Here is a 288,358-nt window from a genome sequence, read left to right as displayed (position 1 = left end):
AGAATACTCACTGCTCTGTTTCTGAATGCCCTTGTTATAATTCTTATAATGCATTTGTGATCATGCATTTACTGTCAGAGATTTGCAGGAGAGCTGGTTGGGGCTTATCGTTCAGTGAGTCACTGTAAAACAGTTCTGCCACCATTCCCGTCCCCCTAAGTAGGGCTACATGTTCTGGATCAAGTGTAAGAGAAAGGCTGTGATGGCTCTGAAAAGAAGGAAGGAAAAGATGGTAGTGAGGACTTTTTCTGTATTCACTAAGTCTGAGGATTATTTTGGTGTCAGCTTACACCCCATAGACCTTCACATTCTTGGAATGCTTGCCCTCACCTTTCCCAACTTTGCCTAATTCATATTTCAAGTCTCAACCATTCCTTTCCCTAGAGAAGGCTTCCATGATCAATATCCCTGAGAAAAGACCATAGACTCATGTTGTGAAATATGGATTTTGTTGCTTACTGAGAATCTTTATGCAGGAAAAGGAATTGGCCACCAGCTGGAAACTGGAGGCTGTCACTTCAGTCTTAATTCTTGGATTAACCCAAGGTTACCCTTCAACCCCAGCTCTTCCCAGAATCATTCTGGTTTCCACAGGGAGGGTAGGGCTTGTGCTCAGCAGCAAACAAGCTTCAATAGGCTATTATATTTTGGAAAAGAGAATGGACAGTTTGAAAACAAGGAGAGTCACAATGTTCCTTTGGAAAACCAAGGACATTCTTAATATCTGCCCGTATATTTTGTTTATGGCATTACCACAATTATAATGAAATAATAACATTTGTATACTTTTATGTTTAATGGCCTTTTGTTTGCTTTTGCCCATAAGCTCTGCAAAGGAAAATCTGTCTGTCTTGCTCATTGCTTAGCAAGGCCATGCACATGGTAGATACCGAAAAATACTTAATACATGAATGGAATGATTAGTTAGTTCATTAGTTAATATAGAATTGTGATTTTGTCTCTTTTCCAATGAGAACCAACCTTTGACCACACCAGTTAATTGTCATACAGAATATGGTTCTCAAAATAGGTTCTCTCAACCTCAGCAAAATCGACCTTTTGGGCAGGATAACTCCTTGGTGTTGGGGGCTGTCCTGTGCACCGTAGGATGTTTAGTGGCATCCCTAGCCTCTACCTACCAGCTGCCAAAGGCATCACTCTCCCTAAACTGTGATGACTAACAAAGTGTTTCCAGATCTTACCAAAAGTCCCTGAGGGCCTAAAATCGCCCCCCACCCCCTCCCTGGGTGAAAACCCGCTTAAAGCAAGAAGAAAATCACAAGTGGTATTTCTGACTCTGGGATAGGATGACACCATCCCTGAATGGAAGCCATCACTGAATGCCCTAAAAGCTGTGCCCCTGAGGTGATATCTACCTGGGCACTGCCCTCCCCTGCACCACTGTTTGCTGCAATAAATCTGTAATCCAAAAAAATCCTTGGTTTTTATACGTTAGTGGTTTTTTTTTTAATTATCTTAGTTTCTTACTGAAAATACCTTTTGAAAAATTCCAACTTTATCTCAAACTAAGAGGAACTTTATTTTTATTTTATTGCAATTCAGCAGGACAGTTACCTGAGGCTGAGGCAGATGGGACCCTAGAAAAGACCACAGAATTGGGTCCACTGAGATGTGGATCCCAATACTCCTGGGCCACGCCACACACAGCGCTTCTGGCAGCTCCCCCCAGACAAGCAGCAGACCACAAGCAAAGGTAGCTGAGTTCCTGGGAGTCAAGAGCGGAGGAGCCAGAAACTTCTGTGTGACCTGAGGTTCGTGTTTTCAGTTTCGGATCTTTCTAAATAAAACATGAACAATGAGGAGTTTAAAAGGAATAATGGTTTCTGATGATGTGGGAAGAAATGTTTTTGCTTTAAAAATTAATTACAGCTACGTCTGCATCCTGGGGGAGCTGAAGAATTCATTTCTGTAGGAAACCTAGTCATTTATTGAAGTACACACGAAGAATGAAGGTGCAAACTGAACAAAAAGCAAAACTGAAATGTACGAGACGATGTAATTTTAAAGTTTTCGGTCACAGACCTAAAGTTGACAGCTCCCATCCTATTGGGTAGCAGCCAATTTTGGGGGTGGAGAGAGCACATCGACTTTTCTAGTTAATGGTACACACGACAGGAGTGTTCTGTGAGGACAAAACATTCCATCAGTTGAAGTGTAACTCGCTATCAGAGCTGGCTTGCTCCTTTCTCTTTCCCCGATATGGCTCTAGGAGCGGATAAGGCACACATCCCCTTGGCACCGGGGAGACGGGGTTGGGATTGGCATGTGCTTGTCTTCCTGCTGTCTCCCTTGCAGGCCAGTCAGCGCTGTCCTTGGGTGTGGGCTGGTTGGCACCCACTAAGCTGAGGGTGAGTCTGGGTCCTTCTGAGCATCCCGCTAACATCTGCGGCTGGGGAGCTCACCCGCCTTCTCTCTCAGCTTGGTTAAGGTCGTCAGCACTTGGCCACCTCACTCCTCGGCTGGTGGCTAAAGAGCCAGTGTAGGTCTGGCCACTAATCTCAGCTGCCCCCCGGCCCACCATGAGTTCCCAACCACGGGCGTTCTTTGCCTCAGCCTCACACAGTGACATCTTGTGTGGCAAGTCCCCCAGCTTGAATCTCACCTACTTTCAAGCAGCTGTTCCTGAGAAGGACAAACCCCCTTTGCTATCTGCTCTGACTGACTTGAAGACCTCCCTGTTCTAGGACTTGAGCGTGGAGAGTAATACAGCATCTCAAAACGTCCTTTCGCCACCTGCTCCACAAACTTGAGCTCCTTCTTCTTCCCATATCCCCTCTGGGTCAGGCGGTGGGCTTCTGGCGCCATCACCTCCCAGCCGCCTACCCCTTTGCAGCAGGTACTTTTCTTCCCCTCAGTTCTCTCCCGCTAGAATAATACTTTGCTTTTAGCCCACTGGATCCTGCTCTTGATATGTTAATGATGGCTTATGGAGTAGAGAAATTTCCTCTCTTGACAAAGACTGGCTTTTAAGACTGTTGTTTCATTTCTGACAGCTCTGGAAGTCAGAAGCTGAATCCTGCCTTCCCCTTCCTCTTTGCCTTCCTACTGCTACGACCTTCATCCTCCCCAAGGCAGACAGCTCTGGCAGAGCAGAGGAGAGGCCACGGATAAAAACCAGGAGAGAGAAAGGTGAAATTTATTATAGTCATAAAAAAACATAAAGTCTATTCTTGTCATTTCCACATCCCTTGTTAGTGGGACAGTAGGTGTGAAAGGTGTGAAAGGTAAGATCCACTGCGGTGTGGGGAGGACAAGGGCATGACAAGGTCAATACGCTTGTCTCTGGGGTAAGGAGATTTTTCTCATGGAAAATGACTTCTGGCCTCATCTGGAGACTTATCAGAAAGTAAACCATGTGTGAGAGAGGAAAGGAAACTGGGGCTGGGACGATGGGTCTTCAGTGAGCTGGCAGGAGACAGGACCTCGGGAAGAGGGGCGGCCGCCGTGGGCGCTCCCGGTGGGAGTGGAGGCTGAAGACAGGAGGAGGAGGGGCGTGGACATCTGGCTTCCCCTCCTTTGCTGCTCACTGTCGCCTCTGTGGCAGCACAGCCTCAGAGAAGGAAGCTCCAGCTGTGGGCCTGTTTGAGGAAGAGGTGGTCCTGAAAAGAATGGAGGTTTAGTGATAAAGTGACCAGAAGCAACTGAGAAGAGGCAGGGAGTGTGGAGCTGAGCGCTGACAAGCTACGACTACGACAGGCCTCTTTCTGCTACCGACCCTCACCTGGGTACTTCCGGGTCTATACAAAGGTCTTGAGTTTTTTAAAAATATTAAACGGGAATGCGGTAGATTTTAAATGGCCGCTCACTCTTGGTCCACCCTGCCTCCATTGAGGGGTGGTGTTTATTTTCCACAATCTCAAGTCTGGTCTGGCCCTGTGACTGCTTCAATCAAGAGAATGCGGTGGAAGTGATGCTCTGCCCATCCCAGACCTAAGTCTTTGACAAGCCCAGCAGCTTAGCTTTTCAGACGCTGCGTCATCATGTAGCTATCGTAGGGGAGGAGAAAAAGCTTTCCTTCTATCCTCCTACGTTCTCTTTACCTTAGCAGGACGCACCATGTCTGACCAAGCATAGATTAACAGGACAAAAACAAACAGAAATTTATTGACATGTACACCATGCATGAGCTTCCCTTGTGGCTCAGACGGTAAAGAATCTGCCTGGAATGCAAGGGACCCAGGTTTGATCCCTGGGTTGGGAAGATGCCCTGGTGAAGGAAATGGCAACCCACTCCAGTATTCTTGCCTGGAGAAGCCCAAGGACAGAGGAGGCTGGCAGGTTACAGTCCATGAAGTCATAAAGAGTCGGACACAACTAAGCGACTGACACTTTCACACCTGAGCGCACTCAGAGGTGGGTAAATCAAAGGAGTGGTTAAAACTTGGGCTCGGATGGCATCTTAGTAAAGGAATGATAAATTTTGTAGAGAAGTGGCAGGACAAAGGAAATGAAAAAGAACTGAAGTGCTCCCGACTCTGACTTAGGCACTTTCAGAACCACTTAGGCAGAAAAATAAATGTTTGCACAAAAATGTCACAGAAAGACAAAGGAAAAGGAACATTTCAAAAAGGCAGCAAATGTGTGGCCATCTGGGTAGTCCTGCTGGGGTCCAGCCCCGGTGGATCCAGGGAATTCGAAGCGGGGACGGCGTCGGCGGGGATCAGGAAACAACTGCTTAATTAAACGTTAATTAAGGATATAAAGAGTAATAGAATAAGGATAGCTCAGTGAGGAAATTCAGTGGAGAAAAGAGGCTGAATAATTCAGCCAGAAGGTAAGAGAAAGAACGACATGGTGAGACCAAGTTTCGGTGAACAAGGCCCGCACTTTATTTTCCAAAGTAGTTTTTATACCTTAAGTAATGCATAAAGGATAATGGGGGAAGGGGTAGAGTCATGCAGTAAGCCAGGCTTTCTTCCTGCAAACTTATCATATGCAAAAGTTTAGGTGATTTGCATCATCTTCTGGCCCGGAGGCCTTTTTCTCTAAAGGTGATTACTCTAAAGTCAGGCGCCAGCCTCCAAAAAGCATTAGATAAAGTTGCATTCCTACAGAGCAAAGGTGTGGTGGGCTATAACAAGAAAAAGAATTAACTCAAGTGTCCCAGGTTACAAACATTAAAGCTACTACTTACACCAATTATATTAATCAATACACTGCCAGGGACACAGCAGATAAGGGATATGGAGACTTAGCAGCAAACATTGGCCCAACAAGTGAAAATCCCTTCACCAATACAATTTCTAATCAATCTTTTAACTACTCAAAAGAATCTGTGTTTAGACAGTTTAGAACATCTCCTGCCTCTCACAGTTGGGAGGCTCTGAACAATCACATGTGGCCAGAAAAACCTATTCAGGCAGGCTAGAGGATTTCCAAAGGAGTTTGTAGGTTGAAACACTGTCACACCCAGGAATTATTAACTGGAGCTGTAAGCTAACTCTTTTTTCAGAGAGGTAGTGGGGGACAGCCCCCCGTAAAGTCAGAGGTGTAGGTGAAAGCACAAAGCAGAAAGTAGGCAGACTCTGGTTTTGGGTGTAGATTGCTCGAGAATTTCCAGGGAGACTCCTGAGGCTTGATCCCGCCTTTGCGTATGCCAAGCCTCCTTCTTCATGACCTTTGCCAGGGGCGGAGCTCGCTCCCGCATGGTCCCAAAGTTCTTGCCAAGTTGTGCTTTGGGAACCTCTTGGAGGAATGGAAAGAAACGATCTGATCCCAGGTTCATGCTTTGAGTTCCCTTCTTTCTACCCAGGGTGTAGTGTAGGTAATTACCTTGTATTTTCTCTTTCTTCTGAAGTTCCCAATTCAGCTCAGAGCTTCTTCATTGTTGTTAAAATTAAATCCAAAATAGCAACTCTTTTTTGTCATTTCTATATTAACGGGAAGGTGAAATTCTAGGAAAATGCTTAACCGTTTTCAAAAGACTTCTCCTATATTGCCCTCAGAAGAATTTTATCATTTTTATTTGACTTGCTAGAAAACCAAGGTTAATAGAGGTTAATTTATCAAATGTCACACAATACATCTGAAATTAAATCTGTCCACCTTTATGGCCCATTAAATTAAACTACCATGATATTCTGACTTTCAAGGATTTGATGCATTGTTCTTAACAGAACCTGGATCCAGCAATTTTCTGGAGAGCCTGGCCAGCATGTGCTGTCTGATTCCAGAATACAATTTCTATTTCCCACTCTGTATGGAAATGTCTTTAGTATCCTCCCACAACTACGTCACTTTGGCTTTCTCTCTACTTTTATCCTTATCCAAATGTTCTCCACTATACTCCCACGTAACGGTTATGGGCTTCCACATATGTGGATATCATCTTGGCATACTGCATTAATCTCTTTCCCCTCCACCCTAGCCATTTCCTTTGACAAGGTACAGCCATTTATGGCCAAGCCTGCTTCTACTTGCTCCACTATATGATATCTGTATTTCCTTTCTTATATTGAAACCTCAGATTCACCTAGTTTTTGCCTCTGCTCTGCTGTCTCTCCCACTCCAGCCCCTTCAAATAAATCAGATTACCCACCAAGCCTGCCCTGGCTTTGAGTAAAACCTTGATGGAATTCATCCTCACTTTGCTCTGCCAGCCAGATCCATTGCTCTTATATTTCTTACTTCTTTTGGGCCTTGGACCTCGTTCCTATTTTCCTCCTAGCCCTGTTGACCCATGGCTTGCTGTTGCTCTCCCAGCTTTATCTATGTCCATACTAGTGAACGCTTTATTGAAACATCTGATAATGATAACTTACATGTCTACTATGTGTCAGTCTGTGGGCTAAGTATTTTACCCGGATTATTGCATTTATTCCTATAGAGGAGGAAAAATAATTTTCTCTCTGCTCTTCTAAGATTTCTCCTTGGAACCCTGTAACAAGAGACAGAGTAACAAGAAAGAAGTAAACAGAAGTTTACTAATATGTATACTTCATGTATTTTGGGGAGATAGGCAGGAAAAATTGAATGACACTCAGGGGTAGTTGAGAATTAAGGCTTAAATACCATCTTCAGCTAAAGACAAAAGAGAAGGGTGTGCAAGAATCCAATTATGGGGACGTGACCAGGAGAAGTATCATAAACAAAAGGAAGTTTTGCTATACGGATTTAAATTGGCGCCTTCTCCACTGATGGATTTCTTGTGATTTAGTCATCTTTCTCTTCTGATACAGAGAGGAAGATAACCTTACAAAGGGGGATTTCCTTATAAATGTAAATTTCCCTTAAAAATGGTAACTTCTGTGTCTTCAGAGCTTCTCTTATGTCTACTATTTCTCAAAATAATCCTGTGCCAAAGAGGCCTATTTTGGGGCAGCATATTTCGCTAACCTTTACTCCTCAGGAGAAACCTACAGTGTATTTTTCTTTCCTTCATTTTCCAGGAAGAAGAAACAGAAGCGGTAATCAGTGCTATGAAACATCTTTTATATTGTAATTAAAGCTCCTACCTGGATGCCTGGCATTACGCTGGTTCTTTACCTTTACTATTTCAGCTCCATGTACATCAGTGAGATTAGAACATTACTACACACCATATACAAAAATAAACTCAAATGGATCGAAGACCTGAATATAAGACCTGAAACCAGGTCTAGGAAAGAACACAAGCAGAACGCTCTTTGACATAAACCACAGCAATATTTTCTGGATCTGTCTCCTAAGGCAAAAGAAATAAATATTTAAAAAATTAACAAGTGGGATCTAATTAAACTTAAGACCTTTTCACAGCAAAGGAAACCATCAACAAAAAAGACTACCTACAGAAGGGGAGAACATATTTGCAAATGATATAACTGAGAAGGGGTTAATAGTCAACAATACAAACAGCTCTTAAAACTCAATATGAAAATAAAAAAAAAAGCACAAACAACCCAATCAAAAAACGGGCAGAAGATTTGATAAGACATTTTTCCAAAGAAGACATATAGATGGCTAACAGACATTTGAAAAGATGTTCAATATCAGTAATTATTGGGAATGGCTACCCACTGCAGTATTCTTGCCTGAAGAATTCCAAGGACAGAGGGGCCTGTAAGGCTCACAAAGAGTCGGACACAACCGACTGACTAACACTAATAATTAGAGAACTGCAAATCTAAACGATAGCGCAATATCCCTTCATACCTGTCAGAATGGTTAATCATCAAAAACGTCTGCAAATAACAAATACTGTTGAGGATGTGGAGAGAAGGGAGTCCTCATACACTGTTGGCGGAATTGTAAATTGGTGTAGCCACTATGGAAAACAGTCTGGAGATTCCTCAAAAAACTAAAAATAGAACTATTATATAGTCTAACAATTCCACTCTTAAGTATATATCAGGGGAAAAAAATGAAAACACTAATTTGAAAAGATACATGTACCCCAGTGTTCAAAGCAGTACTATTTACAGTAGCTAAGCTATGGAAACAACCCAAATACCCACCAACAGATAAATGGATGAAGATGTGGTGTGTATATATATATATATATGCGCCATGGAATATTGCTCAGCCATAAAAAAGAACAAAATTCTGCAATTTGCAGCAACATAGATGGAAGACCTAGAGAATATTATGCTTAGTGAAGTAAGTCAGAGAGATAAAGGTAAATACTGTATAAAGTCACTTATATGTGGAATCTTAAAAAAATGCTACAAATGAGTATATATGCAAAATAAAAACAGGTTCACAGACACAGAAAACAAACTGCTGCTGCTGCTGCTAAGTCACTTCAGTCGTGTCCGACTCTGTGTGACCCCATAGACGGCAGCCCACCAGGCTCCCCCGTCCCTGGGATTCTCCAGGCAAGAACACTGGAGTGGGTTGCCATTTCCTTCTCCAATGCAGGAAAGTGAAGTCGCTCAGTCGTGTCCGACTCCGTGCGACCCCATGGACTGCAGCCCACCAGGCTCCTCTGTCCATGGGATTTGCCAGGCAAGAGTACTGGAGTGCGGTGCCACTGCCTTCTCCGAAACATACTGCATCACTATGCTATTCACCAGAAACTGAGACAGGCTGGGACCTGGGACCCTTTGCTACAATGTTTGCCCCTGGACAAGTGTCTTCTCCAGCAACAAAATTCAAAGAAACCATAAGGGACTAAAAGTAACTATGAGCATGTGCAATTGGAGCACATTATGAACAAGATACCTAAAGACCAAAACCCAGTAATAGCAGAGAGCTGCCCTGGCACCCTCACACCACACAGTGAAGGCAGGAGACAGACCGCCAGAGCCACCCCTTCCGACCCAACCCCAGGACCCACTCCTACACTCACCCCTTACCCCCACCCCTGCCCCAGGATGCAAACAAGGCAAAGTGTTACGTGATTTCTTTCTCTCCTGCTGTAGCACCAGTCCCAATAAAGTCTTGCTTGAATTTCTAGTCTGGCCTTTGATCAATTTCCATTGTTTAAGGAGGCCAAGAACCCTGTTCCCTAACAAAACTCCTATAATGTTGTAAATAATTGTACTTCAATAAACAAATGTAAACACATTAAAGCAACATCAGTTCAGTTCAGTCACTCAGTCGTGTCCAACTCTTTGCGACCCCATGAATCGCAGCACGCCAGGCCTCCCTGTCCATCACCAACTCCTGGAGTTCACTCAAACTCATGTCTATCAAGTCAGTGATGCCATCCAGCCATCTCATCCTCTGTCGTCACCTTCTCCTCCTGCCCCCAATCCCTCCCAGCATCAGAGTCTTTTCCAATGAGTCAACTCTTCACATGAGGTGGCCAAAGCACTGGAGTTTCAGCTTTAGCATCATTCCTTCCAAAGAACACCCAGGGTTGATCTCCTTTAGAATGGATTGGTTGGATCTCCTTGCATGGACCCAGCTTAACCGCCAGTAGCAAATCCAGCTACCAACAAGGGAGCTACAAAGCCCTTTAGCTTAACACTGGTGCCATGAGATCAGTCATGAAATGTTAAATCATGCCAATTAGCATCTTACATACAGAATTCTAATATTAATATTAATTGTAATTGATTGTAATAGATTTTAAGCCTCTTTAGAGTAAGAATAATATTTTTTTCATTTTTGAATTTTGAATTTGGCACAAAATAATATTCATGAAATATTCAATACATTTTTTCATAAATTTAAAAAAGATTTGACTTGACTGAATCTAGACTCATGAAAAATTAAACATTTGGGTTCTTGTGATGAATCAGTAAAATAAACCATAAACAAAATATTGTTCAAATATTTTATAAAAAGATACTGACAGATCTTAAGATAAAATTTTGAATCAGCTCTTGGAGGGGACATGGCTTAAAGCAATTCATTTGTGTATTCTGGGCTTTATTTTCCTCAAAAAGACCAAAATCTCTGGATCAGAAGATCATCTCTACAGTCTCTTCCAGCTCCAAATTCCTATGTATAATCCAAAAGGAAGTAGGTGTATAAGCAGATGCTGGTTCATTAACTGAAGGCCAAATGATTTTTGTAAAAGAATAAACCATAAACAAAGCCGAAAATCCCATCTCCTGATAGTCAAACCCTGCATAGTTACCAATCTCGTCTTAATACGGTTGGTCAGTTTGACCATTCACATACAGCAGAAGTAATTGTCATTTTCTAGGTCAGGTTATAAAAATAAAATGTGAAGAATTGAAGCCTTGTGACCACATCTCAGTGCATCTGAAAGTAGATTCTCCTCAAAGCCTTAGTCAAGCTTTTAGAAGATGGCCAGCTTGACTGCAACTTCAAGAGCCAGAACCATGTGACTAAGCTGTTCCTGGGTTCCAGATCTTTAGAAACTATATGAGATAATGTATTTTTTGTTGTCTTAAATGGCTAAATTTGGGGGAAATTTGTTACACTTTTTCATCCCAAATTTCTCTCCCCACTCCCATCTTAGGGCACATGACCATGTTAATTTCACCATTTCTGAAAACTATGCAATTGTTTGGCATCATAAGCTTCATAAGAAAAGATACAGGTTAATACCAGCATTTCCTTAGCCACTTCCTTTTAAAACTCAGCTACACTCAAGACACAACTTAAAAAGAAAAAAAAAAAAGCTACATTATTGCATGTAGCTGTGGTCTCATTATGTTTTCCATCTCTCCTGTTTCATGATTACACCTTGCCTTTGCCAAAAATTCCCTTCTTTCATGGCTGTCCAATTGCTGTATTAATCCCTGTCATGTTTCTTTGTTTGGTCTTTCCATGGATCAACTGATTGCTTTAACAGAAACATATTCAGAAATAAACATATTTCTCTTTCAGTACTTCTCCAAGTCATATAATTGCTTTTTATTTCACGACAAAATGACCTTTAAGAACTTTGAAGACTGTTATTAGGTCTAAGAAATTTTACAAATCAAAATGTATGAAATTCAACTGCTTTATGCATTCAAACTCCCACCTTAGAAAGGTCTTAGAACAGCTCCTGGCATACGTGTTCAATAAAACTAACATTTATATGGAAGTTCTGGTTGACACCCTATTATACAGACAAGGAAATGATTAATGTAAGAAAGTGCTTAATACCTGAGACCAAACATGAAAGACAAATCCACTTAGGCTCTTCGGTGGATGTCAAGTTCAGAATAGCTCCCTTAGTTCCAATCAAAACCCCTCCACAACAGTGATTTCTTCACCGTCTGCTGTAAAGAGTCATGAATAAAGTTGCTCTCTCTTAAATGCACCCTGATATGCCAGAGGAAAGTCAGCGTACAACGACAGAGCGCAAAGTGACTCAAAAACTTCTGTGGACAGGAATGGTTACTGACACATCACTAGGCCTTTGGGCAAACACATTTCTTAGATTTTAGACTTGCAAATTTCTGTCCCATGTCTGTAGGAAACCGGATATGCATCGAACCCAGTCTGTAAAGCTACGGGCTTCAAATAGGACCTTACATTGGTGTACACATAGACTACTAGTGGTGCAGTCTGGTGTGGAATACATTCTGGTGGAACTGGAAATTGCTAAACTTACACAAAGAAAGCACCAGTAAGGGCATAGTGCATCTCCTCTGAAATGGAACTGTGAGGGCAATCAGGGAGGAGAGAGAAGGAAAGTCCTAGGGATCCTGACCCTAAGGAGAATCACAATAGCCTAACCTTCAGAAAAGAGAGAAGAGGAATGAATACAAAGCCAGATGTTCTGCGCTTAGAGACTCACTAAGGCATTGCTGCGGAGAAGGCAATGGCACCCCACTCCAGTACTCTTGCCTGGAAATTCCCATGGACAGAGGAGCCTGGTAGGCTGCACTCCATGGGGTCCCTAGGAGTCTGACACGACTGAGCGACTTCACTTTCACTTTTCACTTTCATGCATTGGAGAAGGAAATGGCAACCCACTCCAGTGTTCTTGCCAGGAGAATCCCAGGGACGGGGAAGCCTGGTGGGCTGCCATCTATGGGGTCGCACAGAGTCGGACACGACTGAAGCGACTTAGCAGCAGTAGCAGCAGCAAGGCATTGCTGATGTTTAGTCGCTAAGTCATAACCAACTTTTTGTAACCCCATAGACTGTCACTCACCAGGTTCCTCTGTCCATGGGATTTCCTGGGAGATAATACTGAGTGGGTTGCCATTTCCTTCTCCAGGGGAACTTCCCAACCCAGGGATCAAACCCTCATCTCACCACTGAGCCACGGGGAAAGTGAAGTAGCTCAGTCGTGTCCGACTCTTTGCAACCCCATGGTCTATAGCCTATCAGGCTCCTCCATCCATGGGATTTTCCAGGCAAGAGTGCTGAAGTGGATTGCCATTTCCTTCTCCAGGGGATCTTCCCCACCCGGGAATCAAACCTGGGTCTCCCGCATTGCAGGCGAACGCTTTACTGTCTGAGCCACCACCAGGGAAGCCCTCATTAAAGCATAAAATGCTGCAAAATAAGGTCTTACTCCAAATTCACTTACACTTCTGGCCTCCTTATCCTAGACTTTTTGAGAAAAGGAATGGATTAATCAAGAAATGTATTCCAAGCTTCTATTTCTAGATTTTAACAGTTACAGCTAAAAGATGAGTTTATAGCCATCATAATTTTTCTTGCACCAAAGTCATACCCTGAAAGTAATTTTGCAGACAATTACTTATGGGTCAGAACTAAAGCCAATTAAGGTTTTGGAAAATGATATTTCCTTTCTCTTTCTTCCTTTTTTCACCTGATGAATTCATTTTGAGGAACCAAATTTTGTTTTGCTTTTTTTTTTTTCTTGTCTTTATGAGGAATAACTGACAAAATTTGTATATACTTAAGACATACAATCTGATGTTTCAGCATACATATATATTGTAAAATAATCATCACAATCAAGCTAACATAGGAAAAGTATTTTTTCAAATATATTCGAGATACAAACTTCCCTCATGATTTTTCAAAAGAAATGAAAGCAAAGTGTAAAAAATTTAAATTATGGCATTATTACAACATGCAAAAGCATTTACTTGGTGTTGTCTAGACAAGTATTTAGAGAACAGTAATAGTGTTATTTATTCTTATTTTGCCACCTATTCAGAGAAATATGTATCAATTTTCATGTTGTAAATAAGTTGCTGAAGGTGACTACATTCCTATTTTTTTTTTCCAGTGAAAAAGGAAATTAGAAATTTAGCATAAAGTATACATTTTCATACCTAGGCAGACCTTGGAGAGCAAAAGGCCTCTTACAGTCTCATTCTAATGAAACTAATAATGTCCTCTGCATGTATCAGTCAGCTGTGGTCATGAACTTAGGTGGTCATGTGCACCCCAAACACATGTGTCTAATTTGACCCAATACCAGTTTTGTTTTGCTTTTCTTTCTTTTTTTTTTTTTTTTTTTTTTACACAAAAGTCACCCATAAAGTTAATAGATTAAAACAGTAAACATTACTAAGCTGGTCTTGGTTGGGTTCACTCATGAGTGTCTGGTCAGCTGCTGAGTTAGCTAAGTGGCTCTGCTTCTGGGGGTGGGTTTGTCCTTCAGCTGGGACAATTCAACCCTGTTCTACATGTCATGTGACCTGAGCAAGCAACCGGACCTCTCTGATCCTCTCTGCTGGTCATTCTCATTAACACAAGATGCGTTGTTATTTCTCTTGATCACACTCAAACAGGCTACTTTCCTCTCCAGCTATCCTGCTCTCTGCTCATTTTTATGATGAAATTCTTTCAGAAAAGAGTCTATACTCGTCTTCAGTTCCATTCTTACTGTTCCTGCTAAGATCTACAAAAGGTTTTGGCCCTCACCACTCCACTCAAATGGCTCTTGTCAAGATCACCGATAGCCTTTACCATGTTCAATCCCACGATCCATCCCCATCCTCCTCTCACCTGACCCATCGCAGTGCATGATGTATATCATCACCCCTTCTTGGGACACTTCCCTCGCCGCACCCCCTGGTTGTGCTGCCTCACTAGCTTCTCCCTCCAGGCTTCTTGGACTGGCAGAGTTTCTCCAAGCTCAGGCCTTGCCTTCCCCCCTCCCCTTCCCTCCCTCCCCTCTTTTCTCCTCTGTACTGATTTCCTTGATCTCATCAGTTCTCCTAGTTTTTTGTTCATTTGCTTGTTTGTTGGCCATGTCCTGCGACACGCAGGATCTTAGTCCCTCGACCAGGGATTGAACCCATGCCCCTTGCATCAAGAGTGCAGAGTCCTAACCACTGGACTGTCAGGAAATTCCCCAGGTCTCCTGGTTTTAAGTATCATCAGTAACTCTACATTTATACCTGCATCCTGAACCTCTACCCCAAATCCAGACATTTATATCCACCTACCTACCAGATAGCTCCACTTGGATGCTCTACTTCCTATTTGCTTTTGCAACAAATGATCGCAAACCTAGTGACTTTAAAACAACACCAAAGACTTCCCTGGTGGTCCAATGGCTACGAATCCACCTGCCAATGCAGGGGACACAGGTTCTACCCCTGCTCCAGGAAGATTCCACACACTGAGGGACAACCGAGTCCTAGTATCACAACTGCTGACGCCTGCCTGCTCTAGAGCCTGTGCTGTGCAACAAGCGAGGCCATTGCAAGGAGGAGCACTGCAAGGAGGAGGAGCATTGCGAGGAGGAGGAGCTCCGGCTTGCGGCAGTTAGAGCAGGACCGTGCACGGTGACGAAGGCCCAGCGCAGCCAATGCTGAATAAAGAAAACATTAAAAAACCCACCAATGTGTTACCTTACGCTGCTGAAGGTCAGAAGTCCAAAATGGGTCTCATTGGTCTAAAGTCAAGCTGCCAGCAGGGTGGCATTTCTTTCTAGAGGCTCCAGGGCAGAACCAATTAGCTTGTCTTTTCCAGCTTCTAGAGACTGCTTGCACTCCCTTTCTGTTGGCCATTTCTATCTCCAAAGCCAGTACTATCCAGTCAAATCATTCTCACACTGCATCACTCTGACACTGCCTCCTCCGTGGCCCTCTTCCACATTTAAACTTGTGATTACATTGCATCCACCTGGATAACGCTATCCCAAGGTCAGCTAATTAGCAGCCTTCATTACCTCTGCCCCCTTCATTCCCCTTTGCCATGTGGCCACACGTATTCACAGGTCCCAGGGAGTAGGATCCAGACGGCCCCTTTGGGAAAGCCATCGTCCCGCCTCCCACAGATGTTTTGTCATCATGTCAGACCTAACAGATCAAAACTGAACTCCTGATCTTAGCAACCCTGATCCTCTCCAAGTTTTCCCCAACTTCAGTCAATGCCAACCTCACCCTTCCAGTAAGTCAGGACAAAAAGTTCAGAGTTATTCTTACTCTTCTCCATCTCATATCCAAGTGAAGTGAAAGTTGCTCAGTCGTGTCCAGCTGTTTGCGACCCCATGGACTATAGTCCATGGAATTCTCCAGGCCAGAATACTGGTGTGGGTAGCCTTTTCCTTCTCCAGGGGATCTTCCCAACCCAGGGATCGAACCCAGGGATCGAACCCAGGTCTCCTGCATTGTGGGCAGATTCTTTACCAGCTGAGCCACAAGGGAATCTGCTAGCAAATCCTAGGGATTCCACCTTCAAAATAGTCTCAGAATCTGATGATTCTCACCACCTCCATACAACTATACTGGTACAACCCCGTCTCATTACTGTCTGCGTTATTGTTAATAGTCTCCAAAACCCCCAGATTATTATAATAGCCTCCTAACTCATCTCTCTGGTTCCTGCCCTAGCCTACCAGCACCCCATCTACTGCCCGTCCACACACAGTCTATTCTTAATATAACATCCAGATGATAACTTTACAACACAAGTCACATCATTTAGTTTCTCTGTTCAAAACCTTTTCAGCTCCAAAAAGGTAATGTCTGCAAAGCCCAGGGAATCCAGCTATTTTTCTGACCTTTTCTATTTCTTGCTTCACTCCACCCATGAAGGCCTTCCTGCTTTGTCTGCGACACTCTAGGTAACTCCTTGGGGCGTTTGCACTCGACAGTTTTCTCTTTGTGGCATGATCTCCTCCCAGGACTTTCCCTGGGTCTTTCTTCATCTGCCTCAATCTTTTGCTCAAAAGTCACCTTCTCAGTGACGCTCTCACTGCCCATAATCCTTTACTTTGAATTGCACGTGCATACATGCACACTAACATACGCAGAGCCCTTTCTTAATGCTTTACTGTTTTCGATGTCACCACTTTCTAACTTACCATATAACTCACATATTTGTAGTTTTTTTTTTTCTCTTACCACTAGATGGTAAATTCCACGAAGGCAGGAATGATTGATGTATTCCTAATTCTTAAGCCAATTATCAGGTTTAGTAGAGACTCAATAAATAATAGTTGAATAAATGACTCTGCCTCGGTTTCTTTAGGGGCTTCCCTGATGGCTCAGTGGTAAAGAATCTGCCTGCAATGCAAGAGATGTGGGTTCAATCTATGGGTCGGGAAGATCCCCTGGAGAAGGAAATGGCTACCTACTCCAGTATTCTTGCCCGGGAAATCCCACAGATAGAGGAGCCTGGCAGGCTACAGTCCGTTGGGTCACAAAAGATTAAACCACCACTTTAACCAACTTTTTTATCACTAAAATGGGAATGACTGGACTAGTAACTACATCACTGGGTCACTGGAAGAATTAAATAAGTTAATCTATGAAAAGTGCTTATCCCAAGCATCTCTATCCCACTGGCATAGAGAAAGCATGTTTGCTCTTATAACCTCTCTACTGTTTATACTGATTCTTCTCTTATTACTCAATAAGCAACCAAATAGTACCACTCAAGAGGCAACAAACAGTATTACATTGAGACTAGAGCTGTCCTAGCAACGAAGATATGTGTAAATACTTGGTTCGTTAATATTTTTCTTTTGGATGTATCATGGTAACAGGGACAAAGGAATTAAACTTTAGGCTCTCACCTGTTCAGAACTAACCATGAAGGACTAAACTACAAACAGCTGACACAGATTAACTAAATCCTCATGACTGCCATGGCTCCATATTCTTTGGTCATTTGTTGAATTTAGGTGATAACTTTCAAGCCTAGAACAGGCACCATATTTTCCCAGTTTGGATACTGGCACAATCTGAAGACCATATTAATCTTATTTCAAAATGTCAAAATTCCAGTATTCAGAGCATTTGAAGCTGTGCAAATATTCTTTGATAATACTTAAAAAAATAAAATTATCATTGGTTTTATTCCTTTAACCTCTTGTGGAATCTTACCAAATTAAACCCCAGAGTTTCAAGCAGAAAACTTATTACATTTTCACATCAGTGAGGCTAAAAAAAAAAAGTTATTATCTAGAAGCAGAAACTCAATGAAGAGTCAAATCTTAAACTTACACACTCATGAAAATGAAAGTTTCTCCTGACAAGGCAGGCTGAACATTGCTGATATGTGGCTATTGGGTGGTCAGTCTTATTCATTCCCTAACAAATATAAAGCACTTAAAAATCAGTTTTATAATAGATAGGATCCTGTTGTCTGTATGTCCTTCTTGAATATTGTCTCTGATATTTAATTCCGTTACTTCAGACAGATCTCTATGGCATTTGACTCTTATAACACACTCTAACCCCGGGTTGTCAATACTGCTCTGTGTGACTGATCAGATAATTCACTGCACGTGGCTGTCTAGCTAAGGGGGCAAGTGAGGCTGAAAGATACTTGGTTTTGTTTATTTTTAATTCTAAAGCTTGATTGTTAGTACAGGCATATCTCATTTTTTTGCACTTTGCAGATACTGTGATTTTTACAAGTTGAAGGTTTGTGGCAACCTGCAACAAACAAGTTTCTTGGTGCCATTTTTCCAACAGCATTGCCTCACTTCCTGTCTCTGTGTCACATTTTTATAATTCTCACATTATTTCAAAATTTTTCTTTATTGTTATATTTATTATGGTGCTCTGCAATCAGTGACCTTTGGTGTTACTATTGCAAAAAAGATCACAACTCTCTGAAGGCTCATATGGTGATTAGCTTTTTTTTAGCAATAAATTATTTGAAAATTAAGGTATGCACAATGTTTAGACGTGATGCTATTGCACATTTAAGAGGCTACAGTACAGTGTAAACATAATTTTTAAACTTTTTTTTTGGCCACACCTCATGGCATATGGGATCTTAATTCCCTGACCAAGGACTGAACCCACGTCCCCTGTGTTGGAATCATTAAGTCTTATTAAACTGCCAGGGAAGTCCCTAAACATAACTTTTATATGCAGTGGGAAACCAAAAAATTCATGTGACTCACTTTACTGCAATATTATCTTTATTGCAGTGGTCTGGACCCAAACCTGAAATATCTTTGAGGTATGCCTGACTATGCCAAAGCCTTTGACTGTGTGGATCACAGTAAACTGTGGAAACTTCTGAAAGAGACAGGAATACCAGACCACCTGATCTGCCTCTTGAGAAATTTGTATGCAGGTCAGGAAGCAACAGTTAGAACTGGACATGGAACAACAGACTGGTTCCAAATAGGAAAAGGAGTACCTTAAGGCTGTATATTGTCACCCTGTTTATTTAACTTATATGCAGAGTACATCATGATAAACGCTGGAATGGAAGAAACACAAGCTGGAATCAAGATTGCCAGGAGAAATATCAATCACCTCAGATATGCAGATGACACCACCCTTATGGCAGAAAGTGAAGAGGAACTCAAAAGCCTCTTGATGAAAGTGAAAGTGGAGAGTGAAAAAGTTGGCTTAAAGCTCAGCATTCAGAAAATGAAGATCATGGCATCTGGTCCCATCACTTCATGGGAAATAGATGGGGAAACAGTGGAAACAGTGTCAGACTTTATTTTTCTGGGCTCCAAAATCACTGCAGATGGTGACTGCAGCCATGAAATTAAAAGACGCTTACTCCTTGGAAGAAAAGTTATGACCAACCTAGATAGCGTATTCAAAAGCAGAGATATTACTTTGCCAACAAAGGTCCGTCTAGTCAAGGCTATGGTTTTTTCTGTGGTCATGTATGGCTGTGAGAGTTGGACTGTGAAGAAGGCTGAGCACCAAAGAATTGAAGCTTTTGAACTGTAGTGTTGGAGAAGACTCTTGAGAGTCCTTTGGACTGCAAGGAGATCCAACCAGTCCATTGTGAAGGAGATCAGCCCTGGGATTTCTTTGGAAGGAATGATGCTAAAGCTGAAACTCTAGTTCTTTGGCGAAGTACCTCATGCGAAGAGTTGACTCATTGGAAAAGACTCTGATGCTGGGAGGGATTGGGGGCAGGAGGAGAAGGGGACGACAGAGAGTCAGATGGCTGGATGGCATCACTGACTCGATGGACGTGAGTCTGAGTGAACTCCGGGAGTTGGTGATGGACAGGGAGGCCTGGCGTGCTGCGATTCATGGGGTCACAAAGAGTCGGACACGACTGAGCGACTGATCTGATCTGATCTGATCTGTACTAAAGATAAATCCTGGAAGACTCAGAGCATAAGCGCTTGGCAGAAATGACAGAACTGGGAAGAACAGGTGATAATATCACAGAGAACATAGGATGACAGTGAGCCATACACTACCAATACCTATGTCATTCATGAGACCCTTCCAGAAACTTAGATCAGGCCTGAGAAGGGGAGAAAATGGAGAAGAAGGTGGAAAGGAAAACCCTGAATGTGGCAATTTACCTAAAAAAATGAATTTTTAAAAAAATGACTGAACTATACTGATTTAGTAAGACTGCTTTTGCAATCTGCCAAACAGAAATTGGGGACTTTTGATCCAAACTGTTTTTAAGCATATTTTTAAAAAACTGAATATATACGTGCCTGAGTAATAAGTCTGGGACTGTCAAATTTACATCCAGCACATTAGCATTTATTAAATATCTAAGGCAATGGCACCCCACTCCAGTACTTTTGCCTGGAAAACCCCATGGACGGAGGAGTCTGGTAGGCTGCAGTCCATGGGGTCGCTGAGGGTCGGACAAAACTGAGCGACTTCACTTTCACTTTTCACTTTCATGCGTTGGAGAAGGAAATGGCAACCCACTCCAGTGTTCTTGCCTGAAGAATCCCAGGGACAGGGGAGCCTGATGGGCTGCCGTCTATGGGGTCACACAGAGCCGGACACGACCGAAGTGACTTAGCAGTAGCTGTAGCATAGCATTGCAGCCACTACACAAAGAGCCTTATATACATTATTACACTTAGTCATTCCAGGAAAATATTAATAAGTAGTCTGAGAAGCTGGCTGTGTTTTCTATTTGCCTCTCCAGATCTTTACCTTCCTCCATGGTAAGAAAGGCTGACTGATAAGAACCAGATCAACGAGCCACCTTACCCTCGTGCTTCTTGGTGGGTCTGGCCAATAAGAGAGCTGTGGAAAGGGAGCTCAGGGTTCTTATTCCACTGGGCGCCTTTTGTCACATTGCCATGGGTTGTCTTCATCCCTCTATTGAAGGTGATAGGCTCCCATCAGGCAGCGCTCCCTATTGGTGCTGTTTTGGAGTAAGTATCTGTGTTCCCCAAAGTTCATACGTTAAAGTCCTAACCTCCAGAGAGATGGTATTTGGAAGCGGGGCCCTTGCAGAGTAATTATGCTTAGATGAGGTCATGACAGTGGAGCGCACATGAGGGGATCGGCTTCCTCGGAAGAAAAGGAAGAGAGAGCAGAGCTTGCTTTCTCTGTCACGTGAGGACATAGTGAGAAAGCCGCCGTCTGCAAGCCAGGAAGCGGGCCCTCACCAGGAACCCAATCTGCCAGCACCTTGATCTCGGACTGCCCAGCCTCCAGAAGAGGAGGGAAAAATGTCTGTTGTTTAAGCCACCTCGTCTGCGGTATTATGTCAGAGCAGCCCCAGCAGACTGACAGCTACTGCCTCAGAGTTCCAAGAACCATGGCCTCTGCTGACCTCTCAGGCACAGGGCAGGCAAGGGCCTCCTGATACTGCTGGTCTGGAAGTGTTGCGCTATTCCCTGTGGCTTCCATGAAGCCTGCCCACAATTTTGTAAATTACTATTTTCCAGTGACCCAGTTGGAGTGTGCCTTCCCTTTCCTGCTGGGACACTCACTGACGGGTGTGTATTTCCTAAGCAGAGACTAGGGAATACTTCTCAGCAGGGATTTCCTTAATCTTTGGGTTAAGTGATTTTTAATGTTCTTTCAACTCTGAGAATCTGTCTATGCTGCTTACAGCTATACTAAAAAAAAAAAACACTCATGTTTTTACCCACTTACGCATGGAACAACAACATTTTCCTGTAAATACTCTTTACATTCTATTGAACAGAGCTACTTTGTCTGTCCTCCAAAAGCTGCTATTCTGTGATCCCTGCATTCAGTTTAAAGAAAATAGAATAAAGAGCGACTAACAGAGGACTTCCCTGGCAGTCCAGTGATTAAGACTCCGTGTTTCCAGTGCGGAGGGTGTGAGTTCCGTCCCTGATTGGAACTAGGATCCCACAGACTCTGCAGTGCAGCCAAAAAAAAGGAGAGAGAGAGAGAAAGTAAAAAAGAACGAATTGACAGTCCGGTGTTAGAGCTGGAGGGCAGCCATCAATCCAGAGTTCCCAAGGATGGAGGCCCTGGAGAGTCTGAGCCCTCTCTGCCTGGGATGGCTAGTTTCCTAACTAAAGATGGGACTCAGAACCCAAGTTCTCACCAGACGAGGAAGGGTCTTGTCCACAAGCTCAGCCAGGCGCAGGGCTCACGCCTCTCGTTTGCAGGTACAGGTGACACTCCTGAGAGCATTCATTGTGTGTTCAGCTGCTCCATCAAGACAGAGTCTGCAAACTTTATGATAAAACACAGTGAGGAAAAGTGAACACCAGTCCCTTCACAAACGACATGTCATTTGATCTAAGGACTTTCTGCTTCAGCTCTCCCTTTAATTGTACACGCACACACACACATACGCCACACTCCTGCCAAACACCATTTTCAGGACAGTGCTTCTCAAACCATCTGAAGGAAGAACCAGGTTTTCTTTTCCCAACCCAAAATGAACTCACGTTTTAATAAACCACAACAAAAAAGAAGAGCAAAATGGAATGAAAAGACACACAAAATATAAGCCAAGTTTTCTGTTTCTAGATTCAACATATATAAATTACTGACATGTTGCTTTTAAAGTTTCTAAGTGCTCACTTTCAACACAAAACTTATTTCCTTATGGACTGGGCTTTAAAACGTTTAAAGAAGACTCATTTCACATGCCAGCAAGATTATGCTCAAAATCCTTCAACATAGGCTTCAGCAGTATGTGAACTGAGAACTTCCAGATGTACAAGCTGGATTTAGAAGAGGCAGAGGAACCAGAGATCAAATTACCAACATAATGCTGGATCATAGAGAAAGCAAGGGAATTCCAAAAAAAATCTACTTCTGCTTCATTGACTATGCTAAAGCCTTTAACTGTGGATCACAGTGAACTGTGGAATACTTTTAATGAGATGGGGAAATCAGACCACATGCCTGTCTCCTGAGAAACCTGTATGCAGGACAGGAAGCAACAGTTAGAGCTGGACATGGACCAACAAACAGGTTCAAAATTGGGAAAGGAGTACGTCAAGGCTGTATATTGTCACCCTGCTTCTTTAACTTATATGCAGGGTATATCATGCAAAACACTGGGCTGGATGAAGCATAAGCTGGAATCAAGATTGCCGGGAGAAATATCAACAACCTTAGATATGCAGATGATAGATACCACCTTAATGGCAGAAAGTGAAGAGGAACTACAGAGCCTCTTGATGAAGGTGTAAGAGGAGAGTGAAAAAGCTGGCTTAAAACTCAACGTTCACAAAACTAAGATCATGGCATCCGGTCCCATCACTTCATGGCAGATAGATGGGGAAAATGTGAAAACAGTGTCAGATTTCATTTTCTTGGGCTCCAAAATCAACGCGGACAGTGACTGCAGCCACAAAATTAAAGATGCCTGCACCTTGGAAGAATAGCTATGACAAACCTAGACAGGCCTAAAAAGCAGAGACATCACTTTGCTGACAAAGGTCCATATCGTCAAAGCTATGGTTTTTCCAATAATCATGTATGGATGTGAGAACTGAACCATAAAGAAGGCTAAGTGCCAAATAATTGCCACTTTCAAACTGTGGTGCTGGAGAAGACTCTTGAGAGTCCCTTGGACTGCAAGGAGATAAAGCCAGTCAATCCTAAAGGAAATCAATCCTGAATGTTCATTGGAAGGACTGATGCTGAAACTGGAACTCCAATACTTTGGCCACCTGATGCGAAGAGCTGACTGATTGGAAAAGACCCTGATGCTGGAAAATACTGAAGGTAAGAGGAGAAGGGGGTGACAGAGGATGAGATGGTTGGATGGCATCACTAACTCAATGGACATGAGTTTGAATAAACTCAGGGAGATAGTAAAGGTCAGAGAAGCCTGATGCACTGCAGTTCATGGGGTTGCCAAGAGCTGGACCCGACTTAGCAACTGAAAAACAACAACAAAGAGGAAGACGATTTAGGTGATACAAACAGCCTTTATTTAACACTTCATGAAGCAGATACTCTCCACTCGGAGAACTACAAAATAGGGCAGAAGGCAGGATGATTTTATAAGATAGCAAATAAAGAACAAGAAATAGAAAAACAGAAATATCTGTTTGGCTGAAGCCACACAGTCAACCTCATCTGGAGGAAGAAGGAACAAGGAAGTAAGTGTGAGACCGAGTTGGCTTGGCGTTTGGGGTTGGCTGACTGAATAGCCTGCATTTCTGGTCAAGCAGGGCATTTACAGGGACATGAAAGTTATGGCAACCCACTCCAGTATTCTTGCCTGGAGAATCCCATGGACAGAGGAGCCTGGGAGGCTAGAGTCCACAGGGTCACAAAGAATTGGACATGACTGAGCAACTGAGCAATAGTTATGAAAGGTATCTAAGTTTTGGTTTGCTGACATGGCACCCAGGGCAGAAGTGGGACCATCTTGGGCCTAGAAATTTGTTCAACAATTGATAACAAATACTTGCAGTTGCTGCTAAGTCGCTTCAGTCGTGTCTGACTCTGTGCGACCCCATAGACGGCAGCCCACCAGGCTCCCCCGTCCCTGGGATTCTCCAGGCAAGAACACTGGAGTGGGTTGCCATTTCCTTCTCCAATGCATGAAAGTGAAAAGTGAAAGTGAAGTTGCTCAGTCGTGTCCAACTCTTAGTGACCCCATGGACTGCAGCCCACCAGGCTCCTCCATCCATGGGATTTTCCAGGCAAGAGTACTGGAATGGGGTGCCATTGCCTTCTCCGCTTTGACATAAATCACAGATAGAAATAATACATGTCTGTATATATACAACCCACTGCGGAGATGAATCTTCATTCGTCTAAGTCAATGCTGTTCAAACATGGCCAATTAGCACATAACTAAGTATTTGTTCAGAGAAGGCAATGGCAACCCACTCCAGTACTCTTGCCTGGAAAGTCCCATGGATGGAGGAGCCTGGTAGGCTACAGTCCATGGGGTCTCGAAGAGTGGGACATGACTGAATGACTTCACTTTCACTCTTCACTTTCATTCACTGGAGAGGGAAATGGCAACCCACTCCAGTGTTCTTGCCTGGAGAATCCCAGGGACGGGCGAGCCTGGTGGGCTGCCGTCTATGAGGTCGCACAGAGTCGGACACGACTGAAGTGACTTAGCAGTAGCAGCAAACATACATATCATACTACATAGACATTATCTTTCTGATCTTCAATTACTTATACCTTTAAAGTAAAGCAAATCATTTTCAATATCTTTAAGGAGTCAGGAGTTTGTTTGAAAAGAACTTTCTGCTTCTTATTTGCTTCCACTGATAAATATTTTAAAAAATGCCAGTCTTCCAATGGACTCTTGGGTTCAAACAAAAACATAATGGAAACCTCAAATAAACATTTAGGAGTAAAGATCTCTCATACCCAGTGTTTGTCTAATGTGTTGCTGTTACCTGAATACTGGGTTCACTTCTTGATACATGTTGAGCCAAAAGACACAACCAAGCCAAAGAGCAGGAAAAGGAAGGACTTATTACTTGCAGCAGGTAAGGAGAACCTTGGGGATCTTTCCCAAAACAGTCTTCACTACTGTGATATTGGGGAAGTTTTAAGCTAAAGGTACGTGCATATCTGTGAAGAGGGTTGGGTGGTGTAAGCATAGTCACGGAGAAGCTTGAGCAGAAGAGAATTCAGCACAGAATTGGGGTAAAGGTTGCCAGAGTCCAAGCTTTAGTTGCTTGAATTCAGAAGGCTCAGAAAAGGTCAATATCATCATTCCTTAGGTTCTGATCAGTCTGGGGTCTTAGTATGTAGTTCAGCTCAGTTCAGTTCAGTCGCTCAGTCGTGTCTGACTCTTTGCAACCCATGAACTGCAGCACGCCAGGCCTCCCTGTCCATCACCAACTCCGGGAGTTCACTCAGACTCATGTCGATCGAGTCAGTGATGCCATTCAATCATCTCATCCTCTGTTGTCCCCTTCTCCTCCTGACCTCAATCTTTCCCAGCATTAGGGTCCCTTCCGATGAATCAGCTCTTTGCATCAGGTGGCCAAAGTATTGGAGTTTCAGCTTCAACATCAGTTCTTTCAATGAACACCCAGAACTGATCTCCTTCAGAATGGACTGGTTGGATCTCCTTGTAGTCCAAGGGACTCTCAAGAGTCTTCTCCAACACCACAGTTCAAAAGCATCAATTCTTCGGCGCTCAGCTTTCTTTATAGTCCAACTCTCACATCCATACATGACTACTGGAAAACCGTAGCTTTGACTAGATGAACCTTTGTTGGCAAAGTAATGTCTCTGATTTTTAATATGCTGCCTGGGTTGGTCATAACTTTCTTTCCAAGGAGTAAGTGTCTTTTAATTTCATGGCTGCAGTCACCATCTGCAGTGATTTTGGAGCCCCCAAAAATAAAGTCTGCCACGGTTTCCACTGTTTCCCCATCTATTTGCCATGAACTGATGGGACCAGATGCCATGATCTTCATTTTCTGAATGTTGAGCTTTAAGCCAACTTTTTCACTCTCCTCTTTCACTTTCATCAAAAAGGCTCTTTAGTTCTTCTTTACTTTCTGCCATAAGGGTGGTGTCATCTACCATCTTCCAACTTCTCTGTTACATCCTACCACCCTCTGCAGGGTAGGGGACTTTATTTCCTGCAGAATTTAAACCACTGTCTCAGATTATTCTGCATATCCCTAGGAGGAACTAGAAATGTGCTTTAAAGCCAACAGTTTGTTAACTGACTGCTTTTCCTTTGTGTCTGCATTTCTGTACTTCCCTTAAGATTACTAATAACTGAGGCCTGGCAAGCATCGTGGCCAGGCTGAGGTCACAAAACGGCTTGGGTAAAATGGCTTCTCTTCTGTCAAGAAAGCAATGGCTGCTTTTCTTTCTCCAGGTGAAACTGAGCGGGACTCTGTGGGGCCCTTCTGTGTACAAATCCTTTCTGTGTCTCCCATTTCTTGTTTGTAGGAAAGAGACTTCAGCCTCACAGACCTTCCCTGAGTACCAAAGAACAGATCCAAATAGTTGCTATCAGGGAAGTGAAGGAATGCAGAAACAAAGGAGGAGCAATCAAAAGACAATACTGCAACGATAAGGCAGTTCTTCCTAAGTGGTACACATACAGTGTCTTTGGGTTCTTCCTCAGGAACTAAGGTTTTGGCAGGAACTAAGGTTTTGGCAGGAACTAAGGCAGGAACCCAGGTGTAGGATGGTAACTTTGGACTGAGCACAGGAGTCCTGGAGCGCCACCCTGTCACTTCATCACCAACCAATCAGAAGTGAAAATGTCAGCCACTCAGTCGTGTCCGACTCTTTTGTGACCCCATGGACTTTAGTCCACCAGGTCCCCCTGTTCATGGAATTTTCCAGGCAAGATTACTGGAGTGGGTTGCCATTTCCTTCACCAGGGGATCATCCTGACCCAGGGATCGAACCCAGGTCTCCTGCATTGCAGGTGGATTCTTTACCGTCTGAGCCCAATCAGAAGAAAGTCTGCACAAAGTAGAAGAAAACAAAGACTCTGAACCCTCTCCAAATGATTAACTGTGACTGACTTCCCCTTTCTTCCTTTATAAACTCTCATGATAGAGTAGAATCTTCAGATTGGAGTCCACTTTCTCCCCAGGTTACTGGCCTCCAATCTTTCTTTTCCAACCAACCCGTGTCTCTTAAATATTGGCTTTTGCGAACCTGAGTTTGCTAACATGGGGACCCCCGACCCTATCTGGTTACATTTCTTGTTAAGAACATTTTTATTCTTAAATGAAATCTTGTTAAGACAGGTGATGTTATAACATCACTTTCTCGCCACGAAAAATGAGTTATTAGGAAACAACAGTATTTCACAAACATCCGTGTTTTACTGCTCCCTGTGAGGCCATGGAAAAAGCAGTAAGCCTGAGAGAAAGGTGAGGAAACCCGTGTCGTTTAACAGTGCAAGGATTTGCAAATATTCAAAGTGCAATTCATTTGTTGAAAACGTGACCACAACTGGCTTAAAGTTTTATTTGTTTTAAAAATTCCCTCATCTGACATTGTTTTTATTCCACCTAAATTTCAGGACAAATATAAAATCAGGGCAGAAGCCAAAGGAAAGGCAGGTGCATATCATTAAGGAATAACAGTCCTGGAAAAAACTCTGAAATTAAAGCTCAGAGGCTGTTGGCATTTACTGTTGGCTGCTCCCCTTAATCCCTTAAAATTCTGAAGACCTATGCATTCTGTTTCCATAAAATGTGCTTAGTGTTTTAACATTCCCAACAATTATACCAAGCAATCTAATTTGACCTCTATTTAACAGAAGCTTTTCTTGGTTTTTCATAAGCTTTTTACTATACAGCATGAAAAACAAATGTTACTTTGTGGGATGTCACCTGCCATATCAGTAAACAAAGGAGGGTGTGGCCATCAAGCCATCAGCCACTGCAGCCACCCCAGCTGTGTGCCCTGAGGGGATCCAGAATGGGAAACCAGAATACCAGTTCCAGATAGCTAAGGTAAGGCATATTGAATGGATGGTTTAAGTGAGCCCAGATTCTTACATCTTCCCAAACATAGAAAGCACTCAGTTCATTAGCTTGAGACGTCTGGTTTTCTTTAATTAACAGTAATCTTTTGATGTTCTGACTATCTGGTTTCTGTTGCAAAAACTTCTATAAATCCCGGCTCCTGCCTTACCTCTTCAGAGCAGTTCCTCAGCTATCTGACAGGCTGCCTGCCAGGCTTGAGTTCTCAGAAATTTTGCTGAACAAAACATAATTCTCAACATTTAGGCTGTACATTTGTCTTCAGTTGACAGGGTGATTCTTGATTGACTCCTACACTGGAAAAAAGCCTGAAACCAAGAAACTAATGACTTTATCCTTCCTTTTGTAGGAGAGCAGAATTTGCCACCCTAAATATATCTCTTTGGTGTATTAATTGTTTTAAAGTGGTTATTTTCTGAGAAATAGGAGACAAGGAAAGAGTTCTGAAAACCAAGTAGACGAGTTGCCCTTTTGTAAGACATATTTACATTTGTAACAGAAATCTCTATTTGTGTCTTCCTCTTTGTACCTGGAAGAGGAAAGCTCTAGAAACTCTTATCAATAGAAAAGGCAAGGACTTAAATCTACACCCTAATCGTTCTTGCTCACTTTGCTTTTCCTGCTAATTTCCAGTTAACTGACTCTCCCCGCACTCAACAACTTTTGTCTTTAGCTAAGGATGGTATTCAAGGTGACAGCTTCAGCCATTTGAGGGAGTTACTCAGTTTTCCTGTTAATCTGTCTCAGGTCAGTTTAATTCTTAGACCAGCCAGAAGAACCTAGAAGAGAAGAGGAGTGTCTTCCTCCCCAGCACCTTCACCCTACAAATAAATACACGCATACTTACACTCCTGACAGACACTGTTTTTAGCTGTTAGGGGAAACACACCGGCTACAACTGCCCACCCTAACCAGGCACCCCAGTAACCATTTGCATGAGTTGTTTTACGACAGGAAGTCTTGGTAAAGAATATAGAACCAACAAGCCACCACCATCTGGAAGAATCTGGGAAAAGCCAAAAGGAGTCTCCAAGTGCCCACCCACCTCCCAGAATCCTCCTCTCTGGCTTCCGTCTTGGCTGAGCAGTGTGTGCACCTCCAGGAAAGACCCTGAGTCAGAACGATGGCCAGAGACAACCCGGAACCATCCATCACCATAAACCCGAGACTGGAGCCACCGGCAGAGCAGTCCTCTGGGTCCCTTACCCCGCTGCTCTCTGCCCAGGCGCCCCTCCAAATAAAGCCTCTTGCTTTGTCAGCACGTGTGTCTCTGTGGACAATTCATTTCCAAGGTTAGACAAGAGCCCCCTTTCAGGCCCTGGAAGGGGTCCCTCTTCCCATAACAGTGCTTTTCAAACTATCCGAGGTGAATAACCAGTTTTTCTTTTCCCAATCCATCATGAACTTACATTTTTATAAACTACAACCAAAAAGGATAACTAGACAAACAGAATAAAGACATGCACAATGCCCCCACAGGGCCTTTTTAAGACAGTGGAAAAAACTCTGAATATAGGTTATATATTAGATAATTTTATTACATCAACATTAAACTTTGGTGTGCTGTAATATTGTGGTTAAGTAGGAGAATGTCCTTTTTCTGAGAAAACACATGAAGTGTTAAGAGATGAAGTATCACGATGTTTGCAACCTACTTTCAAATGTGTTACCCGACCAGGTCCCTTTGCTTGACCTGACGCAAGCCAAATGCTGAGATGCGGAGGTTTGTGGCAGACAAAGAGTTTATTCCCAAGGCAGCCAGGAGAGGAGATGCGAGAACAAGTGTCAGATTTGCCTCCCTGAAGGTGAGGGGGTAGGGAGATTTATGTGATAAGCAGGGCAGTCCTAGGCACGGAGGTGATTAGACGTGATAGGGATAGAATAGGATAGTTATACGGGTAGTTGTCGAAGTCCCAGTAGGGAATTTTAGACAGAAAGGGAAACCTCTAGAACTCTGGAAGACAAGTGTAAGTTAATGATCACTCAAAAAAGCTATGGGAATGTTTGGAATGAAGCAGTCTTGCTTAACTATAAAGTCATGCATCAAAATACAAGATATACCGCAGGTCACTAAGTGAAAGAGAACAATGTCACCACCCTTTTGCTGGTTTAAATAAGCACTGTGACAGTCCCAGTTGACCTCATGGGGTCAGATATTCTCCTGCCTGATATGAAAGAGAAGCTAGTGGTGTCTACTCAAAGAATGAGGAAGAAGGCAGTCTTTTATCGCTCGGCCACTTTCCTTCTATCATAAAAATGTAGCCCACTTTATTTTCTTGGGCTCCAAAATCACTCCAAATGGTGACTGCAGCCATGAAATTAAAAGATGCTTGCTCCTTGGAAGAAAAGCTATGACCGACCTAGATAGCATATTCAAAAGCAGAGACGTTACTTTGCCAACAAAGTCCATCTAGTCAAGGCTATGGTTTTTCCAGTGGTCATGTATGGATATGAGAGTTGGACTGTGAAGAAAGCTGAGCGCCGAAGAATTGATGCTTTTGAACTGTGGTGTTGGAGAAGACTCTTGAGAGTCCCTTGGACTGCAAGGAGATCCAACCAGTCAATCCTAAGGAGATCAGTCCTGAATAATTCCTTGGAAGGACTGAAAAACAGATGACAGACAGATACATGATAAAAAGAAAAGAAGGAAGAAATGGAGGGACAGTAGGAGGAATGAAGGATAAAGGAGAGAAGAAAGGAAGGAGGGAAGGAAGTGTGGGTGGTCACATCAATAAGGCAAATATTTAAGCAGGCCTATTCCTCTTCCTGCAAGGCCTGGGTGCAGATGGAGACTCCTATACCATGTACTGGAGAAGGCAATGGCATCCCACTCCATTGTTCATGCCTGGAGAATCCTGTGGACAGAGGAGCCTGGTGGGCTGCCGTCTCTGGGGTCGCACAGTCAGACATGACTGAAGCAATTTAGCACGCACGCATGCATTGGAGAAGGAAATGGCAACCCACTCCAGTATTTTGCCTGGAGAATCCCAGGGACGGGGGAGCCTGGTGGGCTGCCATCTATGGGGTTGCACAGAGTTGGACACGACTGAAGTGACTTAGCAGCAGCAGCAGCAGCAGCAGCATACCATGTTCCCAAATATTTAAAGTTATAAGGAAAACTGACAAAGTAATACAATATGATTCATCTTTTACTTTATCAATATGTCTTCATAATGAGCTAGAAGCGAAGTTCAGATTTAGAATTCACAAACTCCTGCAAGTGTTGTGCTAGAACATGGCAGTGCAAGGGGAGCCAGCCTCTAGTTTCCTGGCCTGTAGCCAGTTGCCTTCCTCTCCCTCCCACCCCCCAGGTCCACCCTGGACCATAAGGGACTTTATGCATATGCATGTGTGACACCTCAGTTCATGCATTCACGCATTATCTGCTAGGTGACAGAATATACCACCCTCAGAATACGCCATGTCGGCATAAGGATTATTTTGAGCTGAAGGCAGTTGAGAAGAAGCAGATAGAAGGAAAGCTCCCTGGCCTTCCTCTATTTGCCTAAAAGCAAAACATAAATTTTCAAAGGAATCCCTCCTCTTCTCTCGACCAGGAAGAACAGAAGTTAATCACCAGAGATAACTTTAGATCCTGCATACCTGGTTGTTGTCGTTGTTAGTCACACAGTCGTGTCCGACTCTTTGCGACCCCATGGACTGCAGCCCACCAGGCTCCTCTGTCCGTGGGGTTCCCCAGGCAAGAGTACTGGGGATGGTACCAAAAGATGCTACATAGCAAACTTTACCGATTAGCTTCTGTTAGCTTCCTAGACATTTGCCTTACCAGTATTTGCTGTCCCTAGAAACTCAAGGTCCTTTTTCTTTGTGTCATCACTTCTATAGAAAATTATCATTGCTTTGCTAAGGTACTTCATACACTTAAGTTCTAAGGCACCTTGGAGGGTTACTCATGTTCTCCTGGGTATTTCCCATGTATGCATGAGGTATACGTGTTAATAAACTTCTTTGGTTTTTTCTTGTTAATCTTTTTTTATTCCAGGGATCTCAGCTAAAAATTTCTCCCCTAATTTTTAGAAAGATACATGAAAAGAATGGGATAAAAAATTGTTCTTCCTAAATTATCTGAAATGTGGTTTACCGACTGGGCTATGAGGGAAGCCCCACCTGTGTGGTAGCCTGGTCCGATGTTCTAGTTTTCTATTTTAGGACACACATTTCCTATAGCTGGGCTTCCCCAATGGCTCAGAAGGTAAATGCATCTGCCTGCAATGCAGGAGACCCAGGTTCGATTCCTGGGTCAGGAAGATCTCCTGGAGAAGGCAATGGCACCCCACTCCAGTACCCTTACCTGGAAAATCCCATGGACAGAGAAGCCTGGTGGGCTACAGTCCATGGGGTCGCAAAGAGTCAGACATGACTGAGCAACTTCACTTCACTTCATCATTTTAATTGGGAAAGGGGAAGAGGAATGTATGTATCTTAGAGGAATGTATGTCTCTTAGAATATGTATGATTTTTAGGAAAGATAAATAGGTCCTTAGAAGAACCGATGGGAGGTATGACGGTGATAGAGTTTGGATGTGGTGTCAACTTACAGTCTTTTCAGTGATAACAGTCAATCTTCCCGGGTTGATGAAACTCTGGGGCGGGAATCGATGAAAGTTGAGTTACCTTTAGAAGTTCTGTCTTTAGGCAGGTAAGTGGAGTTCATAGAAAACCTCTCTTTATGCTTACTGTTTTTCAAATGCCTACAGCTCAATATGATCAATATACTAAAGGATCATATTTTGAGGTGGCATGTCCTGAAGTCAGTGTTCGTGTCTACTTGGAATTTCCAATCGACAAAACTCAGGCACGCAGCTACATCTGACTTCTAAGAAAGCTCAGAAATGCTGTCTGACAGTTTACCCAGGAAAAGAGGGAAATAATCCAACCTATCCAACCTCCTGCATATACCAGCAGAGTAGAGATTTGGAAGCTGTACAAGTAATTTATGGTTTCAGCCAGACTTCATGGAAGCATAAGGCCTCTAGGGGTCTCTGTTTCCTGGAGGACTCCACGAACCTTCACTTGACCCAGCGTGGCCATGGAGCTCTTAGGAGTCTCCTTCAGTCTCCAACCTCGTACATTCCCAGGAGATTTTCTCCTGGGGAAATCTGTATTGCTACCCATCCCTTTCAAATGAACTTCATGACATCAGCGCTTTAGCCAGTTCGGTAGTACTCACCGTGTATGTCTCCAGGACTGTCACACACTCACTCAGTAATTCATGAATTAGAAGACACAAATGGAGGGGTCCATCGTTGTCTTCCCAAGTAAAGCCTTAGTAAATTAGGTGGATTTCAGAGCGCTCTCTCCGGCTAGGAAGGCCCGTAGGTAAGGCGCCAGACCTTTGCATTCCCTCATCACCGATCTTAACACCCATCACTTAACACTCATCTAATACGTGTATGTTAGATCAAATTGCTTTCAAGTTTGACAAGTCATTTTATCATGTGACTCTAAGTTTTTAATTGAAATTTTTATTGCCGTACTTGTAAATTCACATACAGGTGTAAGAAATACTACAGAGGGCCTCCTGTGCACGCCTCCTGGTTTTCCCTAGTGGCACCATCCTGCAAAACTACAGTGTCAGTCACAGCCAGGACACGGACTTGCATGCAGTCCACCAGTCTTATTCTCCTCACCCTGATTCCTCAACCCTGAGCAGCCACCAATCTGTCCCCCATTTATGATATTTTACTTTTCAATCATGCAGTGTGTAACCTTTTGGGGTCTTAACCTTTCCCACTCAGAGTACTTCCCTGTCACTTCATTCCAGTGGTTGAGTGCATTAATAATTTGTTCCCTTTTTTATTTCTGAGTAGTCCAGTTTAACTACTCTCCTTGAAGGACATCTGGGCCAATTAAAGTTTTTAGCAATTATAAATAAAGCTGCTATGAACCTCCATGTACACGTTTCTTCCAATTTTTATAGTTCCACTTTTTAGGGAAATATTGCGACTGAACCGATCTATTTACTCTTGTATTCTGAAGTCCTGGTACCCTTTACAGCTTTCATCCCCACTTTTTTCCAGCAACCTCGCTCACCCCAGCATCCAGCTTCACCTCCGAACATTGCTGACTTTGCCTTCTTCATGTGTCTTCTGTTGCCAGAAATGTACTCAAACATCCAGTCTTACTCTGTGCCTCATATTCCTGGACATGCATCTTGGATCTACTTTCTCTTTCTCATCACCTTTTTCTAGATCTTGAAAATTTTTTGTTTTACTCCAACATTCAGTTCCTTGTAGACCCCCAAGGTCCTCACCCTGGGCTAGTTCTCCCCAGGGAAGAATCTCTACCTTGCATTCACTAAGCAGAAATTTCCACTCTAGCTTGTTCATGGACATTCGGGAGACACCACTTTGCAACCGGAAGCAACCTTGTCCCTTCCATGTGAGGTTACCACGTGATCTCAGCAGACCCTGAATCTGCCAGTGCCTTGATCTTAAGACTTCACCGCCTTTCGGGACTTGCCTGGTGGTCCAGTGGCTAAGACTCCACACTTCCAGCGCAGGGGGTAACTCCTGGTCAGGGAACTAGATCCCACATACATGCCACGGGTAAAGACGCTGCATGCCACAGTGAAGACTGAAGACCCCACGTGCTGCAACTAAGATCTGGCACAGTCAAATAGAAGGAACGAGCAGTTGTGCTAGAAAAAAACAAAAAACAAACCAAAACACTAGACTTTCAGGGAAAAAAAAATTTCACCACCTCCAGAACTGTGAGAAATAAATGTTTGTTGTTTATAAGCCACCTGATTTATGGTGTTGTCTTATAGCTGCCTCAGTGGACTAAGATATCAAGAAAGAAAAGAAAGGAAAGGAATGGACTTGGACTTTTTTCCTACAGCCCAGAGCAGGGCTGATTCTGGGTCATTCCCTAAAAAAATCAACTATTAAAATCTTCCAGGACATAGCCATCAGTAACCTATCACTCCAAAAGAAGACATTTGTGGTTTCTGCACTACTTTCCCTGAATTCCAAATGAGAACTACCATCAGACTAAATCAAGAAGGGAAGAAATTCACTTTGTAGAAGGGTAAAGGTTTCTATTCTAAGTCATTTTTCACTTTACGGTCAAAGGACTTTCACTGGAAATGGGGTTTCTCTAATTTTGCTGGGAGGACATCTGGAAAGATAATTCACAGCTGAGACTGTCAAAATATCACCACCACAGTGTGCATCGTTTTGGACAAGGTTTTAACTCACTGCCACTGACCCGTGCCCCCTGGGAGCAGAGCTTTGTGCTCGAAGTCATAGTAAGATTACCTGCCTTCCTCAGGCCCTGTGTTATCAGCCAACATTGTGGTTTACGAAGTTACATGAAATAATCATATTTCAGCCTCTGATGCAATGATGGTGATGATGACAAAACGGCAGTGAAATAAAACAGGGCCAGCACAAATAAATGCGTCTGTGTAAAAGTTAAAGCCAGAGAAGTGGTGAACTTAGGACACTGGCATTAAATAGCAGGACTTGTTATTTACAACCAAACACTGAATTCTATAAGGCAAACATTTCAAGACTCTCAGTTTTAAAGTTATCTGAGCTGACCATGGGCCAAATGTGCAGACATGTTCAGATCTTAAAAAAAATCTTGAGTAGAAAAAAAAATATGCAGAATAAAATTACCTATTACATAAAAGGCTAAGCATATACAATAAAAGCATGTACCTATTGCCTTACCCCTTCATGGATCACAGCCTTGTCGCGGTGCTGTGAAGGTGCTTGCGTAACTCAGTGAAGTTATGAGCCATGCCATGCAGGACTACTGAAGATGGACAGGTCATAGGGAAGAATTCTGACAAAATGCGGTCCACTGGCGGAGGAAATAGCAACTCAGTCCAGTATTCTTGCCTTGAGAACCCCATGAACAATACGAAAAGGCAAAAAGACGTGACGCTGGAAGATGAGCCCCCAGGTCAGAAGGTGTCCCATATGCTGCTGCATATTTTTTCCATTCAAGATTGTTTTTATGATCTAAACATGTTGCTACATATGCATCAAGTCCATTGAACTATGATGTTCTATAACTACATCACAGTTTCTCAATTCCCATATTATTTCCCTTATTTTCTTGGGCTCCAAAATCACTGCAGATGGTGACTGCAGCCAAGAAATTAAAAGACACTTGCTCCTTGAAAGAAAGGCTATGACAAACCTAGACAGCATATTAAAAAGCAAAGACGTTACTTTGCCGACAAAGTTCCATCTAGCCAAAGCTACGGTTTTTCCACTAGTCATGTACGGATGTGAGCGTCGGCCCATAAAGAAAGCTGAGCACCAAAAATGATGCTTTTGAACTGTGGTGTTGCAAAGGGCTCTTGAGAGTCCCTTGGACTGCAAGGAGATCCAGCCAGTCCAGCCTAAAGGAGATCAGTCCTGGGTGTTCATTGGAAGGATTGATGTTGAAGCTGAAACTCCAACACTTTGGCCACCTGATGCGAAGAACTGACTTATTGGAAAAGACCCTGATGCTGGGAAAGATTGAAGGCAGGAGGAGAAGGGGATGACAGAGGATGAGATGGTTGGATGGCATCACCGACTTGATGGACATGAGTTTGGGTGGACTCTGGGAGTTGGTGATGGACAGGGAGGCCTGGCATGCTGCGGTTCATGGGGTCACAAAGAGTTGGACACGACTGAGCGACTGAACTGATATTAGGAAGCATCATCTTTAATTAAAAAGTAGAAATAAAAGGTATATCTGCAAATAGAAAAACTGTTGAATAACTAATGATATATCTATATCATAGAATATATGTGCTATTATAAAGAATGAGAGAAAGGCATTAATTTGGAAAGATGTCCATGATAAATTAGAATAAAGAATAATCTTGTGTTAAAATAAACTTAAAAAAACCCTCTATGTATACTATACATGTATATGTGAGTTTATAAATATAGAAAAACATACCCTATAAACCCAATGAAAAGACACTCAATAAGCAAAGTGTTCCCGTGGCTGATTCATGTCAAGGTGCGGCGGAAACCACCACGATGTTGTAAAGTAATTAGCCTCCAATTAAAATAGATTAATTAATTAAAAAATAAGCAAAATGTTAACACTGATTTACATGATAGTGGAACCAGATGGGTGGGGGAGGAACAGACTATGCATTTTTATTTTATATGGCTCTGTATTATTTGATTTAGCATGTGTTACTTTTAGAGTTTAAAACAGCAACAATAATAAGGCACTAAAGAAAAAAGGTCTGTCTAGTCAAGGCTATGGTTTTTCCTGTGGTCATGGATGAATGTGAGAGTTGGACTGTGAAGAAGGCTGAGCGCTGAAGAATTGATGCTTTTGCACTGTGGTGTTGGAGAAGACTCTTAAGAGTCCCTTGGACTGCAAGGAGATCCAACCAGTCCATTCTGAAGGAGATCAGCCCTGGGATTTCTTTGGAAGGAATGATGCTGAAGCTGAAACTCCAGTACTTTGGTCACCTCATACGAAGAGTTGACTCATTGGAAAAGACTCTGATGCTGGGAGGGATTGGGGGCAGGAGGAGAAGGGGACGACAGAGGATGAGATGGCTGGATGGCATCACTGACTCGATGGACGTGAGTCTGAGTGAACTCCGGGAGTTGGTGATGGACAGGGAGGCCTGGCGTGCTGCGATTCATGGGGTCGCAAAGAGTCGGAAACGACTGAGCGACTGATCCGATCTGAAAGAAAAAAGAAATTGTTAGCGCTTGATTTTTGCTTTAGACTCTTTTTTTCTAGATGATGTTCTATCTCCCAAACAACCCTTCCTTTCCCATCTCCCTCAGATGCGTCCTTCAAAGTCTACGCTGGTTCTTCATTTTTGCATCAGATAATAACCCAATTCACACTAAAGTGTGAATGACTGATGTTATCTTAACGGTTACTTTTCCCAGGGATGTTTGAATTTTTCAAAGGGCTGTGGAAAGGCTGTAAGCTGTAACTTCATTCCTCTCAATGTTTTTATAGTTTCAGACAAGAGTGGGATGACTGGAGGCTCTTGGCCAAGAAATCTTTCTGATATCCCTCACTTTTGGACCCATCACAGATCCCTTACTCCAAATATATGTTCCCATGCTCATTTAGGGGAGAGCATCCCTATAGAGTTCCTTAAGATTACAATTTCAGGAAGGCCCTTTTCATTTTATGTTGGAAAACTGAAAAAAAGTTTTCACAGTTAAACCATCCTGTGGAAACTGAATCATCCAAACACATTCTAAGAAAACATATTTCATTTTCTGCACAGCAGAGGTGAGGAGATGATTTGTCTTCTTCCTTTTTGCTACACATAAAGTCCCTTGCATCTAGAGAGAAATCGATGATCGGTTATTTATTTTTCTCTGAGTGGCCACCGGGCTTTATCCTGCAAGGACGGACTTGCTTGGACCAACCTCAACAAGCTGAGGCAAAGCGTTAACAACACTGGCAATATCTGCTCTCACTGTGGAGGCCCCCGAGGTCCCTGTCCTGCTGCTGACCGCGACAGCAGCTCCAGGCGTGTGCAGAAGCGCATGCGCATTCACACCTAAGAACTCCCCCTGGAAATGTTCCCGATGACAAGATGATGCTTTTAATGGTCCAATTTGGGGAATTCTAGTTGTGGTCAAAGCAGATGAGAATGAGTCAGTCTACATTTCATGGCCTCTTTAAATGCAGGGAGAAAAGTAAAGCCAGCAAAGATCTCTCGCCCCACCCATTCCCCTGGGACTCTTGCTTGAGGCCCAAAAGGAATGTGGTGGGCCAGAGGGATGTCCAGCGTTTGTTCCCATTTACCCGGAGCTCAAAGTTGCCTGTAACTAGCTCTGTGCACATCTCCCCACAACATAGAGCCATTTAATTAAAGGGAGAAGAACAAAGAGAAAGGCTACCTCAGGACACTTCACTGATTTCCTCTAGAGAGGTCATTCTCAACTGGAGTGGATTTTGACCCCCAGAGAATACCTGACAATGTCTGGAGACATTTTTGGTTGTCACAGCTGGAGGCGGGGAAGGGGTGAACACTACTGGCATCTAGCGAGTAGAGGCCAGAGACGCTGCCAAACATCCTACAGTGCAGAGATAGCTCCCTACGAAGAATTCTCTGACCCCAAATGTCAGAAACTCTGGGTTCAGCACTTGATCTACTGCTAGTGAGCATCTCTTGATGTCCTTCTCCCCTACAAGGCACTAGAGATTTTCAAGTACTTCTTTGCTTTCCATTTCAGAAACCAAATTGGGCTGTTTAAGAGTCATCTTCACCTTAATGGAAACCATCAAAGTAATTTCTCCTCTTTTCCACCTTTAATAGGAATAACAAAAGCAGTGGGAGCAATAGCTAGACGGCCATTGAGACTGCTCTCGACAGCAGGCGCTAAGCTAAGCGCTTTCTGAGAATCATCGCATCAAATCTTCACCACGGCCTCTGAGGTAAGCACTGCTGTCACTGTCATCTTGGAGACAGGTTCACCCAAGGACACCGCCGGGAAGAGGCAGAGCTAAAGATTAGTGCTGCGCCCAGAGGAGCCTGTGCCTGCGACAGACTCCCGAGCCCAGCGTGTTCCTGACAGCAAGCGGAGATGCTGAAGATTTCCAAGCCTTTACAGGGAAGTCAGGGCAGGCTGAGACTGAAAGGCAAGCACAGCTGGGATTTCTAGACCCCACTCATAGCAACCCTGACCCTTTTCAGAAAGAAGGCAGCTCAGCGAGAGAAACAAACCCCGAAATATCCTTTTACTTTTGTGAAATGTTATTATTTTCTGGGTTAATAGTTCTATAATCCCATCTCTTGCAATGAGAGAAGTTATAGGATACTTTTGTATAGGTTAGCAATCTCTTGTCAGAACCCTATGTGGCTGGGTATTTCATAATTTAGAATTTTAAATTTTTTCAGAAAGGTTTTGCATTCATATACTGCACTTCACATAATATTTCAGAGGAGTCTGCAATAGAATGGGGCTGAGTGTGTCCTCCTAAAATTCATATATTGAAAGACCAGGGAACTGTAAGCTAAATAATTCCCAAAGTGCACACAGAGCTGAGAAGCTTTCAAGTTCTGATCATTCTGAGTGAAGAGTCCTTACTGAACATCCAGGGAATTGGGCAGATACCCCAAAAGGACCACTCATTTGCAGGAAGATTAAACTAGCCCTGAAGTAAAGGTGACTCTTAAACCCACCTTAACAAGGCTTAAAAAACAAGCCCTGAAATATTCAAGCTGTTGAGGGAGTGTGTGATTTTCTTGGTTCTGTCTTGTTGCAGCAAAAATTTGAAACGACAGACAGACCAGTGTTTATAGCTCAGTTTTATTGGCAAGCAAAGGGAAATACATCCTCGAGGCGTGAGGGCACACTGACCCAAAAGACACGAAGAGAAGAGAAGCCCCCGGCTCAGTTTTGGCTCCTCTTCTTGTTTTCTCCCCCCTCTGAGCCTTCCCTGTGTGAACGGGGCTGGCCAGGAGGGCTGAGTGTTCTTCCTCCCTGAGGTCCTCACACCGGACCTTCCTTTGTTCCGTTTTCCCTTCTTTGTCTTTTAGTCACCACCACTTTAGACTCTTTCCTATTCTAATTACCTAACAAAGCCTTGAAAGGACCAAGCCAACAGCAACAAAATCCAACACTCTTCTGAGAGTTAAGGTCAACAAGGGACATGCGGTTTTGAAGGTGTGCGCCTGCTGTGGCCCCCTTTGCCTAGCAAAGCGATTCTTTTCTACTTTACCCCCTTCCCCCGAAACAGAATAAATCCGACAAAATCAAGTATACAGTTTTATATTCCAAGAGTCACTAAAAGTTACTAGACATTTGAAGAAACAAGGAAACGTGATTCACAGCTAAGAAAAAGTTAATCGATAGAAACAGATCTAGAAATGATAGAGATGAGGGCAGTGGCATATGGCACTTTAAAGAACTTGCGAGAACAGTCCACCTGCGTTTAGTGTTGTCAAAATCTGTGGGTGTTCTCTTCAGCCACTGTTAGTTTCTTTCATAGCTTTATAAACATAAAGGTTTAAAAAATAAACGCGAAGCTTTATCATCCAAATTATAAATATGTTCAAGGTTAAGGTATATACCAGACATTATTTTAACAAGTTTATCAAGATTTTAGTTTCTTCAACATTAGTAGGAGAGCTGTCATTACAAATTCCTTATGTATTTTACATTATGATGTTCTTAAATTCTGTAGGCAGCTATGGTAGTTGAATTTTATGTGTCAACTTGGCTTAACTCTGGTGACTAGTTATTTGGTCAAATGCCCATCTAGATGTTGTTGTATTATGTGACATGTGGTTAACACCCACAACTAGTTGACGTTAAGTACAGATCACCCTCGATAATGTCAGTGGGTCTTACCCGTGCAGCTGAAGGTCTCAGTGCAAAATCTGAGATTTTGGGATTGCCAGCCCCCCTGATCATGTGAGCCAAGTCCTCAAAACAGATCTCTTTTACATATATTTTAAAACACACAAAATACTACTTTATTGTTTGTGTTTCTTTGGGGAACCTTGACTGATACTACAGCCTTCTGAATAGTCACGCTGATTTCAGTGCTCAGTTTTGTAGCATATGTTAGCAGCTTGCTTCATGACCAGCAAACTAGAAGCGTATGCTCGCTTCCGCACTGTCAGATTCATCCAATAAACCTACGGTCGTGGTCTACATTAGTCCTTGCAATTAGTTCTTGATCATCACTGCACAGAAAATCTTCCACAGCTTGCCGTTCAGTTTTCAGTCATACATTGTTTTGACTCTGATATTCTATTTTTCATTAAGACAGACACCCCTTTCTGTTTTCTGTAATAATTTTTCCTACTACATTATTGATTACAACAGGCAGTTCTTTTTCTTCTCTTCTCTGTTGCCTACAGGGACAGCTTCTACTCTTTTCGAAGAGTGAAATTAAACCCAAATTTCAAAAGAACAAAAATGCACACGGCAGATACGATAGTGAATGAATGGGAGCTCTGAGACACAGTTAATGATCAGAACTGTCTTTTCCACCAAATGAGTTTTTTGTCCCTGCACTTACCAAAAAGGGTTGAGCTTTCAGAGCTTTTAGGATATTGTGATTGCAGAGGAAGGGCTGTGGAGCTGTACCTGCCTCCTGCCGAAATGCCACATGTTTTGAAACATACTGGTCCTTATTTGACTAAGCAACAAGACAGAATGTTCTCTGGAAAGAGAACTCCCCCTGCCACCCACTTTTGTTACATATGGGATGCTGAGGAGACGGTGAGCTCACCATCCTGGCTGGGGTCCCTGGGTCGAGCTTCCAGAGCAGTGGAAGGCAGAGCCTCCAGACCCAGCAGGCAGCGCTGACTGCCGAGCTGACCGCGGCTCTCGCAGCTCTTTGCTGGTCCAGCGTTTTAAGTCCTGGCCAAGTTGGCACCCCAAAGGCACCCCTTTTTCTTCTAATATCAAGTCCTACTAAACTTCTGTTGCTCTGTGGGCTTCTACTCTGCGACTGGTGGTCCCAAGGGCATATGCTTCTTTGATTCATCGAATCTATACCACCTGTTGGGAGTACAGGAAGATGGAGGGGTTGATGGCCAAGCAACTCTGCAACCCGGATTCTGCTCTAGAGGGAAATACATGCACAGAAAATGACACTGGCCAATGAACATGTGATATTTAGTTGGGCTGTAGCCCAAGTCAAGTGCACAGTGCTTTGTGACCTGGAGCAGGCCCCAAACAACTCGGTTAAATGTACATTGAACCATTCTGAAGGCTGTCTTTTCACCTTGCTAATAGTTTCCTTTGATGTGCAGAAGCTTTTAAGGTTAATTAGGTCCCATTTGTTTATTTTTGCTTTTATTTCCAATATTCTGGGAGGTGGGTCATAGAGGATCCTGCTGTGATGTATGTCAGAGAGTGTTTTGCCTATGTTCTCCTCTAGGAGTTTTATAGTTTCTGGTCTTACGTTGAGATCTTTAATCCATTTTGAGTTTATTTTTGTGTATGGTGTTAGAAAGTGGTCCAGTTTCATTCTTTTACAAGTGGTTGACCAGATTTCCCAGCACCACTTGTTAAAGAGATTGTCTTTAATCCATTGTATATTCTTGCCTCCTTTGTCAAAGATAAGGTGTCCATATGTGTGTGGATTTATCTCTGGGCTTTCTATTTTATTCCACTGATCAATATTTCTGTCTTTGTGCCAGTACCATACTGTCTTGATAACTGTGGCTTTGTAGTAGAGCCTGAAGTCAGGTAGGTTGATTCCTCCAGTTCCATTCTTCTTTCTCAAGATCGCTTTGGCTATTTGAGGTTTTTTGTATTTCCATAATAGCAAATGAAGCAACCGACAAACAACTAATCTCAAAAATATACAAGCAACTCCTACAGCTCAACTCCAGAAAAATAAACGACCCAATCAAAAAATGGGCCAAAGAACTAAATAGACATTTCTCCAAAGAAGACATACAGATGGCTAATAAACACATGAAAAGATGCTCAACATCACTCATTATCAGAGAAATGCAAATCAAAACCACTATGAGGTACCATTTCACACCAGTCAGAATGGCTGCGATCCAAAAGTCTACAAATAATAAATGCTGGAGAGGGTGTGGAGAAAAGGGAACCCTCTTACACTGTTGGTGGGAATGCAAACTAGTACAGCCACTATGGAGAACAGTGTGGAGATTCCTTAAAAAACTGGAAATAGAACTGCCTTATGACCCAGCAATCCCACTGCTGGGCATACACACTGAGGAAACCAGAAGGGAAAGAGACACGTGTACCCCAATGTTCATCGCAGCACTGTTTATAATAGCCAAGACATGGAAGCAACCTAGATGTCCATCAGCAGATGAATGGATAAGAAAGCTGTGTTACATATACACAATGGAGTATTACTCAGCCATTAAAAAGAATACATTTGAACCAGTTCTAATCAGGTGGATGAAATTGGAGCCTATTATACAGAGTGAAGTAAGCCAGAAGGAAAAACATAAATACAGTATACTAACGCATATATATGGAATTTAGAAAGATGGTAACAATAACCCGGTGTACGAGACAGCAAAAGAGACACCGATGTATCGAACAGTCTTATGGACTCTGTGGGAGAGGGAGAGGGTGGGTAGATTTGGGAGAATGGCAATGAAACATGTAAAATATCATGTAGGAAACGAGTTGCCAGTCCAGGTTCGATGCACGATGCTGGATGCTTGGGGCTGGTGCACTGGGACGGCCCAGAGGGATGGTATGGGGAGGGAGGAGGGAGGAGGGTTCGGGATGGGGAACACATGTATACCTGTATGGATTCATTTTGATATTTGGCAAAACTAATACAATTATGTAAAGTTTAAAAATAAAATAAAATTAGAAAAAAAAAAAAACAACTCTGAAATTAAAAAAAAAAAAAAAATGTACATTGAACCAGAACAGTCTGAGCTCTTAGGCCTTTTGTCTTAGGCTCTGGCCCTATCAAGGGAAAGTCATCCAGAGCCCATGGCACAGACTCCTTCTTGGGGGTGAAATGAGGAAATGTGAGGGAGTGAGAGGAGCTGTGAATATATATCTCCTGGTCAACAACATCCCTGATCTCTAGTCTTTGACCCATTATCCCATACACTTAATGTCTAGATCCATCTTACCTGGACTTATGGGATGAAAAATACCCAAAGAATCAGTGTCAACAGAACATTTTTCCCCAAACAGGCTACTTTAAACACTTTCAACAAGACTACGTTTTTCAGAAACATGTCTCAGTGATTCTTCTTACCCTTGATCCTGTTCTTGAGGGAAGAACAGAGGTAGCAGTGAGTTGGAACTCTGAGACTCTCACGGTCAGCACAGTGGATTTTACCATTACAGCAGGGTGGGTCACTGTTTTACAAAGTGACGGCTGAATGAATGAAAACGGAACAAGACTTCTTACAATCACAGTCAGCCACTACTGCAGAATTAGCATAGAGGTTGCTGCTCAAGCCGTTTGCTTATGCACCACCCTGGAGGGAAAAAAAATAACCTTGGGCTAATGGTTAATTGAGGCAGTAAGAGGTGTAATTGGAGGGGGTGCTGCATTTGGAAGCAAAGAATCCAAATAAATCCCAGCTTCCTCTCCACCTATGTTTCTCTCTTCTCTTTGGGAAATGAATCAAAGACATTAACGACATCAGCACTGCCAAATATACATCCGATCTCAACACATACGTTGTAATAGAGGTCACCCTTTAGTAAGGAAGAACAACCCTACAAAATATGTATGCTCATCCCACTTGCTAAATTAAAATCTTGACAATGTACTTGGCTGCTTTTGTTGTTTTCACAAGAGTCTAGACTGGAAATCTAATTATACTACATTTTAGAACACTGACAAAAGGCTATCTTTTATAGGTTATAGCCTTATGGCCTAGATTCATCTTCGTATACATTACTTGAGTAAAGTATATATTACTTCATATACATTACCTCATGTTAATAGTCTGAAACACCACCCTTTATACAGTTAATACAAAATTTATTTTTGGTATTTACGAAAGTGAAGGCTTAATACCATCCACAAATTACAAGTTCAAAAAAGAAATGCTTTAATTTCAGCTCTCTACCTAAATGCCAAGCTTGCCAGAATTTTCTCAAGCTTAATTCTATATTACTAAACGCATTTTGGGCTTTTCCCTCATAGCTCAGTCAGTGAAGGATCTGCCTGCAATGCAGGGGACACAGGTTCAATCCCTGGGTTGGGAAGATCCCCTGAAGAAGGAAATGGCAACCCACTCCAGTATTCTTGCCTGGGAAATCCCGTGGACGGAGGAGCCTGGGGGGCTACAGTCCACGGGGTCACAAGGGTTGGACACGACTGAGCAACTAAAGCACCACCAAGACCCATTTTACAGATAAGGAAACTGTGCAGATGAAACATAAAGAGATATGCTTAAGGTCACATAAACAGCCAGCATTTGGACTTGGAGAGTTTGCTGACAGAAACTCCCTTCTTAACTATTTCACTACCTCTCACTAATACTCTACTTTACCAAGGTCCTAAGGCCTGCCATGATTTGCCCCACATTTCTCTGGTCTCATCTACTCCATGCTCGCTCTGCTCCCGTCACACTGGTCTCGTTGCTGTTCCTTGAATGTTTCTAATACACTCCACCTCAGGGCTTCTGAAACTACTGTTTTCCTCCACTTGCAGCTTTGTATCCCCAAGCAGCTTAATGGCTCTCCTCACTTTTTTGGTGTCTATTCAAATGTTACTTCAACAAAGCAGCCTTCCCTGGACTCCCTCTTCATAAATCCCGTTGCCTCTAGCCTCTTCACTATTATTTTAACATGCAGTACGTACCTTCAGAATACTTCTTGAATGTTACAGGTGTGCATGCCTGCTAAGTTGCTTCAGTCATGTCTGACCCTATGAGAGACCCTTAGGGACTGTAGCCCGCCAGGCTTCTCTGTCCCAGGCAAGAATACTGGAGCGGGTTGCCATTTCCTCCTCAAGGGGATCTTCCTGACCAGAGATTGACCCCGCATCTTTTATGTCTCCTGCATTGCAGGCGGGTTCTTTACCAGTAGTGCCATCCACAGTTCCCTATTTATCGTCTATCTCTCCCAATCAGAATGCAAGCTCACGGGGCAGAGAACTTACTGTTGGGCTCACTGCTGTGTTTCTGGCTCTTAAAACGGGCCTGTAACACGAAACACTCAACAGATATTTGCCGAGTGGAAGATTTAAGGAAGGAAGGACAGACTGTAGGGAAACGAAGCAATTCATTAAGATTATGATGCTGGTTGTGCAATCGGCACTTCCAATGCCAATCATACCAACACATGATGTTCATTATTTTTTCACTTGTAACTCCAAAGATTTCTTCATGTCATTTCCTGAAGCAGATGAGGATTCTAGCTCTAACTTTCAAAGTGCCTGGGAATGAGGATAATGCAAATTAGTTCTTCGATTATCATTGTGTTCACAAACTCCAATATTTACTATGTACTTAACAGGGTCTAGACACTGAGCTAAGCACTTTACATGGTTTATTTCATTTTACTGCTGCAACTGGGCTTTTTATCATTAGTACTGAAGTGTGCACAGTATTTTGTATCTGTGACCACTGGGGTCAGTCTGCCCAGATTTAAATCCTGGATCCACCACTGACTTGCTGTGTGGCTCTTTTTACCATCTGTAAAGAGGACATATATGACATTAATTGTACAAAACCAGTAGAGTTGTTTTGAGGCTCACATGAGATCATGCAGTTGAAGCACCTGGCATAGTCTGGCACATAGCAAACATTCCAACATCTACACTATGCTTATCCCCACCTTCCAGATCAGGAAACCAAGCCTAAAAGCATTTAGGTAACTTGCCCAACAGTATGAACAACTAAGAAGTTGTGCTGGGATTTAAATCTGACACTGTTTGACATTGAAGTTTTGTGTTTTTTTTGACATACCATCTTTTCTGCCTCTCTTAGTCTGGCTGTGTGTTTAAAGGGCTCTAGTGAAGTAAGTCAAATGTAGGAAATTCTATCAACTCAGCTAGCATTCTCTTTAAAAGGCCCTCTTTGAGTGCTTGCAAAGTGAGCCTTGATGCATTTGCAAGAAGAATTAGGCTGTGATGGTGACCTTGAGAGTTGTGGATATTTATACACCTCTCTAGAAAAATTTGATCCATGATTATCTAAACATGAAAAGGAAAATGGTGCTTCTAGAAGGAAATTTAGGAGACTACCCTCACGATTTGGGACTAGGCAAAGATTTCCTAAGATATACTAGCTGTATGATGACATGGACTATATGAAATTAGGAATTTCTTTTCACCAAAAGACACTACTGAGAGAAGGAGAAGGGGAGCCACAAAGAGAAAGAAGTTATCTGCAATATTCAACAACTGACAAAGGATTCTTATTCGGAATGCATAACCTTACAAATAAACACGAAAAAGCTAGGGAACTCAGTAGAGAAGTGAGGAAAAGACATAGGCAGGGACTTCACAAAAGGTCTCATCACAATGGCCAATAAACAGATGCTTATTTGTTTTTAAATCTACCTAGCATGGGCTTCCCAGGTGGTACTAGTGGCAAAGAACCTGCCCACCAGCACAGGATGGGTAAGAGACTCAGTTTGATCCCTGTGTCAGGAAGATCCCTTGGAGGAGGGCAGAGCAACCCACTCCAGTACTCTTGCCTGGAGAACAGCATCGACAGAGGAGCCTGGCAGGCCATGGTCCACAGGGTCACAAAGAGTCAGACACGATTGAAGTGACTTAGTGCAGCACAGCACAGCAGCATGTGAAATTCTCAGTTAACATCCAAGAATATGAAAAATCCAGGAAAGTCAAATGTGGTGTGGATGTTGTCTAAGAATTGAGTGTAAATAAGACAGGATTCATGTCTCCAGGGAATTTCCTCATTAAAACACACAATGCGGTGCAGTGCAAGGCATGACGTGTAAAGCAAAGGTTTAAAGCTCGTGGTGACAGCAGAGGTTAATTCCAAATGAAAGGAGCGAGGAGGCTTCCGAGGACGTGGGGCCGAACTGTGCCCTGGTGGATGATCAAGTGCATGGGTTGATAATGTGCGTCTCCCCACTTGGAGGCACCTTGAAGGCGGCGCTATTGACGCTGAGGGACAAGGGGGACAGTGGAGCATGTCTGAGCAATCTTCCAGGCTGTGTGCTTAGTCGCTCCTCCTAGAGTGGCGCCTTTTTAAGGATCATTAAGACATGGGGCTTAAACTTCAGGGTTCACTTTGAGAAGAGAAAAACGATCAAACGCAGTCCCTCTGTCATTAACTTATTCCTTCCACCAGTGGGAGAGACCGCCCCTGTTCTGGCTCCTCCTCTCTGCAAACTGCAGCCCAATTTCTATCCAGGTTTCCACTGGCAGGCCACTGAAATGGAGATTGTTTTGGGTCGTACCACATTTTCTTCAGGGGTCAAGTTTGATGGGATATTCCTTATGACCTGTCTGAGTTTCGTTTCTACATCTTTGGTGAAGTCACTTTGTAGGTTACCGGCCTTTAGCCTCTGGAAGCTTCGGGACAGGCAGAATGTGTGCCATTTCAGCTAACTTACACTGGCTGCCCAGAGTAAGGGGACGCCACGTCCTGCTCGTTTCAAAGGTTTCCAGGGTTAGCCTTCCAGAAATAATGAAAATACTGTCAGCCACTCGGCAAGAATCTCAAAGCAGCCCTTTAATCTGTGGCAGGAGGGTGCTGAGGTTGGCCTCCTTTGCTGGCTGTCATTCCAGTTTAAAGCACAATAGCTTTATTGTTCTTCTCCAGAAAACAGCGAAGCCCTCCTAGAGCCATTTGGTAAAGGGATTTTGGAGGAAAAAAAAATTGCCTGGCTTTCCAGCAAAAATAAATAATTTCCAAGTGAGTCTTAAATGAAATTGCAGGGACCCTGCCCTTAATGCAGAACCAAGCACAGGGGGAGATACTCCCTGACATGTTTCACTACAATTCGTTTGCTTGTAAGGATTTGTTTATTATTTGTTTATTTTACTCTTTTGATATCTCCTTTTGGGGGGAATTATTATAAACTGTTTATAAATAACACTAACTCGCTTACCTAAAAGTTTCTTATAGTCTTATGTAGGGCAGTGGGAAGCAGGGGAGAATGATAAGACTGAATAAAGCTTAGAATTGGATTCCTAAGGAAAAAAAGAAACATAAAGAAAGTGGCTGAAGCTCGACAAACTTCCAAAGCTGATTAGAAACCACCACGTGGGAAATATTAGTGGATGGCTGCAATCCTGACACCTGCGTGAGCAGCGCTCAGACTCAGTGTCCGCCACTAGCCTGCGTGCACAGTTTCTGTGTGTGGCTTTCAAACTGTGCTCCGTGGGGCCTTCTGGTTTTCCTGGGGCTCCACAGACACAGAGGGGTCTCAGAGGGAGGGGTACCAAGCTCAGCCATCAGTCCCGAGTTCAGTACCCCTGATCCTGAGCCCCCTTGACTCACTTTAATCACCATGATTGGGGCTTGTACCTGTTTACATGCTGTTAAGTATGTAAGAGTGTTTGAAAACACACACACACACACACACACACATACACACACACATACACACACACACACATATGTTCAAGAGAAGTGGAGGGGGAAGAAGAGCTCAGAAATCATTATTATGGGTCATTTCCCTTAGCATCTTTCAAAAGTCTCTCAAAAGAACCCCCAGCAATTCAATCCAGTGCCCCTTAAACTGTGAGGACCACTCTCAGACAGGGCAAGCAGGGCATCTTGCTACAAAGAGGGCCTCATGTTTAGAGGGCCGTCCTTAAACATTCCTCAGTCCCCTCCAGTGCCTGGGACTGGCTGAGGCCAGCAGTGGCATCCAGGCAAGGCACTCCCGAGCCTGCATGGTTCCTGGGCCCTGTCTCTCCTCCGCACGGTGCGCTCTGAAATCCTGGTAACAGTGGTTGGCCACTTACCCTCAGGGAGCTCTGGCACTCTGCCCTCTGGGGTTTTTCTGCCATCCCATGGCCAAGCCCCAGAGCCCGGAGAGCAGGCTGACAACCAGACGGTCCCTGCTGGCCACTGTACGGGTAGTTTTTCTTTCACAAGAGAGCTTCAGACGGGGTTGCTAGAGTAGTGCTGACATTCTGACTGGGGTTACTAATACTTACACTCACAGGAAACATAAGAAGAATCAGGGCTTTGGACGACTGACAGGCCACTGCCCGTCTCTGGATCTGAGCCGCATCTCTGGGCCTGAGCCGCATCTCTGGGCCTGTCCGGAGGCACTTGAGTGTCTGTGCTCCAACTGCGGAGCCATCTCTGCTCTTGAGTACCCAAGGGCATTGACAGTGGCTGCAGGAATCCTTTACCTCTAACTCTCGCTGCTGGCACCAAGGGCAGTTGCCGACTCCTTTTGTGGGAGAGTACAGCATAACTGGGAGCCCTCAGGAGTGACCAGGCCTGTCACCTCCAAGAGCCTTTGCGATCACCGCTGTGCAATGTAACAGGTCTTCTGATCAGTGTCCTTTCTTTCTTGATTGATACGATGACATTATGCTCTCCCAGGTAGATCTTACAGCCTGCCCGAAGATGGATGGCCACTCCTTGAGTAAACGGACCTGTGCTCTTCCCATGAGCCCCACAGGCTCCTCTTCCATCCTCGTTGCAAGTGGTGGTATGGAAGGTCAGAGTCTGTTCAGTGTTAAAAAAGATGACATTCTAGGAATGCAGTGATTGTGGCCTAAAGAGTTCAAAAGAAGTCATGGTTGGAATATGAGCTATTTTACATTTAAGGCATAAAATTCTGAACAATAAATCTAACATGAGTGGAGAATGAATTATTATTCACATTTTCCTGCATCCCCTGGACAAGACTTGCATTTGTGGCCTTCATCAATGATAACGATCTCTGAGAGAGTAACAACATCGGTGAGGACCCCTGGAAGTCAGGATGACAGGCGGCATGATGGATAAAGCCCCGTTAGGAGTAACGACACACCCAGCACGAAAGAACTGATTTTAGGGAAATCAGGAACAAACAAACCTATCTTCTTTTTATACAAATAGCTTGAGAAAACTATGACATTTGAGTAATAACTGCATCGCTACCTTTTGCTTGCATGGGAGACAGAAATTAGCCAGGAACAGCGTATGTAACAAGGAACATGAAGAGATAGTTCCTTGATCCAAATAGGAACAGATGGGCCCTGGATCCTATGGAGAATCTTTCGTTCACTGAGTGGATAGAAAACAATTACGAATATCTCAACTTCACCTGTTTTCTAAACCATCAGTCAATCATCTTTCATGGGCAGTGAACTTTGTAATACATTTTTAATCAAAATTTTTACATACAGGACCCCTCCAAATATTCTGCCTACAGACTTACATATTCTAGGGGAAGCCCTCCCACCCCTGTCTTGCCTGATAATAACTTCCTAATTGAGCCCTCTATTTTTTAAAAATCTCTACCCTTTCTAGTGCATCTTCTAAACTGCCAGAGAGTGCTCTTTCTAAAATGCAAAGCCAGTCAACTTTATCCTGCTTACAGTTCTTTGGTATCCAGGAAACCAAACTGAATTTTTTTGTCTTGGCACATAGTTCCCGTCACAATCCAGCCCCTCCTTATCTCTCTTAGCCCCATCTCCTTGTAATATCCCAATAGCTCCTGGATGTTCTAGCCACCCAACTGTCAACTTTCAAGATCCTCGGTGCTCTTAAATGCTCTACCCTTTCTTGGGATTTCTTCACCATGAATCGTCTTTCTAAATGGTTCCTACATGTCTGGCAAGACTCACTCAGGGTCTCACCCCAACCACCTCCCTGAATGTCTCCTTCCTCCTCCACCTCTCCCAGGCTGAACGCATGCATGGGAGCCAGTGCAGCTAGAGAGTAGTGGTGGGGCTGGGGGGATGAGAGGAAGAGCTGAGGTCAGAGGGTGTGCAGCACAGTTCACAGAAGTCCTCGGAGGATTTTATTCTGAGAGACATGTGAAGCCATCAGTTGCCCACCCCTCCACCAGCGAACTGCACCCCCCAACGGTCACATCCTTAAGAAGTCTCTTCCCACTCTAAATGTAGGCTAGCTGTATAACTCAGTTTAACCCAACACAACAAAACAGAAGTGACACTGTGCTAGTTCTGAGCTTAAGTCATCAATGAGAAGACATGGGAACTTCTGCTTTTGTGCTCTGCAAATCCCTGGGCCCCATGTAAGATGTTCAGCTACCTGCTGGAGAGACCGTGTGCAAAGGCCATATGAAAAATGGAGAGGCCTCAGACTATATGGTGAGAGGAAGAGACCCATCAGTAGCCCATCTGAGCCCAGCTTCCAGCTGTCCCTGCTAAGGGACCAGACATGTGAATGAAGTATCTTGGATATTCTGGCTCTACCCACATGTAAAGGTCCTGTGAGACAGTCACTCGAGCCCCAGTCAATCTACACAATCATGCAAAAACAATAAAAAGGTTATGGTTATACCGAGCCACCAAGTTAACTGATATCTGGACTGGGACACAGGTGAGAATGTGTCTTCGCATCAAGAAAGGTAACAAGGTGTTGGGTAGGGGATGGGCAGTAAGTACCATTAGCAAACCCCACACCTGGCATCACAAAGCAGGGCTCAGAGACCCAGTGGGTAGCTAGAGTGCATACTCGGCGTCGGACAAGCCTGGACTCACGCCCACTGCTGACCTAAGCCCACCTTCCCACTCCCTGTCACGCTCACTCTATCAATCTCACACCTGACCGAGAGAGATGAGGCATCAAACAAGCTCAGTGTGACCTCTACCCACAGCTGTGCCAGGCAGGAAGGCAAAGTGACCAGCCAGCTGGCAAGGAGAGGACAGGAAGTTGAAGCCTGATGAGATGTTGTAACAGGAAAGGCAGGAGCTGATTATCAGTGAGTCCTTTGCTCTTCTGGTCAAGGGCACAGATTCCAGCTCAGCTAATCTGGCTGTATTCCATAGCCACCAACAAAACCTCTAATCCCAGCCAGCTGTCCAAACTGGTCTCCCTCCATTAGTCTCAGGAAAGAAGGACAAGATACCATATCTAACTCACAGGATTTCTCAGGAAAATGCTGTGTTGTGAGTGAGTCCATGAAATAGTGGCATTATTGAAAAAATAACTGGGTTCTGCCCTTCATCTGCTCATCTCCTTCCTTCCCACATCCCAGACTAAAGCTGTTCCTCTAGTTGAATTCCTTATCTTTATTGACAGGATCACCAGTCTCCACCCAGGCCCTCAGCTTTAAACTTTGACATTATTTTGAAGTCTCTCTTCTTTCCACCTCCCTCACTCAATCTACACCCTGATATCACTTCTGCCCATGTCTTAGATCACTCTTTTTATTCCTGTAGTTCTAGGTTAGGTCTTGTAACTTATGTGAAGGGTTCCAGGAACTTCCTAGTTGGCATTGCAGCTTCTACTTTTTTCTTCCCTCCGTCTTTTATATCTTTGCAAGAATCATCTTTCTAAAATATGTTCTCAGCATGTCATTTTTCAGCTCACAATCCATCAATGGAGACAGGTCCTGATCCTGGCAATGTGCTCCAGAGAGAGGCTTAGATGAGGGTCCCGTCTCCGCAAAAGCAGACATCTCAGAACCTCTCCCATCGCCATGCTCTACTTCTAGGCTTGCAGTGGCAACTGACCTCAGACAGAACCAACCCTGTTGATATGGCTGTTTTAAATAGACTTACTCATAGCAACTGAAGAAGGCAATGGCAACCCACTCCAGTGTTCTTGCCTGGAGAATCCCAGGGACTGGGGAGCCTGGTGTGCTGCCGTCTATGGGGTCGCACAGAGCCGGACACGACTGCAGCGACTTAGCAGCAGCAGCAGCAGTCATAGCAATGCTGGTCTGCAGGACCAGTGTCCATTGGTCATACTCTGTTCATTGGTCATTTGTTAATGATGTGTACACAGATTCACTCTCCCTAGAAGCATCATAATCTAGGTCACTTGTTGGATTTAGCTCAGTGGTACGTGTGGCTTATCGGAGGTGTTTATGGGATAGCATCCATACAGAGTCCAAGATTTCCCCACTGAAGAGTTTATTCTTTCTACTCTGTAACACTTGCTTCTAGGACTTGGGGTCTGCTTCCCCTTTTCCTATTTAATTGGGGTCTGCACATTTCAAAGAGCACAATTTTCCTCTTTGTTTGGCAAGATGTTTATACTTTCTTCTAAAGCAACTGACTTTACTCTCTGTTCTATAGGAGAAAGTAAGACAGATGTTAGTAACATCACACAGATGAACTAAAAAAGCCCAAGGGAGGGGAAGTAGGAGAAGAACAGTTTATTTTACAACATACTTAATGGAGCTAGTTTGTCTTCATTTATGACTCTCTTGAGAGGCCTCCAGCCTGGTGCCTGCTGTGCCGGACGTCACACTTGCTCCACATGGACACTGTGCCCTAACAACAGGCTTGCCAACAGCAGCTGGAGTCCTGGCTCCCACGGCACCCTAATGCTACTCTGGTTGCCCACATGGACAAATTTGACTCCTACAAAGCCTCAAAATTATCAGGTCCCTGGGAGAACCACAGCTAGCAACACAGCAGATCTGAGAGTGAGTGTGCAGGGTGTAGTGTGTAGGTCCAGCTGAAGCTGGGAGCCAGGACCTCCGTTCTCCCCATGGAGACAAAAGTGTCTTTTGTCTCCTCAAAGTTCCTGTTTTTTACTTTTCATATGTTTTTTTTTTTTTATTAAGGAATAAGTCTGATACGGATTTAATGTTTGCATCCCCCCTCCCACCTCTCTTTATATGTTGAGGCCATAATCTTTAATGTGGTAGTAACTGGAGGTGGGACCTTTGGGAGATACTAGGTCATGTGGGTGGAGCCCTCATGAATGGAGTTAGTGCCTTTACAAGAAGAGCCATGAGAAAGATGATCTCTCTTTTTCCCATGTGAGGACACAGCAGAAGATGACCATCTGTAAGGCAGGAGGTCCCTGCCTTACGAGAGGTTACGAGACGCTGAACCTTTCTCTTGGACTTCCCTGTCTCCAGAACTGTGAGAAATATATGTCTGTAGTCTATAAGCCACGCAGTCTATTGTAGTTTTTATAGAAGCTGCAGCTAAGACAAACTCCTGTAAGAATTAGGTAAATTTGAAGAGACGGAAAAGAGGTAAACTCCATGCTAAGGATCACTTGCCAAAGCACGTCTCCCTGGGAGTGATTACTTCCATCTTTTCCATCTATACAAAAGGTGGGAGGCAGCATCATATGGTGAGAATTCCTCCCCCTACAAAGCCCCATGGAATAGCAAATTGTTAAAGTTGGGGTTTTATTGTTAATAAAGACACTATAACAGGGTGGGGGGATTCCTAGAGAATGCAGAACTTTATGACCGCTGGAGAAATGAACCTTCAAAACCACTTAAGTTTCAAAAGCTTGTTCATCACTGAAAATTCACTTCAAATGTGATGACAGGGTTCACGCAGGCCTGGGTAGGTAGGCCTCCCATCTGATTCCTGCCCCAGTTCAGGGAACACACACTGTCCCCTGGGCCTGGGGTCAGGTAGAGAGTATCCTTTAGCCTTGAGATGTCCACTGCACATGGAGTTGCATTTTATGAAAACTCATGAAGAGTTTTAAAATAATTTTTATTAACCATTTTCCCAATTTAATTGATATAATCACTTTTTTGTAGAGAGGAAAATGTAACTTTACCGAAAGGAGACACTGTGTCATCCTTATTCCCACCTACCAACCCTCACCATTCTTTGTTTGATCACCAATAGGGTGACTCTGGGCTTCCCTCATGGCTCAGTTGGTAAAGAATCTGCCTGCAGTGCAGGAGACCCAGGTTTGATCCCTGGGTTGGGAAGATCCCCTGGAGAAGGAAATGGCAACCCACTCAATACTCTTGCCTGGAGAATCAGATGGACTGAGGAGCCTGGAAAGTACAGTCCATGGGGTCACAAGAGTTGGACACAACTTAGCAACTAAAGAGAGAGAGAGGGTGACTCCAGATTAATATGACATTCCGCCCTGTAAGAAGTTATGCCTGAAACAGCCTCCCAGCTGAGAATCTGTAGATGAAGGTTGATGAAGATGATGGTAAAGGGAGACAGGGACCTGCGATACTTAACAAAATGTCTGCAAAATAACACACTAGTGATTATACTCTCTGGCAGAATTATGTCCCTTTATTAACCATCGTAGAGATTGTAGGCTTTTTCCATAGTTAAAATTTTATTAGGAAATAGGAATACTCAGATTGAAAAAAAAAATCACAAGATATGATGAAAATTTAATTAGGAGAAAGCCTAGAGAGAAGACCATGACAAACAATAGCATACAAAATTTCTCTCACAGAATCAGTAGTCGATCATGAGACTTCTAGTGTTCTCAAAGCCGTGTTTTACTTTCCTCATTGCTCAATTTATTTCTCAGCAAATATTTAAGTTTCCTTAATTCATTACCTTATATAAGTTAACATCTTCTGTGCTTTGTCTTTTTTCCCCCTCTAAAGATGCTGCTTTAAATGGCAGGCCAGGGTGTAGGGTGTTTGATGTTCTCTGAGTTACCACGAGTTCTGGGCTGTAAATAAATCATGAATGTACCGCATCAATCATGAATTATTCATTTTTGCTTGTACTTTCTATAGAACACTATGCATCAGAATTGAATCCAAAGTACTGAAATTTTAGGTGGTTAAGATCATTAAAATAGCTGGTTATTCAGCCTTGCAAAAAGATTTTTTAAAAAAAATCTATGTCTATGTAAAAATTCTTACCAGCTGGAAAAAGTACAGCCCTCTCTGCACTCACCAACAGCACAGCGATGCATTAGGCCGCAAAGGACACACGGGGCTTAAAAACAGAGTGTCAGTGTCATGAGGTATATATTGCAATTTTCTAAATTAGAAATAGTATTTTCCCATTATGTGCATCCTTTTAAGTCTTTGGGCTTGCAGCCCAACTACATGGCTGTCTAATAGGACATTTTCTCCTCTTTCACAAATGGAACACAGTCTGTCCCCAACTTACTAAGTACTCAACTTAGAAGTTTCCAAGCTTCATTCAGAAGTTGTTTGCTTGAAACAGATCGAACACATTTCTCAGAGAAACAAGATGAGTGGTTCTGTCCCCATGCAATTTCATAACTTGCTAACTCACAGGATACTAGAAATATGGACCTAATTAATGGTAATCTAGAATGTGATCAACAGATAGAAACATATTTCTATGGAAAACTGTTCATAATTAAACTTGGGATGGGAAGAACAGAGTTCCTGTCATTTCTCCTTTGCTCTTGCCTTCCTCAGCTGGTATGCCACATAGGCCCGAGGCTGCTCTAGCCAGGCAAGGGTTGGGAAAAAGGCAAAATGGCAAAAAGAGGGTTACTATGTTTGGAGGATAGACTGTTAATTCTAGAATAATTAAATTAAATTCTTTGAATTAAAATTTAAGGTTCATATGTGTTCCATGCATATGTGTACATACCAATGTGTATTTTCCAGCAAGATAGTCTTAACCTTTTGTTAGATTCTTAGGATTCCAGACCTCAGACTTAAAAAAAAAAAAAATTGTGAATCACTGCTCTGGAAGATATAAACAAAAAATGGAATAAAGTTCTCACCAGCATAGCCCCCCAGCACTGTCCTTCCATCCTGGGTGATCACCCAGTGAAAGGCTGACAAATAACTCCTTCCCTGAGTGCCCACGTGTGCTCCATCCCCACTCCCAACAAACCTGGGTGTCCCAGACCTGTCCCACAATGCATCTTGCAGCCCTACTCCCCCAGGTCCAGTTACTAAAGAGTTAATGCCTGGCCCAGCAGGGGACTCCAGGGACCAAGGCCTGTTCTCACTAGCTCATGCCTTGGCCTTGCTAAGTCACTTCAGTCATGTCAGACTCTGCGACCCTCTGGACTGTAGCCGACCAGGTTCCTATGTCCATGGAATTCTCCAGGCAAGAATACTGGAGTGGGTAGCCGTTTGCTTCTCCAGGAGATCTTCCCAACCCAAGGATCGAACCTGCAACTCTTATGTCTCCTGCACGGGCAGGCAGGTTCTTGACCATTAGTGCCACCTGGGAAGCCCTGGTTATATATTTTAATGTCAACCCTGGCTCTTCCACCGTATTCCACTGTATTGACTTGGAATAAACTACTTTACTTACCAGCTTCAGTTTCCTTCTTGGTGAAATGAGGGATGAAAATAATACCTAGCTTGCTGATACTATAACGTGAGAATTCAGAGTGTAAATTAAGTGCCTGGCATAGAGAAGGTGCTCAAGAAATGGTAGCACTTAATGAGATAATCCTTGCAAGAAACTTGTGTGCTTAGTCACTTATTCATGTCCTACTCTTTGCGACCCCATGGACTATAGCCTGCCAGGCTCCTTTGTCCATGGAATTCTCTAGGCAAGAATACTGGAGTAGGTTGCCATGCCCTCTTCTAGGGGATTTTCTCAACCCAGGGATTGAACACAGGTCTCCCTCATTGCAGGCGGATTCTTTACTGCCTGAACCACCAGGGAAGCTCTGGGCAAACTGTAAGTGTTCCATCAAGATGAAGTACCATCACCCCCTTACTGTTCAGTGGCTATTATTATTATTGACATCCTCTAGAAAACCCTTCACTAACTGAGAGATGAAAATTAATGACCTTGATCTACTAACTCAAAAATTCTGCGACTCTATTGCAGACATGTTTCCATGCCTCTGGTATCAGAAATTGATGTTCCATCAGCGGTGCCCTTCAGAAGGAAATATTCTCTGAAGATTGTGACCTATGCTTTTGCATTGTTAATAATTTCATATACATTTGCACCTTAGGCAGGGTCGGCCAATTAGAAGGCTTATGAATATTGTCCATGCTCCAAGAGTGCAGGTTTGGGAATACCCTGATTGTGTCCAGATGGTTTTGGCTATTATACAGAATGATTTAGCTGATGAACTATGTCATCAATATTGAATCAGGAAATTTTCAGCCAGGAAAAAGAGGATTCAAATCCTTCTTTGCATAGCTTTGTAATTTGCATACCCCAATCTGGGCCCTTCTTTAGAAACTGGAATAAGCTTGTCCTCTAACCCAATCCATATGCTTGGCGATACTCCCACTGCTGTGATCCCATACACTGTGGCCAGCAGTGTTCCTGCGTCAGCATCTATGCTTCCTGATGGAACAACTGCCTCCAGTTAGGTGCCCTGTTCTTTATATCTGCCCCCAAATAAATTCTACACAATTTCATATCAAGAAAGCCCTAATAACCTTTCACAGCCTAAGTAATAACCCTAAACAAACTCTTTTCTCCTTTGTGATAGGGTTCAAGACACACAACCCCAATATATAGCACCTGGACATAGCATATAGTTTTAAGCTAAAGGAATTTGAGATGTGGCATGTGCAAGAAAGACTTTCTGACCTTCCTCTGAAGCAGGACGTACAACTCAATATGAGAGATGCCCTCTCCAAACTCAGAGGAAAGGAACACCCTCATCTCTAAGACACTAAGCAGAATCTGAATGAAGAGGTCATGCTGTTTCCCCAAGTTTACTACACTTATTAGCTCATACTTTTTTTGATTGTCACATTTTCCCCACCACTCTACTCTCTTCATGAAACCTAGCATAAAAGCAAGTGTGAGGGTGTGTGTGCGAGAGGAGTGAGTGAGCTTGCAACTGTGAGAGACAGCTTGCATGAAAACAACAGAAACTGAGTCTGTGTGAGAGATGAAGACAGAAACAGAGAGACAGGAAAGAAGGAAGGAGAAGGGAAGGGAAGAGACATGATTCCTATAGTATCTAGTATTAGAACAGAAGCAGCAGGCCATAACGCTAGAGTCACGACTGTGCCCAGGCTGGGACTCTGGATTCCTCTGCCCTGCAGGGTCCCTGCTGACGAACGCTGAAGCGCAATGCCATCTGGGCAGCAAGCCTGGACTCAGGCCTAGGGGACATCCGGAATGCTCTCACCAGGCTTCAGCGCAGGAGGGGCAGCTTGGTGAGCAAACGCTTCTTTCATGGGATCACCATCAGAGTGATGCTGACAAGCTGATTTGGGAAGGTACCAATTTTTTATATGGACAAGAGTTTCCCTGGTGGTTCGGACAGTAAATAATCTGCCTGCAATGCTGGAGACCTGGGTTCAGTCTCTGGACTGGAAAGATTCCCTGGAGGAGGGCATGGCAACCCACTGAGCGACTAAGCACAGCACACAGCACAGGGCTCCCCCACACTCTTGAAGTGGATTACCCACTAGTTCTGCTCTTTCAGGATCACCTTATTCCCAAGAAAGAAGGCAGGCAGAGCAAAGTCTACCTTACTAGGTAGGGGAAGGAGTCATTGAAATAAAGGAACCATATTTCCCAGAGGATACTGTCAGACTTGGAAACTGTATCTCAAGTTTGGGGCCAAAAGTATTCTTAAATTTTGCAGAAAAAAATATCTGAGTTGTGTAGTAAATCTTAGATCAACGTTGGTTAGAGTGTAACTCATTTAGAGAGACATGTGAGACAAATTGCAAAATTTCCCAAAAATGGAAACTTTATTAAAGACTCTGATTAACTGAATAAAACTATGATCTCAACGAGTCAGAAGTGGGAAAGTAGAAAACAAAAGAAAATGAATAAAAAGAAAGCGAATCAGGAGCTAGTAGAGGGACAAAGCACACCTGTATTTTGGGAAGACAGGCTGTCGGGAAGAACCGGAAGTTAAAACTGGGGGCTCTGGGGGCTCTGTTTCAAGAACAGCCCTGAGCCTTAGGCCTCTTCAGAATGCCTGTGCCAACCAGGACAGCGTGGCCGATGGGGCGTCTCAGACTTGAGAGGCGGGGGGCTCATTGGGAATGCAAACTCCAGGGTCCCAAGGCTGTGGCCTGATCCGTAGTCTCCTGTGGGACCCAGGCGTGTACATGCTCTCCAGCTGATTCTGGTACACATGGGCCATGGGCCATACTCCAGGAAACAGATACAGTCAATTTTTTAACAATTAAAAGAAAAACATGTTACAAATGCAAACAAAAGCACTTCCTCTGGGTCACAGGTGAATTTCCAGGCCCCTTCAGGGCCTGCATCCAGGTCCCACCCCAACAGGAGCCCACCCGTCCCTGTGACCACTCCTGTTGTGGGCTCCCCAAGCCCACAAGCCACTGGGATGGTAAGGAAAGCTCTGACTGAAGACTTTCTCTCATGCCAGCAGTTTTTCTAGAACACTGTGTAACCATTTTTTAAATTTCTTTCTTTTTTTTTTTTAAATTTATTTCTTTTTAATTGAAGGATAATTGCTTCGTGTAACTATTTTTTCCCATGGAGGGTAGGAAATCACTAATGTGATAGTCATGTTTCTAGGTTCAGAAAGGCAAAAACCTTTCAGTGGACCAGGACTTGAATATAAAAGCAGCTTAATTTTTGTGCAAGCACAGCAACTTTAAAAAAAAGCAACAATGAACTTTTCCCCAAGCGGTTGAAAGGTAATTGCCGACACCAACATTTTCCATGTAGTAAATTAAAATGATCAAGTAAAGCTTTACCATAATTGATAAAGAAAGGCTATTGACGAGGCTGCAGGACACTCCAATGGCCCCTTTCCAGTCCCAAGGAAACGGGAGACAGCCTGCCTAAACCGACTGGTGCTCAGAATACGTTTATGAGGAGGAAGTCCGCTTCCCTTTCGTGTCAAGTCATTTGCTTTACTTCCTATTTCACACTGATGTGCCTAAGGAAATGAATGAGTCTGCAGGTATTCAACAAGTACTTCTTCTGCCTAGAATTGCAGCTGAAATCCAAAGCTGAGACTGATACCTAAGGAGGACCGTAAGTTCTAAGGATGAGTGACGTTGGACACAGCCATTCAGGATTTGTTAAGGTGACCAAATGTGATCTTGTGGCCCTTAGCTGACACATTCCTCCAGCCTGTCAAAGGGAAGGCTAGGGATTTGGTGGAGGAGAAAGGCTTTCTTTGAAAAGAGCTGTCAGTTAGGAGAGTGAGTTCTGGAACATTCCTCTACCTCTAGTGAGGTAAAGGAAGCAGCCAGAGGACCTCTCAGAGCCAAGGCTGTGCTGTCTGCCGCAAAGGGAAAGGGACGGTCACCCAGCGAGATGCTCACCGAGGAGGGAGTCTGCACGCGGCCACAGGAGTTTGGGCGTGTGCCTTAGGAAGACAGAGGTGGCCCCGATAGGCACTGACGGCAGGGCAAGGAGAACCTGACCTTCTAGGCTTAGAGTGGGAGAAAGCGGGCAGGGCTAGAGAGGCAAGACTACACGATGTTTTCCAGAGGGCCCAGTGAACGCTAGGAGAAGCAGCTCAGCAGGACTGGGTGGGAAGTAGCCTAAGAGCGCATTACACGCAGCAGAGACTAGAGCAGAGCGCAACTATGGAAGTGGACATGGAGGTATCCTTCAAAGAACCCACAAACATTCTTCACAGGAAAACTTAGGTGGCATTTGGGCTTTTTTCCATGAGCGAGAAGGCACTTAGCAGCCAAGAGAGGCACTTGAAGAGCACCGATGAAGTATTATTTTTTTCCCTTTTCCTATCATCCTTCTTTCCCTCCACCCTTTGCTCCAAATGTGGATGAGTCAAGAGCATTCTGGGGGGACAGGGAGTAAGCACAGTCTACATCCCCTTCCTGAATCCAGCGTTCTGATGTTAGGGTGGGCATGAGCAGCTTTGAACTAGAGAAGAGAGCAGAAGTTGGATATTCGATTTGTCTGGATTTCCTGATTGCTGAAAATAAGAGCATTCTAATACTTGACAGTGACAGGTAAGGCTGAGGTATCTCTCTGAGATACTGTCCAAAGACAGAAAAATAGAGAACCAATGGGATGTTTGATAGTAGTAAGGAAAAACAAGACAAAACTGAGCATCTCCTGATTGAATTCCCTTGAGTCCTGCCTGTTTATTGAACCAGGTATCACTGCAACATGCGCAAGTTACAGAAGGGCAGAAATGAGAGTAAGACCACTGCTGTCGCCAGGAAACCGGGCAAGTGAGGCTGGATTCCTGACTGAGATAAGAGCTTGTGTGTATTCTCCGAGACTCTGCAGCCTACCCCAGGCTAAGAAGAGTGCTCCTTTGCCTCAGGGAGGTTTGTTTTTCAGGGCAGAAAGCAGAAATTCAGGAAGGCAATCTCTCCTTCTACTTTTTGTAAAAGATTGTATGACTTATGAAGATATTAGCAGATGCAGAACAAAAGAATATCTCTCTGAGGGTCAAGAGAGGGGAGAAATTTCCCTCAAATGAAAAGAAAATAGAATTCAACTAGATTCACAGGTAGCCCGCCCCTCCTTCCAAGAGCACCACAAACAAGAGGGCAGAGCTTGGAGGATAACAGCAGACCATGGAGAGGGTATGTCCCAACCAGCGGGCTCCATTCAAGGTACAGTGAAGACCTGGGTAACAAGACCGAATGATGAGCGGAGTAGGACACCATACAACCTTCCTACATTCTCATCATCCCTGGGGAAGATGAAACTCTCCACGAGTTATTAGGAGCTGTTAGGACTTGGGGTCAGATATAATATGATCGTTTAAAAACTTTATAATGTATTTGACTCTGCTAGGTCCTGGTTGTGGTGCTCAGGACCTGTAGTTGCAGCATGCGAGCTCTTAGTTGCAGGACGTGGAATCGTTTCCTGACCAGGGTTTGAACCCAAACACCCTGAATTGGGAGCACAGAGTTTTAGCCACTGGACCACGGGGGCTAAGAATTGACATTTACTGACCATAAGTATTTGGAGTTGTAAATTCATATCCACTACATGACAAGAATAAAATAAACCTAACTGGGACTTCCCAGGTGGCTTAGTAGTAAAGAATTCACCTGCCAATGCAGGAGATGCAAGTGTGATCCCTGGGTCAGAAAGAGCCCCTGGAGCAGGAAATGGCACCTCACTCCACTATTCTTGCCTGCATAATCCCATAGACAGAGGAGCCTGGTGGGCTAGAGTCCACGCGGTCACAAAGAGTAGAACACGACTTAAGTGACTAAGCAGCAGCAGCAGCAGGTATCTAGATAAATGCCACAGGGGAGATATACGATAAGAGGCTGAGAAGACAGCCCTCAGGAAAGGGTGACCAGCAAATCACTCTACGGAGGAGACAGCATCTGAGCTAAGCTTCGGATGTTACGTAGGATTCAAATGGCAGCAGGGGTGGAGGGACGAAGGCATCCTGGTATTGGGAAATACATGGAGAAGGGAAAGTCAGAGGGAAATAGCGTATAAAAGCGATTTACTGCAGTTACCCTTAGAAGATGCTACATAGGGAGATCAGGGATGAGAAACGGAATTGGGTGGGGCTTGAATGGGAATCTTGGCGAAGGCAATGGCAACCCACTCCAGTACTCTTGCCTGGAAAATCCCATGGATGGAGGAGCCTGGTAGGCCACAGTCCATGTGGTCGAAAAGAGTCAGACACGACTGAGCAACTTCACTTTCACTTGAATGGGAATCTGAGGATTTGCATTTATTTTGGCAGCAATAGGGAAACACTGATAGTTTTTAAGGGGTAATGTGACATGATCAGAGATAAGCAACAGAAAATATCAATCTGGGAGAGAGAGATGGGATGAATAGAAGAAGAAAGTGATCAAGATGCGATGGGAAATAGGTTCCTGCTGAAATCCAAACAGGAGGTCACGGAAGGGCAGAGCAGATGGTCGTAACCTCCAGTTATAGAAAGGCTGTGAAAGACGTGGACGAGGTCTATCCAGACCTGCATGGATGTGAGACCAAAGATTGCTAAGCGTCAAGCGCAGCTGATGTGAGACTCACAGTGCTGTGGAGGAACTGGTCAACAGTCGGGGAGGAGCTTGTTTATAACCGACGTGGTCTGCACGTGACACTTACCCTGATGCCTGAACTTACAGTTGGGTAGAGATGTCAGGAGTGCGGGAAGAGTTCAGAGATGAAGACTCCGTGGTGCCTTCGTAGCGAAGCTGCCTGTCTCCCCAGCTGGGACTGTCCCTTTGTCTCTGAATGACCTGGAGCGGAGGAGGGGGAGGGCTGGGCCGTGGCAACCCAGGCCCAGAGAACCGAAGGGCAGAGTTGGGCCAGGAACGTGGCTCAGTCCACGTACTAAACCTGAAAAGAACGGATTTTAAAGACTTTTTTGGTTTACTTGAGACCTTCTCCCATTTTCCCCAGTGATCTCTTTAACTCTGGGCCCCTCTGTCTTCCCCAGCACTTCTCAAGCTTTCTGTCCCATGAACTTTTCTCAAAAACAGAATGAATATATGCCTGAGAGCCCAGTAGACGTCCTGAGTTTGGAGAGGTCCTGCCACCTTTAACTGGGAGCACCTGGGGAGCATTTCTTAATCCCTCTTGGTCTCAGTTTCATTATCTCCCAGCCTCCAATTTTTTTAGTGGAAAAAAAAAACTGGTAGGTTTTTTGTGGAGAAGAAATGAGGTAATGTGTAATAAATCACTAGGCAGAAGGACAGGTGAATGTTAGCCTCTCAACAAACGTGAGTTCCCTTCTCTTCTGCCCCGCCCTTGGCACTAGCAACCCCTGGCAGAGAAGACCCCTGGTGGAGAGCAGCGCTGCCTGCCACACAGAACACGCAGAGACCCACAGCCCTCGTCAGCTCCATAAATGGCGACTCCACCCTTCTGCTGCTTAGGCCATGTCTTAAAATCATCGTGAATCCCTCTACATCCTGCATGCATACCTCCGACAAGTCCTTTTGGCTTTACCAACAAAATATGTCTGGAATCTGATAGCTTTTTATCATCTCCACATAGCCACACATCCATCCACTAGTATCTCTGCCCTTATTATTGTTCAGTCGCATCCGACTCTTTGCAAGCCCTTGGGCGGCAGCATGTCAGGCTTCCCTGTCCTTCACCATCTCCTGGAGCTTGCTTAAACTCATGTCATTGAGTCGGGGATGCCATCCAACCATCTCGTCCTCTGTCACCCCCTTCTCCTCCTGCCCTCGATCTTTCTCTGCCCTGGGTTACTGCACTGGCCTCCTAATTGCTCTTCCAACTTCCTCTCTTGCTCCTCACAGACTATTTTTCACACAGCAGCTAGGATGAACCTGTAAAATCACATTCTCTTACGCCCCAAACCTTCCAGTGTAATGTTATCTCACTGGTCAAATCCAGACTCTCAACCTTGGTTGAAATGGGTGCAAATAAACTCATTTCTGGCTCCTCTCTGGTGTCATTTCCTACCACTCTCCACCCCTGACTTCCTTACAATGTGCAGGCAAGCTTGGCACTTACTGTTCCCTGCCCTTTGAATGTTCTTCCTCACATACTCTCTTCAAGTCTCTCTGAATTAACATGTCTCCCAATTTCTTTTAAAAGAAAGAAAACACATCTTCAAATCTTTTTCATTAGAAAAAGCTTTCTCTCTCCTCGTTAGACAAAAGAGCAAACTCTCTTTACTCTTTTTCTTTTCCCTATTATCCTGCTTTATTTTTCCCTTCATAGCATTTACCATTACCTGTCACATTATACATTTACTTATTTGTTTTTTTAATCTCTGTCCAGCAGATCCATAAACTCTATGAGAAGAGTTTCATTTTTTCTCTCCACTGCTATATTCCCAGTGCCTAGATGGACTGGGAATGGTGCCTACATGGCACCTCATTTTTAAAAAATTGCAGTCTGTTGATTTACAGTATCTTGCTGGTTTCTGGTGTACAGAAGTGGTATTTTTTCATACTCTTCTCCATCAGGGTTTGTTATAGGACACAGAACAGAGTTCCCTGTGCCATGCAGTGCCATCCTTGTTTATCTATTTTATTTGCAGTAGTGAGTATCTGCTATTCCCAAACTCCTCATTTATCCCCTCCCGCCCCCTTCGCTTTGGTAACCATGAGTTTGTTTTCCACGTCTGTATTTCTGTTTCATAAATAAGTTCATCTGTGTCATATTTCAGACTCCACATCCGAGTGTCATCACATGGTATTTGTCCTCTCTGACTTACTTCACTAAGGATAATAGTCTCTAGGCCCACCCATGTTGTTGCAAATACAATCCTTCCATTCTTTCTTATGACTAATAGTCTGTTGTCTACATACACCACACCTTTATCCACTCATCTGTCGACAGACATTTAGGTTGTGCTCATGTCTCAGGGACTGTAAACAGTGCTTCCAGGAACACTGAGGTGTTCCATGTATCTTTTTGAACGAGAGTTCCTTCCAGATATATGCCTAGGGATGGGATTGCTGGATCACATGGTAGCTCTATTTTTAGTTTTTTAAGGAACCTCCATACTGTTTTCCACAGAGGCTGCACCAATTTATATTCCCACCAACAGTGTAAGAGGGTTCTCTTTCTCCACACCCTCTCCTGCATTTGTTCATTGTGGAATTTTTAATGATGGCCATTCTGACTCATGTCAAATGGCACTTCATTGAGGTTCTTTTAAAAAATTTTTTAAGGATGATTGCTTTACAGAATTTTCTTGTTTTCTGTCAAACCTCAACATGAATCAGCCGTAGGTATACATATATCCCCTCCCTTTTGAACCTCCCTCTCACGTCCCTCCCCACCCCACCCCTCTAGGTTGATACAGAGCCCCTGTTTGAATTTCCTGAGCCATATAGCAAATTCCCGTTGGCTATCTATTTTACATATGGTAATGTAAGTTTCCATGTTACTCTCTCCATACATCTCACCCTCTCCTCCCCTCTCCCCATGTCCATAAGTCTGTCCTCTGTGTCTGTTTCTCCATTGCTGCCATGTAAATAAATTCTTCAGTACCATTTTTCTAGATTCCATATATGTTCGTTAGAATACGATATTTCTCTTTCTCTCTCTGACTTACTTCATTCTGCATAATAGGTTCTAGGTTCATTCACCTTATTAGAACTGACTCAAAGGCATTCCTTTTTATGACTGAGTAATATTCCATTGTGTGTATGTACCACAACTTCTTTATCCATTCATCTGTCGGTAGACATCTAGGTTGCTTCCATGTTCTAGCTATCGTAAATAGTGCTGCAATGAAGATGTGTCTTTTTCAATTTTCGTTTCCTCAGGGTATATGCCTAGAGTGGGATTGCTGGGTCATATGGTGGTTTTGTTCCTAGTTTTTTAAGGAATCTCCATGCTATCTTCCACAGTGGCTGTATCAATTTATATTCCCACCAACAGTGCAGGAGCATTCCCTTTTCTCCACACCCTCTCCAGCATTTATTGTTTGTAGACTTTTTGATGAGGGCCATTCTGCCCAGTGTGAGGCGATATCTCATTGTGGTTTTGATTTGCATTTTTCTAATAATGAGTGATGTTGAGCATCTCTTCATGTGTTTGTTAGCCATCTGTATGTCTTTGGAGAAATATCTGTCTAGGTGTTTCTCCCACTTTTTGATTGTGTTGTTGGTTTTTCTGGTATTGACTTATATGAGCTGCTTGTATATTTTGGAAATTAATCCTTTGTCAGTTGTTTCATTTGCTATTATTTTCTCCCCTTCCGAGGGTTGTCTTTTCACTTTGCTTATAGTTTCCTTTGCTGTGCAAAAGCTTTTAAGTTTAATCAGGTCCCACTTGTTTATTTTTATTTCCATTACTCTAGGAGGCGAGTAATAGAGGATCTTGCTCTGATTTATGTCATCGAATGTTCTGCCTGTTTTCCTCTAAGAGTTTTATGTTTCTGGTCTTACATTTAGGTCTTTAATCCATTTTGAGTTTATCTTTGTGTATGGTGTTAGGAAGTGTTCCAATTTCATTCTCTTACATGTAGCTGTCCAGTTTTCCCAGCATCATTTATTGAAGAGGCTGTCTTTGCCCCATTGTATACTCTTGCCTCCTCAGTCAAAAACAAGGTACCCATCGGTGCATGGGTTTATCTCTGGGCTTTCTGTCTTGTTCCAGTGGTCTATATTTCTGTTTTTGTGCCAGTGCCATACTGTCTTGATGACTGTAGCTTTGCAGTATAATCTGAAGTCAGGAAGATTGATTCCTCCAGCTCCATTCTTCTTTCTCAAGACTGCTTTGGCTATTCAGGGTCTTTTGAGTTTCCATATGAATTGTGAAATTTTTTGTTAGTTCTGTGAAAATGCCATTGGTAATTTGATAGGGATCTCATTGAATCTGTAGATTATGTTTGGTAGTACAATCATTCTCACAATATTGATTCTTCCTACCCAGGAACACGGAATATCTCTCCATCTGTTTGTTCTCTTTGATTTCTTTCATTAGTGTCTTACAATTTTCTGTGTACAGTTCTTTTGTCTCCTTAGGTAAATTTATTCCTAGATATTTAGTTCTTTTTGTTGCAATGGTGAATGGGATTGATTCCTTAATTTCTCTTTCTGGTTTTTCATTGTTAGTATGTAGAAATGCAAGTGATTTCTGTGTATTGATTTTGTATCCTGCAACTTTGCTACATTCACTCATTAGCTCTAGTAATTTTCTGATACTATCTTTAGGGTTTTCTATGTATAATATCATGTCATCTGCAAACAGTGAGAGGTTTACTTCTTCTTTTCCAATTTGGATTCATTTCTTCTTCTTCTGATTGCTGTAGCTAGGACTTTCAGAACTATGTTGAATAATAGTGGTGAAAGTGGACACCCTTGTCTTGTTCCTGATCTTAGGGGGAATTCTTTCCGTTTTTCACCATTGAGAATAATGTTTGCTGTAGACTTATCATATATGGCCTTTACTATGCTGAGGTAGGTTTCTTCTATGCCCATTTTTTGAAGAGTTTTAATCATAAATGGATACTAAAATTTGTCAAAGGCTTTTTCTGCCTCTATTGAGATTATCATATGGTTTTTATCTTTCAATTTGTTAATATGGTATATCACATTGATTGATTTGCATATATTGAAGAATCCTTGCATCCCTGGAATAAACCCAACTTGATCATGGTATATGAGCTTTCTGATGTGTTTCTGAATTCTGTTTGCTAAAATTTTGTTAAGAATTTTTGCATCTATGTTCATCAGTGATATTGGCCTGTAGTTTTCTTTTTTTGTGTTGTCTTTGTCTGGTTTTGGTATCAGGGTAATGGTGGCCTTGTAGAATAAGTTTGGAAGTACTTCTTCCTCTGAAATTTTTTGAAAGAGTTTGAGAAGGTTAGACATTAGCTCTTCTCTAGATGTTTGATAGAATTCTCCTGTGAAGCCATCTGGTCCTGGGCTTTTGGTTTTGGGCAGACTTTTGATCACAGCTTCAATTTCAGTGCTTGTAATTGGGTTGTTCATAATTTCTATTTCTTCCTGGTTCAGTCTTGGAAGATGGAACTTTTCTAAGAATCTGTCCATTTCTTCCAGGTTATCCATTTTGTTGCCATGTACTTGTTCATCATAGTGTCTTATAATCCTTTGTATTTCTTCATTGTCTGTTGTAACCTCTTTTTAATTTCTAATTTTGTTGATTTGATTCTTCTTCTTTTTTTTTTTTTTTTAATTTTTTTTCTTCTTCTTTTTTCTTGATGAGTCTGGCTAAAGGTTTGTCAATTTTGTTTATCTTCTGAAAGAACTACCTTTTAGTTTTATTAATCTTTACTACTGTTTCTTTCATTTCTTTTTCATTTATTTCTGCTCAGATCTTTATGATTTCTTTCCTTCTAATAATTTGGGGTTTTTCTGTTCATCTTTTTCCAGTTGTTTTAGGTGTAAAGTTAAGGAAAGTGAAGTCGCTCAGTCGTACCCCACTCTTTGCGACCCCATGGACTGTAGCCTATCAGGCTCCTCCATCCATTGGATTTTCCAGGCAAGAGTGCTGGAGTGGATTGCCATTTCCTTCTCCAGGGGATCTTCCCGAGCCAGGAATCGAACCCGGGTCTCCTGCATTGCAGGCAGATGCTTTACCATCTGAGCCACCAGGGAAGCCCCTGGTGGTGTAAAGTTAGGTTGTCTATTTGATGTTTTTGTTTCTTGAGGTAGGATTGTGTTGCTATAAACTTCCCTCTTAGAACTGCTTTTGCTGCATCCCATAGGTTTTGAGTTGTGTTTTCATTGTCATTTGCTTCTGGAAATTTTTTGATTTCCCTTTTGATTTCTTCAGTAACCTGTTGGTTATTTAGAAATGTGTTGTTTAATCTCCATGTGTTTGTGTTTCTTACAGTTTTTTTCTTGTATTTGATATCTAGTCTCATAGCATTGTGGTTGAAGAAGATGCTTAAAACGACTTCAATTTTCTTAAATTTACTGAGGTTTGGTTTGTGACCCAAGATGTGGACTATCCTGGAGAATGTTCCATGTGCACTTGAGAAGATGGTGTATTCTTCTGCATTTGGATGGAATGTCCTAAAGATGTCAATGAGATCCATCTCCTCTAACATATCATATAAGACTTGTGTTTCCTTATTTTCTGTTTTAATGATCTGTCCATGGGTGTGAGTGGGGTGTTAAGTCTCTTACTATTATTGTGCTACTGTCAATTTCTCCTTTTATCTCTGTTAGTGTTTGTCTTATGCCTTGAGGTGCTCCTATGTTGAGTGCATATATATTTACAATTGTTATGTCTTCCTTTTGGATTGATCCCTTCATCATTATATAGTGTCCTTCCTTATCGCTTGTAATGTTTAAGGCCTATTTTGTCTGATATGATGATTGCTACTCCAGCTTTCTTTCACTTCCCATATGCATGGAATATATTTTTCCATCCTCTCACTTGAGAGTCTGAAGTGGGTTTCTTATAGACAGCATATATATGGGTCTTGTTTTTGTATGCATTCAGCCATCTGTGTCTTTTGATTGGAGCATTTAATCCATTTACATTTAAAGTAATTATTGATATATATGTTCCTATTGCCATTTTCTTAATTGTTTGGGGTTAATTTTGTAGATCTTTTCCTTCCCTTGTATTTCTTGACTATATAAGTCCCTTTAACATTTGTTGTAAAGCTGGTTTGGTGGTACTGAATTCTTTTAACTTTTGCTTGTCTGAAAAGCTTTTTATTTCTCTACCAAAGGAACCAAGGAAACCAAAAATTATATCTACCAGTTAAGAACAAAACTAACCAAAGCACAAACTGGAAAACAAAACTAAAGCAAGGTGCCAAGTGGGGAATAAAGCAATGAAAATAAAACTAACAAATATGTTGATAGGAAAGGAAAAAAAGAATAGATATGTGAAGTTAAATAGAGGTAGATAAAGAAGATTTATATACATTAAAGATTAAGTGCAAGGAGAAAACAACAGTAGGAAAAGCAAACGAAGGAATAAATGTAGAAAAAATAATAGGTTTAAAAAATTAAAAATAAAAAAAAGAGAAAAGGAAAAAAAAAGAACTCCATAGAATTGCAAAAGCCCAACATAGAGGCAGAGGTTTATAACAACATAAAAAAATGTGACTGAGAGAAAAAAAAAAATGCTCAAAAGCTTAATTAGATTTCATGGTGCCAATAAAATCAACTACTAAACAGAGGGGGAGGAAAAAAAGAAAAAAATCCAAAAGAATCTACAGAACAAGTTAAAACATAAGAATAATAAACATTTTTCTTGAGTCACTGCTGTCAGTTCTTTCCCTCGCTGGGAGTCACAGTCCACCTCGCCTCCCTAGGATGCCCTCCAACCTGTGCTGGTCTCTGGACCTGCTGTGGGGGCAGCTCAGATTCAAATCTGGTCCTATCCAGTGTGTTCTTGCCTCCAATGTCCACAGCTATCAGAACTAGTGCATTTTCTTTTGTGGGAGCTCTCAATGTCCTTTTATGTATTCCATACACACAGAGTCTGCCTAGTTGACCGTGTGGATTTAATCTGCAGCTTGTACAGCTGGTGGGAAGGTTTTGGGTCTTCTTCCTTAGCCACACTGCCCCTGGGTTTCAATTGTGGTCTTTTTTCCACCTCTGCATATGGGTCGTCCACTGGGCTTTGCTCCTGAGGCTGCCCTGGAGAACTTGGGTTTGCCCCTGTGAGGGCCAGGCGTGGAGGTGGTCCACCTGCTTGGCTCACAGGGGTTCTGGCAGCACCAGGTACTCAGGGGAGTTGGCGGCTAGGGCAGCAGGAAATACAGTGTTCCAGAAGGGTATGGCAACCAGTGTTGGCCAATACGCTCCAGTATTCTTGCCTGGAGAACGCCTCTCCCTGACAGAGAAGACTGGCAGGCCACAGTCCACAGGGTCACAAAGTGTTGGACATGACTAGAGAGACCCTGAACGCACAGATGCAAGATGTTTTTTGCCTGTGGCAGCTCTGTCCCAGTGAGGATTGGGCGTGAAGGTGGTGCAGCTGTGTGGCTTGCGGGGACCCTGGTGGTGCCAAGTGTGCAGGGACACAGACAGCCTCTGCCGCAGGAGTTATGGCCCTATCAGAGTCTTTTTTCAAGAGGCTATGGTGATGGCTCCACCCTCTATGTGTGACTCAGCAGTATCGCCTTGCTTCCATGGCTGCCTGGCCTTCCTCCACAGGCATTTCCCACCACAATCTCCTCCTTCACATCCCCTCAATCTGTCTCTCCACAGTCAAACAGCAGCCCTTGCCCTGGGATTGCTCCACACTCCCTAAACTCCAGCTCCCAGCTGCTGTGCCTTCCAGGGGACCTGTGTCCCTGTCCGGGGTATGTAAGGCTGTGGCAAGGACTGTCTGATTCCCATTCCATTTAGGCTCCCACTGATCAGTTGTTTCACTCTCAGCCTTAAATGTTTCTCCTCTGACTCATAGACAATTGCCCTGATGTGGGGATCACACCCCTGCCTCAGTTCCCCCACCCGCCAAGGGCAGGTCCCGTTCTTCTAACACTCCTGTTTTTCCCCTAGCTTCTTTGTCCTACTGAGTTTTGTGTGGTTCTATATATTCTTTTCTGCTGGTACTCTGCAGGTACTCCTGTCCGCTCTCAGCTGGTCTTTGGCATCCACTTCCGTGTCTGAAGGCTTATTCCTGATGTATCCATGGAGAGAGATGTACTCCATGTCCTCCTACACCTCTGCCATCTTGTTCTCCTTCACTGAGGTTTTGATTTGCATTTCTCTAATTCTTAGCAATGTTGAGAATATTTTCATGTTCCTATTGGTCATCTGTATGCCTTCTTTGGAGAAATGTCTATCTAGGTCTTCTGCCCATTTCCTTTTAACCAAGAAAAGTATACCTGGATATATCTACCTGAAAAGTCTCTCCAGGAATGCTCTCACCCTAGTTTCCCATGAGGCATGTCATTTCCTTCCCATCCTGCAGGATCTGTTCAGTGTCTTTTTCTCTGAGAACTCTAAAGTGGTTTAACCCTCTTCCCCTTATTCTCTATCACAGTGAGTGACTCGAATTACTGCTGCTGCTGCTAAGTCGCTTCAGTCGTGTCTAACTCTGTGCGACCTCATAGACAGCAGCCCACAAGGCTCCCCCGTTTCTGGGATTCTCCAGGCAAGAACACTGGAGTGGGTTTCCATTTCCTTCAATGCATGAAAGTGAAAAGTGAAAGTGAAGTCGCTCAGTCATGTCCGACCCTCAGAGACCCCATGGACTGCCGCTACCAGGTTCCTCCATCCATGGGATTTTCCAGGCAAGAGTACTGGAGTGTGGTGCCATTGACTTTTCCAGACTCAAATTACAGTCCTTCAATAACTAGCAATTTATATTTTTTTGCTCTGTTTACTCTTTTAATGTCTATCTTTCTGCTGGGAAGTGAGCTCCGTGAGGCCTGGAACTAGTCTGCCTCACTTGGCCACACCGAGGTCCTTAAAAGAATGGTGAATGAATGCATGTGACTGCAGTGGCAAGGGGAGAATGAGTTTCAAGAAAGCAAAAGAATATCTGCCTGAAGATGCTTCCAGCTTCTTATGCGGTAGCATATTTCTTATGAGGGAAGAACAGACTTTTATACCGTCCCCTTCCAACCTAAGGAGACTGGTGTGCCAGAGTTTGATTTTGTTCAAGGAAAGGCTAATTCCTCAGTTTCTGTGGGTATTCTGTGCTACTAACAGGCAGATACCCAGGGAGAATGGCCTTCTGTTTAGCAGAGAGCATTAATGAGGTTAAGGATTTACCAAGGGAGGCTTTCATGGCTCCTGAGCAGTGAAGTGGAGAATGAACGGGTCCTACATTAAAGGCAGCAGTGTTGGCTAAGGCTGCCGTGTGTGCTGTGTGTGCTTAATCGCTCAGTCACGTCTGACTCTTTGCGACCGCATGGACTGAAGCTCGTCAGACTCCTCTGTCCATGGGGATTCTCCAGGCAAGAATATTTGAGTGGTTGCCATGCCCTCCTCCAGTGGTTCTTCCCGACCCAGGGATCGAACCCAGGTCTCCTGCAATGCAGGCTGATTCTTTACCATCTGAGCCACCAGGGGTTGCCATAGCAAAGTAAAATAGACCGCGTTGCTTAAACAACAAATTAAATTTCCCACAGTTCTGCAGGCTAGGAGTTCAAGATCAAGATGTCAGCAGGGCTGATTTCCTCGAAAGCCTTTCTTTGGTGTGTAGGTGGCCATTTTCTCCCTCTGTCATCACACAGTCTTTCCTTTGAGTGTGTCTATTTCCTAACTGCCGCTTACAAGGACACTCATCATAGTGGGTTAGGGCTCACTTCAGGGATCTCATTGTAACTTAATTACCTCTTTAAAGACCCTATCTCCTTCTGTGACTGGCTCATTTCACTTGCACGAGGTCCTCTAGTTTCATCCATTTGGACCATATTTATTTGCTGTCTATTCTTCTTAATTATTTGTTTAAAAAAAATTTTGGCTGTGCAATGTGACTAGGGGGATCTTAGTTTCGCTACCAGGGATTGAACCTGGGCCCTCAGCAGTGAAGGCTTGAGGTCCTAATGACTCTACCACCAGGGAATTCCCAGGATTTCCTTCTTTTTCAAGGCTGAATATTACTCCACTGTATGTATATACTACATTTTCTTCATCTATTTATCCATCAGTGGATATTTAGATTGTTTCTATATTTTGGAAGTGTGAACAATGCTGCAATTCGCATGGGTGTGCAGATATCTCTTTGATATCTTTGGTATCTCTGACTTCCCTGGTGAGCCAGTGGTTAAGAATCTGCTTGCCAATTGGGAGATACAGGTTGATCCCTGGTCCGGAGAGACCCCACACGCCATGGAGGAACTAAGCCTGTGCGCCACAACTGCTGAGGCCCCTGTGCCCCACAGCCTGTGAGACACAGTAAGAGAAGCCCCCGCAGCGAGAAGCCCATGCACCGCAACGAAGAGTGGCCCACACCTGCACACTAAAGAAAGCCTGCTGGCAGCAGCAGAGAGCAGCACAGCAGAAAATAAGTAAGTTAATTAAAAAAGCTTTTTCTTTGAGATCCAGATGCCAGTTCTTTTGGATATGTATACTCAGAAGTGAGATTGCTGGATCATGCGTGTGTGCTAAGTTGCTTCAGTCGTGTCCGACTCTTTACAACCCTAGCCCACTAGGCTCCTCTGTCCATGGGATACTCCAGGCAAGAGTACTGGAGTAGGTTGCCATGCCCTCCTCTGCCGGATCATATGGTAGTTCTATTTTTAATTTTTCTGAGGAAGTTCCATACTGTCTTCCACAACAGCAGCACCATATTACATTTTACCAACAACGTACAAGGATTGCAACGTCTCCACATCCTCTCCAACACTTGTTGTCTTTTTTGTTTTTGATAATATCCATAGGTGTGAAGTGATATCTCATTATGATCCCACATAAATAATAAAAAAGTATCTAAAATAGTCAAGCTCATCGAAGCAGGAAGTAGAATGATACCAGAGGCTGGGGGGAGGAGGAAATGAGGAGTTGTTGCTCACTGGGTATAAAGTTTTAGTTACGCAAGATGAGTAAGTTCTGGGGACCTGCAGCACGGCACAGTGCCTACAGCCAACAGCACCGTAACGTCCGCTGAAGAATGTGCTGAGAGGGCAGGCCTCAGATTAGGCATTCCACAGACACACATGCCAGGATACGACGGAGGGAGCTTTGGGGGTGGTGGGTGTGTTTATTGCCTGGACTGCGGGGATGGTTTCAAGCGTGTTTGCCCATGCTCAAACCCATCTAATTATATACATTAAATATGCACAGTGTTTTTACACATATCGATTACTCAGAGTAAGTACTTCAGCCACAACAAATAAGTAGAATACAGAGGTTGGAAAACTGGGAGAGACGGATGAGGGAGCACAGAGAACTCCATCCCATGGTGGGAGGCCAGGGATCCTGCAGGAGCAGATGGTGCTGGGGAGCCAGCTAGGCGTCCCCCTCTTCCAGAGGAACAGAGTTCTGCCACGCAGGCGGCTGCGGAGCTAAGGCTCTGTTCCCTAGTGACCCTTGTCACTAGGTGTGCGGCTCTGGCTACGCAATGACGGTAAAGCAACACATGCAGCTCTTGATCACTGACTTAGAAAGAATGTGACTGCCCTGCGTTTCTACTCTGTCTTATCTGTGAATGGTAACCCAGCCTTGTCTGCAACCAGCTTTGACTGTGCAGTGAAGACTGGACAGTTCCCGGTTCTGTCACAACCCATGAAATGGGTGGGGGACTATGAAAAATAGAATACTTTTAGTTTGGCAGCAATTTATAAGTCATATGTGGCAGGAAGTTTTTTAAGCTCAGTTATTAAAATCTCACTTCTATTTAAACTAGTCTGATCCCGTGTAGCAGATCAGACTATACAGACAGAATTCTTGGCAAAAGTCTCTGGAGAAAAGACCCTTTCAGGATTACCTGATTTTATAGGGATCTGTGTCTTATATCACCCCTAGTGTGGAAGTCTGCAGAAATTGAAGTTAACTTGTGAAAGGCTGATGATGATGCAAACAATTCCATTTTCAGAAATACAAATGAAGTTTATCCAGTGAAGGTGCATCAATTTCCACTCTATGGAAGATGCCAGTTTTGTCTCTATCAGCAAATTCAATTCTGTATTCCTAACTGCCCATATATGTGCTTTTCCTTTGGATTTTCCTTTGAACCAGTTTTGAGTGCTCACTGGTTTCCTCATTAAATAATGAGTGAAATAAAATCTTCAACACATATTTTGTATTTGTATGAGAGACCACAATTTTTAAAAATTATGTTTCAGCACCCTGATTCTCTAGCAACTGAGCTCATTCCCAAAAGTGGGGTTGGCAAGGGGTGGGAGGAGATCCCTGAGTTTCCGACTGAGCATTTACCCAGAAGAGTCTAGTTGAGTGAGCTAATAAAAAGGGGAAAATAATGTCTACCCTCATTCCTGGACACAGAGGCTCTAGATTTGAGTTTATTGCAGAATTTGTTATAAAAATCATGCTTGCACAGCCAAATTTGAGGATTGCTGTGATTGTCCTCCTTTTCATTTTTTTTCTTGACCCTACATGTTTAACTAGTTCACTTACATAAGAATAAAATGGTAATAACAGATGTTGTGCTGGGCTTAGAGAAATAGGATGGGAACATGAATACCACTGGATATCTCGGTCTCTTCTTCCAGCACTTAAGTCTTTACCTCTTCCTGTGTTAATCTCACTCTTCCTAAAACGGTTTCTCCATATTCTCCAAGTTGTGGACAGCTATTAGCATCTCAGCATCTCTTACGCAAATCCTTTGTGGAAAAAAACAAGAGTGCCATTAGCATAAGTCTTTTTTCAAAGCTGTCGGCAGGAGAAGGAGCTTTCTAACTTGGGAAGGAGGGTGGAATTTTTTTACAGGGCTTCAGTAGGCAGGGTCAGCTGAAGTTCAGCTAGTTTCAAGAGTATTTGTTCCAAGAGGTTCTGGGGAAAAGAAGGAATTATTCTGATTAATTAAGTGCCATTGTTTGGACAATCTGGATTTTACCAAGAGGAGTGGGAGGAACGGGGCAGGGCTGAGGTCACGTGCAAGCAGGGGGACAAGCTGCAATTGACAAGGACATTGAGGGCCACAGAAGGAGCCATGTGGGAACTGCTCCAGTGCCCTTTCTTCCTCATGAAAGATAGACATGCCCTATGAACATAGTTACCAATGGAAAAAATAAAGATTTAGGGGGAGGAAATATCTATTCTTATCACTTGTATTTTGCTAGAAGAACAAGGTGGTTTCACACCGTGAGCTTCAGTCAAAATCCCCAGAATTTGAATCCTGACTTCCTACTGATTTTTTCCATGACCTTGGGCAAATAGTTAACTTCAATAAATTCCAGTTTTCTCATTTAGGAAGTGAAGAATATCTACTTCAAAATTTAAATGGATTGTGTATACAAAGATACATCATTGCATCTGGAATATGTTCAACTGTTTTAATTTTTTGTGATGATGAAGATGATGGTGATATTATGAAGGCACCAAAACCTACTCATTTATACTTTTAAACCACCCCCTCATTATTGTTTTTAAAATAGAATATTATGATTATAAGGAAACTCACACATCACTTCAGCCAGTGGTCAAGCCTCTCCAAAGAGACCACAGGGATCCAGGAAGGAGGGGAATGGGGTGGGGATTCATGGGGGCTAACCTCTGCCCTACAGGAGAGGGCAGGTGAATATGGATAAGGGAATCCTCATTTTACAGTTGAGTCCAGGCTCACTCTGTGTCTTTTTGTGAGTGAGAGAGAGTGTGAGCGTGTGTATACTCATGTGCATTTATGTGTCTGGATCCAAGTGTGTTCACAGGATGTGATGAGTAAACAGTATGTGACATCAAGAAATTATCAGCATTGACACTGATTACAGATGCTGGTGAATTAGCAGTGTAGGAAGGGGAGATAAAATTTGGCTTAGCTGTGAGAAAGTAATGCTACTGTAGTTTTTTTTTTACAGTCATTTTCATGAGCCCCTTACCATTTATGCTAATTACCATGCAGCACAATCGTAATTACATGCATCATTAAATATGTGCCCAGTGAACTTGTGTGTAAGTTGTCTTGATTAGAATCATCATCTCTGCTTCACTCAGACACCTGTTCAGAAATATACTGTTTCCAGTCTTGCTACTTCAGAGTCTATCGAGTGGGACCTGACTCCCTGGAGTTTCAGAACCACCTGCCAGGTCATATGGATACTAATTCTCGTTGGAGAAAGCGGTTCTCTCAATCACATCCCAGTGCAGGAGGAGGCACAAGATCTTTTTCTCTCTGCTTCCCCACCAACAATTCTTCAAAGGGCCCAGGGAGCTCCCCGCTACAGCTGAGGGGACCCACACAACTGAGGGAGATGCACACATGACAAGAGACAATGACAGATACAGAGACAGACAGACAGGAAGAGAGTCAGAGAGAGGCAGACACAGAACGTGGGGCACAGGCACAAACACAGTCTGTTCAGCGAGGAGAATGGATTCAGAGACCCTCACAAAGCAGGCTGTTTTTCTCTGATACTCCACGAGAAAAAAATTGTTCCCACAAGCAGATCCAGCCAATTTGGGGATCCTTCCTTGACCTGGATGGTGAAGAAACCGGAAGAGGGAGATGAAAAGCAAAGGGCAGGCAGGGAGAAGACAGCGAGGTAAAGTAACAGAGAGATGGGGAAAGGCAGGGGAGTGGAGGGAAGGCAGAGGCTATGAGGGGCTGGGAGTCTGCTGGACGCTCAGTCAGTGCCCATCTGGTCAAGGAAACCTAGGGGACACGTTCATGTCCTCTTTCCTTTGTGATAAAACTCCCAAGTCCTTAATTAGCTATGTAGATGCAAGCAGTAACTGGCTTCCTGCCGCAGAAGTGGAACAGAGCCAAGAGCCTCTACCTGGATTGACTCATTCAGTCCTCAAAATAATACTGTCGTGATGCCATATTATGGGAAAGGAAGCTGGCACGTGACTTGCCCACAGTCACCCAGGTAGTGAGTGAGATTCAAATCCTTCCATCTGGCCCCAGATCCTAAGTTCTCAAGCACAACATAACACCATCAAAGCCAGTTACATAATAACTCATAGTGAAGGGATCCTGGACTTAAAAACATTCTTGTTTAATTAAAATTTATTTTAAATTAGCTTAATATACAAGTCAGTCAACATTCCCAGAATAAAACGTTTTCATTTCCATGAAGACTTCACTTTTTCAGTTCAGTCAGAGAAGCAGGGGCAGAATTCTAGTGTCGTGGTTAACAGAGAAACAGACGCCTCCGGGGGTTCAGTGGCTTCATGATTTCCACTTGGTGGACAGAGCAGATTCCAGTGTTCCACCTCCCCGTGTTTGGGTTCTGTTGCATTTTTGTCAAAAGACATTGAAGGGACTGGAATTTGGTCCCTCAGTGACTCCAATTTCCCCAGTGGAAACTCATGCAAAATCTATCAGCTTTCAGCTTTCTAATTCGTTAACAAGTAATGATATTTTTAAAAAAGAAATCATTTGGTTATCATCCTTGGAGATTAATTGGATAATTAATTTTAGCTAAGTGCTTATGAAATATAAAGTGCTTCATAAGTCTTCAGGATTGATGTGCTCATTCTTCTCACCAGGCCTGTAGGGCAGAAAGTCCGCAAAATGAGAAGCTGATTATGAATGGCCCTCATAAGGGCTGATTCTCACTAAACTGCACCAACCCCCATCAGAGAATTTTTTGGACAGGCAGATGATTATCAGGGTCATTTTTATATCTCAGACTGAAACTCTGAGCACTGAAGTGCAAATCAAAGGGAACTGGCAAGAAAGAGAACTCGGCTTCCTGTTTACTCTGTTGTAGGAAAAGGCAGAGGAACCAGAGATCAAATTGCCAACATCCGCTGGATCATGGAAAAAGCAAGAGAGTTCCAGAAAAACATCTATTTCTGCTTTATTGACTATGCCAAAGCCTTCGACTGTGTGGATCACAATAAACTGTGGAAAATTCTGAAAGAGATGGGAATACCAGAACACCTGACCTGTCTCCTGAGAAATCTGTATGCAGGTCAGGAAGCAACAGTTAGAACTGGACATGGAACAACAGACTGGTTCCAAATAGGAAAAGGAGTACGTCAAGGCTGTATACTGTCACCCTGCTTATTTAACTTATATGCAGAGTACATCATGGGAAATGCTGGGCTGGATGAAGCACAAGCTGGAATCAAGACTTCCAGGAGAAATATCAATAACCTCAGATATGCAGATGACACCACCCTTATGGCAGAAAGTGAAGAAGAACTAAAGAGCCTCCTGATGAAAGTGAAAGAGGAGAGTGAAAAAGTTGGCTTAGAGCTCAACACTGAGAAAACTAAGATCATGGCATCTGGTCCCATCACTTCATTGGAAATAGATGGGGAAACGGTGGAAAAAGTGCCAGACTTTATTTTTTGGGCTCCAAAATCATTGCAGATGGTGACTGTGGCCGTGAAATTAAAAGACACTTACTTCTTGGAAGACAAGTTTTGACCAACCTAGACAGCGTATTTGGAGAAGGCAATGGCACCCCACTCCAGTACTCTTGTCTGGAAAATCCCATGGATGGAGGAGCCTGGTGGGCTACAGTCCATGGGATTGCTAAGAGTCAGACACGACTGAGAGACTTCACTTTCACTTTTCACTTTCATGCATTGAAGAAGGAAATGGCAACCCACTCCAGTGTTCTTGCCTGAAGAATCCCAGGGACGGGGGAGCCTGGTGGGCTGCTGTCTATGGGGTCGCACAGAGTTAGACACGACTGAAGTGACTTAGCAGCAGCAGCAGCAGCAGCAGCAGACAGCATATTAAAAAGCAGAGACATTACTTTGCCAACAAAGCTCCGTCTAGTCAAAGCTATGGTTTTTCCAGTAGTCATGTATGGATGTGAAAGTCGGACTATAAAGAAAGCTGAGTGCCAAAGAATTGATGCTTTTGAACTGTGGTGTTGGAGAAGACTCTTGAGAGTTCCTTGGACTGCAAGCAGATCCAACCAGTCCATCCTCAAAAAATTCAGTCCTGAATATTCATTGGGAGGATTGATGCTGAAGCTGAAACTCCAATATTTTGGCCACCTGATGCAAAGAACTGACTCATTTGAAAAGACCCTGATGCTGGGAAAGATTGAAGGCGGCAGGAGAAGGGAACGACAGAGGATGAGATGGTTGGATGGCATCACCGACTCAGTGGAAATGAGTTTGAGTGAACTCCGGGAGCTGGTGATGGACAGGGAGGCCTGGCGTGCTGCAGTCCATGGGGTCGCACAGTGTTGGACGCGCCTGAGGGACTGAACTGAACTGCACTGCAGTCATCAACTGCAGTCATTTTGGAGCCCAAGCACATAGAATCTGTCAATGTTTCCCCCCTTTTCCCCTTCTATTTGCCATAAAGTGATGGTACTGGATCCATGATCTTAGTTTTTTGAATGTTGAATTTCAAATCAGCTTTTTCACTCTCCTCTTTCACCCTCATCAAGAGGCTCTTTAGTTCCTCTTCATATTTTTCCATTACAGTGGTATCATATGCATATCTGAGGTTGTTGATATTTCTCACGGCAATCTTGATTTCAGCTTGTGCTTCATTTAACCTGGCATTTCTCATGATGTACTCTGCCTAGAAGTTAAATATTCAGGATGACAGTACACAGCCTTGTCGTATGCTTCTCCCAATTTTGAACCAGTACATTTTTCTATGTCCAGTTATAACTGTTGCTTCTTGTCCTGCATACAGATTTCTCAGGAGACAGGTAAGGTAGTCTGGTATTCCCATCTCTTTAAGAATAATCCACAGTTTGTTGTGATCCACACAGTCAAAGGCTTTACTACTTTACTTTTCTACTTCACTGAAGCAGAAGTAGATGTTTTTCTGAAACTCCCTTGCTTTCTCCATGATCCAACGAACACTGGCAATCTGGCATCTGCTTACTCTGCCTTTTCTAAACCCAGTTTGCACATCTAAAGTTCTCAGTGCATGTACTGCTGAAGCCTAGCTTGAAGGATTTTGAGCATTACCTTGCTAGGGTGTGAGATGAGTGCAATTGTGTGGTAGTTTGAACATTCTTTGGCATTGCCTTTCTTTGGGATTGGAATGAAAACTGACCTTTTCCAGTCCTGTGACCACAGCTGAGTTTCCCCAATTCAGTGATACACTGAGTGTCGCACTTCAGCAGCAGTATCTTTTAGGATCTGAAATAGCTCAGCTGGAATTCCATCACCTCCACTAGCGTTGTTTGTAGTAACGCTGCCCACTTGACTTCACACTCCAGGATGTCTGGCTCTAGGTGAGTGATCCCACCATCATGGTTATCTGGGTCATGAAGATCTTTTTTGTTTAGTTCTTGTGTATTCTTTTCACCTCTTCTTAATCTCTCCTGCTTCTGTTAGGTTCTCACCATTTCTGTCCTTTATCAGGCCTGTCCTTGCATGAAACATTCCCTTGATATCTCCAATTTTCTTGAAGAGATTTCTAGTCTTTCCCACTCTATTGTTTTTCTCCATTTCTTTGCACTGTTCATTGAAGAAGGCCTTCTTATTTCTCCTTGCTATTCTCTGGAACTCTGCATTCAGCTGGGTATATCTTCCTTTTTCCTTTGCCTTTCACTTCTCTTCTTTCCTCAGCTATTTGTAAAGCTTTCTTAGACAACCACTTGCCTTCTTGTATCTCTTCCCCTTTGAGATGGTTTGGTCACTGACTCCTGTACAGTGTTACAAACCTCTGTTCATAGTTCTCAGGCACTCTGTCTACCAGGTCTAATCCCTTGAATCTATTCCTCACCTCCATTGTATAATCATAAAGGTCAAATTTAGGTCAAATCCCCTTCATGGATCATAGTCTTGTCATGCAAAGGGGCTTATATAATTCAGTGAAGCTATAAGCCATGCCATTCAGGGCCACCCAAGACAGACGGGTCATAGTAAAGCATTCTGACAAAACGTAGTCCACTGGAGGAGGGAATGGCAACCTACTCCAGTATTCTTGCCTTGAGAACCCCATGTGCAGTATGAAAAGGCAAAAAGATATGACATTAGAAGATGAGCCCCCTGGTCAGGAGGTGTCCAATATGGTACTGGGGAAGAGCAAAGGGCAATTACTAATAGCTCCAGAAAGAATGAAGCAGTTTGGCCAAAGTAGAAACAATGCTCAGTTGTGGATATGTCTGGTGGTGAAAGTAAAGTCTGATGCTGTAAAGAACACTATTGCATAGGAACCTGAATGTTAGGTGCATAAATCAAGGTAATTGGATGTGGTCAAGCAGGAGATGGCAAAAGTGAACATCAACATATGAGGAATCAGTGAACTAAAATGGATGGGAATGGGAGAATTTAATTCAGATGACCACTATCTACTGCTGTGGGCAAGAATTCCTTAGAAGAAATGGAGTAGCTTTTATAGTCAACAAAAGAGTCTGAAATGCAGTACTTGGGTACAATCTCAAAAATGACAGCATGATCTTGGTTCGTCTCCAGGGCAAATCATTCAACAACACAGTAATCCAAGTCTATGCCCCAACCACTGATGCCAAAGAAGCTGAAGTTGACTGGTTCTGTGAAGACCTAGAAGACCTTCTAGAACTAACATCAAAAAAAATAGATGTCCTTTTCATTAGAGGGGATTGGAAGACATAAGTAGAAAGTTAAGAAATATATGACAGAAAACTATAAGACACTGATGAAAGAAATCAAAGATGACATAAACAGACGGAGAGATATTCCATGTTCCTGGGTAGGAAGAATCAATATTGTGAAAATGACTATACTACCAAATGCAATTAGATTCAGTGCAAACCCTACCCAATTACCAATGACATTTTTCACAGAACTAGAACAAAAAACTTCACAATTCATATGGAAACACAAAAATATCCTGAATACCCAAAGCCATCTTGAGAAAGAAGAATGGAGGAATCAACCTTTCTGACTTCAGACTATACTACAAAGCTACAGTCGTCAAGACAGTATGGTACTAACACAAAAACAGAAGTACAGATCAATTAAACAAGATAGAAAGCCCAGAGATAAACTCATGCACCTATGGGTACCTTATTTTTGACAAAGGAGGCAAGAATATACCATGGGGCAAAGATAGATAGTCTCTTCAATAAGTGTTGCTAGGAAAACTGGACAGCTACATGAAAAAGAATGAAATTAGAACACTTCTAACACCATACACAAAGATAAACTCAAAATGTATTAAAGATATAAATGTTAAGATCAGAAACTATAAAACTCTTAGAGGAAAACCTAGGCAGAACACTCAATGACATGAATTACAGCAAGATCCTCTATGACCTACCTCCTACAGTAGTGGAAATAAAAACAAAAATAAACAAGTGGGACCAAATTAAACTTAAAAGCTTTTGCACAGCAAAGGCAACTACAAACAAAGTGAAAAGACAATCCTCAGAATGGAAGAAAAAATAGCAAATGAAACAACTGACAAAGGATTAATTTCTAAAATATACAAGCAGCTCATACAACTCAATACCAGAAAAACAAACAACATAATCAAAGAGTGGGCCAAAGACCTAAACAGACATTTCTCCAAAGAAGACATACAGAAGGCTAATAAGCACATGAAAAGATGCTCAAGATTGCTCATTATTAGAGAAATGCAAATCAACTACAACAAGATACCACCTCACACTGGTAGGATGGTAAGGATGGCCATCATCAAAAAATCTACAAACAATAAATGCTGGAGAGGGTATAGGAAAATGAGATCCCTCTTGCACTGTTGGTCGGAATATAAATTGATACAGCCTCTATGGAAGACAGTTCAGAGATTTCTTAAAAAACTAGGAATAAAATCACCTGCAATCCCATGACTAGGCATATACCCTGAAGAAACCAAAATTGAAAAAGACGCATGTACCCCAATGTTCAGTGCAGCACTATTTACAATAGCTAGGACTTGAAACAACCTAGATGTCCATTGACAGATGAATGGATAAAGAACCTGTGGTATATACATACAATGGAATATTACTCAGCCATAAAAAGGAACACCTTTGAGTTAGTTCTAGTGAGGTGGATGAACTTAGATCCTATTAAACAGAGTGAAGTAAGTCAGAAAGAGAAAAACTAATATCATATGTTAATGCATATAAATGGAATCTAGAAAGATAGTACTGGTGAACCTATTTGCAGGGCAGCGATGGACACACAGACGTAGAGAACATGGGGGGAGAAGAGGGTGGGACGTATGGAGAGAGCAACGTGGAAACATACATTACCATATGTAAAACAGACAGCCAATGGGAATTTGCTGTCTGACTCAGGAAACTCAAACCAGGGCTCTGTAACAACCTACAAGAGTGGGATGGGGAGGGAGGTAGAAGGGAGGTTCAAGAGGAGGGGACATAGGTATACCTATGGCTGATTCATGCTGATATTTGGCAGACCAACACAGTATTGTAAAGCAATTATTCTTCAACTAAAAGTAAATAAATTAAAAAAAAAGATACCTGGAGTAAAAGGCAAGTTTGGCCTTGGAGTACAGAATGAAGCAGGGCAAAGGCTAACAGAGTTTTGTCAAGAGAACGCCATGGTCATAGCAAACACCCTTTTGCAACAACGGAAGAGACGTCTCTGTACATGGACATCACCAACGGTCAGTATCGAAATCAGTTTGACTATATTCTTTGCAGCTGAAAATGGAGAAGCTCTATATAGTCAGCAAAAATGAGACCTGGATCTGACTGTGGCTCAGGTCATGAGCTCATTATTGCAAAACTCTGCTTAAATTGAAGAAAGTAGGGAAAACCACTAGGCCGTTCTGGTATGACTGCAATCAAATCCCTTATGATTATACAGTGGGTTATCCAGATGGGTTTTAAATCCAATGACAGGTTTTCTCAAATGAGTGAGACAGAAGGATATTTGACAGACAGATGAGGAGGAAGAGGAGGCAATATGGGTCAGAGGCAAAGCCATTCAGAGATTAATGTGGCCACAAACCAGGGAATTCCTGGAGCCACCAGAAGCTGGAAGAGGCTAAGGACACCACTTGGGGGGTGGTCTGTATCTCACCAAAGACATCTGGCTACAGATAACAGATTTGGAAATAATCAACTGAGACGTCTTGATTAACACTACAAATGTAAATCATGTCACTCAGGAAAATTTTATGAGGTAGGAGAGGAAGGGACAAGAAGAGAAGGAAAGCAAACTTGAGGAACGCTGATATTTATGGGACAAGGAGAAGGACAATTTAAAAACGTAGACAAAAATCAGGCAAATATTTCCCTACTTAACCAGCCTCTGTATCTTAGTAATTCTTACCTTTCTTTGCAAACTTCTGCATCTAACCTGTTGTCAATTTCAGTTAAGCAGTGTTTGTTTGTTTGTTTTTACCATGCTGCAGGGCATGTGGGGTTTTAGTTTCCCAACCAGGAACGGAAACTGAGCCCCCTACAGTAGAAGTGCAGGGCCTTAACCAGTGGACTACCAGGGAAGCCCCAATCCCAGGAGCTTTTTTTGTGTGTGTGTCCATACCACACAGCAAAGGATATCTTAGTTCCCTAACCAGGGATCAAAGCCAGGCCCCTCACACTGGAAGTGCAGAGCCTTAACCACTGAATAGCCAGGGAAGTCCCTCCAATTAATCTTTGAATCCCATTTTGTCCCACACCCATCTATTTTTTTCCATTCCTAGCTGATGTTCTAGTTTCGGCTCCACATCTACTGTATACAATCTTTGCAATAATCTCCTAGTTGGTCTCTATGTTATATTTATGACAATCCATCCTACACAGTGCTGCCAGATTAATTTCCTTAAAATATCACTTGGATTGACTGACTCTCCCGGGTTAGAAACTATCCACAGTTCCCCAGGATTCCTGATCTTTCTCTACCCATTGTTCTAGGGCTATCATTACAGAGTAGGAATTGGTGTCATAGGGAATAAAATACAACTGTGGAGAAAAGAGAAAAAGGATAGAGGGAGGGAGAAAACGAAAAGTTCACAGGTTGTGAGGAGTCATCTTTGTGGGGCATCAGATGTCTTGTTTGGGCTTCCCTGGTGGCTCAGAGGTTAAAGCGTCTGCCTGCAGTGTGGGAGACCTGGGTTCGATCCTGGGTTGGGAAGATCCCCTGGAGAAGGAAATGGCAACCCACTCCAGTATTCTTGCCTGGAGAATCCCATGGATGGAGGAGCCTGGTAGGCTACAGTCCACGGGGTCACAAAGAGTCACGACTGAGCAAGCGACTTAACGTTAACATTAGATGTCTTGTTCAAGTGTGTCCAAGGTAGACCTGTGGGCCAAACCCGTCTGTTATTACAACACAATTTTATTAGAACACAGCCACATCCATCATTTACACATTGGCCATGGCTGCTTTTATGCAACAGCTGAAGAGCTGAGTAGTTGTGACAAAGACTATCTGGCTCTTGATAGAAAAAGTCTGCCAACTCCTAGTCTAGCTACACCTGCAATATATGACAGGTTTTAAACCTCAAGGAATGAAGAAAGGGATATTTTAAAAAGAGATGCTAAGGATAACCAATTGGACGACTCTCTGTGGAAAGATTCCAGCAGAACTCTGAATGGCCTTTAACACTGGTGAGCCACGAGACAGTCCCCATTAAAACGACTTTGTGTACTGACTCTGGAATCTTTATTTACAGTGTTAATCTCTCTCTTGAAATTTCTCCTCACCTTTCCAGGTCTACTTTATTCATTTAAATTCCTTCCTTCAGATTTCTACTCAACCTCTGCCTCCTTTCATAAGCTTTCTCTGTCCCTCACCTCACAGCCAGTAGCTGCGTTTACTCAATGCTTCCCAACTCAGCCCTTATACAGTGTACCCCTGTGTATTTCTGGCTGATCTTTTCATGGCTGGGTAATCTCCATATTAAATCAATAGCTTACTGAAGTCAAGGACTGTCTCATGTATCTTCTTATTCCTTACAAGTTCTGGAAAAGGGACTTGAATAAAATTGTTGATAAGTGTATTATAAATAGTGAAATCATGAAACAGATTTTCCAACTTCCCAGTCCTACAGAAATGCTATGAGCAAATATTTTAACACCTTATTGCCTGGATCATTTAAAAGTTTTAACTGGATTCATTATGTGAAATCCCCAGTCTGTAATGACAACACAAGAGTGACTGGGCCATGAGGGACACCTCACTGATTCTTACGCTTGAGTTGGTGTTCCTGTGCTCCTTAACTTCTACCTAAACACTGCCTCTTGAAGCCACCTGCTCAAAGACGGCGGCGGTGGGGGTGGGGGTGGTCTTCTCAGAGAGGAGGATGGCCCTGTGGTCACGTGTGTGGTGGTGGTGGTGCTTTAGTCTCTTAGTCGTGTCTGACTCTTGCGACCCCATGGACTGTAGCCCACCAGGCTCCTCTGTCCATGGGATTTTCCAGGCAAGAACACTGGAGTGAGTTGCCATTTCCTTCTCCAGGGAATCTTCCTGACCCAGGAATTGAACCCAGGTCTCCTGCACTGCAGGCAGATTCTTTGCCAACTGAGCTATGAGGGAAGCCCCACGTGTGTGGTAGCCTGGTCTGCTGTTCTATTTTTCTATTTTAGGACACACATTTCCTATAGCTGGGCTTCCCCAGTGGCTCAGAGGGTAAAGAACCCACCTGCAATGCAGGAGACACAGGAGACATGGGTTTGATTCCTGGGTCAGGAAAATACCCTGGAGGTGGAAATGGCAACCCACCCCAGTATTCTTGCTTGGAGAATCCCAAGCACGGAGGAGTTTGGCGGGCTACCGTCCATGGGGTCACGAAGGTCAGACATGACTGAAGTGTCTGAGTACACACACATTCTCTTATAGCTGTTCTGTATATTTTTCATTTAAAAACATTTTTATTGAAAACATACGTATAAAAATGCACATATAATAAATGTATTGCTCAGTGACTATCACGTTGAAAACCTGTACAATCAGCTCCCAGATCAAGAAACAGAATATTTGTTGTTGTTTAGTTGCTAAGTCATGCCCAACTCTATGACCCCATTGACTGTAGCCCGCCAGGCTCCTCTGCCCATGGGATTCTCCAGGCAAGAATACTGGAGTGGGTTGCATTTCCTTCTCCAGGGGATCTTCGTGATTCAGGGGTCGAACTCATGCAGGTGGATACTTTAACTCTGGGCCACCTTGGAGGCCCATAACTACCTAACATTTTCAAAACAAGCAGCAGCTTACGAGTAACTACCACCGACGATTATTACATGATTTTAAAAAGTTTTGTTGGGACAATCAATACCCTACCCTAAAAAATTAGCAGGTTCAACTATTCATTTACATCTACGCTCCAGATCACTTAAGTGTGGAATCTAAAATATGACAAAAATTAACCCACCTACAAAACAGAGACAGACCACGGCCACAGAGGACAGACTGGCAGTTGCCAAGGGTGGGGTTGGAGATGGATGGAGCGGGAGGCTGGGTTAGCAGACACAATCTTTTATATATAGAATGGACAAACGGGGTCCTACTTATAGCACACAGAACTATATTCAATATCCTGTGATAAACCATAATGGAAAAGAATATGAAAATAGAATATATATATATAACTGAATCACTGTTGTACAGTAGTGATTAAGTAACACAACACTGTAAATCAACTATACTTCATTTAAAAAAGACAGGAAGAAAAGAATGTAATCCATCCCAAGAAATGCACATCATGCTCTCTCTCAGCTGTTCCCACAACTCCTCTCCAAGGGGACCGCTGTGGTGACTTGTGACAGCCTTGACTGACTCTGCCAGGTTCTGCACTTTATACAGAGGGAATCACACCAGGTGCATTTTGGCAGCTGGCTTCTTTTGTTTGTGATTCACTCCCAGTGCTGTGTGCATGTTGTAGGCTGTTCCTTCCACTGCGTTTCAATGAATAAATCAATTGTGATATATTTATACAGTGGAGTACTACCCATTTCATTCTCATTAAAAATATCTGACATTGGAAATCTCAAGGGCTTAGCTGTTGAAAGTGAAGTCCAGTGCTGCAATAAACATAGTGTTATTCTCAAAACTTAAATTTCATAACGGCCTCAGTGTCTTCCATTAAGTAAAATGCTATGGGTACTCTCTCAGCTTCTGAGCCATATCTGAGCCTGCTTTGCTTAGAACTCTACTCATACAGCAACATTTTTTCAGAATAAAATTAGAGCAAACAAAAATATCAGCATTTATATTCAAGTAACTTGATTTATTATCTCTGAAATTCTTCTTACCTTCACACTTCACACACTTACGAAAACATGTTACTTTTAACGGCAAAAGTGTAAGTGCACTATATTTCGTTTACTTTGATATGTGTTCAAGTCTCCTTCCACCAACACACATACACACACAGCCACCCCCCTCACTCTTCACTGACTGCAAGATTTTAGCTACAGCACCGCTCAGTAGGATAAACTTCATTATGACAGTCTTCTCTTGATATTGCAGGAATTACTACTGCTTGGAAGAAATCCAAAACCTATATTATAGGAAAATTCAGAATGTCATGGTACTCTTCAATAAAAGTGCTTGCAGAAAAACATATTTTTTAAAACTCAGGTTGTGAAGGTACAATATAGTTTACATACAGTAAACCATAAATTTACTATAATATTATTATATTTACAATAAACCATATGTAAATTCACATAAAGTTTACGCTCTTTAGTCTACAGTTCTGAGGTCCAACAAACGTGTATAATTGTGTAACCAGCACCACAATCAAGATACAGAACCTCCCATCATCCCCAAAGTCCCCTCGTGCCTCTTCGTACTCAGCTCCTACTCCTAACTCTACCTCCTGGTCACCATCTCCTGGAGCCAGCTCAAACTCATGTCCATTGAGTCCATGATGCCATCCAACCAACTCATCCTTTGTCATCCCCTTCTCCTCTTGCCTTCAATCTTTTCCATCATCAGGGTCTTTTCCACTGAGTCGGCTCTTCACATCAGGTGGCCAAATACTAGAGCTTCAGCTTTAGCATCCATCCTTCCAGTGAATATTCCGGATTGATTTCCTTTAGGATTGACTGGTTTGATGTCCTTGAAGTCCAGGGGACTCTCTAGTGTCCTCAGTTTGAAGGCATCAGTTCTTCGACACTCAGTCTTTTGCACTGTCTAGCTCTCATATCCGTACATGACTACTGGAAAAACCATAGTTTTGATTAACCTTACCTTTGTCGGCAAAATAATGTCAGTGCTTTTTTTGCTGTCTCGGTTTATGGGCTTCCCTGATAGCTCAGTTGGAAAAGAATCCACCTGCAATGCAGGAGACCCCAGTTCAATTCCTGGGTCAGGAATATCCTCTAGAGAAGGGATAGGCTACCCATTCCTGTATTCTTGTGCTTCCCTTGTGGCTCAGCTGGTAAAGAATCCACCTGCAATGTGGGAGACCTAGGTTCAATCCCTGGGTTGGGAAGATCCCCTGGAGAAGGGAAAGGCTACACACTCCAGGATTCTAGCCTGGAGAATTCCATGACTATACAGTCCATGGGGTCACAGAGAGTTGGACACGATTGAGAGACTCACTTTACTTTCTCGGTTTATCATTACTTTTCTTCCAAGGAGCAAGTGTCTCATAAGAGTATATAAAATATATCAATTCAGTTCAGTCGCTCAGTCGTGTCCGACTCTTTGTGACCCTATGGACTGCAGCATGCCAGGCTTCCCGGTCCATCACCAACTCCCAGAGCTTGCTCAAACTCATGTCCATTGCGTTGGTGATGCCATCTAACCATCTCATCCACTGTCGTCCCCTACTCCTCCTGCCTTCAATCTTTCCCAGCATCAGGTCTTTTCATATGAGTCAGCTCTTTGCATCAGGTGGATAAAGTATTGGAGCTTCAGCTTCAGCATCAGTCCTTCCAATGAATATTCAGGACTGATTTCCTTTAGGATTGACTGGTTGGATCTCCTTGCAGTCAAGGGACTCTCAAGAGTCTTCTTCAAAACCACAGTTCAAAAGCATCAATTCTTCGGTGCTCAGCTTTCTTTATGGTCTAGCTTTCACATCCACACATGACTACTGGAAAAACCATAGCTTTGACTAGACGGACCTTTGTTGGCAAAGTAATGTCTCTGCTTTTTAATGTACTGTCTAGGTTGGTCAACACTTGTCTTCCAAGGAGCAAGTGTCTTTTAATTTCATGGCTGCAGTCACCATCTGCAGTGATTTGGAGCCCAAGAAAATAAAGTCTGGCACTTTTTCCACTGTTTCCCCATCTATTTGCCATGAACTTATGGGACCAGATGCGATGATCTTAGTTTTTTGAATGTTGAGTTTTAAACCAGCCTTTTTACTCTCCTCTTTTACTTTCATCAAGAAGCTCTTTAGTTCCTCTTCTCTTTCTGCCATAAGAGTGGTGTCATCTGCATATCTGAGGTCACTGATATTTCTCCCAGAAATCATGATTCCAGCTTGTGCTTCATCCAGCCCGGCATTTTGCATGATGTGCACTGATGTAAGTTAAATAAACAAGGTGACAATATACAGCCTTGACGTACTCCTATCCCAATTTGGAACCAGTCTGTTGTTCCATGTCCATTTCTAACTGTTGCTTCTGACCTGCATACACTTTCTCAGTAGGCAGAAAAGGTGGTCTGGTATTCTCATCTCTTTCAGAATTTTCCACAGTTTGTTGTAATCCACATAGTCAAAGGCTTTGGTGTAGCCAATAAAGCAGAAGTAGATATTTTTCTGGAACTCTCTTGCTTTTTTGATAATCCAATGGATGTTGGCAATTTGATCTCTGGTTCCTCTGCCTTTTCTAAATCCAGCTTGAACATCTGGAAGTTCACGGTTCACATGCTGTTGAAGCCTGGCTTGGAGAATTTTTAGTATTACTTTACTAGCATGTGAGATGACAGCAATTGTGTGGCAGTCTGAACATTCTTTGGCATTGCCATTCTTTGGGATTGGAATGAAAACTGACCTTTTCCAGTCCTGTGGCCATTGTTGAGTTTTCCAAATTTGCTGGCATGCTGAGTGCAGCACTTTCACAGCAGCATCTCTTAGGATTTGAAATAGCTCAATGGAATTCCATCACCTCCTTTGTTCATAGTGATGCTTCCTAAGGCCCACTTGACTTCACATTCTAGGATGTCTGGCTCTAGGTCGGTGATCCCACCATCATGGTTATCTGGGTTAACTAAACAAGATCTTTTTTGTATAGTTCTTCTGTGTATTCTTGCCACCTCTTCTTGATATTCCTGCTTCTGTTAGGTCCATACCATTTCTGTCCTTTCTTGTGCCCATCTTTGCATGAAATGTTCCCTTGGTATCTCTAATTTTCTTGAAGAGATCGCCAGTCTTTCTGATCTAAAATGTATACCAATCTCATAAAAGTATATAAAGTGTTTTTCTCCCCTCTTTTTTCAGACACAGATAAGCAGATTAGAGGCTGGCTGCTTGGCACACTGCACTTCCCCCACACCAGCCACACTGTCTCCTCCAGTGCCTGCCCTCTCCACGCTTCCACCTGCTAATCTTACCACATCACTCCTTTACCTAGAGCCCTCTTCTCGTTCTGTACCTGGTCAACTCCTACTCATCCTTTGATCTCAGCTTCAACATTATTTCTTCGGAGAAGTCTTTCCTATCTAGTTCCAAGCCCTCTACACTGCACTGTGCACATGTGAAGCAGTGATTTCATATCTATGTTTTATTTGATTAACATTTATCGTCACATTAAACTGTGAGTTCATGAGGGCAGGGACTGGGTTTTGCTCATGATCATATGCTGAGGATACAGGTTAGTAGTAAACACTCAATAAAGCCTGAGTAAATGAATATACAGTTTGAAACCAGCACTGTTCTAGATGTTCAGTTTTGATTCATTCAAGGGTGCATTAAGATCAGTAGTAGTACTTTTGTTTTACTATGTGATGATCTTAAGTCAAAAATTCTTTGACTTTCCTCCCTTCAAAGGATGGAGCCTAAATCCCTTCCCACCAAATATAAGCTGACTCAGTGGCTTACTTAAAATGGATAGAATGCAGCAGATGTGACCATATCATGCAAGGCACTGCACTTCCGCCCTGTTCTCTCTGGGGTCACTCCCTCTGGGGGAAGTCACCTGCCATGTCATTCAGACACATTAGCAGCCCTGCGGAGAGGTCCACACAGTGAGGAACTGAGACCCCTGCCAAGAGCCACGTCAGTGAGTGGAGCCAGTCTTCAGATGACTGTAGCCCTGGCCAACATCTTGGCAACCTCACGAAAGACCCTGAGCCAGAACCCTGCAGCTAACCCACTTCCAGATGCCTGACCCAAAGAAGCTGTGTGAGAGAATAAATGTTTGCTGTTTTGAGTTACTACGTTTGAGGATAATATTGTTACACAACAATAGATAACTGAAAGAACCGAAGGTGGAAGTAAAGTACAGCAAGTTTAAGTGGTTTGTTTAAGGTCATGTAACTAGTAAGTGGCAGATCCAAACACAGGTGGTGGGGCTCTAAGGCCCCTCATCCCTCTACCATGCCATGCTGCCTCCTAAAGATGCTCACTGTGGCGAATACAAAATCGTTTGACTGTGAGAGTATAAAATCTTTGCAGACTGGTTCATGTTACAGTTTTAGGAGGTTGCTTTCTGGGTTTCCAAAGAAGCTGCTGACTTGAAAAATTTCTGAAAGAGTGGTGGTAAAACAGAAGACGTGTACTGTTCCATTTAAAGACTTTTTGTGAAGACATTTCACTGGGGTAGGTTGAAGCAAGTTTGTCATAAATCAGAAAAGAGGTAACTTGAAAGTACCTTTTCTCTTTAGCGCATTCTTATGGTGTAATAAAATAGTTTTCAGGACTTCCCTGGTGGTCCAGTGGTTAAGAATCTACCTGCCAGGGCAGGGGACACGGGTCTGATCCCTGGTCTGGGAAGATTCCACTTGACACAGGGCAACTACGCCTTTAAGCCACAACCACTACAGCTCCACTAAAGCCTAGAGCCTGTGCTTCACAGCAAGAGAAGCCCCAGCAGTGAGAAGCCCATAAACTTCAACTAGAGAGCAGCCCCCACTTGCAGTAACTGGAGAAAGCCAGCACAGCAAGGAAGACTCAGCCCAGACTAAATAAATATATCAAACAAAAATAAGATAAAATAGTTTTCAGAGTGTGAATAGATTGTTCAATTTTAAAATACATTCAATATATTTATACGGTGAATATTATTTATATATATCTTTAATATATTTGTATATATTCAAATGTTTATATTTCGTATTTATGAGGGAATTACTGAAAGGCAGTATTTCTCAGAGGTTTCTTAGTTACCATTCCAAAGGCCAGAATCTTGGAGTCGGCAAAGATTTCTTCAACAGGACACAAAAGGCACCAGTCCTAACAACACAACCTTGATTAGCCATTGTAAGCTATCGCCATGCATGGTGTTCAGGCTAAGCTGATAAAACTTCATACCTTCATCCTAGCACTCTCAGATCAGATCAGATCACTCGCTCAGTCGTGTCTGAATTTGTGCGACCCCATGAATCGCAGCACGCCAGGCCTCCCTGTCCATCACCAACTCCCGGAGTTCACTCAGACTCACATCCATCGAGTCAGTGATGCCATCCAGCCATCTCATCCTCTGGCGTCCCCTTCTCCTTCTGCCCCCAATCCCTCCCAGCATCAGAGTATTTTCCAGTGAGTCAGCTCTTCGCATGAGGTGGCCAAAGTACTGGAGTTTCAGCTTCAGCATCATTCCTAGCACTCTGGAACGACGCAATTTCCCTTTTCCTACTGCTCCTTCCATTTCTGTAGTCAAACTCTGGTCCTTTCATCCAGTCAGTCCACTCAGTATTATCATTAGTTCCCTCATCAGGAGTATTAGACTCTTCACACTTAAAAGCAGAGGCGTCTCCTGGCACCCAAAACAGGAATAGTGCTGGGTCCCAGCAAGCTACGGACTTGTGAACTCTCTCTCTCCACCTCTTGTCTATGATTCCAACTTCATGTCTGTGAGTAGGTTTAATGGAAGAATCTCTATTCAGTGGCAAAGAACATGCAACACTTTGGTTCTCCAAATAATTTTGCTTTTTCAGAATCTTAGTTAACCCTGGAAATAGAAAAAAATCTAATAACGTCAAGTAACAGCAACTTGGGTCTCTTTGGATAAATTAACTGATTCTGGTGATTGCTTTTAGACCTGATTACCAAAACCTCAGTCTCCTGACAAGTTCACACACCTTCTTCCCAAGGACAGCTTAGCTGTGATGTGGAGCCACTGGCCTTTCCATTTCTCTTTGTGGGCCTACTTCGTGACTGGTGGGATGAGTAGAGCCTGGGGAGAGAGTTCAGCCAGTGAGCATACAAGCCCTGGCACACGGGAAGTCATGGTAAGGATACCAAGTAATTTCAATTGGGGAGAGAGTTCAGCCAGTGAGCATACAAGCCCTGGCACACAGGAGGTCATGGTAAGGATACCAAGTAATTTCAATCGGTCTTTGCTGCTACTTCATCTGACACTGGCAACAAAACACTGGCGATGTCTGTGGCAGGAAAGGGGTTTTAGGAGACTGAATAAATCACTCCCCCCCACTGGGATACACACATGGGGGTCAGGTTGAAGGAGACAGAAACCGCAGAGTAACTCCCTCTGATGCTTATACTGGACCCGAGGGCCTAACATGCTACATGAAGCAGGCACGTGAATGCTCCACCTCTGAGTCAGACACACGGACCCAGGCATGGTTCCCAGCAGGGCCTCTGCGGGTGAAGCTGACCCTGCTTCCTTTCTCTTAACCAAGGGAAAGAAAGGGAGTGCTCAGACACCCACCCGCACTTCCTCCACCCAAGTTCACCAATCTGGCAAGTCCGTTCGCCTCCCTGGAGGGGCAGTGAGTGAGACAAGAAGCGAAGAGAAATCTCAGCCAAGGTAAAAAATAACTCATATATTCATAAATGAATATGAATGCATTTGTATTTGATTTTATAAGCAGCACAATGAAAAATATGCCTGGTAAGTGATTCATAGGATTAGCTGGTTTAGGCAGAATCATCTAAAGGACAACGTGAAGGAAAGTGGGAAGAGAATGGGCCACGAACGCAAGAGGAAAAGAAAACAAATCACAACAGGCATGTGAAAATTTGCTCAATATTGCTAATTACCAGAGAAATGCAAGTCAAAACTACAGTCTAAACTATCACCTCACACTGGTCAGAATGGCCATCATTAAAACGTCTACAAATAACAAATGCTGCAGAGGACGTGGAGAAAAAGGAACCCTCCTACACTGCTCGTGGGAATGTAAGTTGGCGCAGCCACTATGGAAAATAGCATGGAGGTTCCTCAGAAAACAAAAAAAACAGAGTTTATATATGATCCAGCAATCCCACCCCTCAGCTATTTTGTCCAGAAATTTTTCCTGGACAAAAATTTAAAAAGATACACACACACCTATGTTCACAGAACCACTATTCACAATAGCCAAGACATGAAAAGCACCTAAATGTCCAGCAACAGATGAGTGGATAAAGACACGAAACATACACACAATGGAACACTGCTGCTTCTACTGCTGCTAAGTCGCTTCAGTCGTGTCCGACTCTGCAGCCCCGTAGACGGTAGCTTACCTGCTACTCGGCTATAAAAAAGAATGAAATAATTCTCTTTGCAGAAACATGGATGAACCCAGAGATTATCACACTAAGTAAAGTAAGAGAGAGAAAGACAAATATCATATGATATCACTTATATGTGAAATCTAAACTGCGACACTGGTGGCCAGTGGCTGAGACAGCACTTTCACTACCGAGCGCCTGAGGTTCACAGAACACAATATTCAAACGGCCCCAATTTTGTCTTCACTACACAGTTCATTTTGTTTCTTCAGATATATACATATATATGTGTATATATATATATGATCTCTTATTTCACTTCTCAAAAGGGTTAGAATAAAATATTGCAAATAACACAAATATATAAATTGACCTTTTCCCCCCTAAAGTGAAAGTGAAAGTTGCTCCGTTGTATCCAACTCTTTGTGACCCCATGGACTATACAGTCCATGGAATTCTCCAGGTCAGAATACTGGAGTGGGTAGCCTTTCCCTTCTCCAGGGAATCTTCCCAACCTAGGGATTGAACCCAGGTCTCCTGCATTGCAGGCAGATTCTTTACCAGTTGAGCCACCAGGAAAGCTCAAGAATACCAGAGTGGGTGGCCTATCCTTTCTCCAGTGGATCTTCTTGACCCAGGAATCAAACTGGGGTCTTCTGCATTGCAGGCGGATTCTTTACCAGTTGAGCCACAAGGGAAGCCCAAGAATACCAGAGTGGGTAGCCTATCCTTTCTCCAGAGGATCTTCTTGACCCAGGAATCAAACCGGGGTCTTCTGCATTGCAGGCAGATTCTTTACCAATTGAGCTATCAGGGAAGGCTTTTCCCCTCTAAATAACCAACAAAGTCTTCTCAAGGAGCAAATCAGATAACACCCTTATCAAGTTATGCACAGGTTATCATTTGCTAATGTTCTTGTAGGCATTACTATCCTGGAGGATTGTGTAAGAAACCCTGATTATTAAGACTAGGTATACTGCAAGTTAATGTAAATTTTAAGACATATAATACAAATTAGAATCCAATACAGGAGTTTAGTAAGTACAAAATGGTATGTAAATTGTGACAGAAACACAGGTAAAGTCCCAAGAAGTTTTACATAAATGTACTTCTGGAATATGTATTAAGATTGTATATACTATGGGGTCCCCTTTTTAGAGAAAACAGACATTTCTGTTGCTGCAGTAAGGATTTCCCAATAGCGGGGGACAGAATGGAAACCACTCTGAATTCACAGAGTACACCCAATTACTAACTAGATATATTTAATCTGGGCATAAGAACCTTGATTGCTATAATCATTTGTGAGGCTTTCACCCAGACATTTGTCTATAATAAGGTCAGGCATTGCTGCCTGGTGACTTTACCTGGCTCTAAATACAAACATCCAAAGGAGTAGCTGTAAGTGATAGAGACTACAAAATTATGTGTATTTACTACACTGTTAAAGTGACAATGTTAAGTCACTCAGTTGTGTCTGACACTTTGCAACTCCATGGACTGTAGCCCACCAGGTTCCTCTGTCCATGGAATTCTCCAGGCAAGAGGATTGCCATGCCCTTCTCTAGGGGATCTTCCCGACTCAGGGGTTGAACCCAGGTCTCCTGCATTGCAGGCAGATTCTTTATTGTCTTAGCCACCATGGAAGCCCTTACTATACTGTTAACCTAAGCATAAATGTGATTCAACCACAACATGTCATCAATCCATAGGCTACAGGGAGGCTTTCTGCACAGACTTCGAATAAAATTTCCTACTGAGAGCTGCTCTTTAAAATGAACAAGTGACTGTTTAGAACAGAGACATGCTAAGTCACCTGGAGGAAACAGAATGGCTTCCAGGATGGTAGAACGTTGCAGTGATTTAGTATTTTAAGAAAAAACTGGGTGCGTCAGTTTAGGTAGTGTTAGACACAAAAATGGAGTCATGGAGGCAAATCCAAATGTCGGTTGGATCTCTGGGATCACTGCCCAGGAGGAGGGAGACTTAGTCAGTCTTTCCATTGGTCCACTTGTCTTCATTCATTCACTCATGCATGCATTCAGTGAACTTAGTAGAGTGCCTACTTGGCTAAGCAGTATCCTATGTGCTGGAAATAGGGAAGTGAAAAAGTCCACATTCTCACGAAGTTTATTCTAGTGCGGAAAGCAGTCATTGTGGAAAAATAAACACACACACTAATAACATTAGATGTGTGCTTCAAAAAGAGCTTACCAAGGTAGGAAGATCATGGAGAAGGAATATGTTTAGACTGAAAAGTCAAGAAAGGTATCTCTAAGGAGGTGACAAGAAAGCAGAGATACCTGAATAAAGTGAGGAAGTGAGCCATATGAAGATCAGAGGGAAAGAGGTGTTGTTGTTTTTTAAATATGGAACTCTTCACGTCATCCTTGCACAGGGGCCATGCTAATCTTCTCTGTATCGTTTTAATTTTAGTATATGTGCTGCCAAAGTGAGCTCAGAGCGAGAGTTTTGTGCATCAGAACAGCAAATGGAAAACCTGGAGGCTGAGACGGCTTGTGTGTTCAAGGGATAGAAGGAACACCGGTTTGGGTGCTCATTAGTGCTGCCTGCCAAGAATTCTCTCCTCTTCCAGGAACAAGGTGGGACGGAGCCACCTGGTTCTTCTGCGCATGGGTTAGCACCGCGCGACTAATTCTGGCCAGTGAGTCATGAGTAGAAATGCCATGTGCCACTTCTGAACACAGCCAATGAAAGACCCTTTAGATCTCTTTTCTCTCTGTGGCATGATGACTGGTAAAGTTAAAGACAGAAACTGGTCCATCAGCCCTGATCTAGGAGTGAGGAAGAAAATCATGTGGGGTCAGAGCTCCTAGCTGACCTTTAACAGCTATGTGAGGACATTACTATGCACTGTGTCAGGCCTCTTGAGACCTGGAGTTCTCTGTTACCTCAGTATGGCATAACTTGTCCTGACTGACAATGTAACTGGTGGGGAGAAAGCTGGAGGGAGAGTGGTAGGGGGTAAGATTTAAGGATAAGCAGGAGACAGAACATGGACAGCCTCGTAGACTATGAAAAATCTGGATTTCACTCCGTGTGAACGAAAAACCTTTGGAAGACTGAGCAGAGGGATGACACGACAGGATTTGCATCTTCAAAAGAATCATTTAGTCATGTAGGGAAGCCCTTGTTCATGAGAAATACATACTGAGGTATTTAGAGATACAACTTGCTTTCAGATGGTTCAGTAAAGTGTGTGTGTATGCACACACTCATACATGAACAAAGGGTTAAATGGTAATTGGTGAATTCTGATGTAGGGTTTGTGCTCTTTTCTCAACTTTTTTTGTGGAGTTAAAATTTTTTTACATAAAAAGTTGGGGGTAGGGCAATCAGTCTAGGATAAAATGCAAGGTCTAGAAGCAAGACCCTTAGGAAGCTATGGCCGGTGAGATGAAGTGACTGGCGGCTGGAAAGGCAATCCTGAGAAATGGGCGGATTTGAAATCTACTTCATTTGTGGGGCAGTGGGATCTGCTGGTTGGCTGCAGGATGTGAAGGTAAGACTGGAGTCCAAACGGCTCCAGGTTTTTGTTCTGACTGAGTGGGAGATTGGTGATGCCACTAACTGGGATGGGGCAGCAGAGCAAGAACCAGGTTTAGAGAACATGAAACAGTCATCCTGTTTTGGACATGTTAAGGGTAAGCATCCATGTGGAGACTGGGTTGGGAGGTGGATAAATGAGTTGGTAGGTGAGAGAAGAGGTTGGCTGGAAATGCAAAATTTGGAATCATCAGCATGTGGTGGCACCCAAGTTATAGAACTAAATAGAAACCCACAGAAAGCAAGTGTAGGTGAAGAAGACCACGACTGAGCACTGGGGAACTGGAGCATAACTGGCTGGGAGGGGGCTCGTGCGGTTAATTTGATTTCTCTTGTTCTCATTCCACGCTTGCTGAGCAACCACCTGATTATTACTTGACTTCCCACATATAGGTCCGACTGGTCAGATGGACTTGGAATGATCTCGTTCCTGGGACAGTTCTTATTGTAAATAAATTGGTCACACTCACAAGTGTGGTTAGATTCAGTCCCTAAGACAGAGCCATTCTCGGCAGCCTGACAAAATCTGATGGTGAGTCTACATAAGAAGCCAGACACAGCACTGGAAATTCTCTGAGGAAATGAATGCCACACTGCTTGCTGGTACTTCTTTGGCTCAGAGTAACCTCCTGAGAAAGACTGTTTCCAGAATTATTGCGAAAAACCGCTACCCAGTTACGGCTAAGAGAATATTCCCTTTTTGACTGTATCTTTTTTTTTTGCTGTAAAAGCACTGATCCATTAGTGTGTATCTCACATCGTTCTTCTTCTGTCATGACCTTGCATTTCCTTAGGTCAGGATCCTTATTTTAGCTATTTAAGGGGCATTCTATATGTGTGTGCTCTAAATTTATTTTTTTAATTTTATTTCATGTCAATAAGTAGCATTCAAATGGCTCAAAAATCAAAATGCCATAAGGTATACACTGAGAAACCACCTCTTCCCTATGCATGTCTGTCACTGTCCCTAATCCATTTAGTTTGTGGATCCATCTAGATTTGTATGTGTGCTTAGTCACTCAGGTATGACCTAAATCAAATCCCTTATGATTATACAGTGGAAGTGAGAAATAGATTTAAGGGCCTAGATCTGATAGATAGAGTGCCTGATGAACTATGGACTGAGGTTCGTGACATTGTACAGGAGACAGGGATCAAGACCATCCCCATGGAAAAGAAATGCAAAAAAGCAAAATGGCTGTCTAGGGAGGCCTTACAAATAGCTGTGAAGAGAAGGGAAAAGCAAAGAAGAAAAGGAAAGATATAAACATCTGATGCAGAGTTCCAAAGAATAGCAAGAAGAGATAAGAAATCCTTCTTCAGTGATCAATGCAAAGAAATAGAGGAAAACAACAGAATGGGAAAGACCAGGGATCTCTTCAAGAAAATCAGAGATACCAAAGGAACATTTCATGCAAAGATGGACTCAATAAAGGACAGAAATGGGATGGACCTAACAGAAGCAGAAGATATTAAGAAGAGATGGCAAGAATACACAGAAGAACTGTACAAAAAAGATCTTCACGACCCAGAGAATCACGATGGTGTGATCAGTGACCTAGAGCCAGACAAGCTGGAATGTGAAGTCAAGTGGGCCTTGGAAAGCATCACTACGAACAAAGCTAGTTGAGGTGATGGAATTCCAGTTGAGCTATTCCAAATCCTGATAGATGATGCTGTGAAAGTGTTGCCCTCAATAGGCCAGCAAATTTGGAAAACTCAGCAGTGGCCACAGGACTGGAAAAGGTCAGTGTTCATTCCAATCCCAAAGAAAGGCAATGCCAAAGAACGCTCAAACTACCACACAATTGCACCCATCGCACATGCTAGTAAAGTAATGCTGAAAATTCTCCAAGCCAGGCTTCAGCAATATGTGAACCGTGAACTTCCTGATGTCCAAGCTGGTTTTAGAAAAGGCAGAGGAACCAGAGATCAAATTGCCAACATCCGCTGGATCATGGAAAAAGCAAGAGAGTTCCAGAAAGCATCTATTTCTGCTTTATTGACTATGCCAAAGTCTTTGACTGTGTCGATCACAATAAACTGCAGAAAATTCTGAAAGAGATGGGAATACTAGACCACCTGATTTGCCTCCTGAGAAATCTGTATGCAGGTCAGGAAGCAACAGTTAGAACTGGACATGGAACAACAGACTGGTTCCAAATAGAAAAAGGAGTTCATCAAGGCTGTATATTGTCACCCTGTTTATTTAACTTACATGCAGAGTACATCATGAGAAACGCTGGACTGAAAGAAACACAAGCTGGAATCAAGATTGCCGGGAGAAATGTCAATAACCTCAGATATGCAGATGACACCACCCTTATGGCAGAAAGTGAAGAAGAACTCAAAAGCCTCTTGATGAAAGTGAAAGTGGAGAGTGAAAAAGTTGGCTTAAAGCTCAACATTCAGAAAACAAAGATCATGGCATCTGGTCCCATCACTTCATGGGAAATAGATGGGGAAACAGTGGAAACAGTGTCAGACTTTATTTTTCTGGGCTCCAAAATCACTACAGATGGTGACGGCAGTCATGAAATTAAAAGACGCTTACTCCTTGGAAGGAAAGTTATGACCAACCTAGATAGCATATTCAAAAGCAGAGACATTACTTTGCCAACAAAGGTTCGTCTAGTCAAGGCTATGGTTTTTCCAGTGGTCATGTATGGATGTGAGAGTTGGACTGTGAAGAAGGCTGAGTGCTGAAGAACTGATGCTTTTGAACTGTGGTGTTGGAGAAGACTCTTGAGAGTCCCTTGGACTGCAAGGAGACCCAACCAGTCCATTCTGAAGATCAGCCCTGGGATTTCTTTGGAAGGAATGATGCTAAAGCTGAAACTCCAGTACTTTGGCCACCTCATGCGAAGAGTTGACTCATTGGAAAAGACTCTGATGCTGGGAGGGATTGGGGGCAAGAGGAGAAGGGGACGACAGAGGATGAAATGGCTGGATGGCATCACTGACTCGATGGACGTGAGTCTGAGTGAACTCGGGGAGTTGGTGATGGACAGGGAGGCCTGGCGTGCTGCAGTTCATGGGGTCGCAAAGAGTTGGACACGACTGAGCGACTGATCTGATCTTAGTCACTCAGTTGTGTCCAACTCTTTGCGACCCCATAGACTGTAGCCTGCCTGGCTCCTTTGCCCATGGAATTCTACAGGCAAGAATACTGGAGTGGGTAGCCATTCCTTTCTTCAAGGTATTTTCCCGACCCAGATATCAAACCTGGGTCTCCTGTATTGCAGGCAGATTCTTTACCGTCTGAGCCAGGAGGGTTGGTACTAATCTCTTGCTATTTACAAAGCTCCATCCTAGCCTCACTCCCCCCAGTGCTGTGATGATGGAAAAACATATTCTATTCCTTTTGGAAGGGAATGAGTAATTTCTGATAAAAGTTCAGGCTCAAATTGAACTCTTCCCTGTCCGTTTTAGTCTAAAACATGGATATCGTAACATTTCCAGTGTAACATGGTTAAACAACTCTTTGGCTAAAGCCATTGAAGGATGTTCAACTATTTAATGTCTATTGTTTTGGGAATAAAAATGGATTGTGCTGGCCCAATGAGAAAAAATAAGGGGTTCGTAAAAGTTATTGGGGAGAATGTGTTTGTGGACGGTAGACTGACATATAACTACAGAAAACAATAATAAAAACCTCAGTTGAGAAGCTTTTCTCTCCCATGGTATAGCAGATTCTGTTTTCCAAAGATAGCTGCCTCAGCATATCTCATCCCACATGCTGTTCCTATAAGGTGACATCGACATTTCCCATTGAGTGGTGGGACCTGTGTTCCCTCCCCTTGAATTTCAGCTGACCCTTATGGCTGCCTGAACCGACAGAATACAGTGAAACTTGTCCAGCTAAATCCAGGCAGCTCTCAGAACCATGAGAGGCAATGATACAGTGATTCAAATCAAGTACAATTTGAATAAAATTTTTGAATGAATAAAAATATTCATCATGCAGCAATAAAAACAGAACATGGTCTTGATTTTAATCATCTTCTACATTTTCTTTGGTCTTCTTTAATTTTTATTCAGATTTTACTTTAGTTTTATCTATTTTTGTTGCAGGTCACCTCAAACCCTTTGTGGAAGTGGGTTTAAGTATAACATAACCACATTTTTTGAAATGCTCTTTTATCTAACTCAGTAATGTGAACTCTCTAGTGTTATTCTGCAAAGGACAAAGATGACCCATGAAAGCTTTATCACCATTTTTGAGGATGTTTTTAATGAAAATAAAAAAGATTGCTTTGTATAGACCTGTTCTACATTTTCTGCTTCTTTCCCCTGCAAACAGATTCTTTTCCATGAAAGTTTGATAGAAATAATTAGGGCCTCATCTATGAGGACCAGAGCTCCCTAACAGACATTTATTGGCTACTACTATGTGGCAGATATTAGATTAGGTACCAAACACAAACATTCCCAGCTTACAAAGGGGCTCCTGGACCAGTGACTATTTATAGCTATAAACGCCTACCAAACGCAAGGCATGGGCATGCATGTTTTTGAATGCCTTCACTGATGGAGAAGTATTTAAAACAACAGCAGCAAAATAAAGCAAAGTTATCAAGAGACCTGACAGGCAATTTAAAAAAGTGAATGAAAAAAATGATCCAATAATTTTACAGTACATCTATGTATCTATGGATTTAGTATAAGAAAGAGAAATAATACATTCTCTCCATAATCACAGAAGTGAAACAGTGTTATCACATATAACATAATATGTCCAGAGTGGCTTGGCTCAGATGGTAGGCTAAGATGGTAAAGAATCTTCCTGCAATGCAGACCTGGTTCGATCCCTGGGTCAGGAAGATCCCCTGGAGAAGGGAACAGCTACTCATTCCATTATTCTTGCCTGGAGAATTCCATGGGCAAAGGAGCCTGGCAGGCTACAATCAATCCATGGGGTCTCAAAGAGTCAGACACAACTGAGCAACTAACACTTTCGCTTGCATATAACATAAACCTTACAAAAATAAAATTTTACTTAATATAAAAGATTTGCAGGGATGGAACGTTAGATTTTTGGGTGTCACCCTGTGCCAGGCTCATGCTGATCTTATGGATCACATTTTAGTATGTGTGCCGCCCAACTGAGCATGGGACGTTGCTGTCTTTTAATATATTGTCAGTCATTGCTTTTTCAAGTTTAACTCTAATGAAATTTTAAAAATTGGTTTTCCTCCATTTAATTTCAGTCCAACTGGTGTTACTACCCACTACACATTAACCTTTAAGGAAAAGCGCCTGAAGGTAGGAACCATATCTATTTGTTTACCACAGCATATTCAGCATCTGGCACACAGCAAGCACTCAAAAAGAATTTGTTGAATTAGTAAACAGGAAACACATAATTAGAACAGATTAAAGAAAACAGTTTTATTCAACAAGCCCTTCTGAATACTCGGTATGAACTTAATACTGCCTGGGGTGTTACAGAGAACTATCAAAAGTAGAAGATATTGCCCTTATTCACAGCTAGAATCACAATATTTTTTTGCATTTATAAACCTTTAAAATATAAACATTAAAAAATTCATATTAGACATAAATATAGCAGTCTCTCGGTATCCAAGGGGGATTGGTTCCAGAACACACACCCAGCCCCGCCTCCCAGGAGACACTAAAATCTGTGATGTTCAAGTCTCTTATAAAAAATGGCACAGCATTTGCATATAAGCAATGCACATAGTCTTTGTACTTTAAATCATAGATTTAGATATATAGAGATATATATATATAGATATAGATATATATATAATCATAGATTATAGATTACTTATAATCCCTAATACAATGTAAATACTATGTAAATAGTTGCCAGTGCACCTGGCAAATTAAAGTTATGCTTTTGGGAACTTTCTGTAAATTTTTTCCCTGAATATTTTCAATCCACAGTTGGTTGAACCCATTGATGTCCAACCCACAGATCAGAGAGCCAACTGTAACCCTCAAATTATCTATTACTACTGAACTATGGCTATGCATACAATACAAGAAAGCCCAACAGATACATGAACTATCTTGCAAGCTCTTAGAGAACAGGAGAAAATGATAGTATGATTTTCATATTCTTTTTGGAATTATTTCAACTAAAGAAATGAAAATAAATACAATCCACAAAATCCTATTTATGGTAACATATTCAATGGTGCATGAATGGTGAAAAAAATCTATCAGGCTCTAAATAAGGGGACAATTAAAGTAAAAAATAATTTTACTTATATACTGTTTGAGAAAAAAGAATGAGACTTTTGCTACAGAAATTATGAGTAGGGAAAATGAATCATTTTCAATAAGCAAATAATATTTTATGAACTAAAGTAGGATGGCATTTGGAGACTTCATCCAAATCTGAAATTATTCTATTAACTAACTATAGAAAGGCAAGGCAGAAGGGAAGAAGAGTGAAAAAAGATACAGAAAAGTAAAAGGGAGCTATGAAAAAACACTTTCCCTCCAAACCACAGACTAACTCAAGAGCTGAGACGCAGGGACACTGGGGGAAAAAAGATCCACTTACTCAGATCCTGGCTTCACTCAGCCAGACTTCCTCCTCAGAACTGTTCCATAATGAATGCAGTCTACAATATTCATATCTGAACGTCTGGTGGCCTCATGTACTTCTAAAGACTTTAAAGTTCTGCTGTTTTCCTAACGAGGTTGAATTAACTTGAAAATCAGTGGTCACATGCCTGCCTTGTTTTATGGCTTGAGTTGGATTAAAACTCTGGTTAATAAAAAGCTTTCCATTTTATAGTTCTTCTTCTGAATCTTGATCATAAACTTCCTGAGGCTGTCTCTTAATATTGATTACTAAGTCAACAGTCAAAATGTTTGTCAAGCACTGAAGAACTGAAGTTAGTAATTGGTATTTACTAGCAACTGATTCCAAACCTGTTTGGTTGCTTATCATGGGTTGATTGGTTTGCAGTGCCTGGAGAGCTCTTACATATACTTGTGGAAAGCTGTAATTTCCTTTCTTAGACTTATATAAGATTTTGGGAACGCCTAAAATTGCATTGGCTATTATCCTACTAACCATGGTTTGTTCTGATTGCTGGCATTTTTTGGCATAGTTGAGAAGATAGTAATGCAATAAGATCTCAAAATTACCACCCACAGGCAAAACACAACCAGCTGGTATAGATGAGGAATAGTAACTTTGGGAAGTACACGTCTCTAGTGACTTATACCTCAGTGGTAAAATGCTGTCCTTTCTAGCAAGTTTTGTAACCTGTAAATTTTCGTAAGAAATTCCCCTTCTGGTATTCTCTGGTTTTGAGTTAGCAGAATTACTCTCAATAAAGGGTTCATGGTCATCCATTATCCTCCCTTTGTTTGGGGATGAACATCTCAATGTTTCATCTGTCTGGTATGAATCTGTTACTGCCACTTTTGGTGTTGAACACAATACATTTTGCTCTAATTTGACGCTTGGAACTATCAAATTTGAACATACTTTTAAATTCGTTTGAGTTTTTGCCAGTTCACCTTTGTTCTTTACAACAGTGTCCTGATACGACCTTTGTATTGAGCTGTTAACTATTTTTGGTAACTCATTACTCTCTCTACTATTCTTATATATACAAGGACCTGAGGTACAACTTTGGTCACTGGTTTGTGTCACACAATTTAGATCAAGGTCTTTAAATGCTTGCCGAAGCATTTTAAACGCTCCATGTAAAGCATTCTCATGTTGTTCCACAAGCCCCTGCACCGGTCCACAAAGAGCTATACAATGTGGTGCGAATGAACAGGTGCTCATCAAGCCAAGATGAACAAACCTTTTGGATCTAAGGATGAGGGGTTTACAGAATTTCGCCAAAGCAGTGTGAGAGAGTTCATACTGAGAAGAGGCCTCTGGTAGTACAAAGGGAGCAAGACCAATGACTCTCTGGATCAGAGAAAGTTCTTCAGATGATAAGCACTCCACCACAGATATGCCATTCAGTCCCGCACAATAAATTACCAAGTCTGGTTGTTTCACAGTAGATAGGAGTAATTTTACATTCTGATTCTGTAAATGTTTCACTATTGCTTTTGTTCTTTCTGTAATCCAAAACTGAGATGTCTGAAACTGTGCTTCTGAATTTAGAGTAAACTCTGATCCAGGAATTGAAAAAAGAGGCTGAATGGTTTCTGTTACTATCACTATTCTTATGTCACCATCTGCTGGACAGTACACAGAAAAGTCTCTCTGAAGCACAAGCCCAGCTATGATCCTGGAATCGGAAACAGGAAGGCCAGTGACACCAACTTTCAACTCAACAAAACAGTCATCCACTATCTCCAGTACTTCTTCAAACCTACTTTCACAAGCTGTACACTTGAAAACATAGTCACACATCAACTGAGATATCAAGTTGTGATTATTTCTTCCCACTCTTCCACAAAAGTATGCTCCTAAGAGCATCTCTAAAGAGCTCCTACACAATGTTCTTTCTTTAGTGCATGAAGAAAAGATGGACAAGAAGTGTCTACTTAAGTAATGGTCCATAACATAGTCTAATATTTGTGTCTGAAATGTTAGAAAAGCTTGGGAAATAAATTTCCACCGACAGCAATTTTTCCAATGCCTTCCACAGGTTTGAATATTTTCAAAAAGGAAAGAATCCTTTTCCTTGTCTGTGATCTCACGAAGTCCTCTGAGTAAATGGCAAAGAAAGACAATAAATGTTTTAGCACCATCTCCTGTTTTTCTTAGATGACTGGAAACACAGGCCACCATCACCCTGCACAAGAAAGAAAGAAAGCAACTCAGATTTTCAGAGGGCTGCCTTTCCACATCTGAATCAAGTTGAAAGCATGCTTTTACATCTATAAAATGAGAATACTATCTCCTTGATGTACTTAGTTTGTTTTTTCCCTTTTAAAATTTACTTAAATATAGGCTGAATGGTTTCTGTTACTTAAAAGGGAAAAACAATAGAACCACCATTGTGCTATTTAAAGATTCTAGGGTTGGGTCGAGCTGGAAGGAAAGGAGAAACGCTCTTTTCAGTTGTGGAATGTTCCCTAGGATCCAAGGTCAGTTTTCTCCAGAAATAGCTCCCGAGAAGCCCTGACCTCTTTACCATCTTCCGGGTTATTGGACCTCTAGCTTCCACTGGCAGAATGGCTGGGCTTTTTTCTGCTGGGCGAGAGGCAGAAGGTCAGTTTTCCCAAAGAGCAAAACCTTACGGACAAGAAGTCCAGGGAGATGAAGTGAGGTGTCCATCTGGAGTGCGGGACGTGAGTACCTAAGTAGAGGATGCTCTAAAGGGCTGCAGCCTGCGTCGCGGGTACCTGGCTATGGGATGCTCTAAATGTAGCGCCTTCAACAGGCAGCCTCCATCCCGGCTGAGCAGCACCTCGCCAGTGGGCTTGGTACACAGAACTTGCCGCCCTTCCGGCCCCAGGCAACCGCTCACGATGGTTTCTAGCACTTCCGCCACATGCAACGCCACCGTCACAGACCCCGCAGCGGCCATAGCCCTTCAGGTTCCAGCGGCCTACGCACGCCGCTTGCAGAAAACCAGGATTGCCTGGAAGGAATACAGCGCGGGTACCGCCGGAAGCGGAAGGGGCGGGTAGAAGACCGGAAGCCGGGGCAACTAGGCTTCTTGGTTGGGCGAGGGTCTGCCGTTCTGCCCGTCCACCGGAAATTGCCCCGCAGTTCGGCCAGTAGAACTAGCGGTCCAAAAGCCCGCTAAGGTAGAAAAAAGGTCGGGGGTTTTCTGAAGCTGTCTCTGGAGAGGACGCTGAAAGCCCTTCCCCAGCTCCCTAGGTGAATTCATTCCTTTCCTGGAGGCTTCAGCTGCCACCAGATCTCTCCTTTCCCAGGAGCTCGGCACGATAGTGGAGGGACTGGGCCCTGCGGCTAGAATTCGGTTCGTTTCCAACTGCCGTCAAAAATTAGTTCCCAAACCTCTGCCATGAGCTTGTGCCTATCCTGTCCACATTCTGCACCAGCGGTTTTCTTTCGCGGTGTGGGCCAGATGAGGAGGGCCTGGCCACGGTCACCAGCTGCAGGCTTCATGCTTTCTGCAGGTGGCTTTGCCGCATTTCCTGGGCTTGAGTATCAACAACATGAAATCCTCGCCACCGCAATTTTCTTTTTCTTTAGCAGAGGTGATAAATGTGAGGACTTACTGGTAATCAATAGTATGCTTTAAAAACAGTGACCCAGGATTATTGCACACAATCCGACGGCAGGAAAAAAAAAATACTGTTAAGCAGAAAGAACATACTGTTTCGTACGTTAAGACACGCCCCTCTCTTAAGGATGAAATGGTAAAGAGCATGGGCTTAAGATTTACCTGTGTTTGTTGTGCCATTTACATCTGTGACATTCTTTGTCTCCACTTTTCTCATCTTAAAAGAAAAAATGGTGATATGTAATGGTGGCAGTGGACAGTTTACAAAGCTGTGGGATTTGGGGGGTATTTTTTTGGCATGGTGTGTCATAAGTACTAGGCACTCAACAAATACAACATACTCAACAAATTACCGTCAAGTGTCACCAGTGTAGGGACCCACTATTTCCACAAGAAAGGGATATTTTGTAAGGTTCAAAAGAATTATCAACCCAATACAACTATATAGGAGTTTGGTCAACATCAGGAAAATGACCTTTTAGATGTTTCATTGAGGTTGAACAGTGAGGGGCTATTTTCCCTATCCTTTACTCCTATGTATAGGACAGGAGACACCTGTAAGCCCTCCCATTCCCGGTAGTAAGACAAAACTAACTCGCTCTTAGCCACAAGCAACTGAGGGGAGCAAATACTGGGTTGGAGGATGAAGGAGGAAAACTAGAGGAATGATATCTTGTAACATATGTGATGTTGATGTTGACTCAGTTGGGACTAATAGATAATTTGTGGGGGAAAAACGTTTTCATGTGAGTTTTGTTATCTATGTTTATGTAAGCAAACCATTCAATATCATGGTAATCCAAGTCTATGCCCTGACCAATAATGTGGAAGAAGCTGAACTTGAACAGTTCTATGAAGACCTACAAGACCTTTTAGAACTAACACCCAAAAAAGATGTCCTTTTCATTATAGGGGACTGGAATGCAAAAGTAGGAAGTCAAGAAACACCTGAGTAACAGGCAGATTTGGCTTTGGAGTACAGAATGAAGCAGGGCAAAGGCTAATAGAGTTTTCCAAGAGAATGCACTGGTCCTAACAAACCCCTCTTCCAACAACATAAGAGAAAACTCCACACATGGACATCACCAGATGGCCAACACCGAAATCAGATTGATTATATTCTTTGCAGTCAAAGATGGAGAAAGCTCTATACAGTCAGCAAAAACAAGACTGGGAGCTGACTGTGGCACATCATGAACTCCTTATTGCCAAATTCAGACTTAAATTGAAGAAGGTAGGGAAAACCACTAGACTATTCAGGTATGACCTGAATCAAATCCCTTATGATTATACAGTGGGGGTGAGAAATAGATTTAAGGGACTAGATCTGACAGACAGAGTGCTTGATAAACTGCAGATGGAGATTCATGACTGTACAGGGGACAGGGATCAAGGCCATCCCCAAGAAAAAGAAATGCAAGAAGCCAAAATGACTGTCTGAGGCCTTAAAATAGCTGTGAAAAAAGAAGCAAAAAGCAAAGGAGAAAAGGAAAGATATAAGCATCTGAATGCAGAGTTCCAAAGAATAGCAAAGAGAGATAAGAAAGCCTTGCTCAGTGATCAGTGCAAAGAACTAGAGGAAAACAATAGAATGGGAAAGACTAGAGATCTCTTCAAGAAAATTAGAGATACCAAGGGAACATTTCATGCAAACATGGGCTCTATAAGGGACAGAAATGGTATAGACCTAACAGAAGCAGAAGATATTCAGAAGAGGTGGCAAGAATACACAGAAGAACTGTACAAAAAAGATCTTCACGACCCAGATAATCAAGATGGAGTGATCACTCAGAGCCAGACAAGCTGGAATGTGAAGTCAAGTGGGCCTTAGGAAGCATCACTATGAACAAAGCTAGTGGAGGTGATGGAATTCCAGTGGAGCTATTTCAAATCCTAAAAGATGATGCTGTGAAAGTGTTGCACTCAGTATGTCAGCAAATTTGGAAAACTCAGCAGTGGTCACAGGACTGGAATAGGTCAGTTTTCATTCCAATCCCAAAGAAAGGCAATGCCAAAGAATGCTCAAACTACCATACAATTGCACTCATCTCACACGCTAGTAAAGTAATGCTGAAAATTTTCCAAGCCAGGCTTCAGCAATATGTGAACCGTGAGCTTCCAGATGTTCAAACTGGATTTAGAAAAGGCAGAGGAACCAGAGATCAAATTGTCAACATCCGCTGGATCACTGAAAAAGAGTTCCAGAAAAACATCTATTTCTGCTTTACTGACTATGCCAAAGCCTTTGACTGTGTGGATCACAATAATCTGTGGAACATTCTGAAAGAGATGGGAATACCAGACCACCTGACCTGCCTCTTGAGAAATCTGTATGCAGGTCAGGAAGCAACAGTTAGAACTGGACATGGAACAACAGACTGGTTCCAAATAGGAAAAGGAGTGAACCAAGACTGTATTGTCACCCTGCTTATTTAACTTATATGCAGAGTACATCATGAAATGCTGGGCTGGATGCACAAGCTGGAATCAGGATTGCTGGAAGAAATAACAACCTCAGATATGCAGATGACACCACCTTTATGGCAGAAACTTTCCTCCTTGGAAAGAAAGTTATGACCAACCTAGAGAGCATACTGAAAAGCAGAGACATTACTTTGCCAACAAAGGTCTGTCTAGTGAAGGTTATGGCTTTTCCAGTGGTCATGTATGGATGTGAGAGTTGGACTATAAAGAAAGCTGAGCGCTGAAGAATTGATGCTTTCGAACTGTGTTGTTGAAGACTCTTGAGAGTCCCTTGGACTGCAATGAGATCCAACCAGTCCATCCTAAAGGAGATCAGTTCTGAATGTTCATTGGAAGGATTGATGCTGAAGCTGAAACTCCAATACTTTGGCCACCTGATGCGAAGAGCTGACTCATCTGAAAAGACCCTGATGCTGGGAAAGATTGATGGCAGGAGGAGAAGGGGACGACAGAGAATGAGATGGTTGGATGGCATCAGGCCTGGCGTTCTGTGGTCCGGGGGGTCACAAAGAATCGGACATGAATGAGCAATTGAACTGAACTGAATGATAGCAAGGTTTTTTTTCCTTATCCATCACAAAGGGGTTACCTGATTTGAGCAACGGACTATTACAAACATTTAAAAGTAAAGTGCTTTGATCAGAGTTCTGTTTAAGTGTACAGTGGAAAGAGAATGGACACTGAAGTCAGACCTGGATTCAAACTTGGGCTTGCTATCACTCTTATTATGTAGCTTTCAGAATGATGTAACTTCTATGAGCCTCAGATTCTTCATCTCTAAAATCTAACTTCCATTTATCTGGAGGTTATTATGGGTATTCAAGAAGAGTGAATGTAAAACATCATGTAAAGCATACATTAGGGACTCTAGCTGTTAAATCCCTTCACCATCATTCACAACTACTCCCCAAATGACTTTTAACTAAAAACTCATTACTAGTTTTTAGTCACCATGTTATATTCAAAATCATTTGATCAGTTTGCTCTTTTTAAAAACTTTATTTAGAATGCCTAGTTGAAGTTAGCATCATTTTACAGATCATTAGAAAAATTCAATTCTTTTGTCTCTGCAAACATTTATAGTAGGTTAGGAGTAACAGATTAGAAATGTAATACATTACAAAACAGTTGCCTATGACTATCTGTACATTTACTATGCACCTTAAGGAAAATAACTTGACAGTGTGCTGTACTTACACTGCAAATAACATACTTTTATTCTGTTTTACAAAACTGACCAGTGTTTGAATTTATAAATGATCATTAAACAGGATATTTAACTTAGATGTATAGTTAACATGCTAAAAAGTAAAAAATTTCAACTGAAGTTGTGTGGCTCATCAGTTCAAATGTTTCATGGCATTTTTTCTTTAAATTTAATATTGTAATTCTCAAATAATTTTTCATGATAAATTCAGAAAGAAAATTTTCTAAATATTTTATAAAGTATATTCACATTCATTTTGTCATGGGTTTCTTGTGGCTCTTCTAAATATGTTAATCATATTAAGGAGACACTGGTCCTATTCAATTTTAACAGTCCATCTTCAATTAAAACTGTAACAAAACAAACAGCATGTTAAGAGTGACAAAAAGTAAATTTAATATACTAAATTCACACTATAGGTACACAAAATAAAACCAAATTACATAATAGTGGCAGGGTACAGGTTAAAGAATCTTTTTCCACGTAGTCAAATAAGATAGAAGTTCAAATGTAAACTTAGTGATCTGTGTGGGATTCCTCCCCTCTCAGCTATGGTTCAAATTGGAAAATTTGGTATAAATGCTGACTTTAATATTTCTGTGCATTTAACATAATTCAAAATCATCTGCAGCATCATGCATGGCTCATCAAATGTCATTATCACTGTATGTCAAACAAAAACCCCCAAATATATTCACTGTTCACTGGAAATGTGAAACACTGGAAAAAATGGAATTTTACACATTTGTTTTCTTAAATATTTGACCAAGATATTCTTCAAAAAGTTAAAACTGCCTTCTCCACATAATTTTGTATACATATGGCACAAGTTGACATCCTAAAACAGTGTGAATTCCATCGAAAAGGCACTGTTTAACAATACTCAGAATAATCTGACAAGTCTAGTTCAGTGATGTCTGAAAGTGAAGAATATATTTGAGATAGGTAAATGGACAAACTCTTATAAAAGTATGGCATTACTGTTTAAACATACTATAGCTATATAAAAGGAAATAAAGTGACACAGAGAAATGACCCTTTTATGACAATTAAGCCTATAAACACTTTGAATCATATTACAGTTCTGTAACACAAAAATGACAAAAAATTATTTTCTTAAAGGCACAAAAGCATGAATACTAAATGAGAGTTGTATTTTACAAGGCCAACTTTTTCAATGGAATGGTAACAAAAATTACACTGTACCTTTATAAGTAATACAAAAAAAGTAGTGATATGAAATACAAATGAAATATCTACTGCTGAAACTTACTTATATCACGCACCCTAATTTATTGTCTTTTCTTGGGCCAGCTACATCTCACTAAATGGTGGATAACTGAAGGCATAGTATATTTAATAACTAAAACAAAAATGCACATGTCAATAACTATTACTTATTTAAATTTTTCAGTGAAAAAATAAAATTTTTGATTAAATGAAAAAAAGAAAAAAAAAACTGGTTATAGGTCTTAAATCCTAGAAACCATCATGAGACTCTCAGATAACTGGGAACTGTAAATCATAATTTTTATGAGTCCATGTGTGAAGGAAGATTAATCTCAGGTAGAGAACATTCAAAGTCAATTACATACATGGCTAAATACAAAGTTCATTATGTGTTTTAAAGGATTCACATACTAAGCCTAGTATAAGAACTGATCTAAAACTAAGCCACCAATTCCTGAGTTTTGTATTCAGTTCACAGAAAGGAACTCATATAACTAAAAGCGTAAGACTATTAGATTAGACATATGCTTTTAGTGTATAAGAAACAGCATGAGTAACCCTGCTCTTTCTCATGAAATAGTTTTTGACTCCTGGGATAATAAGAACCCATAACATTTGCCCTAACAAGAAAAGTTTTAAAAATAAAGAAAACAACTCCCTCTCTAGTCTTAGAGGATAACCATACAAATAAAACACTAAGACCAAATGAAAGTAGCATACAAGTAGATAAGCCTAAAGCCCCAAAAGGGAGTTTACCAACAAAGAAATATTAAGTTTTCAGGGTTTAAAGATGAAATTATTATTGTGATCAGCCAATCAACTTATATAAATTAATTCTAATTTAAGCCATAAAAAAGGATCGAGTTGTACAATATTTACAAAATATATATTAATGAATAGGCAGTTGAGCATAATATTGGTAACAGAGAGTGAGTACAAAAATGATATCAACAAGTATGAAGTACAAACAAAAAACCCACCTGTTTAGTGTAGTCATACCTATGCTTATATTGGGTATAGGTATATCTTATTTACGTATAATCTATTTAAAAAACATTTTCACAATTATTGTTTTGCCAAAAATACATGAGAAATGGCTCCTCATAAAACCTAAGGAGACTAAAGATCACTATATTGATTAGGAGGAACAAAGCAGGCTCTTCTTATCATTTTCAGTTTTTAATAATTTAGTAATCTTTCCTTTATTGTATGCTTAGCATGGCATAAACATTGACTATAACTTCACTAGTATCTCACAGTCTCTTCTTAGTCAAGGGCAAATGTAGCCAGAGCAATTATTTCCTCTCTGACCTTCATTTTCATTTCAAAATCTACTTTTGGAATTCTAAGATACATAAAGTAAAAATATTAAACTGATAAAAAATTTAGGGAAAATGTTTGCCTGAGCCTGAACAAAAGGAACCTTGAGGAACTGTGGTTTTGCCACAGACTGCAGTTACTGAAAGCAGAGAACAGAGAATTAAACTTCGGAACTTGATGCTCTTCTTAGATGCTCAACGTATTGCACATTTTAAAGAAACCAATTTTAAAATGCATAATTACCACCACACTAAGTGTCTTTTCTTATCACTCTTCTCTTATTTGGCTTTTGAAGTAAAATATGGGAGATATATGTATATATATTTTCTATTCTACTGTTTCACTGAACACACCAGAATCTAAATGAAAGCTAAAGAAAGGTTTTCATAATGAAAAATCACGATTATCAGCATTTTATATGCCCTACAAACATCTCTAGAATTTAGCCTATGTTATTGGACCAACTGAGTTTAAAAAAATAAAAAAGGACAGCAATCAAGTTTGACCACACTTTTTTCCAGCAAGTGCTTAAGTGGGTATTATATACGTACGATAAGAAAGATAGAATCAATAGATCCAAGTAGCTGCATACCAGTTTTCTGCTGTTGATATACACATATTTATACTTGTATCTATAAATATTAAATTCTAGGGATTAAAAAAATCTTGTGTAAACTTTTGAAAAAAGCAATTTGCCACTTTGTCTCAATTTGACCACACATTTTGTTTGTTTTCTGTAAGAAGACAGTCGAGCTGAATGCTTTGGAAATGATCTTTTTTTAACAGTACAGTGTGTTGAACTATTTATGCCTAGTATCCCGTTATTTCCCATTCTGTAACTCCTTACTGATAAAAGTTTTGTGCCTGTTTTATGAAGAAAATAGATTGTTACATATATAAGATCGATAGTATTTTTGTTATGACTGACATTAATGCTATATATTTCATTACATGAACATACCATAGACTACAAAGATTACTGTTAAGGTATATATAAGACACAATTGTGTATACATGTGGATTTATTATACTCACATGTAGACACATTCTGACAAAAGCTAGAAACGTTCTGGCACTTAACACATAGTTCACTTTAATAATCAAATAGAATAGCTCTTGTTTCAGGTTAAGGATAAAAGGTATGAAAAATCAACACTTCTACATTTATTTCTAAGGTTTTCAGTTTTATAAATATTGTGATGTTTTAATAAAGACCAAACCAACTTCAACATTGGTCCCAGGCCAAATCTGATCATTCCAGTTCATTAACTCAATTGTAAAGGACTTCTACTTAAACATGAAGTTTATTATGACTTGAAGCAAAATCAGGAGAAAAATGATGATGTAGTCTTTTTGTTGAAGAAAATAATCCGTGGCAGGTGTGCTTGAAATTAAATGATTTCGAAGAGCCATAATATTTCTACAAAAATAAGGAACAATAAATGTAATAATTACTGATAAAAAATGATAGCAGAGAAATCACAATTTGATATATGGCCACATAATTCAACTGTATAAAATTCAATTGTATCCAGTTCCAACAGTTACCACCCCCTGAACAGGGAACTGATCATGCTATGTGGAAGCACTAGTAGGTTTTGCCTGAATCTGTACTGCACACTGTACCAAATGTATGACTTCATGATGTGTGTTAAGCATGGTTTCCCTGATGACTGTGGGTAAAACATCTGTCTGCAATGCAGGAGACACAGGAGATGCAGGTTTGATCCCTGGGTTGGGAAGATGTCCTGGAGAAGGCAATGGCAACCCTCCAGTATTCTTGCCTGGGAAATCCCATGGACAGAGGAGCCAGGTGGGCTACAGTGCAAAGGATTATAAAGAGTTGGACATGACTGAGTGAATAAGCATGTCAAACATAATTCTTAAAGTTTGCAGACTTTAAAATATATCACCTTCTTTGTTATCACAGTGGTTTTAAAACAAAAATTTTGCTTCTCAGTTGGTCCACTAAGGTTCTTTTATCTTTTTTTAGGGAGACAAAGGTAGAGATGGATAAAAATCCTTTATTTATCAGGAAAAAAACAAATTTTATGATATTTCTTACTTGAAGAAAGCTCGGTAGGCATTTCATATGCTAACAAAAATAAAATGTTAATTTAGTCGCAATACAAGCTTACATTATCCTCGTGCAACTCTAAATACTTTGCCTAAAACAAGCTGATTAGTGAAGATGTTTTGTTTTTATGCCTTCTTTTAAAGTGTTTTCCCAGTATAGAAGAAGAAAGGAGGCAAAATGAACAAGCAGGCTCATTAATTTATAAATATAATGAAATTAGGAAATGTGATCACTTTATATAAGGACTGATGAAGCCAAGATGCAGAAGACATGCTCCCTGCTCTCAGAGAGCTCACAGTCCGACTGGGTGGGGTGGGGGCAGGTAAACAGACCCACAGTCAGCAACTCTGTAGTACAGTGCGGAGAAGGCGATGGCGCCCACTCCAGTGCTCCTGCCTGGAAAACCCCATGGACGGAGGAGCCTGGTGGGCTGCAGTCCATGGGGTCGCTAAGAGTCTGACACGACTGAGCGACTTCACTTTCACTTTTCACTTTCATGCATTGGAGAAAGAAATGGCAACCCACTCCAGTGTTCTTGCCTGGAGAAGCCCAGGGACGGGGGAGCCTGGTGGGCTGCCGTCTATGGGGTCGCACAGAGTCGGACACACTGAAGTGACTTAGCAGCAGCAGTAGTATAGTAAAAGACTAATGGGAACCATACAAGCCAAGTGGAAGAGTTAGAAACTCTGTGCGGAGAGGATGAGTGATCAGAAATGTTACAAAAAGGGTAGCATTTGAATTATATTCTGAAGGATAAACAGGGATTTTCTTGAAGGACAAGGTGGGAGGAAGGGCAGTTTAAAAAGTGGATTCACTGTGGGTAAAGATCCAAAGAAAAAAGTGTTAAGTCACTTAATCATGTCCAACTCTTTGCAACCCGATGGACTGTAGCCCACAAGGTTCCTCTGTCAGTGGAATTCTCCAGGCAAGAATACTAGAGTGGGTTGCCATTCCCTTCTCCAGGGGATCTTTCCAACTCGGGGATCAAAGCCAGGTCTCCTGCATTGCAGGAAGATTCTTTACCATCTGAACCACTAGGGAAACCCCTATATGAAAGGGCACACTATATTCTGGAGATGTGGGAAGTTTCATAGGACTAGAGCACAGGGTCAGTGTAGAGGAATGGCAAGAGATGAGGTTGAAAACAGCAACTAAATATAAGCTATAAAATCACCAAGAATAGAATAAATATCTTTAAAAAAATCCTCCAGAACAGCTAGCACTGAGTGCTGAATACACAAAAGCAGGTTGGCCAATATAAAAAATTTTAACATCTGTTATAGCAATGGGATACAACTAATCTGAACTTGTGCTGGCCTTAGTGATAGATAGGAACCTTCCCTTACAAGGAACTTCCCTAGGTGTTACAACCTTTCAGTGCTGGATCATCGGGGGGTGAGTGTGGGGAAATGCAAAGGCAACACTCGAAGGTCTCACCCACTGTTATGAACATATTTTGGTATTTCAACAACTGGTACATTCCAATTAAAATTAGCCATGTACAAAGGACTGTGGAAGCCTTGACGTTCTCAAAAACCATCCCACTTCCACATTTAACTCAGCTACATTCCTATAGTATGCTACAGCAGTCAGATGAGATTCCAATTCTAGCTTCACAGATGAGACAAAATAACCTCCCTCTCTCCCCCAGTACTTCAGTGCCAAAGGAATTTCCTATGTTTCAGTAATCCGGTGTTAGAAGCCAGGGTTCTGGTTTAGCTTAGAAATGTTATAAAAATGTAAAGTTTGCATATGACTTCCTACGTAACAGGATTTTTAACTCCTCTGGACTCAAATGAATAGTCACTGTCAGTATAGATTACCTTTTAATTTCTTCCTGTGTTTGTTTAATAGATTCAATTGAAGTTTGAATGTCTCCCAGTTCTATCCCTTTCTTTCTTCTTGCACTTGGTTTTACTGATTGAGCTAAAAAGACATTGAGAATAAACACAGTGAAAATAGTGGACATATTTAATTATAAACAATTTACATTTCAGATTAATGATTCTCATGTAATAAAAATTTTCCTAGACATTATTTTTATGGTTTAGAGACTAACATACTACTCCTAATACTTGGGATTTTTGAAGTTTCAATCATAGTTCAAAACTAGAACACTATAGATATATGACAAGTAACCATAAACTAGTTAAATTTTGGGTTGAATCAGTTTTATTTTTTAGCCAATTAAAATAGACAAAAATATTTCTTTAAAAATACATATATTAATCTGGGGGAGGTATTACTCTTCTATCTCTTGCCTACTTGTAAACATATGAAGAAGTCAGCTTTCTGAGCACCCTTTTCAGTTTTTTAAAATTAAGTGTTAATGTCATCTTTATTTCCTTAGTCACCTACATTTTAAAACTTTTCTGTTGGTTTTAGTATCTCTTCTACAAATTTTTATTGTCAACCAACAAAGTGTATGGTATTTTTTTAATCCCTTCAAGTATCCATTCCTTCCTTTCCATTTTTGTTTAGATCTTAATCTCTCGCCAGGTCTCAGCTATCTCATTTGTAAACTTAGGATAATAATAATACTCAAAACTTACACGGTTGTAGTAATGTGTGTTTAAACAGCCATGTTAGGTACTGAATAAATGTTAGCTGATACATTATAGGTAATGTAGTGGAGTAGATAAGACAATGAATTAAGGAGCCAGAATATCTGCATATATAACATATATATACTGCATTACAGGGTATATGACCTTGGGCAGGTTAACCTGTGCCTCAGTTTCCTTTACTGTGAAATGGGAACAACAGCATAAATAATATTCTCCTTTTGAGCACAATGGTACCACGTGACTCCTGCTTTTAGAAAAACTTTATTCATTTTACTCCTCTTTTATCTTGTCTACTCACCTGCATCCCTCAAGCCCAGATTGCTATCATCCATTAAAAATCCTAATAATTCATCAGAGTTCCTTTCCCCTCAAGAACCTTCCCTCAAACTGAATTCAGCTCCCTTTCCTTTAAACTCTTTACTATTTGTTATCTACTGCTTTCTTAGCACTTACCATTTCTTTGTCTCTAGTATTATCTCTGTAAAACTGAGTTCCCCAGCTTTAGTGTAAGCTTAGTAAAGACTACGGCTTTAACAAAAAACCTTTATTTTCTCATAACATCTCAGACATTACCTTAATCTTTGATTACATCTCAGTGTAGTCCAAGACAGCTTATAAATTATGTGACTTGGAAATGGCACACTTGTTAATTTAGTTCATAATTTTGATACAGTTATATTTTTACTTGTCTGTGATTTCTAAACACCACAGTAATTTACTATGAGAATGAAAACCTTTTGAAGCATGGAACTGAACCCAAAACTCGAGAAATGGTGCCTGTGCTGAATCTAGGAAACCAACAACAATTTTCCAGAAGCTAACAAGGCATAGGAGCTACTACTACTGTGGTTCTTGATTTGCATGCTTCCCCTTTTTTCATTTCTATGACTTTACCTTGTGGCCTGGTTTTGAAATTTATCTATAATCTAAAAAAGCTTTTCTTGCACATCACCCCTATCCCCTACCAAAACTTACAAATCTTCTTGAGTTAATATGAAAACCATTTTAATATATCACAGTATAGTAATATCCTTTTAAAAATTTAGACTCTTTATAATCAATAGTCTGCAATAAATATTTTTACCTTCACTTCCAGATGAGTCCTGGATGTCAGGTTCTGGGGAGGAATAGCCTTTTGCCACTTTCTTCTGTTGCCTGGTAGGCTTATGCTTCATTTTTGGGACACTAACCTGAAAGCAAAAGATCATGTTCTTATGTGAATTTGTGCTGAATTTTGTAACTAAAGATCAATGTTGTACAACTGTCAAAACTGTTCATGGGCACAATACTTAGAAATAAAAACAAATATGAAACAGTCTAATTAAAACTTAACAGGATGTGATACACTTATACAAAGTATTTCATGTTAATAGGAAATATTAATTTGGCACAAACATTGAAGAGTATAAGAAAATTTATAGTGAAGTGGTTTCCTCCCCACTGTTGATCCATATATACCCAGTCTCTCCCCCACTAAAAAGATACTCAATGCTATTAGTCTGTGTATCTTTCAAGAAATATTTTTATGCACACACAAATATGAATACAGATACCCTACTTTTCTAACTGCACAGTTAGTACATTTGGTATCATTAGAAAAGTGCATTGCCATTTCCTACTCCAGGGACCTTCCCAACCCAGGGACTCAACCCACGTCTCCTGCATTGGCAGGCAGCCTCCTTACCACTAGCGCCACCGGGAAGCCCAAGTTAGCACCTCTAGTTGAATGCTAATTTAACAGTGCTACTTTAAGATCATGCCTGTTTCCAACATTACAAACATTCTCACCGAATGATGCTGGGTTTCCAACAAAATTATTTACCTAAAAGTTTTAATAATACCTGGATAATGTAGAAAGCATCTTACAATAAATGGAAATGATATTATTGTCATGCAGAGCATAATTTAAACTTACTGTAAATATCTGAGTAAATGTACAAAATTCAAAAGTGTATTTAACCATCAATTAGGACTAAATTTTCCTTAGAATAAAATATGTGAGAAGAAACTAGAAATAGAAGGGCAAGGCAATTTATATGCTTATAAAAACATAGAATCAGTGGTCTTAAGTCTTTATTCTCATCTGTTTACTGTTCTAAATAGGAATTATCCCCAGTTAACTATGCCTTGAAATAATTTTGCAAATCTTACTCATTGGCTTCAAATTGAAATTTGTATAATTACAGAAAATAAAAAACAAGGCAGGTTCTAGATTGAGCCTACACTGTGCCCTCATATTTTAAATCATGGAAACCTAAAATTTCATAACATTTAGAATCCAAATCCACATTCTTAGAGAAGTAGGTCAAATAGTAGTTCAAGAGATTGACATGGCCTGATGCAAAGATAAGGAGATTGATAAGCCCTGGTGAGAAGTTATTTAAAATGAGACAGGGAGTCAGTAATCTAACTCTCAGTAGACAAAGATTTAATGTGATCAGTAAACTCTACTGATAGGAAATATAGATGCCCTATATGTCGCTATCATGATAGTGTTGTTAAAGGAAGAAACAAAATTTAAAATTTAAAAAACATTCTAAATTGTGATAACATGTATATATGTATACACACACCTATATACACACACACACACACACACATAAAAATTTTTTTTTGCCATTTTAACCATTTTAGGTGTACAATTCAGTTGTATTAAGTGCATTCATAATGTTTTGCAACCATCACCACTACTTTCAAAACATATTCATTATTCCAAAGAGAAACTCTGTTAACAATTAAGCAGTAACCCCTATTCTCTCCTCCCTTCAGTCCCTAGTAACCTCTAATCTTTCTATGAATTGCTTATTAGATATTTTATATAAGTACAATCAAACAGCATCAATCCTTTTGTGTTTCATTTATTTCACTTAGCATGTTATTTTCAAAGTTAATTCATGATGCAGCATGTAACAGAACTTCATTCCTTTTAAAAATGGCTGAATAAAAAAAAATAGCCTGTTGTAAACATATACCACATTTTGTTTATCCATCTGTTGATGGACACTTGAATTGTTTCTGCCTTTTGGCTATTGAGAATAATGCTGCAACGAACACTGATGTGCAAGTATATGTTTGACTCTGTTCTCAATTCTTTTGTAGTAGAATTGCTGGCTTATGCAATGTTAAGCTTTTTGAGGAACCACCAACTCGTGCTGCAAGCAGCCGCACCACTTCACATGCCCACGGGCAATGCACGAGGGCTTCAATTTCTCCACATCCTCTCAACACGTATTTTCTATTTTTAAATTATTACCATGCTAGTAGGTGTGTAGTGGCACCTCGCCTCCTTGCAGTTTTGATTCGCATTTCCCTTATGACGAATGATGCCGAGCGTCGCTTCATGTTTGTTGGACATGTGTCTATCTTCTTTGGAGAAATGTCTATTCAAGTCCTTTGTTCATCTTTCACTTGGAATGTTTGTTTTTGGTTAAGTAATGAGTCCTATATATACCCTAGGTATTAAACTCCTACGAGATCAATTATTGCAAATATTCTCTGTTGTCTTTCACTTTGATGTGCCTCCTTAGATGCACAAAAGTATTGATTTTGATGAAGTTCAATGTATCTGTTTCTTCTTGTTGTTCCTCCTGCCTTTAATGTCATTGTGTGTGTGTGTGTTTATGTATCGCTTAATTTAAAAACTATTCATACTAACAATAAAAAAGAATACAGGGCCAAATAAAAGATTATGAAGATTTACTCCTTTTTTCTTCTCAGAGTTTTATAGTTTTAGCTCTTATTTTAGGTTGTGAATCCATTTGGAGTTAGTTTTTGTGTATGGTTTGAGGTAGGGGATCCAACTTCATTCTTTTACATGTGGAAATTCAGAACTATTTATTGAAGACAAAGAAGCAAAGGAAGTGCAGGAGAACTAAAGGGAAGATGTTCCTCTAGGACTGGCAGTCTAATTACTTTTTGAGTACATACCATTGGAGTGCGATGTTTCACTTTGGTCTGGATAACACCATCTTTTTCGTATTGTATCATATCATTAAGTGGGTCCCATGGTCGAGTACTACATAAATGAAAAAAACACCACTTGTTTAATGACTAAGCAAAGCACTCAAAAACTTTTTTAGAAACTTTCTGTTCTACAATTAGATTTTCAATGGTAATTATAAACTTAGCCATAAAACTAAGATCTGTTATATCTAATCTTCTGATCCTCAGCTTATTTTATAGGCTAACTATTATCACAGAGTCAGATTTCAAATGAACATCAAGGGCAAAATCTCATACTTTGTGTGTGTGTGTGCGTGTGTGTATGTATCACTTAATTTAAAAACTATTCATACTAACAATAAAAAATCTAGAAATAAAGGCAAAAAACTATGAGATATTATTTGTAACATACTTTTTAATTACTTACTCTGCAAACTTGTAATGCCATTCTCCTGTAAGTGAGTCAAGTTCAAATAACGTGCAAGTCCACTCTTCATTTTTTGTTTTCCGCTCTCTGGCAGCTTGTCTTTGAGCTTCTTCTAAAACATACTTTTCTTGAGTAGCTTCTGTTTGGTCTTTGGCATTTATGGCTCGAGTTACCCGCTGCCAGAGTCTAATTCATGTGCAAAAATAACATTGAGAAAACAACAGAAAATCAAATCTACATGGAGTAGGTTTGAGTCCCCCTGAGAGGAAATGATGCCCATGTGGGTTTTTGGCTTTGACAAAGCTAAAGCTCAGATGCTTAGAAACAAGTCAAGATATAAAAAGTAATGCCTTAAATACAGCAAGACAGTGGAGACCAATCTTTTTTCTTGGCAAGAGAAATTTATTACATGAGTTCTTAAATATACGGAAATAAATGGTGCTGACCCATGATGATACAACTCTAGTGAAGGCTCAATAATCTACATTTTTAACAAGCTCCCCAGATGATTCTTGTACATGCTGATTAAGATCCACTGGCCTCAAAGATACAAAAGTGTAATGTCATGTTTTTCAATCTTGGATGCAGCATTTGTCAGGGAATTTAAAAAATCGGAATCTATGGGAGTGGGCCCACGTATTATTTTTGTAATGTTTCCCAAGTGATTTTAATGTGCAGCCAGTGTTGAGAATCACTGATTTAACAAAAAAGACTACTTTTCTATTAGAAGTAAAATCTTTTCCCCTACTAAAGTTCAATTTTATATTAGATACATAAAAATATATCTATATTCTACCCTTCTGGCAAGACAGTATGTTGGGGCTGAAAAAATAAAGGCTATAGAATCAGATAATCCTAGATGTGCCACCTCGTGGCTGGGGAACTTACAGTTACTTATCTTGTCCAAAACTCACTTTCCTCATCGTAAACATATGTTAAATTATATCCATGTTTTAAAAATAGTTGTATGCCGTGGCAATGTTTCACTCTTGATGGAGAGCATCATGTGGTTATAGTAAAACAGAATTTTTTCTTTTAATGTGAACATTTTTTTAAAGTTGTTATTGAATTTGTTACAATATTGCTTCTGTTTTATTTCTGTTTATTTTTTTGGCCATGAAGCATGTGGGACCTTAGTCCCCTGGCCAGGGATCAAACCCTCACCCTCTGCACTGGAAGGTCAAGTCTTAACCACTGGACTGCCAGGGAAGTTCCCTGAAACAGAATTTTTAGAACATGGCAAACTCAGTTTTTGAGTATAGAAGGAAAGTGGGTGTAGACTTGAATCCTCATGAGAAGAGAATGATATGTGTGCAGAAACTCATACTGTTCTCTACTAGTATAAAGTACCTAGTAGACTGTCTTTGACACAGCAGCCCCCTTCTCCTAACACAAAGAAAGGAATAGAAGAACACAACCGAGCAGTATGTATACCATATTTTTGAGGTACTTCCCTAGTGTTTCAGACAGTGAAGAATCTTCCTGCAATGTAGGAGACCCGGGTTCAATCCCTGGGTCAGGAAGATACCCTGAAGAAGGGAATGGCAACCCATTCCAGTAAAGTATACCAGATTGAGCAAGAATTTTATGATTTAAGAAAAGAAATTATGGCCTTAATTATTCTCCAACCAATAAGTCCTCTAGAAGCTGCACATCCAGTGCTGTAATTTTTGTATTTTAGAAAATAAAACAAAAGTAGATTTTGTTCTGCTCCCTCCACCTAGAGTTTCACATGCTCAACCCGGGTTAGAAAATGGCCGGATAAAAACCAAGAATCATTAGTCCCGTATTTTTCTGTCTTTTTAGTTCCCTGATCAGGGACTGAACCTGTGTCCCTTGCACCAGGAGTGAGGAGTGTTAACCACTGGACTGCTAGAGAAGACCTAGTCCCGTAATTTTATGCAAGCAAAAAAGTTTTTTTTTTTTTTTTTAAATAGGCCCTGGAGCAGATAAGAAGAGAAAGGAAAAAAATAGGAATCCTTAATTTAGAGCAGAAGAGCAACAGGACTTGTATTGTAATTACTTGATATTCACATACACCAAAGCAAAATCCTGTCACATCTCACAAACAGAAAACTACTTTGCTGAATTCAAACAGAAAAAAGTGATCACACTGTTGAGGGATTAAAAGAAAAAAAAACTCTGGATTTTCATGAAGTTAACTGAAAAATGGTATACTTACTTCTCTGATTCAAAATCTCCCTGCTCTTCAAATTTTACAGTGTGCCTTATTAATCTCCACTGCTTAATGTCTGGTGTTGGATTCCAGAAAACCTCTGAATTATCAGTCTTTTTGTCAGTAATAAAAACTTCACTATCCTGTATTTAAAGATATTAAAAATTAATGTAAAGAATTGTCTTTATTTAAAAGGGAATTATGTAGTTCAGTAATAACCATTTCTTCTTGACACTTAATCCCAGTAAAACACATTTCTAAAACCAATACAACAAGTACTTTTCTAAAAGCCCCAAATCTCTTGTTATGAAAACATTAAGAAAGCTGTGGTACATATACACAATGGAGTATTACTCAGCCATTAAAAAGAATTCATTTGAATCAGTTCTAATGAGGTGGATGAAACTGGAGCCTATTATACAGAGTGAAGTAAGCCAGACGGAAAAACACCAATACAGTGTACTAACACATATATATGGAATTTAGAAAGATGATAACAATAACCCTGTGTACAAGACAGCAAAAGAGACACTGATGTATGGAACAGTCTTATGGACTCTGTGGGAGAGGGAGAGGGTGGGAAGATTTGGGAGAATGGCATTGAAACATGTAAAATATCATGTATGAAACAAGATGCCAGTCCAGGTTCAATGCACGATACTGGATGCTTGGGGCTAGTGCGCTGGGACGACCCAGAGGGATGGTATGGGGAGGCAGGAGGGAGGAGGGTTCAGGATGCAGAGCACATGTATACCTGTGATGGATTCATTTTGATATTTGGCAAAACTAATACAATTATGTAAAGTTTAAAAATAAAAAAAAAAAAAAAAAAAACATTAAGATTAAATATATAATACTTGTCCTTAAAAGTCTGGTTGAATAGACAAAAAGTTTGTGAGTTTTCACAAGTTTCACTTAATATCTGAATCGTCAAAGTAGCATAGTGTTTGCTATAGGTACTGTAGACCAGTATGAGGTGCTGCAGACCACCTGCGTATTCAATATATGTGGAAAAAGCTAACAGCATTTCTTGCATTAAAAATCTGAGCACAATCTCATAAATTTCATTTTTTTAAAAAGAGTTCTATCTTTTTTCCAAATGATATTCAGATAAAAGTAAATTCTAAAAATAACAGAGCATTGTGACTTCTAAGTTGAGTTTTTAGGTCTACCTTCATTTTAACATCATATTTCCCATCATTTCTGATTATAATGCAGAAAAAAGCATATACTAGAGTTAACAGTTAGAATGCATTTGGCACTAGCAAGATATGATCCTTTTTTTTAATTAATTTAATAAGCTCCTCTTAGAAAAATTACATAAATGTGAATTTAGGTCATCAGAGAAGTAAATAAAAGCCACTGTTCTCAAAAAACATTGTATCTTTTCCCAGTTCCTCAGAAGGAACTAGAACTCTTACTGGAAATGCCTCTTCTGGTGAGAGGCAGTATACTGTGGTGTGTAAGCACAGCCTTGGAACCAGAGTGTCTAGGCTGGGAATCTTACTTCACCACTCTGAACCAATTATTTAAATTCTCTGTGCCTCAGTGTCCTCCTCTGTAAAATGGGGACAAAATAATAACACTCACCTCATAAGATCACTATATTAAATGAGTTAATATAAGTAACATTTTTAAACAATGCACTCCATAATAAGTGATATAAAAATGTCAGCTATTTTTATTGATTTAAGGTTTTAGAAAGCTCAAATATTAAACTAAATATTACCAATAACAGAGCAACACCAAAATATTTAAGTTGAAGCTTACGTTGAATAGTCATGCTTTTAGAAATGGAATAAGTGAACTTATAAAATCTGATGTTTAATTTTTTCCCACTGAATAAAATTCTTTTTGTAAAGCTAAAATATAAAAATACTTACCCAATGTCCTTCCAAAGTAGCTAGTACTTCTTTTCCCAATTTTAGTTTACCTGATATTTGATTAACACAGTCACTACTACCTAGAAATGGCTTTTAAAAGAAAAAATGTTGAAGAAACATTTTACTTTTAATATATTTACATACAATGTAGACAAAAAAACAAAAACAAAAAACCAACCGAAAAAGTGACTGTATAACTATTCAGTGCTGTTGAGGCACAAATGGTGAAATACTGACTCAAATTTTAGTCAGATATATTCAGTAAAAATTTTAAATTTATTGCTGTGTGTAAACAGATAAAAGCAGACCATACAGGTCCAAGTAAACACGCTAAGAGAGCTGACACTGAAGTAACTGGCTCGTGTCTTGGGCTCTCTCGACGCAAGACTGCACTCTATCCCTGCTGCAGTATTTTACACAATAACAACTCAGTACACATAAGAGACTAACTCATATATTTAATAGGAACTCCTCCTTTAAAACAAACCAATAAAACAACACTCAATCCAAATACTTCTGAAATTCAATTAGAAGAAAAGACCTTCTCAGTCATGATTTTCAGTATCATTTGCCAAGAAGGAAAAAAATCAAAGGGCACTGCATCAGATAATACTTAAAGAGATCCTTTTTATTAGAGCAAAGCTGCTGATCTGCTGGATATCAAGATAGCTGATACTTACAACTAATATTTGGTTGTAAGCATTAAATAATTCATAGAAATATTTTTATCTAAAAATAATGCTATGCTACATCAACAAATGATACTGTGAAAGGATCTTAAATTTCCCTTCCAGGCTGAGGCAGACAGAATTTTCCAAAGATGACCTCAACTATATCTCTCCTCCCTCCTCAGCCCACACGCTCTTCCTCAGTGAGAGCCTGGCATCCATCCTCTCGCTGAGAAATGGTGGTCTATATCCCTTCCCCTTGCATTTAGGTGGGTTTGTAACTCTTCTACTAGTAGAGAATGGTGGAAATGATGTAATTTGATTTCTGAGGCTAGGTCATGGACAGCAATGTATCTTCTGTCTTGCTCACAAGGACACTTGTACTTGGAATCCTGAGCCAAGTAGAAGTCTAACTATATGAAAGTTCCCTTGATGTGAGGAAGACAAGATCACATGCTCAGATCTGCAGTCCCAGTCTTTCAGTCACTCCAACATTACTTACATGTCATCAGTCATGTAAGTGATGAGCTTTCAGATGTATCGAGCCCCCAACTGTTAAGTCTCTCACAGCCTGCGTAACTGTTGCCCCAGGCATCATGCAGCAGAGACAAGCCATCCCCAATATGCCCTGTCCAAATTCCTGGCCCACAGAACCATTAAGAAACAGAACACAGTTGTTTCTAAGCTTGCAAATTTCAGAATATGTTAAGTCAGAAATAATAAGTAATACAAATCCTTCAATGGACACAGCTATAGCTCAAGCTGATACATACTTCTTTTCAGATATATATTTTTTGGTATTCTGTAAAGCAGTGCTTCAATTTACTAAGAAACTTCCATTCATTCTCTTCTTAAATTTCCTATGGACTTACCTGATAGCTCAGTTGGTAAAGAATCTGCCTGCAATGCAGGAGACCCCAGTCAATTCCTGGGTTGGGAAGATCCCCTGGAGAAGGGATAGGCTACCCACTCCAGTATTCTGGCCTGGAGAATTCCATGGACAGTATAGTTCACGGAGTTGCAAAGAGTCAGACACGACTGAGAGACTTTCACTCACTCACTCACTCGCCAACAGTTTTATTAACTAAGAAAATCCAGCTTTCTATTGATTTGAATCTTCCAAGGCTGCCTTTTCATTAATTCTGTGTTCTTATATTTAGTTTTCAAATAGGAACAAAATTGCGCTCTTTGTTCAATATTTATAGCATAGCTCCTCTTTAACTAGGTGATACCTCCTATCATTCTCTACTAACCTTTAGTTTGAATTCAAGTATTGCACTGTATCCAGTTTTTTGACATGTAATATTGACTGTTCCACCAAGCTCCAGTGTCATTGTGCCATAAAGAATTCCTAAACAACAACAAAAAATTTTTGACAAAAGTTTGAAGAGAGAGACACTGGCTTATCATAAGCAGAACTTTACAATTTAATCTCCTTCTAGTAGAAACTAATAATCCAAGAGGATTCTATCCTATCCAATAACAATCTATAATATACACACAAAGTTGGTTCTGAAAGATTTAAAAAGATAATAGTTGATCCACATTATCTGCAGATTCTACATTTGCAAATTAATACTCTCACTAAAATACCTTTTTCTTTTTTTTTAAAGCTGTACCACACAGCATGTAGGATCTTAGTTTCCAGTTCCCCCACTAAGCATCAAACCCATGCCCCCTGTAGTGAAAGTCAAAGTCCTAACCATGGAATTCCCTATTCCCACCAGGGAATTCCCTATTCTCACCAAAATAAGTTAGTAGTCCCTACCCAGAGCATTTTTTTATTTTTGCAGTCATTCATGGATGTGTGCAGAGTGGGTGAAATATTTGAATTGTCCAATGCGCACACTGGAGTTGAAGTCAAACAAGGCGAGATGCTGACTTCTGGTTTCACTGCTCATGCAGAGTCTTTTATGCAGTGTATTCAGTGCCACATTTTTGTACTTCTTGTTGGTGATTTTACTATTTACAATCCCCCAAACGTAGTGCTAAAGTGCTCTTTGGTGTTCCTAAGCACAGAAGACTGTGATGTGCCTTACAGAGCAAATATGTGCGTTAATGCTTGGTTTAGGCATGCGTTATAGTGCTGCTGGCTATTAATTCCATGTTAATGAATCAAAAACATATGCCACGATAAAGAAAGCAATCCTTGTCTCGAAAGAATCTGCCTGCAATGCGGGAAACCTGGGTTTGATCCCTGGGTTGGAAGATCTCCTGGAGGAGGGCATAGCTCCATTCCAGTATTCTTGCCTGGAGAATCCCCATGGACAGAGGAGCCTGGCGGGCTACAGGGCATGGGGGGTCACACACTGACTGAGCGACAAAGCACACAAATAAAAACAAAGTTATGTTTTGACTGGGTAATGAAAATACAGTGACAGAAGGCTCACGAGAACCTCACCATGTGTTTCCTCTAGGAGCAATAGTTTGGCATTCATTAATTTCACATTGGAGTGTAACAATAAGCGTAACAATAAGCATTATGGTGACATTATAAAAAGTACTGCAAACAACAATAATCAACTGTGTAAGATAAATTTAAAAATCTCCCCATTTTGGCACTTGACTAAAAGCTGGGGAAATTCTGAGTTTGATGAGTTAAACAGCCTGTGTGTATGTGTATGTTCTTGGACTAATTTCCATAGTTTGTATATTTTTACCATGTATGCACAGAAACTATATAAGCTCATTTTGCATAAATCATACTATAACAGGTCTTTCTTCAATTTGATTTTTTAAACAACATTTCAGATTGAATTTTTAAAAATTTAAAAAATTTCATACAATTTTTAAAAGATTATTTTCCATTTACAGTTATTACAAAATCTTGGTTATTTTCCCCATGTTGTATACACATCCTTGAGCCTATCTTACACCCAATAGCTGTGCCCTCTACTTCCCGACCACTAAAATCCACTCCAACTGGTAACCACTAGTTTGTTGTCTATATCTGCCAATCTGCTTCTTTTTTTTGTTATATTCACTAGTTTGTTGTATTTTTTAGATTCCATGTATAAGTGATACACTGTATTTGTCCTTCTCTATCTGACTTTACTTCTTAGCATAATGCCTTCCAAGTTGGACTGAACTCCCATGGCAGTCTTTAATATGTAAATACACAATGCTAATTTTCAAGAGAGGAACAGACTATGCAATGTTTCCAAGTTATTTGACTATGGAATTCTTGCTTTATAAAATAATTGGAGACTACTGATTTAGGGAACACATCTTAGAAAATATATACAAAGGTAGAAAATAATAACTTCCTCATTCACAAGAGGCTATAATTTCCTTTTTTCCCTGCAATATAAGCAGTGCTATGAAAAGTTTTCCCTGTTGCTATTTAGGTCTGGCATCAGGTATTTATCTACATAAAATATCATTTTACTTATTCCAAAATTTGAAAAATATATTTATCAAATCATGATTTCAAGTGTTTCACTTCCTGCTTATTTCAAGAACCACACGTGAAGCTCCAAGAATCATCCAGCCTCAGGCCACAAGTTGGCACTCTTGTGCTTAGTACCAGGTAGATTCATGGTACAATGGATGGGCTCAAATAGCCCAGAGCTTAGTCTCAGCATTCTTACTAACTAGCTGGTCTGGTTTTAGGTAAGATTCCTAACCCTTACAAGTTTTTTCATCTATGAAATGAGGCCATATTAAGTAATTTCTATGTTGTCATGAATCAGTTCCTAAAATAGAGGATAATTACCCTAAAAAGCTATTTTAAGAAATGGGTTGGAAAGGATGGTATAGGTAATGATGGAGCACAGTGTTTAAGATGATGCCATATAGAACTACAGTACAGACTGCAGAGCTTGTGCTAACCTCTTTCTGCCTTGTTTGCTTGTCCATCAAACAAAGATAATATTACCTAATTTATAGGGCTACTGGAATGATTAGATGTGTTTATAAATGTAGAGTGCACAGAATAGTTGAATGCCTGTCCTGTCCTGATAGTTATTATTTAATATCTTTATCTGTACACTGAATAATGAGAGAAAAGCATAATACATTAATTTTTAAGAAATTGCCAAATAAGGATAAGAAAAAATTTTAAGGAGCCTGTTATAGTGAAAAGCAGTAAATTAACATTTAAGGAATGGGTAATGGTACAAAAAAATGAAAATCACTTTCAAAGATTCTGAAATAATAGTCTCATCAAATTTTGCAACTTGCAGATAAGGCAAATGAAATTCCATTATTATAAATTAGTCTCTACCAAACTAATATACATGTCACAGAAAGTCTATTGTGGTGAATTAATTCACCATACAAGTATTCAGCAGATGATAACAATGATCTTGCGTATCTGTAAATCAAGGACACTTTCAAACAAAAGGCCAAGTAACTCCATCAATCTCAAAACATAACAAATTACAGTCAAATACATTCACTTACAAAGAAGATTTAGGGGAAATCTAACAAGTATAGAAAATATTTACCTTTACAATGAGCATATGGCATTGTCATTACATAATCTTCACCTCTATTCAAGAAAGTTAACCGTGCCTCTCCTTCTAATATTGCAGATAATGAGTTTCCTGAAATAAATATTGCTTATTAAATTTAACAGAAAATAATTTAACCATTCCAAAACAAACTAAACATATTGAGGACATCTATCAGATATCTACAGTAGAGGGAAATTTACAACTTAAATTAGAAAACAAGAAAAATTCAAATCAGTGATCCGACTTTTGACCCTATGAAATTAGAAAAAGAACTAATTAAATTCCAAGTAGGTAGAAGAAAGGAAATAAGGATGAGCAGACATCAGTGTATAAAGTGGACAGATAATTCAGAAAATTAGGGAAGCCAAGAATTGATACAGACAGATCAAAATAAAGAACACAAATCAGGAACAAAATGAGCAGAATCGCGACAGAGCCTACAGACACTGAAAAGAGGGTAAGAGAATACTGTGGATGATTTTACGACAGTAAATTTGAGATCCCCCTCTCTGGCCCTTTTCCTTTTCAGATTCCCATTCTCTGTCCAGTGGCCATGGTTTCTTCGAATTCAGCGTTTGGTGCTCCAGGCTGGAAAGGCTGCAATGTTTCTACCAGCTTACCCTGTTGACCGTACGTAACCTGAAGCTGAGAAGCAAGGGTTCATTCTGGGTGATTTCTGACCTATGACTGTGGACTCCCACTGAATTTGCCTGCATCTGCTCTCTCTTTAATACCTTCAGGCAGCTGCCTTTGGTATTAGGGCCAGAGGTACAGAGAAGGATGGTCCAGGAGGGCTTTATTCAGGCATTGTTGTCCATATACACTTTTAACACAGTAAAACTACACAGATCTTTTGTATTCAACTGTATACATGTACTGGCTTATCATTAAATCATTTATCTTTTATGATATAGTATTCATAGCCATATTATATCTTAAAATAACTGTTTCCTTATTTTAGAGGAAATATGTGTTCTTCATGAGCAAGTTGAAAAATCAAAAGATAATTATCCATAATTCTATAATTCAGGTTAATCATGAAATCTTGATTTTTTTTCCTAAACATGAATGCATGTTTACTTTTACTTTAAAAACATGAATACTTTTAAAGTAGAGGTGACTCAGAGCATAGATGTATTCTGCTTTTCATTTAACATTGTATCATAAGCTATTTCAGATTATAGTGTACATTAGAATTACTGGAAATTGTAAAAATTATATTCTTGAGCCCAATGATTTTGATTTGGTAAGTCAAGACTGGGGTTCAGAATTCCAAAATCTTAACTCGTATTCTGATTATGAAATTGACGGTTCATGCATACTATTTGAAAAACAAGAGCAGCTGTCCCAAATGATGATAAATTATTTAACCCATAGCTAAGTACCTATATTTCACCTGCTCCACAAAATATAAGAAACCCATTTAAAAATAAATGGTTCTTAGGGCAAAGACTAGTGGTACAAGAAAAAAACAGACCAACAGACCTGAGAAGACAGAACCTGAAATAGAAAATAATGACACTAAAAATCATTTATAAATAGACACTAAGAAAATTAATTGGCTTTTAGGAAAAGAAAGTTGTGTTCTTGCTTCACTCCATTCACAATATATACATCAAAGTAAATTCCAGGCAAATTAAAGATCAATGAAAGCATAAAAGTATAAGAATATATAAGTGAATTATTACATAAGCTGAAGTGAGAAAGGATTTTTCTGTGACATCAAAAGCAAAAACCATCAAAGGAAAAACTGATAATTTAGTACATCAAAATGTCAAGAGACTACTTGTTAAGAGGAATACACTCTGCCCAGATGTCATTAAATTTAGCTTAATTTAGATTCAAGAAAATGCACCAATTCCTAAAACAAAATAAATTATCAAACTCTCCAAGCAAGAAGTTTTTATATGAGGATGTCAATAACCAAAGAAGAAATGAAGAAGTTACAAAAAAAATTGCCCCTACAAAGTCTGAACTTAGTAAATTCTTTCAAATTACAAAGGAACAGATAGCTCTGATATACACAACTATATTCACTATAACACTGAAAAAAAGGCGGCTAGCTGCAAGTAATCCTGGAAAGTGTAGCTGGTACTCAATAAAAATTCTACAAGGGTAGAACACACATTCACAAAAGCTATCTACACTATAGCCAGGGAAGGGACATGAAGAGATGAAGGGTACAGTGGGGAAAAACTCAAATACATGCACTTTCAGAAGAAAATGATCACACTCTGAAACAAGCAGAATATAAAACTAGGCAAAAAAAATCAAACTCAAAAGCCAAACAAAAAGCATCAAGCGATGCTCTGCTTGTTTGAATTGTCACAGGTCTTAGATTAAGATCCTACTGTACATATTTCTTTATTTTCCTTTTTTTTTCTTTTACAAAAGTTTTTAGTAGTATGTTACTTGACTCAAGGTAAAAATATCATTACTTTCAATATTGGACTCTGGACAAGTATTCTAACTATATTTAGATTCTCTCTCTCTCTAGTCAAAGACTAAATCAAAAGATCAACCCCTCAGGTACAGTGAGATGAAACAAAAAATCTTAGTAGAGCTAAAGGCAAAAGAAATATATTGTGGGCTAAAATGGCGAGCTACAGTGGACAGTCATTATTCTGTCTTTTGATAAGTGGTGTTTGCAGTAAATTTACACATAGATGAAACCTCTATTTATGAATGAGCAAAGAAAAACAACAAAAACGAAAAGGCATTATCCAAGTAAAACTGTTACTTAAAATGACACACAATCCCTTGCTGAAAACAGTACAAGACATTGTCTATATTAAAGCTCACCAGAAAATACTACATCCCAGAAAAGTGTATAGGTTGAGCCATGGGTAGACTCACCGTAGAACTTGGACTTGGCCAGGATACTACCACTAAGGCAAAATCCATCTTTTCGGTTACTGACATAAAAGGCAGATATTGGTGGATGATGAGACACCTATTGGATACAGGAAACATACATGAAAATATAATAATTCTAAGCATATTACTGTGATATTATGCAAAGCTCAAGTCTTAGAAGTATATTCTAATAATGAATTAAAAGAAATATTTGGTAAGTATTTAACAGTAAAATTAAATACTGATGAGTGTAGGAACCAATCTCCAAGATGTGTCTCAAGGAAACCCACCTCCTGGTGTCCACAGCAGTAGACGAGCTCCCGGGTCAGTTTGTGTGGAAGTCATAGTATGTTACCTCTGAAACTGGGCTGTAAGGCAGCGTGTATCTTGGTGTGTGCACGTCTCTCTCAAATCATTAGCTCTGAACAGCCAGCTTCCATGTTGTGAACAACTATGGAGAGGCCCATGTGATAAGGTACTGACCTCCTTGCAAAAGCCATGCGATGACCTTGGAAGCAGAAGCCTTCAGAAGATTGCAAAGCTGGCTGACATCCTGACCTCAACCTCAGGAGAGATCCTGAGCCAGAACCACCCAGCTAAACAGCTCTCAGATCCCTAACCTTATTATACGATGTAGTAAGTGCTTGTTGTCTTACGCCGCTGAGTTTTGAATTTGTTACACAACAATGAATAACTAATACAGTGCCTACTCTTCATGTAGATTACTGAATAGACCTAAGAAGCTAACAAAAGCGTTAACAAATGTGTCATTTTAATAATTAATATTTTGATACATATACATCTTAAGGTTTCTAAAATGAGCCAAAGGTAAAATTAATCACTTCTCAAGCTTTTCAACTTAGTGAAGAATTACAGCAAACTAAAATGCAATCATTTAAAAAACTAATACAGATAAAGTGCTTTCAATCTGAGGAGTACATCAAAATTTATTGGGAAGATGAAGGTTTCTCAAATAACACATTGTATTCTCATCCTCCTTACATTCCCTATATTAAAGGTAAGCAGGCCAGAATTTATTTACATGAATATCTGGGAAGAAATAGGGTTGGAGAATTAAATTTAAAAATAATGAGGCAAAAAAGTACAATATCAGGTTATCTAATTGTGAATGCACAGATTAGACTACTGTGGAGTGCTTACAAAGGCAGGTGAGTGCAAGTCGCTCAGTGGTATCTGACTCAGTGACCCCATGGACTAAATGGTCCATGGAATTCTCCAGGCCAGAATACTGGAGTGGGTAGCTGTTCCCTTCTCCAGGGGATCTTCCCAAACCAGGGATCGAACTCAGGTCTCCCACATTGCAGGCAGATTCTTTACCAGCTCAGCCACCAGGGAAGCCCCAAAAGGCCAGCAATGTAAGATAAATTTAGAAAGATACAGAAGACCCTGAATGTTAGAGAAATGGCTTTAAATTTGACTCAGGAATTGGAGAACCACTGAAGTATCCAGCCACAAAAACAAACAACAAACAAACAGCAAAGCAAGAAAAATAAAGACTCATTTTGATTACAGGATTCTATGAGTGTAAGAGTATGGTATTTAGTAGTTGTCAGTATTAAGAGGTTAAATGCTTATCAAATGTTCACTAATAAGAAAGGTTAATCAACAGTGAGTTTACTGAGTTAATATTTTCTCTAAAAAAAATCTTAACTTCCAAATCAGTTTTCCTTCTATAACAAGCATTTCTAATACCTGTTCAGCAATATAAAAAGTTTTGCTGTTTGTTCTGGGATGAATCCACAAACAACGGAAAGTCTCACCAAGTATAGGATTATAAGGTTTCTTCAGTCCCTAGTAAAAAACATACAAGTTTCAAATTATAAACACGGAAGATTCAAAGTACTAACTTAAACCAGTCAAGATGGGCTTAACTGTATCATCTGAGAATTATCCTTATAAAATTATAATGACATGAAATAAAACTAAATGACTTCAATCAGAATATAGGTCTAAACAAGTATTTTGAAACTTTGCTAACTGAAAGAGGGCTTGCATAGTAATTATTCATAAATAATCTAAGATAACCCCCCCAAAATATATAAGGCTAAAGAAAGTAAAACATAAACACTACCTTTGGCTTTTTATAGAATCCTGACAAATACCATTTCACTACTTTCTTCAAACGGAAATAAGGATTTTCTTCAAGAGCAGCCCTAAAAAACAAAATGACAACATGCAAAAATTTTATAGAACATATCACTAAGTCTCCCTAATATTAATGAAGCCAACAACTGAATATGAAATGATAGGAAAGTACACAATTCATATTTAAAACAGATGGTAAAAGTAACCATGTCAATCAGTATGCAAGAGTCATTTTGCATAATCTAGTTATTTTTCTCCCCATTTTTCTTATTATTTGATATATTGCCCCAGCCTCTGCTCAAGTAGTTTTTGAAAAGTCTCTAAACCAAGGTTTCTCAACTCGGGTTCTATAGAACCCTAGATATTGCTAGAGTTCTATTTGAAATTGTGATTGAAAAAAATAAAAATAGATTCTGAGATTCACACACTGCATGATCCCTAGCATTTGCAATGATGAAGCAATGGCCAAGCAGTCTTGCTAATGATTTCATTAGAAGTCTTTGGTCCTTTTGTCAGAAAAGGACCACGTGGACTTGATCTAGCCTATTTTCAGCTGGTGATGTTAATTAGAAGCGATCAATAGTAGCTGGTGAGCGCTATAGTACATCAGCCTCTTCCATGAAATTGCCTCTCTGAAGCACATGACTATGTCCCTTTTAGTCCCTAGTATAAAATGCAGAAGTTTCAAATCACCAATATGGAAGACAAAATAACTTATATCAATCAAAAAGGTTTTAATCCCATCTTTAGACTTGAATCTCCCCTATTTGCTACCAACTGATTTTCCAGAGTTATTTAATAACTACCAATTTAATAGATAAAGAACAATTTTCGTTTTAAAAGAGACAGTTTTAGAAGCTATGACTCACCTGTCCCCTTGCCCTTCTGCTATTGCTGGAAATAGTAAAACACTGATTGTGTTGTTTTTCAGAAGTCAATCTGAGAAGTTTCATACATATACATACACACACACACACACACACACAAACATAGCAATTTAACTATTTATACTACTCCCTTTAAGCATGTCTAAAGGTCCAATATGGTGATTTTTGAGATAAAGTGTGAGATGGAGGAGGCTAGGCCTAGGCTTGCTGACAACTGTGCAACTTAAAGTCATTGAACTTTTCGGGAGTTTTTCCTCTGATTGTGCTCTTCTTTTCTTGCTTTAAATTCTCTTATTATGAAATTTATTTAAAACTTAACATGCATGTAGAATACATAGTTCAAACTCCAAAGCAATATAAAAAAGTATACAGTCTTGCCATTGCCCCATGGCTCCATGTTCTTCCTACTTAACCTACCATAGGCAACTTTCTTTTAAAAATGTTTCTTTTTATGCACAGTTTTCTTAGAGCATAAAGAAGTAAATATAATATATAGCCTTTTTCTTTAAAAGGGAGAGGAAACAATGCATTCTTTTGTACTTTCGTACTTTGCTTTTATTTTTTTTTAACATACACACACACATAAAATCCTGATGATCCCTCTAAATCAGTCTTAGTGTGATAAGCTCTTCCTTAGTGTGGATATACCATACATTACTTAACCAGTCAACTGTGGCTGGACACTTGAGTTATGTAATCTTTTGCTATTTCAAGCCCTGCTGCCACAATTTTGTATGTGTATCATTTTGTATATGTAGACTTGTATCTGTAGGAATTATTCTCAGATGTAGGATTACTGGACAAAGGACTGAATGCACTGACATAATTTTGGTAAATACTGCCAGGTTTCTTTCAAAGGCACCGTGCAAGTCTGGATGAGCCAGCAGCAGTCTATGAGCGCCTGCTGCCCCTCACAGCCTCCCCAATACTTTGTGTTGCCTGAAGTGCAATCTCTCAATTTGGGGAAATGGGCATCTCTGAAGATCTTATTGTGATTCATCGGAACCTGCCTCATATTTTGAGAGAGATAAGTTTCTAGGTAGATAAAAAAGGAGAACTGAGGTACAAGAAAATTTAGATTTTTGGTCAATGAGATGGATGAAAAAATAGATCTTACTATGGTTTGAATTTGCACTTTTCTTATTTAAAGTTAAGATTACATGTTTAAGGAAGTGTCTCTATTGTGTGTGTTATCACTCAGTCGAGTCCAACTCTGTGTGACCCCATAGACGGTAGCCCACCAGGCTCCTCTGCCTGTGGGATTCTCAGACAGCAAGAGTACTGGAGTGGGTAGCCATTCCCTTCTCCAGAGGATCTTCCTAACCCAGGGAGTGAACCTGGGTCTTATGCATTGAAGGCAGATTCTTTACCACCTGAGCCACCAGGGAAGCCTTAAGAATCTGCCTGCAGTGCAAGAGACCTGGGATCGATCCCTGGGTTGGAAAGACCCCCTGGAGAAGGGAATGGCTACCCACTCCAGTATTCTTGCCTGCAGAATTCCTTGTTCCTATACTTCATTTTTAAACTTCCTGGTCATTTCTTCCATTCTTTTTTCTATTAAGTTATTGATCATTTTCATTCACTAGTTAAGAACTCTTTTTATTTTAGGGAGCTTAACACTTCATGTATGATTTAATTTGCAAAAATCTCCCACAGTTTTATCAATTATCCTTTGAATCAGCTTATGCTTTTTTTCCTTGCAATATTCATTAATAAACTAATTCACTAATAAACTGAATAAAGATACTGATGAAGAATCTAAAAATCCGGTCACAAGGCCAGAACCTTGTATCTCAGAAAACACAGCGCCTTGAAACTGCTGCTGGAATGGGGGCAGCAGGTGGAACCTTGAAAAGTATGGTTCTTCAAGAAACTGCTGGGAAGGAGGCAGGCAGATCCTTCTCCACCTCCTTCAGGCCTGCCTTTTTCAGAATTACACCCAGGATCAGCTGGCAGGAAGAAAAACAAAGAGAGTGGGGATTTATGCCATGAGCCAGCAATTGGCAGGGTGTTCCAGATGCAATAAGCTGCACACGCCTTATTGTGTACAGAGAGGATAGCACAGACACAAGCAGAAGCCCCAGCACAGGACCTGCATGAGGACTCAGGTGAGGAGAACACAGAACGCCAACCAGCTCTCCCTGTGCTGGGTTAGCACACAGGTCAGGGAGCCTGTGATGGCAGTGCTGTCAAGGCAGAGGCAGAATTCCTGTCTTCCTCAAGCTTGCGATCACCCCATTTGACCTCATAAATAGAAACATCACAGCAAAGCATTAAACTTACTTCTTATTAAGGTCAACTATACTAGTGGTGGAGAAGAGAGAACAGGATCTCATCAGAGCTTGATTTTGGTACAGCATAACATGTCTGACACTCTGCGACCCCATGGACAGCCCACCAGGCTCCTCTGTCCATGGGATTCTCCAGGCAAGAGTACTGGAGTGGGCTGCCATTTCCTTCTTCAGGGGATCTTCCCGACCCAGGGATCGAACCCAGGTTTCCCGCATTGCAGGCAGACATGTTACTGTCTAAGCCACCGGGGAAGCCAACAACTGAAAACAGCACTCTGAAAAATCTCTAAAACCACGAAGCATCTTTTAAGAAATGAGAATTTACTTACTCAGACAGGAAATCTGCATGATAGTAGTAATCTGAAAGTTTATCCAGGAAAGAACGGGGTTCCAAAATAAATGTAGGCAGGACCACCCTGGATAGATCCATGCCAGGACGAACTTGTTTCAGCAAAGTCCAGATAAGGCTTTTATTTTCTTCAGACACAGTTTCTGTTTGCGATGCTTCCCCTGCCTTTTGCAATTAACAAATAATACTGAAATATCGTATTTATTTCAGAAGCATAGATATGTATGTAGATAAGACAGCTAGTGCAGAAAAAAATAATTCACTATAGGATTATTCCAAGCATTCTCAAAATGTGAAAACAATCCATTAGGCAATTAGTCAATAGCTATAAAATTCAGTAAAAGGGTAGTTGCAAGAGACACTAAAGTGAATGATATTTTCAAAGAATCCATTACAAAAAATATCATACTCTATTTAGACTATGTTTACTTCTATGCATTAGCAACAAGAAAGTTATAAATTCACACTTCCCTGCAGTTTACTTTGTATCTGGCAATAATATTAAGGAGTATCTTATTTCAAAAGAAAACCTGTTGCTTATTTTCCTAAAAGAGAATAGTATTCATATAATACTTATTTTAAACCACTAAATATATATACTCATAAAAATATATACTCAGAAAACCTGAAGAAAATATAAACTTTAAATTCAATATACTACATTGGCATTTGTATGAGTATATATATTTAGCAGTTTAAAATAAGTATTATATGAATACTATTCTCTTTTAGGAAAATAAGCAATAGGTTATACAAATATCTTCAATTACATCTATAAATTCATAGAAAATAAAAATCTTTGAAAATCACAAGCTGTTACCTCTCCGAGTTCTTCATGGCTCTGCTCAGTGTAGGTAGTCTCCTTTAAAGGCTCAACAGGCTCAGGCTCAATGTATGAGTCATCCTGCCTTTCTGATGTGTCTGTGTCACTTTCTTCACTTTTCCCCAACACCTCATTGTCAGACTCATCATGCTCTTGATCATTTTCTTTATCAGATTTATCAGAATACATATCTTGGTCCTTAAAATGCTGTCGTTCAATTTCACTATCATTTAACCTTAAGGGAAAGAATTATTAGCAGGAAGGATAAAGGAGGTTAAGAATATTTAATTTTTAAGTAAGAATGATATGTAACACTTACTGAGAATTTACTATGTGCTGGACACCATTCTAAGTGTTTTATATATATAGTTTAACTTACTTAATTGTAAAAATGCCCTATGAGATAAGTAAAATGATTATTCTCACTTCACAGATAATTGGGGGCGTAGAGAAACTAAAACTTGGAAAATATTAAAAGATGACACTCTGAGCTCTTTGCTTCTCTATCCTTTAGGTCTAAATTTTTCAAAACAAAAATTTTAGACTATTTCTTGCTAGACTTTTTTCTTAGTTTTATAAACATCACTTGAATGTTTGAATCAACCTATCATTTCTGGTCTAGAGAAAAACTTCAGGTCAAAACCACCAGATTCTCAAGTGAACACAAATGAATTAGGATTTTCTACCTGTAAAGGTCTCCAAATTCACTCATAATAATTCCAAAAATAAAGGAGAAAACATATGAGGCAATTATGTTGATTTAATACTTGATTGATAAGTTTAACCCTGGAAAAAAATCCAGGAAGAATTAGAAATGGAAATTTCAGCTTAAGGAAATGAACTTTCAGCCTAAAATTGTTAAGCTGCTATACCCAACCTTATTCTTACTTACATGATTAGGGTTGCTAATCTGCATAAAAATGAAATAATGAAACAAATCATTTCCAGAATCAAAATTTTTTTAGAAATTTCTTATTTGAGAAAGTACCTATGTGTTTCATTTGTATAAAAATTTTATAAAGCTCTTTACAAATGACTACATGGTGCCATTATATATGATTGATACTTTAATAATGCTGAGGTAAAAACAGGCCCTAGAAGCGCCATTTAATTCTTACTTTTGTGTCTATTTTTAAAAATCTTCCTATGTTTAGATTTTAATCAGAGAACTCCTAATACAAATTCACTTTTTAAGAATACTTGCTATTTCCTTTCTTATCCTTTACAATCACATATTTTTAAAAAACATTAAGTCTAAAATTTCTGTCTTTGCTTTCTTACCATTTAGTCTCTCCTTTACCCCTCACAGTGTGGTTTTTATTTTCTTTTTTGTTTTATCCTCTCTTCCCCTTTGGCAAGCTATCCAGTTTCAAGACTTCATCACTTCTATTTGATGATTTCCCGTGCTTGCTTTTAAATGCTCGGCTGACCATCTATATGTCCAGAAACCACTGCTTCTTCAACATGTCCAATATTTATATTATCCAATTACATACAAAGAAAAGAGACTCAAATTTTTTTTAATGAATATATATGTGGAGCAGATGAATTTTTAAGATCCCCACATAAGAGTATTTAAGGATTACCTGGTATTCAATAACACCAGGGGAAGAGGCCCCCTCAAAAATCCATTCCTGTATAAGTTGCACCTCCCTCCCCGACATCCTATCTCATTCAGGCTCCTATACGAGGATAAAATAAAGCTACGCTGCTCAGTCACTTCAGGTGTGTCTGACTCTTTGTGACCCTATGGACTGTAGCCTGCCAGGCTCCTCTATCCATGGGATTTTACAGGCAAGAACACTGGAGTGGGTTACCATTTCCTTTTCCAAAAATAAAGCTATAGGTTACATTAATAGATCTACAAAGAAAGCATGTAAAAGACCAGGTAATGGTAGTTTTAAAAAAGAGTAAGAAAAATAGTTAAAAGAAAATGAAGAAAAAAGTTCAGTTCCGATTACAGGGAGGAGAGGAGAGCAGCAGCTTCATTTTGAGAATAACCTGAAAGCCGATATCAGTAAGTGACTACAGAGAAGCCGAGGGTTGGGGCCAGGGAGGAAACGGGGAGGTCTATTTCTCTTGCAAAGCAACAGAAGAGATCTGAACCACAACAAACCTCTGAACCTCTTCTTTCCTTGGAGAAAATTCTTTTTACTATTAACTACAACAAATGCTTCAGGGGAAAAAAAAACACAAAAATATACAGTTCAAACTTGAAATACCATATAACAGAAGAATTCCACAAACACCAGGTACAATAAGCCAAGTCCCATTTAAAACAAAACAAAAAAAATACTGTTATAGAACAGCAATAGAAGGATGAATTACATCTCATTTTTATGAGGCAAGAAAGGCTTCACATATAATATTTGAAATTGAGATTGGCCTTGAAGAAAACACAGGAGTATGATAGAAAAAAAGCAAGGAGGACTAGAAATCGTTCTTAATGGAGGGAACACTGTACACAAAGACAAGATTGCTAGTATGGTTGTATTTAGGAAAGAACAAGTAAGTCACATTAGTTGGAATTAAAGAACTTTCTACACTTCATCACAGCAACTAAACAAATTTTAAACTAGGCCATAGGAGTTTAATGGAGTAGGAAATGGTAACCCACTCCAGTATTCTTGCCTGAAAGAGCCCATGGCAGAGGAGCCTGGTGGGTTGCGGTCCACGGGGTTGCAAAGGGTCAGACACGACTGAGTGACTGAGCAAGCACACAAAGGGGTCTAAAGCAGATGAGTTTCAATCCTAAATACAATACAAAAATTCTCTGCCTGCCGACTGACCTAGTGAGTAACACAGTCTTGAAAATAATCACCATATTAGTGGCAATATCTACTTACTGGAAATTGTCACCACTGTGGAGATTGTTAGCACGTAATAAGCCATACAAAGTCACATGCGTGCTCTCTGATGAGATGCTCAGGTCATGTTCTTTTCCTTCCCTGATCATCGTACGTTTAAGAAGACTAGAACATTTCAAAGCCAACTCCAAAGCATCCATCCAACACCTTCCTAGAAGAATGCAGATTCAAAAGCGGTGTAACTCAAGGAACTAGAAAAACTAGCACCAACATAATTTATCACAGTTAACTTCTGAACATATTACTTCTCTCAAAACATGCACTGTAAAAGCTAATTAAAACATAAAATCCTTCCAGGACTTCTTAATGCAATTCTTCAGCATAATAAATGCTTTTTGCATTCTAAATATCTAGAAACCACTGGTCAATAAATAGCATTAATGCACATTAGGAAATACACTTAATCTAAAATAAGTGTACTTAATTTTTAAAAGTTTCTAATAGTATAATTTGAAGGTACCAAAAAGGTACATAAAATATACCTAAGAATTACGTTTCTACTAGGAAACAAACTAAAATAATATTTTATTGTTGATAAGACATCTACCCCAGTTTTAGCACCTCAATTTTAAGTCAGAAAAATGCCTGTACAAATAATGTTATTGTCATATTAGTCAGGAGAAACATTAACAACTTAATTTTTTAATGTGTGGTTGACTATATTTTTTAAAATTTTATTTTATATTGGACTATATAGTTGGTTTACAGTGTTGTGTTTCCAGTGTACAACAAAGTGATTTAGTTAGACATATACAAATATCTCTTCTTTTTCAAAACCTTTTCCCATTTAGGTTGTTATAGATTGTTGAGCAGAGTTCCCTGTGCTATTCAGTAGGTCCTTGTTTGTTATCCTTTTTAAATATAGGAGTGTATACATGTCGATCCCAAACTCCCAATTTAGTCCTCCTCTCCTACTATTTTTGAAATTAAAATTCAGAACAGTATTAGCAGAAAAAAATGCTAATTGCTCTAAGAAGTCATATATATTTGTTTCAAGATATACTAAAAAATCAGCCAAATAAATCATTTTCATAATGAAAATGCATGCATATGATATTTTAATTTAAAAAATAATCATCTAGTGAAAGGAAACTTTAGAAGGTTACATGACTCCCTAAGCTAAGATGGTCTAAACTATAAAACATAAAAGTTGGGGGAAAAAATCCATTATCAGTTATTAAGGTTTTAAAGATACCTTGCTCTCATATAAGTTAAACCCTCCCTATGTTTGTCTCAGGAAGGAAATATTAAGTAATAAAGTACATAAGAGGAGCTCGCATTTGAATGTCTTACGTAAAGAAAAATAATGCGCGTGGTGTCTCATGTTAATATTTAGTGATAAAGTATAAATATGATTAAATGTGCTTCTAAAATGACAAAACAATGAATTACCAGAGAACAGACATGTCATGAAAGATGAGGCGGAAACCCCAGGCTGCTAATGTATCACTCAATTATACAACGCTTCCTTTCTATCAGATAGCCCTGTTTGTCAACCAAGTTGATGATATAAATACTTAGTGTTCTAAATAATTTGTGATTATAATACCTTTATTGAAATTCCATACCAAAGACAAATTTCCCAAAGGAAAACACAGTCATATATGAAATAAACCCTTAAAAATGAGGATCAAAATCCAACCCATTATTTCTATTTACCGTCTGACTCTGAAGTGGCTCGGATGATCAAATAACTGCTAGGTAAGGGCTGAGTTATGGATCCAACTGCTTCACCTTTTGGACCCTTAAAAAGCAAAATAACAAAATAAACGGTGTATAGTATTATGAGATCTCAACTTTATATTATTCATTATTACCTGTAATAAACTAAGTAAGGCATGGAGTATAATTTTTAAAAGCAAGCAAGCGTTAATTTCATGCTTCTTGAGAGCAAATGTCAAGTAGTCAGGAAACCTTTCCTCTTCCACCAAACTTAACTTCCTTACCAGAAAACTGAATTTATAGTTAACACTTAATATTATCTCTGCAGATGGTTCACATATTTTAAAAAAGCCTAAAATTTAACATACTAGACCAAATTTTAATTTAATGGAGAATTTCCACACTACAAAAACTACTAGCTAAGAAACACTAAATTTCTGGAAGCCTAAATAAACAGCTGGAAATATAAGAAAGAGAGAAATGAACTTTTACTAGGTCTTGTGAAAAATAATTTTTTAAGTTGTCAGATCAAAGAATAAACGGATTTTAAGAAGCATATACATCAGGAAGTAAGGAGGAACATTTAAAATGAAAAAAGTAGAAACAAATCAATATGATTTCAACAAATCCTACAGTATCCCCTGGGTGTTTTCAAATGGCTTTATAATTTATGGTCCAGGTCCTAGAACCACTATAGAGTAGGGCCATGAGTCAAATTGCCTGGTTTCAATCTAGTATGACTCCAAGAAAAATTACTTAAGTAACTTCTTTAGGCCTCAATCTCTTTATCTGGGTAATAAGAGAAATTTGTATCCTCCTTACAGGTAGAAGAATTTAAAAAAAAGATTCCATATAGTATGCTGAAGAGTCCCTGACACAAAGTAGAAATTTACAAACATTATTCTGTTCCTATTCATAGCAGTGACCACAGTCATGCTTTTCAGTTATAAAAGCGTTAGAGCTCCATCTTCCAAGAAAGCTGCCTCTTAAGAGTAAATAAGACCACTCCTGTTTACAGGCTTCCAGTCCCAAGTTTACATCCCTGCAGGAAAGACCACCAAAAGAAAAGGCAGCTTCTGTTCTAGGGAGTCTGACAAATTGATCAAGAGAAAAACAGTCACAGTAAACCAGATACAATATTACAAGGCAAAGCTCCTAACTGCAAACTAAAAAACAGTGCAAACAATCCACACAGGCAAGAGAGAAAAGGGTACACCATAAATGTGGGAAACATTTTCCGGAGAAATTTTTAAGTCTGATCTTAAAGGTAAAATAAACTAAGCACTTTGGTGCACATTTCATTGTGGGCAGAGATGGAAGGAGGAACAACATGACTGCAGACAGAAACAAAGCCCTAGCAGAGGACAGCAACCGCTAGGCGGTCACTCACTGATTTAGCTGAGTTCTACTTACAGATTGTCATCCTTACTTTTTGCCTGGGTAACAAGTGCTTACTTACCTTCACTGCCCAAATAGACTGCTCCAAAGGATGGAAAAGTTTAAAACAAAAGCCATCCTTTTTTGACGGACGTTCAATGATCTCACAGGCATTCAGAAGGACTGTTCCTACCCATTGACCGTTTTTCTGGGTTTTATAGATCAGTAGCACACCAGGTTTCAACACACACCACAGTTTGGTCCAGCTCTTTAGGGTGCCACGAATCTACAAAAAGATAAGTTTATTTTCAGAAATAAAGGTCTGTTTTTCTGCTTCACAAGATACTAAATGAATAGAGGCAAACAGAGTGTTTTAATCTAAAATTTTCAAAAAATGTACATTTAAAATTCACTAGATGTATATTTGTTAAGCTACTAATTAGCCAGCACTACAAATAAATGTGAAAACAGCATGGCTGCTACTTCTGCTGCTGCTGCTGCTAAGTCACTTCAGTCCTGTCCGACTCTGTGTGACCCCGTAGACGGCAGCCCACCAGGCTCCCCCGTCCCTGGGATTCTCCAGGCAAGAACACTGGAGTGGGCTGCCATTTACTTCTCCAATGTGTGAAAGTAAAAAGTAAAAGTGAAGTTGCTCAGTCGTGTCTGACTCTTTGCGACCCCATGGACTGCAGCCTATGAGGTTCCTCCATCCATGGGATTTGCCAGGCAAGAGTACTGGAGTGGGGTGCCATTGCCTTGTCCGGCTGCTACTTCTAAGGAACTTAAATTCTAGTGGGAGACTGCATCACATCAACAGTTTCAAAATAATCCTAACCTTCCTGGCCAGGTCAAGGGCCATTAAAATATACTTTCTTAGTACCAAGATCTGGAGCTTAAACACTTAGTAAGTAGAGCCAATATAAGTCCAAAGGTGTTTTCAGAATAACATGCAAGAAGACCTCAGTATTACTTCAACTATCAAGGAAATTATCACTAGACTCCCATTTTGGTAAGAGAACTTTCCTGACAGATCTCACAAAGATTTTAGTTTGAAGGCTGTACCTACCCTTGGGGAAAGAGAAAAGCTTTTCAGGGCTGGGGTGATTTTTAGGTGAAAGCCACATACTGAAACGTTCTGGGAGTCAGGGTCTTACAAAATCATTCTCAAAGTTAGCATTAGTCTAAAAAATTCCTAGCAAATATTCTACAAATAACAGTGATACAGAGAATAGAGTGACTAGGATGATAGAAATGGAAATAAAAATAAGTAGGAATACCCAGAGGCTAAAAGAATAAGATATGGAAAAAAATAAGATATGGAAATAGCAATATGTATGTTTTTTTGGAAAATTAAAGCTTTTCAAATGACAACTTTTACACTAACTTTGTCTCATATCTTCACCAAAATGCATATACACCAAGTCTACAACCATACTAAATGAGAATTTGAACAGCAAACAGAACATTTCTTCACTTCACATTGATTGGACTATGTCCTGTCATATATATCACAAAGCTTTTTAAAAGCACTGCTATCCATATTTGATGTTGCTGTCAAGAGAGCCAACATTAAGGTTCCTGCTCTCCGTTAAGATTGGAACACAGACCTTCTGGGATACAATTAATGGCTTCTTCGTCAGTGAAAAAAATCATCCTAGAGTTGTTTTTGTCTCGCAAGCTTTTAGGCAGGTGCACTCTGGGCTTTCCTATGCCAGTTGGTAAATATCCAGCAATTTGAATTCAAGACAATACAAACCGACCTTCAACCAATCAGCCATAACAATAACAGAAGGATCTGTGATTGTACTGAGTAACTCCTTTGTGGCTCTTTTCTTTTCTTCTCGGTAGTTTTTCTTTTGTACCTATTTTACAGAAATAATAGAAAAATAAAAAACTTCATTAGAAACAGGCAATTTCTTTTCAATTTTTTAACTTTATGGAATGTAAAAATTTTACACTGTAAAATAAAAATTTAAACCTCTTTTAGAATTCCAGCATCTTAGGACAGAAGAGCCTTTTTTTTTTTTTAAAGAATTTTAACCCTTTTAAAGTTTCACAATACATGAATATGAACTCATGGTAAAAATTTCAAACAACAAAAGCTAAAAACCATTTTTAATATACCCTCTCCTATTCTGATCCCCAGAATTGATCACTGTTAACCTTCAGGAAAACACTATAACGTTGAGGAAACACTATACACTCAGGTCTTTTCAAATACATAGCTTTTGTGTTTGCTTTTGCTTTTTCTAACACATAAAAAAAGGTTCTCCAATATTTCTTGGAGTATTTCAACTCTATTTCCATTCCTTGCCTACCTCATTCTTTTAACTGCTACAGAGATTCTTCCTATGAATAAAACAATAAGAGGTAACATTTACTGGACACCTTCTGTGTACCTGTCCCTACTGTTAGCACTTTACATGTACTACCACATTTAATACTTACAATAACCTTGGGGAGTAAGACTATAATTATCCTTATTCCCTAGATGAGAAAACTTGATACCCAGAGAGTAAACTGCTCAGTGTCACATCGCTAAGTAAGTCGTGGAAGCAGAATGCAAACAGAAGCAGACCGGCTCTAAAAGACACGTCTGAACCACCATGCTATACTGCTTCTGTAATGTTTCTTAATATACTCTCTGGCTGATGGTAATCTACTCTGTTGTCAGTTTTTCATACCACAAACAACGCTATAACTACTTAGGATGGACAATCTTGCTCTCTTTCCTGACACTAATACATAAGATATAAATAATTAAGAAACCACAACAGTGAAATTAATACATTCAAATTATCAAAGTTTTACCCTTCCTAAGTCACTTCTGAGATAATCTGGGAAAGCAGCAGTGGAGCAGACTTATTAGTTATTACTTTGCATTGCTTATGAATAGAAGATAACCTATCAGTGATTTTTCTTAAAGTAAAACACAAAATTTTCCTAGTTGCACTTAATGGTAAAGAGACTACATACACACAACAAAATTTTAATAATTATACAGTCAAAAAAATTTAGACTTTGGTCTTTATTAATGTGCATAAGTGAATTAACAGATTTAATATATGATTATAAATGTAAATACATATGGGATCAGATATGGGAAAGGGGGGGGTGGCAAAACAGACTGTATGGGAATCAAGAATCAATCAGAGAGCACATGCTCCTTAAGCTCTAGGGTCTGTGGCCATTCTGGAAGGCAAGTCCGGTATTACCTATTTCTTAAGGGAAGCTAGAAGCCTGGACCTGTAATTGTTGGCTCAAATTTTTAAAACATTGTGTAGGTCAAACAAAATGTATCTACCTGTGGACCAAATTCAGCCCATGACCTAGCCGTCAGGAAACTCTAAGTTCAAAGGGCAGAGAGCTTCCCATCAGGAGTTCCACAGCACAGCGATGTGCTGGACTCAGGCCCACTGCAGACATCCCGTCCTCAGCCCCCATCCCACGGAGGGCAGAGCAGCGCTGGGACGTCATCAGAAAGCCTTTTCAGCTGACTCCAGCATGCCACGCAAACACAAACATTAACAGTTTTTTTTTTTTTTTCTTTAGGAATACAAATACTTCTTTCTTTATTAGCCTACTTTCAAAAGCACAGGTAAAGCGTAACATTAGTTATAAAATAACTGTGGAAACTAACCTTGAGAGATTCCTTTTTTGTAAGCTTGCTTGAAGCTGAACTGTCTTTCTCTGAGCCATTATAAAGTTTAGATTCAGACTGAAACCACACAGACAGGAAGAAAAGAGAAATAATAATTAAAATTGTCACTTATTCTCCACATACACATGGCACATAAAACTAATATTCAAATTATGTTTGTGACCTTCTTCCTATTCATTACTGTGATTTTAGGCAAATATCAATTTTCAAATACTGATTTTTCTTATACAGTATTTGGGTTTGAAAACTAATCCACATTAAAGCCACAGAAACACAAAAATAAAAACTTGTCAGTAAATCAGCGTACAACGTAAAGTTAAACAAGATCATTTGAAATTCTCTGCATTCTGTTTTCGGAGAAGGCAATGGCACCCCACTCCAGTACTCTTCCCTGGAAAATCCCATGGATGGAGGAGCCTGGTGGGCTGTGGTCCATGGGGTCGCTAAGAGTCTGACACGACTGAGCGACTTCACTTTCACTTTTTACTTTCATGCATTGGAGAAGGAAATGGCAACCCACTCCAGTGTTCTTGCCTGGAGAATTCCAGGGACGGGGGAGCCTGGTGGGCTGCCGTCTATGGAGTCGCACAGAGTCGGACACGACTGATGTGACTTAGCAGCAGCAGCAGCATTCTGTTTTTCAAAATACTTCTAAAGAATATAGTTATTTTATACAAAATAATTCTCAGGACAAGCATATCCAAAGCAGTGCAATTTTTTAGACTGAAATATTCTAAAACCCAAAAAACTAGCAAATTGCTGCAAACACTGCCCTGTTACTACTCCTTCTTCAAAGGGAGTAGATACAAACATCTTCAGGAACTAGAACTGAAATACCCTCATTTGTATAGTGTTTAAAAAACAGAATTCCCAGCACTTCTTTCTAACTATCCAGTGCCTCGAAAAATAAATATTAACGCCTCAAACTTGTTTTCTGATTTTTCTTATACTTGATATTTCAGTTTGATCCTTGTAAGAATCTTGAAAAACAGGCATAACAAGTGGTTTTATCTCCATTTTACAAATCATGAAAGGGAGGCTCATGGACATTGATTTTCTAAATAATCAATCAATAGCAGGGATCAGAACCTAGTGCTGTTAATCCAGTCCTCTTTCAAGGAGACTACTTTCTTCTACCAGAGTAGAAGAATATAAAACTAAAAGCTGCTTCTATAAATACTGGAACAATAAAATTGAACATAATCCTTCACTGTCCTATGAATTTCATTTTTATCTATTGTTAGACAAGGTAGAAGGTACTTCAAGTTCACAGCATTACTCCTAGGGCCAAGAAAGTATATGGGACTTGATTTAAATGGTAGCTTTCAAGTGTTTAAATGGCCAGATCTGTATAATATCACTAGATGTGATCAAGGAGGAAGAACACTGGGAAATAAACTCCCTCACTCAATTTTAAGATCCATGAACACAAGGACCATGCTTATTCAACCATTGCAGCAAGATAGCACCTGGGGTAATTTGGGCTTTGCAGGTGGCGTGAGTGGTAAGAACCCACTTGCTAATACAGGAGACTTAAGAGACCTGGATTTGATCCCTGGGTCAGGAAGAACCCCTGGAGAAGGGCATGGCAACCCACTCCAGTATTCTTGTCTGGAGGATCCTATGGACAGAGGAGCCTGGCAGGCTATGGGCCATAAGGTCGTGAAGAGTTGGACACAACTGAAGTAACTTAGGGGAGAAGGCAATGGCACCCCACTCCAGTACTCTTGCCTGGAAGTAACTTAGTAAAGCAAGGGCTCAATGAATACCTTCGGAATTATCAAAATGAAACTAGCATTTGCAGTTCATCTCTCTTAAAAATGCCTCTGCTATTTAGTACAAAATACGAACTATTATGCTGATGGTAAAATAAGTGGCTGAACTGGAAGGGAACTGTAAACTACACTCAATGTAGAAGGTGGGGATTAACCTAATTAAATTTTTGTTAAAGTTACTCCTTTGAGAACTGCACTTGAAACATTACACGGCTTACTTTCATGATGACAAGATATACTGTGATATCAAAACCATTTCACAAAAGTCATCAAGCCTAATAGGTCTCTGTCCTCTCCTTGCTGCTGGAAACTCAAAGATGACACAGCTACTGTCAGAGGAATATAATGGTTTCTATGTCCCACAGCTTAATAGGAAAATGTATATTATAATGTACTTTTTAGATATTATTAAATAAAGAATTTCCATAGTGTTAACTTAAAAGTTAGTGAAAATGAACGGTTGTTTGACTCTTTACCAAGTACTGTAATAAATACTTTATGTGTTCTGCCTCTTTTAATCCTCAAAGCCACCTTATGAGACAGTAGTCGTTTCTTCTGCTAATCAGGAAACTAAGACTAACAGATTAAATAACTTTCCAAAGTCACAGAGCCATAAACAGATGATCTGGGATTTGGACTCTGGTGTGCCTAATTCTCAGTCTCATGCTCTTAGCCCTCTCACCACATTTATTGCTCATCTTTTTACAACTATTCATATAGAATCTCAGACTCAAATTTAAGACTTGTCTTTATGAACAACAGGAAATCTATTTCCCTAGACATGGCAAGACTGGCTTGGAGGTTCCTAAATGATTCTGGTATCTAAGGGACCAGTAGGCCAAATGGCTACACCAAGAGCTTGCTAAATGACAGCACACGTACTTCAAAAAATCCTGCCAAACAGTGTAGCTAGTTTGGGGGAAAGAAAAGAAATCCAGTGACCAAGTTCTATATTCTTTTCAACGTAATACTAAGTCTCATGAACCAACAAGTTATCTTTTAAATATCAAGAATCATAATCTGTTTTTATTGGAAATATTTTATTAAACTAAGTTTCCTTCTTTGATAACCTTACTGACCACTGTCTTAATGACGACACGTTATGGGCTGTGTGACTATGGGAAGATATTCTCTTCCAGTCTTAATTGCCTTATTTATAAAATAAGGATATTCCTACTAACTCCTAGCGCTGCTTTGGTAATGAGGCGGTGTGCACGTGTTTAACACAGTACTTGATATGTATTGTGTTTCAGATTTGTGACTATCTCCTAGACTGCAAGTGTTGACAGAAATATAATCTTCAGATAAATGGAACATTAACATAACTGGAATACTTTCAACTTGCTTTGAAAACTAAAATACTGTAGACATAAGAACAATAGCAATTATGATGTTACTATGATTCTATCAGATATTTTGATTTGGAAAGGTATTTTTTTAATATCCAGGTAAACATATTTTTTACAGCAAGTGATAGATGACTTAGCAAACCTACAGGCAAGGAGACTGATGACTGGAGAATCAAGTCAAAAGATCTCAGCTCAGAAACTCCTTATCCTTGTAATAGGATTCCTTTTATCCCACTAGAAATATTATTCATGCTCGTAATTCCTTACATTGAGATAGACAATTAAAAATTTATTTAAAAATGCTAAAAGGAAGAAGAGATGATCTGATTAACTGCCTTCTTCAATTCACTCATTTACAGGATGCATAAGAAACAGGAACTGCTTTTATTTCTAAAATGGTGGGGGCTGAGGTAAAGAAGGGTTGTGCCTATTGGTCTCAATTATGTATTTTTAAGAAATAACACTTAACTGCAAAATCAATGACCTAAATGACAGTATTGATACTTTTGCATCAAATTCATAAAAGTATAAAGTTAAAATTATTTAATGGCCTCAGTTATACAGATCAATCATAGAAGGAATAACAAGATTTTGTTTTCCAAAGTTACTTGGGTAAGAACAAAATCTTCATAATTCCATGAAAATAAGGCTTGATATAAATGCATACATTTTAGGATTCTTCCAAAAAGTAATACAGTAGGATATATGTTAAACTATTCAAAGACAAGCTAGTGACTGTATCTCTTAAGGTAACAGAATAAACTGAGATTAAGAATCAATAAGATTCAGCTCTTGGAAAACAGAACGAGTACAATTTTACTTACACTAAATAGTTACCACACCAAGAAGCCCATTCATTCACTGTAGCTCTTTATTCAAAGGAAGAAAAATGAGTTCTCAAATACCTATTATTAACCAGGTACTTTGTCAGGCACTTACAGTATCACAATCTGTGAGTTAGATTTTATCTCCCTTGTACAGAGAAGAAAACTGAAGCCACTGTGAATTCTAGCTCTAACACTTTGACCCTTGGAGAGCTATCTAACTTCTCTAAGCTTCATTTATAAAATGGGGCCAATAATACCTGTCTTCTAGTATTGTTAAGAGTTAAAATGACACTTAGCAAGCTCTTAATACAAACTAGTTATTAATATCATTGTAATTAGCATCTAAGAAATCATAGGCAACGTATGACAATCAAGATTCAAAGTCACTTTTTTAACCTTAAGGTAGTCGGTGCTTGGTGTCCAGTAGACCTTTCTGAATAACAGCAATATTCTATATCTGAGTGGTTAAATATGGTAGCCACTAGCCACATATGGCTAGTGAGTTATTGAGATGTGGCTTGTGCAACTGAGGAACCAAATTTCTAATTTTACTTAAAGTTCATATACAATTCGGTGCTATTACACTCAAGGTGCAGTCTAGTTTCCTTGTTTTTCATTAATCCGCACTGCTTCCCTTTCCATGCTCCCTCTCCTTCCGACCCCTTCCGCTCCTCCCTCATTCTCCTGTTTAGAGACTAGGAGGCTGTGGCAGGTAGGGCCGGAGTTTAGGCTTCTGAGTAGGAATACCAATTAAACATACATTCACCAATGCTCGTATTAACTGCTTGAAAATAGGTTTTTAAAATTCCATAAATTTCACTGCATTTCGAACCATGGCAGAACCAAGACAAACTACCTCCTTGTTAAGTGAAAGTGAAAGTGAAGTCACTCAGTCGTGTCCAACTCTTTGCGACCCTGTGGACTGTGTAGCCCGCCAGGCTCCTCCGTCCATGGGATTCTCCAGGCAAGAATACTGGAGTGGGTTGCCATTTCCTTCTCCAGGGGAATCTTCCCGACCCAGGGATCGAACCCAGGTCTCCTGCATTGCAGGCAGATGCTTTAACCTCTGAGCCACCAGGGAAGCCTTGTTAATTACGCATCTTATATAAAATGATTAAGGCATTTCTCATGTGTTTCTCTTTGTATTTTATACATCAAAGTATGACACTAAACTCTCCTTATATACTTTTACCCATATTAAATATAGGATGGACTTTTATGTAATGAAAAGTTAAATGTGAATAAAATTTGTATAAAACATCATGGAATCCTCTGACTCAACCACTCTCAAGAATGGAACAAAAAATGTCTGGTTTTACAAGCAAAGCCTATTCTAAGAACAGCAGAGAATTCACTAGCTTAAGAAACAGATTTTCTTACAGTTATTGAAGTTTGAGTCCATAAACAAAAAAGCTTCTTCTGCTACTAAACCTGACCAGAAATAAGTCAAAAGTCAAATCCATTGACAAATTATAGAAAATCTAGTGAATTACAAACCCATAGGAAAGCCTATGCATCATCCAGTACTTCTCAAATTTGAATAGTACTCTTAGAGAAAAAATTCTCAACAGACCTAAGAATATATGTGTTAGTTGCTCAGTCGTGTCCGACTCTTTGTGACCCCATGGACTGTACAGCCTGCCAGGCTCTTCTGTCCATGGGATTTTCCAGGCAAGGATACTGGAGTGAGTTGCCATTTCCTTCTCCAGGGGATCTTCCCGACCCAGGGATCGAACCCGGGTCTCCTGCATTGCAGTCAGATGCTTTACCATTTGAGCTACTAGGAAAGCCCAAGAGTATATACAAGTACCCAATTTGAAAACTACTAATTTAGGGAACTCTGTCTTATTCTAAGAAACTGTCTTTCAGTTGCATGCTGCTATAGTAAAAGATATTTGGTCTTTAACTGTTAAAATGTACATGTTTTTGATAGTCATTTGAATGAACCCAAAACACTTAAAACTTAAAAAAAAAAAAGAAACCTGACTGTTTCTCCAGATGGAAGCCTCAGACTTAAGTCTGAGATGTGTGCTGTGGCAGACATACCACAACAGTATCACTCAGGAGAGAAGCCTGATTACCAATCGGCTGTATTTCCGAATAACCAACGCTCCTAAACCAGCCCCAGGGGAATGTTCCTTTTCTCATAAATACTACCTGGTTTAGATATACCAACATGAACACATCCTGTAAAAATCTGGTAAGATTTTGGTGTTAGTCCACTCATCTTAAATATTAGAAAAATATTATGATCATATACTTGAGGACAATATGCTTACCTTGCTCTTTGACATAGAAAGTGAAGATTCATCCTTATTTTGAGAAATGTCTTCCTTTCCTCTTTCAAAACCTTTAAAAACATAGTCATTATTTCAGTATTACCACATTTGAACATATACAGGCAATAAAAAGCAGATACACATAAGTTATTCAATTTCAAATATACATTATACAATATTTGATATATATCAGTGCAAGAAACCTAGATTCAACATACAGTTTTAAACTATTATAGTTTAAAGACTACTAAGGGGTCATCTCTAGTAATTCTTTAGAATAAATCAAGGCTTACAGAGGTACTGGTGTCTTTCCCTGAACCCATCAACTTAAGATAAATACCTCTTTTCTCTGCTCATTCACTTGGAATGAATTCAGTGCTCACAGAATGTTTATTTCAGTTAGTTGTTTTCTAACAAAGAGCCAACCCAACATACTTTTCATGCCCCTTGTCAAACTGGAAAACAACTCCAGAATTGGTGATAAAAGAAGACTAGGGAAATGAATCTGAATTGAAGGACAGACTTTTAAAAAAAAAATCTAATAATGTGCTTACCGTGAGAATTAAATAAGGATGCCTAGAAAGCAATTAGCATAGCATTTGTGCACAGTATATATTCAATTAACATTGATCCTTAATATTATCATTGGCACTGACTACTGTTATAGAAATTCTAAAAGGATAAATATGAGTGCATTGGGATATATGCTCACATCTTCCCAATCATGTAACATTAATACAGCACTATGTATTCATGTTAGTCACTCAGTGGTGTCCAACTTGTTGAGAGCCCAGGGACTATAGCCTGCCAGGCTCCTCATGGGATTCTCCAGGCAAGAATACTGGAGTGGGCTGCCATTCCCTTCTCCAGGGGACCTTCCGGACCCAGGTATCGAATCCAGATCTCCTATATCGCAGGCAGATTCCTTACCATCCTAGCCACCAGGGAAGCCAATACAGCACTATGCCAAAAGCAGTTAGCAAGTTAGTGTTGTACGGGTATATTCAGAGAAATGCTAATGCTGAGATTCGTGTGGCCGCCATAAGTGGAGCAGTGCCCATTTTATTGAAGCTCTGTCTATTTTTGTGGACAAGTAGCATTAACTGTTCTCTACAACCATTTGTCCTGAGTCCAATAAAGCCTATATAAAAATGTACAAATAATCATTCATAGAACAGTGCTTAAAAAGTTACCAGCAGTATCAGTGCCTGAAGCATTTAAAAATCACTTCTAACATATCAGTGAGACCATTTATTTGATTTATATTAGCTAAAACAAATCCATTCTATTTTCTTAATTCAATGATTTTGCCAAATTTTTTTTTTTTTTGGTAATATGAAAAAGAAATCTTTTTGTTTCCTTCTCCATCTTTGGTACAGAGCAAGATCAGGCAATTTTACAATTGAGGAGGGGAAAAAAAATCTTATTAAATCTAACATGGAATTTTAAATGAAACTTACCAGAATTTGAAACTTTAGTGTAAAGCAAATCGAAGTTACATAATTCAGCTTAAAAATTCTAAAAATATTTATTCAGAGTAATAAACATAGGCAATTCTTAATATTAATGAATTAACATTAATTATTTCAAAGATCTAAATATATGTATAAAAGAACAAAGATTTTCTAAAAATATAATTATGAATGGAAAAAAGATAATATCTTCCTTTATTTTCATAAGAACAAGACTATTCAATTTCTCCAGTGTGGTTTTGGCTTCCGATAAATGTATATCAATGCATTTATTAGACTAATAAAATGGCTACTTCACTGTATCTATATTCACATATTATTTTAACAACAGAACAGGAAATTAAAACAAAGTTATAAATCTGAATAGACTTTTTTTGAACATGCAAATATGTCTTGCAGAAAGTTTCAAATACTGGAAAAGGACACACAAAAACAAGACTAAATAAAAATCCCCCAAAATACAAAAAGAATAGGTCACTCATAAACCTAGGTTATGTCAGACCAATAAATGAATACCATTTTAAAAGATTTTCTATACCTCAAACTTGCAAATCATTATTTTAAAAGGTGGCCCTGATGACTTCCATATTATTTAACTGTATTTTTTTATTGTGACATTTATAAATAAAATCCTGAAGCCTATAATACATTATTGACCGTTATCAATAAAATGCATGGGTTTCCCCCCTGGCTCAGCAGTAAAAAGTCCACCTGCAATGCAGGAGACATAAGAGATCCAGGTTCGATCCCTGGGTCAGGAAGATCCCCTGGAGGAAGGCATGGCAATCCACTCCAGCATTCTTGCCTGGAGAATCCCACAGATAGAGGGGGCTGGTGGGCTAGATTCCACAGGGTCACAAAGAGTCAGACATGACTGAAGCGACTGAGCATGGCACACAGCACACAATACATTACTGACCATTATCAGTAAAATGCAGAACAGTTTCAGTTCATGACTTTTACCAAGTTTGCTCATTAGTGATATCAGGCAGTAAATTCTCTTCCTACTATCCTCCTCACTGCTACCACAAGATAGAAACCTACATCCCCACCCAAATGGCTAAGATTAAAAGGACTAGGAGCATCCAAATACAGATAAGACTATGGCACAACTGGAACTCTATTCACTACTGATGAGAATGGCATAATCACTTTGGAAAGCTATTTTACAATATCTGCTAAAGTTAAAAGTACTCATATTCTAGAACAGAGCAATTCTGATCCTAGATGTACTAAACAGAGATGAATGCGTTACACGGTCATTAAAAGACAGGTACAAAATGTTCACAACAGTTCTATTCATAATAGCAAAATCTGGAGCCAACTCAAACGACTATTAATAGTAGAATAAATGAATCCCTTATGCTACAGTCACACAATGGAAAGATAAACATCAGTGAAGAAGAACCAATCACCACTACCTAAAACAACAAACAGAACACCGAGTGAAAAGAGCCACCTCTCGCCACCAAAAAAAAAAAGCACATACCATATGATTCCATTTATATAAAGGTCAGGAACTAGCAGGAGAAGGAAATGGCAACCCACTCCAGGACTCTTACCTGGAAAATACCACGGGCAGAGGAGCCTGACAGGCTACAGTCCACGGGGTCACAGGAGTCGGACACGCCTCAGCAGGATAAACAACAACGAGCAAACCTAACCTATGGTGGTAGAGGCTGGAACAGTGGTTGACTTTGTTGCAGGAGGGAACTGACTTGGGCTGGGCCTGAGAAAGTTTTCTGGGGACCTGGGGCGTGGTCACACACGTGGCTGAGTGCTGCGCTGTGCTTGGTTGCTCAGTCACATCCGACTCTTTGTGACCCCACGAACTACAGCCTGCCAGAGTCCTCTGGGGGTTCTCCAGGCAAGAATACTGGAGTAGATACATAACTAAAAATTCAAAAAGTTGTGAATGAACTATGTGTAGGTTACGCCTTGATAATTTTTTAAAAAATTCATATGTGCTCTACTAGGTCGCTTTGGTCATGTCTGATTCTTTGCAGCCCGATGAACTGTAGCCCACCAGGCTCCTCTGTCCACGGGATTCTCCAGGGAAGAATACCGGAGTGGGTTGCCATTTCCTCTTCCAGGGGATCTTCCTGATGCAGGGACTGAACCAGTGCCTCTTGTGTCTCCTGCAGATGAGTTTTTTACTACCGGCACCACACTCTTTCCTTAATCTTCTAATTTATTAGACCGCTCTTGCTATGGCATCCTTTCTTACTCTATACCCCTTTAACATATCCTGCTCTGGGCGATTCTGATTCATCCATAACCATGATAATTAAGAAGATAATTAACATAATATTAATGAAAACAATACAGCAACCAATATCCATTTGTAGGAACACTTGCAATTTTAAGACACTTTGATAATTTACTCCTAATCTTTAAAATCCAGCCCCCCTCACATATCAGGTATATTCTATATAACTGAAAAAACTGAGGCTTACAGAAATTAAGTAACGTGACAAATGTCAATAGGTGACAGTATCAGCGCTAATTTAAACTTAGATCTAACTTTAAAATTCATGGTGTTCTAGAATGTCAGAGTGCTTCTCGAGACTCAAGGCCAGCGTCTTCCGGGAGGCCGTGTTTAGACTGCATAAACACAGCTAGCTGTCTCCCCTGAGACGCAGCACTTGGTACACTTGCACTACTCTATTTATCGCAAAATATTTCAATTGCCTGTTCTCACGTTCACGTCCCATACTTGACTGGGAGTTCCTGAAAAGAAGGGTCTCGCTTCTTATTCATCCATTCAAATTTTGATAAACTGATCCAAAGATGAATAAAAATGGACTCTACTTTTACATGCAGTGGCTTTTTAAAATATGTGAAAAACGCATACTTCAGAAACATACATAAAGCATAATTTAATATATACAAAAACTATCTGCATAACCACCACCCAAATCAAGAATTACAGAATTGTCACCATCCTGTGAGAACCACCCCCTACGCCGCTCCATGCCATTCTTGACCCTATCTACTCTTCTTTCCCTCAGAAATAACTACTTTGACTTTTACGATTATGTACCAGCATGCCACAACTGGTATTTCATGCATTTTCACTGCTGATTAGAATCCTATTGCATGACTATATCACTATTTATCCATCTGCTTGTGTTGTTTCTAGTTTGTTCCTCTTACAAATATAGGTGATACAAATATTGTTGGCAACGCATCCCAGTATATCCATGAGTATCTCTAAGGGTTAAACCAGAAGCAGAACTCCTAGGCCTGAGTGTACGTGCGTCTTTAAGAACACCAAATTGTTTACCATTTGTTTATTTTCCCCCAACACTGTATGATAGTTCTCCTTTTCCCACATCCATGGTAACATCAATATTGACAAATTTTTTATTATTTTTGCCAATCTGTTGGGTGTGTCAATGGTAAATCAGTGAGGCTTTAGTTAGTGTGTTCCTGATCACTAATGATATTGAGTACTATCTCATATATTACCATTTTAATTTTCTCTTTGTGAAGAAACTCTTCAGTACATTAAAAAAAAAAAAACTCTGTACTTTTTCTTGATTTATATAGGAATTCATAATGTTTCCCAAATATTGGTTCTTTGCCAGTTATATTTATTACAAATATCTCCCCACTCTATGGCTTGTCTTTTAATTCTCTGCATGGTCTCTTTAGATGAATGTCTCTTAATTTGAACACTGCCAAATGTAGCAACCTCATTCTTTTAACAGTTAGTGCTTTTGGGTCTTAAGAAAGTCTTCCCTAAATCTGTGGGAAAATAGCAGAAGATATTTTCCAGTAATATAGTAGTAAAACTTTTTCCTACTAATTCAATGGAATGTGATTCCTGAATAAATTAGTACACTGTCCCTAAATTCTTATTAACAGATGAAAAATGCTATCATCACTGATAAGATATAACTTTTTATATACCTCATTAAAAATTGGTTCAATAACGTTTAGATATAATAAAGCAAGTTTTATACTGCTTCAGCCTTGTTAAAATCAGATTACATACACAGTATCTAAAAATGTAGATTCAGTAAATATTTACAAATATAGAATTACTGCATTAACTAAATTGAACACAGCCAAGAATTAAGAAATTGTACAAGAAAAAAAATTCAGAGAAGTCAAAATATACTAAAAAGATCTAACTATATACTAAAGCTTCTACAGAGTGTCTGTAAATTTCTTTGTTCAAAGTTTATTTCAATTTCTGGGTACATGGACAAAGGGTACCATTCTATTTTATAACTCTATCATACAGAAAAAGGTCATACCAATTTGTTCCTTAAGGTAGAAGTGACCAAAAAAAAAAAAAAGGGCGGGTGGATTTTCCTAAGGAAAATGAAAACGAAAAAGGGTTGTGGTCAAACCAGTAAAACAAACAAAGCTATCTTTAAATATCACTAATGTATAACCTCTCTTTCTCTAATGATGTCAGATAAAAACAAAATGTCCCAGAAAAAATTATATTTTTTACTTTTAACTTAAAAAAGCCACTTCTTTGTAGTACCTAATTCTATTCAACTATTCTACCTAGCTGATAAAACATATTAGAAAGCGCTTTTGTTTTAATATTATTGTTAGTTGCATTAAGAGGACTATGGAAGCATCCTTATGAATATGACCTTATCTATTTCAAGAATTAGAAAACAAAGCCAAACATCTACTTTTCCACTAAAAGAAATCTATCTGGATGACCTTCAATATTCTCTTTGACAAGAGAAACTCACAACTCTGTCTTAAATTAAATGAAGTAAAAACCAAACTTCTAAAACGTTTTCTATTGTTAAGTAAGGTCACCTGATTATTCTCTACATTAAGTAGACTCATAGCATGAAGGTCAGCAAACATGTGCCAGCAAGCTTGCTGGCTTAAAAAAAGAAAAACAAGGAGCCAAATCCAGAAATGGAGCTAAGTCAACATTGAAAAAGCAAGTAAGTATTCAACCACATTAAAAACTTGTTTGTTGTATTTTCAGTCACTTCTAAACAAAGACAAATAGTAAAATTTACAGCACTGTGAGAACGTTAAGAAAGAAACATGATAGCAGCCACGCTACACTAAGAAGACTAAATACGGACTATGAATGCTGTTTAAAGCTTATGTTACTCAGGCAACAGTTCAGGACTATGGTTTCCAATACTTTTCAAAACATTGTTAGAAAAGAAAATGAAGTCAGTGAATTTATAATAATTTATTTAATTGTCCAAGTAACACTGTATCTCAAGAGAATGTATGTCCTACCTATCAGCATGAGTATTCACAAAAAGCTAAGAAGAAAGGCTAGTGTGAAAAATGAAAATATAATTCAAATTTCACAAAATGAGTGTCAGAAAATACATAAACAATTAAAACAAGCACCAGTTCAATCAATATTTGTCATGAGGATTAAAAGAACATTTTTATTTTAAAAGAAAAATATAACTTTAAAAGAGTAGATATGATTATGTAGCAGTTTAATATTCTGAAAAGAAAACAAAGATTGCTTATATCTTAACATCTACATCCAAATATTTTCTACAATAAATCTTTTTCAAACAATAAAAGATCAGTTAACAGCTACATCTCATTGACCAACTGTTTAACGTCTAAGTCATAGGTGTCAAATGTCTAATTTCATTTAATAAATTTTGCCCTAAAAATAACATTTTCTAAGCAAAAACTGATCATACATAAACACATTTAACAACATGAAGTAAGGCATTTCAAAAATTAAATTACACAGATAACTTCATGTTAGTCAGGACTTAATCTATTAAAGCATAAACTAAACGTCAATTTTCACAGTTACTATTTTGCTTGAGAATAGTCAAACAAATATTAATATTAAATATGTGGGTTTCATTTGCAGAAACCTCAGAACAACTGGTTTATTTATAGAATTTTATCTCAAATCTACAAAGGGCTTTATTTTTATCAAAGGGTTATAATATTAATTTCAATAATTAAAGTAAAAACTCATGCTATAAGCACTCAAGATTCATACTTCACTGAATCATTAGCTTTCAAGTTCAAGCATAAGGAGACTGTAAAAGAAAATATGGAAAGCCAAGCCATATAGTAGCAGTTACTAAAATCTAACCTTTCATTATAGAATTGTTTTGTTTAAAAGAAAGCAGCTTTAAGACATTAAGATGTCCAGTTTATTTTAATGAAAAGTCTATAAGAAATTAAGAAAAGAATGCAAGATTAAACAAACCAACCTGGCAAAGAAGGAGAAAGTTCATTGTATCCTCCAAATGAAGCGTTCCGGACAAGCTTTCGGCCATCAATTCGTGGAGGAAATAAAACAGGCGAAACCACAGTACAGGAAGAAAACCTACGTTGTTGTGAGCTGTCTTCTTTCATGGCTTAAAAGGCCTATGTAATGTATACCCTCACCCAGAAGGCTAATTAGACCAGTATGGCAATAACAGGCTTTTCTTCACATCTAAATACAGCGAACCCACCAGCACAAACAAAGGACACACACATTTAACAGCAAAGGAGAAGGACCAGAGACCGTCAAATCAGCAATAAACAGATAGAGGCTGACAGAAAAGGCATTAAGCCATGCTGCTGGGTGTTTTAAAAGAAATGAGCTGAAAAATAAGGAAGGCTATTCCACTGTTTTACCTTTTTATCAAACAAGTAATGCCCTGCACCGAATTACTGCCTTAGTAAAACAAAAGCAAGATCAATACTTAGAGATTCAGATGAAATAATAAACTCAGTTTCTCTCTTCTCAAAATAACGCAATCCTCTTCTCATACTCATTATACTTTTATAGTATCTGCCACACTTCCCACGTCTTCCGATGCTTTCCAGTTTTTGCTTACTTTAAAAATGGATATAACACTTGTTTATCTTTCCTGAAGCTTCTAGATTTATATCTAATCTACTGCTTGCTTTAGCTATGATTAAGAATTCATAAGGGAAGATATTCTTTCAAGTACATTTTTGATGGATTCCAATGGGTAACGCAGAGAATAAACATTTAAATTTTACCTCTAGTAGAGATACACGTGTCATTAAGACACTGCTAATGCAAACCATTAACACAAAAGATTAAAAGGATACCACTAATAATGCTGTATCTCCAATATGTTTCTCTGAAAAGAGATGCTATAGTTCCTCATTACATTTAAACTTTTCAAAACATATAATCAACCAATGAATATTTTCCACTTAAAAATCTTAATTAAAAAATACAATTTTATTATCACAGTAACAAATATAAATATCTTTTTTTTTTCTGGGTTAAAACTAAGTGACTAGGATGATCCCATATCATTAAATCTAACAGGAAAGTACCTCTAGCCAAAATGATACAGTATGTCATCTCTTTATATCTAATCTTTAAAATTCCAAGAAGACTTTCCTAGTTATATTAAAATCCATTTACTTTACACCTTAACTAAAGTTAAAAAGCTTTAAGTCAGTTATTTTCTTTCTATACCCTAGACTGGTTTTTCTAACCACAGTTCTTTCAACCTGGAAACACACCTTCTTAGACAACAACAGCTCAATTATAACTGACTTGGTGGTTCATTTTTACAGGCGCCTTACTGTAAGATCTCCGTCTCCTTCCTCATTATGCATACACTTCAAGGCTGGCTCTCCATTCATACACAACAGCATCCCGCAAAATCTAAGACTATTTCTCTTCAAAAGAAAGGACATTTAAACAAACTTAATTTCCTGTACATACTATTTCTTTGGCAAAGGCATTTTAAAATCAGTTAGTGATAAAAATGGTTTATGGTTGATACCCACAACCATAACAGGTTTTGGGTTTGGGAGTTTTCCCCCTACTTTTCTCCCTTGTCATGAAATATAAACTGCCACTTAATATAGGCATCAGGGAAATACTTATAAATAATTCACAGTGTTGCCTACCTCTTAAAGCATAAAGAATATAACATCACAAAAGGCATTTATAGTGCAATGGTTAAACAGGATTTGAAATTAAAGTTGCGTGGGTTCAAATCCTAGTTCTAACCTAGTTGGATACATTAGAGCCATTGACTTAACTTCTCTGTGTCTCTGTTTCCTCATCTATAAAATTTTAATAACATTATCTATATTACAGGACTGTTATAAGCATCAAATAGGATAATAGATGGAAAATCAAGAAAGGTTCCAGGTTAAAATGGTAGAATGAAGATAGTGACATAATAATGTATTCTCTCCTAAAACACAACAAAATTTCTAGGAGTGGAGTATTTTTTTAAAAAAGCATATACAAGCGTGGGTGTGTATTCCACAAGTATGCACCCAAGAGAGGACACAGCAACACATAACTTGCCCTGGAAAGCACGAGATGAACTTGCTGTCACTTGTCCTGCAGGTTCAAGAAAGCTGAACCACACATGAGTGGTAAAAACTGAGAACCAACCCTATGGCAGCAAAAAATCCTTCTACAGATAATTAACAGCACCACGATTAGGAATCAGACAAGCTACTGGTATCAGCAATACTGAAACCAGGACAAAAAAATAGGCAATGTCTTCAAAACTAGAAGGAAAATGACTTCCAATTCAGAAGTACATATCCAGTCTAATTATCAATTACATATTAGGGTAAAATAAAATATTTTTAGATATGCAGGGTCTTAAAAATTTACTTTCCATGCATGTTTTTAAAGAATTTACTAGAATAATCATTCTTACCTAGGGTTCTACAATAGAATTGAGCTTAATGAACTAAAACATCCACTCTTTAAAATGAATTAACTCTTTTCTCCTATGTATCTATTATAGCTGTTGCCATGCACCATATTCTTGGGAGAATTGAGAAATATTCACCTATATTATATGTTATATGCCTTCCTCATTTCCCTCTCAGGAATTCCCTTGAGAAATATAAAAGAATATATACTCTACCAAAAAGTGATAGCAAATCAAGGATACATAGAATACAGGAAATTAAAAGATGCTTGCTTGTTAGAAGAAAAGCTATGACAGACCTAGACAGCATATTAAAAAGCAGAGACATTACTCTGCCAACAAAGGCCAATCTAGTCAGAGCTATCATTTCTCTAGTAGTCATGTATGGATGTGAGAGTTGGACAATAAAGAAAGCTGAGCGCCAAAGAATTGATGCTTTGGAACTGTGGTGTTGGAGAAGACTCTTGAGAATCCCTTCGACTCCAAGATCAAACCAGTCAATCCTACAGGAAATCAGTCCTGAGTGTTCACTGGAAGGACTGATGTGGAAGCTGAAGTTCCAGTACTTTGGCCACCTGATGTGAAGAACTGATTCATTGGAAAAGACCCTGATGCTGGAAAAGATTGAAGGCAGGAGAAGGGGACAACAGAGGATGAGATGGTTGGATGGTATCACCGACACGATGGACATGGGTTTGAACAAGCTCCAGGAGTTGGTGATGGACAGGGAAGCCTGGCATGCTGCAGTCCATGGGGTCACAAAGAGTCAGACATGACTAAGTGACTGAACTGAACTGAGAATACGGGAAACAGGTTACTCAATATAAAGAGCTGTCATCATCAAAATGTCTCCTCCTATCACTGCACTATCTCTTTTTGACCAAAGACAAATTCTATGAGATTTACCAACATTCTTTCCTGATGTTGACATGCCCTGACAGTATGCTGGTGAGGTTTATTCTCTTTTCCTCATCTCCTGATGTATAGATAAACTGAGGAGACTTCAAATACATGGAAATGTCTGTTGTTTTTTTTTAAAAACTTTTTTAGAGCAGTTTTAGGTTCATAGCAAAATTGAGAGGAAAGTACAGGTATTTCCTGTACCAGTTAATGTATTTTGAAATTCCCTAACACTAAAAAGAACTAATACCTCTGAATATATTATCTTTGGTCTAGGGGTTCTTTCCATATTAAAATGGCAGATATTTGGGCAGAGGCAAAAACCACAGCATGTACAGGACACAGTGACCAAAACCATCTCAAAGAAGAAAAAATGCAAGAAGGCAAAGCAGTGGTCTGAGGAGGCTTTACCAATAGCTGAGGAAAGAAGAAAAGTGAAAGGCACGGGAGAAAGTGAAAGATATACCCAACTGAATGCAGAGTTGCAGAGAACAGCATGGAGAGATAAGAAGGCATTCTTCAATGAAGAATGCAAAGAAATAGAGGAAAACAACAGAATGATAAAGACAAGAGATCTCTTCAAAAAAATTAGAGATGTCAAGGGACAATTTCATGCAAGGATGGCTACAATAAAAGACAGAACCTGTGAGGACCTAACAAAGGCAGAAGAGATTAAGAAGAGGTGGCAAGAATACACAGAGGAACTACCAGGAAGGTCTTAATGACCTGGATAACCACGATGGTGTGGTCACCCACGATGGTGTGGTCACTCACCTAGAGCTGAACATACTGGATCATGAAGTCAGGCGGGCCTTAGGAAGCATTACAACAAACAGAGCTAATGGAGGCAATGAAATTCCAAATGAGCTTTTTAAAATCCTAAAAGATGATGCTGTTGAAGTACTGCACTCAACATGTCAGCATATTTGGAAAACTCAGCAGTGGCCACAGGACTGGAAAAGGCCAGTTCTCATTTCAATCCTAAAGACGAGCAATTCCAAAGAATGTTCAAACTACCTTACAGCTGTGCTCATTTCACATGCTAGCAAGGTATGCTCAAAATCCTTTAAGCTAGGCTTCAGCAGTATAAGCTAGGTTTAGAAAGGCAGAGGAAGCAGATATCCTGAATCATGGAGAAAGCAAGGGAATTCCAGAAAAACACCTACTACTGCTTCATTGACTAAGCTAAAGCCTTTGACTGTGTGGACCACAATAAACTGTGGAAAATTCTTCAAAAGATGAGAGTACCAGACCACCTTACTTGTCTCGTGAGACACCTGTATGCGGGTCAAGAAGCAACACAACCATCATGGAATAACTAACCGGTTCAAAATTGGAATAGGAGTATGACAAAGCTGTATATTGTCACCTTGTTTATTTAACTCATATGCAGAGTACATCAAGTGAAATGCTGGGCTGGATGAATCACAAGCTGGAATCAAGACTGCTGGGAGAAATATTAATAACCTCAGAAATGCAGATGATACCACTCTAATAGCAGAAAGTAAAGAGGAACTAAAGAGCTTCTTGATGAGGGAGGAAAGAGGACAGTGAAAAGGCCAAGTTGAAACTCAACATTCAAAAAACTAAGATCATGGCATCTAGTCCCATTACTTCACAGCAAACAAAAGTGGAAAAAGTGGAAGCAGTGACAGATTTTATTTTCTTGGGCTTCAAAATCACTGCAGATGGTGACTGCAGCCAGGAAATTAAAAAATGCTTGCTCCTTGGAAGGAAAGCTGTGACAAACCTAGTTAGTTAGTTAGTTCAGTAGCTTAGTCATGTCCGACTCTTTGCGATCCCATGAATCGCAGCATGGCAGGCCTCCCTGTCCATCACCAACTCCCTAGACAGCATATTAGAAAGCAGATACACCACGTTGTGGACAAAGGTCCATACAGTCAAAGCTATGGTTGTTTCAGCTGTCATGTACAGATGTGAGTTCAGTTCAGTTCAGTTGCTCAGTCATTTCTGACTCTTTGCAATCCCAAGGACTACAGCACACTAGGCTTCCCTTTCTATCAAACTCATCTCCATAGAGTTGGTGATACCATCCAACCATCTCATCCTCTGTCATCCCCTTCTCCTCCTGCCTTCAATCTTTCCTAGCTCAGGGTCTTTTCCAATAAGTCAGTTCTTCGCATCAGGTAGCCAAAATATTGGAGCTTCAGCTTCAGCATCAGTCTTGATTTCCTTTAAGACTGACTGGTTTGATCTCCTTGCAGTCCAAGGGACTCTCAAGAGTCTTCTCCTACACCACAGTTCAAAAGCATCAATTCTTCACCAGTTGGGCCATAAAGAAGGCTGCTGTGCTTAGTCACTCAACCGTGTCCGACTCTTTGCAATCCCATGGACCGTAGTCCACCAGGTTCCTCTGTTCATGGGGATTCTCCAGGCAAGAATACTGGAGTGGGTGGCCATGTCCTCCTCCAGGGATTCTTCCCAACCCAGGGATCAAACCCAGGTCTCCTGCATTGCAGGCGGATTCTTTACTGTCTGAGCCACCAGGGAAGCCCTAAAGAAGGCTGAGTGCCTAAGAACTGATGCTTTCCAATTGTGATGTTGCAGAAGACTCTTAAGAATCCCTTGGCCTGCCAGGAGATCAAACCAGTCACTCCTAAAAAAAAAAAAAAAAAAAAATCAACCCTGAATATTCACTGGGAGGACTGATGCTGAAGATGAAGCTCCAATATTTTGGCCGCCTGATGTGAAGAGCCAACTCCTTGGAAAAGACCCTGATGCTGGGAAAGATTGAAAGCAAAAGTAGAAGGGGGCAGCAGAGGATGAAATGGTTAGACAGCATCACTGACTCAACGGACATGAGTTTGAGCAAACTCTAGGAGACAGCAGAGGACAGAGGAGCCTGGAGCGCTACAGTCCGTGGGGCCTCAAAGAGTCAAACGCAACTTAGTGACCGAACAACAACAACAACAAAACCCACCAAAGGCCATAACAGAAAGAACCCTAGATTCTCCTGCTGTGCCCAAAGAAAATGCCCAGCTTCAGTTTTTCTTTCTGTAGAGCCAAAAGATTAGGACCGGAGAAGGCAGCTCACTGCTCATATTAGAACTCTAATGAGTTCCCTGGACAAATTCCAGATCAGCTTTATTTAAAAAACAGATGACTGGCAAACATAGCTGATATTTTGAAATAATCTAATTCGGTAGCTGGAAAATCCACTTAAGCCCTATAAAGTTCCATATGCACATTCAGGATAAAATATATTGGCTTAAGTTATTATATTATAAGAACTATATAGTTTAATCTTGAATCTCAAGATAATTAGCGAGGTTTTAAGAGATTTAAAATTCTTAAAGCAGCACAAAGAATTGGAAAAAGATCAAAATACTAAAAACAAACATCAGTCAACAAGAATTTAAGAAAGTATCACACCCAAACATGAACAGAACCACCACCTTAGAAAATGAACTAAATGTCTGACAGTGGTACTATACAAACTCAGCAGTGTTTCCCTACAGAGCACAAAATTTTAAAAATAATATAGTTGTTTACTATTAATTAAGCAGCTCAGTCTTAGCAAACAAGACTACTAATAACCTTTCAAAGGACATACAATTTGAGATGGCTGACAATGATCTTTGCTTTAAAAAAGAAAGCACAACAATAAAGCTCTCAATTTCCATCCTCCAAAGAGACAAAGTAAGTTCTTAACTGTAATTAGTAAAATTTCACTGATGAGTATATGGCACACAAAGCAATTTTATTTATCCCACATTTATAATGAGAAAATTATTCTTGTAGATTCTCAGTACTAAATATGTTCTCAACAGCACATGCAAATGCACATACAAAATTAAAAGGCTGGCTTAAGATAATTTTAGACGGAAGAGCATTCTTGTCTATATATCCACACTCACATCAGCAAGCATAAGACAGTACTTTCCTCTGGGTGGAAAGTTCTTTGTAATTATATTTGTATATCAAATAATCATTCATTTAATAAAAAATGTGATGAGCATATACTTTGGGTTAGAAATTATGTTAAGCACAGACAGTTATGATATAATACCCCCTAATTTCTGCTCTTATTGAGCTTTCAACATGTGTGAGTACATGGTCATTAAAAGTTGACTGAAACTCAGGGTCTATTCCCACAAAAGAAATGTTAAATGAGGTGCTTAGGTTTCTTTCTAAGACTGTTCACAAGAATCTATTTAACTGAAAATGTACTAAGAGCATCTATGAATATAACCTTTATTAATACTATCTAAGAATTATACAGTAATAAGTTTTCAAAAGTGTTTTCACATATGTTCTCAATAGATTGAAAGAACAACAGTATCTTGGTTTTACAGGTATGGCTCAGACGGTAAAGCGTCTGTCTGCAATGCAGGAGACCCGGGTTCAATCCCTGGGTTGGGAAGATCCCCTGGAGAAGGAAATGGCAGCCCACTCCAGTATTCTTGCCTGGAAAATCCCAAGGACCCAGAGCCTGGTAGGCTACCGTCCATGGGGTGGCAGAGTCAGACACGACTGAGCGACTTCACTTTCACTTTCAAGCTTGGAGGCATGGGCTTCCCAGGCGGTGCAGTGAAGAATCTACCTTCCAATACAGGATATGTAAGAGATATGGGTTCAGTCCCTGGATGTAGAAGATCCTGTGGAGGAGGGCATGACAACTCATCCAGTATGCCAGCCTGGAGAACCTCACGGACAGAAAAGCCTGGCGGGGGTATAGTCCATGGAGTCACAAAGAGGCGGACGTGACCGAAGCGACTTAACCCGTACACGAACTCTGAGGAGTACAGGCTCAGAGCCACACAGTAAATGAGCGATACGCCAGTGAGAATCCAGCCACGGAAGCAGTGTTTACTTTCCCCCATCTCCTCATTCTGCTTTCCCTATGCCCACCAACACAAATACCAGCATCAGGCAATTTTGTGGTAAGCTGAGACTCAAAGAGTGGGGATAAAAAACCACCATCCCAGGGTCTGTGGTAGAAAGAGATAAAGCAAGAAATATCTTAATGATGGTGAAGAAGAAAGGAGAGCCTATAGGACAGAGACCACTCAATTGGATCGGCTTTCACATATAGGGACACTTCGTAAATGAAGGACACAACTCAAAACTTTAAACATCTACTTCTCAAAAAATTTTCCACTAGAAAGCTGTGCAAATATCATGCTAGAAAAAAACTACTATACTTTTTCCTTCACTTTTTACTACACATGATAGCAAATATCATGCTAAAAAAACCTATAACTGAGTTCTCAAAACATAACAGATAAAAAAAATTCCACTCCTTTCCAGTCTTCTCTTCAAGAATGGGAACCATGTTATAAGACAGCACTGCTTACACATTGTTCTAGGATGGAAAGAATGAATATGGATCTCTCTTCCTTCTCTCTCCTGACTGATATTCAAATATTGGTGCCAATGCTCACATCATTTTACTTACCCACTAGAGACTCAATCCAACTCTATGGAGGCTTTGGAGTTGGATACAATTTAAATTATTGGCTGCCACACTCCAGATATTTCCTAATGATGAGCCTAATAAGGTCCTGAAGAAGCTATTTTGATTCCACAGTTGTAACCACATATCTAACTAACTTCACGGCCCATGACTCCATCCAAAGCACAAGGATTTCCTTATCTTTTACCCCGATATCCACAATCTCCTCACATAGGTAAATGACTATGTGAGGTAGGTAAACCACAGTAAAACTACGGTTCCTAGATTTTGAATCTGTGGACCAAAAAAATTCCCCCTCCCCAAACTGTAGCACTGATATTACAGTTCTCAACTTGGTAAGACACAATATTTTTAAAATCTAAATTCACAGCCTTCAATTCAGAAAGGGATGTTAAATATGATACAGCAGGAAGACTATAATCTCATAATAAAGGGCAGTTCTTTAAACTGAAGGAAGTTCACTTAGTGAACACTCCTACCAGTGTATTTATTTTTCGCTTATGCACAAGGAGATCAGCACACGCAGTGGCACCGGCCCACAGTCTATACACAGAAACAGGCTCAGCCTCTCAGACTGTGGGAACAAAGAGCAGGCGGAGGGTGGGGGATCCCATCAGAAAAGAGCCCAGAAACAAGCGCACGTATTATCTGATAACCCTTTACTGTTATCTTAATAAATAAACTGTTATCTTAACAACTGTTATCTTAATAAAGTAGGGAGGAAGGAATATATGAATGTATATGTTTATGCGAGAAAAGCATCTTAATGTTCTTAATGTTGTTCTTAATGTTCATCTTACTGCTTTCTTAAAGAAGCAATTAATAAGGCCCGGCAAGGATAAGACAGACTCTCTTATCTTTGTAAAGATGCTTAAAACAAAGCTGAATTATTCATTCTCACTGAATTTTCAACAAATGATTTCAAAGTATTTCATATTTCCCTATGGGAATAGTTGAAGAACACAGATACTGCAACATTTAACAAGAGAGATTTATAAAAATATTTTATTCTTATTTTCTTAACATGCCAAATATTCCTCTTTCATTACATAATAGGTACTTTCATAGCTCTATGAAGCAATTATCCAAACACAAGGAATTTCAAAGCAGAAAACAAGTATGTCTTAAGATATAACTTTGGAAATCTAACTTATTTAGGGCTCAGAAACTCAGAGGAGAAAATCAATATAGCCTCTAATTTATACTCTTTCTAAAGAAAACAACTGACCAAAGCACAGCATCTAGGGGAAAAAAAGAAAGTGGGGGTGGGGAAAAAATTCAAGTCTTCTTTCAGGCAAAACAATTTTCATGAAATATAAGACATATATTCCGGAACACACTTGTTATGTGTGTCTGGTCTCATATAGTTTCAGAACTGATCCTAGAAACGTCTTACCAAGGACAGAGGAACTGCTTCGGTTCATGGAGGAAACTGATCTAGGTCTCCTTTTGTCTGAGCCACTCTAATGAAGCTACTCTGTGTTAGTCACCTGAGGTTATCCCAGCAGTGTTTCAGACTGTCACCTGGGGAAATCTGTACGACATCTTCACAATAGTAAACTCTCAGTTAAAGTTAGAAATATTAGATATAGACCCATCATGTCACATTCAATGCTGCCAGAGCACTCAAGGTGAAAGGGACTTCACAGGTTTAAGATTTCCTAGAGGATAAGAGAAACACAGTACTCAGTGTAGACATTTTAACTCAAGCCTAGATGAACCAAACATGGCTTAAATTAACTTTGATAAAACTGATTAAGCAGGTAAAACTTCTAGTTTTAAAACGTTAAACACAAAATTAGCTTGAAATGGATTCATATAAATTTTGGCATGGCAACATTTTATATTCTGTCACAGAGCACTATAATTGAAAGATGGTTTTTTAAAAATAAAAGCATGAAAAGAGCTTTTTATGACCAAAGAACCAAGGGTGGCTACAAGATAAAAGTCAGGAATTCATCCAGTTTTGATGATAATCTCAAACGTGATCTAGAGGGAACAGAACATGCAGCTGTAAGATAAGCTATGATTTAGTCTCCAGGGTGCTGTAGCATCGTCCTTACTCACAAGTACAGGGGAAAAGGGAGACGACAAGCCTAACTAACTACAAGTCTGTCTTTCTTGGTAAACAATCAAAATACATTATACTCAAATCAGCATGAAACAAATGTCATCCTACTCAAGGGACTGTAATAATACTTAAGTTAAAACTACTTGAAATAAACTAGTACTTAGTCTTCAAACAAGGGAAAAAATCTGGCAAATGCACAATTTTTAGAATAACCTGATTCAGCATCATAATCTAAACATAAAACAAATAAAAAGAGTATCTTGGGCTTTAGTGAGGACAGCCAGAGTCTCCCTAGTTTCTCCAAAAAACCAACCAAAGGAAAACTTAAAATGATGGAAGGAAACCACATTGCAAAAAACCAAACAAGCTATTTTTAAGGGAAAGTGACCCATATTAAATTGGTATGAATCAACATGTATAAAGGAGACTCAGCCAGAAAACAATGAGAATCTTTGCCATTGTTCTCACAAATTTCTAGCATCATACCATGCATAAAACAAAAAGAAAACAGCTCATCTGTAATTCACTCCAGTACAGTAGAAAAAACACCATGGGCTTGGACGGTCCTGAATTTGAAACCTGCCTCTGACATTTACTAGTTTTGTGAATTTGAACAATTTCTTAACATCCTCATTTTCAGCTGTCTCACTGATAAAGCAGACACAGTAATTGTGTTTGTATCTTGTGGGGTTGTTTCAAAAGTTAAATATAAGTTGGCATATAAAACTTTCAATAGTCAAACTCAGTAAGTGCTTGATAAATGGCAGGTATTAGTATGAGTCCAGGAAATACCACCAAAATAAATGCCATTTGAAATAAAAAAATAAATCTATCTACCTATCTACTTGCCTGGTCATCCATTCTCTCTCGTCAGGAAACAGGAGTAATACATGCAGGGTTCATGTCAGAGAAGGGCTTCCAACACATGAAGATCATCTCCAAAATTTCATACTCATTAAAATGTGAGCCTGTAACCTTCACAATGGCAGGGAGCAGCACATAAGAGGTGCTCAATAAAGATACTTATTCATTTATAAACACACAAGTGCTTATGTTCCAGGTACTATGCTAGGCATGGGGGACTATACATAAGCACATCCACAAGCATTTATTTACTACCAACAATTCTCTTCCTTGTACACCAACCCTGTTAGTTTTATCAGTTCTGTGTTCATCTGTAAGAGAGCCCTTGCTCCCACAGCTCTCCACTCCTGCACAGTGCTCCTCAGCTGCCCACTGACTCCAGCATTTCCTCCAACAGATCCTGCCCGCTCCACCAAAGCAGTTCACCCAACTCATCCGTTAAGCCTCGCCTCCCTTACCAGTGTCCCATACGGACTCTGCCACCATTCTTTCGTTGCACACACCTAGCAAAGCCTACCATTACAGGAGAAAATCCCATACTAGGTCAGGCTGATACCAACTTCAGCATTAGTTGGCACACCCACTTCTGTGGTTCCTCCACTTTGCAGCTGGATTCCTAGTCCAGTCAATCCCTAAATCTTCACACCTGACTCCATCCCTGCCGCCTTCTCTGAAAACCTGCCTTATTGATTCTCCTAACTTCCTCCTATCGGAGAAGGCGATGGCACCCCACTCCAGTACTCTTGCCTGGAAAGTCCCATGGATGGAGGAGCCTGGTGGGCTGTAGTCCATGGGGTCGCTAAGAGTCGGACACGACTGAATGACTTCACTTTCACTTTTCACTTTCATGCACTGGAGAAGGAAATGGCAACCCACTCCAGTGTTCTTGCCTGGAGAATCCCAGGGATGGGGGAGCCTGATGGCCTGCCGTCTATGGGGTCGCACAGAGTCAGACACGACTGAAGTGACTTAGCAGCAGTAGCAGCAGCAGCTTCCTCCTATAATATTTCTCTTACTGACTTTATCCTTTCAATGTCTGAATATGCTCAAATGTCTCATCTTACAACAAATCTTTCTGTCCTCTGTTCTTTTTCTTGAAGTGCTTCTGTCTTGCTGAGAGGCACTGTAAATCTTTCTGAGGTCTCAAACCAAAAAAATCTTACAGAAGCACTCTTGATCTGATCTTTATGTTGAGGCCATTTTTCCTACACCCTGGGAACTGAGAAGAATTTAAAATTTTATTTATTTTGGCCCGCACTGGGTCTTTGCTAGGTTTGGGCTTTCTCAAGCTGCGGTGTGTGGGCTTCTCACTGCAGTGACTTCTCTTGTTGGGGAGCACAGTCTCTAGGATGTGGGCTTAGTTGCCCCGTGGAATACGGAACCTTCCCCAAGCAAGGATCAAACCCATGTTCCCTGTACTGGCAGGTGGATTCCCAACCACTGGACCACCGGAGATAAGCACTGGGGAGAGGATATTCCACAACAGAGAAGCAGAATAAATAAAAGCACAGTCTTCTGTGGAACAGGGAAGAAAGTCATCTAGCTGAGTTCGTGATGGGAAAAATACAAAATTAAATTGGAAGGGAAGAATAAGATCAGAAATACTAAGAGCGCTGACTACAACATTACAAAATCTGTAATTTATGCTCTCTATTGCTGGTTTCTGCTTGCTGATCCAAATGTTGCTGTACCAGATACACCTGGAAAACTTTATAAATGCACAGCCTCACCCTAGAGACTTTGAAAGGCTGGAGTAGAATCTGCATCTAATCAAAGAAAGCTCCAGGTGATTCTCAGACACAGCCACACCTAGGAGCCACTGCTCTAGGCGACAGTCAACCACTGACTTTTTGAGAATGGGAGTGTCATAAATGCAGATACCTTATGAGGTATTCAGTTACAAGCTTGAATAAAGATCTGTATTTTCATTTATAATTTTCTATTTCCATTTATTCATATCATTTCCCTAAGAGACCTACTTCACTGGATCCACGTGTTCTCTGCCCACATACATCCATAAAACCCTAATCTTACCACAGTCTCACCTTACAAAGTAACAATAATTTTCTGTTTGGTTGTCTTGTTAAGAAAGATGAGCCTTGTTACCGGAAGGCAAAGCCCTAAGAGAAGTTAGAATACTGTGGTACTATGTAATGTAGGTGTGGAGTAATAAGGACCTGACCTAAGATGATGATAGTTAAGAAGGACAATGAAGATAAAGACCAAAGCAGGGACAGTCTAACACTTCTAGAAGAATTACAAAAAAATGTTCTTTGAAACTTTAGGATAGACAAAGATTTCTTTAGTTGGGATGTGGCAGGGAGCTTGAGTCATGGGGGAAAACTTGATAAATTGAATTTCATCAAAATTAAAAACATCTGTTCTTTGTAAGAAGTCATTTAGACAATGAAAAGGCACGCCAAGGCTAGAAGAAAATATAATGTATACAGTTAGCAAAGAAGGATGCTGAAATATATTTTTAAAACTCTTAAAATTCAGTAAGACAAGCAAGCAAGCCAAATTTTTAAATGGGCATAAATTCTAATCTGACACTTCAGATATACAAGTGGCCAACGAGCATATGAAAAGATGTTCCACACTTAGTCAACAGGGAAATGCAAATTAAAATCACAATGTGATATTACTATACACCCACTAGAACGGCTAAAATAAAAAATATCAAGGATATAAAGCAACAGAAATCCTCATACACTGCTGAGAGAAATGTAAAATGATATAACTACTTTGGAAAACAGGCCACTTCTATAAAGTAAAACACACTTATATGATTTCATAACTGTACTCCTACATATTACTCAAAAGAAAGGAAAAAAAATAAACTTCACATAAAGCATTTACGACCCAGATAATCACGATGGTGTGATCACTCACCTAGAATGTGAAGTCAAGTGGGCCTTAGGAAGCATCACTACGAAAAAAGCTAGTGGAGGTGATGGAATTCCAGTTGAGCTATTTCAAATCCTGAAAGATGATGCTGTGAAAGTGCTGCACTCAATATGCCAGCAAATTTGGAAAACTCAGCAGTGGCCACAGGACTGGAAAAGGTCAGTTTTCATTCTAATCCCAAAGAAAGGCAATGCCAAAGAATGCTCAAACTACCGCACAATTGCACTCATCTCACATGCTAGTAAAGTAATATACGTGAACTGTGAACTTCCAGATGTTCAAGCTGGTCTTAGAAAAGGCGGAGGAACCAGAGATCAAATTGCCAACGTCCGTTGGATCACCGAAAAAGCAAGAGAGTTCCAGAAAAACATCTATTTCTACTTTATTGACTATGCCAAAGACTTTATGTAGATCACAATAAACTGTGGGAAATTCTGAAAGAGATGGAAATACCAGACCACCTGACCTGCCTCTTGAGAAACCTATATGCAGGTCAGGAAGTAACAGTTAGAACTGGGCATGGAACAACAGACTGGTTCCAAATAGGAAAAGGAGTACGTCAAGGCTGTATATTGTCACCCTGCTTATTTAACTTATATGCAGAGTACATCATGAGAAATGCTGGGCTGGAGGAAGCACAAGCTGGAATCAAGATTACTGGGAGAAATATCAATAACCTCAGATATGCAGATGACACCACCCTTATGGCAGAAAGTGAAGAAGAACTAAAGAGCCTCTTGATGAAAGTGAAAGTGGAGAGTGGAAAAGTTGGCTTAAAGCTCAATATTCAGAAAACTAAGATCAGGGCATCCGGTCCCATCACTTCTTGGTAAATAGATGGGGACACAGTGGAAACAGTGGCTGACTTTATTTTTGGGGGCTCCAAAATCACTGCAAATGGTGACTGCAGCCATGAAATTAAAAGACGCTTACTCCTTGGAAGGAAAGTTACGACCAACCTAGACAGCATATTAAAAAGCAGCGACATTACTTTGCCAAAGTCCATCTAGTCAAGGCTATGGTTTTTCCTGTGGTCATGTATGGATGTGAGAGTTGGACTGTAAAGAAAGCTGAGTGCCGAAGAATTGATGCTTTTGAACTGTGATGTTGGAGAAGACTCTTGAGCGTCCCTTGGACTGCAAGGAGATCCAACCAGTCCATCCTAAAGGAGATCAGTCCTGAGTGTTCATTGGAAGGACCGATGCTGAAGCTGAAGCTCCAATACTTTGGACACCTGATGTGAAGAGTTGACTCATCTGAAAAGACTCTGGTGCTGGGAAAGATTGAGGGCAGGAGGAGAAGGGGACGACACAGGATGAGATGGTTGTATGGCATCACCGACTCAATGAACATAGGTTTGGGTAAATTCCGGGAGTTGGTGATGGACAGAGAGGCCTGGCGTGCTGCGATTCATGGGGTCACAAAGAGTCGAACACGACTGAGTGACTGAACTGAACTGAAAACATTGTACACATAATGGGGTTATATCAAAAGACACAGAAGCCAAGTTTAAGGTTTGGAAAAGTTTAGCCTCAAAAAATCTAATGACTAAATTGACTGAAACCTTAAAAATATAAAACTCTGTAATTATACCTAGGTTCAAGTTTTAGCTCTACTACATACTAAATATGTAAACCAGGCAAGGAAATTTCCCTTACCAACTGCCCAGTTTCCTCATTTGTGAAACAGAGACAATGATTTATATACCATAAGGTTCTTATAAGAATTCCAGGAGCTAATGCATGTAAAAAGCACATAAAAGACATGAGGAATTTTAATCATTATTACTATTAATAAGCTTTTGGAATTCTAATTCTTTCCATTCAGAAATTGAAATACTGATCTAGAGTATAATACTTGAGTTATGGCAGACCTATCAAAGATATTTTCTATACATGTTAATTTCCAACTATTTATCTTCACAATAAGCAAGAGTTAATGGGTTTAGCTTATTTTAAACACATCTCTCACTTCTGAAAACTATCATATGGAATCATGGTAAACCAGAGGGAGATATTGTGCATTACAATAACCCAATAAGCTGACTTTAACAAAGAAGTACATTCAATATGTAATTCACACTATAAATATTAATTTACCCATAACTTACCCAAGAACATTTAGGTGTAAATCAAGATATATCTAATACTATGGCTGATGTAAATCATGAAGTCTATGATTTACTCCAAATATTCCAGCCCCACCCCCAAATAAATAAAATACAACAAAAGGTTAATAATTTCTTACATCTACCTGATGGGTTTATTAGTGTTAACTGCATTATTCTTACAAACTCCCTGCTTGTCTGAAAATGTTCATGATACATACAAATACAAGAAGCTTTAGTAACTAACCCCTTTGTTGTTTCATTAAATATCAAGTTAAAGGATTTCTCTAAATATTCTAGTACACAGATATATGAAACAGATGAACCATATTCATTACAGTCAAAATTCTGGTGCACAGAACCCAAAAAAAAAAAAATCACATAAGTTGCATCCTTCCAGAACTTTATGTTACAATTTTTTTACAATGTTATGTAAAAATGTTTCCATCTAATACTTGACTAGAAAAAATTTTCTACTGGAGTAAATTAGAAAATGGTCATGTAACTTACGATCAACCAGTTAATACTCATTTAAAAAGAAGTAACTAAAGCCTACCCCAAGGGATAATTCACACAGTAACAACACCAAAACCCAACTAATTATGTAGACAGTATAACATAACACCTAAGACTCGCTAGTGGCTGATTCATGTTGATGTATGGCAAAACCATCACAATATTGTACAGTATCCTCCAGTTAAAATAATTAATTTTTAAAAGTTTGATAATCTAAGTATGTATTGGCTTTTAAATACCAAATTTAAGTTCTTAGCTTTAAAAGCAGAAGTCTTTCCCCCTAGTTATCAGTAGTACTGATAACTGATTGGGGATCAGTAATTATCAGTAGTACCAATAACTGATAAGGAGAGTTCAAAGTATATGATCAAATAAACTTCAGCTAAGAAACAGAATCCAATTTAAAAAATGTATCAATTATGAATTAAAAATTATCATAATCACTGTAGTTTCCAAGACACTTTCAAAAGGTCTGCAAGGTCAAAACTAGTTTCATAATACTCTTTTATTGTGCTGACGTTTTCACTAGTCATGCAAAAGCAATGCTAGATGAGACCACTGGCACCTTGGCCCATATCAAAGCAGAGGCATCCGACCGTAGTAGTAGTCACTGACTTCTTCACTGCAATGCACTTGCAGTGAAAGAAGGTCGGTTTCACTGACAAATATCCTTGATAAAGCTAGACATAAATTAGAAAGATTTGCAAAAAATGTAAAACAGTAGTTCTCAGCCAGAGACAATTTTGTCCCACAAGGGATATTTGTCAAGATGGCACCCCACTCCAGCACTCTTGCCTGGAAAATCCCATGGATGGAGGAGCCTAGTAGGCTACAGTCCATGAGGTCGCAAAGAGTCAGACACGACTGAGCGACTTCACTTCACTTCAGGGCTAATTCTAGTTGTCACATCCAGGAAAACTGCTATTGGCATCTAGCGCATTGAGGTCAAGGATGCTGCTAAATACCCTGCAATGCACAGGATAGCTCCCCTCAACAAAGAATTATCCAGCCCAAAATGACAACAGGGGCAAGGCTGTGGGACCTTGAAGGAAAAGAATACCACTCTTCTCATTCTCACTCAACTCTTCTTTGGTGGGGAGGGGAGTCAGTTATTGTTCATAAAAATATGTGATTCATATTAGCCTATAATAGGTTTATTATTATAATTTGAAATGAATTAAGGGTAAACATTTTAAATAAATTATTATGTATAAAATAAGCTACAAGGCTATATTATACAACACAGAGAATGTAACTGATATTTTATAATAACTATAAGTGGAGTATGGGTTTCACTGGCAGATCAGCTGGTAAAGAATCCACCTGCAATGCAGGAGACCCCAGTTCAATTCCTGAGTCAGGAAGATTCCTCAAGTGGGACAGGCTACCTACTCCAGTATTCCTGGGCTTCTCTGGTGGCTCAAATGGTAAACAATTCACCTGCAATGTGGGAGTTCGATCCCTGGGTTGGGAAGATACCCTGGAGGGGGGCATGGCAACCCACTCCAGTATTCTTGCCTGGAGAATCTCCATGGACAGAGAAGTCTGGCAGGCTACAATCCATGGGGTCACAAAGAGTGTGACTGAGTGACTAAGCACAGCACAGCACATAAAAGGAGTATAATCCTTAAAAATTGTGAATCACTAAACTATCACACAATTGCACTCATCTCACATGCTAGTAAAGTAATGCTCAAAATTCTCCAAGCCAGGCTTCAGCAATGCGTGAACTGTGAACTTCCAGATGTTTAAGCTGGTTTTAGAAAAGGCAGAGGAACCAGAGATCAAATTGCCAAGATCCGCTGGATCATGGAAAAGGCAAGAGAGTTCCAGAAAAACATCTATTTCTGCTTTATTGACTATGCCAAAGCCTTTGACTGTGTGGATCACAACAAACTGTGGAAAATTCTGAAAGAGATGGGAATACCAGACCACCTGATCTGCCTCTTGAGAAACTTATATGCAGGTCAGGAAGCAACAGTTAGAACTGGACATGGAAAAACAGACTGGTTCCAAATAGGAAAAGGAGTACGTCAAAGCTGTATACTGACATCCTGCTTATTTAACTTCTATGCAGAGTACATCATGAGAAACGCTGGGCTCGAAGAAGCACAAGCTGGAAGCAAGATTGCCGGGAGAAATCTCAATCACCTCAGATATGCAGATGACACCACCCTTATGGCAGAAAGTGAAGAGGAACTAAAAAACCTCTTGATGAAAGTGAAAGAGGAGAGTGGAAAAGTTGGCTTAAAGCTCAACATTCAGAAAACTAAGATCAGGGCATCCGGTCCCATCACTTCATGGCAAATAGATGGGGACACAGTGGAAACAGTGGCTGACTTTATTTTTCTGGGCTCCAAAATCACTGCAGATGGTGATTGCAGCCATGAAATTAAAAGATGCTTACTCCTTGGAAGGAAAGTTATGACCAACCTAGATATAGCATATTAAAAAGCAGAGACATTATTTTGCCAACAAAGATCCGTCTAGTCAAGGCTATGGTTTTTCCAGTGGTCATGAATGGATGTGAGAGTTGGACTGTGAAGAAAGCTGAGCACCGAAGAATTGATGGTTTTTAACTGTGTTGTTGGAGAAGACTCTTGAGAGTCCCTTGGACTGCAAGGAGATCCAACCAGTCCATCCTAAAGGAGATCAGTCCTGGGTATTCATTGGAAGGACTGATGCTGAGGCTGAAACTCCAATACTTTGGTCACCTCATGCGAAGAGCTGACTCATTGGAAAAGACCCTGATGCTGGGAGAGATTGGGGGCAGCAGGAGAAGGGGACAACAGAAGATATGATGGCTGGATGGCATCACCAACTTGATGCACATGAGTTTGGGTAAACTCCGGGAGTTGGTGATGGACAGGGAGACCTGGCGTGCTGCGATTCATGGGGTCGCAAAGAGTCAGACACGACTGAGCGACTGAACTGAGCTGATACTTACACCTGTAACATACATATGTATATCAAGTGTAGAAAGTGTCAGTCACTCAGTCGTGTCTGATTCTTTGCGACCCCATGGACTGTAGCCAACCAGGCTCCTCTGTCAATGGGATTCTCCAGGCAAAAATACTGGAGGGAGTTGCCATTTCTTTCTCCAGGGATCTTCCCAAGCCAGGGACTGAACACGGCTCTCCCATACTGCAGACAGACTATTTACCCACTAAGCCACCAGGGAAGTCCACATGCATATAGCTGATAAGTACATCAACTATACATCAATTCAAAAAACAAAGTAAACATTTTTTTAAAGTTTCAGTTTTAATATGCAGTACAGTATGTATCAACAGGTTAATTAATCCACATAAAAATTATTTGGGGTCTTCAGTAATTTTTGACAGTATTAAAGGAGTCCTGAGACCAAAAGTTTGAAAATCACTGAATTAAAAGAATGGTATAACTAACCAAATATTTTAGAGAATGTAAAGAGAATTAAAAAGTACTCCAAAGGAAAATGCACTCATTTGAAGTGTATTATGGATGACCAAAACAAAACAAACATAAACCTCTATAAAACCAAATAGTCAAAAAGAAAAATCATGATACACCAGCAAAGGACAGACCTGCCTAAAAAACAAAACAATCCATACACACAGAGCCCACCATCAGTAACAACAAAAAACATTAAAAGTACAACTCCGTACCCGGGGTATGAGGACTTGCTGGACTGAAAGATGGCTGATACAAATCTTTGGTTGGCGTTGGAAAAGCCTCTTTCCCTTGGCGCTGACTCATCCTTCCTGGTGTCAGGTGTTGAGTATCGTCACTGTTTGCTACCACAGCTCAAGGAAAGAAGGGAAAAAGAAATTAGTACTTAAGTCACAGATTTACATAACAGCATAGTTAATAACATGGACTAGAACTGTGATTCGGAGAAGGCAATGGCACCCTACTCCAGTACTTTTGCCTAGAAAATCCCATGGATGGAGGAGCCTGGTAGGCTGCAGTCCATGGGGTCGCTAGAGTCGGACACGACTAAGCAACTTCACTTTCACTTTTCACTTTCCTGCATTGGAGAAGGAAATGGCAACCCACTCCAATGTTCTTGCCTGGAGAATCCCAGGGACAGGGAAGCCTAGTGGGCTGCCGTCTATGGGGTCACACAGAGTCAGACACGACTGAAGTGACTTAGCAGTAGCAGCAGAACTGTGATTGACATGGCCTCAATGGTTATATTCATTTAGTCAACTCAATACTCTAATAATACTTTAATAAATTAAATTACTTTAATAAATAATTAATAAATGTTTTATTTTTAGTTTGCTATCAATTCAAGAGGAGTTTATAGTCATGCGTCAAATTACACACCTCATAAAAATGAAAACACATATTCTGATAATGAAAGGTCCTCCAAGGTTTACTATCAACCTTTCATTGTGTTACTGACTCTATATATTTGCCAACAAAGCAATAAGCAAAAGACAATGCAGAAGACATACAAATGGTCAACAAACATATGAAAAGACAGTCGACCTCACTGGTAATGAGGAAACATTCCAGTTTACAGCAGCATAAAATGGCGTGGTGGTGGTGGGTTAGTCACTAAGTTGTGTCGAGCTCTCTGTGACTGGCCTGGACTGCGTGAACTCTGACCACGTGGACTGTGGCCCGCCAGGCTCCTCCGTCGACGGGATTTCCCAGGCAGGAATACTGGAGCGGGTGCCATTCCCTACGCCAGGGGATCTCCTGACCCAGGGACCGAACCCAGGTCTCCTGTGCTGCAGGCAGTCTCCTGCATTGCAGGTGAATTCTTTACCAGCTGAGCCACAAAATAGTATTTCATATGTGCTAGAATTTCTAATTTCCAACTTTCATGGAAAGTAGGTGTGATTCTTATTTTAAAGTTGGGGAAACTTGGAGGTTCAGAGATTGCCTTGCCTAAAACTAATACTGGTAATATTCTAACAAAGGACCATTTGGTTCAAAGTCTGGTTTCTTAAGAGCCTGCTGCCTCAATGATAAATCTAAATAGTGTTTAGGGCTTCTAGTCACCCGTCTGACCAAGCTACTGATAGAGGAAAGCAATGCCCAGTTCCAGAGAGGACAGAAAAGAAAAAATACTGATTGAAGGAGCAGGACAAATTGTGAGCAAGTCCACAGTGCCCCAGGATCTCCATTCTTCGATTTTTATGTAACTGTGCTTTCAGTCTACAGAAACCTTAAGCTTTATCTTGAGAGAGAATGATTCTGTCTTCAATCTAGATGTAATTTCAAATTTAAGCAGAACTTAGGCTGATATTTTTAATCACCATATCTTTCAAGGAAAATTGCTTCTTTAACATTTTAAACAGAAATTACCTTTAACATAATCATTAATGTACTTTTGATGGTGCTAAAGTTTTCAAAATTATATTTTAGCTCCTTAAATTTTAAAGTAAAAATTCAAAAATACTCTCACTTATCATCCAAGTAAAGTTACAAAGAATTTATTTTCCCATCAAATCAATAAAAAAGCATCCTATACTGATGACTACTAAATTTTTATCTCCTCCTAAAATCAAAAACTCACACATCAGTTGCCTGCCTGTATTACTTAACAGACATCTCAAATTTATCCACAACAGTCTTTATTTTGTTTATCCTCCAGATTTGCCTCTCTCCCATCTGTTTGGAGAAGGCAATGGCACCTCACTCCAGTACTCCTGCCTGGAAAATCCCATGGACAGAGGAGCCTGGTGGGCTGCAGTTAGTGGGGTCGCTGAGGGTCGGACACGACTGAGCAACTTCGCTTTCACTTTTCACTTTCATGCATTGGAGAAGGAAATGGCAACCCACTCCAGTGTTCTTGCTTGGAGAATCCCAGGGACGGGGGAGCCTGGTGGGCTGCCATCTATAGGGTCGCACAGAGTCGGACACGACTGAAGTGACTTAGCAGTAGCAGCAGTAGCATCTGTTAATGGAATCACTATTCTCCTCTTCCAGTTTCTCAGGCCAAAAACTTTAGACGTATTCTTTGATTTTTCTCTTTCTCTCACATTTCATACTCCATCAATCTGTGATATCTTTATCTTCAAAATTTATCTGGGATCCTCCTACTTCTCTGCACTTCCACAACCACTACCCTGTTCCAAGACACCATTACCTTTCCACGGATCACAGCAGCATATTTCTACCTAGTTTCTACCTGTATCATCTTGCTCCTTGCTTGTGTAGAGTTCATTGTCTGTACAGAAGCCTGAGCAATCTTTGAAACCATGAATGCAAAGAAGTAAAACTTGAAAACTTTTAAGAGAATATAAATTTGGGGTAGGCAATGATTCCCTTAAAAAGACACACGAAACACTCACCAATAAAGAAAGCGCAAGGTGGGGGTGGGGATTAAGAATTAACCTAATCAAAAGATAAAAAGAAATTGGGGGAGGGGAAACCAAGAGATTTGTAACACATATAATTAACGAAGAGTTGGAATTCAAAATATGTTGAAAAAAATTCCTGTAAATCAATTAGAGAAGGATCAAAAAGGTAAAAGAAACACAAGGGTAAAGGAATGCATCAAAAAGAATGCCTAAGAATAAATTTAACCAAGGAGGTGAAAGACCTGTACACTGAAAACTGTAAGACCCGAGGAAAGACACTGAAGAGCACAGATACAGATGGAGAGGTGCACTACATGATGGACCGGAGGAGCAACACTGAAATGTCTACACCTCCCAAAGCAGTGCAATCCCTCTCAAGATTCCAATGGCAATTTTTTTTTTTAACAAAAACAGAAAAAACAATTCTAACACTTGCATGGAATCACAAAAGACCCCAAATAGCCAAAGCAATCTTGAAGAACAGAACCAGAGGCATCATACTTCCTGATCTCAAATTATATTACAAAGCTATGGTAATCAGAACTCCGTGGCACTTGCATAAAAAGGCACATAGATCAATGGTACAGAACTGAGAGCCCAGAAATAAACCTATATGTATATGGTCAATTAGTTTCTGACAAAGGAGCCAAAAACATACAACAGGGAAAAGGCCAGTCTCTTTCATAAATACTGTTGGGAAGCCTGGACAGCCACACACAAGAGAAACAAACTGGACCTCTATCTTACTGTTACAAAAAAATTAACTCAAAATGGCTTAAGACCTGAAAATATAAAATTCCTAGAAGAAAACTAGAGGTGAGCTCCTTGACATCAGTCTTGGCAATGATTCTTTTAGATTTGACACCAAAAGACAATAAAGGCAAAAATAAAGAACTGAAACTACGTCAGACTAAAACATTTCTGCACAGCAAAGGAAACCATCAATACAATGAATGGCATAAAATGCTTGCAAATAGTATATCTGATAAGGGGTTAATATCCAAAACACATAAAGAACTCTTATAGCTCAATAGTCAAAGTATACATGAAAGGATGATCAACATTACGATTCATCAGAGAAATGCAAATCAAAAGCACAGTGAAGTATCACTTCCCACCTGGTAAAATTGCTATTATTAAAAAGATAAGAAATAATAAGTATTGATGAGGATGCAGCGATAAGGCAGCCCTTGAGCACTGTTGGTGGGAATGTAAACTGGTACAGTCATTATGGAAAACAGCATGGAGGTTCCTCAAAAAGTAAACCTAAAACTACCATATGATCCACCAGTTCTACTTCTGGGTATTTATCCAAATGAAATGAGAACCCTAATTTGAAAAAGATACACGCAGTCCATGTTCATTGCAGCATTATTTACAACTGCCAAGATATGGAGACAGCCTAACTATCCCTCAATGGAAGGACGGGTGAAGACAATGCGGTGTATATATAGTCAATGGAATGCAACTCAGACATAAAACTGAGCTCACAGATACAGAGAACAAACTGGTGGTTTGCCAGAGAGGGGGATGGGGTTGTGGTTGTGCAAAATGGGTCAAAAAGTACAAACTCCCAGTTATGAAATAAAGAAGTCATGTGGATGTAATGTACTGCATGGCAACTAGAGTTCATACTGTACTGCATATATGAAATGTGCTAAGATAGTAAATCTTTTTTTTTAATTGAAGTGTGAGAGTGCAAGTCACTCAGTTTGTGTTCGACTATACAGTCCTGGGAATCCTCCAGGCCAGAATACTGGCGTGGGTAGGTAACCTTTCCCTTCTCTGGGGGACCATCCCAATCCACAGAGCAAAGCCAGGTCTCCCACATTGCAGGCGGATTCTTTACCAGCTGAGCCACCAGGGAAGCCCAAGAATACTGGCCTGGGTAGCATATCCCTAGAGTGGGTAGTCTATCCCTTCTACAGCAGATCTTCCTAACCCAGGAACTGAACTGGGGTCTCCTGCATTGTAGGTGGATTCTTTACCAGCTGAGCTACCAGAGAAGCTTCCCTTGTGGCTCAGCTGGTAACTGAACCATAGCTTATAATGTTTCGGGTGTACAGCAAAGTGACTCAGTTATATATCTACCTATATTCTTTTTCAGATTCTTCTCCATTATAGGCTATTACGAGAGTACGTTTTAAAAGCTGTCATTATAAGAAAAAAAACTCTGTAACAATCTATGGCGATGGATGCTAAGTAAATTTACTGTGATTATCACTTCATAGTATATACAAATATGGAATCATTATGTCACACACTGGAAACTAATACAATGTTGTATGTCAATTAAACATCTATTAATGTTTTTAATTAAAGAAAAATGGTAGGAAAACATGAACAATTAGTTCATGGAAGAAGAAATGCAAACGGCCCATAAATGTACAAAAAGATTTTGATCCTCCTTAGTAATAAGGGAAAAAAACAAATCAAGATCACAATGAAATAAATATTTTATACTCAGTAAAACTGAAAAAAATTAGTAAGTCTGATACTATCCAATGATGGTAAGGATATGGTCAGCGAGCCAACATACGCATTGCTGATGATAGAGTATGAACTGACACAAGCACTTTGGAAAACCACTTAGGTCTTATAACATTGAAGTTTAGCATATTCTATGGGTCCAAAAATTCCACTTTTAGCTTTATACCTGGAATGTGTATACCAAAAGACAAGGATAAAAATGTTCATAGCAACACTGTTCATAATAGCAAAAATCAAAATAAATATTCATAAACTGAAAACAATATGGATTCATATATTGAGGTATACGAATATAATGGAATAGTATGTAGCAGTAAAAGCAGATGGTCTTATCTATACCCAGTAACATGGCTCAAACTTAGAAACACAACGTTAACTACAAAAAACAAGTCCTAGAAGATGACATAGAGCGTGACGCCATTCTTGTAAAATTAAAACCCTAGTAAAATTTAGTGATACATATGTGACCTAAAAATAACCAAAAAATATATTTTTGAAAAAGCAACGAATAAACAAAAACAGCAAAAATGAATTAACCATCACCCCTGGGAGGACAGGCACAGCCGTGAGAGATTCAAGTTCTTAAGTCAGTGGTGGGTTCACTATGTACTCACTGTATGAATATACTTCATAATTTTCATATGCTTCATATAATCTTTTGTAGTATTAGTACATTTAAGGCTACTTCAAATACATTATAAAGGGACTTCCCTGCTGGCCCAGGGGCTAGGACTCCACACTCCCAAAGCAGGGGCCCAGGGTCAATCCTAGAAAACTAGATCCCACATGCAAGCAACTAAGAGCTTGCATGCCTCAGCTAAGACTCGGTGCAGATAAATAGATAAATATATATAAAATACATTATCAGAACAGCTAACAGAATTAAAGCGTGCTTTAGTATTTCATCAGAAAGACACACGTAAATAAGTCTTAAATAACTTGACTATATAAAAAAAGAAATACAAGTGCAAATTTAGTTCTATTACCTCTTGCTAACTCCTTACTAAGGTATTACTGTTTATAATTTTGATAACGTTGAAATGAGAGGAGTTGTAGAAATAGCAACATATGGAGTATATTTCCTTATAAAAACCAGGAAGCCTATTTTTCTATTTGTTTTTTCTTACATCATTCACAAACATTAACTATACAGAAAATTTGCATAATATAAAAATCATTTTGATGCCCTGCATCATTTGCACACTAGTAGAATATTTGTGTATAAACTCAGGAAAGACAGTGACTTTTTTTTTCATTTGTATTCTTTGGCATAAAACTGACAATAAATACTTGCTAAATGCCTGGATCAATATTTGACCAATGAATCACTACAGGATTCCAAAACAGTCTCTGGCGATGTAACCACCAGCCTCCCTGTCTAAAGACAGCATGACAGTGCCTTCTTCTGGTTCCGCTTCGTAATGAAAGGAAAGCAAAGCAAAGCAAGCAAAGCAAAGCAGCCTACTTTGCTGAATGTCATATTAAGATAGAAATTAATCACACTGGAATCATCCATAGTAATATAATTAACAAATCAGCTGTAACTTTTAAGGAGGATATGATTCTGTAACAACCATTCTTTTACTTTCTGAATTTAACTCATCAGTACAAAGTCAGGAGAATTTTACCAGCTTCAAAGTCTGGTTCTTGCCCTTAATCTAAGTAAAAACTACTAAAAAGAAGTTAAGTCTTTTAAAGTCATAAATAATCCCTTAGAAGAAATCCTAAATATGCCCTTACAGAGAAGATGGTATACCTTTTCTCAAATACATTAGTAATTTAAATATGTTGCTATGTATCTTTATAGTTTTTTCACTGAATAGCATAGATCCTAATGAAGAACTAAATAGAATTACATTTCACTCAAAATGATATATGGTCTATAGTAAATAACACAGCCACAGTCTTCTAATAGTTGGCAGAGTACAATACAAACTCTAATATGTAAATTACAATATAAACTCACCTCTAATATATGTTATATATTTTAATTCATATGTGCTTAAAATATATAACTATAATGAATGTCTTCTATTTCAAGTAGAAATTAAAGACCCCCATTTATAAAACCCAGGTCCTAAGAAGAACCACTTCAACTGATATTAAAAATGCAATTCTATTTCTAAAGTTCAGCAGTGACAATAAGTTCACGTGAGTCAACATCTAAATACATGAGGTAATTAAAGTAACTGAAAAATGCATTAAAAATATCTACCAGGTATCATAAGTAAGGCTGAACAAGAAAACGAAAACGTTTTGGGATGCGTATACTTTTTCTACTTCAAAAAACTTGTTTTAATTTTTTGTTATGTATTGGGGGATAGCCGATTAATGCTGTGGTAGTTTTAGGTGAACAGCGAAGGGTCTACTTTAAAATTTTACTACTCTAATAATGCCATGAACTACTCAATACTATGAATTGTTACAATTAGAATAAAAATGGAATTTTAGCATATTACTTTAAATTACCTCTCTCTTTAGAAAACAGAATTATAAACGTACTATATCCATTATCAGAGACAAACAGGGACTGATCTAGACCGAAGCACTTTGCCATTATCTCGCTGGGTCCCCTTCTTCAACCAGCGAGGAAAACGAGCCCCAAAGCAGTCAACTGACTTGCAGCAGTCACACAATTATTTAGGAATAAATACAAAAACTTCCTGAATCAATATAATTTCCACGTGGGTTTTGAACAAAGTTAAAACCTTTGATTTATAATGCAGCAATATTTTAATTGTTTGGTTATACTTAATTCAGTGAAATGATAGCTTTATTCTGATTTTTGAAAATCAGAAGATGGCTACTAAACGAGTAACCAATTCTAACTCCTTGGGTATACTTAAGATCTAAGCTTCAGACTCTTCATCTACAAAAATTAATGCTTTATTTAAATGATCTCTGAAGTTTCATTCACATCATTACGTTTAATATGTCACAAAGCTTTGAAAATTATGTATTCACAGGTCTAACTCTCCTACTAGTATATAATGATCCTTAAAGCCAAGGCACATGTTTTATTCATTGTGTATTCCTCAAAGCTAGCACCATATCTAGTCAAAAACAGATTTTTTTAAAACATAAATTTAAAGGATGTAGTTTCTAAATCCCTAGATAAAACAGGCTTCACTTATGAAATTACCAAAGTAAAAATAATTTTTTTCATAACCAGATTATCTATTACATAAAAGTTCTGACAAAAATAAAACCGTATTTCTCACTTCATATGGCAGTGACTTTGTTACACCTTGTCCAGCCTCAAAGTAGTCTGATCTGTGCTTTGTGATGATTGTAGAAAGGATACTATAAAAAAACATTAATTCATGATTTAGGAATTATGAATTTATAAATGGTCAATTAGATAACTAAGTAAATAATCCATCTTTAGATAATTAAGATGTAAGTACACAAACACTATTAATCTCAGAGGGACACTGACAACAGATGGGTACTGACTGACCATTTATAGTCTTTCTATTTCAATGCCTGGAAACAAAGTAGAAGACTCAATAATCAAACGGAAATACCATATACCTTTTATAAGTACACATCAAAATATTATCACGTCTGCAAATATGCCATTCAAACTTTAACTACTTACTTGATGGCCCAAGGACATCTTTGCTATCACCAAGAAGCTTTTAATGCAGGATAATTGAGCAGCAAACAAATAGAATCCAAACCAGGAAGAAGCAAAGTGTATCAGGATTGAAGCAGCAGTGAAACAAAAGGACAAGGAAAATAGCATTAGTTTATAAGTGGAAAGCACATGCTAATAATCATAATTTGCAAGGAATTTTCTTTTTCACACATAAAAAGACCCTGTCTTAGGCATTATCTAATGTCTGTTCTAATTTTGGAAAATGAAAGTAGAAAGAGAAAAATGAAATCACTCAAGTATTTTGTTTTGAAAATTACTCAAGTGAAAAATTACTTCCAATTACGATTCAAGGTATGGGTTAGGAGTGATTAAAAAATTATTTAGAAATGCAAAGGATAGCCAAAAGTTATTCATCCTTTAAATTCAAGTGGTATAAAAATATATAACACTCATGCACTATTAAATATTAGTTCTGCATGTCATGAAAACACTTAACACTATGTAGAAATTCAGTCTGTTTGTTCTACAAAAAGAAAGAAGGAGTTTACTGAGCACTTAAGTCAAGCATTGTGCAAAGAGCTTTTATAGAGACATCAACAAAGCGGCAAAAACCAAAGAGAAGAACAATAAAGTTAAGTTAGACAAAACTTTCCTAGGACCCACTACTATCAAGCATAGCATCTAGAGCTACTAGTCTCCCGGCAGATAGAAGATCAAATTCTTGAACGATTAACTTGCAATCAACCAAAAGAAACAGGAAAAATTGCTGACTGTTTATCTAGTAACTATTTTAATAAACAATATGACACTACACATCACCCACAGACAAGTGTTTTGGTCTCCCTTGGCAGGAAAAGAGTCCTTAGTTCTCTTCCCTTCATGGATCTGTATTAGAACTAAAGCAACAACAAAAACAAATAATTCCCACTGATGACACTATTGTTTGGTCTTATTTAAAGGAAATGGGGAGTCTTACTTAACTGGTTTTGCATTCACCCTTCAAAAAAGTTGCAGTTGTTTGCTTTGGGTTTGTGTTTCCCAGAGGGAAAATAAGCTTGGCCCTGTTACTTCCTAAGTGAAGGTTATTTCACAATACGTAAAATTATGTTCTAATTCCTCTAAAGGCATTTGCTTTATTTATTTTTCGGTAGCTGCCCCTTTAAGCTCATTCTTCTACAAACGCATTTCAGTTTCACTGATAAAACTAAAAAAAAAAAAAAAATACAGTTTTAGGGACAATGAAGTAATTGTGCTCAAATCCTTATTACTGAAATGGCCATGTTATTATAGCTAGCAAGCATGTGGAAAGAGATTAAAACATTTGTGGCAGGCAACTTCTAAAATGACCCTAGTGATCCCCACTTTTTGGTGTATAATTCCTTCTCTTTGAGCATACACTGGATGTGCTGAATTGCTTCTAATAAAGAGAATACGGCAGAAGTGAAAATGTCATTTCCAAAATTAGACTGTAACAAGACTATAACTTCCCTTTTGTTTGGGGTCTCTTTCTCTCCTCTCACTCTCCCCAAGACAGATCATCTTGGGGAAAACCAGCCACTGAGTCATGAGGCAATCGTGCAGAAAAGCCCAAAAAGGAAAGGAACTGAGGTCTGCCGACCAGCCTTCAGTGAGCCTGAAGGTGGCTCTTCCATCTCCCCTGACACCCTTAGCAGCAGCTCCTTCCCCAGTCCACTGACCATATGAAAGGTTTTGAACTAGAGACAGCCAGATTCTCTCAGATTCCTTACTCACAGAAACTGTAAGGTATTAAATGCCTGTTTTCTACCACTTAACCTAGGGATGATTTGTTACATACCAATAAATAACTAAGACAATACTTTGGAAAATTGAAGGAGGTTAGGAAACTCACAGAGACAACTATGGCATACTTTACAAATGCTTCACAGGCATCTTTGGAAAAATCCTCCTGTATTGATACAAATAACTATCAGCTTCCTTAGACTGACCTAAAGGAAACTTTAGGTAACTTCCTAAAGGAAAGCAATGGTTTCCTAAAGGTAACTTCCTAAAGGAAAGCAATGGTTCTAACCATATATACTTAGTCAAGAGTATTTAATTTCACAGGGCCAGTCACATTTGACGTTCTCAAGCTGGTCTTCTACTTAGGATAAAAGATTAAGTTCAATTTCATTGCAGAGCTGTATATAATTCTTAAATTATGTTGATTAAAAGCACTATGTCATCTGTGCAGCTGTACACCTTGCATTTTTACTAGCAGAAAAAAACCCTTAGCATATAAGCAACTTCTAAACAACTTATTTCAAAGTATGTTTTCTACAGTATTTGCTCAGGCATATCTGTGTCATATAAACCTGATTCTACTGGATTAACTCAGTATTTTTTGCAGACTGAGGCAAATCAAAGTAAACACTCTCTACTCTTATCATTGATCTATCATCTATCCATGGATCCACCCACCCAAATATTCATTCAGTACCTACTATACAGACAGGTATCATTTTAGGCACTGAGGAATAGAGCAGTGGACAACAAAAATTCTGCCCTTGTGGCAGTTACGTCTAGTGGGAAAGATAAAACAGTAACATAATAAACAAGTAAAATTTTGTTGTATATTATATAGTATAAACACTAAGGAAAAATAAGCAGAAAATGAAGACATATAAAATGTTAGAGAGATGGCGTTAAAGTTTTAGATAGGGTGGCCTAAGGAGGCTTCACTACGAAGTTAACTGAATAAAATGAGGAAACGTCCCATAAAGACATAAAGGAGCAGAGTACTCCAGGGAGCAGGAAGATCAAGATTAGAGCAGAGGACTTGGATGGGAGCAAGTCTGGAGAACAGCGAAAAGGTCAGAGGACTGGAATACAATGCAAGCAGGAGAGTGGTGGATGAAGCCAAAGAAGTAAAGAGTTGCAGGACTTTATGGCACCTAGTCAAGACTTTTGTTTTATTCTGGATGAGCTGGGAAGCCACTGGATGGTTCTGAGAAAAGCAGTAACATATATGAGAACGTTTTAACAGGACTGCTCCAGCTGCTGTGTTGAGAACAGATCAGAGGGATGAGGGTATTATCAGTTCAGAAGTTACAGCAATATTATAGGGGAGAGATGATGGAAACTTGGACCAAGATGGGCAAAGTGAGAGGGACAAGAAGTAGTTAAATTCTAAATATATTTTGAAGATGAAGTCAACAGAATTTCCAAATAGGCCAAGTATGAGGTAAAAGAAAAAAGGAATCAAAATGAAGTCAAGCGTTGGACTTTGAGCACCTGGAAGGATGGAACTGCCGTCATCTGAGATGGAAAAGACAGTAAGACAAGCTCATTTACAGGGAGAAATGTAACTACAATCATCCCTTGGTATCCAGAGAGAACTGGTTCCAAGATATCCCCCACCCCCACCCCAGGGCAATACCAAAATCTGTGGATGCTCAAGTCCCTTATTTAAAATGGTGCAATATTTGCATATAACCCATGTACATCCTCCTGTATACTTTATATCACCTCTAGGTTACTTATAATATCCAGTACAAAGTTAATACTAAGTAAATAGTAGTAAATACAATGAAAACGCTACAAATCCCACAGACGGAGGAGCCTGGTAGGCTGCAGTCCATGGGGTCGCTAGGAGTCGGACACGACTGAGCGACTTCACTTTCACTTTTCACTTTCATGCACTGGAGAAGGAAATGGCAACCCACTCCAGTGTTCTTGCCTGGAGAATCCCAGGGATGGGGGAGCCTGCTGGGCTGCCGTCTATGGGGTCGCACAGAGTCGGACATGACTGAAGCGACTTAGCAGCAGCAGCAGCATGTGGCAACTTCAAGTTTTAATTCTGGGACTTTCTGGAATTTTTTTCCCCAAATGTTTTCCATCTGCAGATGGCTGGATCCATGGATGCAGAACCCTCAGTTTTATATGGAGGGCCAACTGTCTCTCAGTTTGGAACAGGTTAAGTTTAAAATGTCTGTCAGACATCCAAGTCAAAATATCAAGTAGGCAGCTGGACATGCAGACCTGCATGAACATGTACGTGTACAGGGAATGCTTTAGGCTGGTAAGGAAATAGTATAAATTATGGTATGTGTGAGAGTTAGGGTATATGATCTGAATGGCTTCATCACAGGAGATTAAAAAATACTCCAGAAACAGGCACCAGAAAACATATATTATAATGGAACAACAATAGAGCCAAGAGTTACTCTGAAATATTACAAACAGAAGCAGAAGACACAAGAAGACACTTATTCACTTCATCCCAGAAGGATGTGATGTAGATAAAAAGGCACTAAATTGAGACGCAAGTGAAATCATCTCTCAGAATTGTTTGCAAGTGACGCTAATTGGGAAATGAGATCTTATTAAAGATTACATATTAATTTTACCAAGTAACTGAAATAACTGAAGACTTCTACACACCACTGGCCTACACACTACACTTCTTATTCTTACTGCTTTTAGGACTTGGGCTTACTTTGTGCAGTTCCATGTTGTGTAACACACAAATAAAGACAATATGAAGATACTGATGTTGAAATGCTCTGTACAAGTACCTTTTACAGATGGCTAACAAATACATGAAAAGATGCCCAACATCACTCATTATCAGAGAAATGCAAATCAAAACCACTGTGAGGTACCATTTCACGCCAGTCAGAATGGCTGCGATCCAAAAGTCTACAAGCAATAAATGCTGGAGAGGGTGTGGAGAAAAGGGAACCCCCTTACACTGTTGGTGGGAATGCAAACTAGCACAGCTACTATGGAGAACAGTGTGGAGATTCCTTAAAAAACTGGAAATAGAACTGCATAATGACCCAGCAATCCCACTACTGGGCATACACACCGACGAAACCAGAATTGAAAGAGACACGTGTACCCCAATGTTCATTGCAGCACTGTTTATAATAGCCAGGGCATGGAAGCAACCTAGATGTCCATCAGCAGATGAATGGATAAGAAAGCTATGGTACATATACACAATGGAGTATTACTCAGCCATTATAAAGAATACATTTGAATCAGTTCTAATGACGTGGATGAAACTGGAGCTTATTATACAGAGTGAAGTAAGCCAGAAAGAAAAACACCAATACAGTATACTAACACATATATACGGAATTTAGAAAGATGGTAACGATAACCCTGTATGCGAGACAGCAAAACAGACACAGATGTATAGAACAGTCTTTTGGACTCTGTGGGAGAGGGTGAGGGTGGGATGATTTGGGAGAATGGCATTGAAACATGTATAATATCATATAAGAAAAGAATCGCCAGTCCAGGTTCGATGCATGATACAGGATGCTCGGGGCTGGTGCACTGGGATGACCCAGAGGGATAGTATGGGGAGGGAGGAGGGTGGGGGGTTCAGGATGGGGAACACGTGTACACCCGTGGCGGATTCATGTTGATGTATGTCAAAACCAATACAATATTGTAAAGTAATTAGCCTTCAATTAAAATAAATTTATATTAAAAAATAAAATAAAATAAAAAACTAGCCACTCTTCTTGGCTTTTGCTAAGAGAACCAAAATACTACTAATATTTCAAAAAATCCAGGAACTTCTCAGCTTGTTCAGAAAAAGACCACTAAGGTATGATAGAACAATGTCTTCTCTCTGAGCAGCTCAGCATGTTTACCATCATTCTCTGAACAATGTCCACAGTCATCATCTCAATTTTTTTTATCATTTAAATAAATCTCTACTTCAGCAGAAAGCATGAGCTGACAAATAATAAAAGAGTAAAATGCCTAGAATTTTTTAACTTAGAATTCATTAGTATATTGTATACATAGTATATACTAACAGTACTTTAAAGAATGAAATATAGCCATTATCTAAATCTTTACTGATTTTAGCTTAAAAATTTCAGGAAAAGAGCATAATGCAAAAAATGTGATTTTATTTTAAAATATTTCTAAGTATTTGCCATGTCATCCATAATTAGCATAAAACTTAGGATCTTTAAGAAAGATAAAGGGAGAAGTAGAAACTCATAATGGTGCCCTTCATTCTGAGAAACCCCTCAGTCCTAAACTATGTAGGACAGATGGCCACTGTCTGTATATATAATACAGAAACAATACCAGGGGATCTATGGCTTGCTTCCATTGCCTTTAGCACAGCAACTCCCCCTTTTACCGATTTGACTTAAGTTTGCCTGGAAAATCCCATGGACAGAGGAACCTGGCAGGCAACAGTCCATGGGTCGCAAAAGAATCAAACATGACTTAGCGACTAAACAACAAACAACAAAAAAATCTGTTGAGCTTAAGAGAAAGTCCAAATAGCTTATCAACCACTGATAGGAGCAGAGTTCAAAATAAACTCGCAGGCAGATGGCACCTCTTTCCCCAGTACTGCTGATCAAGCTGTACTCTTGAAGATTGCAGAAGCGATCCTGCTCCCAGATTCTGGGATTCTGGGCTCCCAGAAGCCACAATTCTAAAGAAGGGTTATATAAAGCATCTTAAGACTGCTCTCCTTGGCGTTATCTTCAGCTCTTAGAGTAAGCAACTTTAGTGAGGAATATACTATGCAGCTGAAATCTTTTTGTCCTATAAACAGGACTCATTACACTTAAAATGAACTTTTTCATATTCCTACAATCATCTGCAAAACACACATGTTCACATTTCATTCCTGAGTTTTGCAGGAGAGATTTTAAAGGAGTATTTTTCTGGGACTAGAGTTTATCACTGTTAGAGAATATGATCCAATCTGCCAGGCAGTTAGTTGCATTTTTGATACGGCAATTCCACTACTAGGAATGTATACTAAGATGATCATTCAAAATGTTTAAAAAGATGTGTTCAAAGATATTTATCACATCATTTATAGTAAATGATATACTTAAAACATGGAATTAAATAAATGATAATATATTCACATAATAAAATACTATGTAGTCATTATAGTTTGGTTTTATTTTTTCAGGGACTGAAAAACATCCATTACATATTGGCTTTTAAAAGTAGGTTATATTGAATCACTTTGTTGTATGGCAGAAATTAACACAACACTGTAAATGAACTATACTTTAGTTAAAATAAATTTTTCTTAAAGTACTGATATAGAATTTGTATGCTATGACCCCACTTTTATAAAATTTTATGTGTAAGATATACACGTGAATACACTTAAAAGTGAAAGTCGCTCAGTCGTGTCTGACTCTTTGCAACCCCATGGCCTATACAGTCCATGGAATTCTCCAGGCCAGGATACTGGAGTGGGTATCCTTTCCCTTCTCCAGGGCATCTTCCCAATTCAGGGATCAAACCTAGGTCTCCCGCATTGCAGCCAGATTCTTTACCAGCTGAGTCACAAGGGAAGCCCAAGAATACTGGAGTGTGCAGTCTATACTTTCTCCAGTGGATCTTACCAATGCAGGGATCAAACCAGGGTCTCCTGCACTGCAGGTGGATTATTTACCAACTGAGCTATTGGAGAAGCCCTGATAGCTGAGCACTTAAGAAAGAGGCCACCAAAATAATAACAGTGGTTATCTCTAGAAAATAAATTTTATTTACTATATTTTTCTTTATTGTTTAATTATGCCACATTGTTATATATTATTTTTATAATAAAAAAAGATGAAATGTATTAACATATTGGGCAAATGAAAATGCAATTTTTAAAGTAAGCTTTTCAATTTACATTAGCTACTTTTTGTACTAACAGAATCATCTAAGATTAAACATAGAAGAAAATACATTTTAAGAATTAACTTGAAACCCTAAAAAAAAAAACCAAAAATGTTAACATTTTGAACATGGCACCATGTATTACTCACTGTCTCTTGAACTTCAGCAACTTTTGAACATGGCAAGATCTAAAAAAAAAGACAAATTTTCTCAGGAGTGATTTAACTTTGTATACCTGAATCTGAATCTGGAGAGCACTCACAGTTTATAGAAGGAATTAAGTGCTTCATTAGTCATTTAAAAAGTGGCAAAAAAAAAAAAAAAAAGATCAATAGTATGTTTACACTGAAACTAAACCTTTAAAAAAAAATGTCCAAGACGTCAGGAAATTACAGAAAGAAAGTGAAGTCGCTCAGTCATGTCCAGCTCTTTGCGACCCCATGGACTGTAGCCCACCAGGCTCCTCCATCCATCCATGGAATTTTCTAGGCAAGAGTACTGGAGTGGGTTGCCATTTCCTTCCCCAGGGGATCTTCCCAACCCAGGGATCGAACCCGGGTCTCCCGCATTGCAGGCTTTTACCGTCTGAGCCACCAGGGAATCCCCTGGTGGATTCCCAGGAAATTACAGTCAACCTACCAATCTGTCAAGTCTTCTCTGGCATGTTTTGGGGCTTTTTCACAATTCTTAAACTCCTTGCATATATTTAATTATATCAGCCTTTCCACCACACAAGCCCTCTCTTCCTTTAGTTTCTAAAACACTCCACTGTTCTGGCTTCCTTTCTCCTAATTTCCCACCTCCATTCTGTCCTTCCACTCAATAAAACATGTGGGCTTCACCAATGCTCAGTCCTCAACTATCTGTTCTTTTCTATATGCTCTCTTACTGCAGGTTCCAGTCATATTCAAGGCTCATTTGCTACCTTTACTCAGACAACTTCCAAGTTTCTTCTTCAGACCTAGCCTATTTCCAAAACCTTATCCTAAAACATTGCTTACCTGTATGTTCAGACATTATTGCAAATTAACTTCTGGTTCTAAAATTCTATTAACAAACTTTAGTATCTCCAGATCCCTCTATGCTCCTAGAAATTGCCAAAGACTCCAAAGAGTTGCTGTTTATATGGATTATACCTATTCATATTTGCTGAATTAGAAATTAAAGGTGAGAAATTCACTATCTTTGCTAGCTCATCACGGGCAAGTCACAGTGATAAGCCAAGTTGATAGTATACATACTTTTCCATAATCGTGTGGTGAAATGCCATTTTACCTCTGTAGTCTCCTCCCCAAAACCCAGTCTAATCATGAGAAAAGTATCAGACAAATCCCAGTTGAGTGACACTGCAAAATATCTGACTAGTACTCCTCAAAAATGTCAAGATTATCACAAACAAGTCTAAGAAATTTTAACTGCTAAGAGGACCTTATGGAGATGTGATGACTAAACGTAAAGTGCTACCTGATGGGATTCACACACAGAAAAAGAATATTAGGTAAAAACTAAGGAAATCTGAAACAAAGAGCAAAGTATGGACCTCAGGTAATAATGTATCAGGATGGATTCATTAATTGTATCAAATGTCCCATTCTAGTATGTTAATAATAGAGGAAGGAAACTGAGTACAAGCTATATGGAATTCTTTATGTTCACAAGTTTTCTGTAAGCCTAAAACTCTTATAAGAAAATGAAGCTTATTTAAATTAAAAAACCACTGCTTAGGAAAAAAATTAAACTAAGAAAATTTGAAAACACAAGAATACACAAGCATACACTCCATTAGCCGGCAGAGCAATGACATTACACTTCATGCGGTCTTAGGTAAAAAATGCACTAGACGTTCACGAGAAAGAGAAACAAAGCAAACAACATCAAGCACCATGGCATTACTACACAAATAATCCAGACCTCACAGACCTCTGAAAAGATCTTGAGTTCCACAGTCCTGGGAACGCGCTGAGAAAATCTCCAAACATAATGGAAATACAAAAGATTTCTGACTTGGAATTTCTTCTACTTTTTCAAAGTTAACCCTTTCTCCAATTTAGCTCCCCAAACTTATTAGAGTCCCACCATATACCTGGAAAATGTTTACATTATTCAACTTATAAGAGAATCAAGGATAACGTTTAAAAGTCAAAAAAAAAAAAAAAAGGAAGACATACTAAGAATCTAAGCACTCAAACAATAGAAAATACTGAGTAATATTTTCCCACTTGGGCAGTTCAAACATTACAAATATTTAAGTGTATTTAAGTACTGCTATTAATTTATGCTCCTATTGAATTAACAGATCTAAGTGATGATCATCAATGGCCATAAAATTTTTTTAAATTACTGATACATAAATTTGTATGCTATGACCCCACTTATAAAATCTCATGCATAAGATATACTCATTAACACATTTAGGAAAGAGGCCTCCAAAATAAAAACAGTGGTTACCTCTAGAAAATTAATTTTATTATATTTTTCTTTATTGCTTAAATATGCCACACTGGCATGTATTATTTTTATAGTCAAAAAAGATTAAATGTATTTACATATTGCTGCTAAGTCACTTCAGTTGTGTCCGACTCTGTGCGACTCCATAGAGGGCAGCCCACCAGGCTCCCCCGTCCCTGGGATTCTCCAGGCAAGAACACTGGAGTGGGTTGCCATTTCCTTCTCCAATGCAGGAAAGTGAAAAGTGAAAGTGAAGTCGCTCAGTCGTGTCCGACTCTTAGCGACCCCATGGACTGCAGCCTTCCAGGCTCCTCCGTCCATGGGATTTTCCAGGCAGGAGTACTGGAGTGGGGTGCCATTTACATATTAGGCAAATGAAAATGGATTATATGCCTCCTGATGGTAATACACAACACCATCGATGAATTAATCTTGTCAAAAAAAAACTGAACCTGAATCTGAGCAAGCCTCAGGTTAAAACTGTCTACTGACCAATTTGCAAGAAATATAAGTAACTGAGGAACACATTAAATAATGATCATGGCAGAGAATCCAGATTGTGGGAAACCTACAGGACAGCTACCTTATTTCTTCAGTAAATTGAAAATAAAAATTAAAACTGAAAAGGAAAAATCAAAAACAGATGCAGGAGAAACTGAAAAGATTTTAAAAAGACAAAGTGACTTATCAACCAAGCCCAATACAAAGACAATAAAACTAAATTTAAGCAATAACTAAATATTTCATATCAAAGAATTACTCTTTTTTTAGAGTAAGAATGGTATTTATGGTTAAAGTTTTAAAGAAAAGTCTTTATATTTTAGAGATTATACTGAAATACTTATGAATAAAATGATGCATATGGGATTTTCTCAAAAAAAAAATATCAGGTGGGAAGGCAGGACTATACATCAACAAGACTGACCTGAACTAACAATGCTGAAGATGAGTGACGGGTACATGAGGGTTCATGATACTAGTTTATCTTATTTTTTAAACACGTTTGAGGGCGCCCCCTACTGGCCCAGCGGTGAGGACTCCACCTGCCGGTGCAGGGCACATGGGCTCCGTCCCTGGTCCAAGAAGATCCCACACGCCATGGGGCAGCTAAGCCCACGGACCTCAGTTACTGAAGCCCAGGCGCCCTAGAGCCCATCCTCTGCAACAAGAGAAGCCACCGTAATGAGCAGCTCACACCGCAGCCAGAGAGCAGCCCCCATCTCCACACCTAGGGAAAGCCCTCATGCGGCAAGGGAGACCCAGCACAGCCAAATATGCACGCATGCATTCAAAACTTCACATAATAGAGACTGCAAGGAAGGTCTCTATTATCATTCTTGCACGTGTAATTAAACTGTTATAGTTAGCAAATGGTTATTAGGAAGGTGAAGCTATTTTAATATAAAAGACAATGAGTATGTAGGTAATACATTGGTGACTAAAATGTCTAGTTATTTTATTATTTTACCTAAGAAGATCTCTGCCACCTAAGAATTTACCTAATTTAGGAGCTTAATCTAACTGGCAATTCCTTAGGTGAGATGCCCCACCAGACTACCTGATTTTGGATTATTTGGCAATAGGGCCCACTTCACTAGGCTGGGATGCACCAGAGGTTAGTACTATGACGATGGTGGGTAGAATAATGGCCTCCCAAAAATGTCCACATCCCAGGAATTCCCTGGCAATCCAGTGGTTAGGACTGTGTGCTCACACTGCCAAGGGCTCAATCTCTGGTCAGGAAACTAAAATCCTACAAGCTCAGCTTCCAAAAAAAAAAAGATATTAGAATCTGTGACTGTTTAGAAGCCTTAGGATCTGTGAATGTTACTTTACATGAGGCAAAGGACTCTGCAGATGTGATTAAGTTAAAAATCTTGAGATAGAGCAATTACTCTGGATTACCTGAGTGGACCCAAAGTAATTCCAAGGGTCCTGACAAGAAGGAGAGAAGAAGGTGAGTGTAGCAGGAGGTGTGACAACAAAGGCCAGAGGCTGAATGGGAGGAGGAAGCCACGAGTCAATGAAAGACTGCTACCTCCAGGTCTCAACAAAAAGAAACGGACAGTCCCCTCAGAGCCTCCAGAATGAACACAACATCTTGCTTTTGGACTTCTAATATCCAGAGCTCTAAGATAATCGGTTACTGCTACTTTAAGACTACATTTGTGGTAAGCTGGAGCAGCAAGGGAACCAGCACAATGACTTGAGGTGCCTTCTGAGAAGCAGAGCTTCCTATAACTACGTGACTTCATGCCGAGGCTGGATGACCTCAGTCAGGGGTACTGTGGACAGAATCGTTACGTTAGACAGACTATTGGACTAAACGATCTCTAACAGTCTCCCACAAAGACTAAGGGGGAGAAGTAGCCACAGGACTCAGAGGTTTGCAAAAGGCTCTGCTGATAGCACAATCTTTGTTAAAGTTGAAAAGAAAAGGCCTCTACAAGGCAATCCTGAAGTATATAAGCATTAGGAAACACTTAGCAGGCAGGTCTCAAAGGGTATTCAAATATTAGATGAGCATATGTACCAAATTTGGTGACCCATTTATTATAGATAAGAAACTTCACAGCCTTTCTCCCTCATTTCCACTTAGGGCTGAGAAGGGGGATCTAATAACAACCAAGTGCCATTGTACAAGAATACTTTATGAGGATTAATTGACATGTGGATAATTTATCATTAGACTTGAATGCATAAATGTCTTAAAGGTCAGTTATTGAGAAACTGTGCACCAAAAATACTGTCCTTATAAATCCAGGAGATCTTTCCAATCCAGGGACCAAACCCAGGTCTCCCTCATTGCAGATTGTTTACCATCTGAGATACCAGGGAAGCCCCCAAACGAAAACATACAATATACTAAATCAATAATGGCAATGAAGAGACTAAATTAATGGTAGGGTTGACCCTTGAACACAAGGGTGTGAACTACACAGCTCCACTTGCAGGCAGTTCAACACTAAATACTGCAGTGCTACAGATCAGTGGTCTGTTGAATCGCAGATACCAAAGAACCATGGCTCCGTATCAAGTGTCAGACGCTCCACCCCAACCCATCTCCAAACATTCAAGAGTCAACTACATTTAAACAAGAGAAAAAAATAATAACCTTTAAAACCTATGACCTGATCAAAAATAATACTTAATGTTACCAAAAATAGGCAATTTCATTAATTTACATGCCATATACACAAGCTGTATGTTGTCGTCAAATGTTACATATATATAGTAGCCATACTTCTTAGAATATGATTTAAAGTGCTCAGTAAATGCTAATAAAATATCAATTTTACTTTATGAGCACTAAATCATAGTAATCAGTAAAAATTCATCTAGTAAATATAAAACTCTAAGTTTCAGGAAGCTGGGTCATCTGTAGGCCCCTCAAGAAGATACTTACTCATTTACTACATTCTAAGAATTACTGAGCTAAATCATCTTCACCATTCTTTCCACTTCAGAAAACATGTGACTCAAAGTGTCCAATTTAAAGTAGAATCTTAAGAGTTTCTCAACTGAGAATTCCTAATAATACTACAAAGATTTCTACATGTTTTTAAATTTTATTCTCTTCTAAAAAGTCATTTATATAATCAATTTTTAATACAACAAAAGATCTTGACCTTTAATAGACTTTATAACTTATTTTCCTCTGATAACAGCATAGTATACAAGATAGTCAAAAGACAGGACTTTACTTAATGTAAGGAATTTTTTTAATCTACTTCACTTATTTGGTTTACCTCAATCTATTAATAAATATTTGACCCCTGCATTTAAAGGATTTCTCAGTGGTTAATTTCCAAAGTGTTATGAGTTCTGCCCTTTTACAAAATATTTTAATACATATATTAAATGTAAACGTGTTCCAAAGTATATTTAGTATAAAGATTGAATTCATATTTTTTAGTATTTACTACCTAAGACATAAAACACTACCACAAAAACAGAACTATAAACAATAAATAAGCAAATGAATTTTTTTTAAATAGGAAGCATAATCTCATGTAGGAGAAGAAAACCAAATAAGTGGACACTAAAGTCAACTGAGTCCCAGCTTTCACCACCTTCACTAAGACTACAAGTAGTCTCAATCAGTACCTGTATCTCTCTCTCTTCTAAATCATCTCATATCCTGCGGCTCCAGATTCATCCTGTCCACTTTCATAAAACTATTCAGTGACATACCACTGTCTACAGAATCAAGTTCAAAATCCCTGGTCTGGCACTCAAGACTTCCATAAGTTTGGTCTCTATCTGCCACATTGATCATTATTCTTATAAACAACATTCAGTTCATTTCAGTCGCTCAGTCGTGTCTGACTCTTTGTGACCCCATGGACTGCAGCATATCAGGTCTCTCTGTCCATTACCAACTGCTGGAGTTTACTCAAACCCACGTCCATTGAGTCGGTGATGCCATCCAAACATCTCATCCTCTGTCGTCCCCATCTCCTCCTGCCCTCAATCTTTCTCAGCATCAGGGTCTTTTCAAATGAGTCAGCTCTTCACATCAGGTGAACAAAATATTGGAGTTTCAGCTTCAACATCATTCCTTCCGATGAACACCCAGGACTGATCTCCTTTAGGATGGACTGGTTGATCTCCTTGCAGTCCAAGGGACTCTCAAGAGTCTTCTCCAATCCACAGTTCAAAAGCATTAATTCTTCTTTATAGAAAAAAGCATCAATCTTTCTTTATAGTCCAACTCTCACATCCATACATGACTAGCGGAAAAACCATTGCCTTGACTAGACGGACCTTTCTTGACAAAGTAATGTCTCTGCTTTTAATATGCTGTCTAGGTTGGTCATAACTTTCCTTCCAAGGAATAAACAATATTACCTTCCAATTTCTCTATGCGTTTCCCCTGAATAAACCCTGTGCAATTAATTTCGCTTTTAGCCTTGCCTCTTGCCATCCTCCCTTCCTAGAATGCTCTCCTTGCTCATTTTCAATCCCATGACCCCTATACCCTATTCACAGTTTGTATTCTCTTAAGAAACCTTTTCTAACTACCCCAGTGTACAGCAACCACCCAATTTTCACAACTTGTGTAACTATGCCTTATGTCCCTCATTTGACACTGAGTAAATGCTTATTACTGCCTTATCTATCCATCCCTCTATCTAGTCTTCTCAAAATAAACATAATTCAGACAGACTACATTTTATCTCTCTTAACATCCTCTTCACTGGCCACAGCACTTTGCACAAAGACTGCACTCAAAAGAAGCTAACTAATACTATTTTTAAAATTAGTACACACAATAAGGTTTTATACAACACTGCCACCACATACTGATATGTTGCTTTATATTTTCAAAGAACTTTCTGGTTTCACTAGATCATATTGTCCCTGTCAAGTAGGCAGGATGAGCATTCTTGTTTATGTATTTTTCATTGAAGTAGAATATTTGCCTCAATATTTTAAACAGTAAAAATGAGATTTAGAGAAAGTGCAAATCCCAAATTACTCAACAGCGCAGGACTTTTAAAAATGTATTTTGTTGCGTCTTCTGCCTCTAAATATTTATCTTTTTGGAGAAAAGGCTGAATATTAATAGTTATATTAACAATAACCATAGTAGCTTTTATTTACGGGGTATTTATAATGTGCACAGATGTGGAAAAAGGCATTTTATAGATACATTATCTCAATTAAAATCCAAGTAAATATTAAGTAGATAGTACTACTAATCTTTATTTCAAACCTGAGGAGAATTGGAAACCCTGAGAATGTAGCTAAGTGACAGAGCTCAGATTTTAACACACAACCAAGTATCTACAAAGCCCATGTTCTTATCCACCTCTCTTAAATCTAAACTAACTAGCTTAGGCCATGCAGTTCAAAGGTGATATTTCATTAATAGATAACTCAAAGTGGACCTCAAGATTAGTTTCGAATAGAGAAAATTTCAGCAGTTCATACTGAAATCAGTGGTATTACTGTTTCTAAAATAAGCTACAATATTTCACCGAAGAAACAATGAAGAATAAGAAGAAAATTGATCTCATTGCGTTTTAAGTAACTTCCTCTAACCTCTCAATATCAATAGAAATAAGAATAAAAAATGAATAAAACTTTAACAGTACAGTGCAGACATTCTGGTATAGAATTTAATACTATCTACTTAGATACTAAGTTTAAAAAGATAACAATAAATTTTAAGCAATTCTATCCAGAAAGACAGGTATGATGTAATCAACATGTTAGTGGCAAAGGAAAATGTTTAGAGATAGATCTCAGTTGCATCATTTAAGATGTAGCTTTTAGAGAACATAATCAACCTCCCTGAGCCTATTTCCTTGTCTTTAAAAGTGAGGATAAGCAAATATCTACCTTTAATGACTGTTGTGAAGACAGTCTGAAAAAGTGTATACTCAGAAAACAGCAATTGCTATTACTGATATTTATATATCATAACCAAAAGATTTAAAATATTTTAGCCAAAAATAAACCTTCAGGAAGTCCATTAGCTTTAAATAAGAAAATATTTATGATAAAGTAAATAGTATGTTCCAAGAAAGGCTTTCATCTTTTTTTTTTGAAGACAGTAAAAACAAAATAACCTACCATCAGTTTTCCATTTAAAATCGTTACGATAACCTTCTTCATAAACCAAGTTCTGTCCATGTCCATTTTATTCTCTATTAAGAAGCTATCATTTTAAAGTTTAACTTTTTTTGACCATTAAAGAAACAAGTTTGGACCAGAAATTCAGGAAAGGGTGGGACCAAGTTAACGCAAGTAAGCGAAACTGCATTTTGCTGTCAATCATTACTGATCCTACATTGGAGCCTGAACAAAGAACATGCACTAAATTAAAATTCACAAACATCTCAATATAGTAGTGACTTTCAACTTCACAGCAGTATGAAAGAAAAGCTGGCCTCTGCATCATTCCAATATTGTAACTCTGTGAAAGAATCTACCACCTAACAAGCCACAGAGCTATCAGCTGGCCACATTTTACCCACTGGCACCTTGACTTTAGGTAGTACAAACATTTCTAATAAAGAGTCTATAAATCAGTATTTAATGGCATCTTTAAAACTGCAACAGAAAAAATGAAAATGAAATGATCCTTGAGCAAAATGTCTCTATGCGTGACAAAGCATCATTTAATTTACCCCACTGGTTAATTTTTATTTTTATTTTTTTACTTATTGGAGAAGGTACACTTATAACCACCACCCATACATAAGTGTTTTAATTTCAGAATACAATTCAATCACAGGCAGCAATATTTATTAAATCTTCACACTTCTATAGAAAGAGTATGTATGGCAACATATATTAAGAATTAAATCTTAATTCTTTCATTCTGTCCCCAGCTGCACAATTTAAGATTTCCGGGCATTTAATTTTTTCAATTGTGAATAACCTCTTGATTTCAATAAGACAAAATTTCTTGAGGAAAACATGAACACCAACTATTCTATCAATATATCTTACTATATGGCCAGGAAAACAAGGAAAAAGAGGTAGGAGATAGGGTGGAAGTGGCAGGACACTGGGTTATGCTTCAACAAGCTTTAAACTACCTATAATTTTTATATCAACTTTTTTGGAAGTTCGTTTTAAATACATTTTAAAAATAAAACGATGGCTTAAATCAAACACTTCCCAAGATAGATGGTAGTACCTTATTATGCTGTATTTGAATCACTCACCAAAATTCGGTCAGGTTCTCCATCTGCCAAACTTGCCTCCATAGTGAAAGAAGATAGGCTTACACTTCTCTTCCCATTAATGTTTAGCCATCCTGTAAACTTGGAAATCCTAGAAGAAGAAAACCATACATGTTAGTTCTGGTATAAAACTGTGATAAGTGGAAAATAAAACATCAAGTATATAAGGATGCAGATATCATTTTAGGCTGAGCTTATCAGGAAACATCAATAATGGAGAAACAGATTTTGACGTGGGCCTTGAAGAGTGGTAAAAGTTCAGAAAAAAATGAACGACACTATTCCAAGTGAAGAGGAAAAGCAAGAGCCAGGTTAAATATATGAGACTGTTCAAAATTTGAAAAGACGCCTAAACCTACTTATAATTGAGGAAATAAAATTAGATTCTTTCTCATTATTACATTGGCAAATACTAAAAAGTATGCTACCATCTGATGTTGGCACAAATGTAGGAAAACAGATGTTCTCAAACACTTTTGTGAATAGAATATAAATGGAAACAATTTAGGAGAGGACAATTTAATGAGAGAACATAATATAGAAAAAAACTTTGTGCTTCTGAATGTTTCATTTTTACAATGAACATCTATTATTTTTATACTTATTTTTATTTTTAATAGTGTTAGAATTATGCCTTCACAAGTCTTTTCCTTTGAGCTTTTTAACTAACAAAGCCTCCAAGATGAACTCCTATAGTAATTATATATATCCAGAAGTCTCTAATAATAATTCTTTCTTAAAGCAATTAACAAAATTAAAACTGAGAAATATGTAGATTTCTAGTCATTTCTTGGAGTTCCAAATCATTTTCTTGTTTTTGCAAGTATAAAAAGCTGCAGTGAAATATAAATACAGGACGACCATCCTGTGGATACGAGTCAGCATCTTTCTCCAGCCAACGCTGTCATTGTCCAATGGGTTCACAAAGTTGCCATGGTGGAAGGGATGAAGGTTATACACGGGCTCAGCAGTATGACCCTCCACTTACCAAGACAAATTTGGCTACTGCCACTGCTGAGTGCCAAATCTGCCTGCAACAGAGACCTACACTGGGTCCCCAATATGGCACTGTTCCCTGGGGTGATCAGCCAGCTACCTGTGACAAGTTGGTTACACTGGACTTCTGTCTCCCCTGGTGGCTCAGATGGTAAACAATCTGGCTGCAGTGGGGAAGACCCAGGTTCGATCCCTGGGTCAGGAAGATCCCCTGGAGAAGGGAATGGCAACACACTCCAGTATTCTTGCCTGGAGAATTCTACGGACAGAGGAGCCGGAGCCTGGAGGGCTACAGTCCATGTGGTCACAAAGAGTCAGACAAGACTTGGCAATTAACACACTATCATGGGAGGGGCAGTGCTTTATTCTAGATGAAACAGATACTTACTCTGTATATAGATTTGCCTTTCCTGCACAAAATGCTTCTGCCAAAACTACTATCCACAGACTTACAGAATGCCTTATCTACTTCCTTCTATTCTATAAAGCGCTGCTGATCAAGGAACTCATTTCACAGCGAAAAAAAAAAAAAAAGTGGCAATGGCCTAGGGAATTCACTGGTCTTACTATAATCTCTATCATCCTAAAACAGCTGGTTTGATAGAACAGTAGCATGACCTTTTGAAGACTCAGCCAGAACACCAGCCAGGTGGCAATACCTTGCACACCTGGGCAAAGACCCCCCCAAAAGTTCCATGTGCTATGAACATCCAATATATGGTGCTGCTTCTTGCATACCCAAGATTCACAGGTCCAAGAATCAAAGGAGGAAACAAGTGACATCACTTAATGGCCCACAAGCAAAAATTTTGATTTTATTATTATCACAATGTTGGGTTAGTTTCTGGTGTACAGCAAAGTGATTCAGATATAAATACACACACACACACACATTCTTTTCTGTTATGGCTTATTAGAGGACGCTGACTATACTCCTTCTGCTATCCAGCAGGACCTTGCTGTTTATCTATTTTATATAAAGTAGTTTGTATCTGCTAAGCTCAGACTCCTCATTTATCTGTCCCCCACTCCCTCTCCCCCTTTAGTAACCTAAGTTTGTTTTCTGTATCTGAGTCTGTTTCTGTTTCGTAAGTTCATGCCCTATTTTAGATTTCACATATAGGTGGCATCATATTCCTTTCTCTTTCTGACTTACTTCACTTAGCATGATAATCTTTAGGCCCATCCATGATGCTGCAAATGGCATTATTTCATTCTTTTTTACAGCTAAGCAGTGTTCTATCGTGTATATATACCACATCTTCTTTACCCATTCATCAGCAGATGGACATTTAGGTTGCTTCCATGTCTTGGCTACTGTAAAATGTAATTAGAGTTTTCTCCAGACATATATCCAGGAGTAGGATCCCTGGATCACATGGTAATTCTATTTTCAGTTTTCTGAGAAACCTCCATACTGTTTTCCATAGTGGCTACAGCAACTTACATTCTCACCAACAGTGTAGGTGGGTTCCCTTTTCTCCACATCCTCTCCAGTGTTTCTTATTTGTAGACTTTTTAAAATAATGGTCAATCTGACCAGCATGAGATGGTACCTCATTGTAGTTTCGATTTGCATTTCTCATACTTAGTGATGATGAGCATTTTTTCAGTGCCTATTGGCCATCTGTATGCCTTCTTTGGAGAAATGTCTATTTAGGTCTTCTTCTCATTTTTGTTCGGGTCGGTTTTTTGTTACTGAGTTGTTATCAGCTGTTTGTATACTTTAGAAACTAGGCCCTTTTTGGTCGAATTGTTCACAAGTATTTTCCCTAGTCCCTATGTTGTCTTTTCACTTTATTTATGGTTTCCTTTGCTGTGCAAGAGCTTACAAGTTTGATTAAGTTCCAGCTGTTTATTTTTGCTTTTATTTCTATAGTCTTGGGAGACTGACCTAAGAAAACATTGGTAACATTTATGTCAGAGGATGTTTTGCCTATATTCTCTTCTAGGAGTTTAATGGTGTCATGTCTTACATTGAAGTCTTCAAGCCATTTTGAGTTTACTTTAGTGTATGGTGTGAGGATGTGCTCTAACTTCACTGATTTACATGCGGCTGTCACGCTTTCCCAGCACCACTCACTAGTAAAATGCTTCTGTCTCCTCTTCCCATGACCTTTGCTCTGCTGGTCTGGAGGTCTCAGTCCCAAAGGAAGGAATGCTTCCACTGAACTGGAAGTTAAGCCAGCCACCTGGCCACTTTAAGCTTCCCGTGCTTCTGAATCAGTGGGCAAAGAAGGAACCTACTCTGCTGGCCTGGGTAACTGACTAATTATCAAGGGGAAATGGACTACAATGCCACAATGGTGCTAAGAACAGTATGTCTGGTTACTGGAAATCCCTAAGGGCATCTCTTAGTACTGCCATGTCTTCTGATTAAATTCAACAGAAAACTTCAATAGCCCAACCTAGGCAGGACTACTACTGACTCAAACCCTTCAGAAACAAAAGTCTGGGTCACTCTACCGTAAAGAACTATGGCTATCTGAGGTGCATGCTGAGGGCAAAGGAATACAAAAAGGGTAGTGGAAGAAGGAATCGATAAATCTCAGATCCCACTACATTACCAGTTACAGAAGTGAGAATTATAATTGTTTTGAGTATTTTTTCCTTATTTTATTATGAAGGTTGTATATGGTATGTTATATATGCTGTGTATACTTATCAAATAACTGGTTTCTTCTCTCTTCTTATCATATAACATAAGATACACTGACTTTACATCATAGTAGTTAATTACTCTTAACTTTATATCAATATTTAACTTATAGGATATCAAGGAGAGTGAACGTCACCCAGGGACTTTGCAACCTGCCCTGCAATTTCAGGCTTGCCAGCCCCCACAAGCACGTGAGCCAATTCCTTAAAATAAATCCATCTCTTTCTTCCCCTCTTTCTTTCTGTATATACGTTTATCTAATTCGTTCTGTTTCTCTGGAGAACACTGACTGATAAAATAAGTATGCGTGTATTCATATCTTATCCATATAGACATAGATATATTTATCTCATTGTTCATTCTCACCACCTTCCGTATGCTCCTCTGTATCTCCTCTTCCACAAAAGCTAAAAGGATGAGAACTCCATTTTACAAATCTTTAATCCCAGAATTCTGTATGTGTTCACATTCTGCAAATGCAATGCATTTACACAGCATTTGGAAGGCAGAAGAGAGACAGAAACAAAGCCATTCTTCTGAATGCAGGAGACACCTGGACTGTGACAGATATGAGGTTTTACAGTAATCACCGAATGCTCCCCTGCCAGCTCCCTATGCTGGCACTACCCGCAAGCCATAGCAGCAGCAGCAGTGAAAGCTGAGAACAGTCTTTCAAGCTCCACACCTACAGCTTTCCCAATAAGTTTTAAGAATCTAAATCCCCTTACTAGTTTTCCTTTTGCTTTAAGTATCTATAGTGATTTGTTCTCCTCAATGAACCTGGCCTGACAAGAGTTTTTTAAAACTAATAATGAAAATGTATTGTTTATTAGATAGTAATCAGTGTGGAGAAGAAAAATTAGGAAGGGAGCAATTATATGACATGTACAGTAATAGGGAGAATTTTAGATAAGAACAAATCTGAGTCAAGATCTCAGTAACTGAGGGGGTGAGCTGCTCAAGTATCTAGAAGACCCTTCCAGGCAGAAGAGGAGACAGCAAACACAAAGACCCTAAGGCAGGAGCATGAGGCATGCTTAAAGAGCAGCAAAGAGAGCCTTTCTTGGTGCTTCCAACGTAGTGGATGTGAGTTTGACACCTGGTTGGGGAATAAGATCCCACATGCTGAGCAGCATGGCCAGAAGATTAAAAAAAACAGAAAAAGGTTTTTGAATTGGTTAACAAAGCAAAATTCACATTATGTAGTTTATAGGCACACACCCAAAACAATACAAATGGTACTTTATAATGCAAAAGGTGAGAGTACAGAATAAAGATAAAATATTAAAAAAATAAGATAAAGAACATCAAGAAGACTAATATGGCGAGTGGAATAAGGAAAAGAGCAATGGGTAATAAGAACAGAAAGATAACTATGTTCCAAATCGCCAACAGCCTCATAAGACAGAAGGACTCTGGCTTGCTTACACTCTGAACGAGATGGGAAGTTATCTGTTGAAAAGAGAGCAGAGATGTAACAGAATCTGACTTATGCAGGATTACTCTGGCTACTGGCTGAGAAAACATTAGCAACGGGAAGACCACTGCTATATAATGCAGGCGTGTGCCAGAACAGCAGCAAGCAATGTGGCAAATAGTGTTAAATTATTTAAGTATTTTGAATATGGAATCAAAAGGATCTGTTAATGAACAGATATAGGATGTGAATTTAATGAGAGAGACAGACAGAAGTATGTGTGGGGGAGTAAGACCTAGATGGTCTGTGTCCTGAGCAACAAGAAGCATGAAACTACCACTAACATATGTTGAGTACATTATAGGAAGACTTGACGAAGAAAGGGCTGAATATCACAGCTCCTTTTGGATATATTTACTGTGAGACACTAGTTAGACATCTGAATAGAGATATCAATTGGATATAGTTAGACCTATGACTGTGAGGTTAAGAAGTCAGGGTAGAAATGTAAACTGAGAGTCAGCATACAGATGGAATTTAAAACTATGAGACTAGTGAGATCTCCTTGGGAATCAGTGTAGGCAGAAAAGAGGATAGAGTACAGAGCTCTGGGGTATTCAATATTAAAGAATCAATATTTAGAGAATGAATAAATCCCAATTTTTGCTTTTCAATTTTCAGATCTACTCAATATAATTATTTTATGTAAAAACAAAATCACTCTATATAAAAAGCTAAAACAATTTTGAGAAAGAAGACCAAAGCTGAAGGTATCATGCTCCCTGACTTCAGACTATACTAAAAAGCTACAGTAATCAAAACAGTATGGTATTGCCACCAAAACAAACACATAAATCAACAGAACAGAATAGAGAGCCCATAAATAAACCCAGTCAACGGCAGTCAATTAACACAACAAAGGAGGCAAGAATATACAATAGGGAGAAGACAATCTATTCAATAAATGGTGCTGGGAAAACTAGACAGCTACATGTAAAAGAATAAAATCAGAATATTTCCTTACACCATATACAAAAAAAAAAACCAAAAACTCAAAGTGGATTAAAGATCCTGATGTTAGACCAAAACCCATAAAACTCCAAGAAGAAAACATAGGCAGAACACTCTTTGACATAAATCATAGCAGTATTTTTTGGATGTGTCTCTCAAGGCAAAGGAAATAGAAGCAAAAATAAACAAATGGGACCTAATTAAATTTAAAAAGCTTATGCACAGAAAAGGAAACCACTGACAAAAGGAAAAGAGCCTACAGAATGGGAGAGATTCTTTGTAAATGATATGATCAATAAAGGGTTAAAAAGCTCATACAACTCAATACCACAAAAAATAATACCATCCAATTAAAAACTGAGCAGAAGACCTGAATAGACATTTTTCCAAAAAAGACATACAGATGGCCAACTGGCACATGAAAACATGCTGAACACTGCAAATCATCAGAGGAATGGCTATTACCAAAAACCCCCACAAATTACAAATGCAGATGAGGATGTGGAGAAAAGGGAACTCTTTTATTCCCACGGCTCGTGAGAATGTAAACTGGTGTAGTCACTACGAAAAATAGTATGGAGGTTCCTCAAAAAACTAAAAATGGAACAACTATATGATTCAGCAATCCCATTCCTGAATATATATCCAAAGAAAATAAAAATACTAATTTGAAAAGATACACGCACTCCCATGTTCATTGAGGCATTACTTATAACAGCCAAGATACGGAAGCAACTTAAGTGCCCATCAACAGACGAATGGATGTTTACATGAGATTATATATCTATCTATATACATGATATATATATATATATATATATCTGTATCTTAATCTTTCTCTCTCTATATATACACATATATATATACACACATATACACACACACATTGAAATGTTACTTAGCCATAAAAAGGATGAAATTCTGCCATCTGCAGTAAAATGGATGAACCTAGAGAATATCTTGCTTATTGAAATGTCAGAGAAAGACAAACACTGTGTAACATCACTTATGTGTGGAATCTGAAAAATAATACAAATAAATCTTCATGTAAAACAGAAACAGACTCACAGATACAGAAAACAAATCTGCGGTTGTCAAAGGGGAGAGGTAAGGGAGAAAAAACCAAGTTAGTGGTTTGGGTTTAACAGATACAAACTACACAACAAGGATATACTGTATAGCATAGAGGATTATAGCCATTGTCTTATAATAACCTAGGATGGAATAGAATCTGTAAAATACTGAATCACTATGCTGTACTCCTGAATCTGGGCGCTTCCCCTGTGGCTCAGTGGTAAAGAATCTGCCTGCCAATGCAGGAGATACAGGTTCGATCCCTCGGTTGGGAATAGCCCCTGGAGAAGAAAATGGAAACCCACTTTAGTATTCTTCCCTGAGAAATCCCATGGACAGAGGAGCCTGGAAAGCCACAGTCCATAGGGTCACAAAAGAGTCAGACACAACTTAGCAAGTGAACAACAATACCTGAACCTAATATAATATTGTAAATCAATTATACTTTAAGATAAAATAAATTAGAAAGGGAGCAGGAAAAGAAAAATAATTGCCCTAAATTCCTCACAGATGAAACTAGGGAGGTGAGATGCTACTAACATGTCAAGAAACAAGTTCTTAGTATTTTCTTTGAAATCAAAGACTATAACTGAAAATGTATAATGAAAAATCCTACAGAGAGAGGGTGATTGACTGGAAGCTTAAAGTATAAGCAGACTCGTTTCCCCCTCTTTTAAGAGTTTAAAGCTAATCTGAGAATAAAAAGTACATTTTTAAAAGTTAAAACAGTGATTAAACGCAGACCTAGTGGCAGTAGGCTCTAGGGAGCAGCCTTGAAGAGAAGAAAGGCAGTCTCCTATTTTAACTCTTTCTAAACAGTGCATGTTGCTTCTATAACCAAAAAGAATGTCTAAGTTTTTTGTAAAAAGGTACGGTGCATCACAATCCTAAAGACTTCTTTCTCCAAACTGCCAAGCTAAAGCTAGGCCTGCATCCTAATTTAAACATGATAGCTGGATTCAAAGTTTAAAGACTCTGCTCCCTCTTTTGTTCCTTTGTTATCAGTACTCTAGATATCATTTGGGGGCACTGGTGCCTCACTGTCTACCCTTAAACTAACAGAGTTCCTAGAGGAAAAAAAATGTATAAAAATCTTCTCTATTTTGGGCTTGAACTGTTATTCCAGTCACAGAAAAAATGAAGGAGCATCTACTAAGCAAGACTAATGACTTTAACATATGTCATGTAACCATAACAACTTCTTGGCACTGTTGAATGATGGCTGTCTCCGAAGGCAGTTACAAGTTGTATAGATTAGATTGTGGCTCCTATTTCACAGGACGCTATTTTGTTTTGTTAAATGCTTAAGTTGTAAAAAGCAACAATGCCTATCAATGAACACACCATACGTCTAAAGATTAGCACTGCCTTCTTATCACTGGAAACTAGGATTAAATTCAATAATCTTAACCTCATTCATTGCCAATTTGATTTTTAAAAAAAGACTGCAAATAAGAGTAATTTGATCTAGTTAGTCTGAACTAACGTACAGTATTTATAGTAGATTAAATCCTAAAGGAAAGTCTAATATAATGAGAAATTAATGATACAAATGTGACATCCCAAAAAGCTAGCACCAACATGTAATTCATAAGCAGCTTGAAATATATATATGTGCGTGTGCACACTTGCACACACACACACACGATTGCTTTATTAGAGCAGCTTATCCAAATGGCTTTCAAAACAGTGTAGTACATATTTTTCATGAAATGTATTCACACTTTGGCACCTATGAATTATGTTAAGATGTTTTCCATTCTAAATATAACAACAAGAATGATAGTGATGGTTCTAATGGAAGACTGAGAGGCAAGCAAAAAGCTGGAAAGGGCAAGAGGGAAGCATGGTTAGAGTGTAAAAGGCAAATTACCCTACTGTGGCTGTACAACCCTAGGGAGAGAGATGAGAAAGATGTGTCAGGGAGACACACAGAGAGAAGAAATAGTCTGAGCTGTCAGACCATGTCTTGGAAAAGAGAAAGGCATGGTAAATTACCTAAAGATATAAAGTTGAAAGGAGAGAAAAAATCTAGATGATTCCTCTTATCTGGATTTCTCTGGAGTATGAGGTATATACGCATTTTCAAGCACTGCCCCTCCTAGAATACCCTCATTAAAAGTACCTCATTTCACAAACATGAGGCTTCCCTGGTGGCTCAGACAGTAAAGAATATGAATGCAATGCAGGAGACCCGGGTGATCCCTGGGTTGGAAAGATCCCCTGGAGAAGGGAATGGCAATCCACTCACGTATTCTTGTCTGGAAAATTCCACTGACAGAGGAGTCTGGCAGGCTACAGTCCATGGGGTTGCAAAGAGTCGGCAGTGACTGAGCCGCTTTCACATGTGTGTCTATTTCATAAAGTCACTATAATCTAGTTTGCATTTATCTAATGACTGCCTAACAACACATTAAAGTCCAATCAATTAGTTAAATTCTGAACTAGAAAGGCATCCAAATACTTTTTATATCTCTGATTTGGCAAATTCATTAAACAGTTCAACTAGATGCACTCTTTTAGACAGATGTATACATGTGTGTATTTCAGATATATTTGGTCTTCATCCACCGTTCCTTGTTCAAGGCTCCTAAAACCTTTGGAACTTTCTGAGCACAAAAAAGGGGGGTGGTGGCAGATAATACTTGATCTCTTGTCCTCAGTCCCTGAAAACTCTTCCGGGAAGGTGACTTTTGGATCTCACCCAAGGGTAGGGGCTGTTTGCCAGGAGAAGCGACCATGTGAACAGTGGGTTGGAACTTTCAGTCCCACCCCTTGATCTTCAGGGAGGAGAGAAGGGCTTGAGGTTGAATCAACTACCATTGGCCAGTGATTTAGTCAATCATTACTATGTAATAATGCCTCCATAAACACTCCAAAGAACAGCTTTTTGGACCCCTTGTTTTCCAGAGAGCTTCCACCTCTGGGAAACAGACTCTGCCATGCTACCATGCTGAGCCCCAAGCTTCACAAGAACAGAAACTCCTTCGTTCAGGACCCTGTGCTGTGTACATGTTCATCTGGCTGCTGATTCATATCCTTAGATATTCATTTACAGCACATCAGTAATCTAGTAAGTCAACGTATTTTCGAGTTCTGTGAGCCATTCTAGCAAACCAGTCAAACCCAACAATGGGGAGTGGGAACCTCTGACTATAGCCAGAAGTTCAGATAACGACTTGGACGTGCAACTGCATCTGAAGTGGAGAATGGGCCTGTGGGACCGAGCCCTTTCCCTTGGAATCCGACTCTCTATTTCCAGGTACGCAGAATTAGAAATCAGGAGAATTCTGACGTACTGGTGCTGTCGGAGAGTTAATTGCTTGTTGGATTGGGGGAGCCTACACACATACACGATGGCATCAGGTCTGGGAGACCTTTCCAGTCCATACAAGTGACAACGGTATTACTAATAAAAAGCACAAAGAAAAAGATAGTAAAGATTTTCTTGATTTGTTGCTTTACAAAATACATACTGTTGATGTGAAGTACAGACAAAATGATACTGTAAGCACTTCGCCCAGAGGAAAACCAGGAAACCACTACTACCAAATTTCTGACAGGAGACAAAACAAAGCTCCATATACTCAAAGCTATGGTTTTTCCAGTAGTCATGTACAGATGTAAGAGTTGGACCATAAAGAAGGCTGACTGCCGAGGAATTGATGCTTTTGAACTGTGGTGCTGGAGAAGGTTCTTGAGAGTCCCTTGGACTGCAAGGAGATCAAACCAGTCAATCCTAAAGGAATCAGCCCTGAATATTCATCGGAAGGACTGATGCCGAAGCTCCAATACTTTAGCCACCTGATGCAAAGAACTGAAAACACCCTGATGCTGGGAAAGATTGAAGGCAGGAGGAGAAGGGAGCAGCAGAGGATGAGATGGTTGGATGGCATCACTGACTCAATGGATATGAGTTTGAGCAAACTCTGGAGATAGTGAAGGGCAGGGAATTCTGGTGTGCTGCAGTCCACAGGGTCACAAAGAGTTGGACACAACTTAGCGATTGAACAACAACAAAACAAATTCCATCTCCCATTATGTCTGGACCAACCACTAATATACATAATTCATAAAATATATGGTTTATAAACCCTTAATATCTATTGTTGCTTCACCATCATTTTATATGTCCTTTGTAGGACTCAAAACACATTCATTAAATATTTACTTCTTGTCGCATAAGAGACACTGTTCTAGATTCTGGACATATAAAGAATAAACATCCTGTCCTAGCTAAAAGACAGCAAAATACTACTATGATTAAATACTGACTAGCATACTACTATGTAATGAGCATTATGACGAAGGAATGTGCGGGATGTACCTGCAGCAGCACATGCAGACATCAAACCCAGATTTCTGCAGATGGTGGAGCAAGAGTGCCCCCTACTCTTCCCCAAAAGTCCTTCTATGCCCCTTTATATTGAAAAAAACAGTAACTACCAGAAGGAAAACACAGAAATAAACCCAATTAGTACGAGCAAAGAGTAACAAGGAGTCTTTTGTAAACATTTACAATCTAAAGGGCTTCTTAAACAGTCTATTTTGAACTCAGGTTTATACTGTTTTTTAGGTTCATTTGTTTGCTTTTAGATTTAGTCACAAACAAAACTAGTTCAATTATCTTTCAAATTGATATAGAATTCTACAAAAGAATAAAGTAAAAAGGAACAACTGAAGTAATATTAAATTATTGTACAGCTTATGATTTTTCTTAAAAATGGGTATGGAAGAGGAATAGATTAGAAAATTAATTTTCTAGTTTGAAGATAAACTGGTTACAGTAAGATTCTATCATATATATAAAACCCTGGACATTTTGCAGAGTTGGATACAGAGAAGAAATTATTTATGAATGACAGAACATAATTCAAAGTCATTTAAGCTTCCCTAGAGATATCAAGCCAACCTGCAGAAAGCTGCACTAAGACCTCCCTTACTGTACATTCCTATTTCCCCTTTAAAACTTGAAGGCAAGAAAAAATCATTCCAAAGTAAACTATGTAGCTCTATGTGTTTTAAAAGAAATCAGTTCACTTTAGTTCAGTCGCTCAGTGGTGTCCGACTCTCAGTGGTGTCCGACTCTTTGCGACCCATAGATTGCAGCATGCCAGGCCTCCCTGTCCATCACCAACTCCGGGAGTTTACTCAAACTCATGTCCATTTAGTCGGTGAAGTCATCAAACCATTTCATCCTCTGTCATCCCTGTTTCCTCCCACCTTCAATCTTTCCCAGCATCAGGATCTTTTCAAATGAGTCGGTTCTTTGCATTAGGTGGCCAAAGTATTGGAGTTTCAGCTTCAGCATCAGTCCTTCCAATGAATATCCAGGACTGATTTCCTTTAGGATGGACCGGTTGGATCTCCTTGCAGTCCAAGAGACTCTCAAGAGTCTTCTCCAGCACCACAGTTCAAAAGCATCAATTCTTCGACGCTCAGCTTTCTTCACAGTCCAACTCTCACATCCACACACGATTATTGGAAAAACCATAGCCTTGACAAGACGGAACTTTCTTGGCAAAGTAATGTCTCTGCTTTTTAACATGCTGTCTAGGTTGGTCATTAACTTTTCTTCCAAGGAGCAAACGTCTTTTAATTTCATGGCTGCAATCACCATCTGCAGTGATTTTGGAGTTTAAAAAAACAAAGTCTCTCACTGCTTCCACTGTTTCCCCATCTATTTGCCATGAAATGATGGGACCAGATGCCATGATCTTAGTTCTCTGAATGTTGAATTTTAAGTCAGCTTTTTCACTCTCCTCTTTCACTTTCATCAGAGGCTCTTTAGTTTTTCTTTGCTTTCTGCCATAAGTGTAGTGTCATCTGCATATCTGAAGTTATTGATATTTTTCCTACCAATCTTGATTCCAGCTTGTGCTTCATCCAGTCCAGTATTTCTCATGATGTACTCTGCATAGAAGTTAAATAAGCAGGGTGACAATATACAGCCTTGACGTACTCCTTTTCTGATTTGGAACCAGTCTGTTGTTCCATGTCCAGTTCTAACTGTTGCTTCCTGACCTGCATACAGATTTCTCAGGAGGCAGGTCAGGTGGTCTGGTAGTCCCATTTCTTTAAGAATTTTCCACAGTTTGTTGTGATTCACACAGTCGAAGGCTTTGGCATAGTCAACAAAGCAGAAATAGTTGTTTTTCTGGAACTCTCTTGCTTTTTTGATGATCCAATGGACGTTGGCAATTTGATCTCTTGTTCCTCTGCCTTTTCTAAATCCAGCTTGAACATCTGGAAGCTCATGGTTCACGTACTGTTGAAGCCTGGTTTGGAGAATTTTGAGCATTATTTTGCTATCATGTGAGATGAGTGCAATTGTGCGGTAGTTTGAGCATTCTTTGGCATTGCCTTTCTTTGGGATTAGAACGAAAACTGACCTTTTCCAGTCCTGTGACTACTGCTGAGCTTTCAAATTTGCTGGCATATTGACTGCAGCACTTTCACAGCATCATCTTTTAGGATTGAAATAGCTCAACCGGAATTCCATCACCTCCATTAGCTCTGTTCATAGTGATGCTTCCCGACTTCACATTCCAGGATGTCTGGCTCTAGGTGAGTGATCACACCATTGTGGTTATCTGGGTCATGAAGATCTTTTTTGTATAGTTCTTTGTATTCTTGCCACGTCTTCTTTATACTTTTGCTTCTGTTAGGTCCATACCATTTCTGTCCTTTATTGTGCTCGTCTTTGCATGAAAAGTTCCCTTGGTAGCTCTAATTTTCTTGAAGAAATCTCTAGTCTTTCCCATTCTATTGTATTCCTTTATTTTTTGCACTGATCCCTGAGGAAGGTTTTCTTATCTCTCCTTGCTATTCTTTGGAACTCTGCATTCAAATGGGTGTATCTTTCCTTTTCTCCTTTGCCTTTCCCTTCTCTTCTTTTCATAACTGTTTGTAAGGCCTCCTCAGACAAGCATTTTGCCTTTTGCATTTCTTTTTCTTAGGGATGGTCTTGATCACTGCCTCCTGTACAATGTCATGAATCTCCAGCCATATGTTCTTCAGGCACTCTGTCTATCAGATCTAATCCCTTGAATGTATTTGTCTCTTCCACTGTATAGTTGTAAGGGATTTATTTATGTCATACCTGAATGATCTAGTGGTTTTCCCTACTTTCTTCAAATTTAAGTCTGAAGTTGGCAATAAGGAGTTCATGTTCTGAGCCACAGTCAGCTCCCAGTCTTGTTTTTGCTGACTGAATAGAGCTTCTCCATCTTTGGCTGCAAAGAATATAATCAATCTGATTTCGGTGTTGATCATCTGGTGATGTCCAAGTTTAGAGTCTTCTCTGGTATTGTTGGAAGAGGGTGTTTGCTATGACCAGTGTGTTCTCTTGGCAAAACTCTATTAGCCTTTGCCCCACTTCATTCTATACTCCAAGACCAAATTTGCCTGTTACTGCAGGTGTTTCTTGATTTCCTACTTTTGCATTCCAGTCCCCTACCATGAAAAGGACATATTTTTTGGGTGTTAGTTCTAGAAGGTCTTGTAGGTCTTCATAGAACCATTCAACTGCAGCTTCTTCAGCATTACCGGTTGGGGCAGCAACTTGGATTACCGTGATATTGAATGGTTTGCCTTGGAAATGATACTGTGTTATTGAAAGTTTTGCCTTGGAAAAGAACAGAAATAGCAAAATACAAATGAACTTATTTACAAAACAAGCTCACAGAAACTGAAAACAAACTTATGGTTTCCAAAGGGGACAGTGGGAAGGAGGAGATGAGGACTTAGGATTACCATCTGCACACTGCGATACATAAAATAAGTAAACAAGGACCTACTGTATAGCACAGGGAACTATATTCAATATCTTGTAATAACCTATAAAGGAAAAGAATCTGAAAAAGAATATACATATGTATTGAGTGTGTGTGTGTGTGTGACTGAACCACTTTGCTGTACACTTGAAACTAACTCATTATAAATCAATTACAAGAAATAGCAAGATAGCCCAGAGAAGAAATAATCAAGTCAGTAGCAACCAGATGCCAGCACCCAGTCTGTGGTCTCTAAACAACATTTCTCATTAAAAGAAACCAGGACTTCTTGAAGAAATGGCAAATTCCAGATCTAAGACAACAAATCCACAAAATGAGCCTAGAGCATCTTGTATTTCAGAGAGCATGAAAGCTATCAAAAACACTGTTAAAGTCATAGAGTGAAGACTCAGGAGCCAAGTTGAAGGGGCTACCATCGGCCAAACAAGGGACAAGTTAAGTACTGGGAAAAAAAAATAATAAAGGGATATAGAAGCTTTGAAAAGTAGATTTAAAAACTTCATGAACTGATCTATAAATTTCATTGCACCAACCACCATAATATATTCTTTTCAAATATATACATATATTTCCAAACTTTACTACATACTAAGCCAAAATGTAAGTCTCAAATAATTTGCAAAAGGCTGAAAACATACAGACTGATTTCTGACCATAAAGCAATTAAGCTAGAAATCACTAACAAAAGGCAACTAGAAAATCTCCAGACATTTTGAAATTGAGAAATAAATCTCTAAATAAGCTATGGATTGAAGAAGTAATCACAGTGGCAATTTAGGGAGCAATAAGGAAAATTAAATTTTTAACTAAATGATAAAAAACATTATTTACCAAATTTGAGGTGAGCAGAGAAAATTTACAGCTATAAAAGGCAGTTTGAAAATCAAATAACTAGTCATCTATTTCAAAAAATGTGAAAGGGGAGCAAATCAAACCTATGAAAGTAAAGGATGGAAACAAAAAAGAGCAGAAACGAATGACACAGAAACTAAAATACAAGAAAGGAAATCAACAAAGTTAAAAATTAGTTCTTTTAAAAGAGTAAAATTAATGAATGCTAGGCAAGACTAAACAACGTGAAAAAAGAACAAAAATAACCAAAATTATGATTGATAAAGACAAAACAGCAAATCCTCCAAACATCAAAAACATTTTAAAAGCAAAATGTAAAGACTTTTATACCAATAAACTTGAAAATTTACAATAAAAAAATTCCTAGAAAAATTCAGCTTAGTGAAACTTCTACAAAAAGAAACAGAAAATCAAAATAGTCCTAGTGAAACCATAATTTTAAAAAAACTTTGCAACAAAGAAACATTATCTATTATTAATGCATTCATTTGTATTTTTCTATATCTAGTACTTTGCACAAAGAATGGTAATTACTATCGGTAATTACAATGACATACTATTGTAACTGTATGCACCATACAAGCAGGTTATATTTGCTGAGATGACAATGGTAAATTTCAGGAATTTGGCTTCAAGAACCTAAAAAATTAAAATAACATAAAAGGAACTTATTAGTCTATTAAACCACCCAAAACAAAAATGACAGTTTCTGCTCTCTTCTATCCTCTACACATGAACATGTGTGTGTGCTCAGCCGTGTCCAACTCTTTGCGATCCCGTGGACTATACCTGCCAGGCTCCTCTGTCCATGGGATTCTCCAGGCAAGAACACTGGAGTGGGTTGCCATTTCCTCTCCAGGGGATCTTCCCAACCCAGGGATCAAACCTGGGTCTCCCACATTGCAGCAGATTATTTACCGTCTGAGCCACTAGGGAATCCCCTACACACTCTTCTATAAAACAACTCAGAGATAACAACTTTAAACAAAAAGCTGTAAGGCCCAAACTACAGGACATTTGTCTTGAAAAGTTTTGTTATGAACTTCCGGGCATAAAGAGATATGATGAATATCTTTAAATGAATGAATGAACTTGAAAAATACATTCTAATATCACACTAGTTCTAAAAGAAACAAACACCAGCAAATAGACTCCATTTATCCTTTAGTGCAGAGTTTTTCCTCCTACACAAAGAAGGGCAAGAAACACATTCTGAGAATACACATAAGCCTTACGGCAGGAGACCAGTCGTATATAAGAACAGCCTTATTTTATTCTCATTTGTGTGTTTTAGATTCGACAACTCACATTTACACATGCTAGTGAATTAGGCCTTTTTAAGAAATTAAACTATTGGTGAGCCAGGGTCCGTTCCTCGTCATTATAAGATAACGTGAAAGAAGCAATAGAGCAGCTAACATTTCGATGTTACTCTGCTCCAGAAGAAAGCTCTCAAAAGTGTAATGAGCTAGATAGAGCAAAACATTTCCTTCCATCACCTTACTGAACTGCCATTCTCTTCTGAAAATTTTTTCTTGCAGTCTAAGAATGCAACAAGGTTCAAATCTTTCTTATACCCACTAAATCAGCACTTAACAGTGTGAATGATAATATCTGTAATTGTTCATAACACACATCTTGGGTGTTCACAGTAGCCGAAACTCAATTCCTAATTATGCCATGTATGGCTGTAAAGGAGTGTAAATAACAAGACTAACGTTCCTGCCTACTAAAGGAAGAGCACCAAATACGGTGTGTGGCAGATGTGGAGGAGCGGGGGCCTTCGCGAACTGCTGGTGGGAATGTAAAATGGCACAAACACTATAGAAAACAGCATGGTGGGTCATCAAAAAAATTAAAAATAGAATTACCATCTGATCTAGCCAATTCCACTTCTGGTTATACGCCCAAAACAACTGAAAGCAGGATCCTAAATAGATATCTGTACACTCATGTTCATAGCAGCATTATTCACAACAGTTAAAACACAGAAGTGTCCACTGATATATGAATGACATGCAATGGAATTTAAGAAATCAGTCTTATAGGAGAAATTTCTGACACATACTACAGCATATATGAACTCTGAGGACTTTATGCTAAGTGAAATAAATCAGTCACAAAAACAAACTAACAAAAATTGTATGATCTCACTTACATGAGTTACCTAGAGTAGTCAAAATTACAGAGACAAAGTAGAATGGTGGTTTCCAGGAGCTGGAGGAAGGGGAAATAGGGAGTTATTGTCCAGTGAGTATAGAATTTCAATTTTGCAAGAATGAAGAGAGTCCTGGAGACAGATGGTGGTAATGGTTGCACAACAATATGAATGTACTTAACTGTACACTTAAAAATGGCTAAATTTCATGTTATGCGTATTTTACCACAATTTTTAAAATTTAGGGCAAAAAAGTGGTGTGCAATTTTCCTATTTAGAAATACCATAATTAGATATCAGGTTTAAGACATTATCAACTTTCCTCAAAGATGAGTATGTCTAGTTCCGTTGAGAAAGAAATCAGTCCCGACAGTATTGTGATCCCTTTCCATCATGCACTAGTGATTCACACTGAATCACTTAAACCTGAAGATCTCATCTCATTTGTGAGTAAATGACCATGTCCTGGGGCTTCCCAGGTGGTGCTAGTGGTAAAGAACTCCTGCCAATAGAGGAGACATAAGAGATGCAGGTTTGATCCTTGGGTGGGGAAGATCCCTTGGAGGAGGGCATGACAACCCCCTTCAGTGTTCTTGCCTGGAGAATCCCACGGACAGAGGAGCCTGAGGGACTACAGTCCATGGGGTCGCAAAGAGTTGGACACAGCTGAAGCGACTTGGCACACGTGCATGACCATGCCTTTCCTGTTAATAGGCTGTCTTAAATCTTTCAAGTAAACTGGGCTATCAGTATGCTGCTTCTTAAGGACTGCCCATCAATTAAGTAGTTCTACAACTCAAAGTTTTAAAAGAAAAAAAGTCCTAAATAAAAACAAACTGTAACACCTGAAAAAATGTGATTAGGGGTTAAAACACATGAACAAAGTCCTAAGCCAGTAATAGTTACAGTACTGACATACAGCAGGTTCCTACCTTGAGTTTCCAGGAAGAAATTTCATCATTCCCACTGTGTCAATATGTATTATCTGCTCAAAAATTAACCATAAACTTATTTTCTATTTCTCTACAGGAAAAAAATTTAAGAAGCAGGAGACAGTTTACTGTTTTGCTCTTTCTTTCAAATTTCTATCGTATCTCCTCCTTCCCTAAACCAAAGAAGCTGAAAGAATAAGGCCAGAGTTCATAGAGAATGTCGCAGCTATCCAAAGTCAAGAGGAATATTTAGGGCATTTAAACAACATGTATTTTATAGAAAGCTGATTCCCCACCCACTCATCTCCAAGACAAAGAAAATTCAAAGTAGCATACTTTAAACGTCAATATAGTATACCTCTTCAAAAACAGAAGTTTTTGAAGTACAGTATACTTGTATATGGTATACTATACCATATACTACATTGTATATGGTATACAATATGGTATACCAACTCAAAAACAGAAGAACAGTTATGAATATGGCAAAATTTTTCAATGGAAAAGCATGAGGATTTCACTTTAAAAAAAATTTATGACTATAAAGTAATAAGAAATAGACTATAATATGCTAACTTCTTTTAGAACACAAAATACAATATTTAGGGACTATAGTGAGTTACAATCATTCAAAGTATATATGTAAATATTAAAGGATTGAGAGGAAAGAATACAAAATAGCCTCTGAGGTGAATGAATCTTTTAACTTTGTTAGCAGACTGTTCTTAAGATAAAGAAAACTGGAGATTCAATAAGTTGTGGGAGAATGAAAGCGTCTATAAGCACCAAAGTGAAAGAAAGTGGAAGTGAAGTCGCTCAGTCATGTTGGACCCTTTGCGACCCCATGGGCTGTAGCCTACCAGGCTCCTCCGTCCATGGGATTCTCCAGGCAAGAGTACCAGAGTGGGTTGCCACTGCCTTCTCTAGGGATCTTCCCGACCCAGGGATCGAACCCACGTCTCCTGCAATGGCAGGCAGACGCTTTACCCTCTGAGCCACCAGGGAAGCCCCACAAACACCAAACCATGAACCAAAATTTTAAAATGACTATGAAAACAATATAATAGAAGGCATACAAATTTCAATGGATAAACTAAGCACCGAATAATTTAAACAATCTGTAAAGGACTGTAAATATTTGTTAGGAATTTATAGAGTCAGCTCTTTTACCATCCTATTAACTGTTGATTGTACAACTACAAATTTAACCTGGAAAACTAAACAAGAGTTATAAGAACAACCATTTATTAAATGCAAAACAAATGTCAGGGATTTGCATGCTTCCATCTATCATTACTAATGTTCAAACAAATCCTGAAAAATGGGTGTAAAGTCATTTTTGTTTTAAAAACAGAAAGGACAATCAGGGACTAATGCCTCCCAACACAAGTATATACTGCTGTGAAGAACTCTTGACCAAAGAAGGGGGGCGGGAATCAAACCTCATTCATAAGTTTCTGGACCGAACTGCAATTTATAAAAACTAAGGCTAACAGAAGAACGCATTAAATGATACCATGGAGATTCAATATGCAAACTCCAGATTGTGATAAATGAGAGAACAACCAGGCTTTTTCAATAAACTGCCAAGGGGGAAAAAATGTAGGAAAGACCTACAGATTAATAGATACTCCAGAAGTATATAAGCCATTGCAGGGAGTTCCCTAGGGGCCAGTGCTTACTGAGGTTCGGGACGTTCACTGTCAGGACCCAGGTTCAATTCCTGCTGGATGATCTAAGACCTCACAGCTGTGTGCTGCATCCCACCCTATCCTCCCCACAAAAGAAGATGGAAACAGGCATATAAACCATTGCAGTGTATGAACCTTATTTGAATAGATATAAATAAATTATTAAAAATTTATAAATAAGAATGTAATTGAATACTGGCTGGACATTTGATATTATCAAGAAATTTTTTTTAGTATTTTACAGGTGTGAAAACATGATTTTGAAAAATATGTTTCTAAAAACAGATAAAGAGAAAAGAGAAAATACATATAAAATAATACAATCTCTGGATATTTAGAAAAGTGAAGAAAAAGAAAATGCACTTTTTAATCAACACTTATCCACTTTTTAATCATTACTTAAGTAATGAATTATTTATTACTTAAATAATAGTCCAAGTTCAAAATCTAAATTTAAGGTTATTTACTGGTGTACGTGTTAGTTCTAAAAGGTCTTGTAGGTCTTCATAGAACTGTTCAACTTCAGCTTCTTCAGCATTACTGGTTGGGGCGTAGACTTGGATTACTGTGATATTGAATGGTTTGCCTTGGAAACGGACAGAGATCATTCTGTCGTTTTTGAGACTGCATCCAAGTACTGCATTTCGGACTCTTTTGTTGACCATGATGGCCACTCCATTTCTGCTGAGGGATTCCTGCCCGCAGTAGTAGATATAATGGTCATCTGAGTTAAATTCACCCATTCCAGTCCATTTCAGTTTGCTGATTCCTAGAATGTCGACATTCACTCTTGCCATCTCTTGTTTGACCACTTCCAATTTGCCTTGATTCATGGACCTGACATTCCAGGTTCCTATGCAATATTGCTCTTTACAGCATCGGACCTTGCTTCTATCACCAGTCACATCCACAGCTGGGTATTCTTTTTGCTTTGGCTCCGTCCCTTCATTCTTTCTGGAGTTATTTCTCCACTGATCTCCAGTAGCATATTGGGCACCTACTGACCTGGGGAGTTTCTCTTTCAGTATCCTATCATTTTGCCTTTTCATACTGTTCATGGGGTTCTCAAGGCAAGAATACTGAAGTGGTTTGCCATTCCCTTCTCCAGTTGACCACATTCTGTCCTACAAGACCTTTTAGAACTAACACCCCCAAAAGATGTCCTTTTCATTATAGGGGACTGGAATGCAAAAGTAGGAAGTCAAGAAACACCTGGAGTAACAGGCAAATTTGGCCTTGGAATATGGAAAGAAGCAGAGGAAAGACTAATAGAGTTTTGCCAAGAAAATGCACTGGTCATAACAAACACCCTCTTCCAACAACACAAGAGAAGACTCTATACATGGATATCACCAGATGGTCAACACCGAAATCAGATTGATTATATTCTTTGCAGCCAAAGATGGAGAAGCTCTATACAGTCAGCAAAAACAAGACCAGGAGCTGACTGTGGTTCAGACCATGAACTCCTTATTGCCAAATTCAGACTTAAATTGAAGAAAGTAGGGAAAACCACTAGACCATTCAGGTATGACCTAAATCAAATCCCTTATGATTATACAGTGGAAGTGAGAAATAGATTTAAGGGCCTAGATCTGATAGATAGAGTGCCTGATGAACTATGAACTGAGGTTCGTGACATTGTACAGGAGACAGGGATCAAGACCATCCCCATGGAAAAGAAATGCAAAAAAGCAAAATGGCTGTCTGGGGAGGCCTTACAAATAGCTGTGAAAAGAAGACAAGCGAAAAGCAAAGGAGAAAAGGAAAGATATAAGCATTGAATGCAGAGTTCCAAAGAATAGCAAGAAGAGATAAGAAAGCCTTCTTCAGCGATCAATGCAAAGAAATAGAGGTAAACAACAGAATGGGAAAGACTAGAGATCTCTTCAAGAAAATCAGAGATACCAAAGGAACACTTCATGCAAAGATGAGCTCGATAAAGGACAGAAATGGTATGGACCTAACAGAAACAGAAGATATTAAGAAGAGATGGCAAGAATCCACAGAAGAACTGTACAAAAAAGATCTTCACGACCCAGATAATCACGATGGTGTGATCACTCACCTAGAGCCAGACATCCTGGAATATGAAGTCAAGTGGGCCTTAGAAAGCATCACTACAAACAAAGCTAGTGGAGGTGATAGAATTCCAGTTGAGCTATTCCAAATCCCGAAAGATGATGCTGTGAAAGTGCTGCACTCAATATGCCAGCACATTTGGAAAACTCAGCAGTGGCCACAGGACTGGAAAAGGTCAGTGTTCATTCCAATCCCAAAGAAAGGCAATGGCAAAGAATGCTCAAACTACCGCACAATTGCACTCATCTCACACGCTAGTAAAGTAATGCTGAAAATTCTCCAAGCCAGGCTTCAGCAATACGTGAACTGTGAACTTCCTGATGTTCAAGCTGGTTTTAGAAAAGCCAGAGGAACCAGAGATCAAATTGCCAACATCCGCTGGATCATGGAAAAAGCAAGAGAATTCCAGAAAAACATCTATTTCTGCTTTATTGACTATGCCAAAGCCTTTGATTGTGTGGATCACAATCAACTGTGGAAAATTCTGAAAGAGATGGGAATACCAGACCACCGGATCTGCCTCTTGAGAAACTTGTATTCAGGTCAGGAAGCAACAGTTAGAACTGGACATCGAACAACAGACTGGTTCCAAATAGGAAAAGGAGTACGTCAAGGCTGTATATTGTCACCCTGTTTATTTAACTTATATGCAGAGTACATCATGAGAAACGCTGGACTGGAAGAAACACAAGCTGGAATCAAGATTGCTGGGGGAAATATCAATCACCTCAGATATGCAGATGACACCACCCTTATGGCAGAAAGTGAAGAGGAACTAAAAAGCCTCTTGATGAAGGTGAAAGTGGAGAGTGAAAAAGATGGCTTAAAGCTCAACATTCAGAAAACGAAGATCATGGCATCCGGTCCCATCACTTCATGGGAAATAGATGGGGAAACAGTGGAAACAGTGTCAGACTTTCTTTTCGTGGGCTCCAAAATCACTGCAGATGGTGATTGCAGCCATGAAATTAAAAGACGCTTACTCCTTGGAAGGAAAGTTATGACCAACCTAGATAGCATATTCAAAAGCAGAGACATTTCTTTGCCAACAAAGGTTCGTCTAGTCAAGGCTATGGTTTTTCCTGTGGTCATATATAGATGTGAGAGTTGGACTGTGAAGAAGGCTGAGCGCCGAAGAATTGATGCTTTTGAACTGTGGTGTTGGAGAAGACTCGAGAGTCCCTTGGACTGCAAGGAGATCCAACCAGTTCATTCTGAAGGAGATCAGCCCTGGGATTTCTTTGGAAGGAATGATGCTAAAGCTGAAACTCCAGTACTTTGGCCACCTCATGCAAAGAGCTGACTCATTGGAAAAGACTCTGATGCTGGGAGGGATTGGGGGCAGGAGGAGAAGGGGACCGACAGAGGATGAGATGGCTGGATGGCATCACTGACTCGATGGACGTGAGTCTGAGTGAACTCGGGAGTTGGTGATGGACAGGGAGGCCTGGCGTGCTACGATTCATGGGGTCGCAAAGAGTGTCGGACACGACTGAGTGACTGATCTGATCTGATCTGACTGGTGTACGTATCACACAGTATAAATAATTTGATTCGGAAAGCAATAATCGTTCTATATAAACAGCAACACTTAAAAAAAATATGCTCTAAAGAACTGAAAACTGATTTAACTTCAAAATGTCTACTTTAAAATTGGGAAAAAAAATTTTAAACCACAATAAAATTGTGAATCAAGTAAGAATTAAATACTTTAGATCAAATTATGACAGGGGAATTAAAGGTGAATATTTACCTAATGCATGAAGAAATCATTTATCTTTGAGGGAGCATAAGAAATAAGAAAAATGGTCAAATGTAATAACATTTTATACATGTTTAAAAATACAAATTATAAAGGCAAAACGAACTAAAAAGTTAGTGACTTTAATGTACAAAGTATCCCTTCAAGCATGTAAGATCTTCAGACCTCACTCATTCCATCAATAGTTTTGAGCACTGAGTGTGTTCCACTGCTTGCTTTAGAAGCTTAAGAAGTGCCTTTTCTTGGAGGAGAGTTCTGACCAGTAGAGGGCATCAAAGAGCCTACTGGGGGCTGGAAATGCTCTGCATCTTGACTTCAGTTGTGGTGAGTGAAGTGAAGCCGCTCAGTCGTGTCCGACTCTTTGCGACCCCACTGTAGCCTACCACGCTCCTCTGTCCATGGGATTTTCCAGGCAGTAGTACTGGAGTGGATTGCCATTTCCTTCTCCAGGGGATCTTCCCAACTCAAGGATTGAACCCGGGTCTCCCGCATTGTAGACAGACGCGTTACCATCTGAGCCACCAGGGAAGTCCCTAAGTTACGGTATATACACATATAAACATTCATTGAGCTGTACACTTATAATCTGTACACTTCAGCACATGTAGGCTGTACATCACTTTTTTTGTGAAAGCGCCTTCGTACTGCCTCCCATTGTTGCTAACTGTCCTTGTACACCACTTGGATGATCTCTGGGACAACCAGAAAGTGGAGGCTATGTGATGTGATGACAGACGCTCTAAGTAATTCAAGAGGAGAAGACAGATGCATACTTTGAACAGCCTATACCTTTAATAGCTAAACACTCAAATCACTGGGTTCTATTCACCAACATACAGCACAAAAGTACTAACTGAGTTTTCATATATTTCTCCATCAACTACGTAATTATGCTAGCAGGTACGAACACAACTATTTTTCTCTGCATCAGTGTTTCTCAATAGTCACTGGTGTACCAACACCACAATTTTGCCAAGTGCTACTAGTATATAGTTAAATTTTTTACTTGCCTTTATTTCAATTTTAACTCACCTTACCTAATAAAATCCACACATTTACCAGTTTAAGTCACAGGTTTTACTTTTTAAAAAACACTAATACTTCCCTAAAATTTAAAACTGTTCATTAACATCTCACACCACCATACCAAATACTGGTAGAGATCGCCACGAACTATTTCATCCCTATGTCCAGTATCAAGGCATGCACTTTCCCTATCTGGACGTAGCACGATGAGATATGCAGAATATTAGTAAACCCTATTTCAGGTCCACACCTCTAACAGTTGTGGACCTTTAGACAAACTATTCTGTATCTCTGTACCTCAGTTTCCTTGTAAATAAGATTATGAAGTTAAAATGGCCATTACTGAGATGTCTTTAAACTCTAACATACCTACCACCTAAAAGGCAGTAGTTGTACCGCTTGTCTAACTACCGCTGACATAATCACTCCGATATAAAAGAACACAAGTTGTAAGGCAGCATCTCAGCTTTAAGGGCCATACTAGGACCTTCCTTCAGAATACTATATTAAGGGGGAAAAAGAACATGAGGTAACTTACAATAACTATAACAAATCAATAAAGCACATTACCGTTTTCTAAGTTTTTTCACATTCACCTGAAATCTTTTACTCTGCAGGGTCAGTACAAATAGCTCCTAGAGAGGGAAAATATCAGTTCAAATAAGTAATCAAAGCAATATTTATCTATCTTAAATATTTTATTACAACTGAAATACATACATTCCCTCCTTCTCTCTCTCCTTCTCTTACTCCGTGCCCACCCGCCATCCTTTAATGGAAAGGCATTTTCACTGAGTGGATCTACAGATCAGAATTGAGCACTAGCTTCCGTGCTTAAACCACAGCTGTAACACATTGTCTGAGATTTCTAGTGTCAGTTCTCTAAGATGAAACAAGACTTTAAAACACTTGCAAACTCATAAGTTTAGAGAATCCTACTGTGTTTACAATTAGTTTCCCTATGTTTTCTAGTTATCCACACCAAGTCCCAAAGGAGCAATGTGGATGGGCCCAGATGGATGCCCTTAGAAGCAGTGGGTTACAACACAGAACTCTGAGCTTAGGAAACCCGTATATCTTATGGGCTGCATAATGGGTGGTAAGCATGCCTATCCTTTGCTCCAGAGGAAGAAAACCTCTGTCTTCCTAGGCTATTCATTACACAATAATCTTTGAAAAGATAGTCCAGAACAAAAGGCAGGCAGTTCTTTACTTGAAAGATATGCAGAAATGCAAGACACCAAGACGGAATTGTATCCCAACATTCTTTTCATCCCTCTCTTCTCCAGTACAATGCCCTGTAACATTTCACCTTGTACTACAAAAGTATTATTATTCGTGATAGATCCAATCATTAGTGATTCACAAGCCAGTCCAAAGAGCACTTTTGCAAATGTCCACTGAGAGTAGTGATGAGCAGGATTTCTTCTGACTGTAAACAATCTGAAGAATCTTTTTATATATAAATCACACCTCATCAAGTTCAGTCCTTAATTATTGCATGTCTATTGCTTTGAAGTCAACCATCACCCCAAAAGACTCAGGGATCAAAATGGTGACACAGAAGCCCCCAGCCTCTATCCTCCCACAGGGAACAACAATTAGGCAGCTATCCATGAGCAAAAACAGCTCTGGGAAGGATGTGAAGTCCATGTAGAAAACTTCAGCAATGTAGTGGAACAAAAAAGCGGGGATGAGGGGTAAGGGGAGAGAACAATCCCGTCGAAAGAGGGAAGAAAGCTTCATTCTGCTTTTAGCATCCATCCCCTAGCCAGCACTGCTTAGCACGAAGGGGAATTTCCCCAGCGAGAAAGAGTTCCCCGTGCCAGGAAAGGGGCATCAGAGTGAGCAACCAGCTTCCTCAGGTTTTCTGGGCAATGCACAAAGTTCCCACTTCGATTTCACCCCACCTAAAGACCAGCAAAGCTGAGGCAGAGATGGCTAGGAACAAGGAAGAACAGCCGGGGTTACCAAGATCACCACAGTGTCAGCTGCCCTTCAAAGGACCTGAATTTTAAAGCTTTTCAACTGAAAAAAACCAACTGCCAGCACAGCTGCCATGGATCACTGGCAGATTTCACCAGCTTTGGTCCCAAGGTGTCTGTGTTCAGCAGCTCACAGCGGCCTGAGTCCCTCCCTGCTCCTTTCTCTCCCCTGCCCCCCACAAGAGCCCAGAACCCACCCCAGCAACCAGTCCAAGCCTCTGGCTGCACGACTGCAAGACGCTGTCTAGACTTCCGTGGCTGACCTCGGCCACCACATGCCTGCTCCAGCAAGAACCTCCAGTTGTGCACTTGCATGCCACTGGCATCAGTCAGCAGCTGCTACCGTCACACGCAGGCCTGGAGACTATGTGGCCACGGAAAGTCATGTCCACACCTGGGCCCCCGCAGCTGGCCTGCACCACCGTGCTCACCTGCAGCCGGCCCCACCAGCCATGCGCCTGCACATCTGGCCCAGCCCCATCACGGGCCTGGACCGCTACCAACCTGAAGCAAGACGCTAGTCATGGTAGGGTTTGCTGACAGCCACGACCTCCCCGGGTGTCAGTGCGCCCACAGATGACCCCAACCCTTCTGCCTACCCTGGCATCCGCCCTACATGTGCGTCTGGAACCTGACCTGCCACTACAAAGGTACCTGCAGCTAGCTGATCCGGCACCTGAGCCTGTGCACACCAGTTAGAGCCACTACCACTGTGTGCCCTAGACCCTAGACCTGGGTCCGAAGGCACTTCTGAGGACCTCAAAGCCTGAAGCCTCGATAGATCTTTGCAGTGCTAGCCAAGGACCACACAGTTGTTAAGGCTGCGGATCCCGACAGCCTGAGCCCATGAGCCACCATGTCTCCTCTGGACCCAGTGCCACCCAGCGCCCCCATACTTGGTGCCGCAGACCACTGGACTCGGGGTTCACACCACGCTTCAGCAAGCCCCTAACCACAGGTGAAAGTCTTCCCTTGCTGAAGTCAGTCCACCAAGTCATGAAGGGGCAACCAATTCTTCAAATACACAGATACTTACTTATGCAAGGCTACAGGGATCATAAAGAAAAAGTGAAACGTGAATCCACCAAAGCAATACAGAAAACCTCTAATAACCCTGGTGGCTCAGTGGTAAAGAATCTGCCTTCAATGCCGGAGACATGGGTTCGACCCCTAGGTCAGGAAGATCCTCTGGAGAAGGAAATGGCAATCTACTTCAATACTCTTGCCTGAAAAATCTCAGGGACAGAGGAGCCTGGTGGGCTACAGTCCGTGAGGTCCCAAAGAGTCGGACACGACTTAGCAGCTAAGCAACAATAACTGGCCCCAAAGAAATGGAGATGCAGGAATTGTCTGACAAAGAATACAACGTAATTATTCTAAAAATACTCAGAGTGTTACAGGACAGCACAAATAAAAATTTAACAATGTCATGAACACAATATAAGAACACGATGAGAAGATTCAATACCAAAACAAAAAAACAAAAAACCCAAACCACCCAATTTAAAAAATGGGCAGGAGATCTAATTAGACGTTTTTCCAAAGAAGACATATGAATAGCCAACAGACACCTGAAAATATCCTCACACAGAGCAATGAGAATCAAAACCACAATGTGGTATCACCTCTCACCTGTCAAATGGCTATGATCTAAAGTCTACCAATAATAAATGCTGGCAAGGATGTGGAGAAAAGGGAACGCTAGTACACTGGTGACAGGATTGTAAATTGGTGCAGCCACTACGGAAAACAGTATGGAGGGTCCTCAAAAACCTAAAAATAGAACTACCATATGACTCAGCAATTCCGCTCCTGGGTACTATCCAAAGAAAACAAAGACTAATTTGAAAACATACACGCACCGCCCCCGCCCCATATTCACTGAAGCATTATTTACAATAGCCAAAATACGGAAGCAACCTAAGTGTCCATCAACAGATGAATAAAGAAGATGTGGTATACATACACAATGCAATATTTATTCAACCACCAAAAGAATGAAACTGTGCCATTTGCAACAACATGGATTGACCTGGAGGGTACTATGCTTAGTGAAAGAAGTCAGACAAATACTCTATCTTATCACTTTATATGTGAAATCTACAAAAGAACACAAATGAATGCAAATTACAAAACAGAAACAGCCTCAGATATAGACAGAACAAAGTGATGGCTACCAGCGAGAAGAGGGACAAAATACAGGTATGGGAGTAAGAGACACAACCTGCTATAAATAAAACATATAGGCAACAAGGATACGTTGTAGAGCACAGGGAAATATAGCCATCGTTTGTAATAGCTTGAAATGGAGTAAAATCTATGGAAATACCGAATCAGTATGTTGTGTATCTGAAACAAATAGAATATTATACATCAACTATACCTCAACAAAAATAAATAGATAAAAATAAAATATAGTAACTTAGGGGGGAAAAAACCCAAGATGTGAATTCACCAGAGAAAACATAAAAGAGAAACACAGGAATTTGGAAGGTGAATATAATCCCTAAACTGAAGAATTTAACAGAGCTTCAACAGCAGCTGAGAGTCAGAAGAATCTATGAGCTCACAGGCAGGTCACTGATAATTAGTCAGCTAGTGGAGGGGGGAAAAAAAACCACTAATGAAGAAAGCCTACAGGTCTTATGAGATTCCTTCAAAAGAAACTATGTATCACTGAAGTCTCAGAAGGAAAAGAGAAAAGGGTAGAGAGTTTATTTACAGAAACAATGGCTGAGAAAATTCCCAAACTTGGGGAAAAGATTTGAACATCAAGTTCATTAAACTAATAGGTCACCCCAAAATTTCAAACCAAAATTATCTTTTCCAAAAAGGGAACCCTCCTACACTGCGGGTGGGAATGCAAACCGGGTACAGTCGTCATGAACAGTAAGGAGGTTCCTCAAAAACTAAAAATAGAGCTACCATATGACCCAGCAATCCCACTCCTGGGCACATACCCAGAGAAAACCTTAATTCAGAAAGATACATGTACCCCAGTGTTCACTGCAGCACTATTTACAATAGCCAGGACATGGAAGAAACCTAAATGTCCATCAATAGAGAGATGGATAAAGAAAATGTGGAATATGTATACACAATGCAATATTACTCAACCATAAAAAGGAATGAAAGAGTGCCCCCCCAACACACACTGAAATATTACTGCTGCTGCTGCTGCTGCTGCTAAGTCGCTTCAGTCGTGTCTGACTCTGTGCGACCCCATAGACGGCAGCCCACCAGGCTCCCCCGTCCCTGGGATTCTCCAGGCAAGAACACTGGAGTGGGTTGCCATTTCCTTCTCCAATGCATGAAAGTGAAAAGTGAAAGTGAAGTCGCTCAGTCGTGTCCGACTCTCAGCGACCCCATGGACTGCAGCCCACCAGGCTCCTCCGTCCATGGGATTTTCCAGGCAAGAGTACTGGAGTGGGGTGCCACTGCCTTCCTCAACCATAAAAAAGAACAAAATAGTGCCATTTACAGAGATATCTGCACTCCCATTTTCATTTGTGGCATAATTCACAATAGATAAAATATGTTAACAACCTAAAAGTTCAGAACAGAAGAATGGCTGAAGGAGGTGTGGGGACCTCCCGGCCCAGTGGCTAGGAACATGCGTTCCAGTGCAAGGACACCGGTTTGGTCCCAGGTCAGGAAATGCACATACACGGGGAAACTAAGCTACGTGCCACAACTCCTGAGTGTGTGTGCTCTAAAGCTTTCGCTCCGAAATAAGAGAAACCTCCACGCCACAGTGAGAAGCCCATGTGCCACAACTAGAGAGAAACCGCACACACAGGCAAAAAAAAAAAGAGTATTGGGTTGGCCAAAAGGTTTGCTCAGGTTTTTCCGTAATATCTTATGAAAATACCAGAAGGAAACTTTTGGCCAACCCAATATATAGGTACAACGGAATATTATTTTGTCCATTAAAAAAAAAAAAAAGAAGGAAATCCTGCCATTTGTAACAACATGGATGGACCCTGAGAGCCAAGTAAAGTAAGTCAGATGAGAAAACACAAATCCTGTATGATCCCACTTATATGTGGAACCTAAAAACAACAAAGTCATAGGAACAGAGAGTAGAATGGTGGTAGCCAGAGGTTGAAGGTAGCCAGGGGAGAAATGGGAAGATGTTGATGAGAGGGTATAAACTTCAGATATATAAGCATGGTGACTATAGTTAACAACACTATATTGTATACTTGCAAGTGGCCATGATAGTAGAGTTTTAATGTTCTTACCATAACACCAAAAACAAAAGGGCAATTATGTGAGGTAAGGGATGTGTTAACTGACCTTTCTGTGATAAATACTTCATAATATACACATGTATCAAATGATCACATTGTATACCTTAAACTTATACAGCATTTGTTATATGTCAGTTATAGCTCAATAAAGCTTGGGGGTGGAGGGGAGCATGTTAACTTTTATTAACTCAAAAATAAATAATATTATTGAAACCTTGGCAGCATGGATAGTACCTGGCACACAGCTAACACTTAAAAAAATTCATTTAATGAATAAAGGAAACAAACAACAACAACAACAACAAAAAAAAACAAAGGAAACAAAAAAATTTCTTAAAAGTAATTGACTTGAGGGACTTCTCTGGCGGTCCAGTGGCTAAGAACCCATGCTCCCAATACAGTGGTCCTGGGTTCAATCCCTGGTCAGGCAACAAGACCTCACATGCCTCAACTAAGAGTTCTCATGCTGCACCTACAAAAAGATCCCACATGCCAAAAGGAAGACCCAGCGCAGCCACGTAATAACTTTTTTCAAATTGACTCCATAGTTTAAATCACATATTCAAATAAGGGTATGAACTAAAGACAGGGGAAAAGCAACTAAAGTACAAAACAGACCAGTCTTAATAAGTGCTATTTTATGATCATGGCAAATCTATAAAGGCTGAAAGGTCCAAACCCAAGCTCAGCCAAGAAATAGTTAAAACTGCAAGGCTACACGAACCAAGGGCTTCCCTGGTGGCTCAGTCAGTAAAGAGCCTGCCTGCAATGCAGGAGATCCGGGTTTGATTCCTGGGGTGGGAAGATCCCCTGGAGAAGGAAATGGCTACCCACTCCAGTATTCTTGCCTGGAGAATCCCAAGGACAGAGGAGCCTGGCGGGCTACAGTCCATGGGGTCCCAAGAGTTGGACACGACTTAGCAACTAAACCAAACCAAATCAACTAAGAAACTGTAATAATATTGTTTTTTTTTTCTTTAACCTGTCCATATTTACTTCCTCTTCCTGTGATAGCACACTGAGCTCTTCCTTTGAGGAAAAGGTCCCTCCTCCTCCAAAGTAAACAATTGGTGCCCTGCCCTCTCCTAACAAACAGTAAGCAATAAACCCAAGCCAGGCCACTAAGTCCCTATCTGTCTCAATCTCTGAAAAATCTGAATCATGAGCAGAGTGATCACATGACTGGAAAAACAAAGAAGAACTATCTGTTGGAACGGAAGCTCTATAAAGACTACCCACTGCTTCCTGCTCTCTAGATCTCTGGAGCTGCTCAAGGGTCTGTTCTTTTTAAACTCAGTTTCTCAGCATTTACTTTCAGAGTATGAGCTGGTCATTCTAGTGATTTACTTAAAGTAGTCAAAGAACCCTAAAATGGTAGACATAGGTACTATTTCAGTCACTTATAAGCAAAACAGGCGACCTCTGAATAATGAAACCAAAATGAAAGTTAACTTCAAAATATTTTAAAATGCATTTACAAAGGTGAAATCAATGTCAGACCTAGACTATAAAACACTATATATGCTATCTTAAGAAAAAAATACAATAGCATTATATTCACCCATTTGTTTCTGGCTAGGTGCCCTTACTTCATTAAATAAGATCCATTATATGAACATCATGCAAGATCAGGTTTTTATCAGAGTCATAAGAAGAAAAGATTGTGTTTAATCAGAAATGTGATCTCTACCTCAATTTTGGTTTGGATCTTACTACCCAAGGTGCTTCCTCTGGAGCTCCCGTTTCATATCTTCTCATCCACTATCAAATGCAAGATCTGTGGTCAACGGCATGACTAGTGCTAAGAGGAGAAACATCTAAAAATATCTATTCAAGCAGCTGACTGACATTTCCACTTGTCTGACTGCAGTCTTCATGAAGCAAACACAGGAATGCACACAAAGTGCTGATAAACTCCTCTCATGCCCTGGAGCACAGTCAATCTGCAACAACCTAAAAAGGGAAAGCTATTCACCTACCTCTACCTCGGCACCTACCTGGTTTCTAAAATCCTAAGCTGTGTCTAGTGCTAAGCTAAGAAATGTCTTTCAGAGGAGAAACGTGATTTTAGTAGGAAGAAAAAAATACACATATATTTCTACTGTGGCCTCAGACTTTATTTTACACTATAAGTTAATTAAAATGCATAATCCAGGGAATTCCCTTTTGGTTCAGCAGTTAGGATTCGGCGCTTTCACTGCAGAGGGCTGGATTCGGTCCCTGGGGAACTAAGATCTGCCAGGCCGCATGTCTGAGGCCAGAGAAAAGGAAAGGAAAGAAAAAACAAAGAAAAAAATGCATAACTGAGATCCATCATCAACAGTTCCAGTATGTGAAAGGTGAAGAAAATGAATACAAAATAGGCAGAACATAAAAATCTCTGTCTGGTAAAGTATAAAATATAATTGGAAGAACCAAATATACACATGCAATATGTGTATTACTGATTTGACAAACAGAAATTTGTACATGATTGAATACACGTTACATTTACCTTTTCTCCTAATATGTTTACTCTTACACAAGGCAAGGAGGTTTAACAAGAAAAATAAAAGCATCTGGGCACTGTCCCAAAACCAAGAACCCAGGACTTTTTACATGTAGCCAGAAACTAGATTAAATGCAATCTGTATCTAATATTTTTCTTCAACATGTTCCCATGAAGCACACGCTATAGTTTTGGCAACTGCCATCAGAGTTCGTCAACATTTATGCTGCAGACTGCTTTAGGCAAGGCTGGGATGTTTCTGGTAAAGAGACAGAAGGAGGAAAAGGAGTATGTGAGGTAATTAAAAAGCGTTACAATTTCATTTCCTGTCAAGTTTCAGATTTGATATTTAAATACTTGGCTTCTGGTACACAGTTCTGCTACTGCAGCTCCAATTTGCTGACCTTCTCAAAAATAATATATAGGTACCAAAGAAATGTAGGACTGCTTATTGTCAACAACAGTGACACAAAGGAAAAACCCCAAAGGCTAATTTCTTCCAGCCAGGTGAAAGTAGTTAACATCTCCCATAATATAAACAGTATGTGCCCTGGCAGATACCAAACACAGAGCTCCTGCAGATGGCAACGTCTTTGAAAGCAGAAACTAACAAAGACAAATGAAAACCAAAAAGCAACGAGGCAAACACAAGCAGTGAGGGCAAGGGAATGAAGTATGCAGAGTCTTTCTTCTATTTTCAAAATAATGTCTGGTCGGGAGATTTACACTCTCTCTAGAAAAATAGAAAAATAAAGAGTATGGCATTGCAATACCATGTATATGTATCAATGGAAGAGAAGCACAAGTCCAGGAATGGATCACACACACACGGTCGATTATTTTTCAACAAAGGTGCCAAGGAAATCTAATTTGAAAAACAAAAAAAATACTTTCAATTAAAACTAGCTATTAGGTAAAAGGAAAAGAACTTGGCTCTTATACTAAACACAAAAATACCTCAAAATGAATTACAGACCTCAATATAGAAACACTGTAAAACTTCTAGAATAAAACAGGAGACAAAATCTTCACAACTCTGCAGTAGGCAAAAATTTCTTAAGGGACCAAAAGCATAAATCATGAAAGAAAAAACTAGTATGCTGAACTTCATAAAACTTAAAAGCTTCTCCTCTTCAAGAACAGTTAAGAAAACAAAAAGGCAAGCCACAGACTGGGAGAAGACAGGCACTATATATATGTATGACAGATAACTAAGATCTTGACTATATTTAAGAAAAAAAAGTTTAAAGTTAATAATAATAAGAAGAAAACACCAATTTTTAAATAGACAAAGATTTTTAAAATTTACCAGAAAAAGATACAAATAACCAATAAACCCATGAAAACATGTTTGATACCACTGGTCACCAGTGAAATACAAACGGAAAATCATGAGACATGACTGCATAATCACTAGAATGGCTAAAACATTTCAACTGACAATGTAAGTTTTGATGAGGATGAGACGCAAACAGAACTCTCATACTCTGTTGATGGGAATGCAAAATGGTACAGCCACTCTTAGACAATTACATAGGAAAAATGGAAATACATCCAAAGACCTGCGCATGGACTTTTCATAGCAGCTTAATTGTTTACAGCCAAAATCTAAAAACAAATCAAATTGTCTATCAACAGGTGAATGGTTAAACAAATTATGGTATATTCCATTCTATACAATTGAACAGTATCTAACAATAAAAAGAAACAACTTCAAACACACACTGAGCAAAAGAAGCCAGACAAGAGAATAGTCTATGATTCTATATATGTGAAATTCTAAAACAAAGACAATCTATAGTGGACAGAACCCAGATCAGTTATTGCCTGGGGAAGAGAGTGGGGAGTAAGAGATGTGAAGTGGGAGAGAGCACAAGGGACTTGGGAGACTGCAGAAAATGTTCTACATCTTGACTGTGGCGGTGGTTACATTTGTCAAAAGGCAAACTATATTCTTTAAGCTGGTATATTTTATTCTATGTAAATCATACCTGAATTTCAAAAAGCTGTTGATGATGATTTAAGTGGTAGAGAGGATGAAAGGCAAGATTACAGAAAGAAAGGCAGAATGACATTAAAGCTATGTTTTTAAAGATCACAAAGTTAAAATTCAGCACAGCTAAAACTAGGACTATAACAGGGAATTTATTTAATTTTAAAGAATGGCAATTCCAAAGAACGTTCAAACTACCGCACAATTGCACTCATCTCACACGCTAGCAAAGTAATGCTCAAAATTCTCCAAGCCAGGCTTCAACAGTATGTGAACCGTGAACTTCCAGATGTTCAAGCTGGATTTAGAAAAGGCAGAGGATTCAGAGATCAAATTGCCAACATCCGTTGGATTATAGAAGAAGCAAGAGAGTTCCAGAAAAACATCTGCTTTATTGACTATGCCAAAGCCTTTCACTGTGTGGATCACAATAAACTGTGGAAAATTCATCAGGAGATGGGAATACCAGACCACCTGACCTGCCTCTTGAGCAACCTGTATGCAGGTCAGGAAGCAACAGTTAGAACTGGACATGGAACAACAGACTGGTTCCAAATAGGAAAAGGAATACGTCAAGGCTGTATATTGTCACTCTGCTTATTTAACTAATATGCAGAGTACATCATGAGAAACGCTGGGCTGGAGGAAGCACAAGCTGGAATCAAGATTCCCGGGAGAAATATCAAAAACCTCAGATATGCAGACGACACCACCCTTATGGCAAAAAGCAAAGAAGAACTAAAGAGCCTCTTGATGAAAATGAAAGAGGAGAGTGGAAAAGTTGGCTTAAAACTTAACATTCAGAAAACTAAGATCATGGTATCTGGTCCCATCACTTCATGGCAAATAGATAGGGAAACAATGGAAACTGTGACAGACTTTATTTTGGGGGGCTCCAAAATCACTGCAGATGGTGATTGCAGACATGAAATTAAAAGACGCTTGCTCCTTGAAAGAAAAGCTATGACAAACCTAGACAGCACATTTAAAAGCAGAGACATTACCAACAAAGGTCCATCTAGTCAAAGCTATGGTTTTTCCAGTAGTCATGTATGGATGTGAGAGTTGAACTATAAAGAAAACTTAGCACTGAAGAACTGATGCTTTTGAACTGTGGTGTTGGAGAAGACTCTTGAGAGTCCCTTGGACAACAAGGAGATCCAACCAGTCCATCCTAAAGGAGATCAGTCCTGAATATTCACTGGAAGGACTGATGCTGAAGCTGAAACTCCAATACCTTGGCCACCTGATGCGAAGAACCGACTCATTGGAAAAGACCCTGATGCTGGGAAAGATTGAAGGTGGGAGGAGAAGGGGACGACAGAGGATGAGATGGCTGGATGGCATCACGGACAAGATGGACATCAGTTTGAGTAGGCTCTGGGAGTTGGTGATGGACAAGGAAGCCTGGGGTGCTGCAGTCCATGGGGTTGCAAAGTCAGACACCACTGAGTGACTGAACTGACTGGTAAACTGGGAATAACTCACAGGATCACTATGAAAATTAAACGAGATAGATCTAACACTATACCTGAATCAATCAGCGTCAGTGTTAGTTGCTCAGCTGTGTCCGACTTCTCTGCGACCCCATGGACTGTAGCCTGCCAGGCTTCCCTGTTCATGGAATGCTCCAGGCCAGAATACTCGAGTGGGTTGCCATTCCCTTCTTCAGAGGGTCTTCCCAACCCAGGGATTGAACCTGGGTCTTTTGCATTGCAGGCAGATTCTTTACTGTCTAAGCCACCAGGGAAGCTAGCTCAGAATAGTTAAATCTGTACCTATCTATTGGAATAGGAAACGGCAACTCACTCCAGCATTCTTGCCTGGGAACTCTATGGACAGAGGAGCCTGGAGGGCTACAGTCGATGGGGTTGTAAAGAGTTGGACACGACTGAATGACTGAGCACATATTTACCCAAGTTAAGTATTAAGGTGAAACTAGGAAAATAAGTAATAATTACATAGAATAAGTAGCTTGAGGGGAAATAATTTTAGATACTAGTATTAAAAAGAGAAAAGAAAATGAATGGAAGGATGCAGGCAGAGGGAATAGCAATGGGCAGAAGAATGGCGGTGGAAGGAGCGAATTGTGTGTAGGAGATGGCAAAATTAGCACGTCTGTGGCAGCAAGTTCATATACGGGAGTGACCAAAAAACCAGGGCAATTGCCCCATCTGACTCAAATATTCATTTAAAATATACAGTAGGATCCAGGATAGAAATGATACAATGATAGTTCTCCTGAGAAAATATGAACACTTAACATTCATCAGTCTCTTGGAGGTTAGCCATAGTTCTTTCCTCCAAAGAGAAATAATTATTAAAATGTAATTACAGCTAAGCAACATAAGGACTTGCTGTGTAGCTGTCAGTGTGCTCTTGAAATTATGAAAGCCTTTTACATTTTCCAGAATCTGAATTCTGTAAGTGATTGTTATTTTGGAAAACAATACCAAAAAGTCTCCCCCCAAAACTATCAGCTACAGAGGAACCAGAGATCAAATTGCCAACATCCGCTGGATCATGGAAAAAGCAAGAGAGTTCCAGAAAAACATCTACTTCTGCTTTATTGACTATGCCAAAGCCTTTGACTGTGTGGATCACAATAAACTCTGCAAAATTATGAAAGAGATGGGAATACTAGAGCACCTGACCTGCCTCTTGAGAAACCTATATGCAGGTCAGGAAGCAACAGTTTGAACTGGACATGGAACAACAGACTGGTTCCAAATAGGAAAAGGAGTACGTCAAGGCTGTATATTGTTATCCTGCTTATTTAACTTATATGGAGAGTACATCATGAGAAACGCTGGGCTGGAAGAAGCACAAACTGGAATCAAGATTGCCGGGAGAAATATCAAAAACCTCAGATATGCAGACGACACCACCCTTATGGCAGAAAGTGAAGAGGAACTAAAAAGCCTCTTGATGAAAGTGAAAGAGGAGAGTGGAAAAGTTGGCTTAAAGCTCAACGTTCAGAAAACGAATATCATGGCATCTGGTCCCATCACTTCATGGGAAATAGATGGGGAAACAGTGGAAACAGTGTCAGACTTTATTTTTCTGGGCTCCAAAATCACTGCAGATGGTGATTGCAGCCATGAAATTAAAAGATGCTTACTCCTTGGAAGAAAAGTTATGACCAACCTAGATAGCATATTCAAAAGCAGAGATGTTACTTTGCCAACAAAGGTCTGTCTAGTCAAGGCTATGGTTTTTCCAGTGGTCATGTATGGATGTGAGAGTTGGACTGTGAAGAAAGCTGAGCACCAAAGAATTGATGCTTTTGAAAACTGTGGTGTTGGAGAAGACTCTTGAGAGTCCCTTGGACTGCAAAGAGATCCAACCAGTCCATTCTGAAGGAGATCAGTCCTGGGTGTTCATTGGAAGGAATGATGCTGAAGCTGAAACTCCAGTACTTTGGCCACCTCATGCGAAGAGTTGACTCATTGGAAAAGACTCTGATGCTGGGAGGGACTGGGGGCAGGAGGAGAAGGGGACGACAGAGGATGAGATGGCTGGATGGCATCACTGACTCGATGGACGTGAGTTTGAGTGAACTCTGGGAGTTGGTGATGGACAGGGAGGCCTGGTGTGCTGCAATTCATGGGGTCGTAAAGAGTCGGACACGACTGAGCGACTGAACTGAACTGAACAAGAATTATATATCAAGGCTCATTACTTGAGAAGGTACAAGAATGCTATAATTATATTTCAAGAGACCTAAAGTGACCAAGATTAGGATTCTTAGGTATTCATAATTTTGAAATATTTTTACATGTATACACGTAAAAATGTTTAATAAAAGAGTGCAGGGTCTGCATTTTTATGACATTTAAACTAACTTAAATATTTATTAAGATTTTACATATATGGCAGAATAATTCCTTTGTATATTTTATACACAGAAAAGTGTTTTTTCAATACTTTGTATCTGGGACGTGCAAGCTGAGTCGCTTCAGTTGTGTCTGACTCTGTGACCCTATGTGGACTGTAGCCGGCTAAGCTCCTGTGTCTCCAGGTAAGAACACTGGGGCGGGTTGCCATGCCCTCCTCCAGGGGATCATCCAGGGATCTTCTAGAGACCCAAGGATCAAACCTACATCTCTTACATCTCCTGCATTGGTAGGCAGTTCTTTACCACTAGCCCCACCTGGGAAGCCTTCTGTCTAAAGACGTGGCCAAAATATTAATAATCTGAGCTAATTTAGTTGCTAGAATGAGGAACAGTCAGAAATGCAGAATGAGATGGCACAATGAGAGACATAATATTAAAGGACAATAATGCTGACCTTTAACCCAAGTAGCAGCAATGTAGCTCCAGTGAGGACAGCACAGCTACAGGACTGAATCCACTCTAGTCTCTTATGGAGAAAGCACCTTATATAGTGACAGTCAGCTGAAAAACAAGGCTTTATCTGCTTCACCCACCTCAGAGCTGTAACCAGTCAGAGACCGTGGCCCAGAGACTAAAGAATGACCTTATCTACGTTTGCTTTCTTGGGCCTGTATGTTATACATCAAAGTAATAACGGAGGTCTCTATGAAGACATAAAAAATTATTGATATATCAGTCACAAATGCTTGTCTCGTTAACATTCATCTTTCATGACAATAGGGTATTATATCATAAAATACTTTTCAAAGAATTTCCTCTATGTATACCAGAAAAGGAAGCTACTAAAGAAAAATAAATTAGAAAAAAATTTTAATAATAAGATTAGTGGTAAACTATTAGGCAAGACCCACCCCTATTTTCTGTTTTCACTTTTTATTGAAAGCAGATCTGGGGAGGCTAATACTGCTAAAGATTGTTTATTGTTTTTAAAATGAGGATTGTGAAACTTTTAAAATCAAACACCTCCAAAATAATTAAAGATAAGATGATAAGAAACATGAGAGCAGTCCTTTTATGTATAGTTCAAAGGTTTTATCACTGTAAATAGACTTATTTATTTAGAGGTGGGAAATTTGCCCATGGTACATACTCAGGTTAAAGCTAGGAGGAAGAGGTTCAAAATTTAAAGGAATAAGAAAGTCTGTTGCGGGAAGCCCTGAGAGCTACTACTGGGTAAGTGGAGAGGACAAGTCACCCTGAATCTCTTACTTAGAGTGTGAAGCATTAGGCTGACCAAAACATGTGTTCTGTCTTCCCATAAGATTATGGACGAACTGAACTAACTTTTTGGCCAACCCAATATATTCGAAGCCAATCATAAAAGAACTATGCAGCCCAGCAGCCAGGTTTATAGAAAAAAGAACACATGTATCAGCAAAAACAAACTAAAGCTCTCCCTGGGCAAGCCACTGCTGGAGTCATTCGTTTTCTCAATTATTCTTTATTCTTGTGTCTCTGCCTTAATAAAATGCTACTTGAAAAAAATAGCTAATTGTTTAAAAAGAGTTTAAGCACAAAAATTCAAATATGAAAGCCAGAGAAATTCAAAATATATAAAAGTGACGAGAAAATATTAGAAAAACACAAGCTTAAGATTAGGAATACAAAGAGTCCCTACAAGTTTAAAGGACAAAGAACACTATGGATTAAAAAAAGGTGAAAATAATTAAAAACAGAGAAAAATGAAAAGGAAATAAAATAAGCAACCTGAGACACTGAAAGCAGGAAATAAATGTAATATTCACAGTAAGAACAGAGCAATGCTAATTCCAAAGCCAAACCACCTCACTCAGAGATTCTTCAAACTGAGACTGCTCTGCCTTCTCAAGCGTTTTGTAAAAATTTTACTTAGCCAGTAATTGCAAAGTGGAAAGCCGGAGAGCAGAAAGCACAGCTCCTGCCTCAGAGCCACATCTCCTTTCCTCTGTTGTTGGTTAGTCCCTCAGTCGCGTCCTACTCCTTGTGACCCCGTGGACTATAGCCCGCCATGCTCCTCTGTTCACGGGATCCCAGGCGGAATACTGGAGTGGGTTGCCATTTTCTTATCCAGGGGATCTTCCCGACCCAGGGATTGAACCTCTGACTCCTGCACGACAGGAGGATTCTTTATCACTGAACCATCTGCGAAGCCCTTAGAGATATTAGAAATCTTCAAATCAATCACTGACCATCTCTAAATTTTACAGATGTAGAAACTAATCATAGAGGGATTAAGTGACTTGCCCAAGATCATGGAGCAAAAGAGACCAGAACCCCAGTCTCAAGACTCAGTTTGATGTTCAGAGAACAAAATATAAATTCAATGGGAAGAATTATTAAGAGTCAGCCTTTTAGATTTAATATGTATTGACTGGTGGAAAAAAACTGCAAAACAGCATTATAATCCCAATTGTGGTTTTTTTAAACTATACATACATGTACATATACGGGGTAGGGGTGGGGGATTAGGGGAAGGAGGGACAAGGGGAAGAATACCTGGAAGAATAATCCCAAACTGATAATAAGCAGATTCTTCGGGACATAAAGTGGGGTCTAGTGGCAACAGAAACTAACTGGATGAGCTTCTATAGCTGTTGAATTTTACAGACAGCATATGTTGATATGTTTTTGGTTTAAAAAACATTAGACAAAAATATGTCACCAAGAAAATGCATCTCCAAATGGCTTAAGTCTGTCTTCAGCCCCCGCCCGCTCCCTCATGTGTATGCACACATGCACGCGCACAAGACTTGAAAGACAGGACTTTGTAACTGGGGTTGACCTTGAAATTATCTTAATTTGGCTTCACATTAAATGTGGTCTTCCTTAAGAATAGTATAACATTAACATGTTAGAATAATTCTAACAAGCCAGGGTCATTAAAGAAATTAAAAGTCTAAATTATAAAAGAATTACACTTAAAGAATTTTCCTTTATACCTGGAACTAACACAACACTAAATCAACTGTACTTCAATTTATTTAATTTTTTAATTTTAATTTTTCTTTAGATACCTAATAGTAGTAGAAGATGAATTAATACATTTGTAATGAGTAAGAGTATTTGTAACTTAAAAATTACTTTCATATAAATACACACTAAAATGGTTTTAATCATGTTAAAAAAACCATCTTGGTAGGTTAAACATCCACCCCACAACTTCCCTCCCGTAAGTTTACTATTACACTATGGCATTCCTTGCAAAATGGTAAAGACTTGAGCTCAGCCCTCTATGTAAATTATGAATTTCAAAATTAATAGGTCCAAACACTGAGATTTCATTAATATCATATAGTTCTCAATAGAACCATATGCCGGTTAGTTGCCCATCAAGCCTATCTACTTTTCCCATATTTTGGAATTTTAAATATCTCGCCAAAGAATAAAGAGTAAGTAAATTGTATTTTCTTCACTCCTTCCTCCCTTTCCCTCTGAACCCACTGAGACCTGGTGCCTGCCTCTGTAATCCCACTACAGTTACTCACACGAGGATCCTGCATCGCCAAGTGTAACGCTCCCTTTGCCATGCCCCTCCAAAGGTGCTCCTGGCCGTCTAGTCCCTCCAACCGACCCTCTTCTAATTCTTTCCCTAGCTCTCTTCACTCTGCTACAGGTCTTGTAAACTAAAGAATCTCAGTGTTTCATTCTATTAGAACCTCTTCTCTTGTTTTCAAATACCCTCTTCATGCAGCTACTCCATATTCACATCACCAACTTAGAGCTTTATCCTATACCAAAATCATGTATAGTGACCTGCGGCAGAGGTTCAAAAACTTTAGGAAGCATCAGAATCACCGGCAAGGCTTGTTCAAAATCAGATTTCTAAGCTCCACTCCCAAAGCTTCTGATTCAACAGGTTTTAGTAAGAACCCGAGAACCTGCACTTCTGATAAGCTCTCAGGTGACACACCTTGAGACCCATTGGCCTACAGGATTCTCCCTTGGATAAGCCATAGGGACCTTAACTTCAACACAATCTAACGAGTCTCCCAGCATCTACCCTGGTCGCTTCAAACCATCTTACACAGCACCCAGAGTGATTATGCTAAACTTGATCATTTCACGATCCCTTTGTTTAAAGTATTCTAATGGACCATGAGACATAAATCAAAGTCCTTAACAAGACCTCTCAAGTCTTGTATGATCTGGCCCTTGCCTACTGAGCCACATTACTGTCACTCTCATTATTATTATTTTTTTTTTACACACAGTGGACTCTTAGTTCTAGCAAAAGTCAAGTTCCTTGCTGTTCCAGGATATTTAAACAAGATGTTCTGCCAGAAATATTCTTCTTTTCCCTCTCAGCTTAAGTCACCTTCCTTGGGTCTCCTTCCTTGGCTCCCCTCCCCCACTAGGTCAGCAAAATCTTCTATCACCCTCTTATTTCCTCCTCTTAGCACTGTCCACAGTGGTGACTACACAGTGAATTGCACAATTAGTAGTTTACAATGTTTCCCATCCTTCCCACACACACACACAGAGGTCACATGTCTATCTGCTTCTGCTGCTAAGTCGCTTCAGTCATGTCCGACTCTGTGCGACCCCATAGACAGCAGCACACCAAGCTCCCCCGTCCCTGGGATTCTCCAGGCAAGAACACTGGAGTGGGTTGCCATTTCCTTCTCCAGTGCATGAAAGTGAAAAGTGAAAGTGAAGTCGCTCAGTCGTGTCCGACTCTTAGAGACCCCATGGACTGTAGCCCACCAGGCTCCTCCATCCATGGGATTTTCCAGGCAAGAGTACTGGAGTGGGGTGCCATTGCCTTCTCCACACATGTCTATCCAGTTCCCACTAAATTTTCCGTGCCTTGCATAATGAAAGTCAAAGTGTTAGTCACTCAGCTATGTCCAACTCTCTGCGACCCCATGGACTGTAGCCCGCCAGGCTCCTCTGTCCATGGGATTCTCCAGGCAAGAATACTGGAATGGACTGCCATTCCTTCATTCCCCACCCAGGGAGCGAACACGGGTCTCCAGCATTGCAAGCAGATTCTTTACCGCCTGAGCCACCACGGAATGACTTACACTCAAGTATCTGTTGAATTAAAGGTCTTGTAACATTCAATTATTCTGAACCCTCAAAAGGAAAAGTATTACGAAAAAGGGACTAGAGGCATTTTTTAGTATCCCTTAATAATCACAAATGAGGAAGCTTCATTAAACTCTATCCTTTGGGATTTTAAATTTTAAAAAATAATGCTTGAAAAGATAAAATGAAATCTTCTTGTCACAAGTTCTTCTGCAACAAGATATATAGGTATAGTATTGCTTATATCTGTACCAAGAGAGTACAGCACTGATATCCAAAAGCCATTCAGTAATATATGTTCATAATGTCCCCCAGTATAAGTTTTGCAGAAAAGTTATTTTATGTGTAGACCTACATCAAAGAGTATACTCAGGCTTAGCAGCAGAACCGCTTTTAGTTCATACTAGGAAATGGGACAAGGTAGCTGACTGGAATTAAACCTAGATACAGATAACCACAAATTATATAATAAATATGAATATAACTGAGAATTATATTATTATGCAAACAAATGTTATATAGATTCTGATCTCCTTTCAAATGGAAAGACTATCACCTGCCTGCCATGTATAATTCATTCACCAACTCTGAAACACAGGCTACATCAGCACAGCACTGGCCTAAGTCACAAACAGAAAACAAGTATAACCATTTTAAGGTGTAACTTTAACTAATTTAGAAGAATTTACATCCAAATAAAGGTTATCTCCATTAGAGTAGTCATTTTTAGACTATTTCAACTTGCCATCATACAAAACAACTCTAGAACTCCTCTCTTCTAATCACTTTCTTAGCTACCATACAAATGACACAAGAATAATAGGTGTCATCCTTTTGGTTACTGATTATTTTTAACTGAAAATGGCATTTCTCATTTTGTTCCCTAATTTTGTGTGTGAGACTCAGTTCAGAATGACTTCCCACTTTTTCCAAATATCAAATTCATTCTCAACAAATGTCATTTGCCATCAAAGAATATAGGTAAAAGAATGAGGTTGAAGTCACTAAAGAAATATCAAAAGGATAGTTTCAAAAGTGTTTTTGAAAAACACTGACGTTATTCAAATCAATTCAAAATAACTCTGAACACATCAATCATCTCTTAGACATATGTTTTAATATGCTTATCTAAAAGCTGGTCACACATTTCTACTCCAGGCACAAGTCAGACAGGCCTGATCCCTGACTTCTGGTTTCCCTGAGTAACACATGATATCATGCAGAAGCACATTTACTATAAAGTACAGATTAAGAAATGCAATAAATTTTAGGAATAAAGTCTAGTGGTCTACTCTAACAACATGGCTTGGAAAGGCAGTACTGTATTCTGAAAAAAACACAGCTATAGAATGAGATAGGCTAAGTTCAACTTTTTGCTTGGCCTCTTGGCAGCTACATGATTCATCATGTTACTTGACTGAACACAGAGTCGGTACAACATCAATAATTCTATCTGTAAAATGGGAATAAAATAATCTATTTCAGAGCTATTGTAATGACTATATTACATGATGCCCCCTAGCATCATCAAGGAATTCTCAAAAGAACCTAAGAGGCTATCTATTCCAACTCTCCATTTTCCTAAGACCCACAGAGTCTAAGTGCTTTGCCAAGGTCACAAAGTTACTTAGCAGGAAAGACAATACTTCTGGCAGGTTTTTATTTTTTCCCAGTGCATCTGTTTACTAAATCAGTTGGTATTTGTAATGCTGGGTTGCAGAAGGCTGTGACACAGGGTCTCAAAGAGGGTTTCTGATACAATAATAAACCGAGGCCTCTTAAGGACAGTATTTGGAAATATGTCACTGGCCATCTATTAATACTTTAGCCCAATGTATTAAATGTCTCCCTTGGATTTTAAGTCTTTATTTTTAAACTGAGATATTTAAAAACACAGCTACAACTACCTCATTCTATGTGAATTCACTGTTTTCTAAAAGGTTCTTTTCTAAGGAAAATATGAACCTTGTTTTAAATCATGATACTAGAAAAAAGTGAATGTGTTTCTCATTAATTATGGTAACTGGCTATAATAAACCAAAGGACTTGCACCAGTTTCCTACAAGTAAATTCATATCCATATTTAAAGGTGGGGGTTTTTCACTAAGGATCAAAGTTTGAAATGCAAGACTAAAGTTAATCCAGAAGAACCTCAAGGAATTTTATTACTGATTTTATTATTCAGTCCCCAAAACAATCTCTTCATAATTTGATGCAGCTAAGAATGGTTTTCTACCTTGGGCATGAAAGAAAAATGAGTGTCTGAGTGCCTAACTCTGGCCTAGATGTTTCTGGGTTTTAATTCAAGGTATAAATTACCACAACCAAAGTACTCATCATCTTTAATTTATCATGTAAGGTAACCAAGATACATAATTACACTTCCACATGCCAATTCAAAAAGGATCTATGAAAATTAACATAATTTTTAATACTTCAATGAAAAATGACTATCGAAAAAGACAAAGTATGTAAATAACTCATACTGAAAGACTTCCTAAAAGAAAACTGATCAATATGGTGACTATGAAAAAAATTCTTAGAGAATACCAAAAGGCATAATTTTCTGAATTTAATTAAAATCAATTTGTGTCATAGCCACAAAAATGTATCACTGATTAATTGGAATTTACAAACTTGAAGAGGTTAATTACTACTACTGTAAATTAAGTAGAAGCCACCAAAGACAACCAAGTAAGATTCTGCTAGTTAAAACACTAATTATGTTAAGCAATCAACCTCTTAAATGAGTCTGTTTGCACACAGGAATTCTTCCTCAATACTGACAGAGTATTATTTTTAAATTTTTACACCCTAATCAGAAATTCTTGACAAAACAAAGATAATAAACCTACAATTTCCCAAACTGAAAATCAATGCTAAAGATTCTATTTTAAAACTTCAGGAACAGTGAGAAGAAGTACCAAAACTATACACATAATAGAAGCAATAAAGTATACCATAATGAGCCAGACAAGAAGGACAGTGATTATAACAAGTATCTAAAAAGGAAAATGTTTAGAATACCTGAAAAAGGTAGACCAGGAGACATACAACCATGATCTAATCAAACGTTTGGATTCTAAAACCAAGAGTTGCACAGAATATGGAGAAAGTTCACAAAATAATCAGTGAATAAATATCAACTGCATCAGGAAATATTTACAGCTTTGATATCCCCTAGGGCAGGCAAATAAAGAAACTACACAAGAGCCGATTTCTTTTCTAAGCTACTTTAAATTTCAAATAAGCATGTACTGTGTAGGTTCCACAGGATCTTACATAATCAGGCCAAATCTAGGCGTTTAAGCCTTCCAAATCACAACCCTTCTGACAGGATTTCAATTTCAAAGTAGTCAGCATTTTAAAAATCTGGATTAAATAAACTTCTGATTGCAAGCGCATTAGAACTCTAATCATAAAAGACATCTCAGCAGTCAAAACCATCGCTGGAAAAGAAGGCATGACAAAGCCTCATGAGAGGACTGAGCACACTAACAGAGAGGTGCAGCAGTACCATGGAAGACGGGGAAACAGACGCCTAAACGCGTTTGCTCCCCATACATCATAGTCAATCAATTTCTCTAAAGCTTTGAGAAAGGAGACTGGAAAATAAAAACCAGAATAAAGTATACAGAATTTAAACAACGATGGGAAGTTTTTCTGAGTATAAAATAAAAGAAGATGAAAATTATGGCATTAGTGAATCACCCAGGCAATCTAAGCTCAACATTTAAGGTACCAAAAATGATTAGGAAGAGAAAGAAAGGTAATAGAGAAAAATATCAGTAACTAAGGAACCAAAGTAGATATCACAATTAAGGCGGAGAAGTAAATGAAAAAGAGTAACACCTCATCTGCCTTGACACAGCTGAGAAACAGAAAGCATATAATGAATAATCACAATGTGACAGGAATCATGGGCTTACAGGTGACACACCATTCTCTAGAGAAAAGATACTATTTTACACACAATTCTAAATGGTCTCATTCAGTTTTCGAGGGACAAAGTGGAAGTGGCAAGAGAATCGTAATGACATGTCCAGGCTGGGGCAGATGACAACAGGAGAGGAAACAGAGAAACGAAGCAGCAAACAAGAATTCAAAAAGCACTCAAATTTCAGGACCAACTGGCAGAAAGACACAAACACCTCTACAAATCAACAGTGAAGAAATACCAATGTACATCAACATAGTATCATGATCACAGTTTTTATGAATAAACCTGCATTAACAACAACATAAAAAGATAGGAAAGGTCTCCAACAAAAGATGATGGACTAAATATAAATTTTCCCTCCAGTTATTCCAGATATCCCATTGACATAAAAACAGTTCATACAGAAAAAGAATAATAAGAGCAAAGAAATTAACAGCAGAGATGGGGCAAAATAGGGGTCAGGAAATGGGAGTACATGCTACTACGTGTAGGATGGGCTCAAGGATGTACTGTGCAACACAGGGAATAGAGCCAATATTTTGTAATAACTGTAAATTGAGAGTAACCTTGAAATTCTAACAAAATTAAAAATAAGACACACACCAGAAGTGGAGATGAGCGGTACAGAGAGAAAAGTCAACAAGCTTATGAAAGATGAAAATAGATATGAAATTGCTTGATACAACAAGCAGAGAAAGCCACGGCCTCATTCTATCCTATAGAATATCTATTTATATAAATTTATATAGAATATATCTGTTCTATATAAAAGGGTGGGAACCAATATATCTGACAGAATCCCAGAGAAGCATTATTGCAAAGTAAATAGTTCAGCAAAGGGTGGGAATAAATAGTGGGGCTAAAAATAGGAGAATTATATATTACCTGACTGATTGTTTAAGGGACAGCTCCATTTCCCAACATCCACCTCCAAGCAGCACCTAAACGACCGGCATTTACTCCCTGGCAAAATGACAGTCGGCCTTTCTCTGAAGAAAGTGAATACTCGTCTAGGGGATGCTATTGCTATTGCTATTGCTAAGTCACTTCAGTCGTGTCCAACTCTGTGTGACCCCATAGACGGCAGCCCACCAGGCTTCCCCATCCCTGGGATTCTCCAGGCAAGAACACTGGAGTGGGCTGCCATTTCCTTCTCCAGTGCATGAAAGTGGAAAGTGAAAGGGAAGTCACTCAGTCGTGTCTGACCCTCAGCGACCCCATGGACTGCAGCCTTCCAGGCTCCTCCATCCATGGGATTTTCCAGGCAAGAGTACTGGAGTGGGGTGCTGGCCCAGAGTAATAAATGCTTCTAACCTGTATATTGTCATTCTGCTTCTTTAACCTATATGCAGAGTACATCATAATTTATATGCAGAGAAATGGTGGGCTGGATGAAGCACAAGCTGGAATCAAGATTGCTGGGAGAAATATCAATTACCTAAGATATGTGGAAGACACCAACTTTATGGCAGAAAGCAAAGAGGAACTGAAGAGCCTCTTGATGAAGGTCAAAGAGAAGAGTGAAAACTCTGGCTTAAAATACAACATTTAAAATACTAAGATTACGGAATCTGGTCCCATCACTTCATGGCAAACAGATGAACAAACAATGGAAACAGTGAGAGACTTTATTTATCTTCTTGGGCTCCAAAATCACTGCAGATGATGACTGCAACCATGAAATTAAAAGACACTTGCTCCTTGGAAGAAAAGATATGACAAACCCAGACAGTGTACTGAAAAGCAGACACATCACCCTGCTGACAAAGGTCCATCCAGCCAAAGCTATGGTTTTTCCAGTAGTCATGTATGGATGTGAGAGTTGGACCATAAGGAAGGCTGAGGACCAAAGAATTGATGCTTTGGAACTGTGGTGTTGGAGAAGACTCTTGAGAGTCCCTTGGACTGCAAAGATATCAAACTAGTCAATCCTAAAGGAAATCAATCCTGAGTATTCATTGGAGGGACTGATACTGAGATTGAAGCTCCAATATTTTGGCCATCTGATGCTAAGAGCGAACTCACTAGAAAAGACCCTGATGCTGGGAAAGACTGTCGGCAGAAGGAGAAGGGGACGACAGAGGACGAGATGGCTGGACGGCACCACTGACTCAATGGACATAAGTTTGAGCAAGCGCCGGGAGATGGTGGACAGGGAAGCCTGGGGTGCTGCAGTCCATGGGGTCGCAAAGAGTCAGACACGACTGAACAACTGGACAACAGCCTGGAATTTTGAGGGCCCATGGCCTGGCTCCCCTCCCCCTCAACACAACACTTGCCAACAGATAGGCCCCACTCAATAATGTCCTGTCCACGAAGTGCCGTGCCTAGAATTCCTATTCAAAGGAAAAAACCTAATACTGAAAGCAGTCCAAGGAACGGAGTGGGAGGGGGATATCCAGACCAGGAAGCTGGTCCTTCTTTCTGAAACATTAATGAGAGTCAACTAAGCATCACCAGGCATATAAGGAAAACTAAGTAAGAAAAAAGAGATTACAAAAACAAACATAAAAGCTGACAGGAGAAGGAAATATTTGAGGAAACACAAAATGCCTTTTAAAAATGTTACTTTGCATATTCTGAGACTAAAGAGAGCACTAAAACATAAAACAAGAAAAGAATGGCAGAAAAAGAGAACAAGAAAATCCATAGATTACCCTCTCCTCAAAAAATCAGCCCAATAAACTAGGGGGAAAAAAGTCACCTGAACATAGAGCTAAGAAAAGCACAAAGTACGAAAGCAAAAATAAGATGAGGATCAGTCCAAGCAAGAAAAATCTGCCTATGGTAGAACAAACAAGGAAACAAAGAGAAGAAAAGATCAAAGGCAGAAGAGGATTTCTTAGAGTTGAACAATCTGACTCAAATATGGGGAATTGAATGCCTATAACAAATACAACCAAAACAACAAAAACATGCACTCCTCGTTGAGTTTCCAGCAAAAAGACGAAATAGAGAATATCCTCAAAGTTTTCAGTCAGAATAAAGAACAAATCACCTTCAAAGGATAGGGAATTAGATGGCATCTGACTTCGAACCAAGTGCTGGAAGACAACCAAGCACTGCTTTCCAAAGTTTCAAAGGAAAGTCATTTGCAACCTACAATATTGTACCAGAGTCAGTCAGTTCAGTAGTTCAGTCGTGTCTGACTCTTTGCGACCCCATGGACTGCAGCATGCCAGGCCTCCCTGCCCATCACCAACTCCCAGAACTTGCTCAAACTCATGTCCATCGAGTCAGTGATGGCATCCAACCATCTCATCCTCTGTTGCCCTCTTCTCCTCCTACCTTCAATCTTTCCCAGCATCAGGGTCTTTTCAAATGAGTCAGTTCTTCACATCAGGTGGCCAAAGTATTGGAGCTTCAGCTTCAGCATCAGTCCTTCCAATGAACATTCAGGACTGACTTCCTTTAGGATTGTACTTGAACTATTAGTTAAATATGGAAACAGAATGAAGACATTTTATATATAGAAATTCAGAAAATTTGCCTCTCAAACACACTTTTTTGGAAGTTAGTTGAGGATGTACTCCAGAAAAAAGATCAAGTAAGTTTAGAAGGTAATGGCACCCCACTCCAGCACTCTTGCCTGGAGGATCCCATGGACGGAGGAGCCTGGTGGGCTGCAGTCCATGGGGTCGCAAGGAGTCGGACACGACTGAGCGACTTCCCTTTCAGTTTTCACTTTCATGCATTGGAGAAGGAAATGGCAACCCACTCCTGTATTCTTGCTTGGAGAATCCCAGGGACAGAGAACCCTGTTGGGCTGCCGTCTGTGGGGTCGCACAGAGTCAGACATGAATGACGCAACTTAGCAGCAGCATCAAAACTATATACTGGTTTTTGTTATTTAGAGATGGACATAGGGACATCACAGCTGGGGTTGGGGGGATAAGGGAAATGTGTTTAGCTAGGCAATAACAACCATAGCTACCAGTCTAGAAAGAAGAGAGAGGAAGAAAGAAAAAGTGGAAAATCCAGACAATGTCTAAGCTGATAAATTAGTGTTAAGTGTAGATTCAATAGAAACTATTTTATAAAAACAGCATAGCTTCCTCTGTTGCATATCCATAAACAAACCTCCCCCATGAACTCCACCCATCTCCGAAGGGGAGAAAAATACCTTTAATTAAAGGTAAGCTTGTTTCAATTTAAAATAATTTCTTTCAGGTTAACTCCAGTTTCTGAGGTAGCGGTTCTCCACTGGGGATTTGCCCCCAGGGGACATCTGGCAATATCTAGAGACACTCTGGCGGTACACTGATGGAGGTTCCACTGGCATCTAACAGGCAGACGATATGGATGCTGTTCTACAGTCTGCAATGTACAGGAAACCATCATCACACAGAGAGTTATCCAGCCCAGTATGTCCACGAAGCCAAGCCAGAGAAACCCTGTTTCACAGGAACTCTTCAGACTTCTATAGAGAAACGTTTACAGTTTCTGTGTTCCTTATTCTTATGATGGTATTTGGATGTAGAGGAAAGCTTCTGTGGGCAGAGGGAATGTCATGATTGGTCTGAATGTGGACCCATGGACTGCCCTCTGGGTCCTCATCAGCCTTTGAGGTTTGATAGAAGGCGATGGCACCCCACTCCAGTACTCTTGCCTGGAAAACCCCATGGACGGAGGAGCCTGGTGGGCTGTAGTCCATGGGGTCGCTGAGAGTCGGACACGACTGAGCGGCTTCCCTTTCACTTTTCACTTTCATGCATTGGAGAAGGAAATGGCAACCCACTCCAGTGTTCTTGCCTGGAGAATCCCAGGGACGGAGGAGCCATGTGGGCTGCCGTCTATGGGGTCACACAGAGTCGGACACAACTGAAGCCGACTTAGCAGCAGCAGCAGGGTCACAATGGCATACAGTGATGAGGATGCTGCAACAGCATCCAGTGGGCCTCCTGACTTGGCCCCACCTCAGCTCCTGCTGGTATGGATATTCTTAGGGCCTCAGCTACCTCTCCCAAGCAGCCGCCCTCCCCACAACCTCTAGGATCTAGGTGGTTCTTCTGCTCACACCAGTCCCCGCAGGACAGGCGGGCTGGCTCTCACTCTGCTAACTTCTATTTCCTGCACTTGGATTATGTGAGAACTTCCAGATCTCTTTCATACCACGTAAGAAAAACAGGAAACTCACAGGGTGCATCTCCTGGTCTTGCTGTGCCTGAAGACACCATTGCCTTCGCCTGCAGCACTCTCATGTCACAGAGGGTCAGGACAAGGCAATGAGCTAGTTACATGGCTGTGGGGGTTCTGAGTGAAGCAGTCTGGCTCCAGAGCCTGTTCTAGTCTGCCTCTCTAGCTTTCTAAATATTAGGTAGGAAGAAACTCCTTTCATGATCATTAATGAATATTTATAAAGCATTCACACCTTGCAAAACAGCCCAGGGGACTATTACAATCCCCCCACTATGATGCACAGCACTGTTTTTCTCTGCTTCTGGATTGTTGATCTTAACTTATTATAGTCAAAACAATAGGCAAAATTATACAGTAAGCAAAACTTGTTCTCAGAAGTGCCTCACCCTACTCTCCACTTTACAGTGTACCTGTGTCTTCACGTCCAAGGAGTCCCAACTCCTTATTCTTTTTTTAAAAAATAAATATTTATTTGGCTGCTCCAGGTCTCAGTTGCGACATGTAGGATCTTGAGCTGCACATGAGAACTCCCAGCTGGGGTATGTGGGATCCAGTTCCCCGATCAGGGATTGAACCCGGGCCCCCTGCACTGGAAGCGAGGAGTCCCAGGCACTAGACCACCAGGGAAGTCACCTCATTACTCATACAAAATAATAACCTATTTTGTACTATGAATGAATAACATACGAAAGTGTTACTTCAACGGGACTATGTCTCCCCAAACCTATTCAGTTCATTTCAGTCGCTCAGTCGTGTCTGACTGTTTGCGAACCCATGAATCGCAGCACGCCAGGCCTCCCTGTCCATCACCAACTCCCGGAGTTCACTGAGACTCACGTCCATTGAGTCAGTGATGCCATCCAGCCATCTCATCCTCTGTCGTCCCCTTCTCCTCCTGCCCCCAATCCCTCCCAGCATTAGAGTCTTTTCCAATGAGTCAGCTCTTCGCATGAGGTGGCCAAAGTACTGGAGTTTCAGCTTTAGCATCATTCCTTCCAAAGAAATCCGAGGATTAGGTCGGTGCAAAAGTAACTGCAGTTTTGCATTGTTGAACTCTGCTGTTTGACATTGGAATATGTTCTCAAGTAAATGTGGCTATATTATACATTGTTTTAATGCAAATTTCTCACTTTATGTTTTCTGGCTGATGACTTATGACTTGCTGTTTATGTTTATTTTAGACTATAGAAATGATGTTAGACAAAAAGCAAATTCAATCAATTTTTTATTTGAGGTCAAAATGGGTCATAAAGCAGCAGACACAACTTGCAACATCAACAACGTATTTGGCCCAGGAACTGCTAACATACAGTGCAGTGGTTGTTCAAGAAGTTTTGCAAAAGAGAAGAGAGGCTTGAAGATGAGCATAGTGGCTAATCATCAGAAGTTGACAACAACCAGTTGAGAGTCATCATCAAAACTGACCCTCCCACAACTACACTGCTACTGCTGCTAAGTCTCTTCAGTTCAGTTCAGTTCAGTCGCTCAATCGTGTCCAACTGTTTGCAAACCCATGAATCGCAGCACGCCAGGCCTCCCTGTCCATCACCAACTCCCGGAGTTCACTGAGACTCACTTCCAACGAGTCAGTGATGCCAACCAGCCATCTCATCCTCTGTCATCCCCTTCTCCTCTTGCCCCCAATCCCTCCCAGCATCAGAGTCTTTTCCAATGAGTCAACTCTTCGCATGAGGTGGCCAAAGTACTGGAGTTTCAGCTTTAGCATCATTCCTTCCAAAGAAATCCCAGGGCTGATCTCCTTCAGAATGGACTGGTTGGATCTCCTTGCAGTCCAAGGGACTCTCAAGAGTCTTCTCCAACACCAAAATTCAAAAGCATCAATTCTTCACCACTCAGCTTTCTTCACAGTCCAACTCTCACATCCATACATGACCACTGGAAAAACCAGAGGCTTGACTAGACGGACCTTTGTTGGCAAAGTAATGTCTCTGCTTTTGAATATGCTATCTAGGTTGGTCATAACTTTTCTTCCAAGGAGTAAGCGTCTTTTAATTTCATGGCTGCAGTCACCATCTGCAGTGATTTTGGAGCCCCCCAAAATAAAGTCTGACACTGTTTCCACTGTGTCCCCATCTATTTCCCATGAAGTGATGGAACCAGATGCCATGATCTTCATTTTCTGAATGTTGACCTTTAAGCCATCTTTTTCACTCTCCTCTTTTACTTTCATCAAGAGGCTTTTTAGTTCCTCTTCACTTTCTGCCATAAGGATGGTGTCATCTGCATATCTGAGGTTATTGATATTTCTCCCGGCAATCTTAATTCCAGCTTGTGCTTCTTCCAGCCCAGTGTTTCTCATGATGTACTCTGCATAGAAGTTAAGTAAGCAGGGTGACAATATACAGCCTTGATGTACTCCTTTTCCTATTTGGAACCAGTCTGTTGTTCCATGTCCAGTTCTAACTGTTGCTTCCTGATCTGCATACAGATTTCTCAAGAGGCAGGTCAGGTGGTCTGGTATTCCCATCTCTTTCAGAATGTTCCACAGTTTATTGTGATCCACACAGTCAAAGGCTTTGGCATAGTCAAGAAAGCAGAAATAGATGTTTTTCTGGAACTCTCTTGCTTTTTTGATGATCCAGCGGATGTTGGCAATTTGGTCTCTGGTTCTTCTAAGTCGCTTCAGTCATGTCCAACTCTGTGCGACCCCACAGATGGCAGCCCACCAGGCTCCCCCCTCCCTGAGATTCTCCAGGCAAGAACACTGGAGTGGGTTGCTACTTCCTTCTCCATAACAACTACACTAGAAATCGCCAAAGAACTCAACATCGACCATTCTACGGTCATTTGGCATTTGAAGCAAACTGGAAAGGTGAGAGAGCTTGAAAAGTGGGTACCTCGTGAGCTGACCAAAAATCAAAAAAAATCACTTCTAAGTGTCGTCTTCTCTTATTCTATGCAACAACAACACACCATTTCTCGACTGGATTGTGACATGCGAAGAAAAGTGGATTGCATAAAACCGGCAATGACCAGCTGAGTGGTTGGACTGAGAAGCTCCAAAGCACTTCCCAAAGTCAAACTTGCACCAAAAAAAAGGTCATGGTTCACTGCTGGCTGGTCTGCTGCCCATCTGATAAGGCTTTCTGAATCCCAGTGACACCACTACATCTGAGAAGCATGCTCAGCAAATCAATGAGATGAATCGAAAACCGCAATGCCTGAAGCCTGTATTGGTCAACAGAATGGGCCCAATTCTTCTCTAAGACAAATCCCGATTGCACGTTGCACAATCAACGCTTCAAAAGTTGAATGAATTGGGCTACCAAGTTTTGCCTCTTCTACCATATTCACCTGACTTCTTGCCAAATGACAATTCTTTGCAGGCAAAATGCTCCCACAACCAGGAGGAGGCAGAAAAAGCTTTCAAAGTGTTTGTTGAATCCCAAAGTATGGATTTTTATGCTACAGGAATAAGCAAACTTATTTCTCATTGGCAAAAATGTGTTGATTGTAATCATTCCTATTTTGATTAAAAAAGATGTTTGAGCATAATAATAATTTAAAATTCACGGTCAGAAATCAGTGACTTTTGTATCAATCAAATACCATACCCTCACCCCATCAAAATGCACATACACATATTTCATAATTTTCACTGGAGTATGAGCCTTCTTTTAAGAAGCTAAGTAATCTGACAAACTCAGTTCAGTTTAGTCAGTTCAGTTGCTCAGTCATGTCCAACTCTTTGCGACCCCATGGACTGCAGCATGCCAGGCCTCCCTGTCCATCACCAACTCCTGGAGCCAGTTCCAATTCATGTCCATCGAGTCAGTGATGCCATCCAACCATCTCATCCTTTCTCATCCCGCCTTCAATCTTTCCCCACATCAGGGTCTTTCCCAATAAAGTCAGTTCTTCGCGTCAGGTGGCCAAAGCATTGGGAGCTTCAGCTTCAGCATCAGTCCTTCCAATGAATATTCAGGATTTCCTTTAGGACTGACTGGTTTGATCTCCTTGCAGTCCAAGGGACTCTCAAGAGTCTTCTCACAACAACACAGTTCAAAAGCATCAATTCTTCAGCACTCAGCTTTCTTTATGGTCCAACTCTCACATCCATACATGACTACTGGAAAAATCATAGCTTTGACAAGATAACCTTTGTCAGCAAAGTAATGTCTCTGCTTTATAATATGCTGTCTAGGTTGATTATAGCTTTTCTTCCAAGGAGCAAGCATCTTTTAATTTCATGGGTGCAGTCACCATCTGCAGTGATTTTGGAGCCCCCCAAAATAAAGTCTGTCTTTATTTCCACTGTTTCCCATCTAATTGCCATGAAGTGATGGGACCAGATGCCATGATCTGAGTTTTCTGAACGTTGAGTTTTAAGCCAGCTTTTCACTCTCCTCTTCCACTTTCAATAGGAGGTTCTTCAGTTCCTCTTCACTTTCTGCCATAAGGGTGGTGGTGTCATCTGCATATCTGAGGTTATTGATATTTCTCCTGGGAATCATGATCCCAGCTTCTGCTTCCTCCAGCCGAGCATTTCTCATGATGTACTCTGCATATTAGTTAAATAAGCAGGGTGACAATATATAACCTTGACGTACTCCTTTCCCAATTTGGAACCAGTCTGTTATTCCATATCCGGTTCTAACTGTTGCTTCTTGTCCTGCATACAGATTTCTCAGAAGGCAGGTCAGGTGGTCTGGTATTTCTGTATCTTTAAGAATTTTCCACAGTTTGATGTGATCCACACAGTCAAAGGCTTTGGCATAGTCAATAAAGCATATGTTTTTCTGGAACTCTCTTTGCTTTTTCGATGATCTAACAAATGTTGGCAATTTGATTTCCGGTTCTCTGCCTTTTCTAAATCCAGCTTCAACATCTGCAAGTTCTCAGTTCACATAATATTGAAGGCTGATTTGGAGAATTTTGAGCATTATTTTGCTAGCATGTGAGATGAGTGTAATTGAGTAGTAGTTTAAGCATTCTTTGGCATTGCCTTTCTTTGGGGTTGGAATGAAAACTGACCTTTTCCAGTCCTGTGGCCACTGCTGAGTTTTCCAAATTGGCTGGCATATTGAGTGCAGCACTTTCACAGCATCATTGTTTAGGATTTGAAACATCTCAGCTGGAATTCTAGCACCTCCACTAGCTTTGTTTGTAGTGATGCTTCCTAAGGCCCACTTGACTTCGGACTCCAGGATGTGTGGCTCTGGTGAGTGACCACACCATCGTGGTCATCTGGGCCATGAAGATCTATTTTGCATAGTTCTTCTGTGTATTCTTGCCACCTTTTCTTAGTATCTTCTGCTTCTGTTAGGTCCATATTGTTTCTGTCGTTTATTGTGCCCATCTTTGCATGAAATGTTCCTTTGGTATCTCTAAGTTTCTTGGAGATCTCTAGTCTTTCCCACTCTATTGTTTCTCCTGCGAACAGTGGCATCTGGCAGCCAAAAAAGTTATTTTAACAATGGACATTTCAAAAGGATGGATTTTAATTATGTAGATTTGTATGATTAAATGTCACTCATAAAAACTTTAAATATCACTCATAATAACCCACTCATACCAATTCTGTGCATTCGTTTTACTCTTTAAAAAAAGTATTAATTTTAAAAATTGTAACAAATCACCTTAAAATACAATTCCAGTTTAGCCTGAAATTTCCGAGTGAGAAAATGGCAACTGAATGAACAATAATGAATTATTTGCTTTACTCCACATAAAATAAAGGATGTCATTCAAATACACATGAAATGAAGCAAATCGAGGTAATCTTATTACAAACTGTATTTTCATCAAATCACGAAGTCAAAATAGACTGAGAAAGATCATAAAGGTCAAGACCCGACACAAGGGGCAACTGCCAGAAAACGACACAAGGCAGTGTAATGTGATGGCTACAAGGTCAGGTTCTGATGTGAAAAGGCGGGTTAAACCCTGAACTCAAAGCCTTTTGGCAAGTTCCACCACCTGCTACTTACCCTCCCTGTGACTCAGGGTTAGTTCAAATCCGGGCTCTCCAGCCTACCATTTAATCTCTCAGTGCTTGAGGTTTAAAAAGGGACAAGAAAATAGCCTGATTCAGGGGGAGGGGATGACAGTCAAGTGCATATGCAAGTACTGGATACACACTTAGTCCTCAACACATATTAGTTACCATTATTATTATGACTAACCACTCCTACTAAGACACCTTCAGGAGCTTTCGATCTCCCTCTGAATCTATCATGTTTTTAACAATCCTGAATTAAAAAGTTTCCTTTTTATTTGAAAAGTCTTCAAGTTCAAAAACTGTTTCCTCTTTTTTTTTCCCCCAGTCCTTTGTGAATATGGAAGATGGTAGGTACCTGGCTTATTGTTTGAAGATTCAAGACTCTTTTTGGTCTTTTCATAATACAATTCCCTTTCAAATATTATACAAAGGACAGCCTGCTTTATTAATTTAAACACTGTAAAGAGTTCACAAAGTATAATGAAATTTTGAGATTCATGAAAGAATACACAGCTACTAGAGCAAAAAGCTTAGATAAGGAATGATGCAGAAGTCTATAAGACTGCTCACAAAATATTGAATTCTAAACTAAAACACAGCAGATAGAGACTCCTCATGGTTTACAGTCACTCAGATCACTAAAAACATACAGATGATATTTTCAGTAATTTTTTTTTTCTGTAATAGCAGGAAAATGTACTTTTTTTTGTTTTTCACAACAGTGAATAGACAGATTGCATGACAGGCAAGCACAATTTCTTCAAAAACAAATTCTGTAAAGAAAGCCTAAAGGCTCAGATTTTTCAGTAACACATATCCCTTAAAGCTTTACAAATTTAAGGTATCTAACATTCCCTGTGGTTTGTAACATTAAGAAGTAATACAGTTAAGCCTCATTTCTATCAGAAAACATTATGCTTGACTGAAAGAAAATTAAGTATCTAGAATTTAGATACTGGTAAATTTAAAGGTAACACAATGGGTCAATGCAAAGATAAGTAGATATCAGAGTCTGTGATAAATACATCAAAATATTTTTTAAAGCTCTAATGACAAATAAATGTTTTAAGTAATTTAACATTTGATTTCTCCTATCTGTTAGTACTGAAATAGGCACTTCCGGGGGGTGGGAGGGCGTTCAGGGAGAATGGATACATGTATATGCATAGCTGAGTCCCTTTGCTGTTCACCTGAAAATACCACAACATTGTTCGTCAGTTAAATCCCAATACAAAAGTTTCAAGTCTGGAGGGGGGAAATGAAATAGGCACTTTGACATACATTTTGTAATCTCATTTCCCCAACAACCATGTGAATAAGGACTATTCTCCTCTTTTTACAAATGAGAAAGCTAAGGCCCAGTGATTTACCTAGCTTTCTTATATAAAGTGAAAGTCACTCAGTAGCGTCTGATTCTTTGCAACCCCATGGACTATACAGTCCACGGAATTCTCCAAACCAGAATACTGGAGTGGGTAGCCTTTCCCTTCTCCAGGGGATCTTGCCAACCCAGGGATTGAACCCAGGTCTCCCACATTGTGGGCAGATTCTTAACCAGCTGAGCCACAAAAGAAGGCCAAGAATACTGGAGTGGGTAGCCTATCCCTTCTCCAGAGGATCTTCCGGACCCAGGAATTGAACCCTGGTCTCCTGCACTGCAGGCAGTTTCTTTATCAACTAAGCTATCAAGGAAGCCCCTAATTTCTTGTATAAAATGCAGTCAGAAATCCCATCAAGTTTTCCAACCTCCAGATCAATGCTCCTGCTTTCACTCTACCATTGTCACTTCCAAAACTCAAATACTCTAAATTTCAGCTCTTATAAAGTGTGTCAACACTTTTATCAAGGAGAGGTAACAGAAGGGAAGAAGAAAAATTCATGTTACCAAAAAAGACTCACTGTGTTTAATCTGGCGTGACTACCCAGTCCAATTTAATGCTTTGGTTCAAGCTGTCTGCCCCTTAGAAAACATCTGCTTATCATCAGATACACCGCTTTCAGTCAAGACTTAAATGAAAAATCACCTCTTCCAAGAAAGTTCCCCAGATGAAATGAGTTGCCTCCCTTCTTCGACACCTACATCATTTTTGTCACCTCCTTCCTTGTACCTAATCTGGATTACATTATCACATACTCCTCTTTGCTTTCCAGTCATATATCTGGAACCACATTTTTTCATTCAATAACTCTTAAGCATTTGGAACTTCAATAGTTCTTGCTATCATGGAGAGTTTACATTGTTTCCACCTTTAACAACAAAAATTAACAAAGGGTAGAAGAGTATGATGTTTCAGGACAAGAACTCTTTCCTACAAGGTATCTGAAGAAAGCTCTCTCCTTGCAAACTTGGTAACATTCTTCAGGGAGGAAAAATCCTTCTATCAAGTGTTCCAGATGAGACCTTCAATTTCATGCCTTTAAGAGGATATATGAGGGGGTGAGGACCAAGCTGGAAGGAAGGATAGATCTAAAGTCTTTCAGAGGTTTCCAAAAGAAAATATTGACATGAAATCTTCACACATTAGTCCAGATAGCTCTTTCTGTGTTCCAACCACAAGGAAACTCTACTTCAATTTCCCTGCACACAGCCACCTTCACTGATGAAGTACTCAGAGACTTAATTCAAGTTGCCCTTATGTATTATTTGTAGGTCATATTCATAAGATAGGGCCTTTTTAATTCCTCAATGCTCCAAGATCATTGCAATAAAAGTTTTCAGCTTTGGATATTATGATGTAAATATTAAAATACAATACTTCACGTATTATTAGGATAAAGATTTTCCAAAATAATATTAGATAACTCTAAGTATCATTTCTTTATTTTGTCATTTCATGCTTCAATTCAAATGATCTGCTCTTGAAGGATTATTTATAAACCAAGTTTAAGGGTACTAAGGACACTCATTAGAGAAATTATGCAATTAATTCCTTAAAAAGAGAGATGTTTTTATAATGCAAGTTTTGTAAATTCATAACTTTACCACTTTTTTCTTAAAACTAAAGCATAATTCCATTACAGAGTTGTATTACTTGTTTCTTAACTATCTTTTATGTCTTTTTCAACTCAAAAGAAACCTAAAAACTAGATATTACCAAATTTATAGGTACTATAAATGCTTTGTAAGAAACATTTGATTGCCTCTAAAAGGTCATAATATTCTAACTGGGAAAAAAAAAATCTGTGAAAAACCTCTTCACAGATCACAATTACAACAAATACTATGATTCAATAAAAGAGAAATAAACCATGACCATGTTTAATTAAACCAGCCCTTCTAAGCACCTGTGTACAATGTATTGTGGCTCAAACGGTTCACATGGAATTTGAACACAACTTAAGCTCCATAAAGACCTAAAAAGTAGTTCTTATGTTTCATCTATTCCCTTTTCCATTACTTTGAACAGGCATGTTGCAGTCATTCCGCACACAGTTACTAATGAAAAAAACAAAAACAAACAAACAAAAAAACGGGTAACATTTTAAATTAGCTGTAATAGAGGACACTCCTCCTTCTCCAACCTGTTTCATAAAGCCAGCATGATCTTAAAATTTTCACTGCAAAACAGGTTCGAGCAAGCACAGAAATTCACCCTATTCTTTCCGCTTGATCAAGTTTAGATAACATTGGATGAGATAGAAGACGGAAACTAACAAAGAATTCACAATCCTTGGAATCTTAAGGGAGGCCAAAAAACAAAACAAAACAAAACTTTTAAATAATTATTTTTGAAAAGACCTATGCTGCTGCTGCTGCTGCTAAGTCGCTTCAGTCGTGTCCGACTCTGTGCGACCCCATAGAGGGCAGCCCATCAGGCTCTCCCGTGCCTGGGATTCTCCAGGCAAGAACACTGGAGTGGGTTGCCATTTCCTTCTCCAATGCATGAAAGTGAAAAGTGAAAGTGAAGTCGCTCAGTCGTGTCCGACTCTTCTCGACCCCATGGACTGCAGCCCACGAGGCTCCTCCGTCCATGGGATTTTCCAGGCAAGAGTACTGGAGTGGGGTGCAGTGGCTCTAATTTGAAGCTAAGTTTCAGAGAAAGTTAATTAAAAACGAATAACCCTACCATACACAGTGCAATGTAATACTACTTAGAAGTCATTTACATCTTCCAGCATCAGAAAGACAAAAACCTCATTAAATTGTTTAAAATAAATATGCATATAACATCAATCGGGTAGATTTCTCCATCTATTTAAGTAGGTGGCTCATACGGTAAAGCGTCTGTCTACAATGCGGGAGACCCGGGTTCGATCCCTGGGTCGGGAAGATCCCCTGGAGAAGGAAATGGCAATCCACTCCAAAACTACTGCCTGGAAAATCCTATGGACAGAGGAGCCTGGTAGGCTACAGTCCATGGGGTCGCAAAGAGTCGGACACGACTGAGCGACTTCACTTTCCTTTCCAAGTTACCTATTATTTCAGGAAGTATTTAGACAAAATTAAGTTAGGTACGTTCCCCAATCGCAGATGTCTCTCATAAAGAGTGTCGAATGACTTTTGTGAATGGAAAATCTGCATATACTGTTGCTTCGGCTGGGCCGGTCTTGAGTGGATGGCTCAATGAACCAAAGGCAGGCTCTTTGTGAAGCGTCTTGGAACCCGATTCCATTCTCCAGAAAGGGATCAGACACAAACACTAAATTTAAAAGTACAGCAAAGGCTTTGCCTTCCTCCTACGCTCCAAGAAGGCCACAGGAACTGAGGTTTAGAGGAACAACACCGTGGCGCTCGGCTCTCCCAAGGGCGGGCGCGGTCTGCGGTGCGCGCCACAGCCCTCCTCCGGGGCTGTCACAGGAAAACGGGAGCCTCGCCTAAACTGCATCAAGAGACAAAGCGCCACTATCCCCGGCGCCAGGGCTTCCGGCGAGACCCCGCCGTCCGCCCAAGCAAACTTCGGGCGGGGGCCGACTCCCGGGGCCGTCCAAAAGACGGTACCGGCCCCCTACCCCTGCTGCGGCTTTGTGAGGTTGCAGACGCATTCACCGTGGGCCTCAAAGCACTCCATCCTCTCCAGCCTTTGGAATGTCCCACTCCAGGAGGGGACACAGGGACCAAAGGAAGCCTCCCCGGCGCGGGGTGCCCGCAGTCCCCGCCGGCCCGAGCGCAGAACGTGCGAGGCAGGGGTGCCGCCGCCCGGAGGGTGCGGACACAAGAGACCCACGCTACACTCACCGGTGCGGAGCCCCCAGAGAGGCGGGGCGCGGGCAGTCGGTTCCTGTGGGACCCCGCACGCGTCCAGTCGGACCCCAACTTCTCTCGGCCGCAGTCGCCGGCGGCAGCTGGGGCACGAGCCTAGCCCAAGGGCGCTGCCTCGCGGCCGAGAAGGCAGTACCCACTCGGCCCGCGAAGAAGGCGGGAACGCCGGCCCTACGGTCTGCCGGCAGGGGCGGGCCCCCACCTCCGTCTGCGGGCTACCCGCAGCGGCTACCGCGCCGGCGACAGCTATCGCTGCAGCCGCTGGGGCTGCCGCTACCACCGCCTCCCGCCCGGGAACACGTCGCAGCCTGATGCTGTCACCGGCCGCGCCGCCGCCGCTCTGGGCCTCTGGAGCCGCCAAGCTCCTTCACATTCGAGGACCCGCCCCGGCCCCGCCCCCTGTTGGCGGGCTCGGTCACGCCCCCTTCCCGTCACGTGACGACGTGCGGAGGCGGTGACGAAGCGTCTCCAGCTGAGCGGGCGTCGGCCGCGCGGGAGTAACTGTCAACAGCTGGTTCGGGCGGAGTCTTATCGCGGCCGAAAACGCCTCTGGACATCCTGGGGCGGGCTCGGGAGGCGAACCCACTTGCCCACCCCGCGCCTGTTGAGGCGAGGCCTTTGGGACCGGTCTTGCAGGGCCCTGCCTAAACTAAGAAGACTGTCTCGTAGAGCTCCCGGGTAGGACTCAGGGTCCCCCCAACTCCCCAGCCTGGGGCTTGCCTTAAGTTTTAGCCAAGCAAAGACAGACAGAAAGCATCGTGGTATCTGCCTTGGAAGGCAGTAACTACTTCCTATTTCTAGTAGCACGTCAGTTGTGGCATTTAATGTACTGTTTTCTTCATTAGAGATTTTTATTTTTGAGGAGAGGATGGTGCATTTCTTTCATGCTGAGATGAAAATAGTTTAGCAAAATTATTTTGGTTTCTAGTCCTGTTCGGGATCCTTCGTGCCAGTTTAACAGTCATTTAGTTTTACAGTGTGTGAGGTTGGTGACTATTTTAAACAGATACACAGGAATTTGACGATTCGTTCCATTTTTAAAATAAACCCTAATTCTTGATTTTTTTTCAGGTGCATTAACTTTTGGACATAACCTTTTGCCTTCTCTTTTAACCAGAATCCAAGGAACTCGCACCTCAACCCCGTAATGAGAGGAAGAGTAAAGTGTCAGTGACCAAAAGACGGTAACAATACAAAAATAAGGGCGGTAGAAAAGCAGAAAGATCATAATCAAATTCTGTTAACAATGAAGGCACATGAAAAAGCTTTCACTAATAAGTAAACTCAGTTTGTAACTCATTTTTCCTTCTAACCCAGAACTAAGTTCTTTTCTTACGTGATTCTCATTACGTTTTCTTAAGAGGTCAAAAAACATTTTGATCAGCTGAATACTTTGAAATGAATAAGCAGAAGAGTTTGGCCTATATAATCCTTATTACTAAAATATTTCATAGAAACTCTAAAAACATCATGGAACTTAAGACTCACCATTATTTCATGTTACCCAAGAAAGAAAAGAAACTTTGCCAATTAAACTGTGCCATGCCACTGATTTTTTAAAGATGCATCTTAAACTCGGAGATGTTAAAATGTGAAAAAGAATGAGTCTTAGAATCTATGAGATATTATAATGAAGTGGTGTTCCAATGAGGAAAAGGTTCTATAGGTTCTGTTCTGAAGTCTGAGAGATTGTAGTTGTGGTTCAGATAAATATGAGGGAAGTTTAGTATTCTGTGAATGACACGATTTCAGCAAAGCTAGTAATTCTGGAGTTTGTGAGCAGACTGAAGCCTGTCTTCTATTTTCTAGAGCAGGGGTTTTTGAACTGACTCAAAAGTCCATTTTACTTTTTAATGATAGGCTAGAATGGAATCTAAAAGATCAGAGTGTATATATAACAAGGGCAAGGATTCTGAAACTTTGGTTTCAGTTGTGGAGGAGGGTGCCTATGACCTGTGTTATGATTTAAACTGTATTTCTTATTCTGAGTTGCAATCAGATAGATTTCAAAATCTATGGGCTTTCCTGATAGCTCAGCAGTAAGAAATCAGCCTGCCAAGCTGGAGACATGTGTTCGATCCCTGGGTCTGGAGGAAGATCCCCTGGAGAAGAAAATGGCAACCCACTCCAGTATTCTTGCCTGGGAAATCCCAAGGACAGAGGAGCCTGGTGGGCTACAGTCCATGGGGTCACAAAGTGTAGGACAAAACGACAAAACAACAACCACAGGATTTCAAAAATAATGTTCCCAGAGCATAGATAAGATGCAAAATATACCATCTGGGCTCTTTGGCTTTTCCTTGACTTTGGGAACTGAGACTAAAGATTAGATGTAGGCGATGAATTGCCTTGTGTAGTCCTCTTCTGCCTCAACCCCACTTTCTTACACTGGCTGTTGAAAATAAAGTCATTTATTGAAATAGAAAGCAGTGTACTGGAATCAAGGAAGCTTAGGTTAATTATATGTGACTAGATAAATTCAGTTCAGTCAGTTGCTCAGTCCTGTCCAACTCTGCAACCCCATAGACTGCAGCATGCCAGGCTTGTCTGTCCATCACCAACTCCTGAAGTTTACTCAAACTCATGTCCATTGAGTCGGTGATACCATTCAACTATCTCACCCTCTTCTGTCCCCTTTGCCTCCTGCCTTCAATCTTTCCCAGCATCAGGGTCTTTTCAGATGAGTCAGTTCTTCCCATCAGGTGGCCGAAGTATTGGAGTTTCAGCTTCAACATAAGTCCTTTAAATGATTATTCAGGACTGATTTCCTTTAGGATTGACAGGTTGGATCTTCTTGCAGTCCAAGGGACTTCCAAGAGTCTCCTAGAACACCACAGTTCAAAAGCATCAATTCTTCAGTGCTCAACTCTTTATAGTTCAGCTCTCACATCCATACATGACTACTGGAAAAACCATAGCTTTGACTAGATGGACCTTTGTCAGCAAAGTAATATCTCTACTTTTTAATATGCTGTCTAGGTTGGTCAACACTTGTCTTCCAAGGAGCAAGTGTCTTTTAATTTCATGGGTGCAGTCACCATCTGCAGTGATTTTAGAGCCCCCCAAAATAAAGTCTGTCACTGTTTCCATTGTTTCCCCATCTATTTGCCATGAAGTGATGGGACCAGATGCCATGATCTTGGTTTTCTGAATGTTGAGCTTTAAGGCAACTTTTTCACTCTCCTCTTTCACTTTCATCAAGAGGCTCTTTAGTTCTTTGCTTTCTGCCATAAGGGTAGTGTCATCTGCATATCTGAGGTTATTGATATTTCTCCCAGAAATCTTGAGTCCAGCTTGTGCTTCTTCCAGCCCAGCGTTTCTCATGATGTACTCTGCATAGAAGTTAAATAAGCAGGGTGACAATATACAGCCTTGACGTACTCCTTTCCTGATTTAGAACCAGTCTGTTGTTCCATGTCCAGTTCTAACTGTTGCTTCTTGATCTGCATACAGATTTCTCAGGAGGCAGGTCAGGTGGTCTGGTATTCCCATCTCTTGAAGAATTCTCCACAGTTTGTTGTGATCCACACAGTCAAATGCTTTGGTATAGTCAATAAAGCAAGAGTAGATGTTTTTCTGGAACTGTCTTGCTTTTTTAATGATCCAACAGATGTTGGCAATTTGATCTCTGGTTCCTCTGCCTTTTTTAAATCCAGCTTGAATATCTGGAAGTTCACAGTTTATGTACTGTTGAAGCCTGGCTTGGAGAATTTTGAGCATTGCTTTGCTAACATGTGAAATGAGTGCAGTTGCGCAGTAGTTTGAACATTCTTTGGCATTTCCTTTCTTTGGGATTGGAATGAAAACTGACCTTTTCCAGTCCTGTGGCCACTGCTGAGTTTTCCAAATTTATTGACATATTGAGTGCAGCACTTTCACAGCATCATCTTTCAGGATTTGAAATATCTCAGCTGGAATTCCATCACCTCTACTAGCTTTGTTCATAGTGATGCTTCCTAAGGCCCACTTGACTTCGCATTCCAAGATGTCTGGCTTTAGGTGAGTGATCACACCATCGTGATTATCTGGGTCATGAAAATCTTTTTTGCATAGTTCTTCTGTGTATTCTTGCCACCTCTTCTTAATATCTTCTGCTTCTATTAGGTCCATACCATTTCTGTCCTTTATTGAGCCCATCTTTGCATGAAATGTTCCCTTGGTGTCTCTAATTTTTTTTGAAGAGATCTCTGGTTTTTCCCATTCTATTGTTTTCCTCTACTTCTTTGCATTGATCACTGACGAAGGCTCTCTTACCTCTCTCCTTGATGTTCTTTGGAACTCTGCATTCAAATGGGTATATCTTTCCTTTTCTCCTTTGCCTTCCACTTCTCTTCTTTTCACATTTATTTATAAAGCCTCCTCAGACAACCATTTCTTACACTGTCTGTTGAAAATACAGTCATTTATTGAAAGGGAAAGCACTGTACTGGAATCAAGGAAGCTTAGGTTAATTAGATATGCGACTAGAGAAGTTACTCCCTGCATTTCAAGTTCTGATAAAAGGGAGTTGGACTTACATGCTCTTTAAGGAATGATATGCAATCCTTTTTTCCAATGGATGATATTCACATTTGAAACAAATAGTCATGGTGTACCCAGGATTATGCAGATTGTTTTCAAACTAGCTGTAACTCCTCTCTCTCTCATACACACACACCCACGCACTCACCCAGAATGCGTGTAAGTGAAAGTGAAGATATAATAGGGAAGACAAATGTAAATAATTAATATATCGCAGAACTGAATTTGGCTTCCCCTCACTGGTGCACAGTAAAGTCATTCCTTGACACCAAGTTGTGGTGAAGGAAAGTACAGGTTTTTTTGCAAGGTGCC

The 288,358-nt window shown here is 40.0% G+C and overlaps 2 protein-coding genes, 1 non-coding gene and 1 pseudogene across 9 annotated transcripts; all 4 read right to left on the bottom strand.

Annotated features, from left to right (window-relative positions):
- Positions 1-71,433: 71,433 nt before the first annotated feature.
- TRNAC-GCA (transfer RNA cysteine (anticodon GCA)) lies at positions 71,434-71,505 on the bottom strand. The gene has a single exon. It is a non-coding gene; the product is annotated as a tRNA-Cys (tRNA).
- Positions 71,506-102,219: 30,714 nt separating this feature from the next.
- LOC138988099 (U6 spliceosomal RNA) lies at positions 102,220-102,316 on the bottom strand (annotated as a pseudogene).
- Positions 102,317-107,455: 5,139 nt separating this feature from the next.
- BBS10 (Bardet-Biedl syndrome 10) lies at positions 107,456-112,967 on the bottom strand. Of its 3 annotated transcripts, none has more exons than XM_070370985.1 (2): positions 112,678-112,803; positions 107,456-112,170 (listed from the first exon to the last, which is right to left on the bottom strand). In XM_070370985.1, the coding sequence occupies exon 2, from the start codon at positions 112,164-112,166 to the stop codon at positions 110,190-110,192; it is 1,977 nt and encodes a 658-aa protein (XP_070227086.1). In that variant the 5' UTR covers positions 112,167-112,170; positions 112,678-112,803; the 3' UTR covers positions 107,456-110,189. The 3 variants fall into 3 exon arrangements, with proteins under 3 accessions (XP_070227086.1, XP_070227087.1, XP_005903382.1); XM_070370986.1 differs by having other exon boundaries at positions 112,619-112,756; XM_005903320.3 differs by having other exon boundaries at positions 107,457-112,170; positions 112,724-112,967.
- Positions 112,968-117,029: 4,062 nt separating this feature from the next.
- OSBPL8 (oxysterol binding protein like 8) lies at positions 117,030-283,882 on the bottom strand. 5 transcript variants are annotated; one of them, XM_070370980.1, is made up of 24 exons: positions 283,502-283,882; positions 218,187-218,295; positions 200,425-200,461; positions 191,682-191,819; positions 163,122-163,192; positions 156,871-156,948; positions 154,991-155,092; positions 153,313-153,516; positions 151,851-151,935; positions 150,171-150,342; positions 147,322-147,559; positions 146,482-146,666; positions 142,961-143,042; positions 142,582-142,680; positions 140,869-140,965; positions 138,004-138,102; positions 134,809-134,906; positions 132,888-132,977; positions 131,011-131,147; positions 128,829-129,014; positions 128,387-128,474; positions 125,544-125,649; positions 123,716-123,818; positions 117,030-121,235 (listed from the first exon to the last, which is right to left on the bottom strand). In XM_070370980.1, the coding sequence occupies exons 2-24, from the start codon at positions 218,226-218,228 to the stop codon at positions 121,103-121,105; spliced, it is 2,670 nt and encodes an 889-aa protein (XP_070227081.1). In that variant the 5' UTR covers positions 218,229-218,295; positions 283,502-283,882; the 3' UTR covers positions 117,030-121,102. The 5 variants fall into 5 exon arrangements, with proteins under 5 accessions (XP_070227081.1, XP_070227082.1, XP_070227083.1 ...); XM_070370981.1 differs by lacking the exon at positions 283,502-283,882 and adding an exon at positions 283,313-283,457; XM_070370982.1 differs by lacking the exon at positions 200,425-200,461 and having other exon boundaries at positions 283,502-283,881.
- Between the last annotated feature and the right edge of the window lie 4,476 nt (positions 283,883-288,358).

This window comes from Bos mutus, chromosome 5 (genome assembly GCF_027580195.1).
Source record: "Bos mutus isolate GX-2022 chromosome 5, NWIPB_WYAK_1.1, whole genome shotgun sequence".
NCBI classification, from domain to species: domain Eukaryota; kingdom Metazoa; phylum Chordata; class Mammalia; order Artiodactyla; family Bovidae; genus Bos; species Bos mutus.
The sequence above is the reverse complement of the archived record's forward strand: the minus strand, read 5'-3'. Positions and strand labels throughout refer to the sequence as shown.

Excerpts from the sequence above, each read along its gene's own strand:
- BBS10 (XM_005903320.3), bottom strand. The coding sequence starts at position 112,908 with ATGGCCGCTGCGGGGTCTGTGACGGTGGCGTTGCATGTGGCGGAAGTG. Across the intron at positions 112,171-112,723 it reads TTAGAGCATCCCATAGCCAG|GGTGATGGTGGCCTGTGTTT; the intron begins GTACCCGCGACG and ends TTTCTTGTGCAG.
- OSBPL8 (XM_070370980.1), bottom strand. The coding sequence starts at position 218,228 with ATGGAGGCAAGTTTGGCAGATGGAGAACCTGACCGAATTTTG. Across the intron at positions 191,820-200,424 it reads AGATGTCCTTGGGCCATCAA|CTGTGGTAGCAAACAGTGAC; the intron begins GTAAGTAGTTAA and ends TCTTTCCTTGAG. Across the intron at positions 151,936-153,312 it reads AGTCTATTTGGGCAGTGAAG|GGTCCAAAAGGTGAAGCAGT; the intron begins GTAAGTAAGCAC and ends TTGCTTTTTAAG.